Genomic DNA, 288,358 nt, shown 5'->3' on the forward strand with positions numbered 1-288,358 from the left:
TGCAAACTTGTGCAAACTAATAACCATCCTGTTTTTTTCCCACTGGGCCTGAACACAACCTACACATAAATGCCCAGTGGCCTGCAGCAGTGATGAAAGGGAAGTGAGGAGGCTTTAATCTCACCTTGCAGACGCTGCATCACCCTCCACACTGCTGACTGCTGGGAGGTCAACTGTATGCTGATGTCCTTTTCATTCCGCATGGATCAGCTGAGGATGTTTCAATAGCCCGTCTCCTTTTATGTGCACACATTGTCCGGCCTGAAGTGTCGGTTACGTAAAGGTGCACACCTTTCACTATACTCACAAGAGGCTTTAAGTAACCACATAAACACACGTCTAACCAGAGCTCTGAGCTTAAATCAAACCATTAAGATCATGAGCTATACTTTATGAATCTAAATCTAATGTTAAATCTAATAATATTCCTCAACCCTTTGAAACCAACGACGTCCCTTCCCTTGTGATGCTTTCAGATGCATTTCACAAGTATTTAAACCTTTGAACAAACAGAAAATTGGTTTTCATTTCTTTCAGAAATACAGGGACAAAAGGGAATGAGCAACTTATGATCCACAAACTGCCAAAAATGAGTGTATTTTGAAAACTGTTTTTTAAAAAGGCTGCGGAAAAATGTCTAGGGGTAAAAAGAAAAAAGTTATATTTACAATTATCAAAATTACGATTCAAAATTATGTTACAGTATTTGTATAATTGTTTGAACACTTTTTTCAATTCCATGTTTTATTTTTTACTTTCTTCTTCTTCTTGCATTCTACCATTCTCAGAACATTTTTAGAATCAAATATTGCTAGCTGGGCCAGTCAGAAGAGAGTCACGAAGCTGTGTAATACTGTAGTTACATACTGCTGGTGTTGAGGTGATACCATGAAGTAGAATACAGCCACACACGTCTGACTACACAATGCAATCCAGAATTAACTGCTGCTCATGTAAGTAAACAAAAGCCAAGTTGGCCCATGTGACACTTACTATGGCCCACTTTGAGCCTTCAGGGATGAACAGTCTTTGTGTGAGCACTGTGTGCTGTCTGGGTAACCCTGGGCGAGCACAAATCCTAACCCTGAGCTGGCCCCTTAAAGGAAGCAGAGTCGACCCAAATGTCCTCACCCACAGACACATCCTCACTCTGAAGGGTGGAAAGTCAAAAGTACCTCAGTTCTATCATAAGGCAGGTTTCCATTACAGATTTCTGCAAAACCTAAGCGATATTTCCAAAATGTCGACAAAAGACAATTGTGAAATGACTGTTTCCATTGAGTGATGTTAAGCGACTTCTCTCATGATAACATTCCAAGAAGCATGGCGATGGATGTTTAAAACATCAGTAGCTTTATTTCTATTGCAGCCATCACACTAGCCATCATTATTTCCAATCCAAGGCGATGTAGACGTGAAAGGCGAGCCCCTTATACGTGTGAGCGGCCACGTATGAGAGATTTCTGGGAGATGATAGTCCATAATTTCACAAAGGAATTGTGGATTCTAAACTTTCGGATGATCCGCTCAACTTTTGAAGAGTTATGTAATGCAGTAACACCTCTTCTAGCTCCTGCTGCATCATGAGGGAGCCAGTTCCTACTGACAAGCCATAGCATCATGTGACCTAGGAAAGTGTCACATGAAACAAAAAAGTGTTGCGGTTTTGTGAAATATTGCTTTTTTGAATCCCCTGAAAAACCACCACGTGAGCGTCAAAACTTTTTTTTTGCGATAAATGGGATTTTTTTTGTTTTTAATTGACATGTTTCCATTGGGCGCAATTTATATTTGCAAAATCAGTTCACACAATTGAACGTGAGAAGAAGGATACAGTTAGGATAAAATGAAAACCAGAGGACAAATAATGCTGGATGCAGGACACATAATGTAATTATAAAGTAATCCAAAGAAATAGTCCAAAAACAATGGAAGCAATAAAAGCAAACAAACCACAAAAAAGGAAATATATATATAAAACATAAATTAAAAAAGATTTTTTAAAAAACAAATTAAAAAACCCACCTAAAGATACTGTATATCATAAACAAGAACACACAAACACATCTCTTGCTTTCAACCTGAAACGGCAGTACACTTTTGTGCTGTTTGCTCTTGCCACTACCCTCATTATAGCTTTGTTTAGAAAATAAACCACAACAGGAGCCTACTGGTATCAGGATCTGATTACAGATAAAACGTCTCCAGGTTTGAAGACTAAGTGTTTGTACTAAAAGCACAGTAAGGATGTGGGGATTAGGTGAGAGTTGACACTCACAGCAGAGATGGGATGTGTGACCTACAGAGGATATCCCACTCACAGTTTACTGGGAGACAGTTGGATCACATCAGATCAGCACAGTCACACCATCATATGACAAACAGCTACTGTACATATCACAGCTGGGAAACATACATGCCCAAACAAGTTCTTGTGAGCTTTTTTCCATTTTTGTTTGGGCTTTTTTGACGACTCCAGGCTTCCATGTTGTCCTTGTCTTTGGTGATTGCCGTAACATTGTGTGCAGTTGAGACATTCTCAAAAACTATTGGTTAGATTGGAAAGTAATTTGGTAGAAAGATTCATGATGTCCTAATAACGACTTGTAATAACTTTGGTGATGCCATCTCAGCTGGCAATGCCATTATACATTCAGGACCTTTATATGATGTTAGAAAAAGTTGAATTATTGTGCTCAGTATTTGTTAAACAAATAGTCATTTTGCAGGTAAAAGACTGTATGGCTGTTTTATTAACCCTCTGAGTAATTATATCTACATTATTGAAGCACCAATAACCAGTACCGTTTATTAAGCGTACAATATTGTCTCAATATCCTTATTTGGTAAAAAAAAACAACAAAACATTGTGATATTTGATTTTCTCCAAACTGCCAAGCTCTAATTGTGCATGCTAAACATATGTATGTTAGTGATGTCACCTTAACATGCATTAAGCTGTTGACCTATTGCTTAGTAAGTATCTGATCAGCAGCAGTGGAATAAAAAAGGATCATTAGTTATCCTTTTTCTCTGATAGATGATCAAATTCTGTCAATTGTGAAACAATTTAATCTCATTAGAGGTGTGATATGCAAGTTTCTATACAGAGTATATTACTGACAACAGCCAGGTGAGGTAGTTGCCTGTCTAAGCAGATGTGTGTTTCGTATACATGAGAATGCAAACATGGCAGAGGAGAGACAAAGAGAGGGGAGGAGGAGATCTGCAGGTCAAATTTCACTGATCTGTCAGAAGTGGCGGGGAACAGATGAGAAAGCACAGATTCCTATTGAGCAGCTGACGTACGAGATACGTCAGTACAGAAGGCATAATGTCATAAAACAGGATGACATTTTGATCTTAGTGGGTCAACCAGGTAAATGCTGCAACACGTAGAGCAGAAACGTATTATCAGTTAGAAATATAAACATGAGATCTACGTATCCAGGAAAGCCTGGTGTGCTTTCTGTTTGCAGAGGTGTTCCAATAAACCTTTTCATATCTGAATAATTTGAAAGCCTTGTCGACAAAAACTAAACTATATGGGCAAACTGCAAGGAACATAACTTTTGAATGATAGTTTGTATAAGTAAACCACTTAAACATAGCAAATACAGCAGCTGTTTACATATCATAAATCATCAAATAAAATCTTACAACGGCCCACAGGCGGGATTTTTAAACTCAACAGAATTTGTACAAGATCCTGATTTCTCACTGTTCCCGTCTATTCTCATTGGCCTCCTCAACTAGCAGGGAACATTCCCACAGCATTGGCTAATGTTACCCTAAAGTTACAATGATGTTTTAAAGGACAAATTTGAATCTAATCAAAGAATGTTTTGAGGATTTCAAATAATGTCCCTATAAGGTTAAATGCAGACTAAAACATGACGTTTTAACTGCAACAGTCTGAGGATGTTTTGGTGATGTTGAGAGGTGACAAATCATAGAATGTTCTTTATAAAATGTCCCCATGATGTTACATGAGAACAAAGAAAGAACATTTTCAAAGCAACATTAGGAACATCTTATTGAGGCCTGAGAGTACAGACCTTTTTTTTAATGAAATTGTTTTGAAAAAAACAACAACATTTTTTTTCATGTTCATGGAGAATGTTACCCTAACCTTAAGAAGAACATTCTGGGAACTTGAAGAAAACTTGCAGCCGAGAACCCTTAACCAAATTACTTTGGTTGCATTGTACCATTCTCAGAACGCTTTTAGAGCCAAAAAATTGTTCCCTGGGTCATTCTCTTCCTGTTTCTCCAGTTATGCATGTATAAATGTATACCCATAATTAAAGGGGGGAATGAACACTGCAGTATTTTCAGTGCAAATATGCAGGAGGCATTATGTGCCAAGCTACAGCCTTTCTGCTTTGACATGTTTTAAAAATCTACCTCCTGAGCATGTTTTCATTCTTATCACATCTCACTGGATCATTAACAGTATGGTCATAACATAGACAATGCAGGCATCATATATGCAGAAGAAAACAATCATTAAGTAATGCTTCGACATTCCAAAACGTGCTGCTACCGGAGCTCCAACTCTGCGTCCTGTTTCCACAAACATCAGGAGGTGCTGTAACAAAAGTAAGCTCAAATCTCTCGACAAGATAAGCTTGCTGCGGGCTGTAGCACAATGACAAAATATAAATAGCAACAGAAGTTTATTTATAATATTGCACAGTAAAGATGAATCTGATCACATACTGTGCTGCCTCCAGATACAAGTTGTCCAATGACAATGCATGTACTGTATGTCATTGTGTCTGAGATGTGCTTTGACCTGACTGAGAAGACAGGAGTTATGTCAGCCCTCAGATCAGCAAAAACGCAACAATGCTAGAGGGTGAAGCTGTGATGGATCATGTGCAAACCTGACTGATGGAGGAGATGCCTTTAAAGATGTCTATTTCCTTAAAGAAAGTCTCACTGCCTCCTTCTCACAAATGATCCAAAAAATATACAAAAAATACAATTTTATTTTTTTAATATAAATACATAATATAAAAATATAAATAAAAACAATAAAATAAACTTTGGTTGAACACAGAGGCAGGTTATTTTGACCCGAGGACAGCGGGAGGGTTAAACAATGGTACACGTTGGCAACACAATCGCCCACTCATCCTTGATATTCTTTCCACACAACGTTCAGTGTTTTGACAGTTACCCAATTGACTTAACATTGGTTGGATAACAGCCATGGCTGGATAAAAAAACGCCGTAGTTGGGTAAAGCTGCCATGGTTTGATAATTCAGCTGTGGTCAGATAATTCAGCCATGGTTGGACAATTCAGTCGTGGTCCGATATTTCAGCCATGGTTGGGTCAATGGGTAGCTCCCCACACTCAAGGCTCCCAGACCTAAAATCTCCTCAATCTGTCAGTGACCAAGTGAGGGTGAACATTTCCCGTGACTCTTGTTGAAAATTTTCAACTCTTGAAGTTTTTTTGATTGAGGTCGAAAACTCAGAGCCCCACAAGCTTCTCCTATGTGAACCTGGGCCCCGTGTGCCTCTCCTACACAAACTTAGACGCTCCTGAGGGTTCGTCAGCCATGGTTGGCCACAGCTGGTAAATACAGCCATGGTTGGATATTTCAGTCATGTTTGGATAAATGGGGTAGCCCTGCCCACTCTAGACTCCCAGACCTCCAGGAGGGAAGACCCCCCTGAGAGTTCATGGGCAGTGGTTGGCCAGGGTTGGATAATACAGTCATGCTTGGATATATCAGCCATGGTCGGATATATCAGCCGTGGTTGGACATTAAACCAGTGTTGAGTGTACGGTGGCTCAACTTTCTCTTATACAACCAATGGTAGATGAATAAATTGTCATTCAATGTCTGGCATATAAAAGCACTTACTCAAGCCTTCAAGAAGTGCGTGACTGGCTCAAATCTTATACCATAGACTGCAGTCGGTTAGTGTTGTGTACAGCCTGGTTGATTTAAAACACAAGACTTGTAGTCCCATTGGAAACTGATTGGCTTTATTCATCAATATAAAACAACATGGAGGATAAAACACCAAAATTCATTGTGACAGAACACCCTTCATGGTATTTGACCTCTGATTACAAAGATGTTTTCAGTTGTGAAAGTACACAAGGACTGTTTGATAGTGGTCAACCTGTTGATGTGCAAGCAAGAGGGACTATCTGAAAGAGAGAAAAGATGCACACCGAAAAACATCTGCAAGACTATCAGGAGCATGGTGATGCGGGACGCTGACACTATACAGCAAAAGCCTTTGCGCTCGCTGCTGCTTGTGCCTATGGACCTGGTGGATACTGAAAGTGGCAATGACTTTGAGTCCATGGCAAGTGTAGACAAGGCTGGTCTCAAACACGTGCTGCTGGCATACGGTTAATAAACGACCTTATATATACCGAATAAAGAGCTGATAAGCACCAACGGTAAGAAGGGATTCCAGTGGTCATGCAGTACTCTAAAAAACAGAACCTCGTCTACTGTGACAGCAGCAGGTCCATGATCGGAACCTACACTGTTGTTATTCCGACAAACGGGAAAGGCAATGTAAAGTCATACTTTGTAGAGGTACTGTTTGTTCAGGGACTGGAGAGCCTCGAGTTGCTGAAAAGGGTCACAGGTAACAACTTGGAATTTTGGGACATGACCCTTAAGGTGCAAACGCGCTTCACAGCTCTCACTCCTTCCTTTCAATAAATCCAGCCTTTCCATTTTCTGCGCACAGAGGACAAAACCTCATCTACCCAGAGCAACAAAGACGTACTGGTCTCTTGCATGGAAGAGATACACCCCATGTGCTGCGTGCTTGGTATGGCTTCAGTTATAATGTTAAAGAAAAAGCGTGAGGCCATGTGGATTGTTTCACCGAACACCAAGTGATATGTGATCTCAAGCACTTCCACTATGAGAACGGTAGCACTCGTACTGTTTGCTTTAGAAGGAGCAGTAAGTTCCGGGATGGCAAGCGGGTGAACCAGGTGGCGGTTGACGCTTTTAGAAAGGGTCAGGCTCAGGCTACCACATTGAGGTTTTGCAGAGCTGTGAAGCAATGGTGCATCAAGGGCAACGGGGAGCTAGTGAGCTGTTGGAATGACACGCTAAAGGAATTGAAGAGGGGGACTTATATCATCAGGAGATACACAATCCCGCCTTAACAGCGTTCATCAAGCAAAGTGTGAAGTGAATCCAAACCGCTGGTGCAATTATATACCCAAGCACGTAAAGAGCATGATTAAAGACCCTACCATGGTCGAGGTGGTGGAATTGGACATTAAATTCATGGACTGCAAAATCCTCAATGTGTTTGCAGTTGCCGAGCTGCTTTACTGCCCGATTGAGAACATGCAAGAATACCTGAAGCTTTGAAACATGTACTCCTCTGACAACATCATCATTCACACGACCATAAAGAAGACGTGTATCTGTATGGTGGAGGAGCAGATGAGAACTGACTGGGCTGCATTGGCCCAAATCACCTCCAGTTACGGTCCATAGAGATACGGGAAAACGGAGATGGTCTCAGCGTGTGAAGAGTTGTTCAAATATCAGACCCTGGACATCGTAGCCAAACCCAGAAGATGTGGCATGCCCTGGTCAAACATGATACAAGAAAGATCAAGGACAAGGAGTTGGTACAGATGTATGCCAACGCTCTGGTGCTCTTTTTAAAATTCTGCACTTATCACATCAAATTGAAGAAAGGGCAGAAGGCAGGAGAAGGAGAGCACGGCAATCCACAGAGTGAATTATCCTCCCCACACTCCACCGAAGTGTCTGGCTGAGGTCGAAGAGTACAGCGAAGACGGGGCATTGGCTGGTGTCAGTGAGAAAAATGACAGTCTGTACTCTATCGACACACCAGAATCCATTATGATTTTGACGTGGATCAAGAATATGTCGATCTTGCTGCTGAGCGAACCCTGGTTGAATGATGATAATCTCAGGAGAGAACCTGTTTGTACTCTCCTGGGATTGGATAACACTCTGCTGGACATAAGATACGGTGACATCCTTCACTATTGGGTCATTAACAACTGAACCATTGTCAATATACTCAAGATTTATGGCTTGCAGGATAGACTCAGCAAAGCTCTGGTGGATTGTTAAGAGTCTACGTCCACCAACAACTGGAGACGCAAGGTAGTGTTGTCTTTCCAGGGTATCCAGGATGAACCATTTTGACCAGCTGGTGGCTAAACCGTCCAACAAGATGAACCCCAGTGCTCAAAGCAATAAAAGCGATCTGCGTAACAAAAGAGTTGGCAAATGTGCTGAGAAACAAACACCTTTTCACCGCCCAAGTGCGGTGAAGCAAGATCGCTTCAAGTCAAATAAGTCTTCAGCCTCTAAGTCATTCGGGTCCAATAGTGACAGACAGAAAATTGGAAAGACAGACCCCGGGAGGGCTCTCGAAAAGCAAGAACCCAGCAACCACCCCGGCGCTACATATTCACATCAAAGTCCTGGTGTTCCAAAGTTCCAGGGGCAGAGGTTAAGTGGAGATGCTGCAAAAGCGGCGAAGTTGACCGATCAAGCTGTGTGGCCTCCTGACACCATTCAACAGGAGTCATCCGATCACGAGGGAGAGGGGGAGTGGGACCGTAAAGAGGAACTGCTAGACAGAGAGGATCACTCGAACCATCCTGCAGAGCCTACAGCTGCTGCAGAGTAGGAGGAGGAAGTGGATTCTGATGTCGAATCGGATCTTAATGATAGACTAGACAACAGACCTAAAAGGGCAGGGTGTAGCGACCCTGAAATGGACTCTGGTGAGAACATGTATCTTGTTATTATGTGAGATTTGTTATCATGTCTTCCCATATGGTGAAAAAGAAGCGGTCTGCACTTAGGTCCCAAAATGCTTGTACGATACGATATTTAGAAGGGCTGGCTAATAGTGTGTGTGCGTGTGTGTGTGTGTGTGTGTGTGTGTCTTAGTTAGAAGAACCTCGCAGCTGTAGTACTGTCATCTACGTATTTGAATCCAGATTATAAAGCAGAGAAAGTGAAGGTTGTTCCTCATACTCTGGATATTTATTTTGTTAAAATGTGATACAGATTGCTTCGTTTAGTTTGATATCTATCTTGGTGAAATGTTGTATACCTGTGTGACTGCTTGCAACCCATCCTAATATGAGATAATAAAATGAAGTTAAACACCGGTACATGTATGAAGATGTCTTTGACAGTCTCTGTCTCTTTCTCTATACCTCATGTACTCACCATCCTTATATGAGATAATAATGAGGCTAAACAATGGTACATGTATCATGTCTTTATTACTTCAGACAGAAATATGAAACACATGATAGTACACCAACAGTTGTATTGCATTTGTACAGAGCATTCTTGTCACAAGAGGTTCAATGAGAGCTGTTTTTCCTGTGGTGCATGAGCATGTAAGCTACCCCATCATATAAGTGAGATCCTGCTTCGTTAGTTGTATTGACATCCCCCCGGGAGCACAACCTGACATTAGTGTCGTCTGCAGGGTACCAACTGTCACCTTCCCACACATAAGCTGTGTAATGTCCACAGTAGTGAGTACCACAATGGGCTGCAACAGCGCACAGTTCATATAGAACGTCAACAGTCACTTCAGGTTCTTTTATGATGTATTTCAGATCCAGAGTCTCGGATCCTCATACACACAACCGGGGATAGTGACAAAATCTTGCTCGTGATTTCAACCTGGGTTCTCGTGTGACATTTTGTGCAATGGTAGTACTGTTTGATATATCTCTTGCAGCTCACTGGGGAGATTCTCTTCGATCAACACGAGGAATTGTGTTGGACTTATTTAGTACAGACCGGACCGTGTTGCAACGGAGGAAGCGCATATGTTCCTCCTTCTCAATGTCCCACAATGTTTGTATCTTTTTAGCGGGGTCATAGCCATCCGCTAGAGCGTTGATGATGCAATTGAAGCCGAGGTCTGAGTCCTCCTGAATGTTGAAAGACACTCTGCTGTATGCGCTCATCGAGTCTATGAGAAAGCTCTGGTCGCACGGTAACTGTCTTGTACAGTCACTGGACGATGTGTTGATGCTGTAATAGGTCCCGTAATTGATCAAGCCACGCATGGTTGAAGGTGGACAGAGAGAGATCTCGAGCAGTGCAGCCAGCAGGCTCAGTAGAACAATATCAATGAGTGGGATGGTAAGGACTGGTTTCGTAAATCCGTCAGTGTACAAGGGGATACCACGGTCTGGAACAGTTCTCTGAGAGATCTCATCGATCCCTGCAAGCTCAGTAGAACCATGAGGACTGTCATCCTGTAATATTCAACAGTGAAATCTTGCACAAGTCCCTGTCTCTTACACTTTGACCACTTCGTTGTGGTCTGCGAAATGGCATTGTGTGTGAAACAGTTGCCGTTGTCGTTGAGTAACCTTGAATGGTCCAATTGATCTATGCTGGAAATCCCAGAGAGTGCCAAGCTGTTGAGAGTCTCCTTCGTCAAACCCTGCATGCAATTCAGTGTCATCACTATGAGCCTCGATGAACCGAATATCTTGACTCTCATCCTCAGCACTATGCTCCTAACCAGTGTATTCAGCTTGGTATCACCCACACCCTGGTTGCCTCTGAAAGGCTTTGGGTCTCCATACACCAGCAGTTTGGCGCTGCTTCTATTACAAGCTCCTTCTTCCTCACCCACGTATGTCAGCCAGTTGGGTATGTCGGATGAATAATCCCTGAATGTGAAAAAGTTACCGTGTAGAGTCAACAGGTACGAATCGTCCTCTTGAGATCGAAGCTTCTCAACCACTCGATCGACTTGGTCAGCACATGTGAGGCAGGCGTCCCAGTGTTCAGCTTGCAAAGCCATTTACGCAGATTCGAGTTGGGTAAGTGCTTTGCCACCATAGTAGTACAGAGACTGGCCAAGCTCTTACTATGTTCGCTGAACATCGAGGACTGGGGCTTGTTGAAGTTCCTGCTGAGATAAGGGACAATGTTGATCATCATGGCTCCTTTACCAATCAGGACATCCCTCCATTCCGTCATGTGCGTGGGTAACAGATTCATGTCTAAGGTGGCCTTGAGTGTGAGAAAGACTTGCACCCTGATATAACATGGTCCTACTTGACCAGGGATGTTGCATAGAATGTTCTGGTCTACATACTTTAGAGGCGTGACCCTGACAACGACACGCTACATGCTAGAACAGCACTGAAAGATAGTTGCTTTCGCTGTATTGAAGATTTATGTGACCCATGTTTCTTATGTACTAATAGTATGTGGCAAGTCTTCATTGTCAAAGTGGTGGTGACAAAAAAAAAAAAATATTCCATGTTGGTGATACCAAAGAAACAACTGTGAAGTTATAATTGTCCAGTATTTCACTGTACTTCAACAGCACCATCGAGTGGACACAAAGAGGTAACACATCCAGTTAGAGCAAAGTGTTGATTTGTGTTTAAACAGCACCACCTAGTGGATTCAAAAGGGTAACACATTCAGCCAGAGCTACACACAGCAATTCTCCTCTACACACTGAGTTTTGGGTAAATGAATCAGAGTTTAGAGCCATTTATTGTTAAAAATCTGTGTTTTTCCAACAGAAAGCTCCAACATTAACAATCGTCATGTGATCAGAAGCTCCTCACAAACACTGGCACGAGGTCAACATTAGTTTCACCTTACAGTAAAACACTACAGAATAATCAAATCAATTCTCTGCCTATTTAATTTGAAAGTCACACATTTTTCATTTTCAATGTGATTTAAAAATACTTTATGCAGGATTGGTTTCTTTTTCCTTTTTTTTTTTGCTGAAATTAGGACAAAATTCCCAATTTTTGCAAAAATGTATGAATCTAAAATGCAAAGATTAAACGTACTATGTCTTTGACCAAATGTCCTGTGTGTGCCAGCTTCATTCTGCACATCAGGTCAAGACAACCTTAGATTGTCAGGGAAAATGGGCTAAAATTTAGGATAATGTTCTCATAAAATAGTGCAAGTGCAAAGTAACTAAAGCTGTCCAATAAATGAAATTGAGTAGAAAGTACATTTGCCTTCAAAATGTAATGGAGTGGAGGTATAAAATGGCAAAAAATGGAAAAAGTCAAGTGATGAAAAAGCACCTCAAAATTGTAATTAAGTACAGCATGTGGGTATGTACTTACTTAGAGATTATCTTAAGACATAAAGATTCTCCCCGGTTGGGCCGATAGTTGCTGTTCTAAAGACAGTTGCTGAAAAAGTGATGTTTTGCTGATTTGTGCCTAAAAAAATGGTTTGATGTTGATAAAAACCCTGTCCCGTCCAGTCACGTCTGTGTCTGATATCGTGCATGTTGTCAGATGATGGATTATAATGACAGCCTGTCTGCAGACTGGGACATGACTCCAGGTCTGAGGTCACTGAGCTCTTCAGGAAGCTGCTCCAGCGTCACTAAGAGTCCACACGTCATCTCTACGTGAGACAGTCCTGTCAGTCTTTAGACTGGGCGGGGCTGTAAACCGTCTGCGTGCTGGAGAAAATTTCATGATGGGGCCTAATCTGTATGTTTCTTTACTAAGTTCTATTACACAGTTAACAAAAGCACTATTAGTAACATTAATCGGTAGTATTAAGTAGTAATGTTCTTGATTGGGTGCAAAATTTCTGCGTAATGCTATGAAACCTATCTGTGTTGTCTCTGCTGTCAGAGCGGGTCGTCGATGCTCTGGGTGAAGTGTTCTCCGGCGTACAGCCCGTAGTGCAGGGTGTCTTTCCGAGCTGCGGCCCAGGACATCTGCAGGCTGGAGAAGCGAGCGGCCCAGCGGCCCTGAGGGTCCACTGTCACCACCCCGCCCAGCCCACCCACTCTGGACTTCATGTAGGCCAGAGCTGAATCACTGGCAGCTTCCACTGACTGACCTGAGAACAGCAGACAGAGGAAGGAGGGTCATCAACATGTCAGTGGTCAGCTAAGGGCTCATTTATATTCCCTTTGATATTTCCATCCATCCTGTATGTTGCCATAGATATATCCACTATAATGGCACCAGAGGGCGGAGTCAAAAGTTTCTAACAACAACAAACTCAAAAGTGGAGGTGGGAAGAATCTACCTCTTACACATTCAAAACCCTAAGCAAACTGGCTTGAGTATATTGGGGGGAAAAAAGGCAACAAGATTTAAAACAAAAAGCATGTAATTACCTAAAAGAGTGCGAAAATAAAACAAAAAATATATAAATATGAATAACAAATATAGCCTATATATTTCTTTTATGTAATTTTAAAATGTATAAATGTATTTTTAAATGTATAATTACAATAGTCATAAACATACCTGTATAAGTAGATGACTTAGCATAAATGAGCTGCAGGTCAGTAAAACAACACTGATTGAGAACAAGTCACCTATGTGTGTGTGTGTGTGTGTGTGTGTGTGTGTGTGTGTGTGTTAGCGTGTTCCCTGGCGCTACCTTCATGATAACCTCCCCGTGGTCTGTAATTGAAACAGCTCCCACCTGGTTGTCAGCATAACCTCCGCTCCCTGACACAAAACATCACATGATCCTATTGTCCATACAAACTATTCAACAGCAGAAACTATTTGAGAAAGCATTCATTTATTTTTTAGGTGTAAAGCTTTTTTTTTTTTTAAGTGTATGTGCATAGACATGAACAAAAAGAATTAATAACAAACCAAACCTATCCTACAAAACTCTCCAACTCAGGTTTGGCAAGTATGCCTCTACCTCCTAAGGGGAAAAAATACAGTGTACTTCACCATCCTGCGCAAACCTCACCAACGTCTAGACCTGGTTGGGGGTCTTGTTGCTTCTGTGGCTCCTTATGCACCCTGTGTGTGAGCACATGGCGAGGCTCTGCAGCCTGTCTCGAGTCAGCCTTGGTTAGATGAGGCTAGATTAATTAGTGGAACGACTTGAGGCTTATTTGGGAGATGGTGCTAGTTTCAGCTGGGCACTTTCAGGTGAGCCTGGCTTTCTTAAGCTACGTTGATGGAATACAAACACTGGTCTCTCTCTCTCTTCCTCTCTGAAACAAACCCTTTCAAAAAATGACATATAATTCCAAACTGTAGGTGTGAGGACTGACCTATGCAGGGTACGTCGCCCACCCGTCCCTCCAACTTGTTCAGGATCCCACCAGTGGAGGTAGCACAGGCTACGTTGGCCTCACTGTTGACTGCAACTGCTCCAACCGTGCCCATCTTCCCCCTACACAACAAAACATACAGGAATCAGGTTTGATTTACTTGGTACAGCCAGTCTTATATAATATTCATCAGTATAATAACCTTTATATTCACGGCTTAATCACCACTGCTTATTATACGAAAAAGTGGGTTGGCCCTCTCTCAACTCGTAGGAAACTGCACTGCCTTTTGTCTATCTATAAATCACTCTAAACTGCCCGTAGGTGTGACTGTGAGCGTGGAAGGTTGTCTGTCTATACGTGTTGGCCCTGCGATAGTCTGGCGTCCTGTCCAGGGTGTACCCCGCCCTCCGCCGGATGACAAGCTCGACTGGCTCGAGCCCCCCCGCGACCCTTGCGAGGACAAGCGGTTACAGAAAATGACTGACTGACTCTGTGGCAAGCAACCACCGTATATGTCCTCACTTTTAAATTTTAGCAATATAAATGATCAAAGACGTTCACAGACTCACATCAGACTGTCTGTTCCACGCACGGACTCAGACTTTGGAAAAACTGCTTTCTGCTTTTACACCCCTAATAAATGGAACAGGCTCCAGGACTCCACCAACTAGTCTCCATAGAAACATTTAGAGCTCTGCTAGAAAACACATTTCACATAAATTGTGTTTGTTTTAATTAGTCTTTTATGTGTTATGTTTGTATGCATGTGTGCATGCAAATATGTTTGTATGTATACATGTAAGCATGTTTATATATGACTAAGTTTGTAATAATTTTGTAATGATTTTATCTTGTTAACAGGGCGTCCTTGCAAATTAGAGCTTGCTCTCAAGGGTCCCCCAGTCTAAATAAAGATATTATATGAAAGCATTTCTGGCATCGTTTTTTTAGCCTTGTTGTAGCCCGTAGCTCCTAGTTTGGGAGTCGCATTCACGTATGCACACTCGCACAAGACCAACAAGAGCTTGCAATGTGTGTATGCCAGTGTTTACATGCTAACAAGGAGGGTTGAAAGAGCAGAAGTCATGCTTTCGGCTTACGTCACACAATTGGGGTATGGCACATGCACAGCGAAATACTGAGCACATGCGCAGTGAAATGGTTGCCCGGTAACTGCAAACCACATTTCACCGCACATATGCTATTCCCCTATTGTGTGACGTAATTTGAAGCCGTGACTTCTCCTCTTTTCGCCCTCCTTACATGCTATCCAGAAGCTTCCTTCACACACACACACACACACACACACAAACACACAGAGACTTCTGGGGTTAGCAGCAAGCAACAAGTCCCTTTGTCGCATTTTAAACTACTCTGTGGGGGGGGGGCTTCTGGGTAGCACACTGACGTGCAGACAGCGGAAGCTCTCGCTGGTCTGGCTCATGCGCTCATAAATATAAACGCGGCTTCCACACTAGGAGCTCCAGGCTTCAGGACACTTGGATGACTTCAGATTATCAGTATGGAGACATTTTGTAGTTATAAAATGTAGTTTTTGTAATGTTTGAATCCTGGTCACCTTTTGCTTCAGTTGTTTGGTAGATGAGTACAGCACCTTTTCCCTGTGAACCTCCTGCAGTGTTTTGTGAACTATAAAACTTCACCTGACTGAGGGTGAGTTGATAATGACTGAATTTTCATTTCTGGGTGAACTATCCCTGTGACACAACCGATGACATGGCTGAATGACGACATTATGTGGAGAGAGGGTTTTTTGATGATGATGATGATGACCATTTTTTCCTCATTTACCCCGGCCATGCATTCTGCGCGAAAGACTGCATCCTTTTGATGTCTCCAATGCTGGCCATGTGCCTGTGCCTTTGCACACGGCACAAAACCTGTCCTTATAGTGATTAGGGGGCGTTACCTGTGCGAATAGGTGAGCTTTTAAAATAACTAATATAACTTCTTCATAACTTTTTAAAAACTTAAAGTTGCTATAGTTTAAAATTACAAAACAGATTCACAAGTTTCAGATCAATGTTTTAGATCACAAAAGTAAGAGAATTATTTAAAGAACAAAACATGAAAATAAACTTGAATATGCAAACTCCGACACATGCATGGAATAGGTACAAATTAAAAAGTATGACGGAGCGTTTTAAACTTAACTTTTTTCTTTTTACTTTAGTTTTTTCTTTTTCAACACATTAAAACACAACATTAATTATTTATTAGGTGTGTGTGTGTGTGAGAGAGAGAGAGAGAGAGAGAGACAGACAGAAGGGGAGAGAGAGACACAGAGAAAGCAGATAAAATATTTGGGATATGTCACAATTCAATGTATCCTAATATTTAAGCCTGTAAATAAAACCCCTAATTTGTAATATGGCCTATACTATTAAGCCTGTATATTTTTATGAGACAGAAAAAAAGTGTCAGCCTAGCAATATAAAAACAATAAAAACAAAAATAAAATAATAGGCCCGAAAGTATTTTACACATTTCTCTTTCTCTCTCTCTCTCTCTCCCCTGGATCAAGTAGTTTGATTGTTACTTTTACTCTTTAAATAAACGGTGAAGCTGGGTGACTATGCAGACACAGCCATAACAATAGTTCCTACTTTCTTTCATCAAGATACACTGCATGTTATTTTAGTTCTGATGACACAATTCCTAATAACCCATTTTATGCCTTGACCATCCCATATTTATATGTGCGAACCTTGTCCATGACCAGTCTTGCTAGCTGGAAACGGTTGGCGATGTTTCTTACATTAGACATTAGCCACTAGCCAGTGTTTTCCCGTCCATCACAAGGGCATCCATCTGCACATCTCCCTTGGCGGTCAGCATTGACCCACACCCTGAAACAGCACGAGAGAAATCATTTGAGAGTCTAATCTCAGGGGAAATTTTTTTAGGAAGCAATCTGTCTGTTGGATTTACATAGTTCTTGTGTACAAGCGTAAAGAGGTGGTGCTGTAAATTTGTACTTTTAGGGACCAATGTTATACTTTAATAGCACGTTGAAAGCTGAAAAGAAAATCCTGCCCTCCTCACAAGCATCTGACAAGTACAGGTTAGACTTTAGTAGAATTAGTTATCAGTGCATGTATCAGTGGTTTTGTGGGTATTTTTTGTATTTATCTATTTTTTACTTTTTCATTCTTATTGTTACAACTTTCCCTGGTGCTGGGGCATGCTGTAACAGACTCCTTGTATTTAACATCAATTAATGAAATCTGGGATATAGGTAGTGAAGTTCGAAACATTGCCATTTCAATCAGACAAATAAGGGTACTTTGTGTCAAAATTTGAAAACTTTGACGCAAAACTTCAGCGCACTATGGGTGCTGAGACAAAAAGTGTTACAATCACACCTGGTCTCCCCTACACCTCATGGAAAGTCCAGGTTGAAGGACAATGCACTTTGTGTAATGTGCATTATTTTGCATATGTTAGAGTTGTGTGGTTACCTGCATTGAGCGGGGTTATTCTCCAGCTGGGTCACAGCCTCTACCACAGCGTCCATGCTGCTGCCCCCTCCCCGCAGGATGGAGTACCCTGCTCGGGTTGCTGCGCACACCCCAGCAGTGGACTTTTCTGACCGCTCCTTTGGGATGTGACCCGCCCCTCCATGGACCACCACCACTGGAAATACGTCCATCGCCTGAAAACAGAATTTTGAGAGATACTCAGGATTTCGACAATAGTTTTAAAGGAGCTGTATATGTTTGTATGTATGTATATACACACATGCATATATCTTGTCATGTAAGATGAAGTATCTTTAATTTCCCTTATAGCATTTTATTCCGTATTTCCCTTTTGATATTTTAAAGGTCCCATTTTGTAAACAGTCGGATTTCTAAGTCTTTTTAATAAAAAGCAGGCATAGGTGTTGTATAAATAATGAAAAACTATCAAATGCTCAATCAACAGAGAAATGCTCACAGTCTAAATTCAGAAACTGTGCCTTTAAACAAGCCGTCAGGATTTCCATGAAGGTGTGATGTCACAAACATACAACATTGACTGGTTTGATCTTGAAACATAAATATTAACAATGGGTTCCTCCCTTTGTATTACTTTTTCTGAACGCAGGCTTAAAGTGACAGGCACTAAAATTTTCAGGCAGAGTATGAATACAAGTATATTCAGGAAGACATTATGAGAAAAATAATGAGCTTTTTAAACATTAAAGCAGGCTAAACATGCTTTAATAGAAACCCAAAATACAAGTATGAATCCAAAACTAAGAATGATATAGGACCATTAATGCACCATGCAAAGTTCTTTAAATGAGTTCTGAAAATAAAAAAATCCCTTGCATCAGCTAGTGGCATATTCATTTTTGTTTTTTCATAAGGTGATGAATAACTCAAATTTCTGAGAAAAACAGAAGTAATTCCCTTATAGTATTCCTTACACTGAGAGTAAAATCCAAATAAATAGCCCTGTCATTAGTCACTGACCACTCCCTGTCTTCACGTTTTGTTGCATCAGCAAATAAAGCCACAAGCTTCTCAGGTCTTACCCCCAAAACCTTATGAGATTAACATCTTTGAGGTAGGACAAATTTCACTTTCAATGTACTGGAACGATATTGCTTAATACTAAATTATATGGCGAGACAAAATGAGTGAATTCTTTTGAAAATGCGTCACCTCTGATGATTTACTTCTGTTTTTTGAATGAAAGTTTACCAGCGAGCGTGACAGTTAAACGAGCATATCGTGTCAGTGATACCGGGGCTAACAGACAGCTACCGAATAAAACCGAACCATACAGAACTACCTGTGAAACACAACAATTTACGGAATACTTCGCTTCACGAAAATTCACAGTGCACCGACTTACCCTGGTTAAGTTTTAAAGCAACATCCTCTCTGGGGTATGATCACACTGTCAAAATAAAATACAACTCACACCAGAAAGTCACATTTAACTTTTAGTGTGTCTTCTGAAATGAAATGTCTTTGTTGTGTGAGAAGGATGATTTAATGCTTCCTTGTAGAGAGTTGATGTATGTATAAAGTATTTGTTTTTCTCCTGGAACATTGCTGTCCTAAAAAGAAACAGCCCTCAATGCTGCTCTGCAAGTGAAGCAAGTCTGCGTCTTTGCATACCTGCAGAATTCAACAGGGAGTTGCTTGTTGCTTTTGGCGTGCTACGAGACAATTATGATGATGAAGGGTTTGGTTATCTGTTTTCTGAATGCAACAGTTCCAACATGCTTCTGGCACCAGACTTTCAGCTACTGCTCCTCTGGGTTCCACTGTTGCTACATAAAGGGGTGCTGCTGTTTAGGGAGCTGACCATGGTGCTGAAAACCAAAAACAGATTTAGGAGCTGGTTTTACATTTAATAATCACTGATAATCACTGATTCACTGAGCGCTGATTGCATTTTGTGTTTTTGAAAGAAATGAAAGAAACACATGTGCTCACTTTTCAGAGGTTTAAGTGCTTGTGAAAGGCTTCAGAACAAGAAAACTGATTTCCATCCAGGTTTCAAAGGGTTAACCTGTCCACAGTAGCAAATAACACTCATGAATTGTCACTGTTTCTCAGAGAAAAATGACTGCCTTGCACTTCAAATTGTAAATGCCTAATTTTTCTTTACAGATTTCAAAATGAATATGGAGCTTTGATTTACACCATTTTCATTGTGCTCTCTGGCGCTCTTTTTTTCTGGACCATCACAGAATGAGTGTTTTTTCCACGGTGCATTTTGTTTGTTGCTTATCAGTTTCACCTTTAGAGGAGCAATGGCCTCAATTACATTTGCAGTTTTAGCAGTGCAAAAGTTCAGTGGATCATCAACATGGTTTGAAATTGTGCCAGTTTCAAATTTGACAGCTTCCATGAAAAGTGTTCTGGTATTTCCATTGAGGTATCTTTTTTTTTTCAACATTTGCTGATCTATAGACAATTTTGGGAGTTACTGATAGATCAAAAAATACACAGAAATGATCTGACAGAGCAGCATACAGCACAGTGACATTTGAAATACTAACACTTATAGTGATATCTAGATCTAGAGTGTGTCCTTCTGTATGGGTCGGCTCTCACATGCTGACAAGGAGCTAATGTGTCAAGTATGGCAGAAAGTTCTGTGGCATTTTCCTCACAGACATTATCCACACGTGTATTAAAATTATATACAATAAATCACTGGTAATGACACTGTCATATTCAGTACAAATAATTGAAAGAAACTCAGTAAAATCAAGAAAATTTGGATAGTATTTAAGTGGCCTGTAAATAACTCTATGTATGATACATGGAGAGAATTTCACTTCTGTTTTAAATGACATATATTCAAAAGATGAAAACTCACCAAATGACAGCTTCTGAAAAAGAAATCTATCCCTGAAAACAGACACCACCTCCTTTCTGTTCTTTGCTGCTTCAAACCCAATTTATAAAATTTGCTGGGGTGGATTGAATAAGAGCAGCGTTTCTATTCTTCTTGTCCAACCAAATCTCAGTTTAATCAAGCTTATAAGAGGTTATAAAGTCATTGATTAAAAGTGACCTGGTACCCAGGGACCTGATATTAAATACCGCTGGTTTTAGCTTTGTTGGAGCATGGCCTGAGATACTCTGCTGACATGGAATGTGTATCAGATTTTTGGGATTGGAGGATCGCTCTGCCACCCTCTTATCTAATCTTTGCCTTGAGACCGGAGCGATTGTACTTGGGATGTTTATTCTCTCTGCTGGCCTCAGATTGCTGAAGGACAGATAATGAGGAACAGTTCTGGAGCAGCAGAGGCCCAGGGTGTCCTAGATGGTGCCGAAGGCGATAGCAGATGCCCTTGTGTCTGTCTAAGGCCTTAGAAGCCTTAGACAGACACAAGAAAATAAGTGGTGGGGAAAGAGTGGGGAAAAAAAGACCTAAAAAGTGCTCATAAAATGTATTTATTTTCCCTTTTTTCTGTTATATAATTTTAAATATAAAAATAATTTTCTAAGAAAACTCCCTTCTTTTTTAAAACTAATTTTTACATAATTTTCTTGTCACCTTATACTAATTTCTTGTAGTTTGTGGGACATTTCTTGCCCACTTAGTCATTGCCTTTTTTTGTTAATGTTTTTGAAAGCAAAGGCTCAAACAAAGCTCAGGTAAGGGTCAAGTAGCTTGTGAAAGGCGTCTCAGTACAGCACACAAAAATTGATATTGATTCCAGGTTTCCAGAGCTTTATCTATCTGTTTTTGTCTGTATTAATGGAAATCAAAACTTCAAAATAAAATAGCTCAGGGTTTGAAAGAAGAAGTATCTCCCAAAGAGAAGTCATCAAACTCGCAAAGTGTTGATTTGTGTTTAAACAGCACTATCTAGTGGATTCAAAGGGGTAACACATTCAGCAGGCAGTTCTCTACACACTGAGTTTTTGGGTAAATGAACTCACGGTGATCAGCGATTAGAGGCATTTATTGTTAAAAATCTGTGTTTTTCCAACACAAAGCTCCAACATTAAACAATCGTCGTGATCAGAAGCTCCTTACAAACACTGGCTCTAGGTCAAACGTTAGTTTCACCTTACAGTACAACACTACAGAATAATCAAATCAATTCTCTGTCCTGAAAGAATAAACAATACACTAAGAAGTATTTCATTACACAAGATTTAGATATGATTTCTTCATATAACACTTTAACTCTTCAATTATGGATGGCATATTTCATATGAAAACCACAAAAAAAAATCTATTTAAATGTGATTTCAAAATACTTTATGGTGAACAAAGTATGCCTGTTTTGTTTTATTTTTATTTTTTTGTCGCTTAAATTAGTACAAAATTTCCAAGTTTTGCAACAATGTATAAATCTAAAATGAAAAGATTAAATGTACTATGACATCGACCAAATGTCGCGTCTGTGCCGGCTTCATTCTGCACATCAGGTGAATATAACCTTAGTGCAATGTTCAAATAAAATAGTGTAATCAGACTACCTCTCTACTGTCTATGTTCTGCAGAATAATGTTAGTGACATTTAAACAAAATCTGAATAAAAAAAAAAAATTAAGACAAGATATGTGATTCTACAGTGTAAAAATACTCTTGTACAAGCTCAAGTAAAAGTACACAAGTAGTAGCATCAAAATATACTTTGTACCAAAAGTTAAAATACTAATGTACTAAGGTGGTGCTCATTTAAATGACTTTATATACTGTAGTAGCTTTACCTATAGTAAAACATTATACTTTGCTTTATTGGTTCATTCACATGGTATATTAATAATCAAAATCTGCGAAGTAACTACAGCTTTAAAATATTACATGGAGTAAAAAGTACTATATTTGCCTTCAAAGTGTAATGGAGTGAAAATATTCAATAGCAAAAATTGGAAAATTCAAGTGACGTATAAGTACTTAAAAAATGTGATTAAGTACTTCAGTATCTACTTAGTTACAGATTATTTTAAGACGTAAAGATTCTCCCTGGTCCAACAGTAAAAGCAGTTCAAGAATCAAACTTTTATTCTTAAGACAGTTGCTGAAAAAGTGATGTTTTGCTGATTTGTGCCTAAAAAACTGGTTTGATGTTGATAAAAACCCTGTCCCGTCCAGTCACGTCTGTGTCTGATATCGTGCATGTTGTCAGATGATGGATTATAATGACAGCCTGTCTGCAGACTGGGACATGACTCCAGGTCTGAGGTCACTGAGCTCTTCAGGAAGCTGCTCCAGCGTCACTAAGAGTCCACACGTCATCTCTACGTGAGACAGTCCTGTCAGTCTTTAGACTGGGCGGGGCTGTAAACCGTCTGCGTGCTGGAGAAAATTTCATGATGGGGCCTAATCTGTATGTTTCTTTACTAAGTTCTATTACACAGTTAACAAAAGCACTATTAGTAACATTAATCGGTAGTATTAAGTAGTAATGTTCTTGATTGGGTGCAAAATTTCTGCGTAATGCTATGAAACCTATCTGTGTTGTCTCTGCTGTCAGAGCGGGTCGTCGATGCTCTGGGTGAAGTGTTCTCCGGCGTACAGCCCGTAGTGCAGGGTGTCTTTCCGAGCTGCGGCCCAGGACATCTGCAGGCTGGAGAAGCGAGCGGCCCAGCGGCCCTGAGGGTCCACTGTCACCACCCCGCCCAGCCCACCCACTCTGGACTTCATGTAGGCCAGAGCTGAATCACTGGCAGCTTCCACTGACTGACCTGAGAACAGCAGACAGAGGAAGGAGGGTCATCAACATGTCAGTGGTCAGCTAAGGGCTCATTTATATTCCCTTTGATATTTCCATCCATCCTGTATGTTGCCATAGATACATCCACTATAATGGCACCAGAGGGCGGAGTCAAAAGTTTCTCTCAGCTCATAATTACTGTTTTCATTGCTGCTGTTGAGGCTGCAAATAAGATTTTTTTATTCTGATAAGTCCAAAATGAAAACAGGAAGATTATTGTTACAATTTCAGTCATTTCACACTACGTAACGCACTGATTTTTTCCAAAAAGCTCAATTTTTTTTAAATCAATTTCCACAACTTTTCTAAGCCTGGAAAATGTGTTTTTTGAAATTTTATAACTTAACCAGGTTTTCAGGACCGTGGGAACCCTGTTCATAAGAGTAAACAGGGTTCCCACTTCCAACACTGTATCCAGTTCTCTTAATACATCTGTACTATTACCAGTTTATAATGCCTTCATCATGTCTCACCCAAGCTAGCACGCCCTCATGATTTCTGGTGGTAATGCTTTATTTTGTGTTTAAGCTTTCAGAAAACATGTCTGAATATGCACAACATGAATGCAGAGTACAGAGAGGAGGCGTAATCCGTATCTGTATAAATATCTAACTTTGAGCATAAATGAGCCATGGGTCAGTGAAACAACAGGCAGGTTGAGAACAAGGCACCTGTGTGCGTGTATGTGTGTGTGTGTGTGTGTGTGTGTGTGTGTGTGTGTGTGTGTGTGTGTGTGTGTGTGTGTGTGTGTGTGTGTGTTACCTTGCTCCATGTGGAACAGGATGAGTCTGGCTAGAGTAACCTTCATGATAGCCTCTCCGTGGCCTGTAGTTGAAACAGCTCCCACCTGGTTGTCAGCATAACCTCCGCTCCCTGACACAAAACATCACACGATCCTATCGTCCATACAAACTATTCAACAGACAACTATTTGAGAAAGGGTTGGCATTACAGTCATTTGAATTTTTTGGGTGAAATGTTGTTGTTGTTGGGTTTTTTTTTCAAGTGTATGTGCGTAGACATGAGCCGCAATGATTAATGACGGCAAATCAAACTCATCCTGCAAGACCCCTACATAAAATGTAACTAAACCCAAGCAATCAATACTCAATTTGTTTGTTTGTTTTCATTGTTTAATGTCTTTAATTTTTCTTCTTGTGATTGATTGAAACTTACTGTGGTAAGTTTTTTTTCCTTTAAAAGTCACATGAAATGAAATCTTTGTAAATAAAGCCACGTTTTCAACAGATTTATGACTCACAAAGCAGCAGCAGGCATAAGGATGCAATTACACACCCATTTCACTAGATGGGGGAGTTAGGCTTTGGCTGCTTTTCTTTGGGATCAGTGGAATTAACCCTTTGAGTTTAGTTTTTCTTGTGCTGCGTTCAGACACCTTTCACAAGTTATTTAACCCTTTGAAACATGGGCAGGTTAGTTAGATTTTTTTCTAAAACATGGGGGAATAAATCAGTGACCAACTTGGAAACATACATCCCACAAATAAAAAAGTAGCATCAGAGAATTACCCCCCCAAAAGGAAAAAATGTCCACAAACTATATTTATATATATAATAATAATATCTATTTTTAAAACTATATAGCTGAAAAATGTTTTGAAATATATATATAAAATAAATCAATTTTTTAGTGCTTTTTAAGGACATTTTTTTGTTTTGTGGACTTTGTTTGTGTGCATTTTTTCAAGTAATTTTCAAGTAACAGTCTTAATAATATTTTTCTTATTTTTGGCCATTTCTTGTTGCAAGATGCTCATTGCCTTCTCCCCATCTTTTTGAGGGAAATCAATTTGCTCAGCTTTCAAAGTGTTAACAATCTTAGTAAACTCACTTGATTGACCATCTGGTTTCAGCCAGTCAATCTTCCTGCAAAAGTTTTCTATACTTTTGTTAGTTTGCAGTGCTGTCATTGTAATGGAGGAGGAGCTGAGGTAAATTTATACTTCACAGCTAAAAGGCATACTGAGGTTTACACAGCTGACAAAAGATGATTCATAAAAGGCGTCAGCCATGAATAACTTCAAAGGATCCGGTCTGTACAGGCTGACTAACAGCCAATCACTGTTTAACCAACCTGCCATTTAAGTGTTCCAACGTTCATCCTAATAATGATTGATTTCATTTTAAATTAAAGTTTCCCTGGTGTATCTATCAGCAGATAGCCTGTTGTTAAATTCAGGTGTGTCTTTCCCAGAGAGCCTGTAACTTGGACACTGACAGTCCAATCACTTATTTACTGATAGTGACACATCAAAAAAATCAAAAACTGTACCATGCAACATGTGACAGCACTGTTGTTTAGTATGTTGTTTGCAAACACAGAGCTCATAGTCAATGATAGAGCAGGCTTTGTTTACTAATTAACCACGTGTCCAATTTCTGCTGGTCAAAGTTCGACCAGATTGGAGACAATTAGTCAGTCTTAAAAAACGCTCTCCTATTGTTTTAGTCAGACTATGACCCTGTTTACACCTGGCAATAACGTGCATCTTGGGTGATCTGGGGCCTGTTTCAGAAAAAAGGTTCAACAGACTTTAAGTGGAACCCTGAACTCTGAGTTGACAAACCATAAGATGGAAAACTCTGAGTTTTGGGTTTCAGAACAGCTGATCAGAGTTTGTTCAGTCAACGTGTCCAGGTATGTTCACTCTGAGTTAGGCTTGTGCACTGAATTAAAAAACAAAAAAAAACAACAACAAACAATAGAACTCCTGTACTACGAGTCACCATGGCAACAGGTCAATAAGAGGCACAGCCACCATTCTAATGCGGTGGGCGTATTGATATTAAAAACTGAGATCGCCAGCTCCACGGCTAGAGCTCACATTTGTCATTTGTAAACTGCACATATTTATCTTTAAAAATGAGCTTGAGTCAGAGCAGGGGAAAAGTATCAATAAGTTAACACAAAAAAAGTTTTATACAGTGTTAGCCATCATTATTGCCTCTACATTACATTTTAAATATAGCCTGTTTAGTGTGATATATACTGTATACATTTTGAAACTTTTACATCATTTTTCAAGGACACATTAGTTTGAATTTCCATGACCATTCACAGCAAGAGCAGAACTCTGTAGTAAACTACACTCCATATAGTAATTATATTATCAACACGGGCTAGAGGGAGTGACAGCTGAACATCAAGCATGGACTAACCAGAGAAACGTAACATTGACAGCTATAGAAAATAAATTTGCTGTTATGGTACACTATGTCAAAGGTTATCCACGGATGATTGCGGCAACAATTTCATTATTTACAACATTAATTCATGACTTCTCCAAAAACTGTCAAGGATTTTTTTGAGGTACAATAATAACATAACATAATACACACAAAATAATACTATTTAATACATTTATTGTATTTTCTGACATATTTCCATAGCAACATATCATCATGCATATTGTATCCATATTCTGTCTGATTGTTTTTTTTTCTTTTTTCCTGTGCAGTCCAGGAGGTGTAGCTGGTCTGCTGTCTACAATCTGCCGGATTCCATGTGAACGCAGCATGTGCAGCTCTTACACCCCTCTGGTATGTACAAACATACCTTCAGGGTTTCTGAATACCCTGGGATACAGTTACACTGTAATACCGCACTGGTGCGAACTCACACTTGTGAAAGAGTGTGGCCATATGCAGCTCAGACCACCTCTGAATGTGGTCCGAGTGATCAGATCTCAAGACCCACAAATAGGATGCATTGGGTTCATTTACATCTGTACCTGAAAGCTGTCCAGCACCTAAGAGCTCCCTCTCTTCCTCTCTCAGAGAAAAACACAAGTAAAAAGACATAGTTCCAGACTGCATGTGTGAGGACTGACCTATGCAGGGTGTGTCGCCCACCCGTCCCTCCATCTTGTTCAGGATCCCACCAGTGGAGGTAGCACAGGCTATGTTGCCCTCACTATCAACTGCAACTGCTCCAACCGTGCCCATCTTCCCCCTACACAACAAAACATACAGGAATCAGGTTTGCTGCACTTCATTTTATGTAACAGAACATTAAAGATACATATGTAATACATACATATATACATATACATATATAATAATCATCAGCCTGTTGCACCAGCTGTTAAAACGTAGCTTAAGTTATAACCTAAGAGTGATTTACACTATAACTTAATTTCAGTGGTTCAGTCGGTTCAATGTTCCGACCTAAGGTTAAGATATAACTTAAACTTAACACTTACCCACTTTGTTCTTAAAGAGATAGTTCACCCAAAAATGGAAATTTAGTCATTATCTACTCACCCTCATGCTAATGGAAAGTTGGGTTAAGTTTTTTTTGTCCACACAACCCTGCTGGAGGTTCACGGTGAAAAGGAGTTACACTCATCTCCCAAACAAAACAAAATAGTGACCAGGTTTCAAAGGTTTAAAAAATTACATTATAAAACCCCAAAATGTCTCCATCATGGTCATCAAAAGAAATCCAAGTGTCCTGAAGCCCCATTGTGCCAAGTTGTTTTGAAAAACATCACTGGCATCATGTTTTTAGCTTTGTTGTAGCCTGTAGCTTCAAGCGTGGGAGTCACATATGCGCACTCACGCAAGACCAGCTAGAGCTTGAGGTATCTGCATGCCAGTGTTTACATGCTTAATTTAAGAGAGAAGTTACAGCTTGCCCTTTTTGCAGAGAATGCAGTCTGCTGGGCGTTACTGAATTCCAATGATGAGTCACAGCAAGGAAAACTGTCCAAACATCAATAAAAGCTCCTCAAGCTACTCCTGATGCATAACCCAATTTTCAATTTATGTGCGCTGTATGTATCTCAGTTTCCAATCATTCTTACCTCGTAATTTCAGTAGGTTCATCACCATGACTAGGAAGTAGTTTATTTAGTTATATTGAGGAGAATCTGTCAGGGCTTTTCATTCAGCAAATTATGCTTCCTCCTGTCCTGATATCGAAAAGTCGAAAAGGAGACAAGGAGAGAGGAGGCTTCAAAAGGAGTTTCATGCTTGGAACCCCAGGTGTATCCTGTGAGATGTGTTTTTACCGCACGCCAACAGCCCTTCAATCACAATCTGTTTAAAAATGTCAGCTTATCCGATGAGACAGTTAAAGCATCGATTGCTGTGCAGGCTCATCAGAATGAGACACAGTTTAGATCAACAGCAGAGAAGTGGATTCTGAGCAGGAGTGGTTTGAGAAGTTGTTTGGACATTTTTTTGGTTAATGAGTCGCCACTGGACTCATATGTAACTCCAAACTGGTAAATCAACAAAGTTGCTCAGTGTCATCTGCAAGGACTCACATCTCAGCATGTTTCCTTTCTAATTTATGAGAGTATTATCGGAACAAATTCTAATAAGCCTAAAAAAAATTTTATGTCTCACATTTGGCACTCCACAGGGTTGGCATCAGGTGCCAGGTTCTTTTTCCAGCGCATGCGGGAGTACTCGGTAATAAGGGACTCAAGGGGCACCTCAGGCACACCCATTGACCGGGCAAACTGATTGGCACCCTCTGCTGTCAGACATGCATGACTCGTCTGAAACGGAGATCAAAGTTTGTATCAATAAAAAAGCAAACTTTTAGAAAACCCTTTTTTGTGGGAAAGTGTATTTGGAAATGTTCCCATGACACAGTTCCCATTTTTATCATCCAATAATTTAATGAATTAATGAATCTTTATTTCAAACATATCAAAAAAAACTAAACAAAAGCAAAACACAAATCCATGTTGACTGTCGGCCAGCAGTTTGTGTTTCTCTATGAATTTGTCCATTCTTTCAGTAAAAAGATTTTTCAAGTATCTTGGAGAAGAGGGAGAGTAAAGAAAAAGGCCTGTAATTTGTAAAATGGCATTTATCTTTGCTTTTGCTGTTTTTATTTTGTTTGTAAATTTACCACTTTAAAAGGATAAGTTACAGATGTGCGTTGGTTGCAATTCCTTCAATAACTTTCTTTAATATCGTCATATCAATGCCATCCCAGTAGGCGGAAGTTTTTATTGTCTCACAATGTCTTTCTTTTACCTCCATCGATTTTTTATCCACAATATCTTCAATGGCAGCCCATTCTGTTGGTTCTGGGTCATCTTTTTTTTTTTTTTTGCTAATCTGCTCTCACATTAACAAAGAATTGATTAAAATCACTAAATATATCCTTCATATTATTTACAGCTTTATCTTTCTTAATAAAGTACTCAGGTTAGCTTGCATTTCTTGATTTATTTAGAGGGACACTCATTTACCTTTGCTGTTCTTTTCATTTTTATCTTATACTTTATTATAGTACTCCCTCTTACATACCCTTATAATATGTGTTAACTTGTTTTTATATCTTTTATATTTCTTATCTGCCTCTATACTTCTATACTTAATGAATTGTCTGTATAATGTATTTTTCTTTTTTTGCAGGCGTTTTGTAACCCCCTGGTTACCCATGGACTACTTGTGTAATTTTGTCCATTACTGAATTGTTATATAAGACATTTTTTTTGTCATAAAGTCATTTGAATAATTTAATAAATTAATCGTAAGCTTTGTCAACGTCATCTTCTTTGCATAACATTTTCCATGTACGAACCTTGTCCATGACCAGTCTTGCTAGCTGGACAGGGTTGGCGATGTTGCATACAGCAGACACTGCACCACTAGCCAGTGTTTTCCCGTCCATCACTATGGCATCCATCTCCACAGTTCCCTTGGCGGTCAGCACTGACCCACACCCTGAAACATGATGAGAGAAATCATTTCATAAAGTCTAGTCCAGGGGTTGGCAACCTTGGGCACGCATGTCACCACTGGAACAAGTGGCACATAGCCAGAAACATGTAAGTTGTTGCGGCGCCCACCACAATAACAACAGCATCCACCACATACTGATTTTCTATTGCGCTGCAGGATCATATATATAACATTAAAACTGAGCAAATACAAAAACATGACTATATTTCAATATGCTTTGTAAATATTGTCATGTTCTTGTATTTGCTCACTTCTGAAAATATTTTTTACACACTCTGAAAAATTGAAGGGAAGAGAGTTGACGTTGATAATTAGTCATGTGACTAATGTGTATTTATCACATCTGTGAATACTAGTAATATGAAATGCGTCCCTCACTCTAAAATAACGGCACAGTAAAGTCCTGCAGTGTGTGGTGGTCAACTTTGTTTTTCACTTTATATGTTCATGCTACCAACCAGCACCTGATGATCACATCAGCTGTGCACGGGGAGTTTTGTTCAGTGTTATTTGTTTGTTGTAAAAAATATCATGCAAGAAGTGTCATGCTTATCAAGTAGAAGCACGAGAAAGGCGATTATTATTAGCTGGTGCAGGCATGCTCCTGGTTCACTTCTGGTCATATGTGTTTTCTATTTCTATCTATTACATGTATTCACAGTGGCATATATTTAAAATATATATTTTATTTTTTTTTTCTTATTGAAAGGTTTTTTTTTGCATTATGCTCCTGCTAATTATCTGCTACCAACCAGACTAAAACAGCTGTCTGCTAAATGATCTGTTAAGCTGGGCTGCTAAACCTGAGAAAAAGAAGACAAGACAAAGGAAAAGCTGTTTGGTTATTAAGTGGAATCCAGTTTAACAACTCTGGGCGGATCAATCAGTCTCTTTCAAGTGGAGAAATTGCACACACTAAAAATGACTTGACACGCCATCAAAGTGAAACTTAACCGTTCATTGCGCTGGGTCCAAAAGTTTGTATTCACTGGCAGCAGCTGCTCCTCTCATACATCGATCTAATCTGATCAGATTGACAGATCAATTATCCACCCCGCAACTCAAACTCCACAAAGTGCTGCTAATAAAATAAAAAACTCTAGAAGAGTTCTGCCAGTGCTGCGTTAATGGACCAGCAAAAATGTCCAGATTCAGAGAGGGGACACAGTATGACACAATGTGACAGACACACACAAACTGAAAAGTTTGCAACTTTAGCACTGCATAAAAAATAAAATATAAGCAAGAAATACAACACCAGAATTCCCATCGGACATATTCAGTAAACAAATATAGGTAATTCATGTCCGGGAAGTAGCAGGAAGTGAATTCTTATATAACCTCTTCTTTTTTCAATTTTATTTTTTTTCAAGTTCATTTTCAACATGAATATTATACCAATTTCTGCCATAATAATCACCACACACACCTTGATCTGAACAAACAAGAATTAAGACAATCACTCTGAATAAACAAACACGCACACACGCACACACATTACAGAACGAAGAAACACATGAATACAGAAAATGAAGTCACACTATCAAAAGCAGCCTGTCTGTCTTGTTTCATATCTTACGGCCTGTTTCCCTCTCTGCTGCACCATCTTGTATCCCTTCAATATACTGTTTTTGAAAATGTGTTTAAATTTGAATAAATGTTCTGCATGCTTTCACAGCTGCTCCCCATTGACTGCAATACAATGACATCTTGAGTTAGTCCTCACTAACTGTTTCTTGAACAGACAAATTCCTCTAAAATCCTGTAAATTTTCTTTCATTTGAAGCAACTTTTGGACGTTTTTAGGTCGTCTATGATTTTTGTGCTCTGTGCATGATTTTAACCATTTTGAAATCAACCAAATCTTTTAATTTAAGTTCTTTTCATTTTTAATTTGTTTAATTGTATATCCCCTGCACTTCCACACAGTAAGTTATATATTGTAGTACAAAGGAACAGTATAGGATGTATAATGAAGTCCTTTTCACAAGATCTTTGACTTTATATAATGCAATTTGCAATTGATACCAAATATTGGCAAGGTAAACTTTTTTTTTAAGTGATATGTGAAGGCTAAATGAAGAATAATCAAAAATGGACAAAATAGCCCAAGACTCTGAGGGGTTAGGGAGAAAGTACTGTATGGGATCCATATATTTCATAGCAAAGGTAAAGTGATGATCATATAAATTGTTACTTTTAGGCACCGTTAATACCAATGCCATACAGTAGTTGGAGAAGTTGGAAACACTGTCAGAACTAAACACAAACATTCAGCGAGTCATAGGTGATGAAACAATAAGTGTTGCAACCACATCCGGTCTCCCCTGCACCAGGTGGAAGGACAACGCAATATGTGTAAGAAAGCACGTGTGTGTGTTTTTACAATACCTGCATTGAAGGCGGGGTTATTCTCCAGCTGGGTCACAGCCTCTACCACAGCGTCCATGCTGCTGCCCCCTCCCCGCAGGATGGAGTACCCTGCTCGGGTTGCTGCGCACACCCCAGCAGTGGACTTTTCTGACCGCTCCTTTGGGATGTGACCCGCCCCTCCATGGACCACCACCACTGGAAATACGTCCATCACTTGAAAACAGAAGTTTGAGAGATAGTCAGGATGTGGACAATAGCTCCAAAGGATCTACATGTAACATAAAGTACAGCTCTAACATACACTGGTTTCCATTTCCTGAATTACTGTCTTAGCATCGCTCTACTGTAATTTCCCTGAATTACCATTTTCAAATAAAGTCCAATGTATGAGATGAAGCATCTTGAATTTCGAATTTGAATCCTATATTGTAAAAAGTCAGATTTCCTTGTCTTTTTAATGTAAAGCAGGCATAGGTGTTTTATAAATAATCTGAAAGTATCAAATCCACAGAAATACACACAATATCACCGTATTCAGAAACTGTGCTGTCAGGATTTCTGTGAAGTTGTGATGTCACAAATATCCTTTCTAGACTGTTTTAAACTGAAAACATAAACATTTTTGATGGGTCTGTTTGTATATCCTGTTAAAATGTTTTGTAATGTAAATGAACGACACCAGCTGACAGGAAGTAAACAGAGACCCAAGATGCTGCCTGCAAGATAGAAAGTGCTGCTACAGTCTCGTTACAGTCATTTCCCCGACTGACATGAAATGCAGAGATGTCCAGAGTGTAGATGTGGATGACCCTCAAAAACACTGACCAATCAGAGCAGACTGGGCTTTTTCAGGAGGAGAGGTTAACGAGAAAGGTGCTAAAATGGAGTACTTCAAACAGAGGATGAATACATGTAACTTTAGGCAGACAATATGAAAAAATAATGTGTTTTTTCAACATCAAAGCATGGAAACATGTTTGAGTACTAACCCAAAATACAGAATCAAAATCAGAAATACTTTATTGATCCCCGGGGGGAAACTGTGGTTTGTTACAGTCGCTCTGATGCCCGCATAGAGACTGACAGCAAATAGAAACAAGTACCAGCACCAGCATACAAGAATAAAAATAGAAATGCAGTAAGAGCAAACAACTGGCACAGTATGTAAATATTTGAATAAAATAAAATAGTAGTATATAATAAAGTATGTAAATATGCACAGTGTGTAAGTGTGAAAACATAAATGTAAAATACCAAATGGGCAATCAGCTCTGATCTGTGAAAATTTAAATTCTAATAAGGATAATGTGCTGAGTGTATAAAGTGCATTATAAAACTGTGCCTTTTGCTACAATGCAATGTATCAAATTAGTATGTAAGTTAAAAATATAACATAAAGATGTGTGCAAAGATACAATGAACAATAGACACATAAACAACAATATATACAAGTATGAACCTGAAAATAAGAATGGTATGGGTCCTTTAATACACCATGCAAAGTACTTAAACTGTGTTCTGTAAATGAAATTCCCTTAAATTCGCTATTGGCATGTTTATTTATTGTTCACATCATTATGAATAATTTAAATTCAGAGATAAACAGAGGTATTAGGACCTCTCTTGTTTTGTCTTGTCCCTTACATTGAAGGTAGAATCCAATTAATTAACGTTATCAATGATTGTTCTCTGTCTTTAATGATTGTAGCCTACAGTAGATAAAAACATTGCCGTTGCACCAGTAAATAAAGCCATAAACTTCTCAAGTCGTACAACCTAAACCTTATGAGATAAACCTTTTTGATGCAGGACAAATTGCAGTTTGAATCAAAGTTTACCTGTTAGCAGTCACGCGCACGTCTCCCCTATGGGCTAAGACTGTTTTATGTTAGCTAAAGTAGGTGGCTAATGCAGTTACAGGACATAAATATATGTGTTTGAGAATATATTTGAACGTGTATTAAACGAGAGCCGGTGAGCTCTCTCTCTCTCTCTCTCTCTGTGTGTGTGTGTGTGTGTGTGTGTGTGTGTGTGTGTGTGTGTGTGTGCGCGTGTGCGTGTGTGTGCGTGCGTGTGTGTGTGTGTCTGCCGAATTGACGAGACACACGTGACAAGGTTGAGTTTATCGCCAGCGAGCGTGACAGTTAAACGGGCATATCGTGTCAGTGATACCGGGGCTAACAGACAGCTACCGAATAAAACCGAACCATACAGAACTACCTGTGAAACACAGCAATTTACGGAATACTTCGCTTCACGAAAATTCACAGTGCACCTACTTACCCTGGTTATTGACCTATTTCCGTGTAGTGTAACGGGATGCGAACGCAATAAGCTTGTTAGCTGATAAAATACAGAGAATATTAAATTAAAGCGGTACGAAGGGCTGCATGCACTCATTGTACGAATTACACAGTAAATGCAACAAGGCAAAGACAAGAGTGTTCGTATCTTACCGAAATATCACCGACGAGTCGTAGAGTTTGAAACGGTAACGTCCTTTCCGGGAAATGACAGTAACATTTTCAAAATAAAATATAACTAACTTTAATTTGTCTCGTGGAATAGAAATGGGAGGCTATATTTGTGAAAAACTAAAAATAAAAAGAAGAAGAAAAAAGGAAAGAAATAAAATAAAATTCCTCCCTTAGACTACTTTATACATTGGCTTTTACTGAGAAATGCCAAAATTAAGACTGTTCATGGATATTTCATACACATGGCAAAAAATCTATTTAATGAGAAGATCAAACATTTTAGTATATTATTATCATTATTATTATTATTATTACAAGAGGTGAAGTGGGGGTAGCCTACTTGTACGCTTTCTATACTTCTAACTCCTTTTACACAGCACTGTTTTTTTAAACAAAGTTTTAAAATATACCTTTTTTTTATTATAATGTTACCTTATTTCTGTCATTATATCGGGTTTCTTGGTGTAATCGGTGCCAATACAAAAAATAAGAAAAACAAAAAAGATAAAGGCACGATATAAACTGAAAGCTGAACATTACATAAACTGCAATGAAACAGCCAAAAACTACTTGTAGGTGAAAATTCTGGGAATATTTGGTTTCACTAAGTGCTCTACTAAGAACTTATGCACATCCCCTGCTTAATATGTACAGTATAGCCTATTCTGGGACAGCACTGTATAGATTTGTTAAAGTACTTTTAAAAATATATATTTGCATTTTTTACTGTCAGTTTTCTATTCTGTACTAAGTTCTTTAGTGTTGTGGTACTTTGCCTTATTTTTTCCTCTCAATATGTTTATTGTATGTTTAATGTATGCAAATGTCTTTGTAAGTGAAAACCTACTTGGCAATAATTCTGTTTTCTAGTTGTGATTGTGATTCTGTCATCAAACTATTCCACTGGAGGCAGAATCACTAAAACATGCCACATATCCTTTATGGTGTTACTACAGGTTTTGAAACGCAGGCCTAAAGTAGTTATAGGATACTGTGCAATCACCCCATTTATCAGCTATGAACACTTCACTATATGCAATTTTGCAACTGAACATATTGACCTGGTATACATGTCATGATACTCTGTGCTGCCAGTGAACAGGTCATGAGTTTTGTCAGTCTATCATTTATGTTAGCAATGCTGTGAACATTTCCATTATCTTTGTTGTGTGAGAAGGTTGTTTTATTGAAAAGTAAGATATCTGAAATGTACTTATTGAAACGAAAGAATTGATGTCTGTGAAAAGTATTCGTCTTTCTCTTGGAACATTGCTGCTCCAAAAGGGAACCGCCCTTGATGCTGCTCAACAAGTCAAGCAAGTATGTGTCGTTGCAGTATTGGCCAGGGAGTTCGTTGCTTTTGGCGAGTTATACGGTTAAACGGTTTTGTTGTCTATTCTCTTGATGCAACTGTTCCAACATGCTTCTGGCACCAGACTTTCAGCTACTGCTCCTCTCAATTCTTCTTTTGCTACATAAAGGGGTGCTGCTGTTTAGGGAGCTGACCATGGTGCTGAAAACCAAAAACAGATTTAGGACCTGATTTTACATCTAATAATCACTGCTTCATAATACGTGAATATGAAACAGGGATTAAAGTGTTTAACAGATGATTAAAGTGTTAAACGAGTGAATATTAAGCAGTAATTACAGAGTTAAACAGGGAAGCATGAAGCAGTGATTTAAGAGTTAAACAGGTGAATATGACAAAGTGATTTAAGTGTTACAGCTGAATGTGAAGCAGTGATTTTAAGTGTTAAACAGCTGAATGTGAAGCAGTGATTTAAGTGTTAAACAGCTAAATGTGAAGCAGTGATTTAAGTGTTAAACAGCTAAATGTGAAGCAGTGATTTAAGTGTTAAACAGCTGAATGTGAAGCAGTAATTAAAGCTTTCAACAGGGAAGCATGAAACAGTGACCTAAGTGTTAAACATGTTAAAATGAAGCACTGAAGAAAGCATTAAACAGGGAAGCATGAAGCAGTGACTTAAGTGTTAAACAGGTGAATGTGAAGCAGTGATTTAAGTGTTAAACAGGTGAATGTGAGGCAGTGATGAAATGTACAACAGGGAAGCATGAAACAGTGACTTCAGTGTTAAACAGGCGAATGAAAAATAGTGATTTTAGTGTTAAATTGGTGAAAATGAAGTAGTAATTCAAGTGTTAAACAAGTAAATATAAAGCATTAATTAAATAAGCAGTGATTAAAAGTGTTAAACAGCTGAATATAAAGCAATGATTTAAGTGTTAAACAGCTGAATATGAAGCAATGATTTAAGTGTTAAACATGTGAATATGAAGCAGTGATTAAAGTGTTAAACATGTTAATAGAAAGCAAAGATTAAAGTGTTTAACAAGTGAATATAAAGTGGTGATTAAAGTGTTAACTGTAGTTAAAGTGGTACTGCCGACATGGACTCAACTGTTTTACAGCACAGTGTGTAGGGTCTGTAAGGTCAACCAAGCCATGGTCTACTCTACGTTCAATTGTAGGTTGTTCAGATGTACATTTTTTCCCCAAATCTGGACCTGTGTCTAAAAATAGTGCAATAGAGTACATGGTTTCTAAATTTAGAATAATGCGACAAAATTAATTGTCTTACACAGTTTGTGAATTACACTTCGTAGCTCTGGCATATAGTCGTGTGTGTGAATAGTAATGTTGGGGAACCCCTCTGCGCTCAACACAGCCCATAATTACAATGTTGTACGCTGACATACTGTAAATGTCACCCTATAGCCATACATGTGCACGGCTGTGTGGTAAACCTCAGGCTCCATTCAGATTGTTTTTCAGCATGAGGAAGTCGTGTGTGTGTGTGTGTGTGTGTGTGTGTGTGTGTGTGTTTGTGGTGGGAGCTGGGAACTGCTGGAAGGATGGATAAGGAGGAAGGACAGAAGGAAGAAGTGGGGGGGGGGAGAGAGAGGGGTAGGGGGGAGGAAGGAGAAAAAAGGGGGATGCGCGTCATTATAACACGCAATGATTGGTGGGAGAGAAGAGGAGGAGGAGGAGGAGGGTGCAAACACTCTTACTGTGAAGGGTTTCATACAATACTAGAAAATGGTACTATAGACTTGGATTTATGTCTTGTGTATTACTAATTATATAATTATATTATACATTTGTTTATGCTGGTCTGCTTTTGAATCTTTCTCATTCATTTCTGTTGGCTTATTGCTTTATAGTCTTTCCTAGTCTTAGCCTTGCTTTATACTTTTCTACTTGGTATTTTCTTTGTTGAGTGCAATGTTGATCTTCTGCTTAACAAACTGAAAGAACGATTACAGTATAAAACTCCATGCAATGTTTTTGTCTTTGTTTATTCTATTTCTCGGGGCCCAATTTAGTTACCAAACCAGACCTTGATTCCAATGTGATTTCTGAAGGTTTCCTATGACCATACCACACTAAACTAAATCCCTTACTATTTTTTAATCATATAAATCAATACATTTTCCCATAAATAACAATATAATTGCATATCATTAATATTAATAATATATTTTATTGGGAGTTGAAGGGACCAATTAGAAGAAGAAGACACATAAATGTATGTGTGCCTATTTAAATGACTATCTGCATTGGTTTGAGCATATTTAATGCTGGGGAAAAAAACATAAATCCAAAATAGAAAACATTTAAAAAATGTAAATGCATAATGATCTATGACTGCAATGTAATCACTGATAAACCCCAATGTTCAAGTGATCCCCTGAAGCTGCACCTTAATTGAAATAGTAGGCTATAAGATATACATTAAGTGATAGATTTGATGTTGGTTTTTTGTAAGAGTGTTTATTTCTTTAAAATTATGCATTTGAAACTTGCAGTCATGGACTTTTAAAGGAATAGTATGTAGGATTAATGGCATCTAGTGGTGATTTTGCAGATTGCAGCAAACGGAAACTTCTCCAGATGGCCAAAGCGCAATTGGCCTTCTATAGAGCTTATTCTGGGCTACTGTAACATGGCAGTCTCTGTGGAAGTGGACCCGCTCTCAGATCTAAACAGCTCATTCTAAGGTAAGGAAAATGCAATAATTGTTAGTTTCAGGTGTTTATACTATAATAAAAACATAGTTATGAATATTATATTCAGTTCTCCGGGCCTGTCCCCCTGAATAATATGGACTTTTAGTTTGAAAATTCAGGGATATTCTTTTATGTTATTTTGGTCAATTTTACGGGATTAAATCCCTAAATCCATTAAAACCCCTTATGTGATATAGTGTAGGCCTACTGATACGTATATTATATGACCACAAATTTGGAGTAAACTCTTGAAATTGCGCTTGAATGGTGACAGATTGCCTAAGCATTATGTTGGCTGATTTTAAGGACATGTTACCTCTTATGATCAATTAATTCAGTCAGTATTTTCTGTGGTAGCCTTAATCAAAATAGGCTAAATAGGCCTAAACAAACAAACAAATACATAAATAAACACAGAAATAAATAGATAGATAAAAATCAATCATACAAACAAATAAATAAACACAAAAATAATGTAAAAAAATAAGTAAATAATAAAGAATTAAGGGATTCCTCTCTTGAAATAATTTCAAACGTCACTGACTTATCATGGTCCTACAAAACCCACAATGCACCCTTGAGGAACCCTTTATTTCCCAGTGTGCTCTTGGCTGGCGTGACCGCGCATCTTAACGGTGAGTGGAGCCCCCCATTCTCAAATGAGGGCCGCGCGCTCCCGCCGCAAGAGAAGTGAACGCGCTTGAGGGGCTGCGGTCCCATTGACGGTTCCGTCTCCCTGACAGCAGCATCAGCAGCAGCATCAGCAGCAGCAGCAGCAGCAGCGGCGGAGCTGCAAAACAAGAAGTGGCCGCCTAGCCCCGCAGCCGACACCGCCAGCCCCCCCGGACCGAGCGGAGAGCCGAGCCGCCTTCAGGGGACCCCCCCTCTCTGTGCCCGGCCTGAAGGAAGGAAGCGACATCCTCCTCCCCGTGTGCCAGCATCCCGACCGACCGCCGGAGATATGGGCTCCCCGTAAAACGGAGGTGGTGGAGGGGAGAGGCGGGCGGGCGGGCGGTGGGAGGGGGGTGGGGGGAGAAGACAGCGGAGCAGCAAGAGGGAGAAGGAGAGGCTGAAAACCGGGAACCGAAGCGCTACCACCACCACCACCACCACCACCACCACAGTCCCCGCTGCTACTTCTACCGCCACAGCTAGCACCGACACCGCTGCCTCCGCCGCCGCCGCCCTGGGTGCCCCCCCGCCGCCGCCATGGGAACTCCGCATCAGTCGCTCCAACCGCCGCTTTGTCCGTGGGCCATGTCGTGATCCGTGGGCTCCGCCAGCGGGTTTTCTATCCGTGATCCCGACCGAGGCGAGGAGGAGGGAGGAGGAGGAGGAGGAAGAGGAGGGAGGAGGAGGTGGTGGTGGTGGTAGTGGTGGGGAAGATGTTCGCCTCGGTGGGCCCTCGGGGCGGCCCGCGCCCACCCGTCGCCCCGGCCATCCCGGAGCCGGACCTGAGCCATCTGACGGAGGAAGAGAGGAAGATCATCATGGCTGTGCTGGCTCGGCAACGGGAGGAGGAGGCGAAGGAGGAGGCCATGTTAAAGTAAGAGAGGAGAAAGTGTGTGCGCGTGTGTGTGAGAGAGCGTGTGTGAGAGAGAGACTGGGCCTGGGCTATTTCCGTTCTGAAGAAGTCCAACCACCACCGTCCTCTCTTATGGATGTTTCAGATTCACTCCAGTGTAGCCATGCATGCATGTGTGTTTATGTGTGTGTTTGCGTGTGTGTGTGCATCCTGCAGGTCCCCTCCACACAGAACTCACTCACAGTTGCAGGCCCATGTAGCTGTGTGCATCGGCCAGTTGTAGCCCAGGTTCACCTCCAGTTTGCAGCTCCTCAGCGCCCCTGGGAGAGGCTCAGTGAGTGTGATGTTGGGTCAGGTGCAACTTTGCAGGGGAGGGAGGAAGATGAGGGTCGTGGGAGGATGAAGGGGTGTGTCACCATGCCCCATCATCATCAGCAGCATCACACTCCACTCAGATGAAAAATAAGAACTGATTTGCACTCATCTGACATTCACACCACTCCAAGAGTCAAGCAGCTAGGATTTTGGACTTTAACCTGAAATATTTCATTTTAAGAAATTGCAGAAGGCTCAGTGAAGCCTGCCATTGCGAGTAGTAAAAGTAAAATCCTCCCTGTTGGCTTTTATCTGTGCAGCATCCATCTCAACAGCTGCTGTTCTCAGCTCTGGGGTGCGGTTGAGCCTTTCCCAGCCGTATGCACTGTATGTAGGCCAGTGCTCTTGCAACAGACATCGCACAGGCTGTTATGGAACCAGTAGGCCTATAACGGGGAGAAAAGGTGCCTGTGTAATGTCATTTTGCGTAAGGAGTCACTTATATTCACTGTGTACATCCACCTCTCCTCCAAACCATACATGCATGGAGAAAAGTCTTCCTCCAGATTTATTTGTCAACTGCGATCGCTGCAGAAATGAATCCACCCCCTTTCCTCCAGGACCAGAAAATGCATCAAGTTCTCACGTTTTCTGCATGGAGCTGCATGCACAGATAGAAAGATAGGCCGAACCACCTAAGCGAGGCGCTCCTCAAGCTTTACGTCCCTGTTCTATTTTAAGCCCTCTGCGCGGACTGATAGCCCAGCACTGGAACGGAAGATCGATTCATTGCATCTAAAGAAGGGAATGTCCAATATATAGCTCTGGCTCTAAGTGGCTATGCATCATTTTCAGTAATGTATTAGAAGTCGTGGGATTCACTCATATCATACCATAGCAGCTGCGAATAAGGCAGCCTGTCAGCACATACATGTCTTAACCTATATTGGCTTCAGCACCGTCACTGTTTGGATGGAGATTGCCATAGCGAAGCCGTGTGTGTGTGTGTGTGTTGTTACGATCTGCACTGAAAAGCTGCACTGGTTGACTAATACATGCATGGTGAGTGTACTAGCAGTAGGGTAGTGTGGGTTGTAATGCAGAGAAGCAGAGAATACACCACTCGTATGAGGAGATATACTCACCATCGGTCGTCTTGTTTTCGAAGGATCTCACTATATGTATGCATACATCCCTGTTGGTATATAGCAACAATGATGTAATGGTAAATAAATTGAGGGTAAATAAGGACGTCCTGTCAATAATTGTGAGGTAAATTGGTAAAAATGAATCTCGTTTGCAGAAAGAAACATGGATACTCTGTACATGATAGTTGACCTATGCTACAATCTTCTTTGAAATCCAAAATCCCAGTTACATAAATGGAGAGTTAAAGTACAGAAACATAGTACAGTAAAGCTCCTCCCTAAGGCAACATAACAAAGCGTCAATTACCAGGGAGTAGCATTCCCTCACTGTATTATAAACACAAGAATTCACAAGAATTGATACAATCAAGCACAAACTTGGCAGTTTATCAGTCAGGATGGCCCTCTGTACTGCACTGCACTGATGAAACCAGCAACTCAGTGGACGTACAATCTGGCTTTGCAATTACTTCATGTCAGTATTAGCCTCTGGGAGTAATTGAACAAGTCAAATTGATTTCTTATTTTCATTTGACAGATTTAGTGTACGTCAGTGTCCTAAATTTGAAGGTAGAAACATGACGAACTCTGTCTTGTATGAGCCTGTTTGGACCTGGTTTGGGGTGATATGACCACAAGTAGACAGCGCGATCAAGTGTAAAAGACCAACAAGACGCAACAAGATTCCATGTGCTGTATGTAAATACACTAGGAACCTCATGAAACCTCACAGCAAAAAAATCCAAACTATCCCTTCAAAGGCAGTCTTGCCATCAAGAGTGGAATGTCTCCATGAGGACCATACCAGTGGTTTTGCATGTTTTAGTCTAGCAGTCCAACTTTTCCCTCCTGATAGTCTCTCACACCTCAACATTGGGAGTATGCAGATACTAAGTATGACTCCAATACCAGTGCAGTCTTTTTTGTGTAAAACTGATTGGAATCATTTTTATGTAAGGTCACATAAGGCCAAGGATTGATTGAATGCTAAAACTGAACTGTCAGACTGTTGTGTGAATGAATGTATGAGGGAAACACTGGGCTTTTTTAATAACATTGCCAAAAAATTGTATTTAATGTGGATCGGTGTATTGAGGTCACTAATGGTGCTGATCTGTCGGATTGGACATCCATATTAATCCAGTAATCCCTATTGGTTTGCCCATATTAATTACAAATCACATAGATTTGACATCACAGCTAATCATTTTGTAAACCATACTGCAGTATTTTGGAAATTTGAACACATTTTTTTCCTACAATTTCCGGTGGCTTCCATTCTTTTTTGAACAATATGAAATTCTTTTAGTAAACTTATGAAAGTTGCTGAAATTGTATAGTCCCTCACGGTGAAGTCTGTATCTATATTTGCCTCAGTAACATTATCATTATGAGCTAGCACAGAACAAGCATGTAATGTAACAACAAGAACATGGACTTGATGTTCAATGTGATTGCACAACTCAAGCAAGTTCTAAGATGATGATTTTCTTACCATATGGAAGTAAATGGAAGTCAATGGACACCTGAAGTGTGAGAAAACATGCAGAAATCTAAAAATGTGTAGCATATATTTGAAATTGTCACAAAAAATATAGAGTATACAAAAAAGTTAAAACTTGCGAACACATTGCAAACATACCAAACTCCAGTACACCTAAACTAAATTTAAAGATGACATCACTTGTGAAAAAGTAGCTTCTCTTGGCAGTAACAAAGTAACCTTTACAACTGTAATGTGAGGACGTCACTTCTACCTCAATCGATATATATTTTAATCAGCCAGTACAGTAAAGGATGGTTAGAATCCACGAGCAACAAAGAGATATCACCATTCCTAAAGCTTGTCATAATGAGAGGGGTACCCACTGTATTGACGATAAAAAGACATGTCTGTTTTAGACAGCGTGGGTGTTGGCGGGGATTTCTCTCTTGAGTTTCCTCTGTGATCTGACTGATCAGAGCCCACTGTTCATGTTTATGGATGAGACAGTTTTTGAATCATGCCGTGAATGTGTCAGCAGACATACTGAAAGCATGTCATTGTTGTCCGAGGCCTGTCATCGACGCCTAAAGGTATCTCCGACACTGTGATGGGAGTCTAAATGAGCAGTTTACTTGCATTTGGAGTGTTTGCTTCTTCGGTTCGAGTGAGTACAGTGTCATTCAAACTCAGGCAACACAAGATAGTTATACTGAGCTTCTGAGAAATACAATTCATTAAGTGAGAACAGAATCAGAACCAACTAGAGCTTCAAAACACAAGGTTTTATGGGGATAAGGTGGTAAATATTGAGATTTGAAAGCTAGCAGCTACTCAAGGAAAGCTTAGCACAACAAAATTAATGCTCATCTATTTTAATTTTTAGAAACATAAGAGAGGCAGAAAAGTTTTTGTCAAATGACAGTCTTTCCAACTACTCTACAAAACTTTAGACTCTTTAACTAACTTCCGTTGGAAAGTTGTTAATAATTGTTAATAGGGAATTTGAAAAAATATAAATTAAAGGTCCCATATCATGCTAATTTTCAGGTTCATACTTTTTTTGGTTTCTCCTAGAACATGTTTGCATGCTTTAATGTTAAAAAAAGCTCTTTCTTTTTCTCACACTGTCTGCGTGAGTATATCTGTGTTCACCCTCTGTCTGAAACGCCCTGTTTTAGTGCCTGTCTCTTCAAGCACCCCTCCTGAAAAGCCCAGTCTGCTCTAATTATTGGGTGTTTTTTGCGTCATCTATACTCTTGGCGTCATCACAGCTGGAATAATTGTAACAACATTGTAGCGGCTGTTTCTACCTTAATATAATATAGCTGTGACATCAACTTTGGGGAAGTCTTGACAGTTCGTTTAAAGGCACAGTTCTGAATACGGATTTTGTGAATCCCTCTTTGAATTAAGCTTTTTGATACTTTCGCATTATTTATAGAACACCTGTACCTTTTTTATAATACAAAAAAACATGTAAATCTTACTTTTACAACCAGGGACCTTCAACTAAATACAAAACCCAAAAGAAAGTTAATAGTCGAGTTTTGCGCTAACTTCATTTTCCTAACTCCGTGTGTTTCAGAGAAGAGAAGCCTATCCAAGCAAGAACGGTGAACCTTGTTGGGCAGAAGAAACCTCCGCAGCAAAATGACGTCCGGTGAGTGGCAACGGCTGTTTTTCAACCACCGACTCTTTATCACCGAGTTGATATGGAATTTAAAATGAGTTTAGAAATTGGTGTTAGTAACTGCTTTTGCGTCACTTTGGCGTCATTTCACCTCGATGGCCCAAAACAACCTCCAATCGAGGGCTGGCAGTCTGTTCTTTTGCCTCACATCCGTGTTTTGTTGTGAAAGCTATTTTACACCTTGGATGAGTCAACGGCATAAAAGATAAACTCGTGTTCCGGTTACTGTCTTTTGCAAGCATGACTCAAGCCATTATTATTGAATTTGTAGGGTAACCTGAATTGAATGGCATTGCACAGGCACCTCATTTGAACTTTTTGATCTGTGTTTTGGGAATAACCTTTGCTGGTATCACTGAAAATACCCCTAGCAAGCCACACAGGGCCTCAGTGTGAGTGCTACCCTGTTTAACACACATACACAGCCCACTTGCGGCCTGTCATCTATCAGACAGCAGCTAGCTTTTGCTGTAAAGATGGACATGATCAGTGTGATGAGTCCAGTCCAGATCCCGTTGAGTCATTAAAGACGAACTAATGTTGTTGTCCTCATCCGTAGCACTGCTGGCTTAGGCTGGGTTCAGATGCTCCGGGTGTCTCACAGTTTGGTCAGCTCTCCTGCCAAGCTGCTCGTCTAGAGGAATGACTTCCATCGTGTGTATGTGTGTGTGTGTGACATGTTTCAGTTCAGATTCTTCTCACCTGTACCTGGAATTTAACATGAGCTTTGGAGAACAAGATAAACAATGCACTACTGTTGTGATGGCCCCCCAAGTAAAGTCAGAAAACAACCGTAGCAGGAGAGCTAACTACATCTTAGCAGGGAACATGTTAACCTGTAGTCCCAAATGCACTCCAAGCTAGTGAGCTAACTGCTAGCTCTACTGGTCACTATCCATACAATACAGCAACAACAATACAGGCTTATATAAAAATAGACAGTTCTGATGGGTTTTACTAGCTTAAGCTGTACTGCTTTGGTTCTTCCTTTTCTAAGCCTAGTCAAGACAGCTTGCAATTAGTTAATGGCACATATGCACTGAAATTGAACTCTTCATGAAAGATCTGTGCTCATGAAAGTTTTGCGTAAAAGTTTATCTGTTTATCTGTTATTAAAGTGTTGCTGTGACCCAACACTCTTACTCTCAACTCATCAAATAGCAACTCTCAACTCTCAAGTGAACTAAGCAGACTTCTGGATGCTTAGGGATGGCGTTTTGCTTGTTACATGCAGTGTCTTTTCAAAATAAACTTCCATTTTCACTGGAAATTTACAGTTTTGCTGGTGTCATGCATATAGTGTATTTTTAAAATAAACTTCCAGTGTAGATTTACTTGATTTTTTTTAGGTTAGGCTTAGGCAACAATGCTTAGAAAAAAACATCCTGGTTTGGCTTAAAATAAGGATGATTGTTACTAATGTTACTTCACGTCACATCACGTTATGTGATATACATTACTAGCATTGTATGCAAGACATCCTAGCATACAACAATGGCTGACTTTTGGTTTCTCACATGACACAAACAGCTGTGTCCTGGGTGAAAGTCCAGAGCTTGTTTGACCCACCCACCCTATTCAGACTTTTTTGTTCTTTATATGGAAACAGTTACTTGGAGCATCCAAAAATGACCCCGCCTGGTGAGTCTTATTCTGACTCAAAAGGTGCCTTGTACATTGTACCATGCATTGTAGAGGCTGGCCGATAAATTGATCTTATCAATTAATTCGAATTTGTGGTTCAGGGCGATTTTTAAAAATGAAAATTGCACTTTTCACCACCATATGTTCCCAAAAAAGTCAGTCTTGTAATTCAGTTGGAACTAGTTGCGGACAACAGCGCAGTGACAGAGCTCTCATTCAGCTGCTCTCTGCTGCTCTCGTTGTTATCAGAGGCGGATTTAGTGATTTGGGGGCCTGGTGTCCCAGCCCAACAGCCTTGCTTTGATTTCACCCATTCTCTAACTTGATGGTGGGCTGTTGGCAGCTGTGGAGGAAGTTATGCTGTTCTCTAAACCCTTAATGTAACTAATATAGATGAGTGCAGGTGATGTAGAAACACTGAAAGCTGTTACTGATGCAGTTGTGCTGCATATGGCTAAAGATATGATACAAATGAATTCATGTAAATATGTTTTGTGAAGTTACTGCAGCCTTCACTGTTAAAGACAAGTTTGCAGTTTACTATATTAACAGAAGCCTTTAATTTTTACTGCTTAAATCAAAAGCAAAACTTTAAACTACATTATACTATTAAACTACAAAATTAACAGGCTTCTTTAGGCAAATAGTGTTGTAGGAGCAGTACGCTGGGTTGTATTTGTCTCCCCAGGTTGTGAAAGTACAAACAGTGAGTGTTGGGGAACAAGCTGAACATTTTCAGCAACGGTTAATTCACAAGTTAAAACAGGATTGATAAAAAGTGAAAGGTACACCGCTGTAAACAATCTTTCAAGTCATGTATAAGTTTTAAGCACCTGTGATTAAATAGGCTAACTTGTGGTGGTTTGTTACCAGTTGTGACGACAAACCAATCTGAATCTGTAAGAACTCTGAATCATCTCACATTGGAACCACCTTTGTAATAATGGCTACTAAGAATCATGGGTAGTATTTAAGTATTTAATGCTATTTGACATACCAAACAGGAACAATATAATGACAAACATGTTAAAGCAAGTCAAAATATTTTCCAGGTGACTGTAACATACCGCTATAGCGCCATGAAGTAATCAAGGAGTTATCGAGGATTTTGACCGCTATTGAGGTTATGAAATATAACGTTTGTGTGTAAATCCATATGACGAAATATACTTTGAGCTTCAATAGTGCCAACCTCTTTACATCAATATTCTTCTAAATCTGCAAATCACGGAGCGCTTTTATCTCTTTGTGCTTGCCAATGGCCATCACGCTGAGAATGCAGGTGGTTAGAGGTTAGTTTTCACTGAAATATCGCCTCCCATCTCATCTCAAATTAGTGAGGATTGGACGCTTGATGGGTTGGTCAGGAGCAATTCTTTATGTCTTTTATTTCATCGCTTTGAGTGTGTAAAGTATGGTTATGTGATCAGCGTATGCTAATACGGACTTAAATCGCAAACATTATTTGAAGCATGCTCCTTTTCACTCTTTGATGTCGTATGAGCATCTCTGTCCCCACTGGCTTGTTTGCACGTCGAAATGTGAGTTTCCACACATTTCAGTTGGCAGTGACCTCAGCAGCCAGTGATGTCTTTTTTCTGCTGCACAATGATCAAAGGATAAAGCTTGTTTATGTTCTCTGTGTGAGCACTTTATGTGTGTGTGTCTGTTGGAGTGTGTGTGTGTGTGTGTGTGTGTGTGTGTGTGTGTGTGTTGTGTTGGATCAGAGAGTGAGGTGGGATTACAGAGTAAGTCAGCTGGAGCACATCTGCTTCTCTGAGGAATCCCACAATATGGCCCCCGTTTATAACATTATACAATCTGTGCCTTTCCGGTCAGTATTCCCCACATTTACTCACCAGACGTAACAGTCAGTTATCTGACAGTATTCCATCTGCAGGGGCCGCTGAAGTGAGACACCACGACGTCTATGAAGTGATTTTAATGCAAACCACACCAAACAAGGAGGGCTATTTAGCTCCTTGACGCACACATTTATGATTTGTGGTATTCAGCTTTAGAGATAAAATTGACCTGATGTTATTAGCCAGTGTTTTAACTAAAAATAGTAGTGTTAAAAATACAAAGACTGTCCTTTAGGTGGCCCGTTGCTGGAGGTAATTTTCAACCATTATCCGGGTTCAACTTTATTGCCTTCGGATCCATTTTTGCTCCAGCCTTCTGCATTGGTCACCCTGCTTTGCTAATGTGCTAATGTCTGTCTAAACACAGCTTTAGCATGGTGGTTCAGTGATCTCTCACAATACTGGATCTTTCTCTACACAGGTTTCCATTAACCCTCAAATTATGCAAACTGAAATTGCGAATGTAAAATACCCATGATGGAAACACTTCAACTTCGAAAAAACTTCCATTTATCACAGAAAAGTTTTCACGCTCTCATGAGGTGGTTAGAAAAAAGCTTGCTTTTTTAACATGATGCTATGGGTATACCCTTGTTGGAAGGAGCTGGTATGATGCAGAAGGCACTACAAGGGTGATATTGCATCGCAAGTGTGACTGGAGTGACTGTGGCTCAGAGGTAGAGCGGGTTGTCCTCTAATTAGAAGGTCAGCGATTCAATCCCCGGCTCCTCCGGGCAACATGTCAAAGTATCCTTGGGCAAGATACTGAACCCCAAATTGCTCCTGATAACACGTCATTGGAGTGTGAGTGCGTATGAATGATTACTGAGTAGAAGGTGGCACCTTGTACAGTAGCTTTGGCCACCTGTGTGTGAATGTGTGTGTGGATGGGTGAATGTGACAGTGAAGTGTGAAAGTGCTTTGAGTGGTCAATTAGACTAGAAAAGTGCAATACAAGTACAGTCCATTTACCATTTACCATTTACCATTACCCCTTTAAAAGTTAAGCTGATCATCCAGAAGTTGTGAATCCAATCTGGCTGCTCTTCTGTATAAAGGGCTTGCCTTTCCATTATCGTTCACATAACATGCCTAAGTCGCCTTTGATTGGAAATAATGATGGCTAGTAGAAATAAAGCTGCTAATGTTTTGAACATCCATCACCATGCTTCTTGGAATGTTATCATGAGAGGAGAAGTTGCATAAATGCAAATTTGCCTGTTTCAGGTAGCTTTCCGGTAATGGCTTTTTTTCAGGCTTCTGATTTGCCAACATCTTTTTTTCTTTGCATAGTTTAGGGTTAGGGTTATATTGTCGCCTGTTGGTTTGGCATGCTCTTGACAACACTTTAATTGGGTTTTTGCGTTTTCATTGAGACATAATTTTTTCTTCTTAACAGTATGTGTGGATGGCTTTATTGGGAACAAAGGAGGGAAAAACTCTATTTTCAAAAATGTCTATGCACATGTGGACTGCGCCTATTTCATTTATTGTTACTGATAAATTGTTGTGCCTATACTTTTATTTTAGCGAAAGCATCTTTTGACTCACATTTTTTGCAGCAGAAAGTGGCTTCTAAATTGCAACTTCATAAAGTGTTCCACTATGATGATAACATCATATTTTATAATGCCAAATTCACACGTACAATGAAAAAAAAAAATCTAAATGATTGGTTTTGTGTTTGCCGAGTTGTTATTTTTATCACAGTTATGCCAGCCAGCTGGATTTTTAGGAAAATTAAATAAACACATTTAAAAAAACGCTGTATTTTAAGCTTGACTGGTTACTGTCATCACATTAACAATTAAAGAACAAAGATTATGTGGCATTTAGTGTGGTATTTGTGAAGTTTTCAACTGTAGCTGGTTAAATATCTATCTGGTGACCTACTGAGCCAATAAGGTTAGCACTGTTAGCAGGAAAAGTGGAACCTGATTAACCCAGCCCACTTTTTTAATATCAGTATAGATCACATCGTAATGTACAACACTGGTCATTCCTGTACTTATTTCAATATGTAGAAAAAAAAATAGCTGAGGGAAACCCTTCATGGCAGACATTGAGCGTTCATTGTGTATCTCTCAAGGCATAATGTTTATTCACAGAATGATCGTAACGTCTGTAGGAAATAAAGTGGGCAGGGAAACCTGGCTGCTGATGGTCCGCTCCTGCCAAACGTTTGTCAGGTTGATCGGCTCAGTGGAGACAGAACGGACTTCTGGTGAGCTGTTGATTGAGCTGCTGGCAATCTGAGCGCACTGTAAGAGAAAATGGCTTGTCCTTAACTTGACCACGGTGTACTTTTGAGTTAATCTCTTGGGGGTTTTAAACTTTTAATAAGCCCAGGAGTTGTGGACGTTTCTCGGTCTGTAGGGGAACATGTAATCCTTCAGCTGGAGTTAATTACCATACGCAAGGTTCTCAAATGATAATATCACTATGTTAAAATGTGTCCTATTAATGACCTTGTGTTACTGAATGCATTTTAAATGAGCATATTTCCCATGCAATGCCTCATGTTTATTAGTCATTCAATGCTTGTATGTTTTCTTGAAGGTCCTTCGTTGAAGATTCTTGTTTTAATTATGCAGTAGTTTGCATACTAGTGTTGCATGGAGTTGAACTCATTTAAAGGTGGAGTAGAAGTTTTATTGTGGTGTCGTTGAAAATCCCATAATAATCTTTGAACATATTGTAATTAAAATAGTCTGAAAGAACACTAGAATTCTGCACCTCCTCTTGGCTCTGTTTTCAGGCTTTTGAAAGTTTAGCTCATTATGGGGGACTTTGACCAAACACAAGTCATTTCAGTAACAGTGTTCCTATAAGGGCCCGACTGATATTGGTTTGGAAGGGCCAATACCGACTGATAACCAATATTTGGAAGTGATATGCATTTACAATAAAAATTAAAATATGTCTGTCGAAATTTAGAATATAACAAACTCCAACACAAAACTTAGACAGAAACAACATAGACAGCAAGTTCCCTGCAATTTTTTAAAGTAAAGTTCAGTAAAAATATAAATAAAAATTGAACAAATAAAAATAACTCCCTGAGGTTCTACAAAATAAAATGTCCTCCCATGCTGGCACTTTCATTGCATGTATTGCAGACAGTCTTCCCTGGTGTTGGTTAAGTGTAATATGCACACTTTTTTGTTAGTTAATTTATCATTCATCATTAAAATATTCATAATTAAAATCCATCATTAAAATATAATGCTGATACAGATAATCGGCAAAATGCCAACTATTAGCCCCGATAATTGGCCAGGCTGATAATCTGTCGTTCCCTAGTTCCTATTGGCTGTTGTACAAATGCAGATCTGTAAAAGACGTATTCAATAGTGGAGAATCCTGCGGAGAAAGTTGCTATTCCAGCCTTTGCAACAACTGCCTGCACTTCAAAGCAGCTCAAAAAAGGAAGATGGGCTTCAAAGATGGAGAGAAAAAGTTACCAATAGTTTAGCCTTCTGCTAAATGGACCTAAAGACTAACTACTGCAACTTCAAGTTCACGTTAATGTAGCTGTCTTTAGATTATAAATGAATCCCATTCAGCGATCATAAATCCAACCAAACCCGAGCTCCAAAAAGCCATGATTCTCTGCTGGAGCAGCAAACTTTCAGTTGCTGCCTTTACACAGCTTAGACCCAGCACTGCTGCTGGAGGTTTGTACTAGCCGAGTTTGAGGTGCTGGCAACTCAAAAAGGGGAGCTGCAGGTGGAGGGTTTTTTTTTTTAAATTCTGCCTTATTTTTTGCCCTTTTTGGACTTCTGCCTACCCCAGCCTTTATCTCAATATATTGTCAGTTTTATTTGGAAAAAAACACACCTTTAAACACCTAAAACCTTTACTAATTGCTTTTTTGGAAAATCTGCTGTTGTGAGAGCATGATGTAAATGTGGCGGTGTCAATTTGAGCTGCAACAACTGATTAATTACTTGATTAGTTATCAACAGTGCCCTCTAAAGAGAGAGTTATGACACTCTTTGGTCTCGTACACTCAATCACGTGGTTCATGTAGCTGCAGATAGTTCCAGTTGTGTCTGTGCTGTGAGGAGTTTAAAGCGGGACAGACAGTAGAGTCTATATTTTCAGCAATTTTCGGCCAATATCAATGCATAATCTGCACTGGTTACTACGTTCACTATACTCACAGTCAATATACATAATATCATTTTTATGGGGAGTGGTGGAGAGACAACATTAATCTGTTTTTCTGTGTATAAATTGGAGGGAATGAGATTTGTTCTCATAACGTAAAATACAGTTAAAGTACGTATGCATTTAAAATTCTTTCATGCTTCTATGTTCGTAATTACTCACAACCAGCGGTGTAAAGTAACTTAATACTATACTTAAAAGCTGCATGGTTCTCATGGGACAGCCATGCTACAAATGCATTATGATTTTATAGTATATGATGCATTGCTGTAGATTAAACAATTATATAAAGGAGATAAAATGAGCACAACCATAAACACCTACAGCAACATACAGATTAATGCAACAGGAATATTTATTCAAAAACATCAAATATAGGCAAGGCAAGGCAAGGCAAGGCAAGGCATATAAAACATTGATAGGAAATATTTTACTGTACTATCAGTACTTTTATGAATGATTTTAAGTAGGCTATGTTTTGTGCATAAGTGCGCACTATCATAATATTATGATCACTAATGAACCATCACTGTATGAAGTGTATATAGGCCTACTGTCATAGCAACCTTATGTTCATGATTCTTTTCATTTCATATTTATTCCAGCAACCTTTGCACTGCTGTATTACTGTTTGCACTTTTATTGTGTCAATTGTTCACTTACCTTTTTTTTTTTAGTTAAACAGTCCCTTTTTAGTATTATTTCTTTTTCTGTGCATGTACACTGAAAAAATAAAATCCAATTTCAAGTGTGTGTACACTCACACTTACTCAGCCATTGATGCTGATATTGCAAGTCAGGTTTATGGTGCACAAATTTTACTGGTTGTGAGGTATTTTCATGGTGTATTAGTACATGTACTTGAGTAAATACTGAATACTGAATAATTCCTCTCCCACAGCTCACATCCTAATGTTATCTTAAGTTAATGTATTCACTTAAACATGCGTAATATGTGAGTATCAATGAATGCCAGTAACTTCTCAATTTAAGCCAAGAAAGAAATTTGATCAATAGTTTAAAACATACAAGACAACAGTTGCATTCAACAAATTGTTTTATTATAATATTCCAGGGGAGAGGGTGGACACATTTTCTTGAATGGCCGGTCCTCAAAGAAAATTCAACCTCCTACTGAGAGAGCGAGAGATGGCAGAAAGCAGGCCAGGAAAGGCCTGCAATATTTTCTGCTGAAGAGCAGAAAAATATGCAAAGTAATTCGCTACCTTCAATTTACCTTCTTTTTACTGTGACCATCCACATTTATGCTGCAGACCTTATCCCCAGTCAGTAATGCACTGCCTAATAAATGGTGTGTATTATGACTGAATTCACAAAGGTGAAAGGTGTGCTGGACAAAAGCTAACATTACCCATGTAATCTATTAAAGCAAGCTACCAGTCTTGTAATGTAAATAACATACAATAACTACTACCAATACAGTTGCAAGTAAATGTTGCTAACTCTAACATAATTCAAATAAGAAGGCATAAACTCTGTAAGCAAACAAACAACAATAAGGGCTTTAATTCAAAGTAAATGCAATGTAAGGTCAACTGAAATCTAACTAGCCAAGTTACGTTAGCACTGTACCGTTATCATTGTACTGTAAACATTGCACCGTGAGCTTACTTAACCGGGCTACATAAAAGAATCATGTTAGGTCTACTAATGCTTTAAAATGTCCAAAAATTGAGTGATTTAATTAACTTACCCCTGAGCGATATAGGTAAATCGACAGCTGCGCTGTCTGTTTTAATATTTACGTGATTATCAGATAATAGTATATCTATCTCTCTTTACATACACACACACACACGCAGCACACACATATACAACTCATCAGGGAATCATATCATAATCTCGACCGGAGAAATCAAATTAACAGAACTGGAATGTGTTGTGCCCATAAAAAGGTAATAAAAGGTGGTGCCTTGTAATATTGCCCCTGTTTTATTACACAGCTAAACTTCAAGCTCCATGCTGCTCACTGATAACCGGTAGTTTTAATACAGACCGTAGACTGTATATATGGTCTCTGATACAGACACGGTATGACGTCCATATTACAGCTTTACAGCCAACAGCGCATGGATGTGTTGTAAGATGGTAAAAATGATGAATTGTGATTAAAAAATGATGAATTACAGCAAAAATATCCATTACTACGGCCGGTACGAAGCCTGTGCTGTGTCAGCCTGTGCTGCGCTCTCGTGGTAGAGTCCCGCAGGTCCGATGCGTGTTCATTTTATGTCTGGAGAAAGACCGAATTCCAAATCTTGATTTGGAAAATAGCGCATTTTACGTCTTTAGAACTTAATGTTTTTAATAATGGCTATAAAAAAATGTATTCTGAAAAGTCAACACAAAATATCCAGTGATTTAAGGAGGTCTCTTTCCAAATGTTAACAAATGGGGAAAAGTCTTTCTGGGCCAGTGTGCATCACATGACGCTGTAGTTACACTTTCGGCCACTATGTAAATTTTGCTTCAGAGGGTGGCGCACTTCCTGGGGGCTTGCTTTGGAACTATTGGGGGCTCCATGACCTAAGTGACTTCCGAATCCCACAATTACAACAGGTGTCTATGAGAGTGTCATAGCTCTCTGTATTTTATTGAAGGCACTGGATATCAGCTGCTAAATTAATCTTCAAATGATGTGATAATTGATAAATTGGTTCGAGTCTTTTTTTTCAGGAAAAGAAATAAATGAAAAATAAATGTGAATTTTTCTCTGGTTTCTTTACTATACTATATGAAATTAAACTGAATATCTTTGGGCGGTGGACAAGGCAAGATATTGTAGGACATCATGTTGGGATTTCTGAAACAGTGACTGATACTTTTCAATATTTCATGACATTTTAAAGACCAAACAACTAGTCCTTTAATTGTGAAAATAATCAATGATGAATCAACAATACAAATAATTTTTAGTTGCTTCCATAATAATAGATGTTATTTATATATTGTCATCAGAAAATATAACTTGTGAGATGAAATGGGTTATTTAATTTTTTTATGAGTCTGCCTTTTGCACCTTGACAACAGACTGGTCAGACGTGATCGCATTTCGTCAAAGTGCTGTTACTCTCTACATGCGCAGGTTGTCCTGGTCTTCGCTCCAGCCACCCATGTCTGCGTCTGTGCAGGCGACATGAACGTACTGCAGTGAGAAGGTGTTTACAACTCACATCACTGAATGTGATTGGCCAGGTGTCCCCTGATAGCAGGGTGCCATGGCGATGGCCCAGCAGCCCCGTAGTAACCCCACTGACCCCTGGGATTGGCGAGGAGTCACTTCCTCACTTCCTTCAGGGATTGGCTGTTATCCTGGTCTTCCCATGAGTCTCTGCTCCAGCGGGGACCGAGGAGGGACGTGACACACTCTCACTTACATTTCTGGATGCATCAGAGAGTTCCTTCTTGTATAGGATGCGTTTCTTTTTTTTTTCTTTTGCTTCTAACTGGATCTTTTGAGTAGTCAGTGGGAATGTTATGACTTGATGTTATGAACCAAATGTTTTATGGTCACTGAGGGTTGATGAAAACATCCCTATTATGGTACCTTTGGAGAGTTTTACTTTCCATAACAAACGCTGCCAGACTATGTCACATACACCTATAACCTGTCTTAAAGGGAAATACTTAAACAACACATTCTTACTCCGAAGTCTTCATATGGTGACAGTTGGTCAGTAACCTTCCATGTCAACTTATAACGTTGTAGTTATCCTTACTGCGTCAACCTGTGTTTTTTTTGGGATGCCGCTACGGTATGTCAACAAATGCACATAGTAGGGTGATGTCATGGTGGGATGACGCAGCCCGTTATCGTGATGGCAACAAATACACGTGGTGGGATGACGCGTCATGGTCCCTATGTTCACACAACAGCGCACACTGTCACGATGATTAGGATTAGGCACCAAAATCATGGATGGTTCGTTTTAGACAAAAAAGGCACATGGTAGGGTGAAAAAAAAATAGACACACACACACGGGATGCAAACTCCCACATGAAAGTTGGTTCTTTGTGGGACACATCCACCTCCCCACCCTCCTGCCCTTAAAGTGCATTCGTGACAAATTTAATAAAATTTTTACACAATATAAAATAATACAAATTTCATACAAATTTTAAAGTGCAGGGTGGCATCCCCTCGCATCCCCCTCGGACCCAGCTTAATGCGTGGGTTCATGGCCATGTGTGAATATGCACTACGTGTGATTGTTTTGTGTTGAGCTGTATTTTGGTGCGTGTGTGTGTGTGTGTGTATGTGTGTGTACATGCTGTGTCTATGTGGGTATACATGCTGTGTATATGTGTATTTGTGCTGCCTGGCTGTGTATGGCGTTGCCAGGCCATATGGAGCGCTGTCTGGGGAGCACACTACCCACTTAGCTCTGCTGTTGGCTCTGGTGCTCTCTCCATCTGTCCCTCCTCTCTCTCTCTCTCTCTCTCTCTCTCTCTCTCTCTCCCTCTCTCTCTTTTTCTCTTTCTGTCATCCCGACTTCCATCTCACATTCTCTCTCTTTCTCTTCTTCTGTTTTATCTCTTTAGCTTTTGTTCTATCTCTTATTTTTTTTATTTCTTGGAGCTTTGTTTCTTTCTCTTCCCCAGTCTTCTACACTCCGTGCTTTATCTCATCTTAGTCCAAAAATAGCCCTCTTTAGGTATTTGTCCAATTACAAGTGTGTGTGTGTGATCTCAAGCACTCTTCTCACACTTTTTTTCTATTCGGGTGTAAATGCTAGCATCCCGCAGCTACTGTACTCCTGAACATCCACTCAGCTTACAATAGCGATAGGATTCAGAGCTTGACCAACACCACATAGCTGGTGAACGCCCTTTGATGGGCCCCAGATCACTGGGTTGGGATCCCAGAGCCAATAATCGATGAAATGACTGGTGGGGGGTCTGTTGATGTGGGCTCATTGACAACAACTGGTAACACAGTACATGTTTCGACCCCAGCCCTCCTACAACCCAACTGACATGCTGGGTGTCCACAGGTCCTTGAAAAATCCTGGAAAGTCTTTATTCGTATGAAGCTCATTATATTTCGGGCATCATTAATTATATTTTAAGCAGTGTTTATAGGGATTTATAAGGTATCATGCATGCAGTTGCACATGGTGTGCTCATTACCATTTACCTGAAGTGCATTGGGATCAATTATAAGGGGATTAGAGGCACTGAGCTCGAGGTAGCTGGTGATGGTGAGCCTCGTACTGTAGGGCAAACATAAATACAACTCTAGGAGAAGTAACGTGTACATTGAGTAGGTCTGCGATGGACTACAAATACTGCGAAATGAATCACAGAAATGTCTATACACAGTCTCCATTATGATGTAATGTTTGTCCACAGACATGGATATTTAAGTTTATGATATTCATGTTTGTTTCGGCAAGATTATCTTCCCATAAGAACACAACTTTTAGGATTTTTTAAGCCTAAATGTAATCACCATAAGTACAAAGCTAATGCTAGGCTAACATGGACTACATGTGCTGCTGCCGCTACGAGGCTGTAAAGCCGTGTTCGGGTGACGATGTTCTGCTGTCTCTTTTAGCTACTTGTTAGCAACAGCCTTTTTTAAGAAAGTTTGTGAGTGGTTTGATGTACCTTATGTCGTAGCACAACACCTGAACATCTCTTAACCTTGTGTTAACTACGGACCTTATTTAAGGCATTAAAGCAAACAGGGAACCAGAGACGCTGAAATACTAATTAATTTCTGGGTTTTAGGACTCATTTATGAGATACTCTATTAGTATCTCATAAAGCAGCGCCAGAAGTTCAACCCATAGACTGTATATAAAGATGGACGACATGATAGTTTCCCCCTATTGTCAATCTGGATTGCCCCCTGGTGTCTGGCTACAGTATAGGTCATAAAGCTTGCCCCTCCATGCTAGTGAATGGACATAGGCCAAACTAAAACCTCAAAGTACACGACAAATACATTTTTTCACAGTTAGTTTCTGTCACTGAAGGTAGATCTCATCATCCTGATGTTTGCTCAAGAGGTTGTTTTTATATGTTCAGTTTTAATGAGTTACTAAATGATACAAAAAGTGGATTTTCTGCCATGATTGACAGCTGTGACAGCCAGTCCATACGCTTTCATTCAAAGGAGCTGCTCGCAATTGGTTGGACAGGTGTTTTGTGGTGTGTCTGAAAGGATGACAGAATTTTATCTCTGTTGTTATTGACTGTTTAACAGTGGGTGTCTATTATACAGTATGCTCCATTCATCTGTGTCTGGATGTATTGCTAAAATTAACATCAGACCTGAAATACTCTTTGCAAAGCTGCATTCTCAGTCCTATACCTGAGATTTTGTGGCTAGTCTTGACTGAAACTAGAAACAAAAGTAATTTCTGTCAACTAATCTTTGAAGAATATTTATGTTGACTAAAACAGGACTGAAAGTTTTCTCTGACTAAAATAAGACTAAAATGTCCAGAGTTTTAGTTAAATTTAGTTGTCAGGTCTACACAATATAATTTCAGACTGACTTTGGTTAATCCTGGGTCATTTGTAATAGGGCTGTGCAATATGGTGAAAGATATCGTCTGACAATAGAAAATTCTGTTGTTTCATATTATGCTGTATGGTTTATCTCGCTTATGTTGCCTGATAGTGCTTTGCTTCCGTGCGTGTGGCTGAGGGGCGTCTACACAATGCAGGGCACCAAATCAATCAAACATTATGGACCTGGAAAGAGGGGATTTAGCACAAGACACGCCGACCGGCCTGTTCAAAACGAGGAGGAGCTCATACCCAAAAGAGGGGCTTCTTTTGTCATTTGGACGTGGTTTGGGTGTGAAAAGTCAGAGACATTATAAACAGTATTTTATTAAACTTTACTGTAACAGTAATTCATGTAACTTTATTTTATTGCAGTAGCATATTTATTTATAAGTGCTGTTCATTATATATATATATATATATATATATATATAGGTATATATTGTGTATTGCAATATAGCCTAAAATATTGTGATATTATTTTAAAGCCAAATTCCAGCCCTAATTTGTAGTATTTGTGACAAAGAAGTTACCCTTTTTACCTGCCATACATTGTTTCTTCATTATACAGTACAGTTGGCTTTTTTAGCCAACCACACCTTACAAACTGAGCTAATTTCGATATGAAAATGCTTCTTTGGTCTCAAACTGTTGGAGAAGCCTTTTAAAGGGTTGTCAGACAGAGCAGTGATGATATGGGGTCGGAGAATTACGATGAATTATCTTTAGAGTCACTTTTATTGAGCACCATTTCAGAGGAATATCGGAGGCACAAGAGAGAGTTGGAAAGACAAAAGGAATGAGAAGCGCAAAGAAAGAAGAATACGGAGTGAAGTGTATCCAGAGAAAGAGGAGGCAGGCGGAGGTGAGAAGAGTGGTGGAGAAAATGAGGAGGAAGGAGAAACTTACAGGAGAGAGTTTGTTTGGTGAGCTACAGTTTGAAGCATCACACACACTCATACTGCATTAAATCACAACTGTCAGTTTTGGCATGAATCATCACTTTTCTTCTCTGCTGGGATTCCCGGAAACTCTAATCTGTTCTTCTTTTAGTTTATTTTATAACCTTCAATCCCAATGCTTTAAAAAAGACTACATTGCTGGAGACAAATTAAAGCAATCGCTGATGGCAGACATGATTAATACTTGTCTCACTTCTCCGAGAAGTTGTGAATACTATGAGAAAGCAGAAGGGAGGGAGAGAGAGCGTGATATAAGAAAAGAATGGGAGGAGAGACGGAGGGATGGAGGGAGTGGGGGAGGTGAGAGTACATCCGAGCAGCTCAGCATGGTGATTTCTGTGACGGAAGTGAGGGAGGGGAAGGGATGGAGGAGGAACAACAGAGCTTGGCACACACAGAGAAAACTAGAGGGCGAGAAATTCTCCATGTCCCTGCTGCCATATGGTGAGCAGCCAGGCCGCAGCGCAGCACATACATGCACCAATGGAGAAGTACCCAGCGAAAAAGGCTAATCACATCATATTTTTCATAAATAGATATAGCTCTCTATTTAACCAAAAGAAACATTTGACGAAGAATACTTCATTTTTGATTTTTAATTTTCCAAGTATTCTTTAATTTAACACTTGCATGAAAAACCTGCATTGTATACTCAAGATGCAAGATGCAAGATATTTTACAAAAATGCAAACACAACATTTTGATATCCTATGAAATAGTAGCCCACTAATGATTTTATGCCCTTAAGGTTAAGTTATAAAGTTAATGTGAAGTTCCAGAGGTTAGGTTTTGGCAAGTACAGTTACTGTGGTTAGGTTCTAATGCCTGGAACACATGGTCTGCGGGCGCAGCGAGTCAGCAACGCAGAACCTTTTGTTGTTTTTATTTTGGTGCTGTAAAACAAGTTGACAGCGCTCCACAGCTGCCTGTCGGCAGTGGTTAATAGAGAAAGAGTGGCTCACTGATTTTTTTTCTGCGTGCCGCACGTGGCTGTCAGCAAAAATACAGTGAAAATGGAGTTTTGATAATAACATCTCCTGCATAATCACCTTTTACATCAGTTTAAATGTCTTTCTCTGTCACAGAGATGAGAAAAAACATATATATCTGTTTTACTCAAACATTCCTGCTTCTGTTTCAAAATAAAAGCCCTCTGACAAGGTTTCTGTCGACAGACTCCCATCAGTTGTTGATACAAGGCAGTTTATTGTGAAATATTTGCAGGAACGTGTTGCTGACGATGCAGGAGCTGCACGAATTCATAAATGAGTGACATATGTGGTTTTAATTGTGGCAATACAGTACTCATAACTGCAGGCAGCCCTGCAGAAGCATCACAGCAACAACACTGTCTGTGCAAAAAACGTGGGCGTGAAAAATGCTGTTTGGTGAGATTGCTGTCATGCACTGCTTACGCATGCAGTGTGTTCCAGGCCTAAAGGAGGAAACATGGTTGAGTCTCTTTAAGCAAGTGAATATCTCTGTGTAGGTTTAGGAAAAGAAACATGGTGACAATGTACCTTAAAATGACTGAAAGTTCACAGGGCTTTGAACACTGGTGTCCTGGGGAAAGTCCTTTGTTTAGTGAGTCAAATCCAGCAGAATGAACGGTTAAGTTTAATGCACCTGGCGCTCTGCTGCTCCTTTCCTACAGTGTGGTGCCATATTTGACTAAACAGTATATTTATTCCAATAGCACTTTTAATTCATGCTCCAGCTCCAAAAAAAAAAAAAAAAATTGTGGTGGACGATGTTTTAATCCAAACAAACATGAATGAATGTGTGTGATTTTGGACTATACAACGTATTTCAATGTACTTATAGCACATGACTACTATATAAAAAGACTATTGTCTTGAAGAATTAAACCTGTCATTGAGAAGCTGAACACAATGATCTAATTTTGAAATAAATCTCAAAGGTATATCAACAGTTTCATAGCCTACTTACTTACTGTATATATAATATGCAGACATTCATTTTTTTGAGGAATTTTATTCTTCAATTACAAAATACAGTTTTCAGCATATATACAGAACACTGTATATTCACCGGGAAACCTGACCAGCTTGTCTGTTAAGAAACAATCACAGGGTCTTAAAAATGATTTTTTCAAAGCACAAGTCTCTATGAAATATTGACCATCTGCTTGTTTCTTATTATAAATACCAAAAAGTCATTTTGACTTCATCCGGTAAAAGACTAAAGGCGTCCTGATTGACTCTGTGCATGGTGTGCATTTTTTATGAAAATGAGTGTTACAGCATTGTGATGTTAATAACATTTTTTCTCACCTCTGATTTTATATGAGTCCCATGTCAGTGTGATGCAACCTAACACAATCTATATGGCCAGTTTCATAATCCCCAGATTTCTATCAGCCTGTAAAGGTGATAAACTCCTCTCTGCAAATAATAAGTGGTTAAAGTGAGTGTAGGTGGATCTCCTTTGCATGCAAACAAATTCCTTTTCTGCATGCACACACATGCAAACACACACACACACACACACACACACACACACACACACACACACACACACGCGCACACACACCCACACACACACACACACACACACATGCACACACTGAAACCGGAAACCCATTTCTAATTCTGGCATGCATTTTACCTTCCATTCAATTTCACAAATAGCATGAGAGGGAGGAAACTTTTTAATACTCGTCTATTATTGGACACAGAATGAGTTCCAATCAATCTTGTAGATGACTCCTCTACAGTAAGCGTGTGTGTGTGTGTGTGTGTGTGTGTGTGTGTGTGTAAGGACTAGATTAAAGACAGGAGTGAACGTTGTGAGGAGTTAGAGAGGATGCTGAGAGAGAGAGACAGGTCTGAGAAAGAGTTGGAGAGAATGAAACTTTTGAAGGTCTTTACTTGAAAATTGCACAACAGGACTGAGTAACAAGGGACCAAAGTTACTTTAAAAATAAGTGTAGGAGAGCAAATGAGAACGAGACAGAGTGCTTAATTTCTAAATGGCTGCGAGGTGATTTTCTCTGACACTGACTCATTGTTATTTGATTCATGTCTGCCTGCTTTTTGAATATCGATCCAGGAACTGGAGGAGTGACTCATACTCGGCCACAGAGGCCTGAGTCACTACAGGAAAAGAGTCGAAGCTGGCTCCCAATCCCAACCCGATGCCACCCTGCTTTATGAAAGCCCAGGACCGGGGAAAGCCGAGCCAACGTTTGGCTTAAACAGTAATGACGCTCAAGGACTGAAGGACTCAGCTATTTTATCTGCCTTATTTTTGGACACATCTACCGTATGTCAAGCAGGGGGGTGGTAAACTTTTTGGAGTTGTTTAGCTGAAACTTTAAGCTTTGATTGAGGATTCAGGCTCTGGGAGAGAGCGGCCAAAAACCATTTTGGACAGCACTTGCTGAAATTGAAAGGAAGCTTTGCCTGCAGAAATGACTATGAGGTCGTTAGAGGCGAGGCGAGACACAATGCTGATTTTTGGTTCAAGTTTTAAAAATATCTTAATTAAAACTGAATATTTGCTGAGTATTGGTTAGTTGAAAGCGTGTAGAGACGAGCATCCCCGCTAATTCAGATGCTGCTTCGTTAAATTTGTTTGAAGGATAAGGCTGGTGTATTTTTTTTTTTAAAGCAAACATTACTCTTAGAATTTACCCTTTGAAACTGGGATCAGCATCACTTTTCTTGCTGCGTTCAGAGGCCTTCAAAAGTATTTTAATCTTGGTTAAACATTGTCACCATTTTAAAAAAAGTAAGGATAACACCAGCCTTATCCTTCAACAAACTATATACGTGTGTGTGTGTGTGTGCGTGTTTTCAGAATGCGTTTGTATACAAGTCTCTAAGGGAACATGGATGAGGGGGTTGTGGGAGGCTCGCAGATTGATTAAAGGGCTAACTTTAGTTCCCTACAGCACCCCCACACACACATTGTGTTGAGGAGACCTGGAAAAAGGTCAGTGACCCATATAAAGCCTTTTCAAAGCCTACATCAACCTGTAATTATCAGTGAAATAGAAAGAAGAATTTATATACCACCCTCTCCTTTATAGTGACATTGTCATGTAAGATTAAATATGAAATTAGTGAACACGTAGACTGTAGTTTGAGCTGCACAGCACATACAAAATTCAGAGTAAAAAAATTGAGGGGGTAATTGGTCAAAGAGGATATCCCTGTAGGAAAGAGGGTTTGGTGAGTGTGTTTGTGTCCTCTCCGTTTGTCCTTGCCAGGTAAAGGTCCGTGTGCTGTCCTGCTTTGAGTTACGGTGCTTTGTAGCATCTGTCACTGTGCCATATAGTTAATCCAAAAGCTCCTCCCTGCCTCTCCACCCCCTCTACACTAAACTTCATCCTTTCTTACCCCTTTTTATCTTTGCTCCTACTGCCCTCAAACCTTATTAGTATTGTCTGTGTGTCATAGAGCTCCACTCCAGAGTCCAAAAACTATTAAAAAAAACATCAATGAGCCACACTAGTTTACTTGTTTCATATTGCCTTGAAAACACACCTGCATTGTAGTTTATTTTCACTTACTGCTTTTGCCGGAAATACTAGAACACCAAATGTGTATTAATCCGCAGTGGAAAATAGTCCCCAACAGATTTCCTGCCATTTCAGCAGCTAAAAACTACAGTGCCCGGCTGTTTTAGGAAATTACTGAGCCTTTTTTTGAAAATAAAAGTGTACACATGTGACCCATTTTTAAAGATTTATGTCTCCAGTAGGAACCAATTGGTTTGAAGGTCAGTGCCATAAAGATGATTGATATTGATCTTGTTGTGAAAGTTGTCAAGTACCTCAAAAGACAGACACCACAGTGAAATTAACAAAATGTAAAACTGACAATTTGTAGAGCCACTTGATATGCCTAAAAAAAAGAAGTTATATGATGCACGCAACATATGTAAATATCAAAAGTGATATGTGACGAGTTGGGAGAGAGAATATGTTGTGCTCTTGGATTTGATTTGCACTTCAAAAAACACAAATAATTAAACTGTTTAAAAATATATATTTTTCCTTTGAAAAGTTTGATTATTCCATAAAATCCTAATAACAGGTTGATTAACTCTGGAAATGATTCCACTTTCTTTTTTGTTTTTACCAGGCTAAATGAGGGATCCTTTTTTTGCAGTGTGTTTCTTGTGTATGTAATCCAATTTAATTTCAATTCTCATGGACAAAGCTGAGGATTCTCTCTGTATGTGGAGTCAGAGAGCAGAGCTTGTTAGTGCTGCACAGCTTAGTTATGAGACACTTTATGTTAATGTTGTTTCCTTCTGTGAATCATGAGCCATTTGTTTATAATATATGCACCCACACACACACATACACACACATACACACAAAAACACACATGTAGGTCTATTTTTATGTTGAAGAGTAAAGAGATTGAGTGTTTTGATGGAAAAGTGGAGTGTGTTTTGAGTTATGTTTGTGTTTGCATAGGAAAGTGGAGCTTTTAGGCTCACTTTGCTTTAACCTTGTGTCTTACTACATTTGAATATGGATATTTCCCTGTGTTTTCTTAATGAGCCTGCTCTCAGTTTCTCCGTCACACTGTACATTTCTCTCTGATCTCTCTCCGTCCCCTCCCTTCGTGCTGTCCTCCTCCCTGTCTGCTTCTCATAATGATCTGCCAGCCCCCTCCATACATTTCCCGACACTATTATTTGATGTGATAAAGATTTTTTTTTCCTCACCTGCAAGAGAGATTTGATGGCTTGTTGTGGTTGACTGATTTGCGGAGACATACTTGATGCATTTCCTGCTCCTGTTCTCATTGTTTGCTTCTACAGTTTGTCCTACTTTGCCACATTGATTGCAAAACACACACAAAAAACCACACAAACACACACACACAAACACAAACACAAGGGTATCGCACCACATCTGTGTTAGATTGTCGGTGGTTTGTCACTGAGAAGAACAAAAACACCAGGCTCCTGAGTTTAGTATGTTGAAAGATATGATGCGTTCATGTGATGTTGGAGGGTCAGCGTTTCCGAGTTGAGGTTGTAAAGTAGGAACAACATGAAGCTACAAAGAAGATGGGTTGCTGTATCATAATGCTAAGTTGATAGCTGTTTCCAGTCTATATATATATGTATGTATACACTAGAGCAGGCATGTCAAACTGGTCCACAGGGGGGCCGGTGTGGCTGCAGGTTTTTGTGCCAACCAACCAAGAGCACACAGTTTGACCAATCAACTGTCTGAAGACGGAGATCAGTTGATTAAATGAGTCAAGTCTGGTGTGCTGCTACTTGGTTGGAAACAAAACCTGCAGCCACACCGGCCCCCCTGTGGACCGGTTTGACATGCCTGCACTAGAGGGTGTAAATCACTGGTTTCATCACAATATGATATCACATCGATACTTTGGACAATGATATGATATTTCGATATCACAAAGTCTACCACGATACGATTTCAATTTGATTCGATGTCGCATGATGTTGTTGACTTCCTGACCCTTCTCCCTGAGCACATGGCAAAGGCAAACCCTCCCGAGGGTAAACGTCATAGAATAATGATGTCAGAATAATATATACATACATATATATACTTAATCGTTAAAGTGGGAGTTAGTTTTTTTGTGTGTGGGCTCATTTGTGCAAGCGGCAGCGAGTGGACTCTAGTGGTTGATGGTGGGCAAATAGCCATCCTCATCAGTAACAATGTGAAAAGTATAAAAACACTGTCTGATTGAAGTACCATGGCTCATATTAAACCAGATATATTATCCTTTTCTTGTGTATTAGGCAAGCATGTTTTCAAGACATGCTTTTGCCCAGTGTTTGACAGAATGGGACCTCCTTTGCTTGCTAGCTGCTAGCAAACACACATGAATGAGGAGATATAGCCTAGCACAACTATGCATTAACGCTAATGTTACATAAAGTTAGCATACATAAAGCTTTGACATTTGATAACCAACATTAGTGTAGTAGTTAATATTTGGTAACTAATATTATTGTTGTGGTTAGCTAACTATATTGACTGTGTTGCACTGCGGTAGACCAGAATGATGTCCAGTAGGACACACACACACACACACACACACACACACACACACTTAAACCACCACTAATAACACCTAATATTAGTATCAAGGTGGCCAGGCTAGCGCTAACTGTAATGCACTGTGTGGGAGAACGGAGAGATTGAATGATGACCAGTAGGAGATGCTCTTCCCACCACAACCCCCTCATCGAAATTTCACAATGACTTCGGAGGACCGTTCATGTGCTCGTAACTCAAAAACGTGATATTTACGAGGAGCAGATGAAGGCAGCACAAGTTACAGCCTCAGTTGCCTTTTAATGTGATCCACGTTTTCATGTTGTTAACGCCTTATTTTGGCCCTACCATCTGAACGTCTTAAGAAATTGAGACTCATCAGACCAGGCAACGTTTTTCCAACCTTTTGCTATCCAGTTTTGGTGAGCGTGTGTGAGCTGTAGCCTCAGTTTCCTGTTCTTAGCTGACAGCTGGGGCACCCGCTGTGGTCTTCAAGTTTCAGTGTGTTGTGCATTCAGAGATGCTTGTCTGCAAACCCCAGTTATACGAATGGTTATTTTGGACCATTCTCTGTGAACCCTAGAGATGACTGTGTGCGAAAATCCCAGTTGATCAGAAGTTGATGAAATTCTCTGACCAGCCCATATGGCACTGACAACCATTCTTCCCCATTCTGATGCTCAGTTTAAATTCTGCAGATTGTCTTGACCATATATATATATATATATATAGAGAGAGAGAGAGATATGCATTAACTAGCAGTTGAACAGGTGTACCTAATGAAGTTGACAAAGAGTGTATGTTTCCTTCTTCTTAAGGAGCTTGTTCATAGTAAACATCAGTGTTTTTCTATTTTTACAAGGATTTACAAATAGATATGATAGACCTCAAAAATGTTGGAATTGTGACTTTAGGTAACAGAATTAGAAAAATAGAAGACAAAAAAAAAAAAAAAAACAGCAGAAAAGTCAATGTAACTGAGTGAGAACTTATGAGCACAGAGTTTTGGAAATAATATCGTACAAACTCGGTGAACCCAATCAGACAATGACAACAAGGACAGAGGGAAATGAGATGGAGCGAGGATGAGGGAACACAGCGAGCTCCTCTATGCATTAAATATTGAGTTTGCCAACCATAGATTTATTAAACCTAATACCAATAGAAGCTATTTTGGATTAAGGCCACGTGTCATCAATAAAAAATGCCTGTGAAATAACAAATACCAATGATCATAATCAAAAAATATTTAATCTAATCAAGAATTACCAGGTTTAGTTCAATTTAACCCTTAAATTCTTGAGCAAATTTGCTTGATTTCTTTTAAAAGCACGAGAGGAAAAAGAAAAGAAAAGAAAAAACAAACAGATCAAACACAAAATAATTAATCAATGTAAAGATAAAGTAGTTAAATATTTTTTATTATTTAGTTTTCTGGACATTTTTAGGATTTTTCCTTTTACTATCTTCTAATTATTATATCTCTTCCTCTCACCCTTTTTAGAAATAGATTTTCAGCCTTTTTTCCCCTTATTCCTTGCAGTTTACAAGCTACAAGGCAGATTTATAAGTAATCTTTTAATTATAGTTTACAAAATTAAATAAAAAATTATGGGACATTTCTTTCCCATTTTTTTCAAATAAATCAAACCAATTTGCTCAAGTTTCAAAGGTTTAAATGCTAGTGAAAGGCGTCTGAATGCACCACAAGAAAACTGATGTCGATCCAGGTGCTTAAGGGTTTAAGGCTTCCTATAAACTACCTATGTAGAAATGATCAATAAACATATAATCAATTCCACTGGATAAGTTTACCAGCCCATTCTGAACCGGGTTGTCAGCAGAGCCGAGGGCTGGGACAGACACAGTTAGAGCCGCGGAACAGGAAGTAAATCCTGTGGTGCTGCAGCAGCAGGTGACCTCACTGTGACCTTTGGCTATTGCTCCCAGGAAGTGTGCGCGTGCGTGTATGTGTCTGTTTGTGTGTGTGTGTGTGTGTGTGTGTATATGTGTGTGCACTTATCAGGTTTGCATGAGTGTGTGTTAGTTTGTGTGCACATGTGTGGATGTTGTTTTAGTGGAGAGATTACAAGAGGAGAGATGAGGTGGTGAGCGGTGTGTGTGTGTGTGTGTGTGTGTGTATGTGAGAGAGTGAGTGTGTGCGGGCAGTGGGTAGTGTTTCACCCGCTGGGTCCTGGGAGTCTCTGAGGGGTTTTCTTCGGGGTGTATTTAGAGGAACAGTTTGTCCTGTTACACACAAAGGAGCGATGTTGATTTGTCTGTCAAACAACTGCAAGTTGGACTTCCTTTTCTCTGGCCTGTGCTGCTGCTGGGATTTGTAGTTTTTACTGTCTGGGCTGATGGGGGAGGAAGCTGCAACGCTGACTCCCGCTCTGTAAGTACTGAGCTACACCCGCTGATCTGAGATGCTTTAGATGTCACATCAGGTTAAATGCTCTGTACAGTTCTGAGCAGATTGAATGGCTGAGCGGGGACTGAATGTGAGGATGTCAGAGCTCATTTTGAAACTTGGAGTCCAGCACAGCTCAGCTAACTCATCCTAACATTGTGAAACACGTCTATTATTCTTAACAATTAAATGTTAAGTGGTTTCTTTAATGTCAGTATTTGACGTATGGACATCACCAATATTTCTCTGTGCTTATGATTGCTTATGCTTTCATACTCATGATGAATTGCCAAATGAATATTGGGAGCTATATTGTGTTAAAAGTGAAACTCACATGAAAAATCCCATCACTTTTGTCATCCTTACATTTTTTTCCTGCTGAGATGTTGTACATGTGGGGGAAGAGGAAAACAAGTTAACCCTTTGAAACCTGGATCATTTGTCTTGTGGAGCATTCAGACACCTTTAAGTAGGAATTAGACCTTTGAACCTTGAGAGAATTGGTTTGATTTCTTTTGAAAACATGGGGAAAAAAAGGCAATGAGCAACTTGGCAAGAAATCTCCCACAAGTTGTAAGAAATGTGTAGATTTAGAAACTTATGTAAAAAGATTTTATTTCCTTGTTGTTGTTTTTGTTTTACTTCACTTTTTGATTTTATTTTCTTATTTATTTTTGTTAAATTTCAGGTAATATCCTTGTGCTTTTTTTATACACTAATTTGCTGTTTTTTGAGTAATTTCTTCTCAATTTGCTCATTGTCTTCTTCCCATGTTTTGAAGGAATTCAACCCAATTTTCTCAGGTTTCAAAGGGTTAAAGGAGCAGATTAATTTCATAACATAATGCAGAATTTAATCATGCTTCAGTTAAGCATTTGCAGTCTCTTGTTTATACCTACCCCTACGTTTTACTATTCCCCTCCTCTCTCTCCTTTGTCTGCCTTCTTTCTTCTCTTCTATTTTTTTCCTGTCCTCTCTTTCTCTCTCCTCTGCTCTCCTCTCGCCTCCTTTTCCTTTCTCCTCCTCTATACTCACCCCTATTGTTTCTCCTCTTCTTTTCTCCTTTACTCTCCTTTCCCCTCATCTTTCTATCCTTCTACTCTTCCCCTTCACCTCCACTCTCCACCCTTCTGCTCTTTTATAATTTCTTCTCCTTTTGTCCTCTTTCTACTTTTTCTCTCCTTTTCTTCCCTCTGCACTTCCTTTACCTCCTCTTTCCTGCCCTCTCCTATCTTATTTATTCTCCTCCTCTTCTCTTCTCCCTTACTTGTTCATTTTCACCTCCTTGTTTTTATTTACCCCCTTCTACTGCTTCCCTCTCCACTCTTATGCCCTCTTCTCATCCCCTTTTGTCTCATTTCTTCTCCCTTTCCCCCTAACTTGTACACTTCATCTCCTCTCCTTCTTTTCCTCCTTTTTAAAAAAATGTATTTTATGCATTTCTTTTTGGTTTTCTCACCTGCTAGTGCTCCTCCTGCTCAAAGGGAAGTTGGGATAACTGGACTGACTACATGAAATCAAAGTGTATACACAGTGCCTCCTCTCCTGTGATTCTCAGCCCATCACTTCTCCTCCTCTTTGGTCTGTTTCCCCTCTATTTGCTCCCTCCTCAATCTCCACGGTGTGAAATCCAATTAATCAACATACTGTAACGCCTTAGATAAAACCAATACTCTTCCCCTCCCTCTCCCGTATCGATTCTGAGAGTCCTCGTGTCTGCAAAGCAGCCTGAAACAATAGCAGACACAAAAAAAGTTGATTGCACCAAAACACACAAACAGTCCAGAGAGCGGCGTTATCGACTGGACTTAATGCAACGATTGTCTCCTTCGCTCTCTGGTTTCACTTCGCTTCTCCTCCCCTTTATTTATTTATTATTTATCCAATCAAAACTCTTTACCATTATTTTCTGGTTTTTATTGCATCTGATCACCCTTTTACTTATGTCATTTGTAGTCAATCATTATGGAATTACTACAGAAAGCTGAGTTTAATTGGATTAAAAGAGCACCACCAAGCTGTGATTTTTAATTTTTTACCATTCTGGATGTTTATTTCTTTAGATCTTTCTATTTTTAGTCACACTACTCTAACACTACACCACACTAACTTACTTTGGGGACTGGGCTGGATGACATGAGGTGGGTTTCCATTAACCCTCAAACTGTGCAAATTGAAATTGTGAATATAAGATGCGCCTAATGGAAACACATTGTTTTAGAGAAAAAAAAACGTAAAAATGTATGTTCGCATGAGGTGGTATTTCAGGATATTCAAAAAAGCCATATTTCACAAAACTGCAATGGAAACACTTTTTCAAAACTTTTCTAGGTCACATGATGCTATGGCTATGTGTTTGTCAGTAGGAACTGGCTCCCTCATGATGCAGCAGGAGCTACAAGAGCTGTTATTGCAACATCTAGAAGTTTTGAATCCACAGTTCCTCTGTGAAATCGAGAACTATCACTTCCCAGAAATAACTCCTGCGTCGCCGCTCCCATGTATAGGGGTCTTGCCTTTCTGTCATTGCTTGCAAAACACGCCTACATCGCCTTGGATTGGAAATAATTCTGTCTGTATTATGTGTTCAATGTTCAGTGAATTGATGTTGTTTTAAAGTTGCCAGAGCACTCATGTTTCCCTTTCCTGCTTTATATTTCCAGAGGTATCCAGCAGCAGTTGTCCAGCTACAGGGAGACGGTGATCCGGCAGGCCTCGGTGGCAGCGGGTTCGGCCGTTCACCGGGACGATGCGCCGACCTGCGGCATCTGCCACAAGACCAAGTTCGCAGACGGCTGTGGGAACCTGTGCTCGTACTGCCAGACCAAGTTCTGCGCCCGCTGTGGGGGGCGAGTGTCCCTGCGGTCCAACACGGTAAGAGAGACCTCTGTGTGTTAATGCAACTAGGCAATATTTTCTCACAGCCGAAAACCACAAATTATGATATCATTTTCACATCGGGATAAGTGATGGCCATATTAATAATACTAAAAATTTCCACTATACTCAGAAAATCTCTCATCTGTATTGTGCTGGAGATGTAATAACTGTGAAGGCCATAGCACATGATTCACATTATTCTCATACTCATCAAACCACTCAGTGAGCCGTCATGCCCTGTGGATGTGGACATTGTCATCATGGAAGAGACCGCTTCCATCAGGGAGCAACATGATCACTCACACTAACTTTGTATTGATTTGCAGCGACTCTCTCCAATAGGGAGAAAATATATGGAGCCCCAAACCTGCAAAAGGCAGTAAAAGCTTATCAATCGAGTCCAAAACGTAATGTATAACGCTGCCTGTTAGAGGAAGATATGCTCTGCAGAGATTGTTGATTATTGTTAATAAATGTAACATTAAAACTTGGCAAATCCTCCCCAGACTGCTTGCATGTACACTACTGCCTACTGTACTATTGTAAGAACGTTACATTTGCTTTAATGGGAAAGCAGATGCTTCAGCAAACTATCACAGCTACACACTACCTGTCCAACTGAAAACAGCCCAATACTCTGCATGACTCTTCAGCCCCATCCTATCCTTCAGTGCTCGCCGGCAAAAGTAAAAGTAAAAGCCAAGCCCAGGCACACTCTCTTTGGAACAAGCTTTTTTTCTGTTTGGCGTTTTGCCTTCCTATGATTTCTTTCTTTTTTTTTTTTGCTGTGTCTGCAACTGTTTTAGATTTCTCTTGCATGCTTGTGGTCACCTGGTTGCTACCTTTATATCAAGTCCCGACCTCACCTGCGCATTGTGCCCAGGAACCTCCGAACACAGCAAAATAAGACGAAAATGAGAAAATACAGGCAGTGGGCAGTGTTTAAATACACTCCCACACATTTCTACTGGGTCGTAAGTGACGGTTGAGAGGGATTAGTTTTGTATGAGAGAGTCTGTACATTGTTTCTTGAGAAAATACTATATAGCATACTTTTACATATTTCTAATGGAATGTCGAAAAAATATAAGGCTTTATAAATTTCATTTTTTTTTCCACCGAGCAGTTAATGAAATAAGCATAAATTTCAAATTTAGTTTAGTCTTCAATTTATGTTTTGCTAAAGCATTTTAATTTGAACGCCGTGGTTTTCCTTTTTTTTTTTTTCCAGCAGTACAGATTTGATTATTTCCTATTTCCTACAAGCCACATCATGCCAAAATTAAAAAAAACAAAAAACAAATACAAATAATGTTATATATAATTGTATTTATTTTTGATTATAAATATATTATAAAATTAGATTATGTGTAATATTGTTGTCATGATAAAAGCATGAGAAAAATCGAAAATGTAGCTTATGTAAAAAATATGGTCTTCAATCTAAGCATTTTAACTAAAGCATTTTAATTTTCAATTACATGCCCCCCCCTTTTTTTTTTGCAAGCAGCACAAATTTAATTATTCCCTATCTCCTGCAAGCCACATTTCCTATTTGTCGTAAGCTTATATTAGTTATAAAAATACAAATATTATAACAACTTATAGCTAATAATGTATAAAATAAAACAAAACAAAATAAAATAAAATAAAATAAAAATGTTCCAAGGCAGCACAAGTTCATGTCCATCATGGAACCCAAATCCTCACTTAATACATTTATTGCACGTGCAGCTGTGTCTAATCAGGCTATAGCAGGGCCCCAGGTGTTCAAACTCAGGTGGAGGTGATGAGCCATGGCACATATGTGTGTGTCTTTATGTGTGTATAAGCAAGTGTACGGTATGCTCTGGATGTGTGTTGATGTGTACTGTATATGGGGAGCTGTGTGTGTTACTGTGTATTTATGTGTGTGAATGTGATCTCTGTGTGCGTGTGTGTGTGTGTGTGTGTGTGTGTGTGATCCAGGCAGGAGCTAGTAAAGGTTAATTGGGCATTAGACTGAGCTGTGGACGGAGGGGGTGGTCTCCCACTCTGTTCCAGTGTCCCAGGGGTCCGGAGGTGCCCTATACATGCACAGCGGGGTGTAGGTGTGTATGTGTGTGTGTGTTTGTGTTGGCATTGTGAGGCGAGTCTTCCTCTGAAATAAGTGACATCCCCTATTCCACCCCTTCTCTTCCCCTGCGTCGCCAGTGTGGCATTTCATGGCCTCACACACAGGTACAAACACACACAAACTTACACACGCGCGTGCGCACGCACACACACACACACACGCTCAAAAGTACATCCTAATTAGTTAGTGGCTGTCATGGGGAGAGTTCAGTTGTGAGGTCCTGGGTTGTGTGTTGAGGTGGGTGGCAGCTGCATTTAGTTGGAGAAGGTCTTTGAAAGGTGGATTTCGCACACACACATGCACACACATACACACACATTTACACGCACATACAAGCAGAAACTTAAATCTTAAACTTAAATGTAGAAAACAGTAGTGTAGAGCAGCATTTCATGAAATAAACACATATTTTCTTTCATATTGTATGGCCTATGCTTTAGACCACTCTCGTGTCTAAACCATAGACTGTATGTAAAGATGTTAGTGGATGGGAACTAAAAAAAAATCAAAGTACACATCAAAAAAATTCTTCCAAAGATGGTTTCTGTCATTTTAGGTAGTTCTTATAACTCTGTTGTATGTTCCAATGTTCATTTTTCTGATAAGTTTGGTTATAATGAGTGTTTTGATGCCATAAAGAGGAGCAGTTAAGTTGTGACTGTGGGTTTCTCACACACTCATTTATTTGTGGCAGCCTGCCACAATTAAAACTTCTGCTGCCACAAACAGATTTTCTATTTATGGAGCTGGACTGTTCATTGGAGCGCTGTCTAAAGAAACCATTCAGTTAGTCATTGCGTCACACTCTTGGAGCGCAGAGCGCACTCTGGGCACAGGTGGAGCAGCAGAACTTTAGGGGCACTGGAAGTGAAACTTAACCATTCATTCCACCGGATCCAAAACTTTACATTCACTCGCTCTTCTCATCCAATGAATCGATCTGATCACTTCTGAACAGTTATTATTCTCCCCATGACTCAGGAACTGCTGCTGAGGAAAAAAAAAAGAACTTATAGAGAGCTCCGCCTGCGCTGCATTCATCAACCCACAAAACCCTCTGAATTTAGAGAGGGGACACAGAATGATCAAAGGGGACTTTTGCCAGGGTAGCATTTTTCCCCTGCTTTTAGCCATTGTGCTAAGCTAGCCTATTTACAATCCAGCTCTACTTGTCATTTTTATGCTTCTGTTATTGAATTTGTTCAACAAACGTGGATTCGTTAGCGTTACCAGTTTTGGTAGATATTTTTGTGAACTTTGAATAAAAACAGGTCAGCGGTTCCCTCTGGCTTCAAGTCTCTCTTTGCCAGGCTAATTGCCACCTGGCTCGAAATGCATACTTCAAACACAAACATGAGAGTGGTCTCAGTCTTCTCATTTAAGTGCATAAAGAAAAATCCCCAAATGCTGAACCAATCTTTGAAATAACCTCATTGTGTTTTTTTGCCAAGTAAACTCTTGCCGTTGAACAAATAATCTCTCAGTAGCAAAGGCGGAGGTGGTGGTGAAAAGATGAAAAGCTGTTATACCAGAGTGAGTGGATGGTCTTTAGTATAAAGTGTGTGATTTGTAGACTAGATACAGTGATTTGCATTCTTTCTCCGACCCTTCTCCCCTATTTAGTTGTTTGAGGACTTGTTGGAACACTTCAACTTAAATCTGATATTTACTGGTCGAGTATTCCTTTTTGTCCAGTAACTGCTGTTGAAAAGTAAAATATCAGTATCCCAGTATCTGCTCCTGGTACGGCTGTAGGATCATTGTCATGCTTTCAGATATCATCTTTGCTCACATTCTCTCTGTCTTTCTTTTCATTATACATGGATGGCTGACTGGGCTGCAGGAGGACAAAGTGGTGAGTGCTGTGTCTTTTTTTTTCCTTTTCTGGACCACATAACTCTGCCTGCAACCTTTAAGACAATCCGTCTTAATGGGTTCAGACAGTATGTATGTATGTGTGTATGTACCTTCAGCCTTTCTGTCTGTTCATGTGTCTTAAATTATCTCAAGTGCAAGTTGTATCAAGCAGCAGCAGTAGTAGTGAGAAGTGGTTGGAAATGTCACACAGCATATAATGTCATTTAATAAGATCCTATAATCACCACTATATACAGCGATCTCCCGGACCTTACTGCATCATCTTGCATATAGATTAAAACAATCTACTCATTCATTATTTGTTTATACCCGCTGACATTACTATAACATTACTGAGCATGCATTTGATGCAGGGAATCAACCTGGACTTGAGGGGTAGATCACACAGACAAACCAATACACTTCTGACAATTTTAGATTTTGCAAGTGAAAATTTTCTGTGTGGGAGGAAGTGGCTACAAGCCTTTGCAAACATGGGGAGAAAGTGTAAACTCAGAACTCAGTGTAGAACATAGTGTAGAAAAGCCCAGATTAGAAACATTTCAAGCGACTATTCACTCCAAAATAAAAAAAACACACATATTAAAAATATTAATATGTAATATTTTAATGTAAAAAATATTAAAACACATATTTTTCCTGTTACAGATTGTGTTTTTTTTTTTTTTTATTAATCTAGATTTCTGCCTTTTCCTCAATATAGTGGAACTAGATGGCAAAAAAAGCACCCAGTTTAAGACTTGATATCTGGTGTAACTTTTATTTTTTTCATTGATCACTCTATCTTTGACCGTTAGCATAGAATCTAAAAGGGTCACGTCAGTGATATTCTGATATTCTTTGAGTTTTTTTAATGCTGAATTGTGCCTCAAATCCAACAGAATATAGTTTAATGGAAATTAGTTTGTGCCACTCACAGCGTTTGAATTTTTCTTTAAATGTAGCCTGGTGAGGTTGGAAAAGTTATTTTACTGTGATAACTCTTAAACTCTCAGCAAGAAGGCAATTGAGCTAGTATCCTGAAATCTTAAACTAATGCGTGGTTCTTGGATCCATCAATCCCAGCAGTACATAGCATTAGCAGGCTGATGTGAAGATGGAGGACAGGGTGGACTGTTTCTTGGGGTTCATGACACATAAATGCGTGGTGTATTGGCTCTCTCCACTGCTGTGGACTTCCTCGGTTGTATGGCCTGGTTAAACAAGAGTTAAGCAGAAACATCCGATATGATACTGCTGGAGAAACGTTCCCTGCGGACATGCCTTTAACACCTTCCTCTGCTTGTGTAGTTGTGTCAGGTTTAGAACCTTACTTGGCCTTGGCTGCCTTCCCTCAGGGCAGCTGCCAAACCGGCACTTTGATGATACTTGGCTGGGCTTGAACGCCACGACTGTCCAAGAGTGCTTTGGTGTGCTGTACATAGCAGTCTCACTCCCTCTCTAAAGCTCGCTACAACAATCACTGGCTCGAAAGAGGAAAGTTTTGGCAGAACGGAGGCCTTATGTAGCACTGGCTGTATAGCTGGACATGGATTCATTTAATTACTTGGGGATTGATTAATCTTGCCTGGCACAGCGGTCTAAAAGTGCAAAGTTACTCTGCCCGCTTTTTCCACTCTACTCAAACTAAAGCCTCAAAGTTAAAGTGAAAATGTTGGCAAGGATTTTACTGGACCTGAATGATATGTAGCCCTTCAGTCTTGTGTAGTCCAGATCAGTATAACTCTTTAACAAAGTGCTCCTCTAACTGGGTTTCCGGGGTCTTTGAGGTCACTTCCTTGGAGTATGTAGCTGACAAAGGTATAGCGTAACCACTTTTATTTCACTGATTAGAAATTACCGCAGTGAGATGTTCCATATTTCAGATGATGATCCATAATCTGAAGCAAAACTAGAGTCCTTGAAATGAACGTTTGTAGGCTATATGTTGCCTTTTTTTTTAAACATAGTTATAGCTGTGGTCTTTTTGCACTGAACCTGAAAGAAGATGCTTGACAACATGAAAGTACTTGGTACCTAGATGCAGTGTATCGAGAAATTTTCCTTTGGACTCTCTGCAGATGAATTTGGAGCTTTGTTTTTTTCAACTCATAGTAGGAAAACTGGATATTATTTTCCAAGCTGGTGCCCCATTAATTTCAATGAAAGTTGCAAGCACACAGAAAACTTGTCCAACGACTACTTTTTGTCAGTCTAATCTGGCAAAACTACATAAAAATTGACTCGCAACCTACAACTATTACTGACTGGCTAAAACTACTTTTGCTAATTGACCAAGTTTAGCCACTTTATAGCCTATGGTCCAAAAATCCTACCCTGTACAGCTGTAGACTTGATATCACCTTTGTGCAAGCTGTTGTTGTGCTATCTTACATAACGTTTACGTTTCCAGTAAACTACACCCACCAACTGTAATTACGTGCAGAAGGAAGAGTGCATCTACTGTTAGCACACCACTGAGCTAGCTTACGTTACACTTTAGCTGAGGAGGACGTCCGTAATGTTCATATCTCATGCTGCCATGTGCCTCTTGTCAGTGAGTGATTGTACGCTTCCTTCTGCGTGGTGATTCGGGTGGTAGGTGTAGTTCGGTTGAAAGAAAATAATTTGTACATGAAACTGCTCACAACAATATTATCTTGGGTAACCAGGTCATGATGGGAAGAGACACTGCTGTTGAGTTTAATACACAGTATTTTTGTGGCGCTTTGAGCGCAACAAGCTGAATGCCTTCTAGCTCCATTACATTGGAGAGAAGGCAGACATTTCTACAGTTCTCTTACACTGCAACTCACATCAAAACAATCTGATAAATAGCACTACAGTTAAGAGGAAAAATATGTATTTTGAATTTGGGGTTTATCTGTCCCTTTAATGACTGCTATTATTTTTTCAGTGACATAATTTCGGATGTGTATTCATTTTGTATACAGGTGTAGGGCTAGTATCTTCTGATATCTTGGATATTGTAAGAAGTGCTGTCTTTTCCTGGGTTTAAAGGATGCATTACAGTAAAGTGACTGTAACTCTTCTGTTATTGCCTTAACCCATATTCACATTACTAATGATTATTTATCAATTAGAGGACCATTAGTCAACCCTACAGTATCACTGCATACCATTATCAAGATATTTGGTCAAAGATATCGTGTTATTTTCCCCATGTCGCCCCCTGGATAAGCTGTGATTTCAGTCCTGCTTTGCTTTTACAAAGAACATTTCTGAAAGACAATGACGGAGAGACAGATGAATAATGTTTTAACAAGCGTAACGATATACATTGTGTGGTGCATGCAGCTCAGTGTGTTGTGCTAATGATATTCAGGGCTCATTATCTGCAGTGATGGCTGTTTGCTCGCGTGGAGAGATGAGTGTGTGTTGTTGTACTGAAGCCAAGTGTTTCTCACAGAAAGGGCCATTTTTGAAGTCTTGATTCCTCCTCTCATGGGAGACCAGGGAAGAGTGTGTGTGTGTGTGCGTTGCTTTTTCACACACACCCGCACACACATACGCACACACATGCTCACTAACACCTCTCCTCTCTCTAATTGTAATGTCCAGGGCTGTATTTCTGTGGGGGGTCTGTGCTTTTATGTGGCTATAACTCAGTGCTGGTAGATTGCTGTTTTTAGACCAGTTCTGATACAGAATTACTGGGATGGCTGCTTCATCACTAGTGTTTCCGGCCCACTGATGCTCTGAACCATACACCTCATGTTGACTGTATTTATATACTTTATATCATTTCAGAGCAGAGCCTTTGTCTCATTAAAAAGTTGTTAGCATGTATGGATATTTTGCATATGTTTTTGATTACTTTCATCCAGAGTGAGGGGTAAAGCAAGTACACCTTGTGCCGGGGCATAAACAGAGCAGCTGACATGCGCAAAAATTATCAATATACTAACCTGACAGGGGTGCCAACTCTCACACTGACCATGAGACACATGCAATTGACACACACTTTTCACACACTCTCACACCTCAAGTGCATTTTCTGGCAGTGAAAAATAAACTCCTGACAGCACTACAATGCCCTCAGCGCCCCAGGGCAGGAATGAATGAGCTACTATAGTTACGGCACTGCTCGAGTGTCTTGTCTATCTAGTCAGATTAACGGCAAAAATTGATATTTATCGTCTGTTCAGCACGGTATCTGCTGCCATCAATAGGTGTCCAATAATGTTCAGTTCTTTAAGAGTTTGGATTTAAAACAAACTCTCCACTGTGGTCCACTTCTGCTTCTGTTCGCTATTTTCTGGAAGTGGAGAAACAAGGATGTCGTCGCATCCCCTTACGTGAGGATGGGGCATGCGCAGAAAGACCGCAGCCAGAGATGAATCCATTTCCTCCTTTACATGATGAAATTTTTCTTTATATTATTATTGTTATTTTTTTAATCGGTTAATGAAAAGATTTAAACTACCACTGTGCAGCTGACCAAAATTTGAATAGCTTTGAGGCTGTTGAGGCTGAGAGAGGTGTTTATATGGCTCATGTTGAATCTGATCAGGCTTTTAAACCTATTGTAATCAGATTAGTAGGCGTCATGTAAATTTGCCTAGTGTGACAGCTCTTTGCTGACTATGGATAAGTACCTCATATAACCCCACTCCAGAAAATCTGAATTAATTATTTCAGTTATTATAAGTTTAGCGATTATAGCTCTAACTTATGTCACTGCTTTTGCCAAACAGATTGGGTGTTTCCATTTTAAAAAAAGGGGGAAAAAAGTAGATAAACGTACCCTTTAAGTTATTTATCAGACCCACCAATCATATACAACTTCAGCCTACTGTCAGTCAACTATAGGTATTGTTCATAATCACTTTACTCTTCCAGCTTTTCTCAGGGCCTCAAAGTCCCTTTCTGCATTACTTGTAGGACCGTGTTACAGGAGACTCAGCATGTTCAGTCATCACGTTTGATCAATTATCTTGCCATCATGTTAACGTAATAGTTGTGTGTAACAGCTTGTCCCTGGGGGAGGTGTTTATGAGCTCAGAGACAAGTCTGTGTCTTGCTTGCGTAGACTTGTTCCAGGCGTCAGAGAGTGCCATTTAGTCCAGGTCAAAATGCCTCAAACACGCTATTGTTGGCTGAAGGACGAATGACCATCATGCACTTGCCACTATGATTGAAAAACTTGCATCTTGAGAGGAATGTCAGAATAAGGGAAAAAAAACCCCTAAAAAATAATCTTACTATGCGCCTGATACTTGTGCAAATGTATATCTATTGATTTAAGCCTACGAGGAATTATGGCTTCGTGCCGCTTTGTGTCGGGGTGCAGCGCGCTAGAAAAGCCTGAGTGATGTGTCATCTGCTGTTAACGCCACAGCGCCTCATGATTACTATTGATCGCCAGTCTCGCTAGCTGCGTCCGTCTCCACGTCCATCTCTCATTGACTGGTCTTAAGGGGGCCATCTCTCTCCTGGTTGTTGCTGTACACTCCACTTATGAAAGCAGGCTCACACACATACACACACAAATACATTCTCACTGTAAGGTGTTGTGCACATGTGAGCACATGCTCTAAGTGCAGCGCTGTAGAAACGGGGAGGACACATTTGCACGCTCATACACTAATAACATACAAATTCACTTTGGTTGCTGGCACAGAGCTCAGTGTTGCTTTGTCTTTCATCAGTGTAATGAAGACGTTTGAGGGGTTTAGAAAAGGAGGCAAAATGCTGCATTCATGTGATGTCGGAAAGTTGTAGTTGGGAAGTCGTTCTTCGCTGTGTTTATGTGCTTTGAGGTCTGAAAGTGGAAATAACATGGAAGCTTTAGAGAAGATGGGTTACATTTCAGTGATAAGAGCGTTTAAACAAGAAGTTGATAGCTGTTTCCAGTTTGTTTATATTTTCACATATTGTTTTATCTTTTTTGTAATTATTTTAGTTTTGTATATTTTATGGACAGCAGTTATCATTAATACCATATTACACTTTACATGTGATCATAAATTGATATTTAATACATGAATTAATAAAAAAGTTTTGACCAAACATTGATTTTTGCCCGCTATGTTTATGCATTTATGAATCATGCCAGCAACTTGTGTTGTAAAATAACATTATCCATGTCAGTATGCCCGCCTGGCATGTTTTGAAAGGTAAAAGTTTGCTTTCTTGCTGCAGCTAATAGATGCATATACCAAAATGTGCAACTACTAAAAGTAAATGATAGCTTCGTGTAATGTAACGCAACGTCATATCTCGGCAACAAGGTTTTCATCTAAATTTTCACTTGTAATTACAACTTTGGGGGGCAGGTCATGTGCTCATAACTCGTAAATAATTTTCAAAAAGCATGTGAAGGCAGCAAAAGTTTAGGAAGTTGGTACTAATGTAGGTCTAAAAGTACCAACAGGCCAACATCATTTGCATTAATACACAACATTCCATTTTAGAGCGACCATAAACCCTTAAAGTGTTGTTGATCTATTTTTTAACACAATGCTTTATCTTCTATAACCAGTTGGGGCCCGTGGGGGGCCATGGCCATCCAGATACAAAGGCTGTAGCATGCTATTTTTTAAGCCATCCATTGGTGCCAAAGGGGGCTAAAACACACTCCAAATTAAGTCCTGTGAGCGCACTCCGATCCTTACAATACGCGTTTCAGGCAAACGTGGCTGGTTTCATCTGTCTGCACTAAATGTGGACGCACACACTGCCGTCCAGCTGTCTCCCAGCATGTGATAACAATGCCACCAGTTTTGTCCAACTGCGTTATCACTGTACGTGTCGGTGCCCGTTGCATGTAGATGCAGAGGGTAGCTTTTGGCGTCACACTCCGGTGTTGGAAAATCAGTTACAGCTCTTGGTTTTGTTGAGCCACCTCAAGATTTTCAGTGGCCACACCTATAAGAAATATCTGGGGGGGGGGGGGGACTGTCTATAGTCTTATAACTTTAAAGTTAAAAAAAGGGTTTCTCCCCCACTATAGATCAATGTGTATATATATAGGATATATATAATGTGAAGGACTTTTAACAGTCAATAAAGGAGTCATCCACTTTTAGTCTTGATGCACATACAGTCAAAAAAATACTAAATCTCCAGCCAGATTAAAGCTAAAAAAAAATATACCAAACGCACACTTGCTTTCTTTTTCTCTCTCACACACACTCCAAGCACTCCCTCACCTACTCACACACACATCACCAGGTGCTATGTTTGCTAACTAGAGACATTTAGTGGTGAAAAAAAGGAAGTGCAGCATCATGTCTGCCCTCAACTGCAAGACTACAAATGAAATTGCTTGTGACTGGGGGATGGGATTCCAAAAATGAAATATCAACACATTCCTATATTGAAAGAAGTGTGTAAATACCTGTCTCAGTTCTCAGTCACAGCCCTCTGTATGTCCAGGATCCTGAAGTCACTGGTGAAGCCATCAGGGGTCTCCTGTACACTCTGGCTCCCAGTTTGCTGTGGAAATAACGTATGACATCACTGAGCACCTCTGTAATCATTATAGTTGAGCTGATCTAGCTCAGCTTATTTATGAACTGCAGGGAGCTCAAAGATTAGTAGAGTTGGTTACTTACACCATCATCATCATCATCGCCGTTCATCTGAGTCCATCTCAGAGAGCGGTGGAAGATGTTTGAGGTTTCTCAATACTCCATCACTTCACTTCATCACTTCCATCAATTGGCCCTTTTGTAAAATCTGTATGGAGCCAAAGTATATTATTGACAATACTGATTGACTATTTCACATTAATGCTTTGATATGTGAGCAAATTGGCTTGATGCCTTTCAAAATATAGGAAGAGGGCAACAAACAACTTGACATGAAATGGCCCAAAGAATAGCAAGAAATACGTTTAGAAAAAAGAAAAACAAGAAAACTACCTGAAAATAAATAAATAAATACATACATACATACATAAATACATAAATACCTAAAATTAATAAATAAATAATTAAACAAAAAAGAAGAAGAAAATGACCTCAAGAATGTGCTTAATAGTTTTTTTTCCGTTTTTGTGTTACAGAATTTTAAATATATAAATAATAATATAAATAATATTTTATTATATTATATTGATACATTATCTATATTATATTATCTCAGCTTCTGATCATTTTCTTGTTATTTTTTGCTAATATTTTGCAGCATGAAGGACATTTTTTGCCACGTTGTACATTCTATTTATTCTCTGTGTTTTTTAAAGAATTACACCAATTTTCACATGTTTCAGAGTTTTAAATGCTGGTGAAAGGCATTTAAACACAACACAAGAAAACTGATGTCAGTCTAGGATTTAAAGGGTTAAATGTGACCTCTGTGTATGTATTTGTATTGTGTGTGTAAGAGAAAGTGTGTGTAGCCCATCATGCATTGTTCTCACTTGTAGGACCAGTGTTCCGTGTGTTACTGTACAAATACAATGCACTTTGGCGTCTGCAAGCACACTTACTTGTGTATAAGCATTTTGTGAGTGTGCATGCATGTGCTGTATATGTGTGTGTGTGTGTGTGTGTGTGTGTGTGTGTGCGCTCTCCTGTGTGCGTGGGTGTGTGTACTTTACTGCGGGTGCCGGGCTGTGCTGATATAGTACCTCATTAGTTGATGTGGACACTAATCTCCTTTGTGGCAGTCTTTCATCCTTAGCGCAAGATTTATAGGGGCCCTCGGTTACGGCGCCCGGCTCGCACGCTGCCGGTGCCATACGTCAAGCTATCATTGGCGCATGCTACTTCCTGGTTCCACACCTCCTCCCTCTCCCCTCCCATACCTTAGGGCACATGTGGTTCAGCCTGTTTGGCGACAGGCGTTTGGTGAGTTTTATCTTGCTGAATGGCGATGGCGGGAAGTGTAAGGTGACAGTATCTCATGTTTAGTGTCCTCTGTGAGGTCTGGCAGGCGGCGACACACTTGTTTCATGTCATAGGCGTGTAGCTGAAAGAATGACAACAATATCTTGGTTGAGTTTGTGTTTTCCTCATTTTTTAACACCATCAAAAGCCCTCGTTTGATGCTTTCTGGAGATATTGATGGATAAAAGTGGTTAATTAAAGAGACAGTTCAACCCAAAATAAAAAATCCACATTTTTACTCTCACCTCGTCGTGCTTTTTATCAATCTAGATTGTTTTTCTTTGACTTGCAGAGTGTTCGAGATATTGTCTGTAGAGATGTCTGCCTTCCCTCCAATATAATGGAACCAGATAGAAAACCATGACTCAGTTAATCAAGATAATCTACAGACCTTGTTGTGAGCAGTTTTATGTAGTGACTATTTTCTCTGCTGAACTACACCACAACCGTATCAATGTGCAGAAGGAAATGTGCATCTACTCATGGACAAAAGGCACAAGATGCAAACATGAATGGCATCAACTGAGATGTTACGTTAGCTGGCTAAGTGGTGGTAGGTGAGTAAACTGTAGATGCACGCTTCCTTCTGCGCAGGTGACTGGTGTACTTCAGTAGAAAGGAAATAGTTCCTACATGAAACTGCTCACAACAAGGTTTGTAGATCATCTTGAGTAACTGCCTCATGAGCTCTGAAAAGACACATTGCAAGTAGAGCTGGGGGGACGCGTCTTATCATTCACACAGTGTGCGCCGAGAGAGCGTGAGCAGCGCCGAGTTTGTTGTTTTTGTTTCAGCGCTCATGTTATCAAGTTAGAGCGTGCACACGGCTCACTCGAGCAGTGCTTGTCAGGCGCGTCTGAGCTGCGTGTCAGCTGTAGCACATCTAGAGAAACGGTGGCTTGACGTTTTTTTTACGCATGACGCTCCCGTTTGTTGACTCTATACCACTTTATACTGCAGTTTAAGTCTCTCTCTGTCACAGAGATGAGGAAATACAAAGATGTTTGTTTTACCTCAACTCCCTTGCTTCCCTTTCAAAACAAAAGCTATCTGACTGTGTCTCTATGGACAGAATGCCATCAGTTGCTGATACAAAGTATTTTATTTTGAAACATTTACAGGACAGGGTTGTCAGCAGGAACTTGTATAACTTCATAAATGAGTGGAATATGTGCTTATAAATATGAAACTACAGCACTCATATCAGCAGGCAGGGGTATGTCTTAAGGCCCAGTTATTTTGCTATTTTGATGCAGAAAGTGATGAGTAGTGTGAGTAGATGCATGCTTCCTTCTGCGCAGTGATCCGGTTGACAGGTCTACTTTGGTAGAAGGAAAATAGCTCCTACATGAAACTGTTCACAACAAGGTCTGTGGATTATCTTTAGTAACCGGGTCGTGATTGCTGTTGAGTTTTTAAAATGTGTTTATTTTGGCACTTTAAGCACCTCAAGCCAAGTGCAATATAGTTCCATTATATTGGAGAGGAGGCAGGCATCTCTATGGCCGTTCTGTCCAACACTCTGCAGCTGACACAAAAAAAATCGAGATTGTTAAACAGCACTACAGGTAAGAGGACAAGTATGCATTTTTTATTTTGGGGTGAACTGTCCCCTCAGGAAGAACAACAGGAATTGGTCTGACTGTTGCCTTTGTTTAAAGAATTAGCTCAACATTTTTTGAAATGTGTTATCAATCTTCTCATCTCGCTTTTCCTTCAATTTATTAAGGCTGATGCTGACGGAGTAGCATACAGTACAAAATCTAAATGTGAAAATGAGACAGAGTGACTGGACTGGTGTAGTTCTAGCTGGTTTTTCTAAGATGGCTGTGACTAACACTCACCCCTCCTCTCTCCCCAGAGCCTGTGCTAGTGGTTGTTAATTAGCCTAACACAGAAGCTGGTAATGAGCTTGATAACATCTCTATTTCGGACCATAGCACTGTTTTAATATTGATTTGTCAGTTGAGACATTTCCAGGATCTCTATCCATCCTCCTTATGGTCTTTTCTTTAGTCGTGTCAGGGTGGAGACAAGAGTGAACATTCAAGAAAAAGTTCACCTGCTTTAGTCAGTGATGTTCACTGCAATCTCTGATTCTTCTACAACTTCTGTGCTTTTTGAACATGACCTCACTCAACAATATGGACTGTGGTGCATTTCGATAAATTTGTGAGAGATGGCGATTGTACTGTTTTAATTTTTCAATATTTCTGGTTAAGCAGCCTTTGAGGACTTTCGACGACACAATTTCTTACAAGCCCCCATCAAAATATTTTAATCAGCCATATCAAGTTTTTATTAATATGGAGAGCGTTCAGTTTTGCCTCTTTTAAACCTAAAGTCTCACTTTCTTTGCAGAGGCATTAATCGCATAGCATATATAGATGTAATCTTGAGAGAAAAAGAGAGAGCAGATAAAGTGTGAATGTAGGCAGCAGTGAAGAGCTCGCTCTGGGAATTGAACCTCTCACTGCTTCACACTGAGTTCACCCATCTCACATACAGCGCTGTAAAGTCTGTAGTTACACAAACGGTCTCCTCTCTCCAGGAAACACACACCTCGCTACACAAACTCCCAAGATTTCACCACAGGAATATTCCCTGTTACACTGCATCACACATACAAGCACCGAACGCACCATATACACATGAGCAATGATGCAAACCAACGCGGCTCCTCGACAGACACAAATAGACACATACACAGATGGACACACAGACACACACACACGCGCGCAGATGCAGCAGGACGCAAAACAAACACACACAGGGGTTTGGTGTCCTACTTTCCATCTGTGGAGAAGCTATTCTCTCTCTCTGGCGCTCTCCTTCACTCACAAACTCATCTCAGGGGGGGGTCTTACTGTGGTCATGTGACACACTGCTGCTGTTGTTGCAGTTTGTGTGCGTGTGTGCGGATAAGAGCAGGCGTTTGTGTGCATCGCTGCTCATGTGCATGTATTTGATTGTATGTACGGTTTTGTGTGAGTATGCACAAGCCGCCTTTATGTATGTCCATCGCGTGTGTTAGTGTGTGTGTGTGTGTGTGTGTGTGTGTGTGTGTGTGTGTGTATGAGCTCACTGTCAGGCTGCTCTCTGCCTGCCTACGGATCCTCCTCTCCGCCGCTTGTTTCACCATCAGAGTGTGATCTAATACAGGGATTACTTTGGGATTAAGTGAGTCTCTTATAAAATAACAGCTCACCGCTCCATATCTCCACAACACTGGCCATTTGTTCTGTGGTATCGACACACACACTCTAACAACGTCTCACAAAGGTGAAACACAATAACCGCTCCGGCAGGGGATGAAATGTGCTTAGAAAGGTGCACACCGACAGGAAAAATTGACAGGTGAGACAATCTACCCCAAAAAACATGGTGTAATCCTTTAAGTCAACCAGGAAATTTCACTCGCCAGTTTCAGTTTCCACCACCTGAACAAATGAAAATGTATTTACTTGTTTTTTGTTGTTGCTTTAATCAGAACTGGCAGGCCTATCAGCCACAACCAGAGTGAGTAAACTGTGATGTTTGGTTTGTGTTAATGATTAGCAACATGAATTCTAACAAGGGGTGGACTAATATTGTTTTTTTTCAGGGCTGATATTGATTATTAATGAGACCGATAACCGATATTTGGAACTGATATGCATTTACAATAAAAAATGACAATCTTTCTGTCAATATTTAAAAATTGGAATATAAATATACACAAAACTTTGTTTGCCTTTGGCAAATGTTTAAACAAAACTGAAACTTTCATCATCATATACCGCATTAGTTCCCAGCAACTTTTTTTATAAATACAAGTGAAAATTTAATATAAAAAATAAATCAATAAAAACAGCTCCCTGAGGTTTTACAGGGAAAAGTTCCTCTTCTGCAGACACTTTCTTTGCACTTTTTAATGAGTTAATTTGATCGTCAGTCATTAAAATGAAACGCCAATACAGTTAATCAAAATGCCAAATATCAGCCCCAATAATCAGCCAGGCCAATAATCTGTTGACCCCTAATTCTAACACTGAGAGATGTCATTTAGGCATTGAGGGTAGTTAAATATGAACATATAGCTTGATTTATGCTAATTTGAGAACACTAAAGCGGCAATCAGAGGCTATTAATTTGTGTTTTTGGGTGAGTGGCTTCACTGCACAGACATACAGTAGATTTACAGTCAGTATAGAGACATGGCACGTATGCAAAAGGCCAAACGACATGAGAAACTATTAAGTGTCTTATTTATGCTGTAACCTATTCTGAATAAGTATGAAGGAAAATCAAACAAAAATTCTGGGTAACATTAAGGGACTGTTCTTTACCTGTCAGTGGAGGGTGGTGGCTGGGGTGTGACTTATTTATTTATTTTTATCTTGACCCTTTCAAAAGCTACAGGTGTTTTTCTTGAGCCTCTCTGAGTGACTGGGGGAAATGCATGACCCTCTTCCACCATAAATAGGCCCTATCTATTTTTCTTCTACATGACACCAAATTAGGATATTGGAGCCAATGCAACGAGCAGACATCACAGGACTGAGCATTATCACCGACACAAAGCTAATTTCTTTTTTTTTTTAATAGTTTCTGGCTATGATAACAGGTGTGATTTTAATTTAATTAAATTATTGTTTTTTTAAAATTGTATTTATTTATTTTATCTTGCCTTCCAAACCTGGCAGGTTTGGGGGTTCAGAGGGTATTTACATTACAATACAAAATAGATCATTTGAAGCTATGTCATTCCCCTAAGCCAAAAGAAAACAAACATAAGTCCTTCCAGAGTCCTTCAGTGCTAAAAAAAATATTTATGCCTCCCTGTTTTTCAAGGAAAATTCAAGAAAAGTTAGATGTTCATTAGGCATAAATGCATTAGTGCACAAATTTAAATACGATAGGTACTGTGTTGGCACACTTTCTGCTTTATTTAAAGCTGTTTTAATCAATATTTTTCATGTTAAAAGTGGATCAAATGACTGTGTAATATGAGAAGTGTTGTTCCTATGTGGTGAACCCACAGAAAGTTATTACCCAACACTTCAGTTTCTCTCAGCTCTGTGAAGCTTTTTACAAAAACAGTTGCATAGGAGAAGTTCTCCACAGACAGCGAATACAAATGTGCAGATGCACTACTTATCCTCCTTTTGATTGGCTGAAGCGGCTATTCTGATCAAGTCAAATCAGTTCAAATAAGTTTTATTTTATTTTGTTTCATTTTATTTATTTGTATTTCATAATGGAATTGGAACAATCAACTTTATAAGCATATTAACTGAGTGGTACTGGCATAACAATGATAATATTAACCGACTGGCACAATAATAATAATAATGATAATAATATTTCCATTACCTGATATGACAAAGAGCTGTTAGTCATGACATCGAAATCAAAATTATGAACAAAAAAAAAGAAGAAAAGATTACAGCACTAGATAAATCACACAACAGCAGCTTTAGTTTTTTGAATATTATAGGCTACATATCCAATGTGGAAACAAAAAAAAGCACAAACCTTATAGCAAATATCAACATAATTTTAATACTAGGAGGGGACATGTCCTCTGCCAGAAAATTATGAGCATCAAAAATTTAATTTTATGCAATCTGATTATATTTTGTATGCTAATTTGTGCCTTTTCTGCATGAATTTGTGGTGTAAATGTCTTTATTTATTTATTGTAAAATAAAAGTCAGTGTTGTCAGGTTTTTATACGCATTTTCTAATTATTTTACATTTTTTATGCACATGTTATAAATATAGAGGAGGGATCTACACCCATGGCAAAGCATGTTTACTTGTTCTCTTAGTATGATAATGATTTATAAATCACCATAAAGCTATTATTGCATATTATTTTATTTTTCTGTAGTCCGAGTTAATAATCTGTGGTATGAGAAACTACAGTAATAAAAATGACACAAAAAAAGATATTTTTAAAAACATGCACGTCAGACCGGGTTGTCGTCATCGGGTGAGAGGTCACGCGGTGTGTGTGAGCAGCAGCAGATCACGCAGCAGTTGGAGCAGGTCACTACTGCACTTGATGTCCTGCTGGCTAAAATGTCGAGCACACCTCTCAACGAGTCTTGGTTTGCTCTGGATAAAGTATTCGAGCATCCCGCGGGGATTGAATGTTACACCGTCCAGACTTCCGACGCCTGGCTTCCAGACGACACCGACTTGCTGGTATCAACGATGGAGTCCGTGTTTTTGGAGGAGTAAGTGTGGCCACATCTTGCTACTCTTTACCTTTAGCTAACGTTAGCATAGCGTTAGCATGACGTTAGCATAGTCGTCACCGGTAATGGAGAGCAGACTCGTGACTTTATTAAGAAAGATATAAAAACGTATGTTACGTAAGAAAGCATTCAGTGCAGGTTTGCTTTTTTAACCGCCAAATTGGTCACGCACATTTTCAGTCTGCTAAGGTTACACTTGACCAACAATTTCGTGGATGTAATTTGTTTGTATATGTGGGGGCAGTTGTGGTAATTAGCAGGCTAATAAAAATTTAGCTAGCCGAAGCGCCATTAAACAGCCCAATGGCGCCGGTATGTTGCGTCAAAAAAAATACAGTCACCAGCTTTGTAACCACTCTCATCATTTGCCTGTCTATCGGGGTTTTTGATGAGGTTATAGCATTAGCTACTTCAATCTTAAACCTCGGTAGCAGTTTTTGGGGGCAACCAACCTCATTGTTTGAGAACCAGATAATTTGGTGTTAGTAACATTGTGTTATGTTTTGTTTTGTATGAAAGTCATCTGGGAAGAATATAGATAGCTAACATTACTGTATTTTTATGTAGTTGTAACCTAAAGCACTGCTACTTTGGACTGTGCAATCACTCCATGATCTGCAAATTATAATCTATGTAAAGGGTCAAAATATGCATCATGTTAATTGTATATAATTTATCTAGGACATATTATATTTTAATAACAGCTCCAGTACATCTAGATTACCATCAATTGGAATTGGCACTTATTTTTTACTCATTATTGCTCATTTTTAACCCTTTGAAACTTGGATCGACATCATTTTTCTTATGCTGCATTAAGACGCGTTTCACAGTTCTTGCAACTTCTAAACCCCAAGCAAATTTGTTTGATTCTTTTCAGAAACATGGTGGAAAAGGCAAAGAGCAACTTGGCAAGAAATGTCCTGTGAATAAGAGAAATAAGAAATTGGTAGATTTAGAAAGTTAGTTTGGAAAAAGGTAGCAATTCCAGAGAACTACATTTCAGATAATCCTAATTATATATTTGAAATTATTTTACAGAATTATTATATTATTAGACATTTTTTTCAGGTAATTTACCAGATTTTTTTTTTTACTCTTCCATTTGTTGTTTTTTGTTGTATTTTTGTATGTCTGGGTTTTTGTTTGGCAAAATATCAGGTACTTTTTTTGTACTTTTTACTAATTTTGTGCTAATTCCATAGAATTACAACTTCAGTTATCATAAGTATATACCCCTGTTTTTGTATTTGTTTATTTTTCTGGCTAAATATCAGGTAATTTTCATGTGTGTGTATATATATATATATATGTATACACGCACACATTTTTTTTTAAAACTAATTTCTTGCTAATTTCCGTGTTATTTCATTTTAAATTGCTCATAGCCTTCTGCATGTGTTTTTGAAAAAAAATAAGTCAATTTTCTCAGATTTCAAAGGGCTGAATTGCATGTATATTTGCAGATGTTGATACATACATCTGGAACTAGCCTCTACTTTTGTAGTTGCACATCGGAAATTCCTCTATTTTACCTTCACTGCTAGTCACAGTTTGGTTTTTAAAATGTTTTTAATCCCTCCCTTTCTGTATGTGTAGTTTGAGTCTAGACGAGAAGGGTCCTGTATATTCAAAGGATGAAGACTGGCGGTTTTCCGCTCCTTCTTCCCAGTTGGATTATATTCCACCTGACAATGCCCCTCTCCCATACCCTGCAACATCGCAACTCCGCAGTGGTCCGGAAACCAGGCCTAACACCTCATATCAGGGGAGAGCCAGGGAAGCTGCTGCGTCACACCCCTACAAGGCCAGAAGATACCGAAGATGGAGAGCACCTGGTTCCATGCAGGGCAGGTGTGACTGCTGTTGCAACTGCTGCCAGAGGAGATACAGACCGAGGAGATACAGACCAAGAAGATACAGGCCAAGAGTCCCTTCGTGGGAGCACCTTCCTGTGGCCATCCAGCCTACAAAGTGGTACCAGGTTGTCGGAAGTATGCAGTGCAACTACTGCAAAGCCCAGGGGAGGCACCAGATGACATCTTGGATGTGCCAGAGATGCAAGGCGCCCCTGTGTCTGATGCCACATAGAAACTGCTACAATGAGTGGCACGGTCAGAGCTGTGAGCTCAGAGTGGAGAATCTGCCTTTAAAAGAGGAAAATGAGTGAAAGTTTCTTCTCCCGTGGTGAGAGGAGTTTCTTGTGTTATGCTGTGCAACTTCAGTTAGCCTGTTGGCTTTTCTTATTTCGTCTTTACACTCAAATTTGTAGTTAACTTCCAAAATGCTGAGTGTTGCCACTCAGAATATTGCTTTATGTTTACAAGAGGGCCACCGCTTGTTTTGATTTTTCTCTGAGTTTCTTTAAGACGAGTATTTAAAAGAAAAATGATTAAAAGTTGCACTCCATTATTCCATTAAAATTCATCTTTCCACCGTGATTGTACATTTTAGGGAAAAACAATTTTGAGTTTTCCCTTTTCTGTAAATGTTTGTTTCTGATTAAATTGCAGAGAAGTTCTAGTTGTTTTTGCTTTATTTCTATATTAGACCACTTTTTGGAGGCTCTGTATGGAGTTGACAAGGATAACTCGACATTAATATTTAGAAGTGGTACAATGTGATGGGATGTCAGTGAGACACATATAACTTCCTCATGTTTACCAGACGTAAGCAGGCTTTCTTTATTCAGTTTTAATTTGAAACTCCTTGTGTACAGTAAAAAACATATCCCCACTGTAAGAACATTTAATTTAAGTGAAAAGAGTTAATATGTAATGTCAGATCTGTAATTGGACACTTTATCTGTGCTATCTTTAGATCAAATCTACCAACTGATTTAATGAACAAATGACCTATGAGGTTCTGCTCATTCAGTGCTGTTGCATGTCCTGCAGTAATTTGTGCTGTTGAATGTGTCACGGTTATTTGTTGTGCTCAACTTAAACAAAGGAACATTTTATTTGACAGTACTGTGTAATTGCAGCAGCACTGGATGGAAAAAAAAAAAACACTACCTCTACCATAGTTTTTTCAATTGATACCGCAAATAGAATGGTTAAAAACCCCCAAAAGAGCAAGTTATAGTCAGGATTTCAGGGGAAATTTCCATTACTTGAAAATGCCCCTGCATACACCATACCTGTTTGGGGCTGCTGCGATTGACCCCCTGACCTTGTTGAGTAAGTTGAGTATCGTTGTACTAGTACTTCAGAATTGTGCTCGAGTACAAAGTAGTTCACTTCATAGCTGAAACACTCAGTTGATCAGCTGAAAGACAAAAAATGACTGTGTGTGAATTTAGATAATTGATTAGGCCACTTATCAAGCAAATATTTGAAGCAATTGATCGTCTTGAACTTGTTGCTTTTCTGTTTTATACAATGGTGAATTTATTATTTGGGGTTTTGTAATGAACATTTCTTTTAAGTAACTTGCAGTAGGCATTTGTCACTACTTTATAGAAATTGATCAGTAAAAAAAAAAAGGATTATTAGTTGCTATTTATGTTCCAACTCTGTTGTGCATAAATGTCTCTGATTTTTTCTTTAATTTTTATATAAAACTTGAAAATGTGGAGCCGTTTCAAGATAACTTGATAGCATTTATTACACCTTTTCAAAAGACCTCAAACTTGCTCTCACTAGTTGTGAACTTTGGGTGATGTTTACTGTGGTTTCTCTGTTGACACTAGGTGGCTTTTCATCAACCCTCAAATTGCCCAAATTGTGAATATAAAATACGCCAAATGGAAACACGTCAGTTAAAAAAAAATCTCCCTTTATCGCAAAAAATATTATCTTTTAGTTATTTTGTTCAATCAAAAAAGCTATAGTTTGCAACACCGTCATCTGGCAATTGTATTTTATTGACATTTTGAAAATATCGCTTAAGTTTTGCACAAATCTGTAATGAAAACTCGCCTCCTGTTACGAGCAGGTGGATTTTTATTACCATTTACCGCATGCTCATCAACCTTTTGACATCAGAAAACAGTTAGATGGGGAAAACGGGAAGGAAAACTCCAGTAATATTCCTAAAGGATGCATTGTAACAGCAAATAGTCATCACTGCCTGCCTGTGAATGTATGCACGAGGAGACGAGCACTGCAGTGTCGATCTGGCAGCCGTCCACCTCGTCGGTCTGGCTGCAGAAAAATCACAGATTGGTGGATGTTTTCACCAAAGCTATAATGTCCCACATGAGGCAGTGTTTTGCTTTCTTTGCTGTGCGTGTATATGTGTGTATATGTGTGTGTGTGTGTGTGTGTAGAGCACACGTTTTCCCTCTCTCCCTGGTGGTGCTGGGGTGTTTGGCAGGATAAATATAGCTGCGTTGGTGTAAAGCTGTTTTCTCCTCGGCTTTTGTAGCTTTAATCAAAAGCAATCTGGAGGAGGGAGAAATGGAAGGGAAAAAAGGGGGGGTGAGAGAGAGAGAGAGGAGGGAGGAAGGGTAAGAGGAAGAGGGGGGTGGCGGGAGGGGAGGGTGGCCGATGCCAGAGTGTTTTATTTTAGCTCTCTTTAAAGAGTCATTGGGGAGTGTTCAGGAGTAATGAGAACCCTGGTGGCTGGAGGAGAGGGACTGACTCTAACCTCCCCTCGCTCTCCTCCTCCATCCTCTCTCCGTCTCCTGCTTTCCCGCCTAACCTCACTTCCCCTGTCATCCCCCTCTTTCTCACTCGCGTTCTGATGTCGACGCAGGACTGCGAGTGCGGCTGCGTTCGCACTGCAAGGCCCTCATGCTCCACTCTCTCTTGCGAATGAGTCCTTGTATCTATTCTGGGATGTAAGCCACTTTCCTCATCGATATGAACTGACGGCGATGTTGACAAGTCGTGAGCACAGGGAAGTGGTCATCCAAGCCGTCACATTTGTATTGAAAGCGTTTCAGGCTTCTTTTCCAATACAGTGTGTTATTGTCTTCTGTGATGGTCAGTGAGAGTGCTGTAGATTAGAGTTGTTGAAATTCACGAGGAAAAAATATGGGCAATAATACATAAATACGACAGAGTTCTTCTGGAATGTAGTCATATTATGAAAAAAGTGTAATATTTTGAGAAAAAAGTAGTAATATTACGAGAATAAAGTCATTTTACGAGGGTCAATAAATAGTTATGGGGTATGTAAAAAAAAATTATTATTGTTGCCCTATGAACATAGAAAATGCAAGGCAAAAAAAAAAGATTGATTTTTTTCTTGAATGAGAACTTTAAAGGGTTTTAAATTGCAGTAGTATACTCTTGTCAGCCACCATAGTACTGAGATGGAGTGGAGTCAAAGTACAAGGTAGCAGAAATTGGAAATATTTAAGTAACATGCAAATACTTTTGACTTATTAATTTCATAGTGTGTTTTTTTCCTTATCCTCATGCTAAAATCACCTGTAAATCTATGTTTTAAAGCTGATATTAAAAGTTTATTTCAGTCGCATGTCTGAACCTAATGTCAAGGTAGCATGTGACAAATTCTGAGTCGGGTGTTCACATTTAGGTCAAATGCTTTGGGATCCCATTTTGTAGCACACCCACCGGCACACTGTTTATCTAAATATGCAAAAAATTTTTGGTAGTTAATCATCTTGTCCTCTATACATCAACACTTTGGTTTTTGCTGAAAACAAAAAGAAAAAAAGTAACATAGCACTTGTTATAGAGAACTACAAGCAGCACAAAAAGTGTGTGTAAAACCTGTTGGTTGCGCATTACTGTCAAAATGTTCTGACATAAGATGTTACATGTGCCACATCCTGAAATGGACACGTATTGTCTTATCAAAAAAAAAAAAGGGGGGGGACAACAAAAAACCCCATTGCAAAATAAATAAATTTCAAAATCAAGACAGTAGACATGACATAATAAAATGTAAGATTTAAAAAAAACAGTTCAGTTGTAGTGTGTAAACAAAGCCAATGTATAGTCGCTGTGCATATGTGCAATGGGAAAAATAGAAAGAAAGAAGACGGGCGATATTATTTTGGCAGCGAGTTGAATATCCTTTCATTATCCAGTTGGCTTTGTGTGCTGGCTTTGGAGGCCAGAAGCAGCCCACAGTGGAAGCCAAGCTGCTCCCTGGTATAACTGCCATGATGCTGATCTTAAAAAGCTTCCATAAAAGCCTTTTTCTGGACCACTCATTGGCAGCGGCGCGGCTCTTTAGGAAGTGCATTGTTCCATTTCCTGTTTGACAGTCACTGCGATTGAAGCTGGGCGTCAGATTAGCGGTTGGCAAAGTATGGGCCGAGATGCTTTTCAGTGGCTGCAGCAAAGAATTCTTGCTTCCTGTTGGAGACATTACTGTGAATGTCAGCTGCATTAAATACCTCAGACAGACACTTCTCTGTCATGTTATCTAAATGTATTCCTGATACATGTGATCATCTTAGCTGTTGGTGCGAAAGATTTATGGTGGGAATTGTGTCCCATAGCTGTGTTAGTGATCTCTCCTCATGCTCCTTCTCACCTAGGTGATCTGGGTGTGTAATAACTGCCGGAAGCAGCAGGAGATCCTGACTAAGCCAGGCGAGTGGTTCACTGGTCCGGCTGGGAAACTCGGTTCGGCCGTCAGCGAGCCGTCTGTGTGCCAAACACTCGGTGACAAGAAGCTCCGATCTCGATCCCAAGCACCTCCAGGGTCCACCACCGTAATCCAAGACCCCAACCGACCCGGCGCACCTGGTAACGCACCTGGAACGGACTCCCGGTCACGTAGCGAACCACCACGAGACACGTAAGCTGAAGCAAGGTCCTAGAACCTACATAGTAGCATTCAAACTCATGAATTATTTGATATTTAAGAGTGATGCTGAATCTTATCACACTCTTCATGTATTAGGTCGTTTTAACATGCTATGACATTATGCAACCTTCTAATGTGACACAAGTGTGTGGTCATCCAAGCAGAAAAGCACTTAAAAGCTTTTTCTTTACTTTTTCTTACCCTTTACTTGTGCATCTGAAAACACATAGGTGCCTGTCACCAAAGTATCTGCCACAGCTTTATGAATGACTAGAAAATGCATTTCTTGTGAAAGATGGCCTATGAATGCTGAATAAATTCAAAGCCATGGCTGAAAATGCAGAAAAGTAAAACAAACTGCCGGAAATATCTGAGAATCTGGCAGAAATCGTAGCTGAACTGCGTTCCCTAAAGAAGCTTAGAGTTGAAATACACTCCCAGAGAAGCTGGAAGCAAAACTGTAATTACTGTCAAAGGAGGAAGTTGAAATTGTCAGAAAAATAAATGCTTCATTTGTTAAATAGCAGAAAAGAAGAAAAAATTGAGTAGATGCTCAAACATCCATAAAATGCATAACATTTTAATAGTGTTTGCAGCTAAAAATATTCAGAAGTAGTAGTCAGTCAAAAGACAACTAATGGTAGTAGTGGCAGTAGTAGAAGTAGTATTAGTAGTAGTAGTAGTAGTAGTAATAGCAACAGTGGTATTAGTGGTAGTAGCAGTAGTAGTTTTATTAGTAGTTGTAGTAGTAATAGCAGCAATAGTATTAGTAGTAGAAAAAACTCTGTCCTTTTGCTTAAATGGACATATGAGCCGAAATAAGACAAAAATGTCTTGGTTTTTATGAATTAATTGTGTATGAAAAGTGAAATTTGTGGACGCTACTGGAGAGAGCTAAAAAGAAGTTGTGTATCAAGCTGGACAAAGCGGGAGACAGACAGACAGGAGAAAGAGAGAGACACAGCTTTTGCAGCTTTTCCTTTGCAAAAGGATGCATATCAAATCAATGTTTAGAAAAATCTAAACACAGCAGCAGCTCAGATACTGAATGCTGAATCAGCACTGACAGTAATGAGCACTGTTTATGCAGCAGAGGCAAGATATCATGTCTTTTGGCCTTTGGTACGGGCCAAGCATCCAAAAACACTACAAGTCCCATAATGCAACTCAATAGTGTCATTCTTCAGACCTTCCCTTCCTGGTCTGCTTCGCATTTTTTCAAAACTCCGCGCCTCCAATTTGTGACAGACTTTTTAAAAACTAAATGAGTTGAAGTGTCCAAATCCAAAATGAGATTACCACAATGACATCAATGTGACATAATCAGGTTATCAGACTGTATAAAGCTCCTCCAGAGCAGCAGAAGACATGATTGGACAACAATCATTGACTTCACTGACACGGTTGGACTAACCATAACTAGTAAAGTGATCTCAACCCTTTGAAACATGAGCAAAATGGATGGGTGTCTTTTTAAAAAATGGGGGAAAAGCAATGAGCAAAAAATCTGCAAAAAGTTAGAGAAAAGAAAATTACTTGAAAATAAGAAAGAAAAGTATAAAACAAACAAGAATATTACCCAAACAACCAACCAAAACAACCCCAACAACCTGAAACATAAATTTAAATATATAAACATAATAGTTATATATGTAGTTTTCTGACATTTTACCCCAGTTTTTTAAATATGTCTTTAAAAATAACCCCACCTCGTCTTATTATTGATAATAATAATAATAACAATAATAATAATTTTCGGGTTATTTATTGACACTTTTATTTTATTTTTAAAGATGCTTCTCCAGGTTTCAAAGGGTTAATATGTGAAATTGGTGGAGTGCTCCTTTACCTTGCATCCTTTCAGCCACCAGAAAGAAAGCAGCCCTTGTAGAGTATGTTAATATTAGTATTATTGAGCATTATCTCCTGCATTCATCACTTGCTTCTTTTATACAGCGGTGCATTATGTCTCAGAGTTATTTTCTCTGCCACTCTGAGTGTAATGGAAGAATTACGTCTGTTCCAAAACACTGACAGGATAGTAGAATGTGTCGTAACTCGTGACTTTCTATTAATGGACAGTAATGTTAACAATGAAGCAGTAACAGAAGCAAAATCACACCAGTGTTATTTGGGCGTTTTGTTATAAGGGAAGTTAGAGGCTAAAAGTGGTCAAACACAGTGTGGCCTCTTACATAACGTTTACTCAGCCAAACTAGCTCCCCTCTGCTTCCACATGGAGTATAACAAGAGTCAGTGGCACTTAAAACCACATTTAAATTTTGTCTTTATTTTGTCATTGTCATATCAAAGTCATAATTATGAGACAAAAAGTCAAATATATGACATAAAAGGTTGATATGATGAGATAAAGTCATAATTATGAGATAAAAAGTCAAAATTATGAGACTTTTATCTCATAATTTTGACTTTTTATCTGATAAGATTGACTTTTTTTAAAATTCAATTATGACTTTTTAACTCAGAATTTTAACTTAATATGATTAAAAAAAAATTTTTACTTTCACTGGCAGAAATGGGCTTCCATAGTATCCAGAGACGTGTGTGCCTGACAAAAACAAACAAAAACTTTGTTTACAGCTCTTACCTTTTCTTTTCTTTCTCTCTCCATCTCCATATCGATTGCTCCCCAGGAGAAATGGAAGGGGAGGCGGAGGAGCTGGTCGAGGAGAGCGCCGGCCAGGTCAGCCCAGACTGCAGACTCAGGTCTCCATGGACCGGGACCTCCGGGGGGAGTCCAGGGAGCGCAGGGAGAGCCGGCGGCTGACAAAGGGACGCTCTCTGGAGCATGATCCTGTGGGAGGAGGTGGTGGAGTAAGACGGACAGAAGAGGGGGGCTACCACCACATGGACCACAGCGGAGGCCCCCCTCGCCAAGCAGGGCCGGTCCCTCCTGGAGGCCGGGGCCACCCTGTGCCTGCGCAGGGTCGTGGCATGGGAGTAGCGGGGGAGGTCGGGGATGGCGTGCGACCCGGTCAGAGGACGGTGGGTGGGGTTGGTGGGCCACATGAACACGCCCTCGCTCAGCAGCCCCCTCCCCCTGAACTCAGAGAACCTCCCGGTTCGGGCCCTGGCTCGACCCCCGGCCAGGGACCCGTTGTGAGACGGACCAAACGGGAGAAGGCTGAGAGCATGCTGCGCAATGACTCGCTAAGCTCTGACCAATCGGAATCACTGCGTCCGCCGCCGCCGAGGCCCTACAAGTCGAAGCGAGGGCTGGGGGCTGGTGGGAAGAGGCAAACCAGCGTCAGCAGTTCAGAGGAGGAGGGAGGGACCACACCGGAGTACAGCAGCTGTGAGGACGCCGAGATCGAAAGTGTCAGCGAGAGAGGTGAGAGACGATATCAATTATCACTTTTTGAACATGAAAATACTGTTGTTGATTTCAGCCAGGGAGGGTGTAGGGAGTATTGACATCTATCTGTTCACTCATCTGTTCATCCATCCATCATGACATAACTGACGAAATCTGATTTTGAGAAAATTTAGGGAATGATTTGTCTCACCACTGCTCTATGACACTCTTACACTGCCTCGGTCAAGAATATACACAGCTTTAATGACAGGCCAGCACTACAAATCTTATATGTCACTCCTATCTCTCTGACCACGCGACATTTCATGAACATGTCCCGTCCTTGCTCCAAAAATTTGCCACAGTGCAATAGAGGTACTATTATATTAGTTATATTGGAAATCAAGACAGAAATAAACAAACTATTAACCTGTTTGCTTTATGTGTGCTGATCCATTTAAACACAGCCAAACTAGAAAAAAAACATAGAGGAGCCACCTGCAGTATCTATAGTCATTCTACAAAAAGATGTGTGAAAAAGTTCAAAATTGCAAGCAAAACTTTCTTAGAGGTTAATGCAAATAGTTTTACAAAACGCATTGCTTGATATTGTTAAATAAGTCTTGAAACGGACCCTCTGTACAGTTGTACTGCTTGCATTGATTGTCCAAAACAGTGACTCCCGGAGGAGATCATATTAACTGTTACCACAATTACATTTTTATTTTGTTGCATTCCTCAAAGCACCCAGGAGCACAGTGTCTCCTTCAGTTACGCTGTGTAAATCAGCCTGATTAGGTCATTAGGATAAAGAATATTAAAAAAAACCAAAAACCCACATTTACAGACCTCTTCAAACACGACTGCGTACAGTATTCATTTAAAGAAACAATGATTTAATACAAGTTATTTCACACACTGTATTAGTGTTTAATAATTGCAATGAATGAGCTATGAGGCGCTGTATTTTTGGTGTGTGTTTGAACACTCCCACATTGTTGGAGGTGAATGTAAGAAGCAGAGGGAGCTGTTTAGCCTCAGTGTGCAGTCTTCATTCAGACTTGAATCTGAGACGCCTTTCTACTTTGACTCAGTGATCAGAACAGGTAAGACTGCTACTGATTTGAAGAATCACTGCTTTTTATATTCTGTTGTCTGGAGCTTGTCCTAAGTATTACAGACCAAACTGCTTGAAAAACCTCTTTGCAGCTTTCTAAATGATATGTGGCGCCCGATTGTGTTTGCAGAAACACTGCACCTTCTGCAACGTTTTCTAACTTGTGTGTACGGTGCATGCAGCGGGCCGTAGCTGGCTGTCTGAATGTCAAAGTGAGCAGCGACACAGTGCACCAGCGTGCATGTTAACAAGTGTGTGCGAGCCCGGGTGTCATATTGTATTGTTTTCAGCTCGGCCCCCGAGGGTGGACAATCCCACACTGAGCGTACATGTGTGTGCATGTTAGTGTGTCTGCGATGGGGGGCAGTTTGACCCCAGTTGACCCCGACATTGACTGTTAGTGGCCTCACATAGCCAACTATGTCCCCAAGCCTGAGAACACACTACTGTCATGTCCAAGCTGGGTTATGTCACTTCACTTCGAACTATTCCAAGACACTCTGGCTCACTGCTATGTATCCAAATGGGCTAGAAAATGAGAAGCTAAATTGAATTAAATTGGGGAGGGGGGGCGCTGATAGTCTACTGTTCTTTACTCCCAGATATGGTAACAGTTAGGGGTGACATGGCCCCAAAATATCGTCATGATATTTCAGGGTATTTTTGCAATAATGATATTCTTGATGATATGACAAAATACTGACAAATATTTTATTGTTAGTTTCGAGAACTCGATTGCAACAAATTTTTTTCTCAACATAAATGTAACAATTTGCCTTCAAATATTCAGTCAAAACTAAGCAAAAATATCTCTCCATTTGACATCGTTTACCAGCCGCCCACCATATTGTTTCCTTTGTCAAAACGGACAAGTTCGCATTACATCACCTGCCAGCTGGAGCATTCATTGGTCTGGTGCGGCGCAGTGCATTCTGGTAGTTGTAGAGTTTCTACCACTTACGCAGAAGTTAATGCCACAGCCCTTTTCTCTGATTTTTCTGGTCATGTGGGACCATTTTAAAAACTCTTTGCGTCTTTCTACTGCAGACATAGCCGAGTCTTATGAAATGAGCGCCTTTCTGGCATTTGAATGCTTCTTTAAGCAGTTCCATTTATAGCCTTGAGAAAATAAATCATAGGAATATAAATAGTTTTTTTTTAATAACAGAAGTACTTGTTTACCTTTTGATAATCACTATGACTCTAGGTGTTTTTATTTACCACCACATTACAGTATTTACCAAACACACTGTGTCTGACTGTAGCCATGCTCATGCTACATTAAAGCTTTGCACTCTGATGGAAAAGAGGCAGCACACAGCACCAACCTGGACCCAGATCAGGCGCTGTGACATCGATCAAGTGGACGGTTAGGATGAGAGTGTTCTGTCAGGCCAGCTTTTAAACACACCGGCGTGGCAGCAAGACGCTGCTTCCTTTTTTAGCTCGAGACTGAGTCCAGGTCATCTCCAAGATGCGGTTGCTGGCAGCAGAGAAGCGTCCAGGCATGTAAATCACTGTAAGATCAGTGCAGGAAAACACACACACACACACACACACACACACACACACACACACTCAAATATGCAGTCAGTCACAGTACAGTAGATCCTATTATGATCTGTGCGAGTGTCCTCCTACAGACAAACGCACTACCAGCTCATCTTCTGAGAGGCAGAATGGAAAAAGCATAACACAAATATGTTAATACATAATGCCTGTGCACCTTGGCTCAGAGCTTTAACTCCTTTTTAACTCCTTTTCTGGCCCGTGAACCTTTTATTAGGCCCCCAAATTCTTCAGCAATTACACATTATGAACCCCCGATAATTGTCACTCCTTTATTAAAACTAATTTTCAGATAATTTTTATGTCATTTTCTCTGTCACCTTTGCTAATTTCTTTTGTGGGACATTCCTTGCCAAGTTGGTCATTGCATTTTTTTCATGTTTTTGTCTAAAAGAAATCAAACCAATTTGCTTATGTTTCAAAGGGTTAAATAGCTTGTGAAAGGCGTCTGAACACACAAAAAAACTGATGTCCAACCAAGTTTTTAAAGGGTTAATCGCTCTGGGTCTAAAAGATTTGCATTCACTCTACAACTTTTTCATATACAAATGTTTCAGTGCCAATGTTTCCTTTTTCAGTTCAAGTTTTTGTTTTCAATGACAAATCATATTTTCAGTGCCAATGTTTGCCGTCACTGTTCTGGCCCCTCCCGGGGTCCTGACCCCACTGTGACTTTAATAGCCTTCCCTCTTCATTCAGGTCCTCAGAAGTCTGGAAACACGAGGGTAAACACTCACCCATGTGGCCCACCCACTGCACAAAATTACATTCACGCTCGAGTTATGAAACTGAGAACTCAGTTGTCTATCGTCGCAGCGTTTGCTTTAAGATTACATAATGTCACTATAAGTTGTCACAACTCATTAACCTCATAGCCTCCTGGCTCCTAGGAACGCTTGGCTCTGTTTTACTCTGTGTCATAACAGTGTCGTCGGGGTCCTGCACACATTTCAACACCGCCCCTCGGCCCATGTGTGAAGAGGAGGCTGTGTTTTTGGACTATAGCAGGACGTGATGTGGGATGAACCACTGGAATATTTTGTGTATAATTGTCTGCCCAAAATATCCTGCTGAACACGAGGAAAATACTCCAGTTCCTGTTGAGCTCTCCGTGAATGAAACACATTATCATTATCATGGTCATTGTTGTAAATCATTAAATTGTGTTTGCATACAGTGCACTGTACTATAAGCACATATTGAACTAAAGTGAAACTGTACCAGTTACCAAATGACAGACTCAGAAATATTTAGCAAAACAATCAATATTTAAAATTCACAAATTGAGCTTTAGTCGGCTCCATCCACTGACGAGGACTGCGTGATAAGGTTGAGTAAGTGGGCCTTGACTTGTGATTGTTTTGTCAAATTATTTCTAAGATTAAAAATGAACTTTAATGCTTATTTGGCAATAGCTTACCTGACTCACTGACTTAAATCTCTGAGTTTATTTTAGAATAATATTATAATTTATTACACTACAGAATTTATAGATTCTGATTAACCATGTGTGATTTGTTTGGCCAGTGAGAGCTTCTACCATTTTAGAAATTAAAATTGAAGCGGACGCGACATCTATGTGTAAAAGCAGGAAACAGATTGTGAAATGTCGTATGATATCAGTAAACGCATAACAAAAGTTGTTAAAAAAAAGTAAAGGCTCCTCATAAATCTTTTTGTTTTATTAAATTATTATAGTTCTGGCCCGTGAACCTTTTTATACCTTTTAACTTTAATTGATTAAAATTAAGTATTAGAATAAAAATAAACTTCATTTCAAAATTTATTTTTAATAAATTGTTTTAAGACAGACTAAGTAAATGGGAAATTAGATTATTTTATTTTATAGATTTGCTTTTGTTGTATGTTGAAATTATATATTAGAATAAAGAAATCAACTCCATTTTGAAATGAAATTCTTAATAAATCATTTTAAGACAGAGAAAGTAAATGTAATATGAAGATAAAAATTGTAGTTTTTGTTTTATTTTATCGACTTACTTTTGTTTAATGAAATATTAAAATGCTAATTTAATTACTTAAGTTATAATAGCTTTTTTGCGGTGAATGAATTCTATAATGGAATATATGTTAACATAGCATACGTTCTTTAAAAAATATTAACGTTAGGAAAGGAAAATATGCATTCTTTTAGTGTGTCTCTGTAACATCAATAGATATTTTGTGTTTAAATTGCTTCATAATGACCATCAACATGAGGTCATTATTTACTAAAGTTTGTATGAAGTCTAACAACGCTGCATCACCTCTGGAGGAAATCCACACCATCTAATCTGTAAAATATCTGGGAGGGATTTGGAGCATTTTAAAAGGCTTAGCAGAGCTTTGGTTTATCATCACCGCCTCGGTGGACTACTTTGAGTCCGAGTCCTGCCGCTGCGGTGATAAATTTCTAATTCTAGCCCAGGCCTGAATATTCAATAAACTTAACCCTCTCCACTGTAAACAAATACCTTCCAAGTTTGGCTCAGCTGCGTATGAGAGGACTCAGGCTGGTATGTGCTGTGTATACACTTGTACGCTTTAGTGTGTGTGTGAATGTATGACGGGAATACGAAGAAGGTTACCGTCCCTGCTTCATGCACAGTGTCTGAGCTGGTCTCTTTTCTCTTGCAGGCGACTGGGAGTGCTACCCACATGACCCCACTGTATGGCATGTAAGTCATTGATTCTTATTTTTTTCAATTTCAGCTGAAACATTTTTAGATCAGCTTGAAGTGGAGCCAAGTTTGTCTTTGCAGATTTCAGAGGAGCTGATAGGCATGTCAGTAGTTCTCTTTTGCATGTGACGTGTGTTTGTATGACTGCTTTGCTGCTGTAAGATCCTGGTTTCCGTGGTGAGCACTTTCAGTCCTGCTGAGGAAGTCGTCTCTCTGCTGTCTTCATTGTCTGTAGTGATGCTAGCTCTCACTTTTTTCATTTATTTATTATTCCACAGAATCCATTAATGTAAAACTACCAACAACTTTTATCAGAAAATATCCATAGATCTAGACTTAAACACCAGCATTCGTAAAGGTTTTTATGAGCATAGTGTTAATTGACTGTTGCGTTATATCAGTTGTTTATACTGGGTAGCAAACTTAAGCTGATCTGTGTCAGGGAAAATGCTGCAAACTGTTGCAACCTTCAGAGAAAAAATGCATTCAGATGTAAATGAAACTACAATGAATGAAGTAACCATTCATCAAATAACACTTCTTAAGGCTCAGACACACCAAACTCACATCAAAGAATTACTGGTGACAAAATATAACCAATGCATCACCTCATGACGCCTGTGTCCAGGCCAAAAACATGGATACACCGCAAAGATTTTAACTGACCACCAACCAGCATATACGTTATGCGCAGGTGTGAGAGTAAATACCCCTCCATACCACTAGATGGCAGTTGTCTGTAATCACCATTCAAAAAGGGAAACAGGAAGACCATCTTAATGCTAGTTTGCTAGTTAGCACATTAACAACACAATCCAGTGTTAAAAAAACAAAGCATTTTTACTGTGCCGAACCATAAAGAAAAACTGATTTTATATAACAATAATTTGTTTGGATCTCACTTCCTTTTGACGTTAGCTGTTTGTTTAAATTCTTCGCCTTAGTTTCCCCTCTCATGCACTGAACCGCTGGTCAGGGTAATTTTATTCACCGATGGGCTCTGTCATCTCTGATGCCAATTTAACATGCTGAATTAGCTGAAAAAAATCAGACAAGAGCCAACAGCGTGGGTCACACTGCAAAGACTAGGGCGCCAGACGCTTTGTGATGGCCCAAATTTGACCGTTGGATTGGTGTGGTGGACCTTTAAAGTAACTGGACATACACTTAGCCACATTATCAAAATTTATCTAAATCTTTGATCCATTTATAAATTTAACAACTATTTTAGGGGCTGTTAACAAAGCAATGGTTCTTGCAAGAAAGGTTAAGCTTTTGTTCCATTTTAGCCTTTTGTTCACGTGAAAACAGCATTTTGGAGGCCTGAAAATGCAAACTTTTACAAACCGGGTTCTAGAGTGTAATCTTTGAAAACGCCATCCTTTCTGTCGGTGTGTGAACTGGCAATGCATGGTGACATCACAGATGCACTTTGCACATGCACGTGGTGTTCTTCTTTGGTGTGTCATTACAAAGTTACACCGCCAACTACTGGCCTGGCATGCTTACTACAGGGAAACTTCTTTACACTGGGAACACAGGTAACAACAGACGATCAAAAACTGTCTGGCAGAGGGAAAACACCCTAGTTTCCATAAGGCTTACTGCAGCCAAAACAACATACAAATATAAAATATCCTAACATTCAGAATGGTTAATATGTCTCCAGCAGTAGCAGATTTTGTCTTCCTGTGTGTATCTTTAGTGTATGTGTCCTCTGAGTGTCAGTGTGTGAGTCTGGATGTACAGCATCTCCTGTTGTATCCCGCTGCAGCATCCTGTAACCTGGCAGCCGTCCAAAGAGGGAGACCATCTGATTGGACGAATCACCCTCAGCAAGAGGAGTGCCACCATGCCTAAAGAAGCTGGAGCTCTGCTGGGGTTAAAGGTCAGAGCGGGCACACACACACACACACAAACACACACAACACACACACAGAGTGCTACTAATTTATGGACGTTATTGTAATGTTTTCAGTTACCTTTGCTTACCCTTGATATGACAGATATTACGTTAATCTCTGTCTCTGTTTCTCTGTGTCTCTGTGTCTCCATGTCTCTGTTTCTCTGTGTCTCTGTCTCTGTCTCTCTGTTTCTCTGTTTCTCTGTGTCTCTGTCTCTCTGTGTCTCTGTGTCTCTGTGTCTCTATGTCTCTGTTTCTCTGTGTCTCTGTCTCTGTCTCTCTGTGTCTCTGTCTCTCTGTCTCTGTCTCTGTCTCTCTGTCTCTCTGTCTCTCTGTGTCTCTGTGTCTCTGTCTCTCTGTGTCTCTGTCTCTGTCTCTGTCTAGGTGGTGGGAGGCAGAATAACAGAGTCAGGGAGATTAGGTGCCTTCATCACTAAAGTCAAGAAAGGAAGCCTGGCTGACGTGGTGGGACATCTCAGAGCAGGTAGTCTAAACCATCGTATATGGTACACTATTTGCAGGTCTTGAAAAAAGTTTGAAAAAGTCATTATGATGGAAACATTAGGCCTTTAACCCTTTAAAACCCAAGCAAAAATTCTTTCTAAAACATAACAACATCAGCTTAACAAGATATGGCCTAATAAGTAGCAAAAAACAGCAAAAAAGTTACCTAAAAACAAACATTTTTAAAAAGTAAAAAAAACAAGAAAATAACCTAAAAAAGTGCTGAAGTTTTTATTTGTTTTATATGTTCTTTAAGATACATAATTTTAAATATAAAATTTTATATTATTATAAATCTAGTCTAGTCTAGGACATTTTGGGGATCGTTTTCCTATTAATCCTCCTTTTACTAATTTCTTGCGATTTTTGGGACAAGTTGTTCATTGATGAAAAAAAGTGTGTCATTTTTTGTCAATTTTCAAACGCACATGCATGTCTGATTCCAGGGGATGAAGTCTTACAGTGGAATGGGAAGCTGTTACCGGGGGCGACCATGAAGGAAGTTTACAACATCATCCTGGAATCTCAAGCTGAGCCTCAAGTGGAGCTGGTGGTATCCAGGCCTATTGGGTAAGTCAGGAATAAAACACACCCTGTGCACCTGTCACTATCATATCCTGAAAATGCATCTCTCGAGTTATAGCTCAATGGCCTGTCTAAATGTTTCAATTTAACCCATATCTAACCACATGGTGTTGGCTGAGGCTCTGACTCAGAGTTGGCCAACCTCACAAGGGGACGTTTATTTGTATTCTGACCGCGACTGTGCAACTGCAATCTTAATATTAAAAATAGCCTGCCATTACCTGCTGCAGGGGGTTGCCAAGTTATTTAAACAGGAGATTTCCATCTTGTCTCATGTGTCCCCTTTAAAAAAGCACTTGTGTTTATTCCTTGGATGATGTAAGGTGAATTATTACTGACCAAATAAAATAAGCTCCATAAAAGACAGGAAGTGGCTGCATCAGATATTTCTCGCTGGCAGATGCCAAGCCGGACATGGGCACAGCTGTGAGTGCATGAGTTGGCCTGTGGCTTTAAAGTAAAAAAAATGGCTGAATTTTTAGTTTCATAAAATTTATTTATCTTAGTCAGATAATGGTTGATATGTTCTCTTTTAAGGGACTATATAGGAAAAGTCAGAATGCTCTTTTGGATTTATTTATTGATGCTTTTGGGATGTGCTTTGGATGTAGTCTTTACTAGCGTCTTAAAACAGAATTTAATATTAGTTTGAAATATGTTTTTGAGGCGCTTTATTAGGGACACAATTCATTATGCCATTAATTTTCTCACAATCTAATGATGACTTAATTGATTTGTCTCTCATTATTATTTGTTCAGATGTCTTGAGTTAACACTCACTGTAGTAGATGTATTTCTATTGACAGTTATTCGTTATAATGCATTTAATTTTTTTTGATTATGTTCAAATTACTGTACATAGTTTGGAGGATCAGCATGCTTGAATAAATGGTACATCTTGTGATTTGTGATGTGACAGACATTTGGAAACTAAGTGTTTAAATTAATCCATAGCTATAGTTTAATTAATAAGAGCTGGTTTTTATATAATAATAATAAGAGTCATTAAATTAATATCACAACCTGGAGAGTAGATGTTTGGTATTTCTTTTAAAAATGCTTTATTTTAGAGTTCTTTAATTTCCAAATAATAACCTAATCATTTATTTGGAGGTTTTACTTTGTGTAATATGTAATTTTAATACTAATCAATGGAAAATTGTCATTTTATTACTACTTTGTTATTGATGCTTGACTCTTTACACATGTTGAATTAGTTGATTTACTGTGTTTTGCTAGAAATTCTTTGAAATTGGTTAATTGGAAGTTTACCACTTGAACATTGTCTCTATTTTTACATTGGCCTATCATTAGTAACAAATTATATAGCCCAGAACACTTACAAGGAACTCAATAGAAAATTATAAGGAAAGACCCGCCAAGTAAAGCGTCATCAAAATATTTTAGTATATGTATCTGAAACAAACAAAAAAAAAATGGCACAAAAGAGTCATGATAGAAATCTCAGTTCTAATATGTACAGTAACACACACAACAATAAACAATCTCCTAATTTTGGTTACTTGATTCTACACTTAAAAAAAAATTAGGTTCTAGTTTTCTTGATAACTTTCCAGGATAATCTTCTTTGAGACACTTTAGTCTAAGTAACCTCACATAGATCACTTAGTAACAAATGTACGGTACAAGTTGTGGTTCAGTATTTCTGATAAATATTGCTGTGAGTAAGATTATTCTGTTGTAATGGCTCTATATTAGACTCATTTCATGGTCAAATATTCACTGTTGGTTCAGGCTCTTGTAGCCTTTCTCAAGATTTAATTGCTCTTTGTTGGGGAAAATAGTTGAATGTATTAATTTCTCTCCAAACACTCGCGAAGGGTGTATAGAAAATATCAGTAAGTAATCTGACCATTTTACTAGGACCTTAATCCTTTCACGCTTAAGGAAACTACTTTGGTTTTGCTGGTGCCATTTTGTATCTCTAGATGAACTGAACTGAATTTTATTAATTAGGGATGCCAATTGATGCAAATATTGACTTTTGTGAAAATAGCTGTAGTTTCTTATCAACAATTAAATTTAAATAAAACTTCACTTGAAGGGATGCAAAATGGCCAAATGGGAAATGCCCATCAATGAAGCATTGCTTTTGCAAGCAAACTGTTTGTGCAGCGTTTGGAATTTAGTTGTAGTATCCCAGAGTGAAATCCAGCACTTACAAATAAGAAATGCTTATTTCTTTTTTACTTTTAACCTCTTGGTTTGGAAGTTGGGGCATCGGGATTCATAAAGCAAGCAATATTTATTTTATTTCATTTACATGTTTTCAATTTTTGATTTTGGAATGGGCTCCAAGGCAACCTAGGGTCCATGAAACACTTATCAGTTTAATATTTGTATTTGAAATTAAAGGTTTCAATTTCAAAACTTGAAATAGTTCAACATTTTGGGAAATTAACAAATTTGCTTTCTTTCCAATTGCAATGAGGAGATGGATTTGTCATGTTTTTATGTTAGCACTTTAAAATTCCTTTAAAATAATGGAATTTTTAAACAATTAGTTGCAATAGCATAATTTTATGAGGAAACTGTGTTATGGTTATTAACAATTTAAAATTCAGATTAAATAAAGTCATTGACCTTGCTGCTTCAAGGCTTTGTGCTAAGCTAGGCTAACTAGGCTAACAACATCCCGATTTAAGCTCTAAACTTACTGCATAGCCATGGCAGTATCCATCTTATCATCTCACTCTGAGAAAGAGATTGAATCAGTGTGGATTACCAAATGTTGAACTATTACCAAACACTGAAGTATTTGTCGCCCAATGTGTGACTAACAAATTTAAAAGGCTGTCATCTCGTGTGCTAACAAACACTGACAAAGCCCTCCAAATATAAATGTTAGGGAGGCAAATGTGAAACACTGAACTTTCAGACTGTTCAGATTTTTTTTTTTTTTATAAAAGGACACATTAAACTGATAAGTGTCACACAAATTACCATGCTTTTATTACATGGAGCTGGTGCAATGGATTCTGGTGTTACCCATGGGATCCTTAATTGTAGTGGTGGTGATGGTGGTGGTGGATAAGAAAAAATGATGGTGTGGACAGAATTGAGCCAATGGCTCCCATCCATTATTATTTTAGATGACCGCTGGCCAGACCAGATGTCTGAATGAGTCTGGGAAACACTGCAGTCGTGAAGAAATTGGCTACACCCACATCTTCCCTTTGCTTCTCCAAACAACTTTTAAATACAGCGCTACTTTCTTCCACTACTGCATTTATATGCATGTGTGCTTGTGCATCAAGAACACTACTAACTTTGTTTAATCCAGTTAGATGCCAGTGTAAAGGTGACTGACATGGTCTTCTGCTTCTTTTCCAGTGATATCCCAAGAATCCCCGACACGTCCCACCCTCCATTAGAATCTAGTAGGTATCTCCCGTGGGATGTTGAAATAGTCTGTATTCATATGTCTGCCTGGCTGATTATCTGTCTTATACATTTTTTTTAATTAATTTATTTTTTTACGGTGTTTGTTTTGTTCAGGTTCATATATAATATAAGGATATGTGACAAGTCTGATGCCAAAAACAGCCTGGAAATTAAATAGAGAGAATTTTGCTTCTATGTTAAGCCTTATGTGATAATAAATTAGTTTTACATTTATTTTAATATTTGTTCATAGACATGTTTGCTTTTTCTTTTTTCGAGAAAGCAGATATGTATTATAGTGATTAAACATTTGTGCAACCAAAACTTACCCTTCTTTTTCATTTCTTTAAAGGCATTCCGACTAATTATAATTATGTGTAATAATGTGAAACCACAATATTTTCTGAGACAGTTATCATACTGTGAAAATCTCATACACCACCTCTAAATGTGGTCTGAGCGATCAGATCTTGAGATGTTAGGATGCATTTGGTGCATTCACACCTGTACTTAGAGCTGTTCACTTGGGATCCAATCACCAAGCGTGGGGAAGTGGGTTTCTGCATTAGTCAGAACAGAAGTAAAAATAAAACTTGATCTCAGGACCATTTTATATGGCACATGAGACCCCAATACTTCTAAACAAAAGCCTATTGGACTCAAAGTAGGACAGAAGCTTGGTCATTTGTCATCCTGACAGATGTGGAATGGTCTGTGTTTTTTATGTGAAGTTTTCCAGGGAAAGGAATGGATGCTGGCTGTTAAGTAGATATCAACTAACCAAAGAGATTATGTTTTTGCAAAACAAGTTTCTCACATTTTCCCTCTGACTCTTGTCTTGTTTAGATCTGATACTCTTTTCTTGGGATTTCAAATCACTCTTTCTCTTTTTGCATTCATAGCAGGTTCCAGTTCTTTTGAGTCCCAGAAGATGGAGAGACCATCCTTAAATGTCCTGTCTCCCTCCAGTCCTGGGATGCTTCAGGATGCTCCACAGTTAATGCCAGGGCAACTCTCAGTGAGTGTGCGCACTTTGAGTGTGTTCGGCTGTTAATGTGTCAAAGTAAAGATGAAGCATTCGAACTTGTTTGTGTATGTTTGCCACCCAGGTGAAGCTTTGGTATGACAAAGTGGGTCATCAGCTAATAGTCAACGTGCTGCAGGCTGCAGAGCTTCCTCTTCGGCCCGACGGGCGGCCCAGGAGCCCCTACGTCAAAATGTACTTCCTCCCTGACCGCAGGTATGCCACCTCTTCACAAGGAGTCTTAGGGATCAGCATAGGTTAAGCTAGATGACATTAAAGTCTTCTTGCAAGTTGCACTGAAATGCAGTCTGGGTGGTGAGTTTAGATGAACTAGAAGTCTGACCTGCTGATTCCGATTTTGGCCAATTCCAATTTTCTTTTTTCAAACTAAATGCCAGCATACACAATTTTGGAAACTTTAATTCACAACCAGTAGGAACTTGAAACCTTAAAAATCACTATATGATAAAAAAAGATGAGGGCATCCACAGAAGTGAAAACCTTGTAAAAACTACTACTAAAGCTATCAAATTGAGCCTACTTGGTTAGAAAGCTAACATGATATTAACTAGCAAATTGTGTTAGACCACTCATATCTGTTTTTTTTAATATACCCCACAGAATATTGCGCTAATTGTTAGAGCATTATCCTTTCCTAAACGTAAAAGCATTAGCTTTTCTGTCCAAAACGTGACCTTATTATCAACCTACATAACCGCAGTAATCTCGACAGTGTTGTTGAATAATCAGCTAACTAGCAGACATGGATAGACCATCCATATTGATGTTTTTATTGAACTATACTTTCCGGACTAAGAAACATCACACAGTAGCTTTCAAAACCACATGCAGTGTGCATAGGAATGGATCAGTGTGCATTGAACTTTTTCCCTGGTGGTCTGTTTAAATCACTAAATTTGTAGCTAGTTGCTTTTTTAATAAAGTCACTAAGAGCATCTGAAAAGTTGCCAATGAGAGGGCGTGACAAAGTGTCAGTGTTTGATGACCAGGGAATGTGAACAGGTTGCAGCGGCTCTGACAATAGTCGGTTACTGTCTGTACCTCTGTTCACACGTGGACCAGCGTATGCTACATGCATGCAAATTTGATCGGAACTGGACTATGATCTTCGACCAGCTGATCGCCAAATGTTAGGTCAGGCACTGTCTCCAGTAAACATAGTATAAAAACTTCTCTGAAGGCTTCTGGAGCCTCAATTAAAGCTTGCTTCCATATTTTTGAGTTGATTAGAGCCATAAAATCCAAATTTGGGCACACAGTAAGACACCTGGTTGGGATAAGCAATCACCAACCACAGTTGGCTGTAACAGATTAAGAATCCTTTTTAAGACAGATTAACCACTGAAACTTACACATTGCAAATTTCCCAGTAAAATACTTGGAAATCCCAACATGTATCAAACACTGACTGACAGTTAAGGATTTCCCTCTTGAAAAGGATATTTTACCTTCTGACCTTAGTGAGAACCAGCATCTAGTGGCCATTTGCGGAACAGCAGGTTAAAGCACATCTATCGCTGCTTTAGCTCATAGTTAAAAAACTTTAACCCCAACTCAATGTCACTTGTAAATGCATTCCAGCACATAAAAGTGTAATAACTTTAGATCAATAAGGCCAAGCAGACTTGTAATTTGTGTCTGGGAAGTTTTATTGTTGGAAAAACAATAAATATGAGTGCTGAAAGGGGAACTTGGTTGGCTGAGTGTTTATATTGTTAAACACAGCGACAAGAGCAAACGAAGGACGAAAACAATGAAGAAGACCTGCGAGCCCAAGTGGAACCAGACGTTTGTCTACTCGCACGTCCATCGCAGGGATTTCCGCAACCACATGCTGGAGCTGACGATATGGGACCAGCCCAGGTCACCAGAGGAGGACAGCACCTTTATGGGAGAGGTACCACACACACACACACACACACACATACACAAACATCCTTGTACTTATATCTTTGTGACCCTCATTGACATAATGCATTCCCTAGCCCCTTACCTTACCACTACAAGCCGAACCCCTACCCTAACTCCAGCCTAACCCTAATTGTACCCTGACCCTTTAACCAAGTGTTGACTCTCAAACGGTCCTTTGAAGAAGTAAGGACCAGTCAAAATGTCCTCACTTTCCAATAATGTCCTCACTCTGCTGCAAAAATACTTTCTTTTGTCCTCACTATGTTGATTGGACAAGAACATGCAAACACACACACGCAAAAGTCACACTTTGTACATTTTTTAGCCTGCTGTGCTATTTTCTTGCATTTTTTCTTTGTAAAATTGTATTATTAAACAGCATCTGTGTTATATTAATTATTTGTCATGAATATCAGTAAAAGATTTTATTGCTGTGTTAATTATAACTTGAGCAGATCCTGATAGAGCTGGAGACGGCCTTACTGGACGACAAGCCTCACTGGTACCCACTTCAAACCCATGATGTCTCATCCATCCCGCTGCCCCGACCCTCCCCGTACCTCCCCCGACGACACACAGACGCCCCTGGCAAGAAGCTGCAGCGTAAGTCTCAATCTATAAATGCCCCGAATTGCATTTGTTTATGTAAAAACTCTTCCATAATCTCTGCGTGTGAATGTGTGTGCATGCTTCACTGTATGAGAGAGAAAGGACTGTGTGTGATTTACTATCAGTGAGCAAAGTTTAATACATAAATCAGTGTAAAAGTCTGTTTTTTGATGTGCCTGCATACGTGCATGTGTATATGTGTGTGTGTGTGTGGTGTATGTACATATCTGTGTGTGTTTCTATGTGTGTGTCTGTGACTGTTTAGGTTCTCAGCGTATAACAGAGCCTGAATTTGATGGAGGTACAGCAGTAGTGTCTAAAGGTGGGTGGGGATCGTTTCCTAGTATTACTATCAGTGTTTCCCACCAACTCTATTTTATTTGTGGTGTTTTTTGGGGGTTGTTTGGCTGAACAGGTGTATGCATAACTTTTTGTTTTGTATGGAATAAGTTTTGTGCCAAAATGTTCCCATCATTTTGTCCCAAATGTATTTCGTACACGACAAGCAACCCTTATACTGGTAAGCAAAATTTACACCAGCTGACAGAAACTAGAGAAAAGCTAACTTATTGAAGCTAACTTATCATATTGAAAAGTATTTAGAAACTATTGTTCAGGATGACTTATCCCTTTGAAACCTGAGCAATTTGGCTTAATGTCTTTTGAAAATATGGGAAGAGGGCACAAAGGAATTAACAAAAATGGCCAAAAAATTTGCACAAAAACAAAAGTAAAATAAATTACAAGAAAATTGCCCACCTAAAACAGAAACATTTTAATTAAATTTTTCCTTTCTTTTTCCTTTTTTTATGTTCTATTCTGTTTTCTCCAGCTATTTTTTTTAGATCAATTTCTTCACATTTTACTATTTTTTTTAGCAGTTTGTGCAACATTTCTTGCCCAGTTGCTCATTATGTTTTTTCATGTGTTTTTGAAAGATATCAAACCATTTTTTTTCCAGGTTAAATGGTGGAAAAAGGCATCTGAATGCAACAAAAGAAAACTAATGTCAGTCCAGGTGTTAAAGGGTTAAGTGTAAACTGACATTTAAGGATTAACTTTGGTATTTCCCAACCTGGATTTTTCCATGTTTTTGGCAAAAAGCATCTGCAGTGTAATCCCTACAGGCAATTGAACACAGTTAATTTATTTCCACGTTTTGTTTTTGTCACAGACAGGTTTAGATTATCCATAGTGTCTGATAACATTACATAACGGATCCTTACAGAGGTCTACTTTTTTGTTAAGGAGTACTACTTGTTTGAGTACTTTTTGTTTGACCAGAAATTCCGAAATGTTTGACCGAAATACCGAATTCGCCACCATCAAACACACCAGGCTCCATTAAAATAAACAATAATCTAAATGTGTGTAGCACCACCATATTTACACATCTAACTGGGTGAATTAAAGAATTTTCAATCCAAACCAGTGCTGGAGATTGTTGAAACAATGGAAAGACGAACCATGACCGCCTTTATGAGTTTCATTTTGCTTCTTTGACTCTCTACAAAATGTGTTTTACAATGATAAAATTATTGTCTATTTAAATGGAGTCTGCTGGGTTTGACATCGATTTTGGGGCTGTTTCTGATTAAAGAAAACATTTCTTATTCTTAACAAAGAGGCTGATCTCTGTAGGGATCATTTCCATTATGTTGTCATACACTTAGCAACATTATGCAACTATAAGGTGATTGCTGAGACTTTTTCCCAAAATTTTCCTAAAATACCAACGTGTCTTGTAGAAAGAAACAGGCAGGAAGCAAGGCACTCGTCTTTAGGACAAAAGCTAAAATGCCTTTATAACATTGGCCAGGTTCTAAAGGTAGAACATGATTAAAAATGATTACGTCTTCGACTTGTTTCAGCATCCAGCTTTCAGGAAGTTACAGACAAAACTGTGATGAAATGATGATGGTCAAAACAAGGCACCAACCCAAAAAACGTCAGGATTTGACGACTTGGGAATGAGATTTAAAAATCAACTAAAAGCCGCATGATGTTGCTGTAAAGTAACAGTCTGAGCCAGTTGCCTGCAATAATTACACTAAAGCTTGTTTCACTCACACTGGGCCCATTTCAAAAATTGTTGCTTCATGGGAAAAATGGTCCAGGTTGAAAAATATCCAAGTTACCTTTTTTCCAAGTTTTCATATGACATCAAATATTTCTGCATACCTTTTATTGTACTGCTGTCTGCCACTATGATTTTAAAACACTCTTAGCGAATTACTTAAAAAAAGAAATAAAAATGAAATTCAGTTAAAAAACAAAAAAGACATCAGTACGTATGACAGGCCACCACAAATAAAATAATGAATGGGAAACACTGTCATGTCATAGACTACATGTTGGCATGGGGAGAAACCATCCAGGCTCCATGCGCCACTCAGGCAATCGCTCTGCCTCAGCTCTGAAGTGGGTCTCCATCTAAAACATAACTTACTACCATGTATGTTGAAACTCTGGGCTTTTTGTTTGTGTTTGTGTATAAGTGCATAACTGTGTATGGTAAATGTCCGTCTGAGTGTTTGTGTCTGTATGTTGGGGTTGGACTGGTGTATAGATTTGTTGATATTGGCTATTGTAAGGATTAGGCTGAATTATTGCACATTTCTTTGGGATAATCTAAATTAATCTGAATTGATTATGTAACATTTTTATCACATATCACATAAGTATGGGAGACAAAAAAATATAGGGTATAATACCATTTCACCCTGACCAAATTCCATACAACAAAATACACATTTCAGTGTGTAATTTGGATGCCTAGTAGTAATGGAAAATTCTGGAATTCTGGAATTAAATTGGTTAAATTCAAAGATATTGAGTGGTATCACCTTTCATCAGAAAATATTAGCTACATTATATCAGTCGAACCCTATCTACCACTGTATCCACCTGTGTTTCTTATTAATGAATCCCCAAGTTAAAAAGAGGGATGGGAGGGATGGAAAAATACACCTTACTTTGACCTACTTTTTCTTTTAATTTCCATGCATGGTAGGAATAAATGAAAAATCCTTGGTAGCACTTTCCAAAGCAAAACGAATGGCCCACTGTGAGCTTTGAGGTGCTGTTCTCTTGGAAATGAAACCAGTGACCTTGGGACCACAACAAAGCCTGACAAACTCCCACAGATCCCTTCAAGGCTGATCAGTCTCTCTGTTTATATTTTTATCTCCTGAGATAGTTCTGCTACACCAGCAAAGAAAGAAAAAGTTCTTTTTTTTTCTTTACTACATTTAAAAAAATACAGGACACAGTACTGAAAAGTAGCCAGCTGCTGTTCTATTATTAGACTAATCTTTTAATAGTCCGCATCCGTGAGACAGACCGTCCTGTTGTAGTTGCCATATAATTATGTTCAGTGGTATCAGGCTCCATGTAAGCACCATGGTAAGAGTAGTAAACAAGCATACTTTGACATACACTGACATATTGTGTGACACTAAGCCCAGTGCAGGAATGGCAGACCCCGCCTTAACCAGTAAAACTACATATGAGAGATAATTACTGAATGTTAATACACTGAATTACTATTTGCTACTATGAATAAAATCAAAAATTAAATTTGATGTCATAAAAACTAAAAAGTAATTTTATTTAATACTCTCTTTTACTTTTTGATTATTTGGGGTTTTTGGATAAAAGTAATCTATATGTATAATTGTAGAGGTTGTCTTAGATTCTACTTAACTATGGATCAGCTGTGGATCCAGAAAGTCTTTACTAGAACTACTACAGAGCTCTTTAATACTTCTAATTCTGATGTCTTACTCATCTTACTGATGAGAGTGTGTTTATGTGTGTGTCCGCGTGCACCGCCGTTCCCACCCAGCAGCAGATGGACGTGGCAGAGAAAGGCAACGGGAGTCCGGGTCTACCCTGGAGGTGCCGGACCAGCAGAGGACGCCCGCCCATCACATACGTTCTCGTTCGGTGTCTCCGCACCGTGAAGAGCAGGGACGAATCCGGTCACGGCCAGCCAACGTTCCCGCCCAGAGGTGAGGGTTAAAGGATGTGATTTCAAGAGCAACATTCAGAATTTAAACAAATGTACTATTTCACTGTGAAATATTATGAGTCATTAATAAGTTTTAGGGAAACAGAGTTAGGAATATTTAAAGTGATACACCCAATTTTTTTAAGTTGTAAGCTTAGCTGTAAAACATTTGTAAACTGACCTTTTCACAAAAAATGATCATAAGATTTAGCATCTCATTATGTAGTGATGGCAAGTATTGTGTTTAAATTATGTGGTGGCAGCATGGTTGGATTTAGGTGCCAAAAGTTTTTGAGTAGGTCTAGAAAAGGTTGTCTTTACGACATATTATGACTTTTCCTTTGTTTTGTTTTTTCCAACGTGCTATACTATGAATTTTTTCTCAACATATTTTACTATGACTTTAAAAAAAAATACTGTATAATAACCTCTTTTAAATATACTATACAATGACCTTTTTACATACTGTATAATAACTTCTTTTAACCATACAATATTATGACTTTTCCTTTAATATCTTTGATATACTATACGATATATATGACTTTCTTCTCAACACACTATACCAAGACGTTTTTTTGACATACTATACATTTTTTAGTTTTTTTTTTTTTTACATGTGGAGCATAAGTATGTAGTAAAATGATGTAAGTGCATAACATTTAGTTTAAAGTAGTCAACATGGACATTTATTTTCACATGGGACACACATTTCACACAGGACACAAACAGCTGTCTCCTGAGTGAAAGTCCCATTTTGTTTGACTCATCCACCACCTCAGTGCTACAAGGACCTTCTTACTCTTTATACTATCTGTGGGGTCATAACATTAACCCTGCAAATTGCACAACATCGTTAAACCAGGAAATTCATGTGTTCACCATGACAAAGGATCCTAACTAACTTTCCATTGGCACTGTTTCCATGGTGCTGGCAGGTAATTTCAACACAGTATGTGCCATCACCACATCATGTGGTGTTAACAGGTTGTGGTCATTTCACATATCTCTCTGAGACCATGTTGTTACTGCTAATTCCAACAAATTTCAACACTTATAATCCACTTCTTTGCCACTAATTTATATATTTAGTATGCTCTAACTGGTCATATTTTGGCTAAGTATAAAACATAATTTACACACTTTAAAACTGTGGGCTGTTAAGTGTTAGATGGCATGGTCCATTTTCTAATGGGGGACCTACTGCAGCCCGGTGGGAAGACACTGGTCAGTTGTTAGAGGTAAAAGCAACACAGGATAGAGAGATAGGAGGAATGAGAGAGTCTGCTGGAAGGCAGCAAACAGAGTCCATCTACTAATGAAATGTCTGATGCAGAACACACAGTGCTGCCAGCTCTGCTTTTACTGGCCCAGCCAAATGAGCCCCGCCAAGAGTCTGCTGCAATACCGCCTGACCACTAACCTGACATAAGTCTTCACTCGTTTCTTCCTTCCTTTCTTCCTTTTTTCCTCATGCCTCCTTTCCTTCCCTCCTGTCTTTCAGGAGTCTGGATGATGAGCTTCCTTACACTCGTCGATCTCGCTCTCCGACCCGTTACGACGCTGCCAGAGGTCGCCACCAGGAGGAGTACCTGGATGACAGGTGAGTGTGTGTGAGCACCCATTTAATAGAACTAATTAGATGATTGGCTGTCAAACAAACTTCATTTGACTGTATGTTTTTTTGCGTGTGACATACTTGGCTTATCTGTGTGTCCAGTTGGAATGAGAGAGCTGAGTTTTGTGTGACTGCCTATTCTGTTTCTTCATGTAAGCTTGACCGGCTGTCATTAGATTTGCTAAAACATCATTTGAGCAAACAGGTTAAGTTCCTTGTTTTCTGCCCTTTCTTTCACCAAATTTCCCCTTTTCATGGCTGTTTTCTTTGGGCCTCAAACCACGTTTGGTGCAGTAGCTCTCCAATAATCGTCATGTTGTATAAAGTGACTTTAGAGCAAAACAGCTATGGCTGAGGCATTTCTGTGTGTGTGTGTGTGTGTGTGTGTGTGTGTGTGTGTGTGTGTGTGTGGCAATCAGGGACAGCTTCTCTTTCCTATTCACCCTCTTCTCCTTCTGCTCTTCTGGTTTTGTGACTGTTGTTGATTTCCTAATGTGTCATCCATCCCCATGGTAACCACAGTGAGGTCATCATGATCCACCAGTCAATGCGAGGCAAAAGTGCTGAGTGCCTCCACACCAGGTAAACTGGCCAATAATGACATTTTGTTTACATTTTCGTTCCCGTTTAGTTGTAGTTGTTTGTGTGCAGTGTCTTTTTTTTTTCTTTTATTAAATTAAAATATCTCTCTATACAATAACAGAACAACTTAAATCCATCACTTAATTTCTTGGAAAAAAGGGAGAAAATGACCTACTGCAATCAAGCCTATTTTTACTTTGCTGATAAGTAAAATAGGTGTTGTAAAAGTAAATTTAACCCTTCAAAACCTGGATTAACATGGTAACATTTTCTTGTGTTATGATCCGCCGCCTTTCACAAGTTATTTAACCCTTTGAAACCTGAGAAATTTGATTACTTTCAAAAATATGAGAAAGGACAATGAACAACTCAGCAAGAAATGCCCAACAAACTTCAAATAATGAATAAAGCGTGACAAGAAAATGACCAGAAAATGTATCGAAGAAGAGAAGAAAAATAAAAAAAAAATAAACAGAGGGAACAATATCCAAGAAAATTATATTAAGAAGTAGTATGATTAAATATTTAAAACTGTGTTACCGAAAAAAATATACATATAGGATATTATTATTATTATTATTATTATTATTATTTGTTATTATTATTTTCATTTGGTTTTTATTATTATTATTGTTCTGACTTTATTTTATTTTATTATTATTTTTCAATTCTCAGCGCTTTTGTCCGAGTCATTTGTTTTGTTTTGTTTTTTACTTCTATGTTTTGCTTATTTTCAGGTAATTTATTTATTTTTTAAATTTTGTTTTTATTTATTTACTTTTACTTTTTACTAATATCTTGCTTATCTTTGGGTCATGTCTTGTTAGCTTGCTCCCTATGTTTTTAAAGGAAATCAAACCAATTTGCAAAGGATTTAAAGGGTTAAATTGTATACAGAAAATAAAACCAACATAAGATTCTTCCCAATGCAATGCAAAAAAAATGTCACCTAAAAAAACAGTAGAAGTCAACTTGTGTACTACACTTCAAAGATAAGACTAGCAATGTCCATAGTTTTGTTATAGTCAACAAATCCCATGAAAAATGCCGACAGCGTCTTCATTGTCCATTTTGCAATAGTGCTCCACCTCCCGACCCTGTCTGTGGCTCTCAACCCCAAGCCCATTTGTTTCTACTAAAAAATATTGTGCACTGTAGTTTTGTTCCTCAAACAAAAAGGGAAAGGTGCTTGCGTTAGGGACTATTTTCAGCTGCGGATTAATAGATATTTGGCTCTTGTCTGTATTGTCTGTAGAGGCAGCAGGATGGCAAATGTGGGAGTCAAAATATACTACAATGTTTGTGTGTTTGTTTTGGTGTATTTTCAATAGTTTTTTTTCTTAATAATTGAGCTCTATGGATCAGAAGAATAACATATAGCATAGCATAATAACAAACAGTTACACTCAAAGTTGGTTTTGGTCTTTTCATGTGGTTTGTTGACAGTAAAATATAACCTGTGATCACTGACTTGACTTGATAATAATTTGTCATTTTCCCAATAACTTTTGGTACCAGTCAGGCAGGAAGCATGTGGGCAGCCACACAGAGGTGTTAACTTTCATTTTAAAATAATGTTAGTATTAGTAGTAGTATTAGTAGAACAGATTGAGGAAGGGAAAGCAAAGAGCAGGTTGTGAAGTTGTACTGCTGCCTCAGATCCACAAGAGGACACTACAGGACCATGCTTGCATTCAGACTGCTCATTCTTAGCATGCTGCTGTTCTCTCTGCAGGTCTTGTCTCTGCACTGTTTCCATATTATAATCCATTTTAAGATCACCTTTTTAAGATAACCTTCACATTGGGCCTTAGATTATTTGAGCACACAGTCAAAGAGGTAAGTCACACGCTTGAGAACACATCTGTATGTCTCATCAGAGATGTCTCCTAATACATCTATACCTCTCAGTCATATCATAAGCTGGTAACATTTTCATATTTGTATATTCTGTAGACACAGATGTATCTGAGGAGGGACAGTGTTTTTAAGTGTGTCAGTAGAGACGGGAGCTGGCTTTTGATGCTTGTATGCCTGTCATGCAGTGCTGTAGTTCTACTCGCTTACACTGCAAAAACCAACAAGCTCATCCAGTGATTTTGCAAGCAAGGCACTGTTTAGAAGCATATCGCAAACAAAATGAGTGTTGTGAAGAAATAACTTTACATTTTTATTTTGATCCTACTCTTACAATATCTTGGACACTAGTTACCTTGAAAAACGTATGTTAATATTACAAAATATATATTTAATTAATAAGTTTACTTAAAATGTAGTTGCATTTACTTAATTTTGTGAAGATGTTGCAACTTTAAAATGACAAATGAAAAAAAAACTACCAGGTTAGTCTGAAATGTTCTATTAACTCAGCAGCATTTAGGAAAATGATTACTTTAAACGAATTAACCCTTTAAAACCTGGATTGACATCACTTTTCTTGAGCTGCGTTCACCCACCTTTTACAAACTATTTAACCCTTTGAACACTGAGCGCATTAGTTTGATTTCATTTGAAAACATGGAAGAAAAGTCAATGAGCAACTAAAGACCTGTCCCACAAATTGAAAAAAAAAATGGTAAAGGATAAAAAAGACCTGGAAATGTAGTTTAGAAATAATTGATGTTTTTCAGGTCAACCAGTCTCCAGAATTGTTTTAAAGTAAGATCAAAATAAATGAAAATGTAAAATTGAGGAGTTAAACCTCTCTGAACAGCATATCTTTAAATGCCTCAATAACTTGCTGCATAGTACATAAAATCACTGGATAAGTCCGCTCCTTTTTGGAACCACAAAACTTTCTGTCTGCTGTTCAAACAGTCCCACGGTTTTTTTTTCTCCTCTCCCACCCATTCCTCCCATTTTTCTACTTCTGTCTGCTGCATGCATGCTAACATCAGGAGATCCACTAGGTACAATAACACACTGCCACCTAAGATGCCCCTTTTGTTCAACGGTACCCACAAACACCTAACCAGGTAAGTCCACAGGTGAGGGCTCAGTATGCTTCAAACAGACAATTACATTTGCTCTGTAAACCTATTTATGTCTCTAAAATTAGAACCACAGGAATTTACCGGATATTGTATAGACCCTAGAGGTTTATGTTTTGGCCATCAGTTATTATTGCACCTTTTCTGGGTAATCAGGTTTTCCTTTTCAGTTTGGCATGGCAGACAGCTATAGATAAAACAATACCCATGAGCCTTGTCGGCCAATGCTATGGTGAAGAATCTAGTTTGAGTAATGTGTTAGAGATGTAGAAAGTTGAAAACACTTTGTAATTGCATTTTGGAACAAATGCACCAAATTTGCTGAATTCATCCAAAACTGACCTAGAATTCAGAAGTAAGTCAATTTTAATGGAAAATTATAGTTTATAATCTTGCTCTTATGTAGTGTGTAGTACAATTCCAAGCTTAGTGATTGATGTTTTTCAAGTGCATCCTGGGAGTCAAACTTTGCATCTGCACTGATGTTATATAGTTGACTTTTCATCAAAGAACCACGTCTTTTCCAATGCAAGTTTTTGTCTTTTGCACTATCGATTCAACTGGAAGAGTTTCATGCCCATCTGAGCATAGGAAGTGCTCCAACTATGACTCACCTAAAACTGTCTATGGAAAAAAATGAATGCAGTTTTAGAGCCGGAACCAAGGGTGCCGAAAATAGGTCCTCCAAAAAAGTCTGCCATAAAAGCCTTCTCTTTCTGTATCATACTGCCTCCCCAATCGCTCCCCAAGAGTAGTGTGTTTTTAAGCCTTTGTAGTCTTGATACAATGAAATAGGGATGACTGTGCACACTTTTTGGACAGTCTCCTTTCAAAGGAAGAGTAAAGTATCTCAAAGAACACACAAAAATCAAAGGAATTACAGTAGTTGTATGAAAGATGCTCTAGAGAGAAGTTCAAACCCTCCCTACATTCACACCTAGCCAATCATTTGTTTCAGAAAGTAGTTTCAGATGTTGGAAAGGTTCTTTCAGACACTGTTAGACAAAATTCTACAAGCACTTTGTTTGAAGCATACTGAGGCTCTTGTTCATTTCGTGTGAAAGTGTGAAATTTTCTCAACCTGTGGAAAAGCACAGTAGATGTAGTAAATGTTGATCATCTCCAATATTAGAGTTAGGATATCTACCAAACCCTGTGGACGACCTTTTATGTGAGTATTTTCTATAGCAGTAGGAGCCTCGTAGATTTGTTTCCGGGTCTGAACTTTCTTTCCTTTGCTTTGTTTCATTTGCAAATGCATGCTTTTTTTTTTTTTAATTGTCATCTTGTGACTAGTTCCACGCTGCCTGCATGTCGAAAGATAAGCTCTTTCAAGGGATCACGCAGGGTCACCGCAACGCGCAGCTCCATCACACACCGCGTAGTAATGTTCACAGATGAGCAGACAGATAGGTAAGATGCACACATACATGTGCACAGATTATTATTAATGGATGAACATATGAGCGTAAGGCGTGCCAGGTTGGGAGAAAGTGCAGAGAGCATTCCATTCTTTTCCCATGATAATCAAAAAACATTTCTGCTGTACCTCATCTTCATGATAACCATGACTACTTTGAGACACTCCCATCATTACAACAGCCAGACAGTCATGGTTTAGCTCTCAGACTAGCATTATGATTTTGGGAATCTAACTGGCCTTTCTTTTAAAGCATTTTTTCTGTTTGTCCATTGTTTTTCTCTTTGTGTTTGTTTCTGTCCTCTCCTTCTGTCTCCTCCTCCTCCTCCATTGGATGGCATGTTGTGCTGTGGTGCCTCTAGTGATCTGCAGCCTTCTCTGGACAGGGTTAGGAGCGCTAGTGCCAACTGTCTGATTCCAGACAATCATGTCCCCTCACCAGAGACTGAAAGGTACCAGCCTCTGTCCCCACCACCCCTCCTGTAGAGCTCCAGTAGTCTCTTATCCTCTGCCTTCCCTGGTCTTTGTAGTTCTTTACTGTCTGAATGGTCCTAGATTTAGATTCCCACCTCCTCACTCGACCCAGACCCTATCACTATACACTATTATTGCAATCCATGTTTTGCCACAATCCTCAAGCTATCTTTCAAGGTGCATCGATTTTGAGTAGATCATCCATTATCAAGGATCATCAGTAACACTTGTATTTGTTTAATTGCTTAATTCTTCAGGGACTTTGCCAAATTTCAAATAATGTAAGTATCACCATCTAGACCGCTGACAACAGAATCAGTGCACCTCTTCCTCTCCCTCACCTTACCTCAACACGTGTATCTAGAGATGAAATCCCTTCACCAACCAGCCTACTTTACCCTGCGTAGTTTTACCCAGTCCAATCTTAAGTGGAATCGACCCTTCAGCCAGTCATGCGTCTGATTTGTTAGCTTCACTCCATAACCATATCCAGAGTCACCAAGATTTTTATGAAGACTGAAAAAGACCAGCTATCCAAAGAAATTTCTGGTGCCAGTGCTGCTTTGTTGGTCAACCATTGTCCACAGTGTAATCAAAGTACCCTGAACGATAGGTTAAAATTTATTCAAGTTCATTTTACTGCTATATGTTTAAAGAGTTGTGGGTCCCTGTAATCATTCATCATTTCTACAATGGGCTTTAAGTGATGCCTGTCTAGTGTGACTGTAGTGTAAAATATAAGGGTCAAAACACTCGGTCTTCCTTCCGTCCATCTTAATCCTGGATGTCCCATAAAGGTTTATTGTGGGTATTTTGGAAACTGAGCTACATGCAACTGCTGGGACACTGTTAATTGTTCTTGGCTCAAGAAGAAAACAGTATAAGAGAATTCTACACTGAAAAGATTGTAACTCTGTGAGATTACCAGATATTTACCCTGACTTGATTGAAACCAAAACAGCTAAAAGAACATAAGTCTAAATTAAAGCTAATGTTGCTTCACAATGTGTAAATAGGAAATTGTTTTGTAACAAGTTTGCCATATCCACTTTGTGCGGCGGTTGTATAGTAGTGTCCTGCTACCCCCTTGTTGCTAAAAAATCCTTGTAGCCACATCAGGCACAAAGGGACTCCAACAGCTTATCACTAGGCACATGCTCAATAATGTAATAGTATGGCTTTCTGATTTGGTCAAAAGGTTGATATCTTTTGTATGTGTACACATAGAAAATCTTTGTCCCATTCCCTGCCCCGGAGACGTCCGGCAAGTCCCAGGATTCTTATCCAACATGCTTCCCCTGAAGATGACAGGTACCCTTTTGTGGACCCCCCAGCCCGCTGCCTCTTAGAGCTTGACTAATGCCTTAAAATATGATGCTATCATAAACCAAACCCTTTTTTGTTGAATATTGATATAAGGAGAAAGATAAAAGCTTTTTAATTTTTTTTAATTTATTTTATTTTACAAGGCAAAGTCTGTGACACCAATTGCTAAGTTTTTGTTTTGTTCTTCAAGTAATAGATGGAAGGCATTCTCTCAAACCCGACTCCCTCTGGGTTCAGCTGAGTCTTATTGGGTTCAGGCAGATGTCAAGCTCTACCTCATATTTGCAGCTAACACTAATCTCTTTGCTGAGTTGTGATATTCTGTGATTAGCTGGTGGTGAATTTGCAACCCAAACTCTTGCAACTCTTTCTACTCTGATAAAAGTGTAGTTTGTGACTTTATCTTGTGTTGTATAAAACAAGTACATTTAACTTTTAGCCAAATTCAATTAATACAGCAGGAATGTGGTGGAATTTCACATTTTCAAATGCATTTAAAGGAGTTCAATATAACTCTCAGAGCATAGCATTGATTCAAAAGTTGTCTGCACACGGCTCTCAACATGAAGGTGGCTGAACCAGCAGCTGATGGTGCCAACAGCATGAACAGTGATGAAGATGACAACAGTGCTGACAGGTAAAAGTGTTAATCAGCAGTTAAGTGGAAGACGGGTGCTACATTTGCATTACAACAATTTTTTGGGATCAGCGGTAACTGCCGCATTAGCACAGTACAGAGCGGCAGCAATCAGCTAGCCAGTGGGATACATACGTGGGACTAACATGCTCTAACATGCGCAGCCAGACTGTCTACCACAACATTTAACAGAAAGCTTGGATTATAAAACACACAAAGTCCACCATGTCTTAATAGACATAGTACCACTACATACTAGTTGGTTTCTGCTTTAAGAATCATTTAGAGGAAAATAGTTTAGTTTAGAAGAAATAGTTCAACATTTTGGAAAATATGTCTATTCAGCAACATGTTAGCGGTCTTATATTTGTCCATGTAATATAAGTTACAGACAGGCAGTTAGCTTAATTTAGCCTAAAGACCTGAAACAGGGAAAACAGGTAGCTGGTACTGTCCAAAGATACAGATTAATAAACAAGACAAAACATGTCAGTTAGCTGATGTACTGGATTTTGCCACTGTGTTCTGAAATTTTCTTGAAACCAATAATAGTTGCAGTTGCAACTGCAGGGTTTCATTTTATTTATTTATTTATTTATTTATTTTACAAATACAAGATAAAATCACAAGCTATTCTTGACTTTTTGCAATTTAGCTTCCTATTGCTAAGCCTACACTCCTGGTTTGTGGTCAATGAGCTGGACACAGTGAGAGTGGACATCATAAACAAGGTAGAACTTCAGTCAGAGTCTCACATGGGCATAAACAAGTTCTACTTTGTTTCATATCTTGTCATTCACATTGTGTTAAGGGTTGCATTTCTGGGTTTTCAGCTTGTGGGTGGTGTTTTCTGGTTTGTAATTTTGTTGCCAAGAGTTGTAGTGATAGTTCTCGTCCCTGGTTGTGGTTTGTTGTGGCCGAAGCTTTGTCCTGTTGCTTTTTCTATCCTTCCTTCACAATTTTTAGTGCCCACTTTGTTCTCTTATGAACTTAGTAGTTTGGTTATGGTGTGAAATCCTGCCTTGTTGAGTTTGCTTCTTTCAGTCTTTCCGAGTGTACTTTTTGTTCTGGGAATTGCATCTGCAGCTTCTGTGTGCTCGCCTCCTTACGGAGTGTCTCTTTTCCAAGGCTTAGTGCTCAGCAATGACTTACAATTCATGATGTCCATAATTCATATCAGAAGTGTGGCTGTGTGTGTTCGTTTGTGTGTGTGTGTGTGTGTGTGTGTGTGTGTGTGTGTGTGTGTGTGTGGCGGTGCATGTATCATCCCTGTCATCTTCATGGAGAATATGGATGCTACTTCCTACTCAAGAGACTTTAATTCACCTCAGTACAAAGAAGAGGTACACACTCACACACACTTACATGCACACACACACACAAGGGCACAGCTACAGATGAAGCAAGAGTGTGTGACATCCCTTATTCATATCACAATCACGCCATCCATCACAGCATGCCTCCTATTTCCTGTTTTCCAGATCATAAACTTATAAGGCCAATGACAGCCCCCCTGACAGAGTCGGACTCCTTTAAATCTAAATGATGTATCCTCCATCATGCTCTCTTCCATCCTCTCATCCATCCATCCATATTTTTTTTCTTCTTTTGTGTATTGTCCCCTTCACTCATCCACCATTCTCCAGGCAGCCGCGGACCCTGGAGACACCTGAGTGTCACACTCTTGGCAGGAAGCTCTCTGACAGAGGCAGGTAAGGCATGTACTGTAGGCTCAGCACATGTCAAACAGCAGCATATGAGAGAGCTTGAATTCACATTACCGACTTTAAATTCTTAAGAAAAGAAGACTTGCTGATCCACTCACTAGTTTGGAAGAAGCCATCTTTCCCTAAATTTGTCTCGAGACCCATTTGCACAGGATCATCATTACAGGGGAAGAAGTAACTCATCTTTCTGAAACCACAGGGTTTAGTTGTAATGGACGTAGATTCAGTGTGACAAAGCCAAAATATAAAGACAAAATGGAATAAAGTTTTAGGGGGAGAGATGTGAGACAAATAGCCCTTTTCCATTGAAATAGCACATGCACATGGGTTTTTTTAAAACACGAGTAAACGCGCTAGGAATAGGCTACAGACTGATTTCCCATTGCCAGTAGAGCAGAGCTGTGCACATGGCGCTGCAGCATGCCTTTCCATGTGTCATGATTTCTGGAAAGAGACATTGCTGCTGAGTTTTTAAAATCTATTTTTTTTTGGGTGCTTTGAGCACCACAAGCCGAGTGCCATTTAGTTCTATTATATTGGGGAAAAAAGGCAGTCCCTTTAAATTTTAAACAAATCTGCTAATGTCAGCTCGCTAACATGCTGATGTTTAACAGGTATTATTTATGATGTGTTGGCATGTTAGCATGCTAACATTTGCTAATTACAGTAGCACTTAACACAAAGTACATTCAGGATGATGGGAACGTCATTAGTTTAAAAGGTAATGGACCAATTTAAAAATTGACTGGTCGTAGTGTTGAACTGAAAATTATTACAATTAATCTTGTGGAGGACATGAATGTCTTTCAAATTTAATGACACTCCGTAGCTGTGAAGACATTTCACTTGAATGTCACATAATTTGGATGACCTTTTATTTATTTTTCTGTTGCTTTTTTTCTCTCCTCAACCCCATTTTTTTTTCCAATATCTGTTCCTGCATGCTGCTGCTTCCACACTGTGTTGTGGGGCTTTGGGTTTGTATGACATTTGTGTGGTTGTGTGTGTGTGTGTGTAGCAAAATCAAGCCTACCTCCATCTTACGGGGCTCCAGAGGAAAGAAAGCCCCACTGCGACCCCTTGGTAAGGGGATTCCCTTTGAATGAGTGTCCCCTCCTGACCCATTGACACAGAGGCGGTTCCACTTTGAGTTACTGTAGAATAGTTACTTTGCTAAAACCAGACAGGGCTGCTCTCTCACTCCTTCAAACCTGTTTATGTTTGTGTGTATGTCTGTGACTTGTTGTTGCCATGTCACCACCTCTGACACTGCTGCTGCTGTGTGTTTGTGTATTTAATGTCTATGTGTTGTGTGGACACTCAATGTTCAGTCGTTTTGAGCGTTTGTGTTGTGTTACATTTCTTTGGTGAGCGTGAAATTTGCATATTGTGTGTGTTTCAATATTCCACAAGCATCATCTGAAAAACTGAAGTATAACATATAATAATACTGGAATGATTATATAGTTCATTGCAATGTTCTGAGTTTAATGTCAGTTGATGGCCAGTAAAAATGGCAATATGATTTTATATATTTATTTATTATGTACAGAATAACTGGTGATATAGATGTGTGCAAAAAATATTTTCACGTTTAAACATTTCATACTTAACTGATGAAATGGATAGTTGATGGCCAGTAAGATGGAAATTTTTATTTGTATTTATTTACTTTATATATATATATATAATTATATATAATATGATAAAATAATATGATTTTTACATGTACAAAAACTATTTCCATATATATATATATATATATATATATATATATATATATATATATATATATATATATATATATATATATATATATATATATGTATATATATAATATGATAAAATAATATGATTTTTACATGTACAAAAACTATTTCCACATTTTTAAACATTTCATACTTAATGGAATAATGACATTAATATTTTTAAGAACATTTATTTGATTTAATTGGAACAATGAACCAAAACACATTGAACTGACATTAATTTTGGGTAATTCACTCTAAAAGATGAATCAGGATTTTCTGAATAACCGTGGTTCTTTAGTGAGAATGGGTTAGAGTGAATGAATGAGTGCAGATGTGTGTGTGTGTGTGTGTGTGTGTGTGTGTGTGTGTGTGTGATTTGTGCTTGAAGGCTTACACCTTCGCTGTGTGTTCTCTCACTGTGTAAATCTTTATTTGCTGCTCTTTCTGCAACAGGATCCCTCACTGCCAGCCCCCATACAAGCTTCACTCTGCTTCACTTTGTGAATCTGTTGTTGCTGCTGATTTTCTCACTAAACTCTTCTTTCAGTGTCACGATGATGCTTTTCCTATAGCCACATGCTGTCACATTATTTTTTCTGCAATTCTGTATTTGATGTTACACATTGTAAGAAATATGAAAAGTCAGCAGGTTCCATTGCGGTCATTCTGCTCAGTTTTTGTGTTCCTTTAGGTGATTTTCATCCATTTGTAACATCAAAATGATACTGTCTTATTAGTGTTAACTCAAGAAATGCGATCTCCATCCAGCCAGCGACTGATGCTGCTGCGTACACCCTGGATCACAAACATATTGGTTTTAATTTAGATTTCTGTCCTTTTTTATCCCCATTTTTTTCATTTTTTCTTTTGTTTTTTCTTCTTTTCCCCTCTCTCCATCTTTCTTACTCCCTCTGTCTGCTTTGCTATCATGTTATTTTGTGTCAGGGGCCACCTCCAAGGTGGTGCGCCTCTTTCCTCCTCAGTGACGTCCTCCTCAGCCCGCAGAGTACGGCAACTCCCACAGCTTCCCTCCAAGAGCAGCACCGTAGAACAAGGTATGTGCTGATGACTGTGTGTGTGAGTCACATTTATGTTTGGGTGAGGGATGATCATCAGCAGTGTTGAAAAGTATCCAGCACGATGAGCTGTTCCCTGTGCTTTAGTGTGTGTGCCATTCACACATACTTATTATCATCAAAAACTCGTATACTTTCAGATTACTCCTGCTTTATCATTTAGTCCACTTTTAGACAAGAACGACCCTAGTAAAAACGAAAAAGTCTTTCCTGTGCATTTTTTAAAAAAATCCTTGTTCATATGAAAACATTTTGAAAATGATCCTCATGTACACAGATCTGCAAAAACAACCAAAAACACTGTAGTATGCATGCCAGGCCAGTAGCTGGCAGTGTAACTTTGTAATGACACACTGTAGAAGAGCACCACGCACATGATGAGCAGAGATGTCAGCGTTCTCACAGCATCCATGCATTGACAGTTTACACTGCGACAGAAGGGGTTGCATTTTCAAAGATGAAAATTCTGGAACCTGGTTTCTAAAGCTGGCAAAAGTTTAATGTTTAATGCAAGAACCGTTGCATGTAAATGGCCCCCAAGTGTAAAGGTTTCAGAAGACGTTTAGCCAGTTAGTGTGGAAATCTGTTTAAACAAGAGGGGGACTAAAAACATCTGACAGAGCAAATAAAACATGAGATTATAGATTTGTCTGGTTACGAGGCTGTAGTTTAGTGTTTAAGGGGTTATGCTGGACACTTTTGTGTGTGTGTGTGTGTGTGTGTGTGTGTGTGTGTGTGTGTGTGTGCGCGCGCGCGCGTATGCGTTTGTTGGGGGGTGGCCGTTCATTTCTGGAGTATCTGCTGGTATTCTGGCAACTTCACAATGGCTACAAGACTCCGGGAAATCACATATCTCTGCCAAGAAGTCTGGCAAATAACTTGTCAAAATTGCATTTTTTTGTACATCAGAAAAATTAACTCTAATGATGGTTGTGGAAATAATTACATTTAGGCTGCTCAGACAAGGAGCCTATCTTGACTGTATCTCCAAAGTTGAGCAGGACACTGTAAGGTTAACCAGTTAAGTAGAAAAAAGCAGTTTACTAAAACACTAAATGAAGAAGATGATTGTAAACAGGTTGATTATCTGACATCGGTGTTATTGTGTCTTGCTTTTCTGGATATTGAAGTTAACATTCTGCAGTTACTGATAAAGTGTGAGTTCATTGAGTTTCTTGTATTTCGTGTGTGTGTTTCTGTGTGTGTTTCTGTGTGTGTGTGTGTGTAGCCCTGGTAGCAGAGGAGTGTGTTCGTCAGCTCCAAATGAGGGTTCATTCCAATCGGGTGTCAGCAGCCACCACCTCCAGCCAACAGGACCTGGACCGAGCCCTCAAGAACAAACGGGAGGTGCGCCACGACTTTTTTTTTTGGCTTCATTTCACCTGACAGTTTACTTTAAAACCAACTCATCAGGAGAATGGAAGGGGGAGGATACGGGATCCAGCCAGAAAGCGTGGGCCATAACGTTGCGGAAGTGCATTGCAGGGAATTGCATTTACTGTCTAAGAAAGTAATAAATTATATTACAGTAATGGTGAAGACCACTCAATAAAATGAATTGGTTCCAAGTGGGCAGTCACTCAAGAGTGCAGTGAACCCCTCCAATACAGAAGTGTAGGATCCATAGTAGCTGCTTTTCCTGTCCCTAACTTACAGAGAAGTGACAGTTTTATGGTGATAGCCTGACTTTCACACGTGCCGACATGCCACGAGTTTGACTTTTTTTGTATGCAAAGTGTCAGTGCTGTCTTTGTGATGCATTACACTGTCTCCCATCTGACTGAATGTGACATGATTTAAATCTGCAGGCATAGATCATCAGCACAAACCCACTAAAATATATAAAAGTGTCGGCGATGCTATGGTACAGAAGAAAACATGTAGGAAGTAATAACAGGTGATCAGGTCTCGATCATTTTTGAGATTTAAAACAGCTCTCATATTCTGTGATGAAATCAGAATAGGTGCATAACAGACGGTTTGTCCAATTTTTAAACAGCTTTTTAAACTAATACTATGTTATAATATTTTCTTTTAAAAGGTGTAAAAGTGTCTGAAACAGCACTGTGATCACTGAATGAAAGGAACTCTCCTTTAAAACAAATAATAATAACAATCCTTATATATAACAAGACTGTCCCAATGCAGTCAATCAGGTTATGGGATCCTGCTGACCAAATTATTATTATTGTTATATTAAGAGGAATTTTTTTGAAATAGGAAAAAATTATGTACATATATAGAAAACTATATATGTAATTGTTGTAGTTTCATATATATATACATATATTGTATATTTCTGTATTCTTTTTTTCTGTAACCTATAAATATGTAAATAAAATTATTATAGAGTTTTCTTAATATTTTTTCCTATGTAGAAAACAATGAATACCTGTTAAGACTATTATTGGTGGCCTGTAAGAAATCCCTAACCAAGAAATGGCTGAAAAAAGAAATACTTAGTGTTGACGAATATATTGATGTAATATACAGTATTTATGTAATGGAGAGATTGACTTTTAATTCTAGAACCCAGATGGATACCTTTATTGAAAGCTGGACAAAATAGATTTCAAGTATCACACCTATGTTTGTGTGAACAAGTATCAGAAACACATTATAGTGTAACTAGTAACCACCCGTTGTCTACATGTATATATTTTGACCCTTAATGTATTTCATTTGCCTCTCTTATTTTCTACCCTTATTTATTTTTTTTTTTTATTTTCTTATTAATCTTTTTTTCTTTTTATGTGATTGAAAGGTCTTTATTTGTGAGTTTTTATTCATACATTCACATAAACCAATAAAAAGTATAATTGCAAAAAGAAAAAAAGAACCAAAATGTAAAAGTGCCAAAATGTTCTGTAGATTTGAGTGTAACTGCAGAGTCAGCGGAAATTTTCTCTGGCTCCTTCACAATGAGCGATCCCTCTCAACAAGATGTGTATTTGATCCATTTTTGACATAAAAGCCATGATAAGTTCACCATAAGCACCCTTCCTGTTCCTGACTGATTCAGTGTATGCTTTTTGTATAGTGCTAGTATCTATGAGCAACATTTTGTGTCATTTTTGTCCTGCAGCTCTACAAGGACCAGAGGAGGAGCAGTGAGAACGTTTCCCACAAGTCCTCAGACAGTGATGTCAGCGACGTGTCAGCCATTTCTCGAACCAGCAGTGCCTCTCGCATCAGTAGCACCAGCTACATGTCCATCCAGTCAGAGAGACCCCGGGGACGCTTCAGGTAAAACCACACTCTAACTCATTAAGACGCTTTTCTTTTTTTGTGTATTATTGCTTATATTTGCTTCTCTAGTGAAGGAATTATGAAATAAAGTTGATTTTTTGGTGTCATGTGATGATCAGCAGGGCAATGCGTGCAACGGGACGCCACATGATGAAGAGCACCAGCGTGAGCGGTGAGATCTACGGCATGGAGCACGCCGACGGCAGCCAATCAGACACAGCGCTCGGGAGCCTGGGAAGCGGGATCAAGAAGCGGCGCTCGAGCCTCAGCCAACGCGTTGTCGCCATCCTGCCATCCAGACGCAGCCGGAGTACCTCGCAACTCAGCCAGACAGGTCAGAGAACAGTCTGAGCGACAGCCTGAGAGATCATCACACACAGTCACACAGAAACACACAGATATCATACAGCAGCAGCAGGTTCACCTATCCTGCCTAAAACTACTTGGCACCACTGATCATAGACCATCACTGAAAGACTTAAAAGTTGCTGTGTCGTGTATCGTTTCATCAGAGAATTACCATCACAATCATTTTGAGACATTAGTGTAATTACTGTAAATAAATAATACCATCGCCAAGAAGATTGGCAGCCTCTAATGGCTGCTCTAGTCTGTTTTATGTTGTGCGGTAAATCATTCAGAGTCTTTGGAAGACGATGGACAAACTAAAAGGCTAATGAAAAATGTTCATCAGTAGAGCTGAAGCAGCAGGTTTTGCTTGAAAGATATTCTTTTTTTTAAAAACTTTATTTCTATAGTGCTTTTCTAAGCCAGAGTTACAAAGTGCTTTACAACACCAAACCATACAATATAAGAGATCAAGGAAAATAACATAATCCACATAAAATATAATACACACACATCCATATATGTATACATACCTATACATACGTACACGATATACACAGGTGCATACACGACACAAAGGACATTGAAAGTTTCACCAAATGTAGCCTAAACGAAAGGTTTAAGCCTTTTTTTGCGCTAACATTATCAATGCAACACCAGGCCACAAGATTAGCCCACTGCATGTATTTCATATAGCTGCTAACAGGCTGGGTTTTACTCAGCTGTAGTTTCAGAACCATGGATAGCGCCGCTCCCATGGCTTCCATTGAAATCTCCACAGGGTACCTGAACTTCTATTGTCATTTCTATAGATGCTAAATGTGGACTGAAGCTCAGCAACTAATTACAGTTGCAGCTAAGGTTTCATTGTCAAAGACATTAGCAACGAAGTTCTTGAATCCTGGAGAGACAGTGTGCAAATGCACCATGGGTACCTTTATTTTTTCATGCATCTGTATGTACACTGAAATAAACTGGTCTGTTTAGGACAAAAACACACACACACATATTATAAAACAGAGTACTCAATGCAGAACAACGCACCTTACAGTGTAACACACAAACACATCATTTTACCAGTGTATCCAGTGTTGCTGTTGTTTTCGATGATGTTGTTGTTTATTGGCTTTGTTGTTGTTGTGTGTGTTATTTCAGAGGCGGCGGGTAAGGCGGCGGACAGACAGAAAGGTAAAGCAATAGTTAGACAGACAGATAGTTTGAAAGGAAGACAGTCAGACAATGTAAGACAGGAGGAAAGGTAACTGTTAACTTTAGGGGATGCTTCACGGATTTATAGATGCCATAGAGTTACACTGATGGTGCATGATTAACCAAGCATGGCATTATATTATAAAGCAGGATTAAATATATCATGTAGCAGGTGTTAGCTGTAACTTTTCTGATTGTTTTCTAGTTGTATTGAGAGATGTTAAAAAATGTTATTTAATAACGCATCACATTACACTTTAAAATAAAGAGACACATATGTACTATAGATGAAATAGACGTAGTCATAGAGACAATGACAGTCATAGAGAGCGAATGACAGCAAGGGAGAGTTGTAGAATAGATCTGTTAGATAGACAAAAGTTCCCAGCACCTCCAGCCCTTCCTCAACTCTGTCTCCGGCACGCTTCCTTACTCCACCCTCCTCTGTCACCATTCTCTTAAGTTCTTCAAGAAGCCTGGCTGAATCAAAAAATGAATTATCTCAAAAGTCTGAATGTTGCAATGTACAGCAAAGATCTGTCTCTTCATTTTCACCACTTTCATTTCACAAACAAAAAAAATCTCAAACACTATGCTATTCGTCTTTTTTGGGGGTGGGCTGAAAGGAAACGATGTGTTTGTGACAAAAAGAGCAGGCTTTAAATAAGAATCTGACCCCAAGTGCGGATTTACACTGATTTCTTCAACCCTCCAAGCTTTTTCCTTTACATCCCTGCCAAACCTTGCAAGATTGGGGTGGACTGCCTAAGCCATGTTATCTTCCAGAAGTGACCTCATCACTTAAATAAAACACAAATTCATTCCTATTTTTAAAAAAATGGATGGGACTTTCTACACAAAGCAACTTTTCTCTAGCATCCCAAATACTGCTTGTATTACTGTTTTATGGAAGTGATGATTTGAGATGTTGGTGAGGTCACCATGGAACATTAATTTGCATGGGATGGCCAGCATTTTGACTGAACCTCAGCCTACAGTTATCAGGCTTGTCAGAGTCATTACTTTGATTTGTTGCAAAAAGTATGACTGGAAAAAGAGTGGTATTCTATTCCAAGTCTTTTCAAAGGTAATGTTTGAGTTTTGGGTACATGAGATGCCTGATAACTGATAACAGCCTTGGTTTAAAATGGCACATGCCGAGTTGTAACAGTTTAAAGCCTAATTTCTGCATTTGTTCCAGAAGCATCAGCAGGTAAGAAGGCGGGTAAAGGTGGCAGCAGCAGCATCCAGAGAAGCGTGGAGACGGGTATGGCGGTGGAGTACCCACGGGGAGGGTCGGCCATGAACCGGCAGGCCAGCAGAGAGTCGACCGATGGCAGCATGAACAGCTACAGCTCTGAGGGGAAGTACGTATACACACCAGAGGATAGGCCCACATGTGAACACAGAATGCATGGTTGTGGACTTAATGTGCAGTATGTTATAGCGCATTTTTAAGAACTTTACAAAGAAAATGTCTTTAGATAGTTGTTCTAGCAGGTCTACAGCTGTGATGGCATTTTAGCAACTTTAACAAGACAAGAAAACAGAGAAAAGCAAAAAAAAAAAAAGACTCGTACATGTTTGTGTGTTACTCCAAGTTAAAAAAAATTAAGTTGGTTAAAATTCTTTAAAGACACGCACACAAAATACAAATCTTTTGAGTGTTTGAGGTAGAAATTTATATCAAATAAAGTTATACCAACAAGACATACAGGAATGTCCTTTTCACATCTTCCTTTTTCTATCAATTAAGAGCAAAACAAAAGTACATTTAGGCAATTATCCTTGGTACATAAGTAACTCTATGTCCTAACAGCCTTCACTGATCGTGTTCAGTCAGTACATGGATCTCCCAGTCTCCTTTATTCTGCTCTATCACCAACCCCCACCTCCTCCATGACTACACCAACATGACTATTTTAACATTAAGTGGTCAAATCAGACTTGCGTTACTCAATAATAACATGCCAACACAGTCAAAATTCTTAAGTTCTAGGTATAATATAAAACAATAGCGTAGGATGATATTAATGTTGTTATCCCAAACTTATAAGTGTACCCTTCAGTGCACCTTATGGTGTGTGTTTTGAGCGCTGATGAATCATTTGTGTGTGCTTGTGTCAGTCTGATCTTCTCAGGTATGCGTTTGGGTGCTGACAGTCAGTTCAGCGACTTCCTGGATGGTTTAGGACCCGGTCAGTTGGTTGGCCGGCAAACACTGGCCACACCTGCCATGGGTGAGTGCTGGCTCCGTCATATCAGCCACACATTCTATACCCCCACATTTCTATATTTGCAAACACAAAACTACAAATATTAAGTTCTGTTTCACTTGTAAAAACAGTAGAATACCTGTGCACTTCACCTTTTTGTTAATGTATATACCCAGCTAGCAATGTTTGGTTCTAAAAACGTTCTAAGAATGGTACAATGCAATATTTTAGTTATGTTTTCAGCAGCAAGTTTTCTTTTAGTTCCCAGAATGTGCTTCTTAAAGATAGAGTAACATTCTCTATAAAAATCATGAATTGACATGTATTTATTTATTTATTGGAAATATATCACATTAAAGGAACATTTCATAAAAAATATCCTGCTATTTTAGTCCTTAGTTACATCCTGAATACATGTTCTGAATGTTGCTTTGAAAATGTTTTTCCTTTGTTCTAATGAAATATTGTGGGAACGTTTTATAAAAAGAACATTCTATGATCTGTCACCTCTCAACATCCCCAGATGTTACGATTAAATGTTACGTCTTTGCATTTAACCTCACAGGAACATTATTTGAAGTGATAAACATCCTTTAAAGGATCTTTGAACAAGCTTGAAATGTTTTCTTTAACACATTATTACTACCTGTAGGAAATGTTAGCCAATGTTGTGGGATTGTTCCCTGCTAGCTGAATAGACTTTACATATCGTGTGTGCTGCTGTGAGAACTTGTAGAGGAGCTAAACTCTACATATTGAGATCAGGATCAAAAGTTTGAAGTAGTTACTGATGATCTTACAATAATTTCACCAAATGTGCTTTCTATGTGTTTGCATGTGTCTCCTATACATACAGGCGATGTTCAGATTGGTTTGATGGACAAGAAAGGCCAGCTGGAGGTGGAGGTGATCAGGGCACGAGGCCTTACCCCAAAACCAGGCTCCAAATCCCTCCCAGGTAAAACACTCACACTCAAAGCCCAAATATAGCATGTGCGACTCAAACAAAACTTAACAAAACTTTTCACTCGTATTCATCCCTCCTTCTCCTCCCTGTGGCCCTTTTTAACCTCCTCCATCTTTCTATTGGCCCTCCCTTTCTTTCTTTTTTCTCTCTCTTAACCGCATCCCTCATCCCCAGCTCCCTACGTCAAGGTGTACCTGCTGGATAATGGAACTTGTAAAGCCAAAAAGAAAACCAAGATTGCACGAAAGACCCTGGAGCCGCTCTACCAGCAGCACCTGCTCTTTGAAGAGAGTCCCCAGGGCAAGGTGCTTCAGGTAATTTTCTGTGTGTGTGTTTGTTTGCATGTGTGTGGGAGGGTGTGCCTAGTAACACTTTAATCTAAAATAGACTGAACGACCAATCAGCTTATTTTCAAGTCCATAGATACGTTTAAACAGGAGCTTATTTTGATTAATGGCAGGCAGTAGAGAGAGTGTTCAGGTCATGGTTTAAGAGAAAATTACCACATCATTATGTAATTGTCTTTATACCTGTGAAAATTTGGAGCAATAAAAACAGAAGGCAAACAGACCTTGCACCGATCTACATCTTGATTATTAAATTTTTAGCCTTTTGCATTCAAATGACTTCTCAACTATGTAAAGAGAAAATACCGTCTTATTGTGTTTGTCTGCATTCAGGGGCCTGAAAGACTTGAAACTGGATTGCAGTTTGCTCATGAAGACTTGGGGCTTGAGCCTTGACTAATTGTAATGACTTGACATGTATTGATTTATTTGACTTCACATTTAACTTGGAATATTTGGGACGTGACTTGTACTTTTCTCAAATGACCCAAATCTTGACTTAGATCTTCCTTGAATGAGTTTGAACTCGACTGAGATCGTCATCAGTTTGGACTTGGAATTGTCCTGAAAGACTTTTGACTTGAATTAAACTTGTTCTAAAATATTTAAAAACTTGACCAGGACTTGACTCAAAATACTTGAGACAATTTGGACTTGTTTTGAAAAAAAGCTTGACTTGCACTTGTCTCAAAACACTTTGACACAGCAGCTTTTTACTTTTAGAAATGATACATGGTCATAATGTTTCATTCTCTCCTTCAGGTGATAGTTTGGGGCGACTATGGACGATTGGACCACAAATGTTTCATGGGTGTAGCACAGATCTTATTGGAGGAGCTGGACCTCTCGAGTACAGTGATTGGCTGGTACAAACTCTTTCCACCGTCCTCATTGGTGGACCCTACATTAGCTCCGCTCACGCGGCTGGCGTCTCAGACGTCATTGGACAGCTCAGGACCGCCACCGGGCGTTCGGTCCTAGTGACCGAGTGGCGACCGCAAACCCTCCCCAAATATCCCTTAAATGACAAAATAATGGACCACAGCTACTGGACCAGAACTGAGCAGAGGGCGAGAATGCGTCCCGAGGACGATGAAGACGACGAGCCCTCGGTCAAACAATGAAAAGCCAGATGGAGCGACAGGGAACGAGAGCGAGAAAGAGAGAGAGGGAGAGACAGAACTAGCCAATCAAAGCTTAGCTGGAGTCTGACAATCACGTCTCACACCTTCCCTCTTCCTCGTCCGTATGCCGTTTTGTTTTCAAAGTTTTGCTTTCTTTGTTTTCTCCTCTGAGCTGCAGCAGTGGAGCTTTCTGTCCAACATTCTTCACTCACTACTGTTGATATTTCTTTCTTTCTCCTTACTTCCTTGTGCAGCCCTGATCAAAGTGGAGTCCTCCACTGGTAGCCCTCCAGCCAATCAGAGTAGAGCTTGCTGCTAAGCCACAGGGATGAGTGTGAGGGAGTTAGTGAGTAGCAAACTGAGGCGGCTTCATTTAGCTGGATCATAGACTGTATATTAAGATTGACGACGTGTGCCCATCAAGCCCACAGGAAGTGCTCCAGGCTCTGATGCAAATTTTATATAGTGGCCAAAAGTGGAAAAACACCGCCTGGGTCGGTCACATGATGCATGCAGGCCTAGAAAGACTTTTCCCCATTGACTTACATCGAGGAAGAGACATCTGTAAATCAGAGGGGCCTTTTTTTGTGAGTGTAAAAACCCCAAAAACGACTCATTGCACTTTCGTTTTCATTCCCGCATAAAACAAATGCCAACAAGCAACCGAGTGACTTTTTTAATTTTGGACGGGAGAGAGTCACTACTCCATCCAGTTCGATAACATCTGGAAAGTCTAAAAGAGTTTTAGACTAAAGTTTTAGACTGCCAGCGTAAAATTACCCGCTGCGGTACACTCAGCCGCCATAAATCTCTAGTGCACATTCCTCATGGGCCCATAGAGCCAGATATTCTATATCCCTGAAAAAAGAGCTTTTTTCATTTTATGCCCCAATGAGAAGCTCTCATAGGAATGAACGGGCCCTGCCTCCATGCCCATCTCCAAACTTTTTTAATTCATCCATGATGCCCATTCACTCCCGCTCCCCTAAGTAAAGCCAAAATATCTGGGATACGGCTGCTGCAATCTTGCGCTGGTGACGTCATTCTGAGCCAGATTCTGCGCAGTAGCAATCTCTGTGGTGGAGGAGTTACTACCAAAACACCTGTTTGAGCAATCGCGAGCTGCACCATTGAATGCAAGCGCACAGATTGAAAATCCCCTTTTTATAGCATTAAATCATTAAAACCAAACTGATCAAAAAATGATCACTTGAACAAACATCTGGGTGATAAGAACTATCTTCAATGATAGAAACTATCTTTAGGGAAAATTTATATGGAGTGTACTTTAAGTTTTTAGTTTGGCCTTTGTGCCATTCACTAACATGGAGGGGCTTTATGACCTATACTGCAGCCAGACACCAGGGGGCGATCCAGATGTTTAAGCTTCACTTTGTGGCAGCTCTCATGTCGTCCATCTTTTTATACAGTCTATGCGCCATCACATAGAGGTCAGCTGTTGTTTCTGTTACCATGGTGACAGCGTGGTCGTAAATTAGCACGAGGGGCAGCGGTTTGGCACGGTTTGGTGACCTCACTGGATGAAGGGAGCCTGCACACGCACGTGCACATTATTAGCCTTGTTGTGTGAAAGCAAGCACAAAGAAAGCTTGACTCAGAGATAAAAATGAAAGTTTTGCTCTTCGTCTTAACAAAAAAGAAGGAAAATAAAGGCCAAATTGAGTATTTGCTATTTTTAAAAAATATTTCGGAATCATTTTTTTTCGTCTTTGTTTTGCCTAGAGTTCAGAATGGTACCATAAGGTGCAGACTCCCTCTGTGTATGTGTACGTTTGGTTTTCGAGCGACACTGTGCCAAAGGCCGATAACAAAAGGTCAGGTCACATTCGCCCGAACACCCTTTGCCCACCCCACCCCCCTGGTCTCCTCCCCTTCCCGACCCCCTCAAACTCCCCCTGTAGGAGGGAGCAGCATGACTCGGGGACACCCCGGCCCCAAGCTGCATGCACGTTTCTTTTGTTCCGTTTGTTTCGTTTTTTTGTTTTGTTCTCTACTTTTTTGTAAAATAGAAGACGAGACAAATTAAAAACGAACAATTCTCAAAAAAACGAAAACAGAAAAAAAGACTAGACTATGTGTGTTAGTTCCACATACTTTTAGGCCAGCTTGTATGTTGCATGTTCTTGTACAGTTTGCTCGTACTGAATATGAATACAAACCGAGAAAAGCTAAGCCATCCCCCGCCCCCTAACAGGAGCGAACCAACATGGGGGGGGATCAAACTCCGCCGAGGCCACGCCTTCCACTCTGGGTCTAAATATCCATATTAGGAAGTCTCCGGAAATAAAAAATATTTTTTTCTTTGAACCCTATGACAAACAGTGCTGTTCTGTAGTACTGAGCATACTCGAGCCCCTGGTATCTGAGGGTGTAGGTGTCTAAACTGTAGTTTAAGACAGTCGGGGCTAGAGACAGAGATAGAGAATGTGTGTATAACAGCTAAATGTATATGAAGTATAATTATGAGTTTGACAGAAGTTTTAAAGATATAGATATATGAATATAAAAAGAGTGTATCTGACTGTACACCCGTCACCGACACACACACACATGCACACCTTGTACATACAAACCAGGATGAGCGGCTTGAACTTAAGTTATGAACAAACAAAACATTGCTGACACACAAACATTCCTGGTCTCGTAGAAGGGAATCTGCGTCCTGTGGATGTGCTCGAGCCGCTGAGCGGCGCAGAGCCACAAGGGGGCGCTAATAGGCCTTTATTTTTGTCCGGCAGAACCAATTGGAGCAAATTTTCTTCTCCTTAGATCCCCCTTTCCCCTGTTTATTGGTTTGGACTGGACTTCTAAAGCCAATGAGAAATCTGATTTTGCAGACATATTTTGCAGATGTTTCTGTTGAAACCCATGGCGGTGTGGCCGACTGCCCTTTCCTTTGTCAGTATTACTCCAGGAATACTGATTGTTTACAGCCCATGGCTCCCCACTCCCAAACCACGATTTTAGACGAAAGACTAAGTATTCACTGCAACAGTTCTTGTTTGTATAACAGATGTGGCTCTACTGATGTGTATGTTTTATATTCAAGAGTTCATTTTTATTATTTACAAATAAAAGACTGTGTGGAAGAAGATCATGGCTTTTTTCAATCGAGTGGTCTCAAATTATTGTGAAGCCTTAAGAGCCTTATTTAGCATGTGATGGGCCATTTTATTTTTGCACATGCACAGAGAAAGCAGAAGCAACAGGCCTTTTTTTCACAGAAGACATTTTGACTTGTCACAGTAGGAAAAACACAGGTGCAAATGATGAAATGAATGATGGCTGAATTCCATTTAGCTGCTTTGATTGCAGGGCCCAGGTATTGTGCATGCTGGCTCACTGTCAGCCTCACTGGGACTCCTGAAAGGAACAGAGTCATCGTTAGTGTCATTAGTATCACCTGTGCTTTTGCTGCAATGACAGGCCAAAGTGTCTCTTTTAAAAAAGGTCTATACAAAGTAAACCTTTTTACCTTTTACCTGAATATCAAATATACACTTGCTATATTCCATTTTTTCATGGATCCACCACCTTAATGACTGAATGTAAGAGAGGAGCAGCCGTGGAAAAAAGGTATGTAAAAAAAATCTGCTTTGTTGCCAAGTACCCTTATTAAATGATATATATGTGTTGGGTCCATGAGACTAATAAATCCCCAATTGTGGCCCCGGGGGCAAAGGTTTGTGGCTGAGCTTCAACTGACCCCCAATATATATGACAGCTTCAGTATTTTTCCAAACAACTGCTTTTACTCTAAAGCTAAAACTATTATAATTTAACACAATAATCAACAGAATAATGATAATATGCTGGATTTCTTGATAATATAGAGCAAACCTAATATTTTCAGGTTTTGGACTGGCTGTCTGACACACACACACACACACATATGTATATACTGTATATATATACACACACACACACCCACACACTATAAAATGTACTATTTCATGCATGTAAAAGGTTATATGCATATTATGGTTTGTTCGTTTTTGTCAAGTGTATAAAGTAGTTTAGCCACCTATTGAAGGTGAAAAATGTGGACATAATATTTTACATCATGGTAAGTAACATGCCAATGACTGAAATTATATGAACAAAAACAAGTGCAGGAAAACATGAAAGTAGCAAAAGTACTCATATTTTGACAAAATTATTTACATTTACACCATAATTTGAGGCAGAAACGGCACAATCAGGTTGATAAAAGATTTTCCAGAATGCAGCAATTAAGGCCTAAGTGCTAGATGCTTCATTTTTTTACTCTGAACCCCTCACTCACGTCCCCCTCAAATTTTGAAACAAAATGTACGTAAGCCCTTTTAAAAGATATTTATTTGATGGTGGTATAAAGTTATATTAACTAACTATAGATGATAAGTATGCTTTTTTAAGGAATATTTTCAGGGCTTTTGCCTGTATTATAGTGCAGCTGGAAAGACAGAGTTAAATGGGGGGGGGGACTTTTAGTAAAGGGCTGCAGGTCGAACCTGGCCCACTGCAGAGGCCTCAGCCTGTAGGAGGTGCTCACTCTGCCAGGTGAGCTAGAGGTCACCCCAATGATCAGTCTACTACTGCCACCCTGTGGTGTCACAAGGGATGACTATCATCCTTAGAATTTTGTGGTACATCATTTATTAACACTGTTTAAGTTTAACATGATGTCTACAAATGTACCCATATCTTTTTATACACATTTTTGCAAATTGTTGAGCACTCAACAGGGATTGTAAAGGACATCAGCGCCTACCATCCAGCCATAAGCATCACAGAGAGAAAATGCACCAACCACAATGTATTTGTGGGTTTTTTTTAACCAAAAAAGGAGGTTTGACTTGTAGTTTTCTTTGTCAGTATATCATAACCAAAAAAGTAATCCACTCCCCAAAGATGTGTTTCCATCTGCACTGCTTGTGAGTTTTATAAGAGCACCTTCAGTAAGAGACAAGCTGGTCCACGAATGTCTACCAGGACACAAAAAGGGCACTTGGCTTGATTGCAAAACCACAAGGCTTTATCAGATGTGGGAGATGTAATCATTGTGAAATCATGCAACAAACTCACAGCTTTAATCATATTTACTCCAACAAAAATTATGCTATAAAAGGATTCATTACTGCAATACAACTCATGTAGCATAACACCTACAATGCCCATGTTGCTGTTTTTATGTGGGGAGAACAAAAAACTAAACAGATAGAGAAAATCAATGAGCACAAATTTGCCACGCACACAGGATATGAAGACGGCATCATGGCCAAGCAGTATAAACAGCACCATGGTTGTAATCCAGACTCTCTTAAAGCAATAGGTATAAAAGCCATAGAAATATAAAAAAACGCAGTAGTGGAAGGAGCATCCAGGTCCTTTTCTATAGTAGAAGTACTATTACCACATTGTATAGATACTCAGTTACAAGTTAAAGTCCCACATTTAACTTTTACTTCTGTAAAGGTAAGTGTATTCAGGAAAAAAGTACTTAAATTGAAGTGCTCTTCTGATGCTTGATTGCACCTGCTGGTTAGGTGAGTCAGTTCAGCTGTGTGCTGGTTTGACTGCGTGCTGTAATGTGCTCTCTGTTTTTGCTGTTTGCTGAGAGACATGGACAAATTTGGTAAGTTTGCTATGTTTTGGTCAATGTAAGCAGCTGTATCGAGGAACAAATTCCTGTGTAGTCCTGAGGGTTGAGTTATGTGTTAGCGAGCTGTTTTTTGGTGATTTGTTTGTGACAGTGGGTTCTGTATGTCCCCTGTACATAGTGAATCACTAATGTTCTGTCCCTGTTAGTTTGTAGGGCATTTCCTCTTGGGGTTGCATCTGTTTTTTGATAGTGCTGTGGTGACGTGGTTAGTGTCGGTTGCTTACGGGCAACTGTCTCAAATCAGTGAACACACAAAATTGATGTCAAAGAAGCACGTATGTTCCGTGCCTGCACGAGAGGAGATACCCCTCCACACCAGCAGATGGCGATTGTCTGTAATTGTTATTTAAAATGAGAAACCAGAAGACATGATGCTAATTAGCCAGTTAGCACATTAACAACATAATCCAATACTGAAAGAGCAAAACATATTTACTGTGCGCTAGTGAACAAAAACACACCCGTTCAGTAAATGTTTATGTTAAAGAGCTCAATGGCTGAAGAAAAAAAATCTGACCTTTTTATATATTGAGTTTGTTTGGACCTCAATCGCTCGACTTTAGGTCTTTGTTTACTTTGCTCACTTCCGTTTCTCATCTTGTGTGCCGAGCTGAACGACCACTTAGAGTGATGTGGCTCCATGGCCCAATTCAATATGCTGAATTGGTGGGAAAGAAAAAGCCAATGAGTGCCAACAGTGCGGGACACACCATGGCAAGGAGGGCCGTGGACCCTCACTGTTGGCCCAGCATGGGCGGACCATGGATGTATTATAGGAGGTCTGGATACAGCCATTGGGGCTGGGCCTCATTCATGAGAACTGCTCATTGCTGCATAAAGCAGAAAAAAACTCTTTTTCCAGGTATAGAATTGTGTAAAATACCCAGATCTGCTGGCCCATAGAGCATGTGTAGTAGAGACTCATGGCAGTTAAGTGCGGCCAAGTGTGCCTGAATGCTCGCCAGCGAAGCGGCTGACTTTCCGGATTAGAGCCTCACGTTCTTGAATGGTGGTCTGAAAATTTTAATCCTGCAGCTTTTTTAGACTTCACAAATGTCATCAAACTGGATGGCTAAATCTAGATAGTGAAATGAATCATTTCACTGGGCATTTGACGCTCTCAAAAAATTATTTCTTCATTCACAGACGCCTCTTTCCTGATGCAAGTCAATGGGGAAAAGTTCTTCTGGGCCTGTGGGCTTCATGTCACTGAACTGGATGGTGTAATTCCACTTTTAGCCACTATGTAAAATTTGCATCAGTGCCTGGCCCATTCCTGGGGAACTTGAGCCGGACAGCCAACCATCGGCTCGATGTGTAACCACCTTTACAAGCCAGTTTGTTTTCAGAGCATAAATAACAAAGCAAGTCACATGAAGATTATGGGTGAATATTAAGTTTTGGTGAGGCAGTTAGGGAAGCTCTTTGGTGATTTTTTTTAGGGTGTGCGTTGGGACTGTTTGAGCTCATATATCCTGTAATCTGGTTTTGTTTTGTTCTTTTGGCAGTTAAATAAATTTTTTTAAAGTTGGGGCTCAAGTGGAGGTCTCAAGTGGAGGTCACCCAATGTTCACAAGTGTGTAACTGGCGTTACATTTCAGTGTGATAGTCACCTTTATATGTTGCTTGTCACAGCTTAAATCTAGCAGTTCTGTTGGAAAGTGCAGGCTCATACTTTAATTGGTTGAGTTTTGGGTATAGCTTTGGTCTCCTGTTTCATTCATCTTGGAACAATTTTTTTGGACCTCTGGCATGCTACTTTTTTTGAGTGCTTGTGTTATTTCTAGTCCAGTGTGCTTAGGTTGCTGTAATTCTGAATAGACGAGGAATTTTGGATGATTAATGTACTGCAGATAACTTTGTTGGACACTGTGTTAACCCATTAGAACCATCAGTTTTGTTCTGCTGCGTGAGCAACTTGGCAAAAAATGTCCTTTCTAACAGAAAGGCATCAAGAAAATTACTTGAATTATTAGATTTTTAGCTATTAAATACTATGAGAAAAGGGAAAAAAAATCCAGAAAACTGTGTTTATAATTATATAATTTTTTTTTTACTTTTGCAAAACGGTGTGCCTTTTGCTATTTTTTTGGTTATGACTTACTGACAAAGCAAATTACATGTTTAACTGCACACTCCTTTTTTTGGTCATATTTGTCCTTGGATCCAAAGAGCAACTGTTTTTTTGACACTTAAATATGTGAAGTAGTACCCCTCAGCACTGGCTCACATATTTGTACTTCTGTCATATAGAACATACAAGGACAAATGACATGTATATAGCATTGTCTAACACATGTTGCATACGAACATAGGAGTGCATGAATGCATGCATCACTAGAATCACAGGACTCCAGAGGATCATTAAAAGTTATTAGTTACCAGATATTTCACAAGGTTTATCTGGGACTCGTGACCTGCTTAAAAGTACTTGAATCGGTGACAGTAAAGTTATGCAGGTAAAGCCGATTACAAAATGTCAAACATGTTGTATATAGGGCAGTTGGTTTGGGTAGGTGTAAATGTGAAGCAATACAGTCACTAAATTGTATCAATACAATCCATTTCATTACCAAGTGATGCATAACAATGTCTGTCATCATCCTGAAAAAGCAGGTATTGCATTATCATCTCAGAAAATCAGCAATCAGAATGATGAGTACGTCATAAAAAAATCATCTGTGAAAAGGAGTGATTAGAACTGTAATAAACTAATTAAAGCTTGTTACATTTTTTTTCTCATTCACCCACAAGGAAGACTTCAACATGTGGACAGAAGGGGCCTTCGAATTAAACCACCAACCAGACTGGCACACACCACAGCAGAGGTGAGTTCAGCTGATCAGTATATAAGCCTAACCATCCAGAGAATATCAGTGTTTAAGACGTGTACAGGTTAAAAAAATCCAACTTCATGTGAGAAAGAAAGTTTTTATTTGTCAGAAATAATCAAAAATAACCAAAAAACCACAATTTTCTTTGGTGAAATGATAATTGACAAATTGAAATGACAACCAAAATGTGACAATTTAGCTTTTTTTTTTTAAATTTTTTTTTTTAAAATACTATCATAGTTGTGTAAAATATACACACACTGTCAAACTTTAACGTTATTGTCCCAAGGGGTAAATCATCCTGGTATAAACATAAAATACATAAAATACATAAAATATATAATAATGTAGCCTACATAAAACATAGTGTTACCACCTGACTCTTAGGTTGGACAAAAGACTGAGAGACACAAGTAAAATTAACCAGTAAAATTAGTTATACAAAACTAAAAGTAAACCAAATAAATTTTGCAAATCGGTAGGAGAAATCTGCAGGGTCAGCAGTGCAGGGAGTGGATGAATGAAAATGTGCTGTAGGGATGTTGTACTGCTAAAACAAAGCAAAGGCGTGTTGAGGAGGTCTGCCAGTCAAAGACTGAATGTTGCTACTCTTACGTGTGTGGAGCACTTGGACTTATCAAGTCTGCTGCCCTGTAGCAGAGAAACCCAACAGAGGAACCTAGCAGAGGGGCCATCGCAATATAATGACAATATGTCAAATATTTAAGAAAACCCACCACACAAACTGATCCAAAATGTTTAGGAGCTCTGTAGTCCGTCCTCAAACTCTCCATAAAGAAGGGAAACATGTTCAGCTCTTCAGTGACATCTTGTGGTGAGTTGTATGAACTGATAGGTTGGTAAAACCAATGACAGCATTGAACATCATTCTCATCCCCCTGTCAGTTTCAGCCCGCTGTAAAGGTTTGATAGGTAATGCATTATGCTCAAATTAACATGTTTTGACCAACGTGAGACTCAAAATGACTACAAAGAGACACAAAATAACCAAAAAGACACAAAATTACTTTGTTAACACCAAGCAATCAAAAAAAGACCCACAATTGCTTCAAAGATACTCAAAACTCTAAAAAAAAAAAAACCCAACCCCCCCACAAAATGACTTTAAAGAGACAAAAGCAACCAAAAAAGACACAAAAAAATTACTTCAAAGAAACACAAAATGACCAAAAAGATATAAAGTTACTTCATAAACACCACACAAGAAAAACAACACAAAAATTATTTGAGAAAGAGACACAAAATGACCCAAAGGAAAAAAAAAAAAGACAAAAAAATACCCCAAACAATCCCTGCCCCCAAACAAAAAGACACAAAATAACTTCCAGGAGACACAAAACAACAACAAAAAGACACAAAATGACCTTCAATAAGCCACAAAATGACCAAAAAAGTCACATAATGACAGCAAAGGGACAAAAATGAATAAAAAGGTGCAAGATGACTCCAAAAGACACAGGACAACAACAACAAAAAAAACCCAAAATGGCTTTAGAGAGACACAAGATCCAAAGCAAATATCAGGTTTCTTCTCATATTCCTTCAGCTCAGCATGCAAAAAGCTTATTGGCACCTTTATGACTACACTGGGAGAATGTTAACTGATGTTGTGAAATAGCTGGAGATCACACAACCTGTTATGTGGAAATTAATTTGCCCACGGCAGTGATCACCATGACATTTACAACAATATAAAAAAAAGTGTTTTTATTCGGATATTTTCCCTTTAAAAGACACCATTCTTAGATACCGGATCACAGTTTGTATGTGTGGGTGGACTGAAACGTTCACACCTGCTGGTTCCCTCGGTACATTTCAAGTTCATTTCATGACTTTGGGTTGCTGACAAACTCTTCAGGACTGAGCTGTTTTTTTCACAAACACAACAGTAAGCATCTGAGAGCATCTCCTCTCCTGAGTTTATTCTCACTTTACAGATCAGAAGATGACTGACTCACTCTGAGACAAGTATCAGCATTCCTAAATCTAATCTAGAAATGATTGAGGGAAATTGCATTGATTTAAAGTGATAACCACAATGACTTTTTATGAAGTACAAGATAAGGTCCAATCAGCGCTGTCCAGCTCTGAAATGATGAAGATTCCTCCAAACCAGTCTGAAAATCCTGACATGAACTGAATTAAGATGACTTCCACTAGAGAGAGCATTCCATGAAGACGTTTTGCGATAATTGTTATCCCCGGTGAATAAAATCATGGACACATTAACTGTTTTGGCATAAAAATTGTTGCATTTAATGGAACTGAGAGATCACAACAAAATTTAATGAAGTAAAATTTAAAAAAAATGTTGGCATTGTCACTTGGAAAGCCCCCAGTGATTCCCAAAGAATGACCCCTAAATCCATCAATTAGGATTTTGAGAACAATACCTTTGCACCCCATGAAATTATCTTGAAAGAGGCTAATTCAAATTTAATAAAAAACAAACACACACTTCCATGCATTCCTTTAAAGTGTGTTATTGTGTGCAGTGCTCGTTCTTTTTTGTGTATTCCTCCATGGCTTCAAAAATGTCTTGGTTCCACTCAACATCATGGTAATTTTTGTTTTCTATTGTATTATTTAAGTGCTCCTTTAACTCTCAGTAATGAGCTATAATAATCTTGTTGCCCTTGGTGGTGCTTTTAATTACCAAAATAACCAAAATACAAAGAAGTGTCTCCTAAATGCAGCCCCTCTTACAAAATAAGAGAAGTTGCTTAACTCTCAATACAGCCTCATAACATCGTTGAATTGTAATATAGATTTCAAGGTTTTACTTTGTGCCTTTTGATTACTCTGTGATCTGACTCTATTATAGATTTGTGAGCCTTTGTGACCACACAGTACAAACCTGCAATCCACTTCATATCTACAGCATGCAAATTTCATGTCAGGGCCTTTAAACAGTGGGACAACCTTCCCGTTACCTTCTTTAAACGCATTGTTATAAACTTGTATTTCAATGCCCTGTCTCTTTTAACTTCTTTATTTTGCTCCAACCATTTCTGTATTTTTTTTCTCTCTCTCTCCTGTGAGGCACTTTAGAATTTTATTTTGAAAAGTGCAAAAGCTTTCTAATTAGTAGTGACATGTGCTTTGCTCCAGTGTACATTATATGATCCTGAAATACTACACACATTTTTTTGATGCAATCATTTTATAAAGTGTAGTTACCACCTGTACTTTAATATAGAATGGGTGTCTTTTGGGGAAGTAGCAACTGTGTGTTGTTTTGGCATCTTTCTCTAGAGGGCACAAGAGCACTTTGGAACTTAATTTTGAAAAGTGAGAAAGTTTTTTAATTAGTATTGGCATGTACTTTGCTATGGTGTACATCATATGATCCTAAAATACTACACACATTTTGTTGCGATCATTTTATGAAGTGTTTTTGTTTTATTTTATTTTATTTTTTAGGAAAATCGGGATATGTGCTGTCTTACTGTCTTTCTCTAGAGGGCACAAGAGACAGGTGATGGTGAGTCTCATTCATTTTGTTTCATTTGTAATTCATTAAGTCAGTAAGCAGTCGCTCCACTTTGACATCAGATCCTACACAAATTTGATGCTAGGGCCCTCAAACTGTGGGACAACCCTTCCTTTACCTCCTTAAAAAAAAAGATTTCAGTCCCATCTCTCATTACTCCTTCTTCTTTTCTAGCCAGTTATTTCTGTTCTATATTCTCCTGTGAATCATGTTGGAAATTTATTTATTCATTATTTTGAAAAGTGCAAAGTTTTCAATTAGTGGTGGCAGGTTCTTTACTCTGGCATACAGTGCAGGATACTAAAATATTACACACATGTTAAAAAGTATACTGACCTCATATACACTGTAAAAAAAATAAACTTTTAGCTTCAGCTTAGAAAAGTTAGTGCCTTATTTTATTTATGTATTTATCTATTTAGTCGACTGAATTTGAAAACTCAAGGTAATTTTGCACTCATTCAACTTGATTCCTCAAATTCAGTCAACTTAGAAAAAAATAATGCTACCCAGACACGAACTTTTTTTTTAGGTTAAAACATATATTTATTATTTTTACAGTGTACTTTATTATAGGATGGGCGTTTTTTTTTGAGTGAAATAATAGCAGCTGTGTGTTGTTTTGGCTTCTTTCTCTAGAGGGCACAAGAGACAAATGATGGTGAGTCTCATTCATTTTGGTTCATTTGTCATCCATTACAACAATCAGTAACTTAATATTGATCTTTTTTGATAGTTATTATCCGCCATAGCTGCTTTTTTGGGGGGTCCCCCTAATTACGGTTCACCAACACATGAGTGAAGACTTTGCGGGTACTTTGTGGTGAAAGTGACGCCGCTGGTTAAACAGGCCGACTGAAACAGAAGGGTGTCATGTCACATTAGATTTGTTATGTTCCCCCCTCGGTGTTAATGGTTTGAAGCCCCCCCGGTTCGGCAGCGTGGCAGCGCTTCAGAGCCCATTAGAAAGTCGCTGCCGTGATAGCAGTCATTACCGCAGTATTCCCCCGTCCGGGCCGCGCCGCCCCTCACCGCCGCTTAATCTAATTAGATAGCCGGGCTCCTGGCTTTTCGGAGAGGGGGGGAGTTCTTCTATTGATATTCATTAAAAATACATGATTTATCACTAAGCTCTCTGAGGTGCGGGCCCGCTCACACCGCAGCCCGCACTGAGAAGATTTACTGGATCCAACTTCATTTGGACCGCTGATCACCGCGGAGGAATTATTGGACTGGATTAATAATCCTCAATCAGTCCGACAATATTTAATATTACACCAATTATATCACGGAGAGGGAAATTGGTACAGCCTTTATTGCCGTTATTAGGGAGGTGAAATGTCCTGATAATGTTAATAAAACAATTAGACGTAAAATATTGCGAGGGATTTTTTAAAATAAGAATTAGGGAATTAGTTCAACATATTTTAACAGATTTATTCTCCATTTTTATCAGACTATAATGTGGCTAAAATAAGTAAAGAAAAGGACTGTTCCCACCCAAGTAATTTTACCTTTAAGCGCCCATAAAGAATGTTTTTGACTTATGGTAAATATTTGGGAAGAACGGCGATGAAATCTTTTATTCCAGTAAACAGACAATGCCGATCCCAGACAGAACTGACAGAGGAGAGGTGATAGTTGCTGGTGATTTTAGAGTTTTGGTTTCATTTTTGAACTATTAACACCAAACACTGACACACAAATCAAGTTTTGAATTTTTAACCGTTTTAATGTGAGAATTAGTCTTATCTCGCGTTCTAATTCGAACCACAAATCCCGGAAAAAATCTGTCACAATTTAAATTCACTCTTAATTTTTATTTTGTGCTCAAATGTATCTAATTTGGCTCCAACCTCTCTGTGTCAGCTTCACTCTGTAAATGCATAAACCACCTCTTCTCCACGCCTTTGTTAATTTGCTTGATTTTAATAAATATATTTAATGTTATACACAAATGTATCAATTTTTAATTCCATAATCAAATCATATACATCCACCCTTGAGCTGAGTTTGATGCTGCGGCCCTCCGCTGTGGCTTCAGCTGGCAGGGGCCCCCTTTTTCATTTCCCTGCGCTCTTACACCGCCCGTATTTAAACACTGGGGGGAGCTAGAGTCCGCGTTTGAAGATGTTCAGGCATCAGGCAAGTCCCCTCGACTGGAGCCATTGGAGTTTGAGAATTTGACAGGGTTTTTATCTTTAATTTGAAAGATTATTGATCATTACAAGAAGAAATATATCGATTATAGGACACTTAGATGAGTTAATTCACTACAAAATACAACAGTCTACCTGGTGAAGTTCCATTAGCCTATAAGCAAGAAAATACTTGTACGCATTTATCAGCAGTTCAGAGTACAACGCACGACACTTGTCATTTAAACTTAACTCACCACCATCCATACAAGTTTGACTCGTTTTGACACTTAAGGTTTATTGGAGTTTTTGTGTTTTTGTCTAACTTCTGATCCAAAAATGTATCATTTAATCATAATCTTGATTTAAAAAAAACAAATCTCTTCAATAACTTTTGGCTTATTTATAAGTATATTCAGAAATCAAATCAGCAGCTTTCAGCATTAGTTCAACCTTGAACCATCAGTTACTTATCACCGTGATGCGTTTAAGAACAGCTCAACATCAGTAGCACAAATAGGCCCCTCAAGACCACTCCGCTCTCCCATCTCGTGCCTCCATAGATCCCTATAGCTATAGGCTCCTCTCAGGACTGGAAAAAACGCTCCGCCGTCCCCGGTGTACCATTCCCCTCCCGTCATTCATCTTCATAACAAGCCATTTAGTGTAAAATTAACAACTACTTAACTACGGCGGCTATAAACACGTCCGTGCATTACAGGCAGATGGATGTGGATTGTGGTGGGTTGGAGAGGGGAATGTGCACGGTGCGTGACTCTGGAAAGACACTGGACTCTGTGTGTAGTGGTTTGGGGGCCTTCAGGGGTCCTTTGAGGGTTCTCCAATTGGTTCCAATGCAGCAGGATGAGATAGTTGTGTCAGTCATTTAGTGTAATGATAAGATGCACATTAATATAAGAATGATTATTTTTCTGGTTGCACAAAGTTTGCATATCCCTCATTTTGACTTCTTCTTGCTGAAATAGTCTCTAAACTCAGCCGTCACATCAGTGCCGCACATTATACTGGGGGTGGGGGGGGGTGGGGGTCTGATAATTTGTTGTATAGCCGTGGAATCCCCCCTGATTTCATCTAATACCACCGGCCCGACGCAACGGCGTTGCGCACACATCCCCCGATGTGATAATAGCACGTTGTGAAATCCATCCCGCTCCCTTTATTGTAAAGCTTTTGGGATGGGCGGGTGGAGATGGTGGTGTAAAGGGTATGTGTGTGTGTGTGTGTGTGTGTGTGTGTGTATATGAGGACGTGTGTGTGTGTGTGTGTGTGTGGGGGGGGGGGGGGACTAGCAGAGCCTGAAATTCCTCCGCAAAAAAGCCAGGGACTAGATTTAACAGGGATTTGGAGCTAATTCCTACTGGAAATAAAACACATGGAAACGGAAAAACCTTGAAAACGGGCATTTTTTTTGGTCACAGATCTGGACATATTCTGCCAGAGTAACTTGTCAAAAAAAATTATTTGCGATTTAAGTAGTTAAAACAAACTACTGGTGTAGGTAGCAATAATATTAGAATAAACAGGTGCAGATCAATTGTGCGTATAAAGTCCTGAAAATTAATCTTATATTTCGTGGCATCGAGGTGTGGCCGCGCTGCTGGACCCCTTTTGAGTAATTTCATAAGGTGCATAAATCAAATATTAACTTTGGTTTAGATAGTTTTGGGCGGTGTAAAAGCCATCTTAAAACAATTTAAAACGGCATTTTTTATGAATGTAACGTATCGAGGCGCGATGCTTGCAAATGTCCAAATGATTATGGAGCTAGTTATGTTCAGCTCGCGTTGATCACAGACTTGAGATCAGATCCTTTAATTTAAAAACTGTAAGGCCCCATCCACCGCAGGCAGGATTTGTTGTATTTGATGCAGCCTTTTGATTCTGACTTTGTATATAACGCTGGTAGTGTCCGTTTACGCTGCGCTTCTTTACGCACGGTTTGGTAAATTATGACAAAAAGCAACAAAAGCAGCTGGCAGAGAGAGAGGGGGGGGCGGTGTAAATGAAGGTATGAAGAGGAGCACGGATGTAAAGAAGGGGGGGGGGGGGGGGGGGCGTATAGGGGTGTAGGGGGGTGCGGAGGGATTGGAGTTGATTTATCTCCGGAGCCCCCCGTCATTTCCATATATTGAAATGCGCCCCCAGTCAGTCAATTTCCCCGGAGCCTTCGTGCGTGCAGGAGGAGGGCGCGCATGTGACCACCGCCGCTCTGATGCCATGTAGTCTCTACTCTCTTTTCCACGCTCCTTACAAAACCTAAAACCCCCCCCCCCCCCCCCTCACTGTTTTATGAAGCATCATCAAAGTACGCCGCTGTCCATTCACTCAGCGCGCGCATATACGTACCGAATATATAGGCTGATGAAAGTTGCAGCCTCTTTAACAGCGAATAAAAAGTGCTGAATAGGAGGAATAAAGTTAAAGACGGCAGAGTGTGGCCTACATATGGCGCAGGAAATACACTACTATATCACTTTAATCCTCACACACCTGAGTGCGGCCCTTCGAATGAAATATAACTGATTAATCCAATTAATTCAATTTCATTGATTAATAATTTGGACAAGATGATATGCACACACACACATAATGGACAAACATCCAGGCTTCCTCCATGCACGCACTGTGCCGCTGCACCTCCACAGTATTAAGCATGCAGCCTGACTGATGTATGACGGAGTCGGCGACGCGCTTCCATTTACATATAGAGATTCCCCCCCTGCGCGCTCCCCGAGTCCGAGCGGGCTTTGATCAATGTCCCGTCTTGAATTGAATTGTGTGTGTGTGTGTGTGTGTGTGTGTGTGTGTGTGTGTGAGTGAGCGCGCTTGTATGCGTTATAAAGTCAGAAGAGGAGGGAGGGAGAGAGGAAGAGAAAAAGGAAAAACACTCTTTGTTGCCAACAGATGGAGCGGGGTGTAGGGAGAGGTCAAGGTTAGGGCTCTCGGATGTGTATGGTGTGTGTGTGTTGGGGGTGTAAAAAACGAGGGCCCCTTTTAGTGTGGGTACCGGTTGGGATGGCATGGGCTCTATTAAAATCAGGAGAGCAAGTTTTGCGTGATAGATGAGCTGCGGGGCTCCTGCTCTCTCACGTTTCAACAATAACATGTTTAGAAAGCCATCAGTTCCACTTTGTGCGTAAAAGGTTTCTGGGGACGTAAAGGTTTGGGAATTTTGGTGCCAAATGACGCAGGGGTGTTTGCTACATCGGCCTCAAGTGAAATTAAGCCAAATTTTACATAACAGCTGATAAGTCATAATAATAAATGATATTAAATATCGATAATATGAAGTCTGCTTCCTCCTGGATGTTTTTAACTCCGGGCGCAGCTCCGAACACTCCGCCGTGTCACATACAGCCTGTAAAGGCTTCTAGTGTTACTGGATCAGGTTTAGTGGGCGCGGTGGCCGCCTGTCGCCATCCAGACAGCAACAGGCCACCCAGGACACCCGAGTCTCGAGAAAGCAAGCTGAAATCCTCCCGTTTTTTTATCCCAATTACGCACCTTAAAAGATCGCCTCGTTCTTTACGTTTTTTTTTCCCCTTTTCACTCTGTCGTTTATGTGTATTGACATCTTTAAAACGCGTGTTAATCCTTATCAGGACACAGGGTGATTTTTAAGGAGTGTAGCCTCTCCATCACTGACAGAGCAGTGTTTTGTTTCAAGCTGATTTGTGAAATTAAGGTAAAACCGAGAGATTAGACTGACACCCCCTGATGAAAACTGTAAATCTGGAAATAAGCACACATATTTTTTTCTTTCTCAAATTTTCAAGCGTCCAAATGAGGCAAACACAGAAGAAAAAACAGAATAATTTAACCTAGACTTCCGTTAACGTTCACCATCTGCGCTTTTTTTTGATCGCCTTTGATATTGCAAAATATCACATTTGGAATCAATTCTGCACACAACCACACGTGTCCGGGGAATATTGCAATAATTCAGTTGTAAAACATGTATCCCTCTCTGTAATCGTATCACACCACACATCACACCTCGCATGGATTCTTGTTAAAAGAAAATAAATTATATGAATATAGTAATAGAAATATGGGCAGTAAGTTTACAGATGCAATCCGATCCGAGTTCAAATCCACAAATGTGGAGAAATAATCTTTTATCATTTTGTATTGGCTTCACGAGTGAATGTGACTAAAAAACTGTACCAGTTCATGTGTGATGGATCTAACCCGCCTGTGCCATCAGAGCGCATATATTTTATTAAGACGATAATGTCATTATCATTAAATAAAAAAGAAAAATCTCCTCGTAAAGTTTAAACCTTCCTGCACTCTGACACACGATCAGATAATCGCCCTGTGCGGGATAATCGCCGTGCACACACACACACACACACACACACACACACACACACACCACACACACACACACACACACACACCGTCCGTCTAATAAGCCACGCAGCGAGTTGCAACCTGCAAAATATTTCACTCACTGGTCATGCATTTTTCCCCCTTGACGTTGAACCTCCTCCTCCTCCTCCTCCACTCCTCCGGCTTCTCTCTCTCTCCTTTCTCTCTCCTCTGTCTCTCTCCCATCACCTCTCTCCTCCTCCTTCTCCTCCTCCTCCTCCTCCTCTCTGTCTTGGCTCCCTCCACCACCCCCACCCCCTCGGTATTAAGTGCGCGTCCTCTTTCGGTCAGTGCGCGTAGCTCCAGGTCTCCGAGGCACCACTAGAGTCGCCGCTGCAGCTCCTCCTGCGCCGGGCTTCTCCTCTATGCCTCCGCCGCTTCTGCCGCTGCTGCTCCGGCTTTCCGGGCGAAATCTCTCCGTCTTCTCCTCCTGTATCATCCCTTCCACCTCGTCCACACAGCACCACCCGTCTCTCTTCTTCCCAATTTTTGCTTTTCCTCACTTTATATCTGCGTTCTCCGAAAAAAAAAAAAAAAAAAAAAAAAACCCGGATCGCGTCGGGCTGCGCGGCGCCTTTGCGCGTTTAAAGCCCCGCGTCTTATATTACCAAACCCCCTTTATTACAAGAGTATTTACAATCTCTTCCCCCTCCTCTTCTTCTTCTTCTTCCTCCTCCTTCTCCTCCTCTCTACACACCCCCCCTCCACCACCAGCACACCCTCCCCTGTTACCGTACGCAGCTCGAACCTGAGGCACATCTGAAAGTTATTACACGGGGCGCTTATGTGCCCGCGCGCACTCCCACGGTCTGCACGGGGCTGCAGTGTGGATTTCACGCAGACAGATACAGAGACAGACAAAAAGGCAGAAGGGGCTTTGGACCCTATAGTGCCCCTTTTTTTAAAATCACCCCCCATTAAATACAGACACACTACACACCTAAAAACAGTAAGTTATTCATAATGGAGTAGCCGAATTTTTATTTATGGCACCAGACCTCAAGATCACATATAAAGTCCTCTAGTTTTCTGATATAAAACAGTAAACTTTTTATTTAGCTTGTAAATTGATTGATTTTTCAATAGAGTTTGGTGCAAGTGTTTTTCTGCCATGGTTTTCTAGCTCTTTTATCTTATAAGTGTAAGTTCTAAATATAAATAATTATGCACAATTGTGTGGTATGGTCTAACTCATGACAAGACATGATAAATCAAAATAAATATGCACGTTTTTATGCGACTTTTAAGATTTTTTCGCAAAATTGCAGATCCAGGTGTACATATTATAACAATAAGAATCTGTTTTATGGGTCAGAGTTGTGACGATCACGTGCACGCAGAGCAGCCTCTGTGTCCATGTAAAGCACCCAGGTTATAGCCACTGTCTGCTTTTCTGTTCAACCTGTTCGTCCTGTTCGCTGCAACCGGATAGTTTGCTCCTTGTCATTTGAACATCTCTTTCTCTCACTCACTCTATCTGCATAACATAGCCTCTACGTGCACGCGCTTTAAGGGAACATACATATATAGTGTGTATAAGCACGCGCATACATCCAGGTGAGCTTGTGGCCGAGCATTGCGCGCTTTTTTTTAATTTCTCAGCGCCGAAACCAGTACATGCGACAGACTTTGTCCATACGCGCACACACACTCCTCCGCTCTGTAGTGTGCGCAGCAGCATCATATCCGCCCCCCTCCAGTGAGCTCCTGTCCGCGGCTTCCCTTGCCCTGTTTTGCGTCCACCTCTCTCTCTCTCTCTCTCTCTCTGCATATTGCTTTCATTAGACATCTCTGCCTCTCTCTCACACACACACTCGCGCGCACACACACACACACACTCCTCCCTCCCTCCAAGAGCCTCTTGTCCGGCCCCCCTGATCTCTGTGTCCATTGGCTTCCACTGGGTCTATTTCTCATGTCCAGCCCCCCCCTCCCTCCCTCGCTCTCCCTCTCTCTCTCTCTCTCTCTCTCTCGCGCTCTCTAATGACCGTCCATTGGTGTTGTTATTGCGCGTCCCGTCCGTCCCTCCTCCCACTCCCACTCCCACCCGGGTGCCTCGGCCCTGCCCATGTTTTTGTATGTCGGGTGTCCGTCCATCGCCTGACGTTCAAGTTCGCCGGGAACGTCACGTCCGTGCACTTGAACTTGCACAGCTCAAAGGGGGGGGGGGGGGGTGGAGGGGGGGTTGAGGGGAGGGGTGGTGGTGGGGGGGTGGAGGGGAGGGGGGAGGGGGGGCTTTTGCCATTTTTTCCATCTCTCTCCCCTTCTCTCTCTCTCCATCTACCTCTCTCTCATCTCTCTCTCTCTCTTTTTTCTCTGCTCTCCTTTCTCAAAAAAGCCATGACGGCGATCCCGCGATCCATCTTCGCCTCCGCGCCATCTTTGTATTATTTCTAATTTATTTTTATTTTTTTTCCCCCCCCCCCCCCCTCTCTCGTGGATGTCAAAGGCGTTGGATGAAGACATTTTTTTGCCCCGCTGGAGTCTCCTCTCTAACCCCGGCTCTCCCCGATGTGATCCGCGCTGAACGCCGCCGCCAGCCACCATGTCTCGCCGCAAGCAAGGCAAACCCCAGCACTTGAGCAAACGGGATTTTTCGCGTAAGTAGAGCTGACAAAAAAGAAAAGAGAAAAAATATCACTTCTGACTCCCTTTCATTTCATTCAGCAAAGACGGGGTTGGCTTTAAAAAAAAAACAGGAGCTTGTGTGGACACCGGACGGACCGCTCGGACCCGCGGTCAACTGGACTTATCAGCGTGGAGAGAAAAGTGCGACAGCTCCGTGCGTAAAAGCCGCTCGGAGATCCCCAAAAGCCCCGAAAGAGAGAAAAAGTTTTGTGTGTCCGCACGCAGTCCGTTACTGCCTCTCTGCCACACGGTTGAGAACGTGCATTCACAGGCTGTTTAATGCACTCGCTCGCTGTGGCTCCGGTGCCCTCCATGGTCGCTCCGGTCAGTGGAAACGCGCAGAGCTCCCCGGTAGCAGAGTGCGTCCTCTCCGCGGAGGTCTGTGGAGAAAATCACCCCTCCGGAATATCGCTGTGTGATAGCTCTGTCGGGCAGGTTTCTCATCTGCTCTCTCTCGTTCTATTTTTGGATTATTTTCAGGGGAAAAAAACTTGGAGGTGGATTTTTTGGATCGAGGGGGGAAAAAAATCTCGTGTCCGACTGTTTACAACTGCCGCCCTCCATCAGCAGCTCCGCAGCACAGACAACACAAATCGATTTATTTTTACACACTTGTAAAATCCTAATGCCTCTTATGTAAAGGCTGTTTATTGATGTTTAGTTTAGATGAAGAGCTTTCTCTGTAAAACACACAGCAGAGCTGCTGCAGCTCAGAGTTAGAAACACAGCAACAGGACAACAGCAGATTTTAATCCCGTCGGTTTTGTTATTTGGACCAACAAAAATTACGATTCTAAAGCTTCATACACAGTTAAGGTAAGATATAAATATCAGCTGGTCGGTGTGATGCAGCTGCAGCTTGTGAGAAAAAAAGCAAGAAATCCCAACAATGTTTAGTTGACTTGGCTGTCTCCGTCTTTTTACGCACGGCGTTTCTTTAACACCAAAGCTTTATTTTTTCCACTTTATAAAGACGCACAAGTGAAATGCGAAAAACAAGGAGATATAAGTGTGTTTGGAAACTGCGGAGCGATTGGCAAAGTGGCGCTTATCATCACCACACCATGTGCCGCACCGTGCGCCACCTCGCAGCGTCTCAGCGTCTCTCCAAGTGTCCCGTAAACATAAAACAAGAAGATATTTGGGCATCTTTACGCATCAGCGCTTGATTATGTTTCGGTATGTTCACTGGCTGTCGCCTGTGTTTGGTTTGGAGAGAGTATATGTGAGTATATGTGTGTGTGTGTGTGTGTGTGTGTGTGTGTGTGTGTGTGTGGCCCCGGCTGGGTGACAGCGCAGTCATCATAGCCATGTGCCGTCGCTAGGAGGCAGAGCGCGATCAGAAAATCCAAGCGCTGAACTTGAACCTGATCAGTTTCACCGCCACCCCTATCTACACGGGCTACTATTTGGCGATCTCTTTAGAATAAAGGGAGAGTATACAAGACATGGGGAGGGAGGGGGTGTACAGAAGGGAGGTAGTGGTGGGGGGTGCCCCCCCCTCCCATTTCCAAATCTGCAATTCCTCTTCATCACCTCACCTTCTCTCCATGTATCTCCTTTTTTCGTGTGTGCATCACATTTTTACATACATGCAATCAGCATATGCAGCTCTAGTGTGCCTGCAGACCTCGCCTTTTAACCCCCCCTCTCAAATCTTACAGCACACACACACACACACACACACACACGTTTCAGTTACAGATTCACATTTGTTACAAATGCAACACAGAGTCTGGCCTCTCAAACAAACACTCATCCCTGATTATTTCTTGTCTTTAGCACCATTATTTTTTATTTACTATATTTTTACAGTTCTGTATTTCTGCTCGATTATCTTACATACTACATTTCAGCTGTATGCTTTGTAACAGCATGATCAGGCTGAATTGAAGCAGTAAAATGAAACAAGACTCAACAGTGTGTTTCAGTGTTGCAGCTTTAGATTTTCTCATTTAGATCAAATTACAGTAGCTGTAATTTCCATATTTTTGCCAAAATGTAAAGAAGATGAGCGACAGTAAAGTTTTCTAGTTTTTATGGATTTATCAGACAGATTGAGCTTTTAATGTGCAGCCTAGTAAAAAGATTTGTAGCTGAGAGTACATTGACACCTTTCTTTTTTCTTTTTTTTTTTTTGAGGAAATGTTACTGTATTGTTATGCACATTTTCGTATATTAATATGGTGTAAAGACACATTCTCCTCTCTGCTCCTCATTCTGTTCCAAAATACATTCAATTAAGACATTTTCGCATGCGTTATATTTCTTTGAAATTGAACTCTGTGCACAGAGACCTGCCTTGTAATTTGCTTTAAAAAAATGTTTTTTAGGTCTCCTTCCTCATGCACCATTAAATCCAACAAAAATGTTTTTTCAAACCCCGGATATCCACTCTTGAGTTCAACTTAAGAGGTGAGGGGCTTATTCAGCCTTCATTAGATTTTTTTTTTGTTGTTGTGAATTTAATGCCCCTCTGGGAGCTGTTGTGTAACTTGCGTGGCGTTGTGTTGACCTGAAGTTAAATCAAAGAGGAGAAGGATGGGGAGGAGGAGGTGGAGGAGGAAGAGGGGGGTGTTGATAGGGTGGAGAGGGGGGTAGTGGTGGTAGTGGTGGTGGTGTTGGTGCAAACCGGGAATATATCATGTTATCTCCATGTCCCAGTTTGCGCACAGATGTCGCGCAGGATTGCGGCGTTCAAATGATATTTCCTTGAGGGGATGTAGTCCACATTCAGACCCTATCACACTCTCTCTCTCTCTCTCTCTCTCTCTCTCTCTCTCTCTCTCTCCTCACACACACACACACACACACACACACACGTGCATTCCTACACACACACACACACACACACACACACACACACACACACACACTCCTTTACACATGCATGCACAGGATCCCTCTTATCAGACAAAATCTGTACCAATCACCCAGACAGTGAAAATTAAAATCTATTTTTTGATTCTCAGTGGTTTTAAGTTCATTAAAATGTGAAATTGGCGGCTGAGTAAAGAAGGTCAACATGCATTAGGCGGCTAGCGCAGAGTCACACTCTTCACCTTGGACTGGAAGATTTCCTTTAAAAGAGGGACAGTGAATTATGTTCTCTCGTTTCGCTTCTCTAATTCGCCGGGGCCGCCTCTGTTCACACTCCTCTCCCTCCACTGCAGGACGGTCTGAGCCTCACAAAAGGCTCCTTAAAAAAAGTAGTCAGGAGTTAATCCGGCCTCGGAGGGCTGAGGAATCGGGTTGAACGGCTCATTTTGGGGTGATTTCCCGCTGTACAAGCGGCTGGTGTCTAAGAACTATAAGTCAGGCACATGTAATCGAGGCCGAGGGAAGAGTTTCCCCTCTCTCCCAGACACACACTCTCTCTGTGCCGCCTGCCTTCCCTTCCCTTTCCCCCGGCACATGTTGGACATGTTTGTGACAGTTTCCCCTTCTGCTGATTACAGGATCACAACCTGTACAAACAAGGTTAGGCAAGTCATCCACATATTTAGGTTTTTGATGCACGCTGTGTTTATGCATCATTGTCGAAGCTTCCCCTGTCATCGGCTATGAAATTGTTATCTTTAAGGAATCTGATTTGAGCTTTCGGGATCTTCTCTCCCACCATTTATTCTTATGATGTGTGATCCAGATCATCTTGCAGTGTAATCATTTTCCCGGCATTACATGCATTTCTATCATTACAAGGCACATTTTCTCAGCCCCTTATTGTGTGCACCACATGTCAGGCTCTGACTCTTTAACTCTGATCCTCTTTGTGACACACAGACGAAGGTTTTGTCCAATCTCTTGTCATCTATTCCCACAAACAGTTGTACCAATAGCTTTAAATTACAGGAGACAGACAGTAAAATAAAACTTGTGGTTGTCTTTTTTGCTGAGTGTGAGCATCACCTTCTAATTTCCTCTATTTTTTTTTACTCTCCCTCTTTCCTCCCACCTCCCTCTTCTTCTCCCTTTTCCTCCCCCTGTGCCTCGCCAGCAGCCGAACCCCTCTCCACGGCCGTCGTCTCGTCGGAGGAGCTGTCGGAGCGCTGCTCGGAGCACTCAGAGGAGAGCGGCAGCCTCAACGGGCACCAACCGGGCTCTGCCGTGAGCCGGCTGGCCCGGCTGGGTCACGACGCTCACCCGTCTCTGGAGCAGGACCTGCTGACCTGCGGCCAGTGCCAGGCCACCTTCCCCCTGGCAGACATCCTGCTCTTCATTGAGCACAAGAGAAAGCGATGCCACGGGCCGCCCTGCCTCGCCGTGGGCCGAGGGCTGGACAAGCCCCCCTCGCCCTCCCCCGGCCTGGCCCTCACCCCGTCGCCTGCGTTTGGCTCCATGCGCAGTCGAAGGCCCGTGGAAGTTGGCGTCCAGGCCACGCTGGCAGACGATGACGACGACAGGTTCTTGTTGCCCCGGGGGATTTGCCCCAAACAGGAGCCCCTCCCAGGTAACCTGCTTCCGAAACACACACACACACACACACACACACACCTTTGTCTGGATTTGAGCTGCAGCGGGTCTCAGATTCAGAGAGAAGCAGCAGAGGCAGATCGTTTTTGTAGCAGGTGTGTGTATGTATCGGCTTTGTGTGAATAAGGAGGCAAAATCTGACAGTATTTTAAAAATAGACGATAAGTAGCTCTCCAAAGATTTTCTGAAATGTGTCTCATCACGGGATGAATGAACTATGGCTCAGAGGCAGCTGTCAGTGTCCAGATTCTATTTTTCTCGTTTTGGGTGTGTGTTCTGCCCTGAATGGGGTGTCCATTTTTGGATGTGTGTGTTTTTCTGCTACGTCAGATTTAGTTTTTTTTTTACAGTGTTGTGTGTACAGTGTTGTGGTACGACAAGCCAGCAGAGTTTAGCCTTCCCCGTGATCTCCATCCAAACCTTGTGGGGGCTGCAGCAGTCTGAGCTCGAGGTTTTTTAGGGGACACACACACGCCAATCCTTGTTAAGGCGAGAAATCTGATTGGCCGAGGCTTGTTTGAGGGGGTGGGATGGAAGTGGATGGGTGGGGTGGGTTGTTGTCAGACAAACAACAACAGAGGGGCCGTCACAGGTGGGGCGGAAACCCGGGAGAATACGCCTCTGTTCTCTTTTTACAGCTGGCACAAAAGACAGTGGTTTGATTTAGGATCTCAGTCCGTGTGTGTATGTGTGTGTTTGAATAGTCTGTCTAATGTAAAGGGTTGTGTGTATGTGTGTTTGTGTGTGTGAGAGAGAGTAGCAGATCTAATTATCAACCCAAGTCTGACCAATTGTCCTTTCACTGGTTCACTGAATTAAATGCAGTGTGTGTGTGAGTGTGTGTGTTTTCCCAGTTTAACCAGTTTAGCCATGGTGACCAAATCCCACAGGCCGGTGGCAAAGAGACATGGGTGACCTTGACTTTGTGGTTCCACTGGTCAGTGTGTTAGTGCACTTGTGAGACCACGGTGTGTGTTGGTGTGTGTGTGCATACAGAGGATCAGTGGCTAAACTGGATGCAGGGAAAGCTGTGTGTTTTTGTGCAATTCCCAGTCTGGAGAGTAACTGTAGCCTCTTTCTGGGATTGGGTGCACAGACTGTGTGTTCTTGCATAACGTGCGTGCGCGTATGTGTGTGTGTGTCGTTCTCTCATGTGGCCCGAGCAGATGTGTCCTGCTCTCTGTGTGGTTTCTCTCCTTCCTCTGCCACATCTTGCCCGACCAAATGCAGCCCAGCTCTTCATCTCTTTAGTTCTTTTTCGTAACCCTAACCCCATTCCAGTTTACCTCTGTGCCAGACTTCCTAGGTAAAACGCTTGATTTTCCTCAAGTTCCATCTCTCCCATTTTCCCTTCCTAGCCGTCTCATTTTCCCGGTCCAAGAATCAAATGAGAGGCGAGCAGAGAGAAGGAAGGAAAAGCCAGTTTTAGTTTTTGCTCTTAGAGGCAAAGTCGTTTATTTAAAGCGTCTTAACACCACTAATTATTTGTTGCAGTGCCATTTTTTTTCCTTCCTTGTGCATTTTAATTAGCAGTAGTTTTTAGTGGCGGGCTGCCTGTACTAAATTAGCCGTTACAGAGAGAGAGAGAGAGAAAGAGAGGGGGGGGGGGGGGGCAGATGAAATAGAGCAGCGGAAACACACCAGCAAAATACACACTTTATCACTTTGCTCGTTGAACGCAGCTCAGGAATCCTAAATGCTGCAGTTTGTTTTCCATTTTGGAGTTGGCGCGTTTGAGGAAATAAGCTCAATAAGCCGGTTCTGCTTCTCAATCTCGGTTTTTACAAATTTTTACACCCACAGGAAGCGGTAGTGAGGGAAATTGTTGTCAAAGATGCATTTGACCTTTGACCTTTGAGACAAATCTATCTGCTGTATGTCATCTGCAACGAGTTAGTGCAACATTTTTTTTTTTTCGCTGCTTGTGTCTCTGCAGTGACTATACACACCCACACACACACACACACACTCACACACACTCAGACACTCACCAACCAAACTGGGTTATTAGAGTGATTTACATCATAATACAGGCGTCTGGTTGCTTCAATAGCGTTGTGTGTGGGAACGTCTTGGTAGGAACAGCTGTACACTCAGACAGGAGAAGAAAACAGGACAGCAGCGTTATATATCTTGTCTGATGTTGACGTCAAGCCGAACAGCAGACGGGAGCGAGCATTATTAAATGTTTACGATTTAGAATTCTGGAAAAGACACACTCAGCTTTTTATCCGCACGAGGAATTCATCATTTTATTTACATCTCTCCTCTTTAATCGATGCTTTTTTTTTTTGGACCCTTCTCTCAACCCACTGGATGCACACCAGCACAAACACCACCTCGCATGCCGAATTTACGCAACACATCCATTCTGATAGCCGATAATTAAAGCCAGTATTTCCCTCCCCCGACCCCAGCTTTCATCCTAATTGACCCCAAACTGTCACGGTGAAGTAAATATGTGAAAGGCAAGAAAAAAAACACACAAAAAAATCTGCTGGAATTTCAGCCGCGATTACAGCCGTCCAAAAGCATTCCTAATGACAAAAAAAGGAGGCGAGGGAGGAATGCGTGTGTGTTTCTTATTTGTAAATGCTGGCTTGGTGTTCCACTGTGTCTCAGAGGTTTTCCTTACAGTATGTGAGGCCTTAGCTGCAGCCAGTGAGAAATCAAAATCACCAGAATTGCAAGAAATTAATGACACACCTCTTTTTCTACCTCAAAGATATAACATATGCCAGTTTGATACTTTTAATTAACATCAATATTTTAAATTTAACACTTTTTCCATGAGGTTCAGTTTGGCATCCATACTACTCAACATGCAAGGATTTTAATCAGTAAAAATACGATCCAAACGCCATCGTTTTTAATTAATCTTCTTGTCTTTTGGGGGGGACTTGCTGCGCTAATAGGAACCATATTTTATTCTGACTTCTTTGAGAAACCCAGGGAATATTTTTCATCTCATGTTGCAGGAAACCAGAGCCCCCTTTATCTCCGCATATGCTTGTTTTCCCTGCATAATGTGATGGCTGTATGTCTGCTTGTTGTTAAAAAAAAAAAAAGTGTATCAGTGTCCATGGTCAGAGTGCTACAGAGCTCCTCTGGCTGCTGCGAGGCTCAGAGGAACACAAAGCGTCGGACTTGTGCCGGAACGCTGCTATTTACATATCAAACAGCCCCGGCAGAGGAGACATTACCTGTCTGTGTGTGAGCGGGGAGAGCACTGTACAGGCAAAATGCCGATCAGTGATGCAAAAAAGGCAGCATACCCGCCCGCCCACACCACACACAGGCTCACACACACACACACACACACACACACACACACACACACACACACACACACACACACACACACACGGTTACTGCTCTCTCTCTCTCTCTTGCCCATTTATTCTATTAATCCCTGACTGAGATGAAAATTCTGATTATAATCCCTGAGGCGCCCCTCATTCAGAAACAGCATCGCTAATGTCTCAAAAGAGAGGGGTTTGCATGTGTATGTGTGTGTGTGTGTGTGCGTGTGTGTGTTTGTGTGTGCATGGCCATCTCTCTTTTTTTTCCTCCTTTGTGGTTGAAAAAAAAAGAAAATTGAAATTTAGAATGAATTCTTTTGTGGATTATTTCCCCGCAGCAAATACAATTTCTGCTGTCCAGTTTTTCTTTTTTTTCTTTTTTGCCCAATTGATTTCTCCTAATTAGCATCAAGAATTTAATCCTCTCCTCTGTGCAAAATCAGTCCCAATATGTGCGCTAATGAGCTGAAATTGATACGTGGCCAGTGCATGGGGGGGGGCTTCATGTTATTGACCACTGATTTTATTGAGCACTATTGGCTGATAAGCTGCGTTAGCCTAGCAATATTAGCTCATTAACCAGAGATATTATTGACACATGTGTGCGGTGATAAAGCCGGAAATTTCTCGAGGTTAAATTCGTCTGACACGCTGATATTTTTCATCCAAAAATATCCATTTTTCAGTCCGTCATTATGGTCAGCCCACTGAAGAGTCATCCTGGCTTGAAGCCTCATAACATGAGTATTGTTGGTCTATGATCTAGTGATTAGCAATTAGCTTATCATCACTGGCTAATGCTGCCCACCTCAATACACATTAGTGCATTTTTAACACCCATTCATTGTCTGGCTCGGTGTCAGATCTCTCTCTATCTCATGTCTGTTCTCTCCCTCCTCTTCTTTTTCTTTTTTCTTTTTTTTCATTCTCTCTTTTGGCTCATGCATCTGTCTCTTTGCAACATTAGCAGTCAATGCAAATCCGGGACAGCCAATTGATACTGAATCAATTACAGTACGTTTGGTGTGTGTGTGTGTGTGTCTGTCTCATGCTGTAGCACATCCTCGGCGAGCCTACAAAGAGATTTCACACACTGGCTGCCATTACTAATCTATTGTTGCTCTCGCTTTTCTTTTCGCAACATAAGATTTTATTTAGTGGACTCAAGTGCGGCGTTTGAACTCTCCCAGTGCAGTGAGAGTCTGACTGTGTCGGCATTTTGAATGAGCTTACTGCGTGTAAACATGTTGGTGTGTGCAGAAAACATCACTGGCGGGATAATACATACGGCAGGCCGCTGGAATGACTGGAAAAGCTAATAATCTGCCACCGAGGCCGACAGGCTGCATCGTGCTTTTCTATCCGGCCCTCACAAAAAAAAAACCCCTCCATAAACTGCATATTGACTGAACTGAACTGCTGATTATTGTCTCGCTGTAAATGTGTGGGTGTGTGTTTGCAGAGCGTGTCTGCAATCCAGACGGAAGCAAAAAAAAAAAAATCTTGGAATTCACTGCTGATAAATTTTGGATGTAGTAATAAAACAAGGAGCGGAAAGAAACGCTTCGCTTCGCTCAAAATAGAATCGCTTCACGTGAAAGTTGCTTTTCTGTGCCTGGAAAGTCCAGACCGGTGAGCCTGTTGATTTATCCTTTATCCTGTTTGGTAATACTCACAGCACACACACACACTCAGACACACACCCATATTTTCTTACATAAGATAGTATTAAGGCTGCGGCATTGAATTGCTGAACTAAATCTAGCCTGCTTTTGTCCTGGCTCTTTATTTAAAGGGATACTTCAGCAATTTAAAATTGCTCCTTAATAAAGTTTGGAGTGTCATGAGAGGCAGGATATAAAAAGAATGATCAAAATCATTGCAGCAGAGGCTGAGATATCCTCACCTTTAGGCCTGAGTGTGCAGGGGTGTAGGATTAATTCGGACATCGAGGGGGACACATGAGGTGTTGAGGGTCATCCTCGTGGACATTTTCAGTGTCAAACACTTAATTTCCTGCAATCTGGTGAATTTGTATGCACTATTTTGTACCCTTTCTGCACCAATTCAAGACAGAAAGGCCTTTAATATCACCAAAATAAATGCCATCTGCTACTTTCATGTTTTTGCTAGTGCAGATGAATGCACATGTTGTGAATATTGAGTAAAACATGTTCACTGCACCCCCCACACCCATGCCAGCTCCAAAAATGCTAGAAACTACATTTCCCATAATGCAATTTTTGTGTTGTGAGCTCCCCAGTAAACACCTTTCATACTTTACAGCTCCATTGTTATGCAGGCTTTCCGTTATAAATTCATGGTCCCCAGGATCCCACTAAGATAACCTTGATGACATCACAATGACATCATCCGGCTTAGTTTTTCAGACTTGAGGAAGAGGCACATAAAGCATACAGCTCCTTATCAGGCTGAGTGATACTAATGTTGCGCTCGCATGGAATCAGGCATATGGCAGACGTAAACCCGGATATTATTTTAGTGAATGAGTGCAGGATGGTAAAATTAAGTGAGACTGGCGGAAAATATTGTTAACTTACGATGGTATTGCCATTCAAAGGAAAATATTTAAACTTATTGCCCTCCTCTGGAATTTACAACTGGATGTTACGTCGCTCCTTCATACAAGAAGAAAACACAGGCAATCTCAACAATTACAGGACATTATTGGAAAAATTACGTAAAATAATTAACACTAAATAACAGTACATCATCACCATAGCAAACTATCGTCATGAGTGCTTCGTTTAACCATCCTGCCATCAGACTGTGTTTGTATTTCTTGTGTCGTCTCGAAGATGTTTTTCCGTCTGCTGTCTGCCTGATTCCATGTGAAAGTATCATAGTCAGACAAATAAAGTGATCTGCATGTGTGGAATCCCCTTTAATTTACTTGTATAACTCAGAACTTTCCAAAATGCCTTTGCAAGACGGCCACTACTGCTCCAAATGTGACCTTTGACCTGTGCAGTGGGAAGAGTTGAGGCAAGAGTTTCCCTGCTGTGATCAATAGACTGTCACATGATTATATTAGAGGTGATGATGACAGCAAGTTGTTTTGATCTCCTTTTGCAAATTAGATTCATCATTGTCATCTTTATTTAACAGCCAAAGATTTCACAACAGTAGCTGGCTCCTCTTCCTCAGACGAATCGTCTGCTTGCACAGGAAGTGATGCATTTTACATGTGGCTCTGGAATAAATAGAAGAAGAGCAGGGCACGAACAGCAATCACTGCTGCCACCACTGCGGCTGAAACAGACAACAACAACATCAAAGGGTAAAAAAAAGAAAAAATCCAAGAGAAAGACGTCACGCTGTCCACGGACTTTGATTGACAGCTGATCCCTGGGAAGTGCGTCGCAGACACACCGCTGCGACGGTGACCAAAGACGGATCTGTAGAAAAACAAAAGATCTCCCAGATTACCGCCGTCTGTGAACCATTCTAAAACAATGACAGAGAACAATGAGACATTAAAAAGACCAGCGTTATTTCCCAGTCCTGCAGCTGCTGACAGTGTGTTGGTGACGTAGTGTACGCGCTCCGTGATGGAGGATTGTTTATTGATCTGGCTCTTTGTGTTTATGCGAGCGATTCGGCATCCACGCTGCATCTACTCCTTCGTGGTGAGAGGGAAAGCTGCTGTTTTTGGCTCGCTTCATGCTCGCTGTGTGTGTGTGTTTATTCCTGTGCGCTCATAGACACACTCACAAAAAAAAGACACACACACATACACAGTGTGCTCGGTCTGCTCAGGGGGTGCACATGTAACTCAGCTCTCTTATTATGTTGAAGGCAGTTGAAGGCCTGTTCATAAAACTGTTTATACACTACAAAGCTTATTTATATAGGCCACTGGATTACAGACTGGCTCTACACACACACACACACACACACACACACACACACACACACACACACATTCAGATCTGACTGACTAGATGTGTTTCATTTTGTACGTACCTGTTACTACAGCATGCCTACATGTATATGTGTGTGTGTGTGTGTTTGTTTGTTTTAATGTGGCACGGGTTAACATGAAAGAGTGTGTGTGTGTGCGTGCTGGCAGTGTGGATGCAGGACATCCCCTGGTAAAGTGTGCCAGGGCTGAGCTGGCAATATGTGTGTGGCCAGTGTGTGTGTGTGCACGTGCATGGCAGGGCCTGGCTCCTTTGCTCTGGTTTCATGTTCCCCATTTGGCTGATCTACTACTACAACTGCAGAAGAGCAGCACATGCACGCTCACAAACACACACACTGCCACCCTGTAAGTGTGTGTGTGTGTGTGTTGATAAGTGGAGCACATATAGTGCATGTACAGCTCGGTACGAGTGGGTCTAATCTTTTATTTGGCATTGTGAGTGCCAGCCTGCTTCTTTCTCTCACTCCCACCACCTTTTTCATCACTTTGCATCCTTCTCCTCAGCAAGTCAAAAGCATGTTGAGTGCCAAACACAGTCATTCTCAAAGCAGGATAACATATGTAATTCTTATGATCTCAAGCAGCTCACTTGATAAGTTTTTTTATGAACATGTACAACTCACTGCGAAGACAAGACAACCAGGCCTCTGATGGCGTTTAACAATTTACTCTCTTAAGAAAAGACTTTCTTACTACTAACCCTAACCCCAGGCTTTAGTCTGAGGAGCCAAACACAATTTCAATTATTTATGGTGATGTTGTCATGAAGCCACATTTTTTTTCAAAATACGCTGCCACTTTTCAGGAAAATAAATCAAATATCTGGTGAATTAAACGCTCTAGAGATGAAACAAGTAATTGTGTAACAAATGTGACGACTTGCTGCTTTTTTATTGCTGCAAATTACATAAGTTTAATGTTTCTGACTGTTGGCCACATAAAACAAACAATGTCAAACAATTATCTCAGGCTCTGGGGAAAAGGAATAGCCATTTTCACTATTTAGAAATGTTATAGATGAAACTTGATCAGTCAAGAAAATAATCAGTAATGATCAGATGCAGTCCTAAAATGCTTCTTCTTTATCTTCTTCTTCGTGTTTGGGGAATGAAACAATATGCATCTGTTCTCATAAGTAAAGGCTGTCTTGCGTCTACTAACCCTCTAACCCTACTGCCTCAGTCTGAAGAGCCAACACAGACCAACATTTTTTTCTTAAATAAATACTTCACTTTCAGGGAGAAACCACACATCTTCAAATCCACTGAATTCTTAAAATGAAGAAGAAAATGAAGGCTTAAATGCACTGGATATAAAACAACAAATTCATCTTTTAGTCGATTGGCAGATGCGTGATAAATGTGAGGATTTGCTGTTTTATTTGTTGTAAGTTGCATGTTTGAGCTGTGGTCTGTCGGTCAGACTAAACAAACAATGTGAAGACGTCACCTCAGGCTGTGGGAAATAGTGATGGCCATTTTTCACAATTTTCAGACATCTTACACATGAAACCATTAATGAAGATTAATCAGTGATAAAAATATTTGGGAGATGCAGTCCTAAAATATACCTTCCTTTCATTCTTCTTCTTCCTTGGTTAATACAACAGTATGAATCAGTTCTATGAAAGACTGTCTTATTACTAACCTCTAAGGATTAAATGCACTCGAAACAAAACCATTAATCAGTTGGTCATTCGACACATATGTGACAAATATGAGAGTTTGCTGCTTTTTTGTTTTCATTGTAGATTGTTTTGGTTTTGGACTGTCGGCCAGACAAAACAAACAATGTGAAGACATCACCTCGGGCTATGTGAAAAAGAGGATGGCCATTTGTCATTATTTTCAGACATGTTATGGATAAAACTATTAATTGATTAATGAACAAAATAGATGATTAGTGAAAAATAAAAATAATTGGGAGATACAGTCCTGAAATGCTCCTTCTTTTTCTTTTTCTTCAGCTAATAAATCAATATGAATGAGGAGCCAAAGCTCAGTCACAAGCACAATAATTTAAAGTGATGATGTCATGGACCCACAGTATATTTTTTACAATAAGTAGGTCACTTTTCAAGAAGAAACCACAGTCCTACAAATCTGCTAATTTTTTAAGGTAAAAGATGAAGGATTAATACTGTAGAGATGAAAATATTAGTTAATCAATTAGTTAAATGACCGATATGTGACAAATTTAACAATTTGCTGCTTTTTTATTGTGTTGAGGTTAGGACAGTCAGTCTGACAAAACAGAAAATGTCTTCTTTGGTTCTGAGAAAAAGTTATGGCCATTTTTTAACTATTTAAGCTGATAAATAAAGAAAATATCAGATAAATTAATATTGAATATAGTTGGAAGATGCTGTCCCGTCTTCTTTGGCTAATAAAACAATCATAGTAGAATGTTTCAGAAACACATTGTCACGAAACATAAAGCTACTCCCAGCTGATGAAAAGTGGACATTTTGGAGACACATATTCATCACCTGTTGAGTCTTTGCAATATGTGTGTATCTACTTGTCATTACCTTGTGTATGGTTTGAAAACTACTGTATTCACAGGTAGATGCAACTTGATATAAGAGACATGATATTACATAATATTGCAAATATGAATATAACTAATTTCTATTACCCTGACCTGACCCCAGTCCAAAAAATAATACTACCTGAGACAGACACACACAAAGACATGGATGCACTTGTACACATGAAGTAATCAAAAATGTACACAACTGGCAAGACAAATTTAACAAGTTACGAGTTGATTGATGGGGTAGCAAAGCAGACGAGATGTATCTCTGCTGCACCAGATTGTGTTTATTTTTTCTCATAAGCTTTGCTGTTTTCTTGTGACTTACTTGACAATTTTACCTCCCAAATATTTCCTGTTAAAAATACACAAAAAAACTCCCCCAACAAATCAGCTGTGATTTCACAAACATTAGCTTTTGTCACGTCAAACCCCAAACCCCTTAATTACACTTGTTCAGTCCTCACATGTCGAGGAATACACCTTTTGATAATGCTTAAAAAAAAAACACACACACACACACACAAAACGTGTATAAGGAACTCCCCCATCGCCACCAGCAGCAGCAGCACTGACTTTTCCGATAATTTGCGGAGGCTCATTTGAATTTTAAGCGCTACTTTAATCTTCAAAGCTCAAATAGCTTTATGAATATGCATGCAGTGGGCAGACTTTAGTTCATTACCTAGTTGTAAATTCTAATGACCATTAGGTCCTCACAGTAATTGCCAATTGTTTTGCATTTTTGATTGGCCTATTACCATGCGCATTCGCGGCGCACATCAGCTACGCTTGTCAGAGCCGGCATGTCAAGGGGTGTTTGTGTGTGTGTGTGTGTGTTTTCTCATTTGTGCCTTGGGTGAGATGTGTGTGTGTGTGTGTGCGTGAGAGCTGGTTTTTAGGCTAATATAAATGAAAGTTGCATTTTTTTTAATTGTGCGAAGATTGAGAGCCGAGCCAGAGATTGGACATATTTAATTTACATGATGTCTCGTCTGTTCCCTCATTACACTGCTTGTCTCCCACAAACACACACACACACACACACACACACACACACACACACACACACACCACACACACACACACAAAGTATACCCAATGCAAACCATCTGGCTCTCTCCTGTATGTGTTGGTCTTGACATGGTAAAATGATTTCTCAATGCCCATCTCTCTCTGTCAGTGTCAGCCTATTCATTTTTAGTGTCACCCCCCCCCCCTCTCTCTGTTTCTCCTTGAACAAACAGATGTCAGATACCTCTCTTTTCTCTCTCCTCGTCCCTCCCTGTCTCTATCTCAGGCTGCCATTTTGGAGACAGCGATTCGTCTTCCCCTAAGTGAGTTTCTCTGTAAACATGGACAAAAAACTCCAAAAGGAGAGAAAGAAAAAGAATTCCATTGTTCTGTCCTCGGCAGGAAAAATGCATCTTTTTTTTTTTTTCTGTGTGTCACGCGGTTGTGCATACACACAAGAAAATAGGCACCTGTGTGTAAACCCCTCACTTACAGGCACACACCTAATGCTTCCTTTGTACTACTCGAAAAGCTTGTTCTGAAAAGTGTTTTTTTATTTTGGCAAGAGGAAGACAAAAGAAAGAAATCAATAAAAATAAATCAATTTTCATCTAATAATGAGGCACGGACAATTAAGAAAAAAAACGAGAACAAAGATGGAAAAAGCGGCAACAACAAACAAGAACAACTGGTGCACAGGCGCTAATCTTTCTGTTTTCTTCTCTGGTTCCCTTTGTTGCTTTTTTTTTCCACTCATCCCTCCCCGTCTTATCCCCCCCATCCCAACACACACACACACACGCACACACACACACACACACACACACACACACACACTTCTCTTTTTCCTCACGTCTTCCCAGTTTGTGTACAAGTGCTGTGAGGGAGATATGTGAACCTACATAGCGATGAAAAGGAATTCTTAATTGCCCAGAAATGAGCAATGTTACAAACGGCGGTGTAATGGACGCAGCCGAGGGGAAGGATTGTGTGCATGTGTGTGTGTGTGTGTGTTTTCGAGGGGTTGTCTCCTGTGGGACTCACAAGGCCTGTTTCCTGAGGTCTCTTTTAGCCCCCCTACAAATACTCTCTCTCACACACACACACACACACACACACACACACACACACACACACACACCCTATATACCTCTGGCTGCTGTTACTCACTTCAAAGTTGTTAATATTCAGCTGGGAAACTGTATCCAGAGCACAGCTAAATTATTAAGTGTATGAACTTTTTAGGCAGTAAGATGAACTGATGGGCCACATCTATGAGATCCTCCTCCTCTTCTTCACATGTGTGTGTGTGTGTGTGTGCATGTCTGTGTGTGTACATGCCCTCTCCTTCTGCCCGGTGCTTGGTCTTTGGCCAAGGGCATGCATAATTGATCCCGTGCCCGCTATCATTTTCTTGATGTAATTGCCCCGGTAAGATATGATGAAATCTAATGGATAATTTATCCCCCACAAAACGGATAAAGAACCACTAAAATGTACTTTATAGGCGTTTTTGTTGGTGTGTGTGCATGTGCGTTTAGTAGTGCACGAATATACATGGATATTTTAGCGGTGTGTGGTCGATTTGGGGAAAAAAATGGTAACTGATATTGTCTAAAGGGGGGATTTTTTGGATGTTTTAAAGCTAAATGCACCCAAACTGCCAGTTTTTAATTTCGACATCAATTATTATGATGTTGCTTTATTTTATGTCTCATTGTGGTGCAAAAACTATATGAGAATAGAATAGATTGCTTTATATTGTGCAATAACTTAACCCACAATGCATTAAATCTGGTGCTACCATTTATTTATTGATATTTAATCCTTTGAAACCTGGATTACTTTCCTTGTGATGCGTCGAGACACCTTCACACGTATTTAAACAGTTAAACTCTGAGCGTATTGATAAGATTTCTTCTTCAAATACAAAGGGAAAAAGCAAAGAGGCTAGAAATGATCAGTAAATTGCAAGATTTAGTAGATTTCGAAAAATAATTTTTAAATCAAAATAATTTTTTTAAATAGTATTTCTTATTATTATAGTTATATATTTAAAATTATATTTCAGAAACAATATCATTTTTCTGTTTTTTGTTTTTTGTTGCTAATTTTCCAGTTAATTTTTGTAACTTGTCACTTTTCTATTGCTAAATTTTGAGAAAAAAATTGAAAGACGTTGAAATCCGAAAGAAATCAAGCCAATTTGATCAGATTTTAAAGTAAAGACACACTTCACATTATTATTTATGCTTTGAGTTATTTGTTACCGTTTTATCCTGTCATCATCTGCAGTTTTACCTTGTTTTTACATTGTCTTAATGCTTTAATGTTTTTATTTAGTTTCTGTACAGTTGTCAGCCTGAGAGTAACCAAACATAATTTTGTTGTACATCTACAATAACAAATAAATGGTTTTATGTCTTTTTAAGTGTTTTAAATGAAAAAAGAAAAAAAAATCAATGCTTTTCGGAAAAAAAAGTAGCTGATTGTCTTCTTTTATAGGTTTAATTCCTGCTGCATTAACAGGATGTAAGAACATATTTTTTAACAGTGCAAAAACCTTTAAGAGAATTTTTTTTTCCCAACCTGTAGTGGAATCATTCAATTATTCAACCGAGCTAAAATGACAAAATTGCCCTCAAAATTACAGCAACAGCAACATTTAACGCTCACTTCATCTCACCTCCACTCAAACGCTTGCCGCACCCCGCCCCCAACAACCCCGACTGAAAAACATGTACTTCAAAATAAAGACATCACCTATCTCGTTAAATAAATATTGAAGTGTGAAAGAGACTGTAATTCCTTGAACTCTTGCCCCCACCACAAATAAGCCAGGAGGAAAGCCAGCCTTTTGTGTGTGTGTGTGTGTGTGTGTGTGTGTGTGTGTGTGTGTGTTTTAAGCAAAGTATAAAAAAAGCACCTTCACCTGCTCTTTATGATCTTTTTTTCACTCCCTTTCTGTCTGTCTTCTCTTTCTTTGGCAATCTTTCTGTTTCTCTTTTTTCTCTCTCTCCCTCCTGTGCTGCAGTTTTCCGTTGGAAGCCAGATGTGTTTCAACATGCTCTGGACTGTAGTTAAGACTGATCTCACTCACACACACACACACACACTTTCAATCTCCTGTCATTTAATGGAACCTAACTTACTGCTAGGGCCTTTATTTGATTTTGGACATTTTTTTTTTGTTTCAAGCTTGTTGAAAAGCGTCTGTTCAAAGGTGCTCTCTCAAGACGAACGTGTGTGTGTGTGTGTGTGTGTGTAGCACACCCTGAGCACCGTCTGCTGACAGACAGACAGACAAAGGGACACACACATGCACACACACACACACACACACACACACACACACACACACACACACACTGTTTATCTTTGCAGTACAAGGGAAATGCAGGCCCCAATCTGCAACGCTGGGAGAGGTGGGATGGGACGACAAAAAAAAAGAAAAAAAAAGACAGAGACATGGAGATGAGTGGGAGAGGGCATCGGGGTAGAGCGCCCTAGGGGGATAGAAGCTGTGTTAGAGAGAGAGATGGGGGTGAGGGTAGAGCGAGGTAGGAAAGGCTGGGTCCTGGCGGTGGCTGTCCATTAACAGATGAACTTGGCCGACGTCCAACTGTTTGATGAGACTGGTGTCATAGTGGTGAGTGTGTGTGTGGGTGGGTGGGTGGGTGGGTGTCGGGGCTACACACACATGATTACACACACTATCTTTCCTCACTTTGGCTCTGCATATTAACCCACTGTTAGCGTTCAGTGTATGCTCCCATTTTTATCTACCTGCATACACACCTCCCTCTCTCTCTCTCTCACTCTCTCTCTCTCTCTCTCACACACACACACAGTTCAACAGGACCAGTCCAGACCGGTTTGCTGGCATGGAAACAGTGCCACGCAGGGTTAAAGAAGTAAAGTAGAAAAATAAAAAACAACAAAAAAGTTCAAACAGACACAGAAAAAGAAAAAAAAAATTACAGCAGATTTCCACTAATGCCCCTGACCCGCCGAGCCCTCTACTTCAAGAGGCAGAAAGAAAGCAAGAAGGAAAAAAATCGGCATGCAGCGAAAGACAGACAGACAAGGCAGAGAGAAAGCAGGAGGAAGTAGAATATACATATTTTTAACCTTTGAGGAACTGCTGCTTGTGTAACCGAGTGCGAGTTGACAGCGCAGGAGCACATTTATATTTACAGCAGCAGCCGGGGTCAGGAGGTGCAGCAGGAAGGAGGGAGGGTTACACACTTTCTGATATTTTACACTGCTGAGCTGCTGCTGCCGCCGCCGCTGCTGGCTGCTGAGCAGGTTCAGTGGGTTTGATGCCTTGCTTAAGGGCACTCGCCCGTTGGTTGGCAGTGTGGTTGTTGCGCGGTGGGAAAGTGGTTTCAGTGAGTTCGGTTTCAACTTGGTAGCTGTAGCTGTCAGGCCCTTCTTCCACTTTTGATTGATGGGATTAATGCCTTGCTCACTGGTTTCCTGACAGAGGCATTTATTTCCTGTTGGGATGGTATTAATGTTTCTGCCTCTTACGCTGTTCTCAAGTATGCCCTTTAGGAGTGCTTTGTGCCTTGCTCAAGGGCAATTTTGCAGCATTCATGTTTGCAGATATGTCGGTTTGCTCCTTGAGAAAATGATTTTGAACATTATAGACTTTGGCACTGGCACGGACATACTGTACTTTACGTTTGCAATATTTTTTTCTGCCCATTTGATAAAGCATCATCTTGACTATGCTGTACAAGACACACTGTCCCTTACACTTGTAATAAAGATCAAAGGTGACATGTGGGGAGTGACGGCTGCATGAGTAAAATGTGACTAAACATAAAGAAGCTAAGCTGTAAAATGTACATTTAGCTCTCTCTCTCTCTCTCTCTCTCACACACACACACACACACACATATTCTCACACCTTCAAGAGCGCAAAGCATCAAGAGATTTCTTGAAAATAGCAACTTGGCAAGTTGTATCAACCAAAACAGCTCACACTGATACATAGCTTCAAAATGTGGCTCAAAAATTTCAAGCATGCCAGACAGTTACATTGTCTACATTTTTTGCTTTTCTGTGTACAAATGTATGTAAGAGCATAATGTGCTCTTATGTAATGATTTTACATTCTTTAATAGGAGAGGTGAAATTTCTCCAGATAGTTAAGATATTTTGCAATATCATAATTGTAACTTTTTTGTTGAGACCCTCCCTATTGCTTATAATAAGTCAGCTCGTTCTCACTCCCAACTCATCAAATACCACTGCTCTGTCAGTGAACGCCCACGTCTCTATTTATGATGTTGTGGGTATCCTTCTGCGTCAGCTGTTAATGCTCTCAGATGCTGTTACTGTGATGTCAACAAATGCACACGGTGGGATGAAACAGCATGATCTGTATGTTTACAAAACAGCGTGGACTGTCACAATGGTTAGGATTAGGAAACAAAGTCACAGACAATTAAGTTTAGGCAAAAGAGGCACATGCAGAAAAACACACACATACACACACACACACAAATCCACACAGGAAGCAAACTCTGTACTCCCTCACAAAAGTCAGTTGTCAGTTGTCTAAGCTCACTTGTGCTCCTTATATTACATGGTTACTGGCAGTGTTATTAACCGACACTGTCCATCAGTCCTTTAAGGGCATGAGACTGGTTCCGTCCAGCCATGTTCTCAAGTGATGCTGCCCATGCGTGTTGCATGTGAACACGCCTGGTGATCTCTGGCCATCTGTCAGTGTATCATAACAAATCTACTGTTTTGTCTAAGCGTGTTCTCATCTGATGCCATCTAGCTGCTTTGTGGTTAGGCACGGAAGGAGCATTTGATGCCACGCTCATACGCCGAAAGCACTGACAAAGTGGCGCTATTTGACGAATTTGGAGTGAGAATGGGCTAAATATACATGCTTTGTACCAAACCATGATGTATTTTCTTCCAAACCCAAAAACTTATTTTTGTTATCTAAGCCCAAGGAAGTACACCTAAAAATGGATCATTTTACCTTGGTTGTAAGTTTATTTTGAAAAAAAGGATTTAATGAGGAGAAACTATACATTTCTTGTGAAAATTGAAGTGTATTAAAAAAACACAATACATGACACAACCCAGAACATCCCAAACTGATTCAGGAGGGTAGTGAATCATATTTTGACATATAGGTCCACTGACAAAGTGGCGGTATTTGACGAGTTGGATAAGTCATCTTTGTGTAGTTTAACTGGTCAGATACCAGTGTGGTTATCAGAGGTGCAGTATAGATTTGTGAGGTTGCTGTTGCTGGGATTGTGACATTTGGACCCAACAAACTGCAATTGAGTAGAAAGTTTAAAAGAGGCCATGTCCTGATGTTTCAGGGGAACGGAAATGTACTCTGCTCCCTGTGTGTCTTTGCACATATTTGCACGTATATTTGTGCCTGCATTGTATAGCCTCCATGTAAAACCCTGTGGTCAGTGCAAACACAGATCAGAGCTTTCATAAGAGTTTCACAGTGAAGGCATATGGACTCACAGAGATGTGCACATGAAACATTTATGACTATATTTGTGTTTAAAGCATTTTTATATGCTTGCATACGTGAGTGCAGACATACAGCAGTTTTGCTGGACTATTTTACAGCACATTGACGTCACATGTCATTTACCAAGGGTCAGTGGGTGTATACTGTATGTACTGTATGTGTGAGGGTGTGTGCCATATGATAGGGCAGGTGGTATGTGGACTTTATGTTTGAAGTGCAGGTCAGTACAGTACATGCAATATGAACTGTGAACTGGACACCATGACCTACAGATATAAGTGCAGACTGAAACACATGCTGCAAATAAACTTTATAAGGTTCATAAGGCTAACTTGTTCCAGCAGACGTGTAGTAACATTAGCATTTATTTGGAGTCATGTTTGTGTCCATCTGATGACTGTAAGACCAATAATCACTCTACTTTTAGCTCTGGTTTGGGCTCCACCTTCTTCTGAGAAAAATGTCCATCTTGTTTGCTGCTAAATGCTACACTATTTTTACCAGCTAGCATACATTTAAGTGATCAGAGCTTTTTATTGTTGTTGTTGCTAAAAACAGCTGCCTGCTACAAATAGAAAAGTTGTGAGGCGTCAAAAAGCATTAAATGAAATGTGCGAAAATGCTACATGGAGCTAAGGCGAACCTAAGAGCGGTATTATGTAATTTTGTAGTATTTTTATCATACAAGGGTTTGTATGATATCCTATGAATTCGGTCAACAAATGGTGTTACGTCCTAAACGTTAAGTTAAATAATTATGGAGATTAGGTTTAAGGAAGTTAAGCTTCTGTGGTTAAGGTTAAGGAGAAGAAACATGGTTCAACGTTCACACGGGTCACACCAATCTCCTGGGTAAAGTCCTATGTTTTGAGACCCATTAATCACCCCAGTGGTCTGGTCCACTTGGGACCACTTCCCTTTTCACTCCTGTCAGCATATTCGTCACATGATCAAAGCATTCCAATATATGTGGCTTATTCACAAATTACTAATTCATCATTACAAATTTTGGTGCATTACTTTTTACATACAAAATGTACATGAGAACAGCCTGAATTCTGTGTGGGATCATCCATACTACATTTTACATTCCATATAATCATTTAACCGGTTGATAATAAAAAAATATTGATTTGTGCAGCTTCAAAATTAATTGCAGTGCTTAACTGGCTGACAGGCTAGCCAGTTAACTAACCATCTGCCAAGATTATCTGAAGTCTGCTGCAGTTATTAGTGGCTTTGGTTTGTTTAACATATTGAACTTAGATTATTCAGGTGTCTGTCAAGGATAGTTTTTACATATGCTATGATGTTTGGAATTTCACAAGCTTCATGCTCCATGCCAGACTTTTATAGCAGCGAAAATGGCACCTGTCTTTCTGTGTGTCTGTTTTGTGTGTTGCATGTCTTTAAAATGCTTTTTTAAATGTATGAGTGAGTCCGAGTCACAGTACATAGCTTCTCTTGAAAATTCATATTGGAATATTTGGATCTTTATAAATTCTGCCTGTTAAGTCAACAAAATGCTCTTTCCGCATTCTCAAAAGTAAGACATTGCATCTTTCATGCTCTCATTTGTATTAAGATATCGGCCAAATTTTAGATATTCCAAATGAGCAGCGTTTATGCATTGGTGGTTAAGATCTCTGACCACTGCTGCAAAGCCTGTATAGGCTGAGCAGTGCACCCATAATTATACCACACACACACATGCACCCCGAAGGCTTGTAAGTGGTATAACTTACTGTTCCTACCTTTGGCTATATCTCTCCTCAGCCCATTTCCTGCAGGCTGTTTGTGGCAGATTCTGCTGCATTAAAAATTAGAGCTGCTTGGCTTGGAGCTACCATATCGGCTACCTTCTTTTCTCCCTGCGCTCTAATCTTATGTAAACATAGAAATCAGCTCCCAGCTCGCTCTGGAAGATGCAGGCCAGCAGTGATGTCCCACTGTGATACATCCCTCTAAAGCCTGGATTAAAAGTTTGGAGGCACGGGGCATTTAGGGCAGGGGAGTTTATGTAGGAGTTGAGGTGGGCAGCTGTCATCTCTCGAGTGTATTTATACCTGAGAAAAAAAGAAGACTGAACTAAGGTCTCAAGTCGGTTGGACTCTAGGTGGTTTGTGTGAACATGGTCAGAATTTGCAAGAAAAAGTCTAAAGAGAAAGCTATAATTGTTCAGGAGAAACAAATATGTGCACTCCACGGGGTTAAAGTACAAAATGAGAAAACCAAATCTATTTTTTCCATTAATGGGATGCTGGCTTTAAAGTCCACTAATTCGCAAGAGAGAGAAAAGCGAGGGAGGGAGACAAGCATCCCAAAAAGAGAGACAAAGATAAAGTGGAATAAAGAGACAGAAAGAAAAAGATATCTCCACTGCGCTGAAAGAAGCACGTTGTGACGTGACCCATGTCCGGCTCCATGTACGCATAAAAGCATCTGTCTTCAAAGACATATTTTATGTATGTGTGTGTGTGTGTGTGTTTATCTGTGTCTGCGGCTGTCTGTGTGTATCTGTGTCTGTGAATGATCTATGGTTTGTGTTTACCGTGCCATATTTCGGCCTGGCCTGCCGTCACTGGCGTATGAATGATAAATTGCGGATGTCCATCGGATTCACCCGAGCACCTGTGGTCCCTCGCTCCCCCGGCCGTGTGGCAGGAGAGCAGAAATAATAAATAAATAAGCAAAGTGAGAGATAAACAAAAAGGCCTCTTAGGGATGGGACTTTTTCCTGTAGGGCTTTTCAAGAGGCATGCTTTTTTTTTAAAAAAAGAGTTTTTTTCTTTTGTACTCCTTTCATTGCTTATTTTTGCAAATGTTTTGTAAAATCAGTCAGTCACCATCATCCACCTCTGACCTGAGTCAAGTTTTCTGTTTTTGACACATCTGAAATGGGAGCAAGACTTTCTCTTGAATTCTTTTCTCTTTCTCTCTCTCTTTTGAAGGAGGTTTCCTCTTCTTTTTAATTTCTGTTTTTGCAAATATTTTGTGAAATCAGCCAATGGCTATCTCTAACACTTGACCTGAGGCAAGTTTTTCCTTTTTGATTCAACATTCATTTGAAATGAATCTTGGTTTTAGTGGCAATTTTAGTGTCCATAATTGTTCTGAGAAGACACAAAAGTCAGGTTGGAAAGGGTAGTTAAGCCATTTTTATGTCATTGATTAATTTGGATGAATATTTTCCTTTTTTTAATTTATTTTTTTTTATTTTGTTAGGTCAATAGGATAAAAAGTCAGAAAAGTAAATCTTCCAGAGCCAAAAGTGATGTTTTGAAATGACTTGTTTTGTCTAATTATTGTCCACAACTTCAAGATTTTAACTTTCATTGGTTTATAACATAAAAAACAGCAGGCTGCAACCAGATGTGTGTCAGTTTTCAGATTAAATGACAATCAACAATCAATTGGTGATCAGAATTGTTACAGATTCATTTTCAACAGACTGGGCCTGTCCTCTTCCTATTGCCTTTCTATATCTCTTATTTTTTCTCTCTACCTTGCTTTCCCTCTGCCTGCTGTTAATCTACTACCCTAATCACAGAGCAAAGCTCCTGGACACTTCTGTCATCAGTTTATCTCCTAACCGCTGTTATCAATTGCTTATGACGTTCTTTAACTGCAGATAGAGGAGATTTCGGCTTCCCTCTGAATCAGCGGCTTATTGTCTGACTGGTAAATGGACACGCAGATTCAGATCACCAGGTTTTAAAATCCATGAGATTCAAGCTTTAAGTATTTAAAGAGAGAGAGAAAACGGGTGTGTTGGTGATGGAATCATTGTTGCAGGTTCAACCAGGGGAGCAGTGAAACAGATATTTATTTAAATGAAAACGTCCTTTTAATTAAGCTGTCCGAGATTTGAAGCATGTGGATGCTGGTGTGAGGTGAATGCTCCCAGTGGCCTGTTGTTTAGATATAAAAATGATTATTGTGAGAGCAAAAGAGGAAAAGGATCCCTGCCTGAAACAAAAAGAAAACACTAGAATAAAGTATAGTGATCATTAAAAATGAGAAAAGTCTGTAGCAGAGTATTCAGGTGCAGCTTGACTTACCAGAATATTCGCTTTTCGTTTCTTGATAAAGCTGATTTGGGCGAGAAATGTATGTAGGGCGCTATTATAGTAGAGCTAACCAGATCAGGACTATGATGTTTTTTTTGGGGCGCTCTCCAATTAATTTCTGAACTTGTGAACTTCCAAACTCTGCATTACAGTGGCCTTTTCTGCATGTCATTTTCTGCTGAAACCCAAGACCACATGCGTAAATAGAGCTTCTAAACGATTGTGTTTTTAAATAAAGTACCTACAGTGTACAGTGGCCGGAGTTATGTTTTTCAGAAATAACTCATTGGCTTTGTATCTGCCCTTTTAACACACGCTGAGTTTTCTCTATGTGTGTGTTTGCACGTCGCACATGGCTGCGTCGTGTTGACCACAGAGGCCCTCAGAGCATCACCACTCGTCCTTTTCCTCCTCCACCTTTTGGTTTCTGTCTCAATTTCTCCTTTTTTTCTTCCTCTCAGCCTCCCTCTATGTCTCTCACCCCTCTCTCCCTCTGTGCTGTGTTTGTGTTTTCTCGGCCTGCTTGTCTCAGTAACAGTAAATACCCTTGCTACCTGACACAGATCCACCTTTCTACTTGACCGCGCACACAGAGAAGGGCAGCTGTGTGTGTGTGTGTGTGAGTGAGTGAAACAGTGTATTCTCCAGTGACCCTCTGCCCTCTGGTTTAAAGGACTGAGTGAACACACACACACACACACACACACACACACACACACACACACACACACTTTCCCCCAAGCAGCCCCCTTCTCTGAGATAAAACACAGGTTTAATCTTTGACACTGTGTCCAAACTGGCCTCTTTGCAGGTGAGGAGAGCCTCCTGGGGAGTGTGTATATGTGTGTGTGTGTGTGTGTGTGTGTGTGTGTGTGTGTGAAGCTGTTAGTATCAGCCTGACCTAAATGTGGAGGACAATAGCCTGGAGGCTGTGTGTGTGTGTTGTGTGTACATGCCGTACAGTATGTGTTGTTTTCTTCGCTGCCTCAGTGTGTTTGTGTGTTCCCGTTTTTTTTTGGTTTTCTTCTCTTGTCTGCCTCCGCACTCTGAGCCTTGGTCTTTTCTTCAGTCGGTGACGCAGCTGTGTCACATATTGACTTTTTAATTGGTCTTTTCATAACGCAGAGGGTGTCAGCCAGTCAGTTAGTCCGTGTCTGTTCAATTCAGTCCATCAGAGCTGGGTCACCTGCCTTAAAGAATCAGTTTAAACGAAAAGAAACATTTTGTCATTTCCCTTGAGTGATTTCTAACCATGCAGATACAGGGGCGTCATAGTGGGGATAAAAGTGGGACTGATCACACAGGGCCCAAATGGGCGGGGGGGCTTAAAAATATGGATTAAAAACTTTGGTTTGTTTGCATTTTAAAAAAAAATTGAAATCTTATTCAATAATTTGTGCCAAAAGTGAATGGTCATATAAATCGGCTGGAAGACTAAACTTTGTATACAAGAAATAGTGGAAGCTCTCTGAGGCCCCTCTCACCCCTTAAAGGCACAAAATGGTTTAGTCCACCCGTGGGATCTGTTTCTGAGTGAGTGACTGCTGTTGCTGCTGGAGCACAAATGTATATTTCTATCTCCAAGAAAGGGAAATCATTGTTCCAGAAAAGAAAAGAAAAAAAGAAATGGAAAAAAAGCAAACTGAAAAAAAGGTGTGTGAGAGAGACATGGTTGAGAGGGAGGACAATGAGCTCACTGAGACCCAGAATTTGGTGCTACACCCCTGTGCAGATAGTGTTTGTTTGATTTGTCCAGGTTTTGAGATTTGTTCTTGAATATCAATATGAGGTGCTCACTGCATTGAAATTTCACATTTGATAACTTTAACTGCAACATGTCTTTCCAGAAAAAAAGCATGCCTAATACCTAAGAAAAAATGAGAAAGAAAATAAAAGAACATTTTGCAAATTTGGACATAATGTATTATTTTATTGATAATTTACTATTGAAGGTTAGTGAAGTTCTGTCTTTGTGTTGATACTCATTAGCGTCCCCACCCATCCTTAAGGTGTTCATAAGTGTGTATGTGAAGAACACTGGGGTAAGAGAAAATTAAAAGGCAAAAATCAACCACGGAAAATAAATAAATAGATAAAATTAATAAATAAATAAATACATTCAATTGCAAAATTAGCATGTATCAAATATTTTTCTTAATTATTCATTAGTTTTTGTTAGCTAATTTGTTTATTTGTGTTGATTTCTCATTAGCTCTTGTTCTTGTTTGTAATGAGTACAAAATAATAATGTTTTTGTTTGGGTGGTGGGTGGTCAGGGGTGGGGGGTGGCAGGTCAGAGGAAGCTTGCCCAGGGTACTGATTTTCCTAGGACTGACACTGGAATAACCAACAGAACCAAGTATCTGTTCACCGTTACAAAGGCGCTACTTGTTCTGCTGAAAGTTGTTCTAATTAAAAATGTGTCACAATGATGCCTGTTGGTCATCCAGAGTGACTAAGACATTGATTCTGGGAAGAAATTTCCTGCAAATTTACTTTTTTCAACAGTATAAATGTTGATTAACCATGGCTTTAAGGTGCCAAACTCCTTAAAAAATTTGGAACATTGTAGTATGTGCACAACTTCCTCACACTATCATTCAGGAGACGTGCTCATGATTCAGGTCAGCTTGAATGGGTGTTCAGCCTACATTTAAGCATTTTAATCCCTCGTCACAGGGACCTAAATCTGTTCGATATGCTTCGATGCCACACAATAGAATTACACAGAAGTACTTTACATAAGTACCAAATAAAGTTAGTTTCATTTTCAGTTCTGCTCACATGCTCGCCCACGTACTGCACTCTCTGTCTGTTTAGCTCTGTCTCTTTCTCTCACTGTGTGTCAGACAAAAATATTAATTAAATTACTATGCCTGCTTGTGGTGCTCATGAAGGCTGGACAGATTTTGACCTTTGTGCAAACCGTGTTGACCAGCAATATAAGTGGCTGTATTTTGGTTGGAAGAAAGCTGAACTGGAAATCACTGTCAAGAAATTCTGTGTTTCAGGGCATTAAAGCCAAACTCAGACCCTCACACTTTACACAGTCATCTGTTGGACAGCCACAAGCTGGCGCTGACTCATTCCAAGGTGGAAAATCAGTCCTGCTGGCTAAATCTTTGCTATAATAGATGCCTAGAAATGTTGTTTTATGCCCCCGGCTTCTGTAAAATCCCAGATTTTCTGTTTCTGTTGCAGTGCTCTGTGATGATGGTGATGTTTCAAATGGAGATATTGACCTTTTAGGAATATTTACCATGTAATGCAATTATACCACTAATGGATTTGGCCCACTGATCTTTTTATGCACTGTGTCAGCGGGCCAGTAAAACATTGCTGGCTTTATTACAACGCAGACACACACACACACAGACACACACACACACACACACACACACACACACGCAAACACACTCACACACACACACACCATGCAGACCAGTCGGGCCCTGTGCTCATTTGCGTGTGTATGTTCAACATCTATAATCCTCCCTCCCTTGTGCAATTACACACAAGCTCAAACGCACATGCATGCATGCACACACAGCCACAAAAACGCACACATGCACACCATACCCCTCGCGAGTGTGTGTCTGCCAAGTCGGACGGCAGGCTGCCAGCAAAACAGGGGGCTGTGATTGGGGTGAAGGCTCATCTGCTGGGGTTAGCCAGCTATAGCCACACATACACACATGCAGAGACACACACATACTGACCCAGTGGCCACTTAGATTAACAGGGTTAATTAGCTCAACATAGCCCCCAACCCTGGCTACAGTGGAGGGGCGTCGGTCTCAGGCCGGGGTTACAGGAGCGCTATCATGTGGAATGCTAATGTTTTTAGCCACTGGGGTCAAATAAGTGTTGAACTGGAGTCTGCTACTGCTAATGAGCTACATATAGACTGTCAGGTTCCAAAGGTGCAGTTTTATATAAGTGCAGATAGAGCTGACTGATAGGCCACGATTATGACCAATTTTAGCTCATCACAGACAGATTGGAATCCACGTGTATTAGGCAAATGAGTAAAAAAAAAGCTGCAGTTCAGAAAGAGAATGCCAGTAAATGAAGGATGAACTGATACATAGTGATGGCTATATTCACTATGAAAATAATTTCATATTTGTAGTATGAGCTTAGTAACAACACAACAGGTTTATTATAGCTCAGTAAAGTGTATTATAGTTGTGCACAGTGCAGCATTTAGTATATTGGATTTCATTTTTTTTTCTCAACTTAAGCATATTTTATTGTAAGTTCATTCATTTTAAATATCTCAACTCCAGGTCCAAATACTTGCTTTTTTTGGTGTTCTCAACTGATCTTCTTTAGAAAAATGGAGTTTGTTCAGTTATGGATGATTAAGCGAAGTTACTGATAGCACCAGAAATGGCTACCAAGTGAATCTTGAGTCAATTTTTTATATTTGTGTGGTGTTTTTTTTTTTTTTTTTAATAATCATTATTGATTATAATTTCCATAGACAATTACTTCTTTAAAGGACAAATCAAGAATATATTTTTCCCTCTTACTTGTGCCATTTATCAGTCTAGATTGTGTTGGTGTGAGTTGTGAGTGTTGGAGATATCAGCTGCAGAGATGTCTGACTTTTCTCCAGTATAATGGAACTAGATGGCTTGTGGTGCTCAATTTTTTTTTTTTTTTTTTTAAAAACTCAACAGCAACATTTATTTCCAGAAATCCAGACCCAGTTACTCAAGATAATACGTAAACCTTGTTATGAGCAGTTTCATGTCTGAACTGTTTTCTCTCTACCCAACAACATCCACCAACTGTATAACTGTGCAGGAGGACGAGTGCATCTACTGCTAGCACTGCTGAGGGAGGTAATTTAACAGTCCAGCCGAGGAGGATGCCGCGCTGTCACAAGCTTCTCGTCCATGAGTAGATGCACACATCCTTCTGCACAGTGATACAGTGGGTGGATGTTGCTCAGTAGAGAGAAAATAGTTCCGATATGAAACTGCCTACAACAAGATCTGTGTATTATCTTGAGTAACCAGATCATTATTTGTGGAAATCTTAAAAAAAGGCACTCCACTGATTTCATACACATACAGGTCAGGGTTCACTCATCACAGTGATTACTGCTGAGTGTGTGTGACAACAGCTGGTTAATGTCATCGGTGGCTGCAGGAGGAACTTTGTCATGTCTGAGAAAATAACCCCCAGTGATGTCATCAGGGTTATCTTAAGTCAGGCTTAAAAGACAACCTGAGTTATGAGGTGGCAGTGTTGATTTTGAAGGTGCATTTAACAAGCAGAAAGATGCTATTGAGTTGCATTGGAATTATAGGATCAAGTGTTTTCAGGCTTGACCCATATTAAAAACCTGAATATTTTGGCCATAACTGTTTCAATTTTGATCATTCTTTTTTAAATTTTTTTTATTTTTGAAATGTGTCTCCCATGTCCCTCTACTTAATTAAAGTGATGCTCTAAATCACTGGAGTGCACCTTTAAAATTTCCTGCGGTTTTAACTATTGAGATGTTCATCTTTGACATGGGAAATGTCTTGTGTTATACACTTCTGGGTCACATTTAAAAAAAAAACAACAACTAAATTTAACAGATCCTAATCAAAAATGTTAATTTCTATTAAACAAAATTTTAGCAAATATTTTAGACATGAGCTCCAGTCAGGGGAATCCAGTACTTTCGTTTCTGAGGCATTAAGAGCTCACCCAGAGAAGAGTTGAATACCTTTTGTACACAGGGTGGTGTGTTAACAGAAATAGTTTACAGTGAGTGTACAGTATGTACTATATATAGCAGTGTATATACAGTATACCGGCCGCTTCTCTGCACTCAGCAGTATGTGACCTCACAACCAAAACTGTACCGTTTCTTTATGATAACTTGCCTGCAAACTAAATTTGAAGAAATTTGGGAACTTTCAATTCTCAACTGAAAATTGCACATGTTCAGGGCAATATATATTTTCTATTTTCACTTGAATTTATCAAGCTAAAACCAGTGAAGACTGCCAACACCTGTCCCACTAGGTGTTAACACACACACACAAATCAGTTCCTCTTTCATACACACACACATCTGGCTGACAAAAACAGGTAGTGAGAAACGAGGACGGCTGCTGAGGCGAAACGTCTGCACTGGCATTGATTTTCATGTGATTTGTGCATGAATGAGTGTATCTGTGACCGTGCATGTGCGTCTGTAATCTCTCCTCTTTGTGTGAGTCATGGTGGTTTGTGTTGTGCGCTCTCGTCGTCTAGTCTAAATATACCATCGGACCATGAGAAAGATTCTCCCTGTGTCTTTTTCTCTGTGGCCACCAGTCTTCTGACTCACATAGCCACTTTGTCACCGCCTTTCACTCCTGATATTACACCATTTGCTGAACGGAAAAAGATTTAAATAGGAGCCATTTTAAGGTTAGAAAACTGTATTTACAGAGCCGTGATGGCCGTCAGGGTTTTTTTTTTTTTTTAGCAGAGATATGTGCTGCTTCCTTTGTCGAGTCCTTGAGGCAGTTTTAATGGAGAGGAGAGGAAGAAAGGAGGTGGTGGGAGGTTGTGCTTGGGACCGTGTGAGCCGGGCAGAGAGCGACAGTTTAGGAAAGAGCGGCAGAGAAAAAGAGGGTGATAAACAGACACACACAGAGACAAAGAGAGAGGGCAGATGGTAAAAAGAGACGGAGCGATGTGTGAAAAGCAACAGTTAGCCTGCGTCTTCGTCGTGTGCCAGTCTGGCCTAAATATGGCATGCTTTTTGACACTTTCTCCCCTCGCACACTCTGTCTCTCACACACTTTCTCTGCATAAACTCTGCATGAAGTCAGTGACACAAGTCGTGGGTTAAAATTAGTTGTCGCTTTTTTTGTGCGTATTTTAACACATGAGCTGTAAGAAAATCACATCATCACATCAAATCTGGATTGAATTACGACAGTAGCCGTAACTCCCTTCCTTGACACTATTTACTGTGTGAGATATGAAATATGATCAATGGCTATCACAGGCCAATAATAACCATTGTTATTATTGGCCTGTGATAAATTCTATATTATTGACCAAAAATAACTTTAGATTTCGTCTCATAAATTGTGTAGAAATATTTAGAAACAGCATGTTAGTCCGTAGCATTTATCAGTCTCTTACTACAAGCTGAAAGGACACTAATGTAAGCTGTGATATTTACAGACTTTATTTTTTTATTCCAATGACAAAATTTTGATCATGAGAGGATTAACTAATGGGCCTAATGGGCCCAAGCCCAGGACCAAAAGGCATCAGGGGGGACCGAAACCAACCAGTTCCCTCTGTTTGAAACAACATATGGGCTCAGTCAGAGGAGTAATGTGCCAGTCATGTTTTTTTTTAAGGTGTAGTGTGGAGGATTTATTGCCATCACGCTTTTTGTTTGTGTTAGTTTATTTCGGTCCTTGTGAACAATTTTCCAAGAGAAATTATTGAATAATATACAACATCAAAAACCAAAGGAAAATAAGTTTAAGTCATGCAAATGGAAATAAATAAACATAAAAAACAAAAACAGAATTAAAAACAGAAAGACAAAGAGAGGAACAAAGACAAAATTCCAAAATCATCTCAGGCTGCAGAACTGAAACATCTACTGTGTGCCAAGTGTGTAGGAGAACTGCAGTGGAAATGCGAAGAAAATGCAAGAACACAAATGTCCCAATCTTAAGCCAGTGTTTTTGTTTGTCCATTCTGAGCTACTGAAAGAACAGGGAGAACTCCGTGGAAGAGGACCTGCTCCGTATGCACATAGGCAGATTATGACACAATGGGCCCCTGGGCCTGGATGCCTAAAAAGCCCCCCGGCCCCCCAGCAGGGCAGCTACTACACGTTTCTCTCCACATAGTTAAGGGGTCCTGTCACAACCTGGCTCTTAGGTTGGACAAAAAGAGGAAGAAACATGGGTAAAATTAACAAATAAAATGATTTATTAACTAAAAGTAATTGAAATATGTCAAAACAAACTGCACAAATAGGTTTGACAAAACCTGTAGCATCAGTCTTGTAGGGTATGCGTGAAAGTGTGCTGTAGGGGTGGTGTGCTGCAGAAAGCAGAGGCCCAGGTGTGTGCTGTCACTGCCCACATTGCACAGGATGATCAGCACATCTACATTCCTATAGATAAACTGAGGTGATAAAAAAACATACTTAAAATGCATCATGAAGCTTTCTGTCTTGTGACACCTTCAAAGTGAACATTTGGGCTATTCCTTTACTTTATGTATTTGAGGACTTTTGGACTTTTTAAGACTTTCTGTTATTGACATAAACAATTAAGCCCTTTGGCAAGAAATGCAAAGTTAATAACAACCTCATGCAGAATTTCTAGCTTTGAGGCCTTCTGAGCCCTATAGGGCCCCTGGGCCTGGGCCTGGTAGACCCATTCGGCAATACACCCTTACCTATGTGAACATGAACAGCTCATTATAAGGTAATGAAAACAGCAATTCTTAGTTTCTGGTGATTATAAACACTAGAAACATAATCGTGAATATTATGTACCATTTTTGCTAAAAGATGACCCTAAATCCTACACACTGGACCTTAAATATTGAGTATCTGCCAACTTTAAGAGCTAAACTATATAACAAAACTGGATGATGCATAATTAGCCTGCAGTATATTAAAATTAGTAAAGACATTTAATTTGACACAAGGAAGAAAGGGCCTTTTTTGGTCTGTGCCCAAAGGCTGGCTGTCTGATAATCTATTTCTGATTTTGGACATTTCAGTTGTTTATTTATTGTGTCATTCAAAGGTCAGACGTTTCGGGTTAGGCATGGGTGATATGACGATATAAATTCTGTTGAGGATTTTTGTAATTTTCGATGATTTGAGAATGTTATTTATTATCTGTCTGGTAAAATAATATGAAAGGCTGTTTGCAAGCACTTTAGTAAACAGATAAATGCAGTTTGACACTTCGAGTGTTTAATGTGATGCACGCACACACACACACGCACGCACGCACAGCTCTAGCATACCACCTTTTCTCTCTTTCTTTCTTTCTTTCTTTCTTTTCTTCACAAAACAAACAACAATTTAAAAAACAAGACAGTGCAGACAGGAGTCCCAGTGTGGTTAGTTTTTCTCGCTGCACCACTTGAGATAAGCGTCCAGGATATGTTCCTTCAACCCGTATGACCCTGACAGATAGCACCAAATTTAATCCCCCCCCACACACACATGCCTTCGTCCCCTCTGGCTCTTCCTCCTCCTATAGGCAGACGTATAGGGAGGTAAGGGGGCGGTTGGGACACATTTTTTGGCAGCGGTTAGTAGGCAACATACAGTATATACACACACATATGCAGAGCTATGTTTCAACATGATTTACAGGGCTCAGCTGCAGGGAACGGGAGACAGAGAGAGAGGGCGGGGGACCCAGACGGACAGAGACGGGGGAGTATAGCTTTCAGGTAGCAAGTCTGGGGAAAGAAGACGTATGGTGATTGTTAAAGTGTTTTAAACAGAAGTGGTGCAGGATTTTACAGGGGCCCACAGCGGCCGCCCTGTAGGGAAAACTGGAAATATTAATTTGTGTTGCTGACATGCTGCTAAATGTCCTCCATATACAAAAGAAGCATGTGTGTTACATGAGAATTGTGGGCAATAAGTACAAAATGTTAGAGGGTCAGTTTACCCACATAAAATATTTTAGAAGTATTTAGACGAGCAGTGTCCAGGTTATGAGTCCTTCCCAAAACAATAGAGGTGAATGGATTTTTTTTGTTTTTTGCATATTAAAATGTAATTTTAAAAATGATCCAAATAACTCACTGTGAAAAGATTTCATAGAATAATAAGTTTGTTTGTTTTTGCTTTTTTTCTTTCTTTCTTTTTTTTTTTTTCTTTACAGCAGACGGTTGGTCATGTCATAACAGGAAAAGGCACAGGTGTAATTAATCACAGTCATACATGCCACATTCCACTGTCTGTACGTGAGCCACTGTCAGAATTGTGGGATTGTATCCTGGCTTACTGGTTTACAGGGACACTTACTGGAGCAAAGCCCCTGTTAATGTTGTTAGCAACACCTGCTATGACAAGTCAAAATGTCTGCTGTGAAAAAAAAAGACAATAGGAATACTATTTGGGGTAAATATATTACAGTAAATATTTCTAAAATGCATTTTTTTTCAATGCTGAGAGTAACAAAATTCCATCAATCTTTATTGTTTGAGTGTGGAGGCAGAAATTTCAAAATGTCCCAAAATGGATTTTTTAAAACCCCTACCTTAAAAATGATCGCCATAGACAGAAAATGTCTTTTTTTTTTTTAATTAGTTTGGGTGAATTTACCCTTTCATTATAAAGCCTGCATGGCTTACAATGTTCCTGTGTCACAGAGGACATGCTACTGGTGCTACATTGATATATGACAACTCAATGATAATGTGTCATGATGTTCTTAATTAACTGTTCATGGAGACACAGGAGGTCACAGGGAAAGATTGTGATTGTGGTTAGTAAAAGACAACGTAAACTGACGGGATGCAAATTTTTGTCTCCTGCCTGGAAGTCACACAAACAACACACCCATCCAACTCCCAGATCTGCACTATTTTATCTTAACCTGAGTAAATCAGCTTGATTTCTGTTAAAAAAAAAAACATGAAGAGAAGGCAATAAAAAAATAGCTAGAAATAACTACTTTGTGAGATACACTGTGAGATGTGTTCAGAGCTCATCTAACGCCTGTTTTGGCCATCTCTCTTCAAGACTGCATTAAAATGGTCATTTTAATTACTGTCCTGAACTAACTGACCTTGCACATCCTGATTGTTATCAAATATTTTGGCTTTATTTGCATGTAATCTTTAAACAAGCAGCCTGGTGTGTATGACTCTGGCCAGCATCAAGACTAAAAATGTTGCAGAAAACATCACAGTTGTTTTTTGCCCACAAGAGTTTATTGAATTCTTTCACACAAATGAAAAGATTATTGTGAGCATAAATCTAAGTCTAAATGAAGGTGCAAACTTCATTTTGTTTTAACGCTGTAGTAACTCAAAGTATTTCATGCAGCATTTTGTGCAGGATTTAGACAACTGACAGGTTTGAGTGACCGTCTCATTGGGGAGCATTTTTTAAAAAGATTGATTAACAGCTGTTATGACTACGAAGGGCTTCTGGGTTATTAAGAGCTAATGAGGAGGAGAAAGATATATCTTACCCTAAATGTGAGGAGTGTGTGTATGTGTGTGTGTGAGCTCCCGAAGGTGCCCAAATTTTTCCTCTTTGTTACTCATGTTCTTTCAGTCTCTGTGTTTTATCACGAGTGCTTCTCGCTGAAGTGCTGAATGATTTGCTGTAAATTCTGAAGAAGGTTGAGTCAGAAGTGTGTGTGTGTGTGTGTGTGTGTATTTGCTCTGTGATGAGTGATGTTTATGTTTTGTCTTTCTCTCACCCCCTTCTGTTCTGGAGCAGACAAAGAAAAAAAAATGTAAACGAAAAAAAGAAAACGAAGGGAGGAGGTGGGGAAAGATGACAAGGAGGAGGGCTGGTAATAAACAGGTACGCAAAGCCCGCCATTGCCTTCTAGGAAAACGTTGCCTCAGTGCGTATTAGGTGCTAAATCGTGTCTGAACTTGACCTCGAGAGCGCTCTCCGCTTACAAGGAATGGACCATTCAGCCTGGAAACAGAGCTATTTTCTCCCCTGTTGTCTCACCGCCTGCTTTCAAATCTCAGAGTTTAAAATGCATATTAAGTACACAGGAGAGTACTAATTTGCCTAACATTAGTAACTGAGACTGACAATCAGAAAAAAAAGTGTTAAGAGAATATGAAAAGCAATCCCAAACGTTTCACGAATGTATGTCCAAAGATTGTCTCATGGTGTCCAGTGCAGTTGTATGTGGACATAAACCCAGTTTGGATGGGATTAGTTGAAGTGCTTTTAGTTCAATATTATATGTCCTGGTCAGTGACTTTAATCCCATCCGCAGCAAAGCAGTTTGATTTTTTTTTTTGCACCGTAATATCCCCATAATAATTACAGCTCCGGCCATTACTGGTTTTTATGCACTTGTTCATCCTCCCGTACAGTAATTAAGTCCCGTCTGGAGAGACACCTTGCAATTCTTTAAGCGAGTATCACCTTGCAGACTCTTTCTGTAAAAACATAGGGCAGAAAATGGATTATCAGCCTGCCCATTTAATATTTTATGTTGAGTATTTAGTGGGCATTTTCCTCCTTTATTGGATAGTTTGAGAGCTGACAGGAAATTAGGGGAGAGAGGAATGCAACAAGAGTCCTCAGCCAGAGAAGAACAGGGGATACTGGGCCATCACAGTCCCCATGCACCAATGATATTAATTCCATAGAGTGCTGCAGAGATGACGTTTATTTGTACGCCAACCTTGAAGGTAAACATTGCCTCGTAAACAGCCTATTGGGTTTTTCCAGTTTTGGATAACTGCAGAAAATAAGCTCTGTGGTAAACAAATGTTCATGATACTTACGATTTATGATACAATGATACTATGATACATTTTGTTCACCAAAATATTATCCACAAATAAACACCACTTTTAGGATTTTGAAGCCTAAATGCAATCGCCAGCAGTAAAAGGTAACATCAGGCTATGAATAAACTGCATGACTTAACATCGCCATCACAATTTGGCTGTAGAGCCGTGTTCAGTGTGATGATCTTTCATTTTATTTAGCCACTTGTTAGTAACTGCCATTTTTAAGACACAAGACTTTGTGTAAGTGGGGTATTTACTGATGTATTTACAATATAATATAACAATATAAACAATATAAAACGTAGTTATTATTTTATCCCGCCAAAAAACCCATTCAAAAGAGCTACTGACTTTAAGACAGTTATGTTTGTTTACACGGCAACGGTTCTTGCATGAAGCATTACACTTTTGTTGCAGTTTGGCCTTTTAGTTCACATGACAACAGTGTTTTGGGGGCCTGAAAATGCTAAGTTTTGCAACCAGGTTCCAGAGAGTAATTTTTGGAAAACGCAACCCCTTCTTTTGTCGTGTAAACTGGCAATGTGCAGCTCCTTTGAGAACAGTGGCGGCTGCGCTTCGTGTATGTGCATTACGTTTCAGACAAACCGCCACGTGTGAGTAGGAGGACAACAATAACAACAATGGGGAACTACCGAGCTGTGTTTATGCTGCTAACTCTGCTGATTTTATTAAGGCTGTTGGTTCTCATGAGTGTGTTCGCCATTGTATTCTTGTTTGTTTACTCTCACCGCTCTGTAGAAGAACATCTTTATGCACAGGCGCGTTGAGTTCTTCTTTGGTGTGTCATTACTAAGCTACACCACCAACTACTGGCCTGGCATGCTTACTACAGCATTTTCAGTTGTTTTTTCCGTGTACACGAGGATGGTTTTCACAATGTTATACATAGTTATACATAGATAGATTTTATGAAAAGACAAAGGAAAGACTTTTCTGTTTTAAAGAGGGCCATTCTCGTCTAAGCGTTTGCTAAGTTCTAAGTTTTTGAACTAATTTTTGTAGCACTCTATTCCAGTTGAGCCATCCCCCAATACCAAATACCTATGTTTTGTCAGTAGCCACATGTCCTTCATGCGGCAGTTTTGGATGCCCAGGCATGGTTTGTCAATTTACACTTTAATTTTCACACAAAATATACAGTTTCTGCATGTAAAATGCAAACTTTCTCACTCTTTATACTATGGTAATTGCTTTCCAATAAGCTCTGCCGCCTGGTGCATCTCATACTGCCGCTAAGGGTGCTCTGAGCATCAGTGTCTGACACATAGGGGCACTGACCAAACCTCAGTATTTTTGATGAGTTGGGAGTGGGATCTGCATAGCCATGCAGTATTTTTTTTTTTTTTTTAATTCTAGACTGATTGTAAAGAAATAAGAAAATAAATTTAAAAGTCAGCAGATGTCATGTCACACGTGATAACAAAGTCCACACATTTTGATACAGAAAATGGATGAATGTCCCTTAAGCACTTCATATACTTCTAAACTGAAGTCCTTTCTGTTACTTACTCTACATACTCTCCACTTTGACAGAGAGCAACATGTGGACACTCCTCTACCTTTATCTCAGGGGAGAAGTATGGTTTCTCAATTATCCTTGTTTGGCTTTCCCCTTCCGACCTGTGGCTGTATTTACGCGAATGCCCATTTTATCCATGGCTTTTAATGGCATATAAAAAAATCACTTCCCCATCAAAATGCCCTCTCCTAATAGCTTTTCAGAGTTGTTTGGGAGCTGTTTGGGTTTGGTCATTAGTGGACCATGAGTGTGTGCGCGCTTATGTGTGTGTGGGGGTTTTGGACCCGGCTGAGAGGCGCTACTAGGTCGTCCTAGGTGGGATAAGGATTGGTGGATGGGGGGGTGAGGCATCCAGGCTGTGCCCATGAGGGTGGGGTTAGTTAGGGTTTGGGAGTGTGTGTGGTGCAGCACTTAGGCCATACTGGGCCTGATGGGAATGCCAGGCCCCCACACCACTTTCCAAATCACTAATGGAGCATCTTTGGGCTCACACACACACACGCACACACATAAAGTCATACAACCACGGAAATACTCGCACAACTTGTCACATGTATGAAGATGCCCAGAGTGATTTCACACACATATTGTATTTATTTTATGAAAGAGTTGTATACAAGTTCATACATGCTCAAAAAAAGCAAAACTGACTGCATGCACCACCCGCCACCCTGTCTCTTTTTCCCCCTCCATTGCTTTTCACACTTCTCAATTATTTACTGGCCTTTTTGTCCTCTGCTGGTGGCCAGGCCCCAAGCATATGTCAGTGTGTGTTTGTGTGCGCGGGTATTTGTGTATGCAGAAATGAACACTACCGCTTCACACACAAATACAAGTGGCTTTCACAGGCATCACAAGTCTTTTATCATTCAGAAATGTTGTCGATACCATATGTTCACACAGGCGTTGACCTGTCGCAAGCTTGCTGGAATCATTTTTTCGCCATCGCAGGGACAAGACACTAACTTTCAAAGTCGCACTTTTCAAATTTGGGGGGGATTATGTTGTATAAGAGTTAGATTTTTATAGTTCTCTCCACTTAAAGGTCCAGTGTGTAGGATTTAGAAGGATATATTTAATGAAAAGGACTGTGTTATATCAGTTTTCTTTAGTTTATGATTACCTGAAAATGAGAATTATTGTGTTTTGGTCACCTTAGAATGAGCCGTTTACGTCTACATAGAGAGCAGGTCCATGTCCACGGAATCTGCAATATTTCTATAGTAGCCTAGAATGGACAAACCAAACACTGAATCTTGATAGGGTGATAGGGCCATTTGTGTTTTTGCGTCAACCACTGTAGAAAGCAGCCCCTCTGCAATGAGCCAAATTTCATTGGAAAAACACCTTTTTTAAATTGTGAAACTGCTTTATTTAGTGTTTTTGCCATTTAAAATTATATGATTATTAATTATTATCTTTTTGTTTTGGAGAGGAGGAGATTACTGGTCATACATTGTACATCTTCCTGTATGTGCCTTTGTCTGGATCTCTGAGTCATCAGAAAAAAAAAGGTTGTCACACATTACTTGGCTAGCTCCACAACAAGCCTATCCGCATTGGACATAACAGATTTTTACAGTGAAAATGCTTTATTTAGTGGTTCTGTTAGTTTAAATAAATTGGCCCATTTGTTTTGAAAAGGAAGAGACCACTGGGAATAATTTTGCTCCCAGTTAAAACCTCATGAATGTCTGGATCCTAACTTATCAGAGAAAAAAAGTGAGCACACATTAGTAGGTGCTAGGTGAGCTGCCCATGTGTGACAAGCTGAACAGCATTAATAAAAAACACTGATTTTTACTGTGAAACTACTTTATTTAATGAATTTACAAATTTTAATCATCCGGTCTATTTGTTTTGGGGAGGATGAGATTTAAGCTCCCAGTTTCCCAGTCTCCCTTAATGTCTGGATCTTAAGTTATCAGAGAAAAAAAAGGTGAGCACACATTAGCAGGTGCTGGGCTGGTGGCCTGTGTGTGACATAGCTTTTTACTGTAAACTGCTTTATGCAGTGATTATACTGGTTTAAATGAGCTGGCCTGTTTATTTAGGGGAGGATGAGACCTCTGCAGATAATTCCTGGTAAAAACCTTCTGAACACATGAACTGGGAGTTCACACTTAGTACATGGGTGAAGTCTCAGCTGGTTGCAATCTTTAATATTCACCATTAGATGCAAATTAATCTTACACACTGCTCCTCTATATGAAATTTGACTTTAGAGCTATTTCCCCTTTGTCATTATTGATTATGATAATTCTTCAAGTGATTTTTTTATATTATACCACCTCTTCATGTTGGTGCAATCAGCTGTACAAATAAAAAGCTCAGTTTTGCTGGCTTAATGTGGTGAAATCTGTCTCACATTGAGGATGAGTCAAACCCCCCAAAATACCAACTCTCGCTGTCTTTCCAATATATTTGACTGGTGGTTTCACACAAACCAAAAATCTCTCCATCATCTGACTTTGGTTCCAGCTCATGCACACCTTGTTTCTTTTGGAGGGCGAAAGATTTCCTTTGGCGACGAGCAGGGGGCTTTTCTCCCCAGGAGCCGTCACAGTCGCCTTGCACACTAGAATGAATTTAAAGAGGCAGGTAAACTGCTGCTCGCTTCGTATTAACAGAGCCATATATTCAGCCTGTCTCTCTGGCTGTTTTTTTTTCTCTCCTTCCTCGCTTTCCTCGCTTTCCTCCATTTCTCTCTTTCTCCATCTCTCTCTTTTCTCTCTGCTCTTAGTTTTTTCCCCGGCCTGTAGAAAACGTCTGGGGGATCGATAGGGCTCTCAGGGTGTAGTGACTGCAGCTCTAATGAATCAAGCCTATGTGTTTGTTAAGTAGACAAGGTTGTGAAGGAGCGCTGGAGGGGAGTTTGTCTTCGTGCTTTATCTCATCGCAACACTCCCTTTGCTGTTTGTGTCTGTAACAGGGACCAAATCTTGGAACTATGAAATTTAATATTTAGCTTCTTTTACTTTTAGCAGGAAAATTACACGCAGTTCCTGTGCTGCTCTCAGACAAAATTGTGGATTTTTTCAAAAACATGGGAAAAAAGACAATGAGCATCTTGGTGAGAAATGTTCCATAAATTGCAAGAAATTAGTAGATTTAGAATTTTTTTTTTAGAAAAGCAAGCAAAAAAATGTTTAAGAAAAAAAGAAACCATGCGAGGGAAAAATTATATTTATAATTATTGGAATTACGTTTTTAAAATTATATGTAACATTAAAATAATATAGAAGCGCTTTTCCATGTCCTTTCTTGTTGTTTTGTTTTTCAACAAATTGTCAGCTAATTTTTTATGTACTTTAAACAAATTTCTTGCCATTTTTGGGTCCTTGCCTTGTTTTATTTGTCCATTATTATTATTATTATATTTTATTATTATTATTATTATTATTTAAGAAATTATTTTAGATTATTCAAATGATGATTTAAGATAATTTTCTTGTACTTTTCAAGTCACTCATTGCCTTCTTGACATTTTTTTAAAGAGAAATCCAGTTTCAAAGGGTTAAAGTGCATATCAATCAAACCTAATTATATGAATTGTTCTGTAATATGTTGCTATCTTACATCATTTTCACCAGCCGAGAAGCACTTTTTCTCTCAAACACGAAAATAACCAGCCTATATAATAATTTATCATCCCTGCCAAAAAGTGCCGCTGTGCTGGAGTCCGTCCTGAAATCCTCTTGTGAACTGTGCACTAAAATCAAATGCCTGAAAAACCTCCCAAATACACCCGAGACCCTCTTGAAGTTGAAGCCTTGTCTGAAAAAAAAAAAAATCTCAAATTCTCGTGTTTTTCTTGCAGCTTAAACTGTATCTCTCCAAGGTCGGACAGTGAGACTGTGGGAGGCTGTTTGTGTTAAAAGCAGGATGGCTTGTATTTCCTCTCCTTCTTCGTCCTCCTCCTCCTCCTCCTACTCCTCCTCCTCCTCTCTTTCTCTCTTTCACCACAAGCAAGAGCTATCTAGGAAAAAAAAGGCTTTTTATCGCTGATGGCTAATAGTCATAAATTTGTATTAAATATGTCCTCTATCGATTGGCCTTGTCGGATGAATACAATTAAAGAGACGGCGCTGAGTGCTTCCCACCTGGGAGGGGAAGATGGAGGGATTAAGAGAGGGGAGGGATGGACGGAGAGGAAGACAAGGAGGCAAAGTGGGAGGGAGTGAAAGAATAGGCAAAGGGTTTTTGGCAGCGGCGTGGCTTCTCCAGTCGAGTCGCAGCTTGTCCACATGTTGCCGTAAATGTGTGTGTGTGTGGGCGGTAAAGATGTGTTTGGCTGTTTGTGTTTTAGTGATTCATCTTCTCTCATCACGCTCTTCTTCTTTCCTTACCCCCCCCTTCTTCGCCCCCCCTCACCTTCCCCTCTCCTTTCTGCTTCAATGTGGAGTCATTGGGAAGAAAAGAGGCAGTGAAAGAGATGAAGACAGAGGGAAAGATGGAATGTGGAAAATAAAAAAGAAGGATTGAGCGATAGAAAAAGGAGACGGAGGGAGAGTACAGCCACCTGTATGCAATGTTGATGGACAGATGGAAGGATGAAACCAACTGGGTGGAGGAGGGATTAGATGAAGAGAGGAAGCAAAGAGCTGTGTGTGTGTGTGTGTGTGTGTGTGTGTGTGTGTGTGTGTGTGTGTGTGTGTGTGTGTGTGTGTGTGTGGGCCTCCGGCCAGCTGAGGTGTTTGCTCGGCTCAGAGTGATCTCCCACTGTGGTCACTGCAAGACTCGCACACACACACACTTGCACACTCACGCACACACTGATGACTGAATTGTCCTGCTTGGCAGCTGTTGCAGGTCCCTGCAGATCACTCAATACCAGACTGGCTTTGTGTATAAATGTGTGTGTGTGTGTGTGTGTGTGTGTGTGTGTGTGTGTGTATGTGCGTGTGTGTTTGAGATTGTGTATGTCTTTAGTGACCACCAACCTCTTGCTTGTGGCACTAAAGAAAATCTGCTTCCTCTCAGCGTGCACTCTTGTTTCATCAGGGATTTGAGACACAAGTGTTTGTGTGTGTGTGTGTGTGTGTGTGTGTGTGGTTCCAGGAAAAATAAAGCACACATATACTTAGATAAAAAAATAGAATAAATAAAATTACCTTTCTTAAATTTGTCAACTTCGGTAACTCACACTTTGGACTGATTTTGCTTTGAAATCATTATTGTTGTTATATAACACATGGTATCATACCCATGACATTCATGTGAAATTACTATTTGTGTTATATTTTGGTTTAATAAATGTCTTAACTCAAGGTCAACTTACTAGTTTTCTGTTGCTTTCAAGCGCTCAATTTTGCTGTATGACCAGTAAATGGACCTTGGTTTTTCAGTGCTGAATTACTGTTTTCAGGTCAAGAGTGGACTTTCAAATCCAATCAACTGTGGAGTTTTTTTCTTTTCTTTTTTATTCCATGCTCTGACTCACAGTGATCAAATCATTGTTGAAACAAGGTTATTGCACCATGCTAGTTTCTATTGCATCATTTCTTTCATTCCTTTAAGCAGGGTGTAAAATACTGTCAATCACAGTCAATCTAACCTTGATATTTTCAGTCACCACTGTGGAGAGCAATAATACTAAAAGCTACTGATTTGACCGATGATAGTGATGATTTGGCACTCTCAGTTCAACTTGAGGGTACGATTTTTAAGTTGTTTTTCGCACACTTGTGCCTTTAATATTATGGGGGTTCTGGTGTAGCCAGAATGTGTAAACAGAAATCTGCATATGAATGCAAAAACTATTAAAAAGCAAAACTGTCATATGATAACTGAAGAGTTCCAAAATTAATATCGGCCAATGCGTTCCTTTTACTATTCTTATGGACTGTTTACCTTTATACAACTGAGGCCCACTCAAACGTGATAGGTCAAGACTACTTGGACTACAAACGTACCTACAAATGGAAATCAGAATGCTTCCAATAATAACATTTTGCCCCTGTTGTGTACACGTTCTGAATATTATATAATAGACAAAATCTTTGCCAGAAGACGTTATGTTTTTTTTCTGCCAGAGCCCTGTGGCGCCAACACATTGACTTGATTGAAATGAACGAGGGGGTAACATTTTTGTCATGCGTTGCCAATGTCTGTCTGAACGCTGCTTTGACAAAGTTATCTCCAGCACATATGCTTACCAGCACGCACTTAACTTTATCTTCAGGAAATTCTTCAGGATTTTTTTGTTCCAAAAATAAACCTTTTATCAAGGGGAAGACCTGAACAATTTTTAATGCATTTAAAGCAAATGATACAGCTTGTTATCTAGTTTGTAAACTGTCAGTTTGATAAAAGATGTTATCAATCAAATGGCTGCATGACAGCAATGTCAAAACCAATCTGAAGGGACCACATACAATCTGATCTAGGGTCACCAATCTGCAACAGATTAGGAGTGAAAAGAAACTGTATGGATTCTGGGTTTCAAGTCCACAAGCTGAGTCAGTCAGTATTGTGTGTGTGTAAGTGTGTGTCATGACCAAGTTTCCTCTTTCAAACCCCATTCTCTCTCTCTCTCTGTCTGTCTCTCTCTCTGCTCGCATAAGTGTTGTAATTTGGATGCTCTGTAATTTCACCATGGTGGTTTAGGGTTAAGTGGAGGCTGTCCCCGCCATCACGAGCACCGGTCTTCCAAATGGACACACACACGCGCTCACACACACATACACACACACCGGATCATTGCAACAGTGCGCTTGGATGCTTCTACAAAGGCTGGTCCATTTAATTACATTTATAAACACAGTTTAAGGGCCCTGGCTGTGTCATTAGAACAGACTTTACGAGATACATTACTGTGTGTGTGTGTGTGTGTGTGTGTGTGTGTGTGTGTGAGGGACTGTGCGTCTATGTGTGTGTGTGTGTGTGACAAAGAGGAGGAAAAGGAAACTTTGTCACATGGGAGCTATAATGGGTGGTTGGATGGACGCACACACACACACTCACAAGTAGATTACTTGTGAGAGAGTTGCAGATAGCACAGTCTGTAGCCCAGCAGGGGTTCCAAACACAGAGACAGAAGGTATTGATATATCCCCCGACACACACACACACACACACACACACACACACACAGGGACAGACGGTATTGATATTTTTGCTCATCAGCCCAGAGTGGCTGTTCAGCAGGACCACACAGATACACACATCGTCGCGCACATCCATGCACACACAGCATGTAATCAGACTGGCTCAATAATCCATTGTTGTTTTTGGTAATTCAAATGCGTTCATAGTTTTTCTTCCATAAAAAAAAAAAATAAAAAAATACCAGATCATTATTGTCAGGCCTGGAGGCTTCTTTTTTTTGCAAAAGACGAGAGCTATTTTAAGTTCAACTAATATGAGTGTTTACAAGTGACAGTTTTTTGACTTTTTACCTTGGAAGTCAATATCTACGAATCAGCCGACTTTAAAGTGGAAAAAGCTTTCTTGCAAAGACGAATAGGTGTTTTCAGGTATCCATAATTTCTGCCTTTACTTTGCTGAACTTTATTAACACAAAAAAACTCCACTCCAGTTCTTGTATAAAGCATGTGAAGACATTCTCAGATACAAGAGGGCCTTACAGTTTCAAATCAGTATGTTTACATGCATGCTAATTTAATTAAGCTTTTCTTGTTACATTCCTGCTACGCAGGCCCTTAGGATTTTGATAGAGACCTTTGGTTGAAAACTATCTGGCTTTAACTTACATTTCGGTGTATAGTTGTTGCGTCATGTTTTCTGTTTTATTTTGTTATATTCTCCTTATGTGTCATTTTATTGCAGCTTTGCAGTGGGCTTTCATGTGTAAATATTACCCTTGATGTGTCCTTCTGGGTCAGTTATTGATGGTACGGGAGGCCGCTACCGTGAGGTTAACAAGTGCACATGGTGGGATTCATGTGGTTATGTTTAGGCAACAACAGGACATGGCAACCAATGCTTAGTCGTCAACAAATGCACATGCTACCAGAGATGGTAGAGAAGGCACATAGGTAGGTGTAGAAAAAAACATCACATTCATATGGAAAGCAAACACCGGACTCCTGCATCATAGTCCAGGTTTGTTTGACCAATCCACCTCCCCTCTCGCCCTCCCTATATGTGTCCTTGCACGCCTTACATTACTTGTCACTGGCAGCATTTCAACATGATGCCATCCTGACATGTTTCATACGCACATGACACCCATGCATGTTTTTATTGAGCAGATTTGGTGGGTGCTGTTCAGTTGTCTGATGGCGTAAAATGACATAGCGACCGGTTCTGGCTGGCCACATACTCACCTAATGCTGTCCAGCTGATGCAAAAGTCGCCTTTTGGTGTTACACTCTTACACCAAAAGCATTGACAAAGCGTTATTTAAGGAGTTTGGAATGAGAACAGGTTGACCATATCCTAGGTTTTCAGTTTTTTTCTTGTTTCATATATTCATTTATGTCTTATCTGTTTCATGTTTTATTTTGTAAATTCACTCCATGTGTCATGTCTGCTTTTACTTCCTGTCTTTGTTTGTTTTGCCACCTTTGTTGTTCTCTGCCTCGCTGTGATTAGTTTCACCTGTCCCTCACTAGTCCTACACTCTCCCTTGTGTTTCCCTGTGTCCTTAGTTCTTCCCGCCTTTGTCTGTTCACTCCTGCTTTCTGTCACACTTGTCTTACATCAATCTCATGAGTCCTTCTTGCAACCTTAGTTTCTCCCAGCCAATCAGCTCCCTGCCTGGTCTTCTCCATGATCACCTTATTCCCCTCACCTGAGCTTCTTCGCCCTTTTTCTCCACCTGAACCTCATCCTCTCATCAGTCTAGTTTGGATTTAAGTCCTGGTTTTCAATTCAGTCTTTGTTGGATCTGTTTCTTTGTTCTGATCTGTTTGAGTTGTCTGCACTCTCCTGCGTTTGTATCCACCTGCTCTGCATTACATGACATTTGTTTGGTGCAGAAACTTTGATAAGCTCTTATCCGGTTTTTGATCAACCCAACTACTGGAATACCCTTACAGATACACCTCATTTAACATATTTGCACAGGACTGGCTTTGATTAAAGTTGCAAAGCAGTCGTTGATGATAATTAAGCATGATGTTTCAAAAGTAAAAGTGGAAACTTACACTGGCATTTCAGATGAAAAATTAACTCTCATCTTTCATCACAATGAGTGATGAGGTGAAGCTAGAGAGGTAAATGGAGTCAGTGAAACAGGATATTCTAAAAACCAGATCATAACCAGGATATGAGCATGCAGGAAACAGTGGCAAAGAGTTGCTCAGATGTTGAAGAGTGGAAACAAATGCTTGACAGAGGCAAATAATCACATCATTTATTCATGCAAACAGGGAAATGTTTCATGCAAATATCATATCTTAAATTTGATCAAAACAAAACTTCCAGTGAGGTTACCAGTGCACATAAACCTTATCAGTGATTCTTTCTAGGTGAATACAGTAACCCTCTGATTGCTATGATAGTACATATAACATAAAAACCTCTTATTGCCCATTGTGTGACAGAGGGGTCCACTGTATGAAGTGTTGTCTGATAATGTTTAAAGGAATGATTTTACCTGTTCTGAATGGCCATGCTGAAAGGCGGATTGAAAATCTTGCTCTCACAGCCTTGCTTCATCACATTGCCTTCCTGATCTCTCTCCAAGAACTCTGTTTTTGAGTGTCTTTGTTGTCTTGAATTGTACAATACTGGTGCACACTTTTGGACAGTCTCTCCTTGAAAGCATTCTTGGTGTTGTTCTGGGTTTTACACAGGGAAAGTGTTGGAAATCGTTGTGTAAAGAATGAGAGTTTGAAAGAGAAGTTTAATCCTGTCACACCACCAGGCCACTGTGTAAAAGAGGCATGCTTGTTGGATTTCTGCCTCTAGTAGAACCCAGTCACCAGAAAAACTGCTGGCATTGTATGTTTCTGCAAACCATGGATATGTTACGTTTGTACATTGATACGTTAAAACCTTTTTAAAAACATGTGGTTCGGCTTAGGGAACTTTTGCGTTGTAATGGTTTTGGCATGAAAGGTTAAACTTTTGTTGCAATTTCGGCCTTTTTTTACACAATAACAACATTTTGGGGGCCTCTGTCATTGTGTAAACTTGCAATGCTCGGATCCTGTGAGAACGATGACATCACTGCCGCACTTTGTGTACGTGCATGATGTTCTTCTATGGTGTGTCATTACAAAATTACACTGCCAACTACTGGCCTAGCAAGCATACTACAGTGTTTTCGGTTGTTTTTTCAGATCTGTGTACACGATAATCATTCTCACAATGTTATCATATGAGCGCAATTTTCTTTTTTTAACACAAAGGAAAGACTTTTCTGTTTTCAGTAGGGCCATTGTCATCTATATAGCCTTAGGCACAAAAACAGCTTGGTTCTGGTGAGGAAAAGATCATGTTTTGGCTTTAATTACCTGCTTTTCAGGGACACAATCCTGACAGCAAAAGCAGAAATGTCTCTACAAAAACGACCGCCTGTCGTGCCTAAAAAGTTGCTAGAAACCCCGTGATGAGTTACAACACAACCCTCACATTTGGTACTTAAAAAGTCACTGGAAACCAAGCAATGACTCCTTGAATCACAACCAGTTTTATTGTGTGTTCGAGCAGTGGTCTGCAGGTTGGCAGGCGTCTTGCCATTCCCCATCCTATCTACCTCTAGATGACAAAGCCATCTCATATGCCAATTTAAACATTGATTTGATATATATATGAGCAGTACAAATGTATCATATTTGTGGTTTGCAGAAATGTACAAAACCAACATTTTCTACTGCCAACTTGGCTGCTCTATTTAAATCACCAAGAATGTTGTAAAAGGTCTAAGGCCTCTCTGGCCAGCAGAAACCTACATCACCAAACCTTTATCGGGATGCAGAAATGAATCACATTCATTGTTCAAAGAAGTCTTTCCGTCTTGAGGAAAGGTCTACATACAGTTCAGAATGCCGAACGACTGCAGGACAAGGAATACTGATCTCTTATTCATATATTGTAAAGTAGTTTCATTGGTTCGGCCACCCCCTTCTATGATTACACAACCATTCTTTGCATCTGGATTGTCATACTTTTCTTGTACCAGCATGGTTTGAGGAAGTTGCTTTGATCTAGCCGGCAACTCGTTGCCAGTAATAGAGGCTGATTCTTTCCAAGCAGAGCACCGCCTTTTTGAGCAATTGCAGTCATGTTGTTATACGCCTGCATCGCTCCCTTCAGTGAGCGGACAGGACACCAGCTGCCACTGTTTGCATTCCAATTGCTGGCTGTCCAGTTAGCAGGAAAGCTTGAGCATAGCGGGAAAAATAATTGGGGTAGAGGAGACGAGTACAGATCCCTTCTCTCTGGACTGCACTGGAAGTTGTGGTGGAATTTAGCCCAGTACATTGGTATGACAGTTTAAGATGCCAAAATAGCAATTACAGGAATTTTGTGACAATTTAATAGGATGCAAGTCAAGCAAGCAACAATGTTCCTATTCTTGTCCTAGATGTCATAACAGCGCTGTTTTTTGAACTTGACCACCATGCGTTTTTGAGTTTAACCAACAGGGTTTTGAAATGGTTTCATATATATGCCCAAGGGTCATTGAATTCCCTCAGCTTCGACAAGAACATGCAGTTCTGAAATTAAAACATGAAAAGAGCCATAATTAGGGCAACACGATTTTCACATGACAGCAATGTTATGGCAAAGTGCTTTTGGGCAGTATAACTGACTGTTGGGATTGAAGCAGAAAGCCACAACTGTTGCACTTTAGTGGGTGATGATGGAGGGAGCACGGAGGGAGGGAGGGAGGCTGGGAGGCTGGGTTATGACAATGGAGTCGATAATGTCCATGTCCTGCAGACAGCATTTGTAAATCGTTGTCACTGGTATGGTTGGCTCCCGGACTCATGAAAGAGTTATTTTATTTAAGTAGGGCAGTGTATCAGTTACAGTGCAAATGTGTTATGGGAGTCATGACATATGAGAAGGCTATCTGAGTGTTGATCACTGAGCTCTTACATTTGCCACTGAATATAAATATGGATATGAAAGAGGGAGAGGAAGGGTGAGAGTGAAACAGACATGAACAGAAGTCATTATCACTCATTGACTATATGTATATTATTTCACCCATTTTTTTCCACCCATTTCATAATTATTGTCAAGTGCGATCATTTGATTATCACCTGTATCACATTCTGTTAACTCCTGATAATTTGCCATATTTTAAGGAATACTACAACCATTTAGGTTGTATTTTATGCTGTTTTAGGATAGGAGTGTAAAGAAAAAAACATTGCATTTACAACTATCTAGTAATCTGCAGTGAAATTAACACTGCTAACTCACACTGCTGGATTTTTCTATAGGCAACGGTGGCTGCCTTGCAAATAAAATAAAATAAAATAAAAAAAATTAAATTAAATTTCAACAAAATAAAAAAGAAAACGAGAAATAAAAAAATCCACAAATTAATAAATTAAATAAAAAGGAAAATAAAATCCAGGATGCATAAGCCATCATGGGCATAGTATTAAAACTAAGAAAAAAAGAATTAAATAAAATTATTTAATTAATTAAATTTCAAATCTGCGTAAAAACTTTTTTGCATTTGTTTTGATTTCTCATTTGCTCCTTTTCTTTTTTTTTTATAAAGACAATAAATATGAAATATACATATTCTTAGGGGGCATGGGGCACTGAATTTTCTAGGTCTGGTTCTGCTGTCTCAAATATGCTATGAAATGAAGTCAATATTACTTATTTTTAGTCCAATTTTTGTTAAATTGTCATATTTTTAAGAAGCATTACAACAATTTGAAAGGAATGTCATGGGTTTTTGGCTGCATGTGTTAGGAATGAAGGCATTGCATTTTTACTTTCTACTGACTACTTTAAATGTAAAAATGTCAAAAATTCTTCTTTTTTTGTCATAAAATGTGCACCAGAAAGATTCTGTTATTCCTAATCAAATGCATTCAATTATTATTACGCATGTGCACTTTAATAAAAGACTAAAATTCAAGTGAAAAGTCCAGGTATCCCTTTAAGATAAAGCGGGGGGGGGGGGGGGGGGGGGGGGGGGGGGGGGCCCAGATGTAAATACAAGCAGCAGATCCTGAAAGCCTGAGGCTCAGACAGAAATCCCAAATTGTATTAAGGGACATTGTCCCTCACTCCCTGTATGCGTACATAATCCTGTTTCAGGGATGTTCCATTACCTCAATTACTATCATCTCACCTAGAGGTGGACCCAGCCAAGGACACCATCGGAGAGGCACCGAAGGGTGGAAAGAGAGGGGGAGAGGATGGAGAAGATGGGGAGGGAGGACTGTAACGGAGATGGTCCTACATAGCACAAAGAAAGTAAGAGATGGAAGACAGGAAGACAGAGAGAGGAGGATAGAAGGAAGGAAGTGATAGAGAGAAATTAACACAAGGAATGGCCAATAAAATGAGAACAAATTGAGACTATAGTAGTGGATAAAATCGTATAAGGCCAATAAGATAGTGGTAGGTCTGTCCGAGCTGGTAGCCAAGCCCTGGCATTCATTTTTTGTTTCCCAGCTGGCCGGAGAAGGATGCAATGGTGGAAATCCAGCTAATTTACAGGACAGAATGACTGGCTGAAGAACAGACCATTATGCAGGCTGACGTTACGAGGTGGCTTCATTAAAGAGAATTTATTTCATGTAAATGTGTGGCTGGCCTTATGTGCTGCTTTCCTAAATGTGCACTCCTAAGTGTTCGGTAAAACCACAACAGGCCCAAAATATCGATCAAATTTTGCTTTTCTAGAGTATGGGCAGATGTATGTTCGTATGTTCATGGATGTGAGCACTTTGACGAAATTTATGTGGTGCAGACATTTGGACCCTGTATAGTCATGTGTGCTCACAACAGAAAACAATTTGCCTCAAGTACCTCACTCTGCTTCCACCATATAAGAACCTTTTTAGATTATGTGAAGAAGAGAGGATCTTTTTTTAAAAAAAGTACCTTTTGCAGTGTACCATTTTACCTAGTTGTGCTATTGTGAGCATCATAAATTGAGCAACTTCTCTTGTACTGTAGTTGCTGTTTGTAGAGAATAACACTTATTACCGTGACAAGCATTAGAACACAGGAGACATTTGAAATGATAAAGTCAAGAATATGTAGAAGGGAAAACTGTTCACTAAAGAAAAAATCATATATGCTGTAAAATGATTAAAGTTTTTGGTTAAAGTAAGTGTGTAAGATTTAGGGGGATTTAGTATCAACCAGCTGAAACTTCTCCCAGTTTGAATCTCTTCAGTGTTCATCATTATGAAGATTTTAACCAGGAGCTGAGTAATCTGCAGAGGTCTCTTTGTCTCCATAACCTCATAATTCTAAGGTGGCGGTATGGCTATTGATACAATTTGATGCATTTAAAAGTGTGCTTGATGCTTCCGGAGCATTTTGGCCTCAACAAACGCCCGATACAGTGTGTGTTGTCGCTTTGCACTGGCTGTATTTCAGCTCCATTGACGGCCATTGGATCAGAGCACTACACTTCCCTTCTGAGAGGGATGGAGAGAGCCAGGGGAAGTTGCTGCACACACACACACATGCACTCTCTCCCTGTCCCCCTCACACACACACACACACACACACACACACACAGAAAGGTGTCGTGAAACATGAGCCTGCACTGCCTTGCTGCCTCCCTCTCCCATCTCGCTCCACATAAGTGTCCAGGCAATGCCCTTGGCTTAATAGGGCTTAATGCCTGTGCTTGTCACTGTAGCATGGCTGGTATTGAGTGGTAGGACATTTCTGGAACTGTGCGTGTGTGTGTTCTCCAGAGTCTCACTAGTGTCTGTATGGCTCTGACATTTACCCCAGGTAAAGAAGCGGATGCTATTATTTACCCCCATCCTCCCTCCTTCCTCTTCTCTTCCTCAGTTCCCCCTCTTAACATTCCTGCTGTATCCAAACTCCGAAAGTTTGCGGCAGGTATTTGTCACCTCTATCTAAACTTAAACCAGAGGGATTACTTCTCCTATCTCATCTCTCTCTTCCCCCTTTCTCTGACTCTATCTATCTTCATCTACCGTTCTCCATTCCGCTTTCTCACTTCATTTTTCTACCTCCCAGTGGTGGAGAGTTTGCCTAATGAAGTGGCTGATGGGAGTATATTACAGAGAGACAGAGTGGAGCGGTCGCCTACTCTAAAATCCATTAACCTTACAGTTTCAATCAGTGTGCAGACAAGTCTGAGCTACGAGTCAAAAAGGAGCGTATTAGCTCGAGAGTTACACTATTGTGCCTTGCACTTGTTTTTCCTCAATATTTTGCCCACATCTTTGTCTGAAAATATGGCCCTTCTTTTTTTCTTAGTTATAATTGTGCTGTCAGCCTCTAACGATGCAAAACAAGCCTTGTTTTTGTCAACTGATAGTATTCTCTGGGGTGAAGCTGTTGTAGTTGAATTGGGGATGAAACAAAAAAAATCTTGGCCCTGTGCATATGCAGCATCAATCGGCAGGCTTTCAATACGTCCATTGTCACACATGCATTAATAACCGAGTCACTTTCACATTTATAGGACTTGATTTCAAGAGAGGTTTTTTTGGCTGCAGAGTCAGCACAATCACACATTTGGAGACAAACTGTTCTTTCATTTGTATATGCAGACACTGAGCATATGACCTCCACTTATTATTACCTCCTGTCATTTGAATCATTCCAGATGTGACCAGTTAAGCCATAGAGTTGATCCTTTGTGTATATAATAATACAATAATTAACTATTTGCCGACTGAGAGAAGGCTTTCAGGGTGGCTGTGATACCTTCCCCTTTTTACAGTTATATTGTGAATCTAGAGTGACTGTAATTTTGACTGTGAATAGGCACTTATATGATGTACTGCATCACTTTAGAAAGCCCCTTTAACTAGAGTACAACAATGACAATTTCCTCAATAAAACTGTGTAATTACATACAAGAGCATACTTTTTTAATAAATGGTGTTTAACGCAAAAAATGAATATAAAAATTACAATTCAATAATACAGACCCTGTTGAAGCTTCCTCAAGACCTGATTTAACAAAGTTCAAGGGTCCATCAAGTTCATCATGTCCATCCCCTTCTCAGAGGGTTAGAGGAGCCTGTTCCATTGATAGCAAGTCCATAAAATCCTCACACCAGCTCTCCATGCAGAAACAGTTTGATTTACATTGTTTCCAATACATTAAAAATTATTTGCTTAACTAATAGGAAGACCAGTACTATCATACTAACTATGTATCATTTTTGTTAACCATTTTCATACCTGGTATAAAAGTTACTGGACAAGGTCTGATATCCATACTTAAGAAACATGAAAAGTTATTGGTAATATTTGACAATGCAAGTGCATCAGCATACCATTTAATCACACAGCCATGCCAGCACAATTCGGATAAAGTATTCTTATTATTCTTCAGTGTGCTGCGGCCCTGTGTATTATCTTTATTTGCAAAATCTTTTATCTAACACATTTTCATATTTAGTACTATTTCTAAGTGCTTTGTTTCATTGTGTTGTAGTTACATACCCATGTCACGTTCCTGCTGTAATGTAGCTTGGAAGTTGCTGTTTGAGGAAGCAGAATTCATCCAAATAAATGTATATTTACAAGACTGCAGATATGGATGGCCTAAGAGAGATTTTTTTTTTCTCCCAGAAATGTGACTGCTTCATTTAAAACAAAAAAAAAAAAAAAAAAAAAGCAGATCCACACCACATATCAGGTCAATAAAGGAAAAGGCCGCCCCCATGCTGGATAAATGATATTATATTATATTACATATTCCCATATGAAATGTAATATGTGCAGAAAGGATAACCCATCTAATGATTCAACTGAATTGGAAAAAGTGCAGTTTTATTGCCAATATTATCAGTGTCTGGGATTAAAGTGGTTTAAAAAGGGGGAAAAAAATATGAATAAATAAATGAAGCCTCCCTGGTCCTGATAATGCAAATGATATGCACAGGTTAGATCCGATGCAGGTGGCCACAATTAGTGGTAATTTGTGCCGATTTTAATGATCCATAATTTAGCTTCCTTTCCAAACCGTTGGTCATGTGGGATGAGTGTGTGTGTGTGTGTGTGTGTGTGTGTGTGCGTGTGTGTGCGTGTGCTGAGAGTGAGACGAAAGAGATGGTCAGAAAAAAGGAGTAGAAAATGAAGATTTGAAGAATCTTCCACATAGTGAAATGCATAGCTGGACAGGACCTCCGTCTCCATACATTTATGTAGTTGAAGTAAAGACACGTCAATAAAATCTTTGGCGGTAAAATCACATATTTGTCAATTTAAATGTGTTGTAAAAGTACATATGTAAAAGTGTTTATGTACTTTATACAGTCCTATAGTATGGCAGACATTTTTATTTTAAATACACGCACTCTCAAAAGCACATACACAAATGCTTCCTTTGCAGATGTGTTAAATCATTGTTTTTTGTTTTTTTTTTTACCACAACCTCTTTGACTCTCTCTTTCTGGCTATTAGAGGTAAATTGCAGTGTGCAGATGTATAAAAGCCTCCATGTAAACCATGACATCCTTTTAGTATCACTGCTAATTTGTCGTATTCATTCTGCCAGTAATTAGCAAGCGATTCATGCTATTTATTTATTTATTTATTTATTTTTTTACAACCCACCTTACCTGTTTACATATTAATGGGATGTTTTGTAAGTTATTGTTTATAACGCATTGCGGCGAAATAGCTTTTTACCCTCCCAAAAAAATCATCTCAGATAATTAGCATCAATATCACGACCCCTGGAATGACACCTGTTTATTTATTCTGATTTTGGAATAATATTGCTGCAACTTTTGACACTGCTAGATGTTGATATAATTGTGGGGGTTGTTATCCCATCAATGATTGTATTTCTACCCACACCTGTGAGGGAAAATATCAGCTTTAATCAGAATTTGAAATGTGGCATGAAGGATTTTAAATATTTAGATTTTTTTCAACAAACTTGATATAGTTTGATAGTTTGGGAAAAATTTTTTGGTAGTCTTAAATGGATTAAGATTAGAGTTAGGGTTATTGGCTTTGTTTTTGCTTTTTCTCAGCTCTTGTTTCAATCCTTTCTGCAGCTTTTTGCCTAAATATGTAACAAGCATGCTGTAAAGTCTTAAATTTCAACCTCATTTCATTTTTATTGTTAATGACGAAACCCAAAATGTGACAAAAATGTCTAACATTATTTTCAAGTATGTTTCTCTATAATTGTTTTTGTATCCATTTGTGTCCTCATGTATGGATGTGTATCTCTGCTTGTTCACTTTGTCAAGTACACCCACATTGCACTGTGCTTAATAGCAAAATGCTCCGCATGGCAAGCGACGGGGGTTTGTCTGTCATCTAATCTTGTAAACGAGCTGATGGCCGTCCGTTTGGTCCCCCTAATGAGATTACACATGCACTGCGGGTCCCACCACAGGTCATCATCGCCGAGGCCATTCAAAGGCAATTATTGTTTTAAATGTTCCTCTCGTCACCGTCTCAAAATGACTCAGCATGCTTGAGTGAGGAGAGAAGCTCTGAGGGGGTTATTTTTCCTCTCCGGTCGGAGCCAAAATGTTTTTACACTCCTACTGTTTTACTTTCCTCGGGTGGATGGTGTGCCCTGTTCTGTCTTTGTGAATGGGGAGTGTGTGTATGTGCTTTTGTGGAGTGATCTACGTTGGTAGGAGTATGAACACTGCAAAAGAATACGACTAGAATAAAGTTTGCATGAATAAATGTGCATACAAATGATTTTTATTCTTTTGTGCAAAAAAAGAAATGATTTCAGAGTTACTGATTGGGTTATACCATAAAATAATAAATCACCAACCTTTTCTCAGCTATATTACTGTAGAAAAAAATATATTTTTCAGGGTATTTTAAGCATATTTTTAGGCTTTTATGCTGTTGCTGCAGAACTGTGGAAGCGGTAATTTAAAGGGCTAAAGGATTCTGTTGCCTCTCCTGCATGTGAGTGTGTGTTTGTCAGCGGGCCTCTGTTTTGGTAGATCAGTGGGAAGTGGTAGTCCGCCGGGATAGCCCTGTTTCTTTGTTCTCCTGCTGACAATGGAGGACTCACAGTCAGTCTAAAGGGAGAAATTATGTCCCAGAGCAGTCTGTGAGAAGAACAAATGCGCACACACACACACACACACACACACACACACACGCAAACTTCTCACATGCTACTCATGTGGGGCATGACCTCAATAACAGCTACTGTTGTATTTGCAAAGCCCTCAACACGATGTACCGACCACTTTAAAAGCTGTAACAGTTAGGCCTAAGGTTCAAATAAAAAAATTGGATCAGCCAACTTGAAAAGAGTTGTCCTTCATGGATTTTTTTTATTTACAGCTGTGTGAACTCCAAAATTAACAGCGCTGCAGCATGTAAAAAACTAAAACTGAAATATGCAATGTATTACAGCTGAACAGATTTCGAAATTGACTTGTTCATACAGTAATGCCTCATGTTAAAGATGTTTAATTGATTTTTAATTCCCTCTTACCCAATTCTTTCTTCTCTGTCACAACAGGTAAAGAGGAGCCGACCACCTACACCTGCACTACATGTAAGCAGTCATACGGCAGCGCCTGGTTCCTGCTACAGCATGCCCAGAACACCCACGGCTTCCGTATCTATCTGGAAAGTGAACACGGCAGCCCTCTCACCCCACGCATGGGTGGGCCATCCTCCCTGGGTGGGGGCGCAGATTGCCCTTCTCAGCCTCCTCTTCACGGCCTCCATCTGCCTCCTGATGCCAGCCCCTTCAACCTTCTCCGCATTCCTGGCTCGGGCTCAGGTGGAAGGGACAGCGTCGGAGTTGGGGGTGGAGTCGGTGCCGTTGGCGCTGCTGGTGGGGGCCATCATCAGCGTTTTCCTCCCACGCCACCCCTCTTCAGCCCCCCTCCAAGGAACCACCTGGACCCCCAACACCTGAGCCCAGAGGAGCTGGCGCTGGCAGCCCACCACCCGAGTGCCTTTGACAGGGTGCTGCGCCTCAATCCCCCTCTGCCCCTGGACCCGCCTCCGACAATGGACTTCTCGCGGCGGCTAAGGGAGCTGGCAGGCAACACCTCAGGGTCCACTCCCCCGCTATCCCCCAGCCGGCCCAGCCCCATGCAGCGCTTGCTCCAGCCATTCCAGACAGGAGGTGGAAGTGGAAGCGGAGGAGGTGCAGGGGGCAGCAAACCTCCATATCTTGCCACCCCACCCCCTCTTCCAGGCTCCATGCAGTCACCTGTGGGTTCTCAGACCACTCCTACTACCCCTCTCCCCTCAGCAGGGGCAACTCCTTCCTCCACGACCCCCTTGAAATCAAAGTGTTGTGAATTCTGCGGCAAGGCCTTCAAGTTTCAGAGTAATCTAATAGTGCACAGGCGCAGCCACACAGGAGAGAAGCCGTACAAATGTCACCTGTGTGATCATGCTTGTACACAGGCTAGCAAACTGAAACGCCACATGAAGACACACATGCACAAATCGTCCTCGCCAAACACGGGCAAGTCAGAAGATGGTCTCTCAACAGCATCCTCTCCGGAGCCTGGCACCAGCGAGCACCTTGGCAGTGCAAGCAATGCCCTCAAGTCAGTGGTGGCCAAGCTTAAAAGTGAAAATAACCGCATGCTGCGTGAGAATGGGGAGGAGGAGGAGGAGGAAGAGGAGGAAGAAGAAGAGGAAGAGGAGGAGGAAGAAGATGAGGAGGAAGAGGAAGAGGAAGGAGAGGAGGAAGAAGAGCAGAATGGAGAGAGGGCAGCCAGAAGAAACAACAATAGCTATCACTTTGGGCTGAATCTTGAAGCAGGACGTCAGCATGAAAACAATGGTGGTATCGGAAGTCGATTGGGAGGAGTCGCTGATGAGGGGTCTATCCCTCGCTCACTCCCCGAGGTGATGCAGGGAATGGGCCTGGCTGCTAGCATGCATCACTTCAGCGAAGCCCTCAATGCACATAAACGAAATGCCATGGCCCAGGAGAACCACCTGCACCACCACCTCAACCGGGACCATCACCACAATCGCGAGATGTGTGATGGAGACTCGGTGTTGGAGACAGATCGTGGGGAGGAGGGCTCTGTCTCGACAGTCAATGGGCGGGGAGCATCCCCTAATGAATCTGCCTCTGTAGGCCTCTCTAAAAAACTGCTTCTGGGAAGCCCAAGTCCGCTCAGTCCTTTCTCCAAACGCATCAAGCTGGAAAAGGAATTTGACCTGCCCACTCCCACAATCCCTAACACGGAGAACGTCTACTCCCAGTGGCTGGCTGGTTATGCCGCCTCCCGACAACTCAAGGACCCTTTTCTGAACTTTGGGGATTCCAGACAATCGCCCTTCGCCTCTTCATCCGAGCATTCTTCAGAGAATGGTAGTCTGCGTTTCTCGACTCCTCCTGGGGAACTGGACGGCGGGATGTCGGGCCGCAGTGGTACAGGCAGTGGGGGCAGCACACCACACCTTGGGGGTCCTGGGCGGCCCAACTCCAAGGACGGCCGCAGGAGTGATACTTGTGAATATTGTGGCAAGGTGTTCAAGAACTGCAGTAACCTGACTGTGCACCGGCGCAGCCACACAGGGGAGAGACCATACAAGTGTGAGCTGTGCAATTATGCTTGTGCCCAGAGCTCCAAACTTACTCGCCACATGAAGACCCACGGTCAGGTGGGCAAAGACGTGTACAAGTGTGAAATTTGTCAGATGCCCTTCAGTGTCTACAGCACCTTGGAGAAACACATGAAAAAATGGCACAGTGACCGTCCTTTGAGTACCGAAATAAAGTCAGAGTAGAAGGCCGAACTATGGGACCTTTTCCCCCGCAGCTATGTCCGCCATTAGTCCCCTGTTTATTCCCAGCCCCTTGTAGATTTGCCCCAACCCTAACACTCCACTTCCGCCAGTCTGGTGGAAGCTTAAGACCATGTGCTCTGCACCAGCACACCCCGTTTCCATTACCCATTGAATGCATGATCTGTATCGGGGCAATACTCTTGCATTGACGCAAAACTTCGAGCCTTTCTCTTGTGCAATAATTTACATGTTGTGTACTATTTTCTTTTTTGAGTTTTCCTTTTCCATTTTTAAGAATTAGTCAGCATGCATAGTATGTTTTTGCTAATCAAAAAAAAAAAAGAAAAAAGAAAAGAACTTGTCCCTGGTTGGTTAGATGTTGAGTAAATGTGTTGCTGTTTTTCTCTTGTTCTGTTTTTTTCTTTTTATTCTTCAAAAAGAGAAAAGACAAGAAAGATACATCCATGCTGCATACATTCTGTAACACATATCATGTACAGCTTTGTTTTGTAACATGGAAAGTGAACAGTCTTTGACTTGACCCTCTTCTTACAACCCTGGAAATGCACTCATCCTGATCTTTCTAAAAGACGGCATGTTCACACAGGGTGTAAAAAAAAAAGCATGCATTGGCTTAACGACTAAACTGAAAGTAACAACAGCCTACAAATTTCTTTTAAAAAGACAAGGGTGTGCTAAGAATTCAATTTGTACTATCATTTGGTAGAATAAGAAAGAGTGCCTTTGATATCTCAAGACTGCATTGGCCATAATCTTATCTGGTATAAGTTTGGGGTCACATTAGATAAAGCTAAAAGGTTTAAGCCACCCAGGGAAGGTCCTTGCATCAAGCACCTGACTGCTCAAATGGACTGTGACAACTCATGATGAACGATCAGAGAGTTCTCGTTAATCATCATTTAGCTACCTATTACATGTTCAATAGGCTATCTTTAATGTGTGGATTTCATGGCAAGCATGGTACAAGCAGTATTGTGTATATCTGAATTATTTGTAGTTTTGTTTCTGGTAAGGAGGTACTTTTGAGATAAAGGTAATCTGTAATGTACAATCTTGAACTCGAGGGATACAGCGCATGGCTGAGGAGTGTCATGTGTCTGCGTTAGCACAAACCTACGACGCTGTTTCGATATGTCAGTGTGTGGAACAATGCATAAAGTAATATATGAACGTCAAGTGAGGCTAATCTTATTTGAGAGCATTGAAATAACTACAAGCTAGACAGACAGAAAGCTACACAGAACTGGAAGCTACGTACATATTACGGGGATAAGAGGCAATCTCTTTCACTTTACATTTCTGGTATCAAAACAGGGTCATTAACTATGAATTGCATAAAAAAGAAAGATTTGCAAAAAAGAATGATCTGTACTCCAGGGCTCTTGAAAAGAGTGAAATGCGATAATTTTAATCAGTATGCATAGGCTAATGCAGGGCACATTTCTTTGTTTGCTGTTGCTTTTCAACCCAAAAGGAGAGCTTTTTTTCCTTGTTGAGTTTCATTCAAGCTGTTCCTAGTATAGCACTTGTCACTCTGCCTGAGAGTAAGTACCGACATCTCTCTTGCATTTTCCCACACTGATGCAATGTTGGTACACGGGTTGAGTCTAAAAGCTACATTGTCATTTATAGAACATGAAGTGCACTGTTGCAGTTTTCCCAGTTTACAAGTTTATGCTGAAGGGGAAAAAGCTGTTGAAATGCTGTCAGATGATGAGGGTCCCATTGTTAAAAGCAGTAAAAGATGAGACACATAATCTGTTGCCAGCAACTCCACCCTCATGAACCTTGACCTTTGTACCCTTGCCGTTTCAGCTTTGACCATTTGTCAATTTGTTACCCCTAGAAACCCCAGTGCTTTGCCTGGGCTGAAAATTCACCTGTCGGCAAGGTCTGTAAATTAAAAGGTTTGATGAGTGTTACATACGTAACCAGTGTTCCCACATTGTCACAGAATGGACTAAGTTCACATTGGCCAGAGACCCACAAAACCTCTTTTTAAGGAACTGCATTGTAACTTTGTCTTCATCTTAAACCTGAATAATCTATAGACCTTGCTGGCAAAACAGACACTCAAATCTTGATGCTCACACTGCGAGAATCTGTTTTTGTATAAATCTTCCTTTAATTATAGATATGAAAATAAACGTTTTTGCAAATAACACTTCACTATCTTTTAGGGGAAACTGTATTTAAGTTTTGTTGTCGTTTCTCTTTTTCCTCAGCGTCTTGGTGGTGTTCAAGACTCCGATCACAGTATATATGACATGATAAAAAGAAAAAGACGAAAAAAAAACAAACAAAAAAAAAATCTGTGATGGTTTTGTATTTTATTTTGCCTTGGCTCTTCACAGCTCTTCAGGTTGAAATACAATTTGCATTGGGGAAAGGATTAAGATTATATATGAATATATAATAAAGAACTTAAAATATAGGAAAATGCACACTCATGTCGATTCCTATGCTTAAACACATTTATGGTCTACTTTTTCTGTATTTCTAGAATTGTATTTGAATTCAATGTTCACTTAGAGTAGGCACTATAGTATTTATATTGAGGCTCGTATTTTTAACTGTTGCTTGTTCTCTCTAAAGGTATTTACCATACCTTTTTTTGGTAGTGGAAAAAAAATCCCAAGCTGCCACGGTATATTTTTTTAATTTGGCAGGATAATATAGTGCGAATTATTTGTATGTTTAAAGAAATAAAAAGAAAAACCCCATAAAAAAGCAGCTAAAGTATGTGGCATTGGGAGGCGTCACGGGCCATCAGATGGCCGCCGCTCTGTTTCCTGTCCACAGAGGTGGTTGTACATATCTTCTTTGGTTTTTGGTTCGGACCTCCTTCCCCTCCCCCTCCCCACCCTGCTGCCATTCTTGTATGCAGTAATGCAAGCTGACGTCGGCCTGTTCTGTTGTGTGCTTCTGTCTCTCTCACCCCTCCCACCTGACTACATTCCAACATCTAGAAGAGAGGAAAAAAAAACGAAAAAAAAAACTTCATATGCAGTACATGGATTACGAAAAAAAAAGCGTCAAAATAAATACATTTAAAAAGAAATTAAATGTTTTGCAGTTTCTTTTCATTGCCAAATACTAAATGGTGCTTTATATTTAGATTGGGTATACTTTCATATGCAAAGCATATTTAAAAATGACCCGGGGGATGTGGAGAAGCCTGCTTGAGTTGAGACTTTTTTGTAAATGGCAATGCGGAATATTTTGTTATCAGCCTTTTCTATTCCTATTCTGAGAGCTGTTTGTTGTAACTTGAACTTGAACTTTATCTTTTACTATGGGAGTTACTATTTATTATTACCTATATGCTCTGTTTAAAACAGAGACATGGAATGGATCCTTATTTTTGGTTTCTTATTATTTTATTTTTTATTTTTGGTTATAATATAATTTTTTTTTCTTTTGTAATGGTGGCCCATGGTCATTGGACAAACCGAGCTCTTTCATTTTTTGTTGTACTTTTGGGGTCTCTGTTCAGTTGTATTGGGAAAACCACTGTCTGTGTTTTCTGGCAGATGTCTGCATAATCCTGTTCACACACCCATTTTGTCCCTTTATCGAAAAACAATTAATAAAAAAATGAAAGTATAACGGCACTTGTCGCTTATCTCCACTGTGTGTGTCAAGTTAAAATATGTGCATGAATGTTTGTGTGTACCCGCCCCCACCCCCCTTCCTGGAGCCTGTTGGTATCGACTACATGTTTCTATTGTAAATATTTATTTCTCATAAATCACTTCAAATTAAGTTTTCACCAGTCAGCAATTACAGATTGTCCCCTGCTCTTAACTAACAAACTTAACATAGTTCAACCCTCCTAAGAATATGTGTGTGTGTATGTGTGTAGTATGTGTGCATTGTAGGTGTTAGTAGTGACCTGTGCAGAATTCTTAACATGCTTTCTCTAATCAGTCCTCGGTGTCTTGCGCTGCTGCTTGAACCCAATGAACTCCACCCCCAACCTCTCCCTAGCCTTTGGCCTTGTACTATATGTACTTTATGACTATCTGTGTGTGTGTGTGTGTGTGTGTGTGTGTGTGTGTGTGTGTGTGTGTGAGAGAGAGAGAGAGAGAGAGAAAACTGTCGTTGTCTTGCCCAGGAGGTGTGGGTGGGCTGAACAGGTGTATATGCAACTTCCAAAACACCTGTGTGTCTGCGGTGTCATCCTACCTGTTAGTCAAGACAGCCCAGTGGTTTCATTGCATGGCTGTTTGTGTGTGTGTGTGTGTGTGTGTGTGTGTGTGTGTGTGTTTGTGTTTCCATCATTTTCACATAGTTTGCACGCTATCTCAGGGCACATATGTGTATGCATGTCACTCCTCAAAAGTACAGTACTGTATCTGTTACTGATAACAGCTGTTCACTATGTGCCTTTTACTCTCAGTCACACACACACACACACACACACACACACACACACACACACACAGTATATGTGAAGGTGTATATGCTCCTTCTCTTACAGAATGTACTTGAGTAAATATCATTATGGCCCGTGTTTGCTCAGTAGTCACAGAGCCTCATAAAGCTGTCAGGATCAATCAGCACTATGTCGACCAACCACCGCACCCTTCTGTTCAGTTTTCTCACACACGTCAAGTCTCCTCAGAAAGCATCAATACACCTGCTAAGGGAAATATAAAATTTAGTAACTGCAGTCATTAAAAATGATTCAAGGTACCATCATTTAGACTAAGATAGAAAAAAAATAAAAATAATACAGGTTTTCTATTAGATTTTAAAAGAAAATATTACTGTTGTTTTCCATTTTTTTGTTCGGCAGGATGACCTTCGTGATAATGTTTAAAGCTGCACCTGAACTCATGGATGAATTAGAAACAGACCAGGCACAGGCCCAGGGGCCGAAAGAGTCAGAGGCCCCTTGTCATCACCTTCAAAATGTCACTCAAATTAAACAACCAAAAAGAGACTCAAAATGACTAGAAAAATATGCAAAGGAACTGAAATAAGACACAAAACAACTACAAAAATACACAAAATGACCCAAAAGAGATACAAAACAACTACAAAGAGACAAAAAAACACAAAAAAGACACAAATATACCCCTATCATACACAACATGACCTAAAAGAGACACAAAGTGTATAACAAAGAAACACAAAAAACCACAAGGACAAAAAACATGATAACAAAGAGACAAAATGACCAAAAAAAGATACAGATTTATATAAAAGAAAAACACAATAACTTTGAGGAGATATAAAAAAACTACAATGAGACACAAAAGAACTATAAATACAAACAAAACTACCAAAAAAAAGACACAAATTTTTCCCTAAGAGACACAACATGACCTCAATGAGAAATAAAACGATTGCAATGAATCACAGAACAGCAGCAAGAACATACAAAATCACAAAGAGAGAGGTTAAACAACAAAGAGAGAGGTTAAACAACAAAGAGAGGTCAAAACAAAGTCTGTGTGTGTTGCTGTTATGTAAGAAAGGTGGCTTGACCTTTTGCACGTCTTTGTCCAGGGGCCAGTTGTCTCAGTGGCCGCCCATGCCTGAAGTGTCGGATTTTGCTCACACTGGAGATGAAGGCCTCCCAGACATCTTTACAAAAGGTCCAATCACAGCAGATTCAAACAGACGCTCGGATTTACAAATATTACACCAAAGACTCCAGAATACACACAGTATTATAGAGAACGATCAAAGATGACCAGTGCACGTTACATTTTCATCAAACAGAGCTACTAGTGCAACTACTTTAGCTACTTTATGATAGATTGTGGTAAGTACCCAACAGCAAGAAGTGCGTGAGTTATCATTGGCTATGCTTCATATGTCATGCACATTTATTTCATGCACGTGTATGAAACAACACAACTTTGGATGATGTCTTAACTGACAGCATGCTCACTGCTGCCAGTTTTGCAGGTGGCAGTCAAAGAAAACTCAAGCTGAGTAATTTTGGAGACATTTTTGTTCTCATCAGGGAATACCTGAAAAAAAGAACAATATATCATAAATGTATAATGTGTCATCATGTAACAGGTTGTGTGATATCCTAAAATGCACACACAACAGCATTTCTGATGGTATACGAATTTGCGCCCCAAAAATGATGTTACGGTCTTAATGTACAGTTACGTAATTAACATACAGTTACAGAGGTTAGGTTAAGGAAAAGAAACATGGTGAGGATGTACCCTAAAATGAGTCAAAGTAAACACACACACGTCTCCAGGAGACAGTCCCGGGGGAAAGACACAGAATGACTACAAAGTGTAACAATTGACCTTGAAAGAGACACAACACAACAATGAAAAAAAAACAATGAAATGACAAAAAAGACACACATATATATCTCAAAGAAGCACAAAATGATCTTCCAAGAGACACAAAACGAAAACAAACAGATGCAAAGGAACTACAGATAAACACAAAATGACTCACGGAGACATAAAAGATCACAAGAAATTGCATAGGCACCACAAAGAGACACATACGAATTAGCGCCCCATAAGTGATGTTACGGCCTTAATGTACAGTTACCTAATTAAAGTACAGTTAAGAAAGTTAGGTGTAGGGAAAGAAATATGCCGATGACGTACCTTAAAATTACTCAAAGTTCACACAGTTTTAACAGGAGAAAGTCCTGGGGGAAATCCCAGATTTTTGTGACCCATCAACCACCCCAACCAGCGTCCCGCTCAAGACTTCTTCCATGTTTACTCCCGTCAGTGTGCTGGTCATGTGATTGCAACTTTTCAAAATATTTGGGCTTTGTGAGAATTTGGGTGCATTACTTTTCGTTGGAAAAAACAGTTTGTGAGAATGCCTGAAATATAATAAAAAATAGTGATGAAAATATAGCAAGCATGTTTTGTATCTCATGAAGAAATGCTTACTTTGTAGGATTTGCAGATTTTTAGAACTTGAGGATGGAGTAATACTTTCTTCTGCGGCTGCTGAGGTGCCCTTGACCAAGGCAGTGAACCCCGACTGCTGCAGGAGGAGTGCAGAGGAAGACTGTGGTTGTACTGGGCAGCTCCCAGGTGTGCATGTGTTGCACTGTTATGAATTTAAAACAGGGTGTTGCTGGAAAAGAGCACAGAACTCCCTGCAAGAGTAAAGACTGCGAAAGGTCACAAAGAACATGTGTAACTCAAATTTACTTTTTTTATGCAACTTGTGCTTCCTTGAGGAGATTCAATGCTGCGATAGGTTCAGGTGTGTTGGACATGGGAGGACTATAAGGGTTTATTCCCCACCTCAGGACCTACAAGTGGCAGCAGTTTCCTTTTTACTCCCCGTTAAACAATGTGACCAGCCACCAGCAGCACCGCCCGGGCAAATAAAACAAATCAACACCATATTTTTTCTTACTTCCTCTCTCTCTCTCTCTCTCTCTCTCTCTCTATTTCTCCCGCAGCCTCTTCTCTCTCTCTCCCTCTCTTTCTGTGATAAATTCATTGTGTTATAAACCCATGAAGCGTTCAGGCCTTTTCTGCTTTACTAAGGCTCTCCTGTGCTGGTTTATGTGAAAAGCATAATGCATTTGTCACCGTTATAAAATCTATACAACCATGACCTGCAGTCCCCCATAAACTCCCATGGATTTGTCTTTGGCCTGCAGGGTTAACAATAAAAGATTCTCCAAAGAGAAAGCATGTTTTCACACTGCTTTTGTCACTGTATGGCCTTGGCGCAACACTGTTCCAATGGAATCTAGATAAAGGGAAGGAATGTATGTGTGTGCGAGTGTGTGCGTGTGTGTGTGTGTGTGTGTTTTGTCTGTCTTTCTTCCAACAGGGTGTACTTTGCTATCTGTGTACATAAGTGCATTTTGTCTTTGCAAGCCTCAGTCTGAAATACAGAGGAGTAGCTACTTCTATACGTATTGAGCGGTTTAATACATGCTGACCACTGCGGTCTATAGGAACTGGCTGCAAAGTAAATGGCTCTTACTGTAATGGACAATCATTGAACATTACTTAGCACATATAATGGCCACAAGGCCAGTCCGGCATGTAAAAAAATAAAAAATAAAAAATGCATTCAAAGCCAGTAAAGGAATAATGCATGGACATTGACCGCCGTTGACCACAACACACTTAACGCCCTTGAGTAGGAGTTACAATTTCAAACACTAGCTTAAGAACCGCAGAATGAAACTCTGTGCATTTATCTAAGGCGAAAATAAAGTTTATCTCTGACCTCATATCAATTCGTGGTGGCAAGGCCGTATGAGTGACTTGAATAAGCTCAATTTTTGCATGCTAAGACAAGCTACAGGGCTGCCAAAAATAAGATTGGTCAAAACAAATAACACAAAAGGGATATATATATGCAAACTTCTTGGCAGTTGAGCAATGTTTCTTAAGGGATACTTTTAGTTTATGTGGGTCTTGTTTTTTTCACATCTATTAGTTACAATAACACAGTGGTAGGAGCACATTGGTTTATTGAAGTCAGGAAACACCAGCCGTGTGAATAGGACAAATTGTAAACAAGACAACACTTAAGCAAATTAGTATTTATTTAGGAGCTAAAACCAAACTTTGGCAAATATGGTCAGCGAACATTAAACAGGGACACTGTGTTCTATGTTAACAATAGACCGTTTAAGAACTGTTTGGCTGTGTTTTCTTTTCCATATCGCCTAAGGATTGCTAACTGTTTGTTTTTTAAAAATGCAAGGAAAAATACTATCTGAATCTGTGGTATAGACACTAATGCATACTTCTTTTGTTAGTAATTACAGCATATAGTCCAATATTCTAAAATGTCCTTAGTTATATTTCGGTAGAAAGTAGAAAGAAACCTGTTATGCTGCAACAGGAAATCATGCACAGCCCAAAAATAATCACTGTCAAGTTATGTGTGTGGTTTGCACAAGTGGTGTTACCCCAGCTAGCAATTTTTGGTTCTAAAAATGTTCTGAGAATGATTCAATGCAAACAATACAATGTTTAGGTACCATTTTCACCACTGAGATTTCTTTTAGTTCCGTGCGTTGTTGTTAAACTTAATATAACATTCTCTATAAAGATTAAAAAAAACCTGTTAAAAATGTTTTTATCTCATTTTATTTTTTATGGTTAACGTATCACATTGCACACATTACATTTTCATTTTAAAAATGGTCTGTAATCTCAGTCCATTTTTGAATGTTGCGTTGAAAACGTTCTTCCTTTGTTCTCATGTAACATTGTGGGAACGTGTTATAAAAAGAACATTCTATGAATTGTCACCTGTCAACATCACCAAAACATTCACAGAATGTTGCACTTATAATGTTGGATCTTAGTCAGCATTTAACCTCACAGGAACCTCATAGGATTTAAAATGATAAACATCATTAAAATGTTCTTTGAACTTCAGACTTTTTAGATGTTTTTTTTTTAAATGTTATTGCAACTTGTAGGTAGCCAATGAGTGTAGGTACCATCAGTGTCAAACACTGTACTATTGCTCTATTTCATTTCGTACAAATGTATTAAAAAGTAAAAAGTGTTATGTATTTTGTAATACTAATGACATTATAGTACTTCTGTAAGTATTAGTATGTCACAAAAAAATATTGTGTGCACTTGTAACAGGTAGACCTGTGTGATCCAGCTCACTGAGTTGCCTTCACAATGACCTGTGAGTGTGGTTTTGTGTTGTGTGTGTGTGGGGGGTGGAGAGAATGCTGTGATCGCTGGGCTCTGAATCAGGGTGATTGCAGGCAGGTGTGTGTGGGTGTGCCTCCTCACTCTGGGTATTTAAGCGTGTGTGCCAACACTGCTGCCTCTATTCTATGTGCACCTCTTTCTGCAGACAAGGGTCTCATGCCCAGTCCACACGTACACATTTATTTTTGAAAAAAACAACCTTTTCTATGCGTTTTGGCCTTTCATAATACACATTTTTCGATCATTCATTCGATCAGTGACATTTCTGAAAAGTCTTTCCAGGGTGAAGACATTCAGAAACTTTCAGTGTTTATGTGTAGACAGGAAAAACCCGGGGCTTGCCTCCTTTGTTTGACATCAGAGTGTGCGTCGTTATCTCCACCTGGAACACACTGCATGCCTGAGCAGTGTGTGACGGCAACCTCACCAAAATGTTTCCCAATAAAATTCCCCATGTCAACTACTGATGGGATTGTTTTGACACTGGAGTAGGAAAAAACGCATTTTTTAAAATTATCCGTGCCAAACTTATCATTACCATGAATCCTTTAAAACCTGAGCAAATTGATTTTTGTTTGTGTTTTCAATAGTGGTATGGCAACAGGATATATCCCCAAAAAACAAAGAACAAAACACAAACAAAAATGTAGTTCGAAAAAATGTATCTGAAAAAAATATAAAAAAGCAATCATGAGCATGACCCAAGAAAGTTGTAAAAAAACAAACATATATATATATATATAATACATATAATACATATTTTTATGTGTTTTAATTAACTAAAGTTATTTCTTTTTCCATTGCAGAATCTTAAATAAAATATAATTATAATTTTAAGTTTAGTTTTCAGGTTGTTTTTCACGATTTTTGCATTATTTTCTTATAATCCTCCTTTCTTTTTTAAGACAAACAATTTCTTGCAGTTTATTGGACATTTCTCGTCAAGTTGGTTATTGTATTTACCCCCCGCGTTTTTAAAATATATCAAACTAATTTGTTCCATTTTTAAATGGCCAAATAGCTTATGAGTGGTGCCTGACTGTAACATAAGAAAACTGATATGAATCCAGGTTTCAAAGGGTTAAGAATGGCGGCCAGAACTATGAACAAAAGAATTGACTGCAGTATTCGACACATTAGCTGCAGCTTGTTAAAGAATGCCATCGACCAAAGAACACCAAAGTACTGCAGAATTTCCCTTTCCTTTAAAAACATTCGGTGTGCGTCAGTGGATGCATGTTACAGTCGGAAGTTGTGAAAGAGAAGTCAGGAGGTAAGAGGTCAGAGTTCATGTGTTTATTGCTCTACTCTTTATCTGACCTTGCGTCTGTTATGTCATGGTGTGGCCACACAGACTGTTTAGACTATTCACAGAACAACCTTCGAAACATTTCTGTGATAAGAAGCTGTTAAATCTTGTGCTGAGTCTGAACTCTTTGAAACCTGAACAAATTGGCTTAATTTCTTTCAGAAACTTGGGGAGAGGGCAACAAGCAACTTAAGAAGAAATGGCCCAAAAATTAGCTAGAAATTAGTAAAAACTTAGAAGAAATATACCTAAAAAAAAAAAAAAAAAACCCCCCCCCCCCCCCCCCCCCCCCCAAACAAACAAGAAAAAAACTTTGACTGCTAAAACCATAAATGCATTTTAAATTCATATTTAAATATAAAATCAAGGGTGGCACGGTGGCGTCTTGGTTAGCGCTGTTGCGGTTCGGTCCGTGGGCTGGGGCCCTTCTGTGTGGAGTTTGCATGTTCTCCCCGTTTCTGCATGGATTCTCTCCAGGGTCTACGGCTTCTGGCTTGCAAGGACAAAGCGGTTACGGAAAATGAATGAATGAATGAATATATAATCAAGACAATTATAAATGTTAATGTACATATGTGTATATATATATATTGTCTATATATATATATATATATATATATATATATATATACAGTTGCTTTTCTCGCCAAGTTACTCTTTACGCTTTTTTTGCAATTTCTTGATAATTTCAGATATTTTTTCCCCAGTTGTTTTAAAACATCTTGTTAGCTCGTTACCTGCTTTTCTTATGTTTGGAAAACAAATCAACCAATTGTTCTCAGGTTTCAGAGGTTTAAGTTAAAGACATCAGAGTGCTGCAAAGAAAACTGATGTCGATCCAGGTGCTGAAGGGTGAAAATCATTTTTGTAGAACTTTGACTTTCTTTCTGATCAAACCCCAGCAGCCTCTTTCTAAATGTGAATATAATTCGCAAAAGCCGTATTGTGTGACTTCATGACAGAAAATCTAATCCGGCTCTTGCTCAATCACTGCTCACATTGATAATATTGTCACAATGACCAGTGCTGTTTAAATCAGTATTAAGAGTAGAACAACCCCCACCCCAGACAGGCACACACATGCTCTCTCACACTGCTGAGCTGAGGCGTAAGAGGTCAAAGTCTATTGATAGGCCATCAGTGCTGGAATGCAAGGTGTAGAAAAAAGCAAATCAAACAGAGCACGGCAGGTATGGTGACTTGTGTCCATTTTCCTTGTCTTCCCTGTCAACTTTGCCATAATCGTGTTGAAATATGTTAAAAACTGTATGTGTTGAGCGTTTTGTAACTGAGAATGTCAAGGGTTGAGGAAGCTGTGGGAGGGGAGGGCTGTCTGGCCCTGTGCGGGGTCATAAGGTCAGGGGACTAGGCTTAGTGGAAGAAAAGAAAGCGCCCTCCCTCCCTTTTCTTCTCTTTTCATTCTTTCATTCCTTCACTCCACCCCGGACTTGGTCTGAAGTTCAAATTCATTGTCAAAGTGAATGTGAATGAATGAAAGAATGAAAGAATGAAAGAATGAATGAATGGGATGGGGGAGGGTCAGGGAGCAAGCACAGCAACATGTGTCAGATGGGCATGCTCTGCACAACTTTACACATGGTTATATAAAGCTCTTAAAATGTTATATTAACTAGTCAATCTCTAATGTTTTTAAAATACAGGGTTGTTTGATTTTAAATATGAGCGACCCCTGGTAACCTTAAATGACTGGGGAAATTGTCAAGACAGCTATATTTATAATTATTGCAATTATATATTTAAAATTTATTACAGAATTATTTTTACTTAATATTATCAATAATACCTTTTTTCAGAAAAAAAGGTATTATTGATAGAAAAATGAATGTCTGTTTAACTGGAAATGATATTGAGAATTTCCACAGATATTTTCACCTGTTTACCTTGTCAGACAGACACATCGCTGAATACAGGAGCTGCTTGTTGTTTGTGCTACCACAGTAACTTAGCTTTTTTCTGTTTTTATGTGACTTTGGCATCTGAAAGGGTTAATTGGGATTCACCAAAGTAACCCAAAAATATAAAAGTTAATTAACAACAAAAAAACCCCACCCCTTTAAATCCTGCTAACATGCTTCTTTGTAGCTGAATGTTAGAAAAAAAAATCTCACTCATCAACTATACAAGATGATGTTCTGCATTATATCATCCTCCCTCACTGTGGTCGAACCCTGCTGACCTCATAGTGACAGCAGGCGGCTGTAAGAGCTATACCGCGCTTGGATCCTCCAGGGTCACAGAGGGCATCTCTCTGATCTCTGACCCCAGAAAGAGGCCTCTCGGCCTGGCCGGGCCAACGGAAAATCCCTGGGGCCTGAGCTGGATAAAAGGATGTCCAGGAAAGACATGGATTATCAGTGTGCATGTGTAAGGGTATGTGTGTGTGTGACGACATGCCCTGGAGACTCATGCCTGTCTTGTGTAACCAAGTTCAGGACATACACTCGCCAACACACGCACGTACACACACACACACACACACACACACACACACACACACTCGTTGAGGTTATGGAGGTTAATTGCAGCTACACAGATGAGGGGGTTGGGTCACCTTTGCTGGAAAAGTGTGTGTGTCTGTATGTGTGTGAGAGAGAGAGTGAAGGAGGGAGAGAGAGAGAGAGAGAGAGAGAGAGAGAGAGAGAGAGAGAGAGAGATGGGACACTGCATAAATTAAAGATGTATTAATGTGTGTGTAGGAAAGACACACACACACACACACACACAAATCACACACATGTGGTCAGGAGGACATTGTGTGTGAGGTTGTTATGTCTGGAACCAATGTGTGTTTCTGTGACCCTACTGCATATCTACAGGGCTGTTACAACACACACACACACACACTTCCACCCTTTTCTTTAATCTCTTCCACTCCTTTTCCTCCTGTGGGTTCATATGTGTGTGTGAAAGGTTAGAGGTCAACCTGCTGGTTTGAGGCTTGGGTTTCACATGACTGAACACCTTTGTTGCGAGCTGCAGGGCGAAGACTAAACGTGTGCGTTTGTGTGTGTGCGCGGTGAAGTGGAGGCGTATTGGGTATGTTGTGTCTAGTTTAGCGTCACAGCAGACCCAGACAACACTGCAGCCCCCTCGCACAGGTCCAAGGTTTGATGTCTGATGGGTGCCGTGTGATCGTACAGAAACGTGTGAATGCATTATGCACAATAGATTTTTTTTAACAACAGCTGCAGGGTGAGTCTGTTGGTAAAACTTGGAGTGCCTCACTTTGTCTTCAGGAGCTGCTGCGTCACCTGAGAGAATTTATAGAACCACTGCTAAAGAACAACTGTCCACATGCTGTTAAAAAGTGTTTTACAATATAGACTCAGCAGGAATCGGTAAATTTGTGCTCTATTTGAGCATGACAATGGCCAAATTTGAAAACAAAAATGTTTTGTATAAGCAATAGACAAGCACAGATTAATACATATGGTGGACGTATGTTTTTTTTTTCTGAAATTTGTTGCTTGAAACAATAGCAAGCACACAAAACTTTTAAAACTATTTATACAGCACATTTCATTCCAGGCAGAAGCACAGTGTGTTGCACAAAGTGCAATTTACAAATAGCAAAGCTGTATAAACTAACTATAAAAGCAAATCAAATCCATTAAAAATAAAAAAAACCCTAAAATAATAGGCAGACAGACCAACAGGTTCCAGTGGCATATAATAACGCTGCGAACGGGTCTGTCCTGTGTGTTCTTTGCTGATAATGTCCAGCAGCGTATCGTGTGGACGTGAAAGTTGGCCTTTGATGTCATGATCTTACACTAAAAGCACTGTAGAAGTGGTCATATTTGACTTCGGAATGAGAACAGGCTTGCAACTCACATCCAAACAATCTAAATTGATAAATGACACAATAGGTATTAGCAAAAATATGTGTTTTTTACTTTTTGGAATGAATTGTCCCTTTGAATTCAGCTTAAGGTATTTTTTTTTAAATTTACACTAGCCTCTGTTCACTGTCCAATTTATCTAGCTTGTTGCTGCTTTGCATTACAGTTGAGCCCCTTATTTTGACAAAACATGCAAAACACCATCGCTTAAACATCCCCACAGGCTGGAAATCACTTGTCAAGGCTCAAATATTTACTTCCACATCCTTAAACTAGCCAGGTCCTGTTTAATTTCTGCTCCTGCGGATATGAACAGGTTGGTTAGACACTCCAGGTGTCATCATCAGTATTTTCTGTCCTTCAGACTGTTTATGCTGCAAAGAAAAGAGGTAACACTGGCTTGTGAAACTCTGAATCCACTGACTCTGAAGGCCGGTTGACAAAAGTTGGCCGTAAGTCCTGGCCTCGAACGCTGTTAAAGTAGTATATTCTTACTTTTCTTTTTCTCCCTTAAGCAGTGTATTTGTCTTTTCAACAAGCGCTATTTTTGACTTACAGGTGGAGGATGAACCTGATGAGGTGGCTTTTTCTCTTTCTGGGTCATGGAGGCGTAACAAAAAGAAAGAAGGGGAGAAAAATAGAGAGAGCGAGAGAGAGATACACTGTAAAAAAGGTCAATCTCATTAAATCGTTAAGACATTCTGAGTTGGACACACGTGCTTACGTACAAAGTTTTGAAATCAACAGAAAACAAATCGAGTTGGTGGATTATGGTGTGAAAAAAACTGGCTGCACTGTTTGCATTTAAAAAACATTTCACAGAGAAAAGCCCTGCCTCCATGCTGCTGGTGGACAGCTGGTCTTTGCACCATTCTGTGCCACCATGGATAATACAGCTGCAGACTATCTACTGTCATAAGTAATTAGTGCCCCTAGATAAAACGGCACTAATATCATAACCATTTTGAACATTGTTTTTAGAGCATTTGTTTGCAATGCTAATATAAAACAATTTTGCCAGATTGGAAATATTAAACTGTCGTACCAGAGGCTCAAAATCATCGTATTTTGAGAAAAACAACTTGTCAAATATTGCTGCTTGGTCAGTGGACTGGACACCAGGTGCCACACACACATTATGTCAATGTACGCCTATGACATGCATTACGTCCTCTCAAAGTACACATCTGTTTTCACAGAATATGTGCAGTTTCCGCTTGTTAGATGCATACAGTCTTTTTCAAAATAAACTTAGAACATTAGTAAAACCAACCTGCTCTCATCCCAACTCGTCATATGTTGCTGCTATGAAGTAGACTTCTACATCTCATATTATGCTCTTGATATCCTCTGGTGTCTGATATTGATGTTCTGGGATGCCACTACCATGATAACAACAAATGCACATGGTGGGATGACATTGCACGTGGCTATGTTTAGGTAACAAAAGCACCATGGATGCATGCAAGAACATCAACAACAGTAAGGTGCAGAAAAAAACATCACATTCAGACGGGAGGCAAACATCAGACTCCCGCATGAAATTTTGGGGTCCACTCCTGGGGTCCTATAGGGACTGTCATGTTCCATATATTAAGTCATTACCTGCAGTGTTTCAACCTGATGCATCATGTGAAAATGTCAAGTTCTGTCATTAACAACTGACACCGCCCTTCATGTATCATGCTGACGGTGCAGGTCCCATCCAGCCACCTGCTGGCATTTAATAACACCATGATTGGTTCTGTCTGGCCACTGTCTTAGCTGATGCCATTCAGTGGTGTATCATACGGACACAAAAGGTGGCTTTTGGGATATTACACCAGAAGTACTGCAAAACGGGTGATACTTAGATGACTTTGGATGATGTATTCTGTTGTTAAAACATTATCTTATCTCATTATCTTTTTTCAAAGGAAAAGTACAGTTCCTGCCTGTTAGATGCAAACAGGCTTTTTTTTTTAATAATCTCACAACATTGCTGAAACACCCAGCATTTACCTTTATTTCATTGTACAACAAAAGCATGTGGTTATGTTAAGAATGAAACATCATGTTTTGGCTCCATAATCACACAGGAAGCAAACGGTAGGTCCCAGGTGAGAGTCCATGGTTTGTTCGACCCATCCACCTCTCCTCCCATCTGTTCTATAGGGTATTTCCAACTCCTTATAACATTGTCACCTGCGGGTAGTTGTAACTGACACCCCCCGGCAGCGTATCATACTGTCACAAACGCTGCTTTTTAGCCTTGGTGTCTAATGCTGAAATCACTGACCAAGCGGTAGTATTTGATGAGTTGGGAATGAGAACAGGCTGAACTATCAGATTATTAGCCCCGAAAGTTTTATATAGTGACGAGTGTACCTTTAAGATGGACATTTCTTTGCAGTGCATAAGAGTATGTGATTGTAAGAGATAGAGAGAAAAGAAGTACACATGTAAGGTATACCTGTCCCATCCCCTCCGGCCCCCCTGATTGACCTGTTCTACTGGCCCATCTGCACCTTTGTACACACACAAGATCACACATGTAGGGCACACACACACAAACACACACACACACACACACACACACACACACACACACACGCACACATCTGTTATCAGCCACACCCATGGTGTTGAGTGACATCACAGGGATGCTAGAAGGCTCTTTGCAAAGTAAACACACAACTGAAGAAGCACTCAAATATGTCTTGCAGTACATGTCATCCATGCAGGGTCATTCGAGTGCATTGGTGCATTATTATCATTCCAAGACTAGTTTGTGAGACCTATGTGCAAAGGTTATTATCATTGCCATCAGGTTTTAGATGACTGACAGCTTTAATCTGAGTCTATTATGCTGCTGAAGGCCCATATGCTGGAATTAGTTATGTTAGGATTATCAAACTATAGACAGATACATATAAACACACGCAGGCACACACACACACACACACACGCGCACACACACACAGAAAAAGCATGTGATCATTCTCTCTACTTCATTTTCTCCTCTCCATGTTTCCCTACTTTCATCTCTTCTTTCCATTCATCCGCCCATTCAGTCTATTAAAACACAGTAACAAAGTAATGATAGACTGATGACAGCCCAAGCTGATTGTGTTTATTTTCATCTCTCTCCCTTTTTCTCTGTGTGAGTGTGTGTGTGTGTGTACTTCAAATGAGTTGAGGCCAGCTCCACTAAACTAGGCACCATTTCACTGTAATAACAGTAATCAGTTTGGCCCATTTTAAATAGGACCAAAGTGAGTGTATTGTTATGCTCAATTACTGTTTGTGGTTAAGTCGTGCACAAATAAATACATACACGTGTATGTGCTTGATTCCATCACTGTATTTGTGCTTTTTGACTGCCTAAATACACAAATTTTAGGGTTATGGCAGACCTTAATCTGCTTGTTTTTATTTGCTAAAAACAGGAGACCAAGAGAAACCAACAATGTAATGATAAATTGGTGGGTGCAACATGACCTACAGTGTTTAATCAAGAGAGGGGAAAACAACCACCAATAGAAATAAAACTTAATTATATTTTCCAAAAGAAAACTGCAAGTTGCATCCTCATGAGAACATGAGTTTCATATTTGTTATGCAGCTAAATGTTAGGCTACAATGGGGAGTGTGTTGCTCCTGTTTTTAAATCACTGTCATTTAAAATTTTGACAACACACATACTGAGGTGCAGATCTTTAATCATTTAGAGGGGTTCACCAGGCAATTATTTTATCACTTCTGTAAAGTTTAGAGACTCACAAGAGACAGATAGAAATTGTTCTATGTTCTGGTTTAAAATCCTCAGTTCAGGGGAACAATCCTCACTGGAAAAGCAGCACTGTCTTTGTAAAAAAACAACAACCACTGTGGGGAAAACAGTGACCGGTAACTGCAAAACACTAACATTTAGTGCCTAAAAAGCTACTGAAAAAACAATGAGGGGAAGGGATGAACCAGCCATGTTTGGTGCCTTAAAATACAGCAGTGGGCTGCTACAAACACCCATGTTTGATGCCTAAAACACTACTTGAAAACTGGTGACAAGTCACTGCAAAACACCCAAGATTGGTGCCAAAAATGATACAGAAAAAACAGTAACAGCTTGCTAAAAAACATCCATATTTAGTTCTTAAAAACAAAGAACCAAACCACCAACATTCCGTTCCTAAAAAGCTACTGGAAAAGAGTGACAGGTCACTACAAAACACCCGGGTTTGCTTCTTAAAAGAATCTGGACGAACAATGACAATGCCACATTTGGTGCCTAAAAAAGCAGATGGAAAAACTGACAGGTTACTACAAAACAGCCGTGTCTGGGTCCTAAAATGACACTGGAAAAATTGACAGGTTGCTACAAAATGTTTATGTTTGGGTCTTTAAAAGTCACTGGAAAAACTTGAATGGGTTGCAACAAAACACCCATATTTGGTGCTTAAAATGCCAAGTGAAAAAAGTGACGGGCTGCTATAACATACGCATATTTGGTGCCTAAAAAGACACTGGAAAAACTGACAGGTTGCTGCAAAACACCCAAGTTTGGTTCCTAAAAAGTCGCTGGAAAACAGTCATGGGATGTTACAAAACACCATGTTTGGTGCCTAAAAAGTCTCTTGAAAAACAGTGACAGGTCAGTACAAAACAGCTACATTTGGAGAGAGCAGAAAAAAGTCACCGGTTGCTACAAGACATGCATGCCTAAAAAGATGCTGGAAAAACTGACAGGACAGGACAAAATACCCAAGTTTGGTTCCTAAAAGGTCACTGGAAAAACAGTAATGGGTTGCAACAAAACACCATGTTTGGTGCCAAAAGAGCAGCTGGAAACACAGCAGTGACTCATTAAATCACCATATTTTTTGTTGTTGTTTGTCTTGAACAGTGGTCTGCAGTTCGGCAGGTATTGCATCCAGGTGATAATTCATCAACCATCCTCTTCACCTCCCAATGACAAATTTAGCTTGCATGCTATGTATTCTCATTTTAAAGTAATGTATAAATTACGAAGTGTGCAAAGGTAACACATTTGTTGACTGCAGAAACGTACAATGCCAACATTTTCTCCTTGCCACTGGGCTGAACAGAGACACATCTGATGACATTATCAAGATTATTTTCTTGACAAAGCTCCTCCAGAGCTTCAGGCAACATTATACAACTGTTTTCACAGGCTGAGTTGTGCTCCCTGTGACTAGAAAACGGACCTTGATGAGTAAAACCAGTGGGGTCATCCTTCAAAAAAAAACCTCTCCACTAATATACCATGTATTATTATAATAAAATATAATAATGCATTTTGAATCGAAGCACTGTTCTTGCTTTGCCTTTTGTTGCCAGCACAGAGTGTATAAATCATCACAATGCTGCTGTAAAAACACATCAATACTGGATAATCTACGATGTGGGGAGGATTTCATCTGAAGTCTAAACAGCCTCCAACTCGAGCACACAGAACACTTTCCACTGTTGATTTTCAGAGACAATGATTTAGAGCTGAAAGTGTTGATAAATTGGTGAATCTTATACAGTGTTTGTTTTTACATTGATGGTTCTCAGCAAAAATGAAAATGGAAAGTAACTTTTTTTTCAAAACCAAATGTTTTTTGGTTGATTTGGTTTTATGAGGGAAAATGTTTTGCTGTGTTTGTCTGCTGTATCAATTGTCAAAACCCCTGTGCTGAACTTGCGTCCTTTCATGCACTTGATCTTTTTCTGTTGGTTTAAATTAACCCTTTTGAACCAATGCAGATTGGCTTGATTTCTTTTAAAAACATGGAAAGAAGGCAATTAGAAAGGAAAGAAGAAATGACCCAAAAATTAGCAAGAAATCAGTAAAAGGTACAAGAAAAAAGAAGAAAGTAAAAAACAAACAAACAAGGAAATGACCTGAAAAAAATGCTAAGATTCTAATAATTTGGGAACATAATTTTGGATAATTAATTAAAATAATTTTTAGTGAAGTTTTTCACTAGCGATTTTCTTTTTTCCCCTGAAAAATTCCCCTAAATTTCTAAATCCACTAATTTCTTGCAATTTGGAATATTTCTCACCAAGGTCATGATTGAATACTTGTGAAAGTGTCTTAGAGCAGCACAAGAAAAGGTTTCAAAGGGTTAAATCACATCAAACCAGTTGTCATGGATTCAAAGTCTCCTGTATGAATTTTGAGGTATAGGAGAGTGAGATGTTGAAACCAAAAAGAGCACAGAACGACCTGTGTGTGTGTGTGTGTGTGTGTGTGTGTGTGTGTTTGTGTGTGTGTATTTGTGCCTTTGCATGTGTGTATGTGTGGTTCAGAAGTGGTCTCAGTGTCCTCAGGGCTGGGGAGGTTTGAATGTCAGTTTCTCTAATAACGGGAATCGGAGAAAAGGTCAGCCCCAGTCGCCTGACCACACCGAGGGGATAGAGGGCGTGTGTATGTGTGCTTGTGTTTGCAAGAGTATGTGTGTGTTTGAGTGCATATGACAATGTGTGTTTGCGTGTTTCATATTCTTATTTGCACTGGAGTGTGAAAAGATGTGTGTGTGTGTGTGTGTGTGTGCGCGTGGCAGCGAAGGGGGCGTCGGCCATGCCTGGGGCAGAAATTGATTCTCGGGCGAAGGGGAGGAAATGAGGAGGAAAAAAATATGTCAGAAGGTCGGGAGGTGTGAGAGCAGTGGGAAGAAAGACGGGGAGTGGAAGGAGGCGGAAGAGGAGAGGGAGAAGATGGAAACAGGTGTGAAAGAAGCATGGAGGACGAAAGAAGAATAAGGAAGAAGTGTGTTAAAAGGAGAGGAAGTGTCAAGGAGGAGGAAGAAGAACCAAGCAGGAATACTGAGCTAAAGATTAGGGAGTGAGAGACGCAGAGAAAAAAGATAAATTCTAAGACAGTGTAAGGGAGGAATGAAAGATGGAGCAAGGGAGCAGGAAAAGCAGCAACGGTTGAGATGATAAAGATGAAGATGGAGGAGGTGGAAGAGTTACAAAAGAAAGAATTTGAGGAAATGAGGAAGGAAAAGACTGATGGAAGATGAAGAGCAAAGAAAGGGAGTATAAGGAGTGGATGAACTTTGATCGGAACCGTGTGGAGAAGGCTTTGAAACATAATTGAGACCATCATAGTGGGAAATAAAATGGCTCTGCTTTATTTTGCATGTCCATCATTTCCTCATTATTTCTCTGGCAGTTTCTAGGAAAGAACTGTCATCTAGAGACCAGACTGTAAGACCTTTATGTTAGTATGATTTCTGTCAGAACTGCAGGAATATCTATCAAAGCCATGACACATGGCATCATAAATAATACATTATAGTTAGTGCAGTATATCCACTCTGCTCTAATTCCCAAATCAGAAAATAGCACCACTTTGACAGTGCTTTTGGCGCAAGTTCACAATGCCAAAAGGCACCTTTTCGTGCCTGCATGAAATATCACTGAACAGCATCATGTGAGTATGTGACTGGACAGAACCTGTCGCAGTGTTATTATGTGCCAGTGGCCAGCTGGACAGAACCTGCCACGTTTGGAGCATCAGGTTGAAACACTGCCAGTAAAGACATGATATAAGGAGCACTTGGGCACTCATAGGGTAGGCAGTGGTTGGGTCCAACAAGCCCCAGACTTTCATGCAGGAGTCTAGTGTTTGCTTCCCATCTTAATGTGATGTTTTTTGTTTTTTTTACCATGTTCCTCCTTCCCCTAAACTTAATTATCCATGCCAGCATCTGCTTCTGTTGATGGTGTGGCCATGTGCTTGTGCTGTCTAGACACAACCAATTGCAGCTTCATCCTACCATGTGCATTTGTTGAGATCATGGTACTGCCATCCCAGAACAGCAACTATAAATGCAGAAGGATATGTAAAATGTGTTAAATAGACACAGAAGTCCACTGCAAAGCAGCAACATGTGACGAGTTAGGATGAGAATGTATTATCTCATTCCAGAGTCATCAAATACTGCTTTGTCTGTGATTGCGGCATCAGACAACAATGCTATAAACCACCAGTATGATATTTCTGCAGTATTAGTTTATAACACGACTTAAAGGAACCTCATGCGGTGTTATGATAGGCTGCAGATCAGCCGGATAGCACTGTCATGATACACATACTGTAGGTGGCATCAGTTCATAACGCGGCTGGATGGCACCTGTTGCGGCAGTATAATACACCGCTGGACAGCATTAGTTTGAAACGCTGCTGGCAACTATATAATACAAGTGGCTTGAAAGTCCCTGTAGGGTAGGTAGAAGAGTGGTGGATGGATCCAACAAACCCCAGACTTTCACTCGGGAGACCACTGTTCTCTTCCCGTAAAAATGGAGAGCCAAACTCTGATGTTTTTTTTCTAAAAATAATCACATGCTTTTGTTGCCTAAACCTAACCAGGTGTTTTTTTTTGTTTGGTTTTTTTTTTAAGATTATTTCTTTGGGCTTTTATTGTCTTTAATCAATAGGACAGTATGAGCGTGAAAGGGGTAGAGAGAGAGGGGGAGACATGCAGCAAAGGGCCAAGGCCGGACTCGAACCTGCGGCCGCTGCAGCAAGGACACAGCCTCTGAACATGGGGTGCCACTCTATCCACTGAGCCACCAGGCGCTCCCTAACCAGGTGCTTTTGTTTATGTCGCTGCGCCAGTTGTGGCATCCTGAAACATCAACAGCAGACACAAGAGGATATGTAGCGCGTAATATGTAGATCTGTTTCAACTTCAGTAAGAACATGTTGATATATGAACCCTCTTTGGATGTATTTTCAATTTAGATGGTTATTAGATTATGCTAATCACCCCCTGAAGGCTTAAGTTTATCCAGTTTTTATCAAGGTACTGCATGACTCTGTTGCCCCAAATAAAACTTGCAGAAATCTGCTTGGTTGTACAGTAAATGGCCTGATTCTTGTTCTTCCCATAGCTCGGCAGCCATGACAGTGGTCTGCTCTATAATGTGCATTGGGGGGGGGGGGCAAAGGAGGGAAACTGCATTAATATTTGAGATAATGAAGCCGTGTGGTCATTAGGCTGGTCTGCTCTGCTTCCATAGCAATACATTAAGCCAAGACAAGCGCCATGTATTTTACATGGTCCTGTCAACGCACAAGATGGATCCTGCAGCATAATGATGTCCTCTTATAAGATACTGTAGGTAGAAAGAAAGAAAGAAAAAAAAAACTAAGGACAAGAGTTGAAAATTAGTAATAGCTTTAAACTCTCTGTGCAGCCATGGGCAGATTATGAGACAATGGACCCCTGGACATACAAAAGACCCCACCACCTCTACAAAGGTGCAAAACACACAGACTTTGTGCTGTTTTTTCTGCTTTTTTGTTGTTGTTTTGTGTTTCTTTGTAGTTGTTAGCATCTTTTTTGTGGTTTTGTGTGTTCTTGTGGTTACTTTGTGTTTCTTTGTAATAATTTTGGTCCTCCTTGAGGTCACATTATGCCTGATAGTATTTTTTTCCCACTTTTTTTGTTGTTTTGTCTCTTTGCAGTTGATTTGTATCTTTGAGGTCATATTCTGTCTCTTTGTAGTTGTTCTGAGTCTCTTTGTAGTTCATTTACATCTCTTTGTGATCTTTTATGTCTCTATGAGTCATTTTGTGTTTTTCTGTACTTCCTTTGCAACTGTTTGCAACTCCGCTTAGACTTATGGACTTGATTTTTTCTGTGATTTCCCAAAAGAGATTTTTCTGCTTTCGCTTACTGCCTTTATGTGTATAACTCCTGATCACCTAAAGTAAAGATTCAGATCTAAAAAAATAAAATGTATAAAAAATCAAATAAAATTCTACATAGAAAGACAGAAGATGGTGTATTTGTTTCAGACACCAGACTGTTGCCTGTCCTTTGGTCACACCACTGACCTGATTTGGCTTCTAAAGCCTCCGCATGCATGTTTACAAGCTGGTCTGTAATATCCCTAACACTCCTACATACACACAACATGACGCACACACATGGTAAGGTGACCTGAACTTACCTTTCACCTCGGTGAACATTTTGGCCCAAATCCCCTAATGTGGCACTGTCTGGGCCAGTGATGTGTGTGGCATCACACCGTTGGGCAATGTCACTGGACAGCGCGTGCGTTGACCACGATATGTGTGTGCAGTATGTGCGCGACGAGGACGCCCAGATACAGTGACGTCCAAGCGATAATCAGTTAATAGGTCTCAGGGTTCAATGCCTTTTGGTTCCTTTGACTGACCGGGTTTCGGACACAGACCAGGTCAACACACACACATACACGGCTTGATCACATTTTGTATGTGGACTTGGGGAAATGTGGCTGCACGTTTCACCACTCAAACCAGGAAGAATTTGATCTTTAGCATGAGCCACAGCTAAAGCTTCATGCGTTTTTTTGCAGTGGCAGATGGTGAAAGACAAAGAGACATTTTTTTTTCCAAGGAAGCATAAATCCTTTTTCCAACAGGATCCTACAGGGTTTATGGGGCATCAGTGCCATTGGTGTGCGAGTGCATTTGGATGTTTATCTGATGAGCAGGTGGCACCTTGTTTGGTTTCCTTGGCCAAGACTGGAAAAGAGTTATATAAATGCAAGTTGATAAACGCATTACCATGGGTAATAGTATCTTTATGCGAATCTTTTCCCTGTCAGATGAAAGATGAATGGTTCCCCCTTTGAAAAGCATACAGTATATTGTATTTTTATTTACATTTTACACTGGACTCCCTTCCTTCCTCCCCTCAGCGTCCTAATGTACCCTTGCCCAGGTCTGACAAGGTTATGTCAGGCTACATGCTCAGAGGAGTTATTGATTTCCCCTCCAAGCCCTCCTCCCTCCTGCTTGTTTGAAACATGGGCAGGGGATGACACAGACACACAAACTCTCTTTCTGTTGGAAAAAATAAATGAGCACTTTATCAAAAAGTAGTATTTTATCCAAATGTCATAGCCCATGGTTGGGTTTATAGTACATTTAAACAAAATATGAATGTAAATGGCAAATTTTGATACTCTAACCCCATTATTAAAAAATATGAAAGCTTAACTTTAGCCTGGGGAGGTAAAAATGGCATTTAAAAAAAGCAATCATGCAATAAATCATGATGGAAACCCATTTGTTACTTAGTTCGGAGTGGCATTTGTTTGGTAAATATCTGTTTACCACAGCTTCGCCAAATTTTGTTTTCGAGTGAGATTATCAATTTAAAATCTGCTTTTCCATTTTTGTCTTGAGGCAGCATCAAGACAAACAATGAAAAACAACAGTGGAGTTTCCTTAAAACTATCTGTTGTTAACTGAGACAAATTTGAAAAGACAACCAAATTTTTAAAAAAGTGGAAAATGTTGTCAAGAATGAAATAAAAAAAATACAGTAGTTTGATAAATGGCACATTGTCAAACAATTTATCTGTCTAGAGAAGTTGTCTGTTTATCCATATGTTCATTCCCTGTTAAATTAAACTAGAAAATTAAAATATAAAATACTTCTAGTGTCTAGAGCTTCTTTGGGAAGCAAAAAAGAACTGGATAATAGCTGCAAATATATGACACATGCTTACTGGCGTCTACAATCCTTGCAGCAATACATTTTGGTCTGCACACAGATGGTCTGACTCTAGTGGACATTGGTGGATGATCCTAAGAGATCCTATGTGGTCAGGGGCTCTGTTTATACTACCTGAAGTGTAAATCTGAACTGTAAATATTGAGGCCCAGCACAGTATCCTATGAATTAAGATCATGATTGATGTCCAATGCCAATGCACAAAGCAGTATGCCTTTTTATGTAAAGAGATTAAAAGTAGGGGTGTACAGTTTGGGGTGGTAGATGAGTATGTAGTGTGGGACTGTCTTCCAGAATGTTTCCAAATAGGCTGATTTCATTGTATGTTTTTTGCTAAGCTACAACCACTAGTGGCTGTAGAAATTATAATAGAAGCAGAAGAAGAAGGAAGACAGAAGACAGAGCATGAAGAGCAGTAAAGTCTGCTTGGGGAAGGTGGATGGCTCAAACAGACACAAGACTATCATCCAAGAGACCTGTGTTTGTGTCCCATGTGAAACTAAAAATCAAAATTGAGTATTTTTAACAACATAACATATTGACATATGTCATGTGAGATACATGTTGTGCTGGTAGCAAACATACTTATTTAAAGCCAAACAATTATATTTTTTGTAAACGTAACCAAGGAGTTTTGGTGCCTCAACTTAGTTTTGGTGCAACTGAGACCGTTTCACAATGTAACCCACTTGTTTAAAACTGTGACTGTTAAAGGTCATATAGGAGCTATTCTGTCTTCCACCAGTAGGCTAATTTAGGTAACAGAGGCAGGAACATATGACCTATGTCGTCATATGGGTTGGTAGACTTGCCAGGGCTCATGTCCCATTAGACAAGGCATGCAATTGATGTTAACATTTTCTCCTTAGCCTTGGCAAGGTGTTTTTCTAATCTTCACACTAACTTAATTAGAATTTACTTGCCATAGCCATCGTCTTTGACCAATCTTAGCCATATCAGGAGCCCTGCTTGTTACAAATTCCAGGATAAAGTTGACATCAACATGAAAACCAATGGAGTGTTTCACTACCATCAGGTGCTAATATATGCAGTCGAAAGTCAAACAGAAATCAAAAGCAAAAAGCTTGCTGGCTGCCATATATCTCTATAGAGTACCGAGAGGCAGAAGCATCCTAAGCTCATCACTTTGTGCTATTGAAAAGGTGTTGTGGGCTTTTTGTTCAGAAGACACGCCACTGTACTTTTATAGTCATCAAGGACCTCTGGATGTGGATCACACTGCACCATTTCTATGCTACATAATAAATATATTGTTGAAGATGAAAGGTCGCTGATGTGCACAACTGGCAAGCATTCGGATGAGAATCAGAGAGCTACTCAAGTAACTCACATTCATTCATTGTCCGTAACTGCTTGTCCTTGTAAGGGTCGCGTGGTGGCTGGAGCCTATCCCAGCTGTCATTGCGAGAGGTTAGGTACACCCTGGACAGGTCGCCAGACTATGGCAGGGCTGACACATATAGACACACAACCAGTCATACTCACTTGCACACCTATGGCAATTTAGAGTCACCAATTAACCTGAAATACATGTCTTTGGACTGTGGGAGGAAACCCGCACCCCCAGAGGGAACCCACGCAAACATGGGGAGAACATGCAAACTCCGCAGAGAAGGGTACCCCAAGGTCCGAACTTTGTCCCAACCTGGGTTCCAGCTGGGGACCCTCTTGCTGTGAGGCATCATTGCTAACCACCACACCACCGAGCCACCCAGTAACTTAATTCATATAAATAAATGAGTCACAGCCTAGCTTACATATAAAGAGAATAATCTTGGCACAAACTCTTATCTAACAGCAGCTACAAACCAAAAACATTAATGTTGTACCACCCTTGGAAAACCCATATCGACTCAACCCAAAGTGTAGGAACAATATATTTCTCTTTTGCTGATTGAACGCTCTCCCAAATTTCACCCTTCTCCCCAAACTTGGCCCGTTTCCATAAGAAAGGGCTTTGCTAATGTGATTGCTGTGGTCATGGGCCTGCACTGATCTTTTTATGGGGGAAAATGAGGGCTGATTGTTGGAGGCGCGTCCTGTGTCAAGGTCCCACAGCTAGATAGACAGACAGACCGACTGGCTGACAGTAGTGAATGAGTGGCGGTGTGCCAAAGCCAATAAGAGGCGGCGGTGGGAGCCAGGGGGAGGGGAGACACTCATGTATTATTCATAATTATTCGAATAATCCCCAGACAGTGCAGTGTGATGGTCTGTGTGAGTACTCATGTATGTGTGTGACAGTGATTTAAGGTGAAAAAAAAAATAAAAGATGGATTATCAGTTGGGCCACTGCCTGTCTGCTTTGAGATGTTAACTGTCAGAACAACCTGGAATTATATGTGTTTGTGGAGCAGATACAGCCGCAACAATGCATCTATCTATTGTATCTCAGTATTAAGCGTATTACTATCATTTGAGGAGGATGGCACTGTATCTGCATCTCACTGTTTGAGATTCAAAACCTTTTAATTTTTGGTTGCTCTTGTATCTGACTTTTAAAGATAGAGAGTCCTGACTTATGACTTTTGGATCATGAAAACCTTTTGAATAAGTTTGACTTGACAATTTTTTTTGTCTTATTTCCTTTAAAAGACTACCCTGGAGAAACTCTCCAGAGACAAACTAGCAAGCGTTTGTTCAGCATTGGCAGACAACAGTAAGGTTTATACAATGTGAAGCATCAAATCAAAGAGATAAACCTTTTAAATTTGTTTTTGATGTGTGAATTATTGGAATTTCCAGACCTCTGGTTATTCAGCAATTCAAAAAGTGTGTGGTGTTGTGTGTGTGTTGTAGGGGGGATTGCAAATGTGTACATCAGTTTTTAAGACCTTAAAAAGAATGAATGTTGTGCAGTCTCACAGAAATTCATTACATGGACACACCCTCTTAACATTGCATGACACACTGATAGGCACAAAAAGTTTTAAAATTACATGCTGACGACATGAAAACAATGCCATTGCAAAGTCTACTATAAACAGTTGCACTTTAGCTGTTAAACAGTCAAAGATTGGTTAGGTTTAGGAAAAAAGAAAACACTTGGTTAGGTTAAGAGAGAAAAAAAATACTTGGTTAATTTTAGCTATGCACGGGACATTAGTGATGTAATCTTATGTACTTTGAGTAGTTATATAAAGAACCAAAGTAAAGTGCTTTGCATAGTTGCATTAGGTCCGTAAAGTCACGCAACCATATTGACTTTTGGTTTCACACAGAGCGCATATAGCAGTCTCCTGGTTGAAAGTCCATATTTGTTTGACCAGCCCACCCTATGTGGACTTTCACACCCTTAATTTATGAGTCCACCATGACAGAGATCCTACATCACTTTGCATTGGTATGTTTTCCTGTGTCTAGTATGAAATTTTAACACATTTCGTGACCGTCACCACTAAATGCATTAAGACTTCATGTCCATTTCATGTTGTCCAATGAAACAGGGCTGTTTGTTCAAATGACCATATCACACATTGTTAATGCTATTGTGTGAATAGACACAAATAAAAATATCAATAATCCACTGAGGTGATATGGATGAGTTGGAGTCAGTGCTTTTATCACTTCTTGATACATTTGATAATTTGGCCGACATGCCAATTCAGTTCCTGCGGCAGACAGATGAGGAGTAATGGATGAATAGAAAGAAAGAATGAAAGTCTAGCGAGAACAGATCTCTACTCTATTGTTTTACTAAACTGGGGTCAGTTTTTGGATAACCACAGCTCCTTCTCTTAACTCAGATCTGGTCCCTTGTAACATGTTCTGTCATTACCATAATCAACTAACACAACTCTGGCCTCTGGTCTGCAATCAGCTAAATCAAGGAATCTTTGCAAGAAGGAGACCAAAGCATTACAACACTGGACTACATTTAGCATCTATGACTTCATGTTAAGAATTTTATAACCATTTTACATTGTTACATGTAATACATGTTGGCGATTTCAAAAGAATACTTCACGTGTTAAATGACCAGTTGTATATCGATTACTCCTCAAGTGTTACCTTGAGCTCATGAAGAAAACTTTATTATTCATGAATTGAAGTAAACAGGGTCCAACAGAAAGACTATACACCATCTATACCTTAGACTATTAAACATCACTTGTAAACATACAAAGTCTCACACATCTCTTGTCTCCTTCAATATAATCCAAGTCTCATTTATCCAGTCATATGGTCGGTACTTCCAAAACACATGTATTTTTGCAAAAAATATCAAACACGGTCGTCTATAAGTGGCGTGCCCTGAGTATGCATGTGAAAATGTTGGCGAATGTAGACCACCTCTTACTTAAATTTATGAATAGTGTTCACCTTTTTTGGATTAACTTTTTCCTCTGTGAGACATGCAAGAGAAATGAAGTTTTCTTTATGAATTCAGGTTAACGTGCTTAGTAATTGATATAAAAATGGCCATTTTGCAGGTAAAGTATTTCTTTTGAGAAAGTTACGTTACTTAACCTGTCTCTACATATATCTAAAAAAAACAACAGAAATTAGAACTAATTGAGAGGAGAGTTGCTTATCATACTACTACCGCTAACAGTGCTGTTTGATTTTCAGCTTAATTACTAAGCCATCTGCCACTGTCACTACTGTTGTACATTAACTGATACTATATGTACTGTGTATCACCTTGGCAACAGAAGTTTCTCACCTGTCATGTCAATAACGCTGATTTGAAATGAGCTGACTTTGTTTAAGGACAAGCTAACCTTAGCAACATCCACATCCATTCATCAGCACTTCAGTGTATGTAAACGATACCAACATCATGTACTAATATCCTTCACCACGACTGTCTGAATTCAGGCTTATTATAGACTACGTTGACAGGTTCATTTGAAAGTATGTTGTCCTTTAATTTACACATGGGACCACAAGGCCATTTTTCATTTCAAAAGCAGGCCCTGAATCTGCTGAGCGACCGTGTTTGAATGTGTGTATGGAAGTGTAGGTAGTGTCTATACATGTGTCTGAGTGTGTGTCTGGTCTGAATACAAGTGACCTTTAATGAGTTAAGGGGATCCCAATACGGCTTTCCCAGACACACACTGACCTTTCAGCCCAGACGGGGCAAAGGGGTGTGTGTGTGTGTGTGTGTGTGTGTGTGTGTGTGTGTGTGTGCGTGTGTGTGCGTGTGAATGGCAAGATAGTGAGTGAGTGTGTTTTCAGTGAATTAATCCATAACAATTTCAGAATGTCAAAATTAAATGCAGCACTTGACTTAAAAAAAGTTTTACTAAAGGGTCAGTTCACCCAAAACACTGGCTTACTCCTCGCAGCCTTTTGGTTCTTTGTACCTACATCATGAGATATTGCCTCTGAAATTTTTTCGTCACCCCAGTGTAATCAAGGTACCACCAAGCAGCCAAAGCCTGGAGAAACTCTGCAGGCAGCAAGTCTTAAAAGGGGACCATTATAGTGCACAGATGTTACAGCAGGAGAGCAGAGGGTCAACAAAGTTCATTAAAACATTTTCATTTGTTGTCCTCCTGAAAGCAGTAGCATTAACAGTCTATTCTTAGTAGATTAGTAAAGAGATTGGATTCATTTTTTTCTCATACTATGCAGTGAATCATCAACACATTTTCACTCCCAACTTGTCAAATATTGATGCTTGGTCAGCAGCCCTGGCATCAACATGTGATGTGTTAGGTATCCTTCCTACGTCAGCTTTGGATGCACAGGGGCAGCATGTCAATTTACAACATGCATTGTGTCTTTTTAAAATACACCTCTGTTTTCAAAGAACATGTACATATTCTGCTCAATATGCATTCATTTTCTTGTCAGAATAAATAAACATAACATACAGTATGGATATAGGTAACTTTTGGTTTCATATGGGATGCAAACAGCAGGCTCCCAGGTGAAAGTCCTGAGCTTCTTTGCTTCACTACATTTTTGTTTTATTTTGTTGTCTTTTGGCCTTTGTTAATATATATCACCTGACCTATGGCAGAAATGCATTCATCAACATCAGAAAATGTAGTTTAGGCAGTGGATTGAGTGCTGCAGAACTTGAGAAGATTACTGTCCATGGCATATTCCAACCCGCAGCCAGACAAGCCGGACCGAGCCCACCGAGGGGTAGACCAGCAAAAGTAGATCAGAAACTGTTGTACCTACACCCTTTGCAGATAATCTGGCTCCATAGTAGCATCTCAAATCAGACTGTGGTAGGATGAAAGGAGTTAGACTCTATGTTTGCACTGGTGATGCCTGGCACTCAAAGGTGGTCAAAAAATGACTTTATCCAAAATTAGACCAAAGATCTGGAGCGTTCCACCACATTTCAATCATAGTTTCCTGATGCTTATTTGTCTGTTTCTCTGAGCAAGTGAAGGACTTCTGTCAACAGTAGCTGGGAAAACAGTCTTAAGAGAAGATCCATGAAGGAGCAGTTCTGAAGCTTTTGACTGTGTCAAACAATTTTCTTGAACAGATGGAGTTTGCCCAGTTTCATGCTATCGTGGATGTCCGAACTGTCACTTTTCTGAGCACTTTAAGGGATTCTTGTCCATGTTAAAAAGCTGAGACAGAACGTTCATTATTGCCCACTAAAGCAATGCAACGACAAGGTCTGTTTAGTTCTGGTGCTTTCAATTAGGATATTTTTTTCCCAGATGTTAATGAAATAGCTCATTCGAAGATTATATGCTATAATTGAAAGTTTCAGAACAGCTACTAGATAGATTTAGTGACACAAGATCTTTTTTCAACATGTGTTAAAGTTCAAGAATGAACTTAAAATGTCAGCTTTTCAGATGCATTAAATGTCATAACAGTGTAAACACAAATCTGGGTTCCCAAACCTCTTCACTATAGGAATTCTTAGCAACACTGAGTACCGTTTTTCATAAGTGAGCAATATATCACTTTTTGAGCAGAACGCTGATGTCACCATGTCATGTCGCATCAAAAGGAGTGTTCATTTGGAGCCAAAACAATAGACAATGCATCACCATCCAAGTGTCTATGTGTTCAGTCTGCATGCTTTTGGCAGGACTCTCTTTCCTTAAAATGAGCTGGGGGAGGGCCAGCTTCCGCACCCTCCGTCCCTCCCTCCGTCTCTCCCCCTTCTCTTTCTTTCCTCTATGTGAAACGCCTCAAGCAGCCACGGTGCTGAACTGTCTCTAATCGATTTGTCTGTGAAGGCGAAGCGTCACACTCAGAGTACCACAGTGCAATTCTCTCTCTCTTAGTGACATTGCGCCCCCACCCTGAACACCTAAGGGAGCCTGAGTGAGCTCCTCTACTGGGATAAAGAATGGAGAGACACCTCAATCCACCACCAACCCCAGCAACAACAAAAACAACAACACTTTTACATTATTTCTGATACTAGTATTATTAAAAATACCTCAGACAGTGCTGTTTTTAAAATTGTTACCACTGTCATAACTACTGCAATACTGTTTCTACTAATACTACTGCTGTCAGTAGCACGATTGCTACTTCAAAGATACAGTGAAACTGCTTTCTTTAACCTCTGTAATGTTACAGATATCCAAGTGCAGTAGTAATATGTATAAATTTGAGTGGGATTTAATCAGATCATACAGTTGATTTATTGTCTCAAAACTGACTTTAAAGATTCTATATGCAACATTCAGAGCATTAATATAGCCAAGCAGCAAACCACTATTTGCTATTTAAATATACAATGGAGTCATTTGAACATCTTTGTGGTTTGTTGTAGTAAAACAGTTGGTGTGCTTGTATGTTTGTAGCCCACTGGCTAGATCTTCACCTCCACTTTGCACTCTGATCATACAGCTGTCACCACAGATATCAAGACAGCGTTGTTGCTCTGTTGATTTTTATGGAGTTAGCATTGCTAGCTGCTAGCTCCTGTCTGATCATGTCCAGACAACTTATACTCTGAATTTTCAACAAGTTCTCATCCCAACTCATCACATATTGTTACTTTGCAGCTGACTTCCACGTCTACATATTACATTTATAGTATCCTTGTATGTCTGCTGCTTACGTTTCAGGATGCCACTATAGTATTGTCAACAAATGCACATAGTGGGATGACTCGGCACATGGTTATGTTTAGACAAGAAAAGCACATGGCAACTAACGCCAGAGTGTCAACAAATGCACATGTTGGTGTGGATGGGTAGGATTAGGGGAAGGAGGCACATGGTAAGGTGTAACAAAAAACCCCAAAAACATAAAAAAATGCACCAAAAACCATTGTTTGTGGAACCCATCCACTGCCCCTCCCATCTAAGTTCTGTCCTCAAACTTGCTTCTTGAGATGTAAACAACCATAAAGATATGGAGAGAAAAGCAAGGGACTTTGATACATAAAAACAAAAAACAAAAATTCTTTTTTGGCATGCATTTGCATATACCAAGAGATAGATCTTCAATTCACGCAGAATCAGCTTTATTCAAAACAAAATGTAGCTCAAAATACAAAGTAAACAGGGTTTCTGCAGGTGGAGACAATAAAAAAAGACTGTTATTTTTGCCAAACATGTTTATTTCCGTCCTAAACTAATGTGTCCTTTGGCTTTGATTCGTGTGTCTGTGGGTGTTAGGGTCAATGAGTAATTACAATGCTACTGTTGCAGCTCTTTAACAAAGTGTTACCTCAACACACTGCTGCTAATCTATGTTGGTACCATGCTGAGTTACACAAAGACAACACTGACCTGCTGTGTACAGCCTGACCCAGCATCTGTATGCTTCTGTTTGTGGCCACCCGCTGTGTGTGTGTGTGTATGCGTGGGTGAGAGCATGTGGGTGTTTGCGTGGAAATGTGTGTGTGTGTCTCAAGTACACACCTGATGGGTAGCATCTCTTGTTTCAGAGCAAGGTCACAAACAGATGGAGGAGGCACACACACACACACACACACAGACACACACACACACACACACAGAATATATAATTGGAGCATGGATTTCCGAACATATGTACACGCAAGTCTTGAGCAGGTGCAAATGGGGACCAAAATCCAGTGTAATTGTCTTGTTCTTTGACACACTTACACACACTCACAAGGTTTCACACGTTTCCCTCTCACTCCGTGCACAGAGCACTTTAGTCGGGCTCAAATGGATACGTGGGTAACTCGCGGAGCAGCTGATCAAAGAACAACTACAGCTCGGTGTGTGTGTGAGGCTCATGGTAAAAAAGGGACCGTCACACAGACTGTGAAAACTCTGAATCTGGTGGACATAGAGGAAATCCACAAGTCACATGAGGCCTTGTGTAAACAGTCCCATAATATTTTTCCCAGATTTTTAATGTTGCTTAACCCTGCCCCTTAATAATGAATGTTATTTACCTAAACTGCATTTAAAATAAGTTTTTTCATTTGCTGTGATCAAAGTCCACTTAGCAAACTTCAAAATTGATGTCTGCAGACTTGCAGGCTATAAAATAAAACCTATATATGTTTAAAAGTTCAGTTTGCCATCACATAGTAATGCACATATTCAACAACAGCATAAAAACGTGAAATGAGACATCTTACATTTTCTGCACAATTTCTTAAAAGGGATCTATGCCTAATTATAATTCATTCATACGGGTTATTCCTACAGTTCAATAATCTTACTTAACATGGGCAACTTATTCCCATATCCAAAAATTAGAGCACTTATGCTGCATTCATGTGATGTAAGAATAATTGGAAAAATTCACTTGAATGTTGGAAAAACAACTTGGAAACTCAGAGATAATTTTATAACAAGAGATGCCAACTTCATGCCATAAATCCATATGCAGGCAAAAGTCAATGTTTGGTCCATGGTGAGAAACTTTTTTATTGATTCCCGTATCAAATATCATTTTTTGATCAAATGTTAAGTGTAATATTGTATTAATGTTAACTGCTGTCTAGATTAGTTAGAAATGTAATGTTTCAAGCATAAACCCTGATAAAAAGTCAGGATTTTTAAGATATGTTTTAGTGGTTTAAAATACATATCTTTGAAATCACAGCTCACCTTACCTGTTTCCTTTGCTGTTCATTGTCATGAATAAACTGTAAGCAGCTATCAAACTCAACCAACAAACTGCAACCCATCTTCTTTGAAGCTTCCATGTTGTTCCAAATTTATGACCTCAAAGCACATGAACACAGCAAAGTTGGAAGAACGACTTCCCCACTTGGAAACTATGACTCTCTGATATCACATGAATGCAGCATTGATCTCAAACTTGTGGTGTCATGGGGTGAAAAGTCTGGAGCTGCTCCATACACAATGAACAGTGAAATATGCTGTAGAGCAGTGGGTCCAGCTGGTTTAGCAGTGGGGTCCAGATTTCTCCTTAGTCATTAGTTCAAGGTCTACAAATATGATTAAAAACTACATATTCAATTTTATGTCACAAAATGTAAACAACACATTGGCTTAGAACACAATTAAATAAAAAAAAACAAAACTACAAAAAAACCCAGGAAAAATAATAATAATAAAAAAAGCTCTATGGCAGAAATTCATTGTAGTTCAAAATAAAGTGTGATTTTTTACAAACTTGACACGTTCACGAGTCACTTGTGGTCAATTCAGAGTGGACCTGTAACCCTGTTTTGGACCGTGACCCACCAGTTGGGAACCACTGATCTAGATGACACTGAGAGAACTCAGGGGAATGCTCTGAGTATATGGTAACCTTTTTTTTGTTTTATAAATGACAACACTACAACAGGAAAAGGTAATTTGTGTATTAAAAATAAAGCAAACATTCTGTGGGTCCACTTAATCAGCCTCCCATTCTTTGTCTATGGAGTAGCTCCACACTTCATTTGATCACAGGTTTTAGACTTACTTCTCTGGCTTCTGGCTTTGGGATAAAGTAGCTTAAGTTCACATATACTGATTGAACTTTTCTCGGTCGTGGAATTAACATATTGTAATTCTTAATTAAGGCTGTGTTCCCGTTTAAGGCTGAGTCTACCGTCGCGGCCTGAGTTTGAGTCCAGCTCAGGGCCATTTGCTAAAGTACTCCTCTCTCTCTCTTCCCTTTTATATCTTTCTCATGTCTCTCAATAAAGCAAAGTCCCAACAAATAAAAAAGAAGTTGTTACTTTATCTTCTTCTCCAATAATTATTCCAGTTAAAAACAAAAAAGTGCTTGTCAGACTAACCCTGGATCCTTCGGGTGAGCAGGGGTGGCTGCCAATTTTTGGAGCTTTCCAAAACAGGGAGCAACATTCTCACCCAGCCATTGGTCAGATGAATGGAGGTCTCTGTCTCTCTCGTCATTGTTTAATCTCACATGTATTTCTCACACTTTTCTAGTGTGCAACTTAGTCAAACCCTATGAAGCATTTGGTGAGACATATTCAGATTATATGCAGAGTTATTCCCATTTAAATAAGGTTTTGGGTTGAAACTATAATCACACACGAGGAAGTGTGGTGCAGGTTGGGTGGAGGCCAAGGTTTTTCACACCATCTTTAACCCTTAAAAACCTGAGCAAATAGACCTGACTTATTTCAAAAACATGGGGAAAGGCAATGAGCAATAAAAAAACAGAAATGACCTAAAAATAAGCAAAAAAATTGTTAAGACAAGTACATTACCTGCAAATTCATTTAAAATTGTTAAAAAAACAAACAAAAAAAGATATGAAAATTTTGTTTTAAACAATAATATTATATAATTATATTATATAATTATAAATATAGTTAGAAAACCTTCCCCCAGCTTTCATAAAAAATAAAAAAATAAATCTGAATGTACTAATATCTTGCAATTTGCAAAAAAAAAAGAGAAATCTCACGAGTTGCTAACTGAACAGAGAGTAAAGTGGTACAATTTCTCGTGAAAACATGAGACTCAAGTTGCAAAGATTTAAAAACTTGCAAAAGGCATCTGAAAGCCGCACAAGTAAAGTGATGTCGCTCCAGGTTTCAAAGGGTTAAGTGACCTTTGGGAATAGCTAGAAACAGTTTGAGGATCGGATGGTACGTCTTACAAACTAGGTTCTTTTGATCCTACTGAACCTTTTAATCTATCTGGATTCGAATGAAAATACTCTTCTTCTAAAAGCTGTATGCATCTCTTGTGTCCTGCAGAATGCTCCGTCAAGGAACAATTTTTCATGAGCTGGTCACATTGCCCGGTCATGGTTTTATTTTAATTTATAGCTGCTGTTAAGTGCAGGTGTTGGGTAAATACAGTAGCACTGAGGGCCGGGTCAGGATTTGCAAACACTTTTTTTCAGGCATTTTGTAACCTACTTAGGCGCAAAACATGTGGTGTTGCTGCACAACATGCACCCCTTTTACCAGCATAGAAATACCCTTTAATGAATTTATCTTAAGCAAGGAAATCCTAAATTAATCCTAAATTTGAGCAAATTGGGCTTGATTTCTGTCAAAAAGGCAATGAGCAAGCAAAGAAAGCCTTAAAGCCTTAAATGAGCAAAAAATAAGTAAAAAGTACAAGAAAATTACCTGAAAATTAGTTTAAAAACACAAAAACAAGCAAACAAAACAAAAAGAAAAAGAAAGTTAAAAAAGGCAAAAAAAGACTATGAAAAGTGCTTGATAATTCTGTAAAAATTTTAAGTATGTAGTTAGAATTATAGTTAGAATTAGAATTATAGTTTTTCCCTATCTTTTTTCCTTCTTAAAAAAAAGTAAATCTACAAATTTCTTGGAATTTGTGTAACATTACCAAGTTCCTAAATAACTTCTTTTTTTCCCATGTTTTTGAAAGAAATCACAACAATTTGCTCAGAATTCAAAAGTTTAAATACCTGTTAAGAGCGTCTGAAAACAGCCCAAGAAAAATGATGTCACTCTTGGTTTGAAAGGGTTAAAACAGTTCTGAAACTCCTTTATTTTACAGTGCAAACTCTTGTTAGCGCAATGCAATGCACATTAGAGACGTGTCTGTATACTGCTGTGGAATAGTGATACTGAGAGTCGCTGAGACAGAAACTGAGGAGAAGTGACAGGGAGAGACACGGCGCTCCAGAAAAAAGGGGGATGAGGTGAAAGAAAGAAGGAAGAAGAGGAGAATGTGGGGGAGAGTGAGCAGGAGAGACAGAGAGCCTTTAATTGCTTGGAGGGAGCATGACAATTGAGAGGCGAGTGGAGAGAGGAAAATCTCCAGCAGTATTGATCAGTCCGGCTCTTCCATTTCAGCCGCCTCCAACCCCCTCCTGCGTCTCCCCCTTCACCCAATTTGCACCCGTAATTTAGATTGGAGTGTGTTTGTGTTTGTGTGTGCGTTGCATATGTGTGTACGCTGAGGTCATCTTGCCCTGTGTTTGTCCTTCACTGTGTGCCTACATCTCTTTTGTATTCATTTACTTGTTAATGTGCCTGTCTATCACGTGTCAATGCAGAGGAACCTGAGGTATTGCCAGAAATAGTGCAGTAAACAGAGTGGACACTGACTCTTTGTGTGAGTATCTGTGCGTTTTTGGGGGATTTTTTTTCATCTATTAGGAGTCAAAAGTTTCTGCAATGATCTATATTAAAAGTTTCTGTGTGAAATTAAATTGTTTTGGGGTGCTGGAGCATATGCTGAATGTGGATTTGTTCATGTGTGTGTTATCTGGGTGTGTGTAGCAGGTGATGGGCATGGTGGCGGTGGCGGTGGCGGTGGGGGATAACCTTCCTCAATCGATCTCCTCTCTCCCTTTGGAGTGACCCTGCATCTCCTCCTGTGCCTCCTCCTGGGCCAAATGAGACACTCTTCATCACGAGACCAACACATGCACACACACACTAACACAAACAAAATTATATACATCAAGAAGAAGAAGAAGAATTGCTACAAATATTACAAAAAGTAGATATTATCTACCATCGAATATGTATAAATAATTATATAAAATCTGTACACACACATTCACTCTCTCGGCAGGGAGGGGTTACCGTCAGGTCTACGACCTTCCACCTCTGTCTCAGTCCCAGACTGAATCAATTCCTAATCAGACAGACCTCACCACCACCACCACTGCCGCCAGCTCCCACCCCCTTCTCCAAACACAATGACCAGACCCCTGCTGGTTCTGCCAACAATAGAAGGGACCACCAGAACCTTAAAAGACGGTATGTGTGTTCATGTGTGTCTGTGTGTGTGTGTGTGTGTGTGTGTGTGTCAGAAAAGGTGAAAGGCAGCATGTCTGTTAGTGAACCACTTAAACCTACCAGACAAGAAGAATGAGCTGTTATTGTCATATCTGATGTTATGTTCTGACCAAGAGGTTATCTGCGTGTCTAAAAAATAAAGCCAATGCAGGAGTGCCTTAAAGCCACATTCCTTCTAATGGCCAGCAAGACAGCAATGGCCAAAATACCAACCTTCCCAACAGTAGTCCACAAACCAATAAGTGAAATCACAGTGACTACATCGACATCTTATATACGGCCTACTATAGTTCTGACATGAAGCTTAAATTCAGTTTTGTTCTATAAGAGACAGGTTCTATGGATGGTTGGTCAGTTGTTAAGCACTCAAGTATTTGGACCTTTGCATTTGCATGGATGTTCATGCTCCCCAGTGGGTGACTTTCCATTATTTCTTAGACTTCTAATGCCACCATTAGGTTGACGTTTGTGGTTTTGAGTGAAATTCCCATTAAATCAAGTACAAAAATTCATATTCTCCTCAGGAAGAATGATGATAACTTTGGTGATCTCTTAACTTTTCATCTTGCGCCATCAGATCCAAGTTGTAACTTATATGATACTTTGCTTTGATTGCAAAACTAATGATAACCCCATCAGTGTCTGCTTTACTTTATGTTTAGTGCTAGCTATCAGATTTTAACTTGTGTACATGCTAACCTAAAATGCTGAATACTATACAAATCACACTTGCTAAACATCAGTATGTTTTTTTTGCATGTCACCATGGTGATGTTTGCACTTACCTTAAAACATATCCATAGCTTCTCAGAATAAAAGAGAAGTGGACTGCAGTCTAGAGGATTGTGAAAATCCACAATGCCAACAATCCTTGAGTGGAAAACACAAGTATGATTACAGCAACCACATCCACATTGACTGAGATATTGTGATATTAGTGTTGACTGTTTACAGAGGGAGATGAAAGTGATGCGAAGGACATCTGTGATTACAACAAATCTCTAGCTGGAATACATTTCTAATGAATTAATTCATTGTGAAATTAAACAACTTGTCATTTAACTGGGGACTGTCTGGAAGCTCCTTAAGGCCCCCTGGAAACCATTCAATTAACCCAGTTTAAAGACCACTTGGCCTATAGCACTGAAAGTCAGTCAAGCATTTCAATCACAACAAAAGTGTCAGTTTTGATAAAAGTTTGGAGTGAAATTAACCAGCTGTAACTGTAACTTATGTTTGACCTGTTCCAATCTTGTTATCTATGCCAAAGAATTCACATTGTTTGTTTCAGTTTGTCTGTCAGCAGGATTTTGGTAAAACTAAACTAATTTAATGAAAGTTGCAGAAAGAGTGTAGCATGGGCCAAGGACAAACCCGTTGCATTTTAGAGCACATCTAAATCAAGCCAATGTCACACTAATTTTTCTGGCTGCAAGTCCCAAAAGTCCCTTCCAAATGAACAAGTGAAATCAAAAATAACATTGAAAAATGATCAATATAGATGCAAGGTTGTCTGAAAAAATGTATTTGAGAAACTCACCATAAGTGTTGACAGTCTGGTCGAGTCGACCTCTTTCATTAGATGTCTGACTACACAAATCATTGCCGTGTGGTGTGGGAGGATATTGCATAAATGTGTAAAAAACTAGCAGTGAAAATAGTCTCACTCTGCCTTAGCAAGGTGCTCAAGTATCTATAACCATTTCATCTGTTTATTCTGAAGAGTTTTAGGTTCCATAATGATTCAGAAACCTGAATGACAACATGAATCCATGTTGTTATCTTAATTATTGGTTTTAGCCATGCTATTGGCATAGCTGTGGAGACATCAATGTTAGTCTGCCAGTCCAACAACTTGGTCCACACTGAAATATCTCAACAACTATTAAACAGAATACCAGTGAATTTTGTTCAGACATTAATGTGTCCTCGGAGAATGAATCCTATGGACTTTGTTTAACTGACATCACTTCAAGAGCCGCTATGAGATTGACATTTGTGGTTCAGACGGAAACAATGTCTTGACAATAATTGGATGGATTGCAATGCAACTGGCTACAGATATTCCAAGTCCCTGATTCGGCCTTCAGCAGGTCAAAGATTCCACTTAATCAGTGATATTTCAACATCTATGTAATGCATTGGCCCAAATTCATGGTTTTCAGAGGATTGTTCAAATACTCAGTCAGCGTATTGGTGTGATTGGTAGTACTATACTTTATACTTGCAAAACTACTGACCTTCCCGTTAACCTTAGCTGTACGTTGTGCTAGTTTGCAAATGTCAGCATGCCAACATACTAAACTAAGAGGGCGGAATGGTAAACATTATACTTGCATTAACATGCTAACATTGTCATGGCGAGCATGTTTACATGATAATATCTGCATTTAGCTTTAAGCACTGCTGTGCTTTAGCCTCACAGAGCCAGCTTGGTCTTGTTTGCAATAGAAGCAAAAAAATAACATAAACATAACCTACTGGCCATCTTTGTCCAAACAGTACTACTGAACATTGATATTGGACAAACTGCAGTATACTGTCATCTCTTGTGGCAAGTGGCTTGAAAATGATGGGAACATGTTCATCTTTGTTCTACAAATAAGCCCAGCTATCCTGCATATCGCTGCTGGATGGGTGTTGCCATAAACCATAAGATTTCTCTCTTTTTGTTTCTATATTTCTGCCTAGCTAGAAAGACTTTGATTCCATAAATTCAAATTTATCCTGTCACTTTTCTTCTCAGTACATTTTTCTGCCTATTAAATAGATATTTTATTGTCATTTGTAAAGAAAAAAGTGTTCCACTAAGCCATAGTACAACATAGACGACCTGGAGGGTATAGGGTTAACACTGGGGTCATCATGGTCATGTATGTCAGTGTGTGTTGGTCACCATGGCACAGTGTACAGCAGACAGGGTGTGGTGTGGTTTACTGATAAGGCAATTCTCAGAGGCGAGGAGAAAGGACAGACTTGTCTGCTCCTTTGTTTACTTTGTGTTTGAAGTCCCAGACAAATCATATGTCTTTCCTCACTGTAAAATGCGACTGTCCTCCTTGCTCGCACAAAAATGACTCAACCTCCATTGACATAAAAACAAATGATCTTTCTGCAAGTCTTTATAACTATGGAAGATTTGAGGTCTTCCAAGTCACAAAGTCCAAGCAAAATCACGAGTCATTGGTGTTTAAAATGAAGTTGCCATGTGACACACCACTTAAATGATGTGGCATTTACCACTCAATGCAGTTGTTTTATCCTCATGACTTAAGGCAAGATTCTATGCATTCATTAAGTAGTTGTGTTTACGTGAGCCTATACAGAAACCACTGGTCCACTTTCAGAAATTAATTTTATTTAGGGTGTTTTACATCTGAACACCTTTCACAAGATGTTCAAAAATATAGGCTCTCCGTTTGATTACCTTCTATTTTCCGTGCTTGCTTGTCCACTTGAATTAAGTTTGTGCTGCTGCTGCTAGAAAACACACCAATCTTTCTTTCATTGTCATTTATGAGCACACTTGGGGGAGTCCGTTAAGTGTACGGCAAGCTCTGTTTGTGCATAAAAGCAATGTTCTGAATGTACTATATTGCTCCAATATGTGCGGTCGTGAGGTAACATGTCGGCTGTGTCTTGATCACAATTTATACTTAAAAGACTCAGCTCAGTCAAAAAGGTGTAATAATAAAAAATGCATAAAATCTGTTAATTTAACTATGCAAAATCTGTTAGACTAATTAAATCTAATCTTCAGCTGTATGGACAGCTGACTGCACCGGGTCTAATTTTCTGTACTTTATTGTGGAGCATGCTTTTACCTTGGTGGTTTTGTGAGCTGAGGACTACAAAGAGTGATTTATTCCAACAGGGAAAAAAAGGCCATTCCATATTAAGCACCTTTCAGCAGCCTCTTTAAAACACTTTGGCCCTGTTAAACCATGCAGTACCTGACCGCCCTGCTCAAACTGTTTATTTGACTTGCTGCTGAGAGTACCGCTGCGTGTGTGTGCGTGGAGGCAAAATGTGTGTGACTGTGCGCAGGAACACCAGCTTGAATTTGTGTGCTTTGGTTCATACACTACATGCGCATTCAAGCTTGTGAAGTCATCTGATGTGTGTGTGTGTGTGTGTGTGTGTGTGTGTGTGTGTTCACAGTGGCGTTAGGCCTTGCTTCCTTCCTTCCTGTTCAAGGGGACCTGGTCTCTTAACCCACCAACGCTTCTCTCCTCTGGGATGGCAGTTTCAGTGCATGTGTGTGTGTTTGACACTTGGCTGAGCAGGGTGGTCCTAAAGGAGTAGTCTATCGGTCTAGTTCCTGATTCTCAGAAACACACACGCACACACACACACCTGCACCATCACACCAACTGAGCGCCCTAATATAACCCAAACTATGTGATACACACTGGCTGACCTACTCTTTCTTTCACACCTGTCCTTCCATCCTTTCTTTGATTTTTTTCCCTCCTGTTTTCTTTCTTTGTCAGTTTACCAGAAGTGTTTTTCTCTCACCCCTTCTCGATTACTAAATGACAAAGTTACTTTGCTCTCTCATGCACTCACGATAACAAAACAATGCACACACACACCCACTCTCCGTCTCTCTTTCTCAGACACACACACTCTGAGTTGTGAATTGGGTTTGTGTAGGAGCACAGGGATGGTTTCAATATTGCATCATTGGGATGCGGCGCGGCTGTGTTTGGGGTCAGAGCGCTATCATGTTGCCAATCAGCAAGGCAGCTCAGAGCCCTCATCAGCTTTTGATTGCATTTAGAATGGCTAATTAAATAAAATATGACATTATGTAAATGTCTGTGTCTCTGCCATATGGCCCCAGGCGCTGCCCCCCACCCCCGCCCTGCCCGCCTCCAGCACACCAGGGGCAACCAAGTGCGCTCCATACATGTGTGTTTGTGTGTGTGAGTCCATTCACATTGTGTGTGAAAGTGAAGGAGAGTGAACAAAGTGATGTTAGGCTGACCGAAGATGGACTAAGTTTAAGCCTGCTCATCCAAATCGTGTCATTACCTTTACCATTATTTCTTAGTTCATTTCTTTTCATTGTTTCATTTAATTTGGAACCATATAGACTGGTCGCTCACTCGATATATTTAGGGTGTCTGACAAGTCTGGAAAGAATAAGTGCAGTTGATTGCGTGCCATTTTAATTCCAGTTTTTCAACTTTCTGGACTTAAATGAACCTTATTGAAACTGCAGACTGAGGGAGGAACATAAAATAGTTTGTTATGGAAAAAACCTGCCATTTTTTCTTGTGTGAAGGAGGGTGCATATTGTCCTATTTGTTTGCTTGCTTGGTATATATCTTGGTATATATCTCAAAATTGCCAATTGCCCACTAATAAATTAATCTAAACTACAGCGTAAATGTTTGGATTGAGCATAAGACAGATTTGACAAGTTAAAAGTTATGTTATATGCACATAATGTAAGTGCAATGTTATAAAAAAACAGCGCACATGAACATACAACAGCGTACTTTTTTTCTTGTAAGTGAGATTTAACCATGCTGATAGACATGCCAAGGTTTTTATATATCTATATTTACATTTCTGCCTTTGGCCTTATGTAATAAAAAGGTTTGCATATGGCATTGTACATTTCTGCAAACCACAGATACGTTACATTAGTACGTTATTATGTAGTCTGAAAGAGTAGTTGAAATTTTACATTTCAGTAATGCTGTGGTTCGGTTTAGGCACAAAAACCACTTGGTTATGGTTAGGAAAAGATAATGTTTTTGCTTTTAAAAACGTATTTTTTCTGGCACAATCCCAGCTAGTAAAGCAGTGATGTCTTGGTAAAAACAAACGGATGGCACTATCCTTGCTGGAAACACAGTGAATGGTTCGTTTTTTTTTGTTTTTTTTTTTTAAAAAAACACATTTAGTGGCACTCACCCTTGTGAAAACGTAGCAATGTCTCTGTAACAACAACGGTGAAACAACTGCTTTTCAAAAGCTTTTTTCCAAGCTGAAACAAAGCAACATGTCTTTGAAAAACACCCACGTCTGGAGGCAAATAAGATGCTGCAAATGCAACGATGACTCACAAGAAAACAACTAATTCTTTTAATTTTAATTTTTTATGGTCTCGAACAGTGGTCTGTAATGGTAGAGTAGCTGTAGTAGTGGAATTTAACTTGAGTTATTCAAACAGTTAAATAGTCATTCTTGCATATGTCTTAATAATAGTTTTCACTAGAACTTAAGAATCAAGGTGGGGTATGCTCTAAAAGAGCTACTTTATCTGCCCATGTCAGAGGGCAGGGTGTTTATAGTTGTTCTGAATGGCCACACTCATGGGTGGGGCATAGAAAACCCAAGACGCAATAATTGTTTAAACATGGGGATAATGGTGCGCACCTTTGGCCAATCTTTCCTGGAAGCCATTTACAGTATTGCACTTACATAAGAGGGGGAAGAAATGATGGTGTAAACAATGAAAAAAAGGAAAGCTACAGAGAATTACAACCCTACTCACTTAACTTTTTTCCTCACACCTGGCCAGTAGCTGTGTGTAATGGCCTTGACTGTTGTCAGTTTCAGAAAGTTAAAGAAATAGTTGGATACAGATATTTTAGGGAGAAAGGTTCAGATGCTGTTTGACCATCAAATTAGCACTTCGGTTGGAGCATGCCAATGTTATGAGTCTGATTAAAAATGGTGGAGACCGAAGTCCATCTAGCATAAACAAATTTCCATTAATTTCAGTTGTATTGGGGCAAAGGAATATATTACAAACTATCTGCATGATCTGACTACTCAACTCTAAGCCTATGTAAATAGAAAAAAAAAGTTGTAAACATAAAATAATGTAAAAATTTATGTCACCCTTTCTCGATAAAATTTGAGAAACTTACCAGGCCAGTCACAAATACAGATGTGGGACTTAGATGAGAGAAAACCATTAGTTCTTGGTGCAGACTGAGTTTTAGTATTCCACCCCAAAAATGACCTTTTGTATATTACTAATTAACCCTGTATTGCATTTAATTTGTAGAAAACAACCCCCCAAAAAAGTTTTCCTTGCATGGCACAAGTGAACAAATAATCCAAAAAATAGAGGAAATTCTCGACAAATTGATATCATAGGGGTTCAACAGCTTCAAAACATCTATTTGCAAACTCCCACATTACCCATGCAGTGTAATCCAAGTCTCATGTATCCAGTTGGATTCTCAGCACTTTCAAAACAGACGGCCTTTTTGTCAACGCCACTCAACCACTGACAAACTGTAATTTTACTTGCTGAACATGGGAGCTGTTGCTACTGCTGCCTCAATTACTTAGATTGTGTTTTTGTGTGACTTTAACGTTTTAAGAGTTAGAAATTCTGCAAAGTGACATTGGTGTTTAAAAGGGGTTAGATTAGATTCAGCAAAGTCAACCCAAACAAACAACACCCCAATAATTTAAATTCATCAGTAATTTTCTCAGTTTTTGGATTCTTCGTTCACCATGGAGGCATGAAAGAAACATGTTCCTTCACAAATTCAGCATAATGTGAGCTGAGACACTGATATAAAATGGTCATCTGTGAGGTGTAGTATTTCTTTATGCCTTGAATGTAAAAATGTAGCTGATTTGTCCTTACGATCCTTGTTATTTGCCTTTTGATGACCATCTGAAGGGAACAGTTCTCCCACCTACAGCGTCTTTCATAGTGTTGCAGTGAAACCAATCATTTCTTCTTCTAAATAACAACCTCCAACAACATGCGATATATGAACCTATGTCATTCCTGCACAAGTGAAGTGCGTCTTACCTTTTCAGTCAAGACACCATCTTCAATGCTTCACCTTCCTTATTGTGTGAACTCAAGATGGCCATTTTCTTGATAGTTTGCAGCTTTTCTACCGCTGACTTAGCCTGGCCGTGGTATGTGTGCATATATGTGTGTGTATGTGTGTGTTTGTGTGTATGTGTGTGTGTGTGTGTGTGTGTGTGTGTGTCCGGGGGGGGGTTGCTGCCTGTCCCTGTGATAAGGTGTAGGAAGCAGACCCAGTGTTACCGGGCCAGTCACACATACAGATAAGAGCAGATAACATTCAGTGGAAGAACTGCTGCAGGCTCGACACAGTGCTTGTACACAACACACAATACACTGTGTGTTTAGTAGGGGTCGTATTTGTGTGTGTTTGTGTAGACATATAGGCCCATAAACTGTGTGCATCTGTGTGTCTGGGAGCAATCTTTTGCACATGGGTTTCTGAACGTGCCTCCCTACAGAAGATTATGAGGGGTTATTACTATTAAAAAAAAAAAAGTTTTAAAGAAATCCTTTGTGTTTGCTGCACTGAGCCATCGATTCATAAGGCAGCCCACCACTGCTGTTATGGAGGCCTCAGCTCATGAATTACTTTGTTAATGTGTGTATTTCTTTTATTTTGAACCCTTTTTTCACCAGGAAAATTAAAATGGGCGCTATGGTTTTCTTTAACCCAGTTTTGTTCCATTGTCACGTTCTTGGACACATATAAAGTTTAGAACTGCCCAGTAAAGCAGTAGCTTCTACTGGTGACTGTGAAGTAGTTCTTTTGGATTGGTTTGAGGTCTAGTGCTTTCCTCATGTGAAACATATAAAGACCGCAATATTTATTAGATTTCCTTACTCCAATTCTTTCAGCCATCCTTTGGATTACAGTCCTTTATGGGATGTGATTCAAAAAAACTGTTTTTGCCTGACAAATTATATAAATAATTGATTGAGAAATTAGTAATGTTGTTCTGGCTACATGGGCCATGATCTTTGTGACTTCTTTGTTATGCTATAGTGTAGAAAAGTGCTTCTCAGATGGACTCTGCAGTCCCAGGGACCATTACATGTTCCCAGTCCGTTCTCAGACTGAACTCGTCAAATACGTCCACTCTGCCAGTGCTTCAAGCGTATGAGCGTGACGCCAAAAGCCACCAACTGGACACGGCTGAATGCGTTTGGACATAACTGGTGGCGTTGTTATTATACGCCGGTGGACAGCACCGGGCACATCCACATGCAACATGAACAGGGGAATGCAGCTGGACGGAACTGGTCATGTATGCATGAAACACTGAAGGACAGCATCAGAAATAAAAATGCAGAAATAACGTTATATAAGGAGCACTAGTGCGCTTATAGGGTGGATTGGTCCCACAGAGTCCAGAGTTTGCTCCCTGTGTGGTGTTTTCTTTACATTTCTGCCACTTACCACATGCCTCTTTTGCCTAAACCTAACCATCTGTGATTTTGTTGCCTAATGGTAACCATCATCACAGGCCGCGTTCCTTGCAGGTGCTATTTTTTAAACATAAGGACCATGCTGCTTCATCCCACCACGTGCATGTGTTGACATCTTTTTTTTAAATAAAGAGGATGTGATCAGTGAGTGTGGACGCTTTTGAGTTGTTGGAAGTCACCTTTGACATAGATTGACTGACGGAAAGTCAGTAAAGTGGAATCTACCTGTACTGATTCCACCTGCATAACTACAGGGAAAATAATTTGTAGGATTTGAGCATTGAACTTGAACTTCCAATTCATTATTTTTCTGACGGTACATTTCACTGTCCTGAAGCAATGCATATCAGCTTGGATTTTGAGACGCTTCTGTATGTTAAAATTTTACTTTCTGTCTATCTCTTACGTTGCCCTTTCTTTACCTCCCCTCTTTTTTCCCGTTTTTCTCATTTTTCATGACCCAAAGTCTCTCTCTCTCTCTCTCTCTCTCTCTCTCTCTCTCTTGTCTTTGTCCATACACCATAACCAGACCGCAGAAGGGGCTGCTGCAGAGCGAGAGAGGTTGTGGTTGGCACACATACGCCCAGAGGGGCCCAGGCCTGTCAGCTCAGTAGCCCCACATCTGGAGGCTCCCGCTGGGCCAGCAGCCTCCCTCCAGCCCTCCTCTCCCACCACCACCACTGCTCCCTGGAGAGCACTGAGCATACATACCACACACACACACACACACACACACACACACACACACACACACACAGACTGACAGGAAAGTATACATGCACGTACATATTTGCACACTTCAACACCTCACTTACACACACACAAGCATAGGCATACTTTTTGTACATGCATGCACACACATACATACCAACGTAAATCCACAATATGCACACATACAGGCATGCATGCATGCACACACCCAAACACCCACTCACACACACAATTTTACAGGCACACACATTAAACTCTAAAACATTATGCTAATCTACAGCCGGCGGCAGAGGATGGCACTCTGCTCGGCCTCATGCCAAAGTCCCGTTCGTTTTTATAAGATTAACCATGAGGAAGGACAGAGAGAGAACGCGAGACACATTCTGCTCTGAGAGAAGTTGACTGGACAGCAACACCTACTCTCTTACTTCGATGCTTCATTACACTTCTTAAAATCCACTAATATAAAGACAAATGACAACACCATTTGACAGTGGAGTTAAACAACCAGGCCAGGCTTTGTGTCCTGCATTAACAGACATATGCGCCTGTAGCAAAGAATAATAAAAAAGCAGTATTTAGCTCATGTTTGGGGATTGATGGAAATGGATTTTTGAAGGCCATAACCAAAATGTTGCAGTACAGTCATTAAATACCCACAAGGATCATATTTTAGTACTCTGCTTTATTGTGATCTTCCACTTATTTTGTGCTCCATCTAATCTTTTCTTTCACAGTGGCTCAGAAGAGAATTTATGTAAATTACGCTTGTTGTGTAGACCTTCTCTCATAAACCCAGATGTTTAACTTCTGGCTGATTCCTGAAGGTTAATGTTTTTATTTATGAATCTCCCTGGACTTAACCCACTGAAAGATATAATTTTAAAAAAATTAAATAAAATCAAAATCTATTTTTTTGTGACACTCTTGTGCTAACACACACCAGGCCAGTATGTTGCAATTCCACACTACTCACTATCTCAGATTTCTCTTATTGAGTGTGTGCAAGCTGGAAAAGAGACAACATTAAGTACACTCTAAAATGTGAATTTGTTCAGAAAAACTGTTGAATGGGATGTCTATAAATTGAGACAATCAATTGCTGCAAAACAGGGCTGGCATATTTTGTCATTTTTTTAACAGTAAAATTTTAAGAAGTCATTAAAGAACTGGCATTGCTCAATGGCAAGATTTTGTGCACCAAATAATGCTTCAGATTTTACAGATTGAAATAACCCAAAACTTAAAGTAGTTAGTGTAGTTAGTGTAGTAAAAGTAGAATACTCCCTCTGAATTGTAGTGGAGTATAAAGCAAGAGAAAATAGAAATATGAAAGTGAAGTGCATCAATATAGTACCTCAGTACAGACCTTGAGTAAATGCACTTTGATCGTCCAACAAGAAGTGTTGGAAGGTAACAAACAGCATCTGTAACCCTGTCTTTCTACACCACTTAGGTGTCTGAATTAGTGTCGGGCTGCACCTGTTACTTTTGTATCTTTGTGAAACCAACAATCTGATATATACATCTACTTTACACAGTGAATAGCCAGGTTTATGGGGTCTAGGAAGAAGGCAGAATTTGAACTTCTCATTCAAGCTCTTTATTTTGTACTTTACGCAATTGTTTCTTTGAATGATTTTGTGCACAGCTGAATGCCGTGGAGGACACACTGCCTAAAAGTTTGCACCTCTATCTCTATTAATGTGATTAATTGCTTCCTGCACCTCTGTGTCAGGCTTTTCTTCCCATCTTCAAACAGCTATAAACACTTGTACCTTTTGATGAGGTCAGACAACACTTGGTGTGAAATCGTTATCCTTGGTGAGTGCACTAATGCCTACGATACACTAAAAGACTTTGAAAAGACGTTTAGAAGTCTGACACCCTGTTACATCCGGAGACAATATGAGTTTTTACTTACACATAAAATTATGCAAAGACTGTTGATCTTGCAGTTTTGCAACATTACAACTAGATTCCTTTGACATTATTTCCCATCCTGCTCCTGGTGGAAAATATAATGCTAAACTCTCTTTAAGAAATATGTTTTACCATCTTAGGTTTTGAGTTATATCATGGACTTTGTTTTGGGGTTTTGTTATGTTTTCATGTTGTTCGTGCTCTGCTTCCTGTTTTATTTTTGGAGTATCTATCCTCATGTGTCATGTCTGGTTGTACTTCCTGTCTTTGTGTGTTTTCCCACCCTTCTGTTTCCCTGATAACTTTCACCTGTCTTTCATCAGTCTCATTTGTCCTTCCTTTTTAGAGTCTTCCCTGCACACCTGTTCTGTTTTAGTCTCGTTAGCTCCACCCTTGTGTTTCCTGCCACACTTCCTTTTCCCTGTATCCACCTACCTCAGCTGTATGTCGTTGTCTTCATTAGTTCCCTGTGTATATGTACCTGTGTGTTTCCCTTTGTTCCTTGCCAGTTTGTCTGTTATCTTATCTTGTTATCTTCCCTCCCTGCTGAAAAAAAGTTTTGGTTTTAACTGGTTTTAATTTGTTTTAGCTGGTTTAAGATGGACTTAAATGGTCCTGAGTGAGTTCTTGCTGGTCTTTGATGGTTTGACCTGCTGGTGCAACCAGCCTGTCAAGCTGCACACATTTATCTTTATGCATAACACATGACAAAAAACTTAACTGATTTATGCCCTTTGCTTTTCATACTTCCCCTTTATAACACTCCATACTCAAGTGCATTGATTTGGTTTCAGTTTTACTGGAACTTCAATGCATAAACCAGCTAGAGTGAGCATCACAAGCTGGCAGGACCAGCTAAACCAACAAAATATATGCAAAAACATACCTTAAGCTGGTCAAAAGCATTTCAGCATCCATGCAGTCAACAAAAAAGGTAGTTAACTCCTTTAGGCCAGAGACAAAACAATTAAGTGAAAGGAACAGGTCTAGGAAATAAAAAAATCAATAAAAAAAGTTTCTTTTATTTTTTAAATTTTTTTTAAGTGAGGCTTCGGAGGAATTTCAGGGAATTAACATTTCTCACGAAGTGCTTGGTGGTGGATCAGAAACCAAATTAAACACAGACTCTTCTTCACTCCACAACTCCACCAGTTCTTCCTCCGTTCCCACAGTACAAGAGAACCGAGACTTGTTCAGGTTCAGGAGTTCCCTACATTGTTTACATGTTCATGTCCTTGAACTTCATTATAAAGACTAAAAACCCATGAAAATATTAAACATGTTTTAATTTGGCAAAACATCAAGTAGAATAGAGTGATTGAAGACAGCCCGGACGTAGTGTGAATGATGTTAATAACATACAAAACATTATTAGATAACAATAAGAAGTCTGTATTGTGGACTGTGGCGGTCAAACCTGCTCTGTGCACCACAGTCCATGAAGAGCAGAGAGAGAGTTAGCCGAGGGCCAGAGGAGCGCACTAACTCATTGCCAGTCAGTGTGGCATTGTGTGATGATAATAAGGATAACTTCCTCCAGGATAATGGAGCCGAAGCATATTCAGGCCTCCGTGTGCGCTGTCCCTGAGGATGGCCCTGTCTGCTGTGAATATTCTGCATTTAAATGGTCCATTAGAAGCCAAACAAACACAGACAGGCCTCCATACTAATGACCGACGGGGTCCAGGGGTGAGGGAGGGCACCCGCCATGCCTCCTCAGTGTGTGTGTGTGCATGTGTGAATGTGTGGGAGTAACACAGACAGTGTTAGTTGGGGGGTGATGTGGTGTGTTGGAAACAGACAGGGAGAGTTTAAGTGTGTGTGTGTGTGTGTGTGTGTGTGTGTGTGTGTGTTGGGCTGAGAGGCTGATTGTGTGTGACATGGGTCAGGAGGGTGTGTGGGGGGGTTGGGGTGATGGAGAGTATGGGCTCACTGGCCAGAGGGGAATCCTCTCCTCAGTCCCAATGGGTGCCCATTTGCATGTCTGTCCCATTTGTGTGTGTGTGTGTGCGTTTGCATACTCTCACGTTATCCATCTTCTGAATAATATGTCTTTGTTGACTTGCATGCATTTGCGTGTGCATATATGTGCATATTGCCTGTCATATTGTCATGTGCACGAGTTTATGTCCATATTCACTTGAGTGCATATGTGTGTGTTTGTGTGTGCGTGTCATAGAGAGTTGCAGGGGTTATTCTAATAAGGGGATGCTAGTTGTGGGCCCCGGGCGCTGGTCAGCCCTTTGCTCGTTATCATTATTAATATTTGAGGAGTAGCCTGTGCAGGGCGGACAGATGCCCTCTTCTCTCAGCACTCAGTTACTCATGAAATGTGACAGGGCACATCCCCCTCCCACCCCCTACCCCCACCCCCACCCTCTACTGGATAGGGCCGAGATCAAAACAGCAAAACTGTCTTGTCGAAGCTTGAATTTTGATAAAAAATTGTTCCAAGGTGCATTCACATCGAACATTAAGATAACTTTTGGCCCTCTTTCTTGACCATTAGGCTGTCTGTGCAGCCTGACTTTACTTGCAGCTCAGTCACAAGAGGAAAATGTTGGCATTGTGCATTTCTCTAAACCATGGATAGGATACATTTATACATTTCATATGTATGTATTTCTAAAGTGATGTAGTGTATAAGCTGACTTAGTCATCCTGAGGTGGAGGGGATGGTGATGGTGTGACACCTAGGCAAGACGACTGCCAAGCTACAGACCATTGTTCAAGAACAAGAAACAGCTAAAGCACTTGCAAGTCACTGCTGCATTTGCAGTGGCTTTTTAGCCACCTAATGTGGGTGTTTTTTTGCAGCCTGTTGCTATGTTTCCAGGGGGGATACTGCCAAAAAAAGGTGGTTACTTTGTACTAAATTGTTGCATTTCTGGCTGCAATTATGCCACAAAAATCAGCTGTTTTTTGCACAAGATATTGCACCTTAACCAGCAAGGACTGTGCCACCAAAACTAGGTATCTTAAGCCAAAACATGGTCTTTTCCTGCAGGGCCATTTACACGAAAAACGGTTCTTGCATGACACATTAAAAAAAGTTTTGCCCTTTCGTTCAGATCACAACAGCGTTTTTGGGACCTTAAAACTTTTAAAATCAGGTTCCAGAGTGTAATCTTTTGAAAACACAACACCTTCTGTCGCCATTTGGCAATGCGCAGATCCTGCGAGAACAGTGATGTCATGACCACACTTCGCGCATGAGCGTTGTGTTCTTCTATGGTGCATGTTGCAAAATTGCAGTTTTTTGGTTGATTTTGCAGATCTGTGCGTATGAGGATCGTGCTCACAATGTTATCATATGAACGCAGACTTTTAAAAAAAAAACAGAAGGAAAGGCTTTTTCATTTTTAGTAGGGCCATTCTTGTCTCAACTACACATTATCCACTGCACTGCAGTAATGTAAAGACATGTAAAGTTCTGTATCCGCTACCTAATACTTTACAAATATAAAATATCCATGGTTTGCAGAAAGGTACAATGCCAACATTCTGGCCATAGCTTGCAATGTTTTTTTCCAAACATGGATCTAGAGATGACAATGTCAGTCTTGTGATCCACCACTCTCATTCAGACTGAAATACATCAATAACTAATGGAGGGATTGCCATTAAATCTGGTAAAATAACCATAGGATGAGCTATGGTCATTTTGGTGAATCCTGATTTTTCATGTAACAGATCAAAGTTTGACAGCCTCAGCTGTATTTTGTCATTTTAAGCAAGTTCATTTGTTGAGATTCACATTTAGCTCAAAGCAGCCTTGTGCCTCACAGAGCTGCTAGCATGGCTGTAGACTCTTGCTTTCCCTCACATCATGAACAGTTATGGGCTCAAATTCAATCCAGCAAATCATTCAAGGGTGTTTCCACATGTTTGGGATACAGAAAAACAACCATTCATTGTTCAGTGACTGAAAAGAAGCGTTTTTGGACCAGCTGGTGTCAGATGATGATGCCAAGATTATGGTAAGGCTCAGAACCAAGCCTATGGTCTTGGTCTTTCCTGGGAAAAAATATTTTGGAAAACATGGCTTACCAGTCAAATAAAAAAAGAAGCGCCTACAAAGGTTTAAATAGCAAGAACTGTCCAAAAATACAGCTGCCACTGGTATGTACACTCTTTTTAATTAAAGCTGATCTCTGGACAAAAAGGTAGATCTTTAGAATTTAGCACAATGACACTTCCATATATGGTTTCAGGAGGAAATAAGCAAACATGAAAATATACTAAAACCTAATCTGAAATAAAGTTACATTTGGTCCATGTATTATGCATCACTCCAAAAGATATTATGAGGATTATAAGAGACAATTGCACCCAATTTGTGAAGATTAAACCTCACTAAAATGCGGTTTGGGCAGAAAAGAAGAATAATCCTGCGATTTGGGAGGAAAAAAAGCTCCCCTGCTCTGTTAGCTTTAATTTACAGTAGATTTACTCAATTAAGAAGTTTTCTGCACTTAAAAACTTTCTTTGGAGGCACAAGAGTTATAAACAATTCAGAAGCTGACCATTATTATTATTATTTTTTTCATTTCATAAATCATTCCAAATCCATCCATTTGACTAGCATTATTATTATTATTATTATTACATTATGTATTTTTCATTTCCATTGCTAATCTCAGTCCATCCAGGGAGCTGGGTGAGGAGAGAGCTGTATCAACTGCTGCTAACCATATTCATAGGCTGAGTGAGAGGTGCAGACCGACCGACAGAGAGAAACAGAAGGAACGACAGAGAGAGAGAGAGAGAGAGACGGAGAGAGAGAGAGAGAGAGCAGTTGTTTGTACTATTAATTGCTGGAAACAAAAGCAGCAGTTCTTCAAACAAGCGCTGACTCCTCTGTGATATATTTGCATATTTATGAGTGGAAAGCTTTTTCTTTTTTTGATTTTATCTCTGTTGTTTGCGGGGGGGTGCTGGCTTTGCGAGGTGTTATTTGTTTCTTGTGACATTCTGGGAGTTTTTTTTTTCTTGAATGCCAGCCACCCAAAATAGTCCAACTTGGGTTAACACTTACATGCACACACACACACACACACACGCACATTTTACTGGAAGGATGCACAAATGCCGGGAACGGACGGTGCAGGGTGGCCTTTGTTGGTTTGATGGTTGTCGTGTAGTCTTCTTCCAGTGCTTTTTGTGTATGTAAAGAAAGCATGTGGGTCTGTGATACACACACACACACACACACACACACACACACATTTTTTTTCAACAATTCAAGTGAACTATCTTATCATCTTCTGATTACAATGTGTGTGTGTTTGTCTTCATATCTGTTTACATCTCTAACATACATACCACAACAAAGGCAAAGACACACACTAGAGCATCCTGTACACACACATTCACTACTGTACACACACGGGCACTACAAAACAGAGGGAAAGTAAGACAGCGAAGTAACAAAACGCAGCAGCAGCAGAAACAAGCAGGCAACAAAGCGAAGGCGTGTTATTAATGGAACGTTGTCGAGCAAGGTGTTTATTTTCGACACGTGTGCTAGTTAACGCCAACAAACACTCTCTGTGTTGTACACGGGGCCAAAACAACACGCTCGGGGACCGCACCGAGCCAAACAAATGATGTCTTTTTTTAGTTAATCGTATATTTATACAATAGGAGGAAGGGGAAAATGCAGTATGCAGGCAGTGCATTCATTAATGGGTTCTGGATGTTGGAATTAGGAGATGAGGAAGGAGAGGATGTTTGAGGGAGGAGGGTTTTTGGTCAAACAAAGGTGGACGTATGGAGGTGATTAAAGCACATTTGTCCATAACGGCCACCATTTATGTTTGTCAGCCTTGAGGGAATTGAGTGTAAATTTGAACTTGCAGTTTGTGTAACATGTAAAGCGAAAGGTGACAGTTTTAGACCATTTAGTGAAGTAAGAACAAAAACAAACATATCGAGAGGCGTTCATGGGGGTGGGGTATGTGGACGGATGCAGTGAAATAATAGCATATAAAAAAATATTGCTTACTGCTTGCTTCACCTTTACCTATTAACCACAAGCACATGACATCTTCACAATAAAAGCCATATTCAGTTCTCTTACTTGAAAGCTTTTACAGTGAAGCAGCTACAGGAAGTGCATTATTTGCATCCAGACTTACTAAAAAAAGAGCATTGGTGCAGCAAGTTATGTCAGCCCAAACCTGTTTTTAGTGTAACTTGTATTTCGCTAATACTACAGTGGTTTGATTTCATGTTTCCCTTGATGCTGTATCTTTTTTACAACGTATTCAGGTTTAAATTCCAAAGTAATTTAGAATCAGAGGAAGTGTTTAAGAGAAAGCCATTTTTCAAACAAGTCTGTGTCTACCTGGACGGGCAGGGGGCTGTAGTAGCTGGTGGCGGCACAGGGGGCACCTTAAAACCATCCATCTGTACACACACCCACACCACGATGACACGGACACTGATGAAAATCAGTTAAGTTTTCCTTTAAGTAAACCGAGAAATATTTGAGACTGGTGCATCCGCTCTCAGCACAATTTTACAAACAGTTGTAACATACAACTATACTATATTGTAGTCATCTACCCTGATAATCTCTTTTTAACCCTTTAAAACCAAAGCAAATCGGCAAAGCAAAAGGTAAAAAAATAATAAATACAAAAATAAATAAAATAAGTGTTAATAATAATAAGTCAAGTTTTCAAAACAAATTAAACTACTTTTCTCAGGTTTCAAAGGTTTTAAATGCTTGTAAAAGGCGCCCAAAGGAAGAACAAAATAACTGATGTCAATCCAAGTTTCAAAGGGTTAAGTCTGTATTTTATGTGCTCAATAAAGAAACGTATCTACTAGATACTTAATGCTCTGCATAGTGATAATGCTATGTGTTATACATGCAACATAGAGGTTAAGGGTACAATATAAGTTGAACAAATAAGTTTATGCAAAGTGTCACCTGAAGGCTAATGTTTGCACACATGTTTTGAAAGGCCACACACGTGATTCTCAGTTTCTGAAAGTTTCTAATGTTGCAGGATACAGTCTACCTCCAAAATTTGATGTTGGAAAGGTGTGAGAGGAGGCTGCTCGATGATCTTTATTTGAAGCATATCGATGCCTCGAAAGTTTCAGATTTACTGTTATGTTTGCACACTCCTCTCCTCATTTCTGCCATTTGGGATTAAGAATGTTTTCCATATAGTGCTGCGTTGTGTTTGCATTTGTGCTGTATATATATGTACGTGTGCAGCAGAATGAAGTTTGAGCCTTATCGTTGTTTATTCTTAGATTCTCAAACTAAGACCTAAAGCTCCTGCCGTTCAAACAGGGAAACCCCCCTGCGGCCCTGAGATCCAGCCTCCCCACCTGTCAATCTCCACTCTGCCCCAGGGCCATACCAAGTCTGTCCGGGGGTGGGGTTGATATTAGCGGTATCGCCTTTTTCCACCCCTAAGTTGTTTATTTTCATTTTAAGCTGACATTTTAATACACTACTGTGCGGCTTGTCTGATCCTTTGCCAAAAATGAAGTAAAAAAAAAAAAAATCTCCCCTCACACAGTTGTCAGCTAGAGGCAAAAAGGCCGAATCTGAGGTTTGACGAAACAGAGGACCATAATGATCGCTAGCATCTGTATGGCTGTGTATGTGTGTGTTTAGGGTAGTGTGTGTGTGTGTGTGTGTGTGTGTGTGTTTTGGTGGAGGGGTGGGTGTATAGGCGTGTACACACAAATATGTGCCTTCAAGGTCATTTTGATTACAAAGCTACAGTAACTTTGGGGTAAACTGCCAGTCTTCTTTGACTTATGTGGGTTTTTGAAGGCCAGTACCAACATTTTTTGGGGAGGTTGGAGCTGATATTCTGTCCTTTTACAGTATGTTCCCAATCTTTAGACAATTTAATGACAACAAATCCAAGCAGTCAGTTTGCTTTCCCATGTTTTTATTCTTAGAATTGAATAGCCTTCAAAGTAGCATTGGTTGCATAAAATCCTACATTTAGGGTCAGATTATCCAAATTACAAAATTATTTCTTGTTAGATAGCTTTCATGGTATCAAGCTATGCATTTTTTTAGTTGCATTGTTTGAGGTTCGTCGTATATGTATCAAGAAATAGTTTGAAAACTATTGATGTAAATTATTGCTGGGCTACAGAGCTGCAAGAGCAGGTCAAAATGCACAGACTAACTGCAGACTGGACTTACTCTCACTAATGGTATAAAAAAGAAAAAAGAAAACGACACACTGGGACACTGAGCTGGCATACGCACATAGCACAAGGCACATAAATGATCACATGACATATATTTGGGCAAAACAACAACTGTTCCATCTGCTGACAGTTAATGTTCACTTAATCAGTTTTAAGAAATGAGTGCTCACTGGAGAACAGTCTGCTAAGTGATATTACATCCTGGCTGTTGTACAGTACAGTTTCTTTGCCATAACCGCAATCTTTGCCCTAGCCTTAACCATACTGTTGTAGCAGTGAGCAGATTTTATATAAGCCAGAAATGAAATGCCTCTGCATACCAGTCAAGTTATGATCTACTTGCATGTCTGTCTAACTCATATGTAGCCATGATAGTGGAAAATGCTCTAAATGTGGATGTTGCAAATAAGCTACAAATTCTAAAAACATTAGTGCTTCACACACATGTTTAACTGCAGCACAAAAGTTCTACCATTGGCACAGTTTCAAGGTTAAGGCCAAATTTGGCAAAATTCCCTCAAAGCGTTCTTGAGAAATCACATTAACAAGAATGGGGCAAATGAACAAACAACTTAAAACCAATTTCGCAATCCATCAGCTAACGGTCTGATGACAACTGTACACAATCAAATCTCACTCAAGGTCACCCTGAAAAAACTCTCTGAGACAGGTTTCCATTACAGATTTGACGACAAAACATAATCACAAGTGACTGTGTTTCCACTGAGTGATGTTCTGTGACTTTTTACTCTGACTATAACATGGTGAAGCATGGTGATGGATGTTCGAAAAATTAGCAGC

At 39.9% G+C, this 288,358-nt stretch overlaps 4 protein-coding genes and 1 pseudogene across 10 annotated transcripts; 3 read left to right on the forward strand and 2 right to left on the reverse strand.

Annotated features, from left to right (window-relative positions):
- Nucleotides 1-16,329: 16,329 nt before the first annotated feature.
- Nucleotides 16,330-19,158, reverse strand: LOC121954370 (annotated as a pseudogene).
- A 2,983-nt stretch (nucleotides 19,159-22,141) lies between these two features.
- On the reverse strand, nucleotides 22,142-34,939 carry asrgl1 (asparaginase and isoaspartyl peptidase 1). 4 transcript variants are annotated; one of them, XM_042501827.1, is made up of 7 exons: nucleotides 34,837-34,922; nucleotides 32,399-32,593; nucleotides 29,847-29,989; nucleotides 28,652-28,806; nucleotides 27,130-27,251; nucleotides 24,042-24,152; nucleotides 22,142-23,250 (listed from the first exon to the last, which is right to left on the reverse strand). In XM_042501827.1, exons 2-7 carry the CDS (start codon nucleotides 32,589-32,591, stop codon nucleotides 23,036-23,038), a joined length of 939 nt encoding a protein of 312 aa, XP_042357761.1. In that variant the 5' UTR covers nucleotides 32,592-32,593; nucleotides 34,837-34,922; the 3' UTR covers nucleotides 22,142-23,035. The 4 variants fall into 4 exon arrangements, with proteins under 4 accessions (XP_042357761.1, XP_042357758.1, XP_042357760.1 ...); XM_042501824.1 differs by lacking the exon at nucleotides 22,142-23,250 and having other exon boundaries at nucleotides 23,260-24,152; nucleotides 34,837-34,939; XM_042501826.1 differs by lacking the exons at nucleotides 22,142-23,250; nucleotides 34,837-34,922 and adding an exon at nucleotides 34,664-34,822 and having other exon boundaries at nucleotides 23,260-24,152.
- A 5,310-nt stretch (nucleotides 34,940-40,249) lies between these two features.
- LOC121954216 (regulating synaptic membrane exocytosis protein 1-like) lies at nucleotides 40,250-146,100 on the forward strand. 3 transcript variants are annotated; one of them, XM_042501559.1, is made up of 31 exons: nucleotides 40,250-40,435; nucleotides 44,949-45,023; nucleotides 72,339-72,549; nucleotides 98,095-98,357; nucleotides 101,021-101,718; nucleotides 107,006-107,046; nucleotides 108,824-108,937; nucleotides 109,337-109,436; nucleotides 109,903-110,026; nucleotides 111,883-111,900; nucleotides 113,396-113,442; nucleotides 114,349-114,464; nucleotides 114,556-114,686; nucleotides 116,217-116,388; nucleotides 116,858-117,005; nucleotides 120,862-121,024; nucleotides 122,528-122,626; nucleotides 123,164-123,223; nucleotides 127,996-128,085; nucleotides 129,335-129,418; nucleotides 131,717-131,782; nucleotides 134,494-134,603; nucleotides 135,853-135,971; nucleotides 137,710-137,870; nucleotides 137,993-138,207; nucleotides 139,377-139,409; nucleotides 140,635-140,797; nucleotides 141,558-141,670; nucleotides 142,503-142,604; nucleotides 142,788-142,927; nucleotides 143,723-146,100. In XM_042501559.1, the coding sequence occupies exons 1-31, from the start codon at nucleotides 40,275-40,277 to the stop codon at nucleotides 143,939-143,941; spliced, it is 4,356 nt and encodes a 1,451-aa protein (XP_042357493.1). In that variant the 5' UTR covers nucleotides 40,250-40,274; the 3' UTR covers nucleotides 143,942-146,100. The 3 variants fall into 3 exon arrangements, with proteins under 3 accessions (XP_042357493.1, XP_042357494.1, XP_042357495.1); XM_042501560.1 differs by lacking the exons at nucleotides 127,996-128,085; nucleotides 129,335-129,418; nucleotides 131,717-131,782; XM_042501561.1 differs by lacking the exons at nucleotides 123,164-123,223; nucleotides 127,996-128,085; nucleotides 129,335-129,418; nucleotides 131,717-131,782.
- On the forward strand, nucleotides 91,379-94,065 carry LOC121954218. Its single transcript, XM_042501562.1, has 2 exons — nucleotides 91,379-91,610; nucleotides 93,231-94,065. Exons 1-2 carry the CDS (start codon nucleotides 91,453-91,455, stop codon nucleotides 93,799-93,801), a joined length of 729 nt encoding a protein of 242 aa, XP_042357496.1. The 5' UTR covers nucleotides 91,379-91,452; the 3' UTR covers nucleotides 93,802-94,065.
- An 18,787-nt stretch (nucleotides 146,101-164,887) lies between the features above and the next one.
- LOC121954516 (B-cell lymphoma/leukemia 11A-like) lies at nucleotides 164,888-230,078 on the forward strand. 2 transcript variants are annotated; one of them, XM_042502062.1, is made up of 3 exons: nucleotides 164,888-165,230; nucleotides 169,256-169,708; nucleotides 224,748-230,078. In XM_042502062.1, the coding sequence occupies exons 1-3, from the start codon at nucleotides 165,176-165,178 to the stop codon at nucleotides 226,994-226,996; spliced, it is 2,757 nt and encodes a 918-aa protein (XP_042357996.1). In that variant the 5' UTR covers nucleotides 164,888-165,175; the 3' UTR covers nucleotides 226,997-230,078. The 2 variants fall into 2 exon arrangements, with proteins under 2 accessions (XP_042357996.1, XP_042357997.1); XM_042502063.1 differs by having other exon boundaries at nucleotides 169,259-169,708.
- Nucleotides 230,079-288,358: the final 58,280 nt, after the last annotated feature.

The sequence above is a fragment of the Plectropomus leopardus genome, chromosome 15 (assembly GCF_008729295.1).
Source record: "Plectropomus leopardus isolate mb chromosome 15, YSFRI_Pleo_2.0, whole genome shotgun sequence".
Classification (NCBI taxonomy): domain Eukaryota; kingdom Metazoa; phylum Chordata; class Actinopteri; order Perciformes; family Serranidae; genus Plectropomus; species Plectropomus leopardus.

What these genes read in the sequence shown, in the direction of transcription:
- asrgl1 (XM_042501824.1), bottom strand. Translation starts at nt 32,591, where the DNA reads ATGGACGTATTTCCAGTGGTGGTGGTCCATGGAGGGGCGGGTCACATC. An exon ending in CAAGACTGGTCATGGACAAG is followed by an intron (nt 28,807 to 29,846) that starts GTTCGTACATGG and finishes TCTCCGTTTCAG; the next exon opens with ACGAGTCATGCATGTCTGAC. An exon ending in AACCCTGTGGAGTGCCAAAT is followed by an intron (nt 27,252 to 28,651) that starts GTGAGACATAAA and finishes TTTGTTGTGTAG; the next exon opens with GGGGAAGATGGGCACGGTTG.
- LOC121954216 (XM_042501559.1), top strand. Translation starts at nt 40,275, where the DNA reads ATGTTCGCCTCGGTGGGCCCTCGGGGCGGCCCGCGCCCACCCGTCGCC. An exon ending in ACAGCACCTTTATGGGAGAG is followed by an intron (nt 116,389 to 116,857) that starts GTACCACACACA and finishes TAACTTGAGCAG; the next exon opens with ATCCTGATAGAGCTGGAGAC. An exon ending in GCTTCCCCTGAAGATGACAG is followed by an intron (nt 129,419 to 131,716) that starts GTACCCTTTTGT and finishes ACCATTCTCCAG; the next exon opens with GCAGCCGCGGACCCTGGAGA.
- LOC121954218 (XM_042501562.1), top strand. Translation starts at nt 91,453, where the DNA reads ATGTCGAGCACACCTCTCAACGAGTCTTGGTTTGCTCTGGATAAAGTA. An exon ending in GAGTCCGTGTTTTTGGAGGA is followed by an intron (nt 91,611 to 93,230) that starts GTAAGTGTGGCC and finishes CTGTATGTGTAG; the next exon opens with TTTGAGTCTAGACGAGAAGG.
- LOC121954516 (XM_042502062.1), top strand. Translation starts at nt 165,176, where the DNA reads ATGTCTCGCCGCAAGCAAGGCAAACCCCAGCACTTGAGCAAACGGGAT. An exon ending in GAGCAAACGGGATTTTTCGC is followed by an intron (nt 165,231 to 169,255) that starts GTAAGTAGAGCT and finishes GTGCCTCGCCAG; the next exon opens with CAGCCGAACCCCTCTCCACG. An exon ending in CAAACAGGAGCCCCTCCCAG is followed by an intron (nt 169,709 to 224,747) that starts GTAACCTGCTTC and finishes CTGTCACAACAG; the next exon opens with GTAAAGAGGAGCCGACCACC.